Source organism: Mya arenaria, chromosome 15, assembly GCF_026914265.1.
Source record: "Mya arenaria isolate MELC-2E11 chromosome 15, ASM2691426v1".
NCBI lineage: Eukaryota > Metazoa > Mollusca > Bivalvia > Myida > Myidae > Mya > Mya arenaria.
Window position 1 is genome coordinate 22,592,178 of NC_069136.1, and position 241,711 is coordinate 22,833,888.

Sequence of the window (241,711 nt, forward strand, 5' to 3'; positions counted from 1 at the left end):
GGTATTGCGTCATGAATTGTTTAACTGACTGGCAAACACACATTACACAGTTACAAAGAAATGATAATTTAAACAATGATACACATTTTGATAAGTCAAAATTTAATGTTTTTATTTCTATACATTGTTTGCCATAATTTACTACTTTTCATTATTTACAATAGGTAAAAAGTAAAAAAGAAACATATCTTGTCCCTTAGCTAATAATAATAAGGCTTGTCGATATTTTGTTCTGGAGTAGGGGTGATCACTGTGTATGGTATTTATTTGCAGCATTCTATAAAATAAATAGTTGCATGTATCCTCTTTTTTGTAAATTTTACAAGTTTCATATTTCTAACACCGTTTGTGCAATTGTCGAGAAACCGTGAAATATTGAAGTTGAACCCGCAGAGTCTAAAAAGTATAAATAGCGGTTGATTTCTGCGTTCAACAAGCAGTGGTCTCGAGAAGACACTTAGTACACGACTACAGTGGAAAAGGATTTTAGAGACTTACCTGCTGACAAACAAAAAGGATATTAGCTATAAATGTGCTATTCGCATGAAAGAAAAAACCCGAAGACTTTTTGGCTGAAAAACCGAACATGAAATAAACATAATAGTATTATTCACAAAGAAATAGTCGACCGCCTTGTCGGCCATCTTAATTGTCAAAAATTAAAAGTTTCACCGCGAAAGAATGGCCTACACCGGCGATTCCAACGCAACTTTGAGAGATGCAAAGCGAGTGCAGTTTGGTATTCTGGGTCCAGATGAACTTGTACGTGTCTAATTGTCGAAATCTTATTAAAATTAGTCTTAAACTTGAATGTTATTATAGTTTTTATTGCATTATATGGTGGTTTATTCAGTTATTAAATGAAATATGAATGATATTTTCACTGCTTGAAATTTAAGCAAGCTATCATGTCCAAATCAATGATTGAAACCTAGCATTGTATTGGGACACGGTTTTGAGGACGTTTCAGTAATGATTTTGGCACCCTTTTCTGAAAAAAATACATTTAACTTATCATATTATATCAATCCTAGGCAATTAATTGTTAGTGACAGCGAGAGTTAGCAATTTCACCTTGTTAAAAACCGAAAGTGGATATTTCACCAAGAGCATATTGAAAGTAAATATATCACTTGTGGCTACTTCACTTGTGAAATATATCTTTTGGTGCTCACTTGGTGAAATATTTAAGCGCACACTGAAACAAACCATATTTTCCTCTATTTATTCACAAGTTGTTCAAAAACAGTTATGCACCAGTCAATTGTAACCACGGCCCCTCAAGGTCTGGGGGTATACCAGGGAAATGGGCCGTGTTTTTACCTTTCAGGTGGCCCCGCAGTGCCAGGTGAATGCAGTGGTTTTGTTTTGCGCCAAAAATGGCCGGCAATGGGCCTTACATAGAGTCCCTTGGGTGCGGGGGCATTTGGCGTGGATTTTACCAGCAGTTTTTACCCCGCAGGACAAGAATCTTACCCGGGCTTGGCTGGACCGAAAGTCAAAGTCCCCGCTATTCCCCGGACCTGGGAGGGCTGTGGTTACAATTGACTGGTGCATTATGGTTTCCAATCACTGGTGAATGCGAATGGCACGCCACACAAATCTCGAATTGTTTCCCTTCATCTTACTTTCAGGGTTTTAGTTGGAGGCAATCCATTTTGAAAAAGCTGTTGATCAAAAGTATAATTGGTCTGAAACAAAAAATAAACTGGTCAAAAGAGCAATTTTACAAAACAACACTTCTCACACTTTTTCAGCGACGGTTGTCGGTAACTGAAGGAGGTCTCAAATACTCAGAGACGATGGAGGGAGGAAGACCGAAGCTCGGAGGACTGATGGACCCAAGACAAGGTGTCATTGATCGCTCAGCACGATGCCAGACATGTGCTGGAAACATGTCTGAATGCCCAGGGCATTTCGCTCACATTGAACTGGCCAAGCCTGTATTTCACGTTGGTTTTCTTACAAAGACGATCAAAGTGCTGAGATGCGTTTGTTTCTACTGCTCCAAACTGCTTGTCGAGCCTGTAAGAATTTCTGATGAAATATTTTTACTTCTGTTTGCTAATCATTCTATTTTTTGAGGCCATTAAGTTATGATATTGTTAAAGCGCTGGTGTTGTTATCGCTTGAGTCTTGCAAAAGTGTTAAATTTGCAGGTTCCTTCTGGATTTCGAACAAAATTGTCGACACATTTTCATTTGGGGTTCTAGGGGGCCACATAAGGCCCCCAATGCTGGTCATTGGAAACCCTGATTTGACCATTAATAAAACATAAATGTTATTGTGAAGCCAGGCTAAAATTTCATAATGGCGAGAATGACTGACATCTTCCGCTTGCAGTCCTTTAGTTGTAGAATTCATGAATGAAAAGATTATTAGTTGCGTCTTATGTTTTTCAAGCACTTTTTATTATTATGAATGTTAGTAAGAAATTTAATTTGGTGAGATTTAGTGTCATGCTAAGTAACAAATACGAGTTCCCATGCCTGGTGTTTTTGAATGTCATTTAATTTGAATATGTGTCTTTTTCAGTCCAACCCAAAGATGAAGGATGTCTTGTCTCGATCAAAGGGTCAGCCCGGAAAGCGTCTGTCGGCTGTTTATGACCTGTGTAGGACAAGGAAGGAGTGTGAGGGAGGTGACGAGATGGACACCAAGCTAGAAAAGGACGACCCTGGCAGGGAGGGGAATGATGCGAAGAAAAAGGTGCGGTAAATAGTATTTTGTAATGAACACTCTGGCCCGATGATGCTCATCATGAGATTAATTCTGCATACCACCGATTTTCGTTAATACATTATGTTAATATATAAAGGATGTATTGAGTCTTTAAACTTTTTTCTGAAAGAATTACTTTCTATATTCAAGGGCCCTGATTACATTGAATTTTAGTGTTTAAGTTTATTTGTCTCATTCTGTTAAACAAGGTTATTTGATCTAAATCATGTACTGATTCCAAGTCAGAAAATTTAATAGCTTTCTTGTTACAATTTTTTCAATTTTTCCAGCCATGTAGTAAAAAAAAAATTCTGACTTATTGGTCCAAATGTCCAATTTTACGTACTGATGTATTTGTAATCTAATTATTGAGAAAAACTTTGATGTCACAGATTGGGCATGGGGGTTGTGGACGCTACCAACCTATCATCCGTCGAATGGGGCTGGACCTGACATGTGAGTGGAAGAAAACAAATGAGGAGAACCAGGAGAAGAAGATTGTCCTCACTGCCGAGAGGGTGTACGAGATACTCAAGAGGATCTCAGATGAAGAATCCACTGTCTTGGGTAACTGACTAGTGAACAACTAACAAAATGGCTAACAGTGTTAAGTGAAATTGGTGCTGTTTTAGCTTTCCGTCAAATTTAAAAAAAAACACTATACAATCTCTTTCATTTAATTATGTATTAAACATATCTGTAAGTGGAAAATATGTCAGATGACAATATTCAAGTGTTTGAAGAATTATATGATTGAAGATCATGTTTCGGAAGTGAATTTAACCATGTTAGTTTGTACAAAATAACAAAAAAACATCCTTGGGCGTCTCATTTATCCCATTTGAATTCTAGTCTGATAATCAAATAATATTTAAGTATTTTTTTTGCACCGTTTCAGGTATGGACCCAAAGTTTGCGCGCCCGGACTGGATGGTTCTCACAGTTATGCCTGTTCCCCCTCTGTGTGTGAGACCTGCTGTGGTCATGTTTGGGTCTGCCAGGAACCAGGTATGTAGAGCTTTGCAATGAAAAAGGACTATCACTAGTGAACCTTTCATTTCTTAAGCATCATGGCCAGTGATTGCAAAGTCCGTTGGAAAATCTGAAATTGCGATCCTATTTATCAGCGGTCAAAATAAGCATGAACCACAAGCCCTGCACTGGTGAAATGCTTTCAAAAGTTGCTCAGAATCGCAGAATAGCAGGGGCAGTATTCATAAAATGTCTTAAATCGAGTCTAAACTTAAGTCATTTCTTAAAAAAGATCTTAGTTAAAGTAAAAGAAAAGTTTGTATTTTGAATTAAATCAATGAAATTCAAGTATTTCAGATATTATTTACATCATATGATAAGTGAGATACCTTACTTACTAAAATGGCTTAAGTAAGGAAACAACTTTTATGAATACCGCCTCAGGGCCTGTTTTAAGTATTTTAATGCCAACCAGTAGTATGCAAATTTGGATAAGCTGCATAATTTTCTGAATCTGCACTATGAATCAAAATAATATTAAAAAAAATACAGTGGGTTTTTAACCATTGCTTTCAAAATGGATTGACAAGCAAAATTGAATTATTAACATTGATTACATCTTGAAAGAGGAACACAGCCAATTTAAAGCAAAGTTGCATTCCCTTTATAGTATTGTTTCCTATTTGATTTTAAGGATAGGTCACTGAGTAAGAGATTGTCAATTTTTTTGCAACCTGGTCCTGTTAAACATCTACCTGAGAAATAACTGTGTTGCCATCTCCTAACTACCATTTTGCATCAAAGTATTTTCACAGTAATGTTTCGGTGTTTCAGGACGATTTGACCCACAAGCTGTCTGACATCATCAAGGCAAACAATAACCTGAAGCGGAATGAACAGAACGGAGCAGCAGCCCACATCATTGCTGAAGACACGAAGATGCTTCAGTTCCATGTGGCTACATTCACAGACAATGAATTACCAGGGCTGCCCAGGGTGTGTTAATCATAAATGTTTGAGTTGTAAATTGATGTTAATTATTTGATTTGGAACTTCTTGTGTAATTTATAAAAGCTTAAGTTTTAGAATACAGGCAACATGTTAACAAAAATATCATATGTTGCGTGTAACTTTAAAGATATGTGCAGTGGCAAAAAAGCACAGGTCAGCAAGCCCTTCACTGGTGAAATTATTACTGGTCCTGCTCAACTTCTTGATTTTTTATAGGAGGGCATGTTCAAAAAGTTGTGGCCAAGCAAAAAAGTTATTAAGAGTAAATCTTGTGTTAATGACTACTTTTGTAAAGGAATAAAATGTTTTCCTCTTGTATTTCAGGCTGTACAAAAGTCAGGTCGCCCGTTGAAGTCTGTCAAACAGCGGTTGAAAGGTAAAGAAGGTCGTGTGAGAGGAAACTTGATGGGTAAGCGTGTTGACTTCTCCGCCCGTACTGTCATCACACCCGACCCTAACCTCCGCATCGACCAAGTTGGCGTTCCCAGGACTATTGCACAGAATATGACATTCCCAGAGCTTGTCACACCATTTAACATCGACAGGTGATTATTTGTTTTTTGTTTCAATTAATGACATTTATTATGCTCAATTTAACTTCAGACTGTTTGCAATATGTCAATGTTAGTAAATAACTATTAACAATGATATTTATAATTTTGCAGTAGACATAATTAAATTTTCATGTGCACCAAATTCACAGGTGTAAATGAAGCAGTGATGTTGAATATTTTTCGTCATCAGTATTTGTTCAAGCATAAAAGCTGGAACAGTGTTGACATCAAATCTGAGCTTTAATACTGATTGAATCATCAATGTAATGTCCAACAGAGAATATTCAATATTCAGTAAAAAATTATATTCTGGTTAAAATATGAAACTACAAGAAAATATAATTTTAATATATCTGTGTTTATTAACTTAATTTGGCTGATTATTTATCATGTTTTTGTAGTGACAAACATATCAAGTTCAAACTAAACTACCTTAATTTAAAGAGAAAAAAATCTTTTTTGTATTTCAGACTACATGATCTTGTGCGTCGAGGTGCGAACCAATACCCTGGGGCCAAGTACATTGTAAGAGAAAATGGCGAGAGAATTGATCTCCGCTTTCACCCCAAGGCCAGCGACCTTCATCTCCAGATTGGGTACAAGGTAAATACAGAACTCAATGTGAATTGAAATGGAGGAGTTGTATGCCTTAAAATGGATTGCATTCTATCATTGTATCATGCATTTGTGGGTCTATTGCTAGCTTACCTGCCTGACAGGGCACTGAGGGCAGCTTAACCACAGTGGTGGCATTTGTCTTATTCTTGTAGTGTTTTTTTCTGACTAAAATCTATATGGCCCCTGCCCGAATTCAAAATGGTGATAATGATTTGCATGCAATTTTTTTTTCAATGACAAATATATACCTTTAATCACATGACACTTTGTACCATTATCAGGTTTCTCAATAAGTTTCGGTTGAACTGTCTCAAATAGTAAAGTAACCATCCAGCTTCTACTAAAAATTCATTTAGTTTTCCATATTTGAACCAGCACTATTGCCATTTGAACCGTCCATTTTGGCCGGCAGCCGGTTCTTATTGAGAACACTGATTATAAAATACTTCTTTACAATTAACACTGCCACTCGTTTAACTTATTTATTAATGTTGGAGTGAGGAAAGCTATAAGCTGATACGAAAGTGTGTTTCGTTGGAAGAAACCAATACTGTCCTTTTGCAAGCCCAAACGTACACCTTTAATCTGTTTCTTTCCAGGTTGAGCGTCACATGCAGGATGGTGACTACGTGGTGTTTAATCGTCAGCCCACACTGCATAAGATGAGTATGATGTGTCATCAGGTGAAAATCCTGCCCTGGTCCACATTCAGAATGAACCTCAGGTAAGATATAGCCTTATCCCCAGTAAAGCCTCACGGACCATTATCACCACCTGTGATTCATTTTGCTCTGCATCCGTTTTCCTCTTCTCAGTGTTTTTCTTGAGGACTATTATTTTAAACATGTGCATTAGCAGAATACTTTTATTTTCAGTCAATAGCACACAATGCTTTGCCTGGGATTTTCAATTTACTTTTAAGGACCCATGGTTGAGAAATTTGCTAGTCTGAGGGAAACATTGAAACAGATTTTGTTAGCGAATGAATGCACCACTATTACCCATTCAGTTAAAAACCAAATAAGAATTACATGTTCAAAATTTCAGATGACCATCATAGGATAAATCTTTGAAGATGCAAACAAAAATGCAGTTGCCTAGATTTGCAGAATTAATTCAGTTTCTTAAATATAAGTTACATTGTTAGAGGTGTATTGCAGTGATTGTAGATTTCAATCCTAACTCCTTTTAATAACTCTTTTGTGTATGAAAAAGTATTTGAAAAGCGAAGAAAGACTACACCAAATCTTGGCTCAAAGCTGAAAGACCCAATTTTCAAATATTATTCACTGTTGAACTCCAAATATCTTAAACAATATTATAGTATGTAAACAACTCTTTTTGACATTAATGCATCATATATTAAAATGTGTTCCCAAAACATTTAACAAGGTTAATATAACATCCTCTATTCTCACAGTGTGACAACACCATACAACGCTGACTTTGACGGAGATGAGATGAATCTCCATCTGGCCCAGTCTTTGGAGACCCGGGCAGAGATCTCCCAGCTGGCATCTGTCCCCCGTATGATCATTACGCCCCAGTCAAACAGGCCCGTCATGGGAATTGTACAGGACACCCTCACGGCTGTCCGCAAGATGACCAAACGGGATGTGTTTTTAACCAGGGTAGGTATACATATATATTTAGGTGAAATATTTAGGTTTTCTTGCTCGCCTTGGAATCTGATTTTCATTTATATCATTGGCATTTGGGCAATTCTGTTTTTGATCTGACAAGGTATTGTTGTCATCATTGTGCACACTTCAGCCTTGACCTAAACTCTAAATTGTTAAAAATTTATTACCTATTTTGTCGTAGACAATAGTATACACACTTGCATAGAAAGGCCTATCACTCGTGTCTCAAAAATGGTCAAGGTATGCCCCTTCTATTGACTGAGAGAAAAAAGTGCTACTCGGCACATTTGTTAGTAACTAGTGAACCATTTTATGATATTAAGACATGATCCACTAAAAATATATACGTTATACCCCAACGCACCTTTTGTTTATTTCCCCATCCAGGGTGAGGTAATGAACATTCTCATGTTCCTGCCCAGCTGGGACGGCCACATGCCACAGCCAGCCATCCTGAAGCCCAAGCCCCAGTGGACGGGCAAGCAGATCTTCTCTCTGATCATTCCCGGCAGGGTGAACCTGATCAGAACACACAGCACACATCCGGACGAGGAGGATAAAGGCCCGTATAGGTGGATCTCCCCTGGTGATACTAAGGTATGTACATTTACTAGGTTTTCTGTTTCATTGGCTTCAATATAGATAATAAACCAATTACGATTTATTATAATGCTTTAACTATTTATTACCATTGAACAGTGATCTGTTCCAATTTTGTAATAGTTTGATAATAAAGTTTTTTAGAGAGAAAATGTAAAAAATCAAAATTATTTACAGGAGATAATTAATGTACATGTACATATCTATTTCTTATCTTTTGACACACATTTTTAGCAGCAATGTTGACTTATACACATGATGACTGAGCATAATAATATAATTATATATAAGATTATAACTGACAAGCTGAATTTGATCCGGGCTTGAAGGCATGTGCACATTTCAATCGCTGTTGCTGAAGCCCATTTTCATTGCATTAATCTTATAAATAAACAGGAAAACAACCCTTGTTTCTCTATTTATAAGGACCCTTTCACAATTTTTAGGCTTGGGCCCATACGTTAAGCTTTTTAACTCACTTGAAATTAAACAAATCTACAATATTACACTTCTCATACAGGTGTTGATAGAAGATGGAGAATTGATGTCTGGAATCCTTTGTAAGAAATCCCTGGGGACATCAGCTGGTGCCTTGGCCCACGTCGTCTTCCTGGAGATGGGATATGAGATCGCAGGTTGGCTTTCACATATATTATATCGAGCCAGGCATTTTTTCATGGATCAGATATTCTTACCATTCTCAATGAGAAATTTCTGATGAAAAGTCATGCAGTATTGCCAATTTTGACAAGTTAAACAATATTCATTTGGATTTTCCATTCACAATTAATGCTTTTGCCAAAACAAATCTTGGACAAATGCGTAGGAAAAGATCTGTGATCTAAGGAGATTGTCAGATGCTCATCATATTTATTGTATAGTGTTCACACATGACTTAGATAAGGTGATAAATTGTTGATGTATTATTACATTGCATTTGATATTTAAGTTAACCTGTTAAATCTTGGAGCTTTGAATAAGTATTCAGCATATCTGTGTACTGTCTGTTGGTATATCAATATATAATTTGTTATGTTCGGCACATGAGTTAATGAACAGATTTGTTTAAAGTCATCATAAATGTTACTAGTACACATCTGTAAATATATTTCCCCAGGTTACCTGTATGGTAATATCCAGACCGTTGTGAACAACTGGCTACTGATCGAAGGTCATAGTATCGGTATTGGTGACACAATTGCCGATCCAGAGACTTACATCGAGATTCAGGACACAATCAAGAAAGCTAAGGTATGGGGATATAGGCAGACCCATCAATATTGCAAACAATAAATGGTTATAATGTAAACATTTGGTGACATATTATTTATTTTCTGATTAATAGAAATTAACAATGATGTTCTCATTCTTACAGAGATTTTTTTTTGTGCAAGATTAGTGACTCTACATAAATTACAGTCTGACAGTTAAATAGAGTTCAAAAGTATTTAAATTTAAAAATTGGCTGAAAATTGGCTGTCCCTGAAAATATTTTCATTCTCAGTGGTATTATTATGCTTTGTGATGTTCAATCCTGAAAAATAGTTGAATAGCGAAAAATACTAGCCAAATGGCTTTTGGAATGTAGACAAGACTCCATTTAGAAGCGACTGAAAACAACTGGCATTGTTACATTTTGTGTCTGTTTTCCAGTTGGACGTGATAGAAGTGATTGAGAAAGCTCACAACGATGAGCTTGAGCCGACCCCTGGTAACACACTGAGACAGACGTTTGAGAACCAGGTGAACAGAATCCTCAACGACGCTCGTGACAAGACCGGTAGTAAAGCTCAGAAATCACTGTCTGAGTTCAACAACTTCAAGGCTATGGTGGTGGCTGGATCCAAGGGATCCAAGATTAACATCTCACAGGTGAGGGTTAGGGGTCGGGATGTCTTTTAAGATGCACATGTATTTTGCTGATATAACCCTTGGGAGGAGGAATTTGGTATTTCAAGTGAATTTTTTTTTGTGAATAGCATTAAAAAATTATACATATGAAGATGTTAGTCTAGGCTAGTAGCTTGTTGGAGTGATTATTGATAGTTTGGATTTTAATCAAAGCTTTTACAAAACTATGGCAAAAATCATATAATCAGTTACACAAAAATACATGTATGTTTAGGTAAACAGAACGGGAAAAAAGGTAACAAAAACAATTTTCAATATAATATGAATCATATGACTGATGTTGCTGATGATTCCATCCTGGACTACGTTAGTGTAACATATAACTTCAATATTGATTATGATTTGAGGTATATTTAATGGCAATCTCTCCCTCCACTCCAGGTTATTGCCTGTGTAGGCCAACAGAACGTGGAGGGAAAGCGTATCCCGTTCGGCTTCCGTCACCGCACACTACCTCACTTCATTAAGGATGATTACGGGCCTGAGTCACGTGGCTTCGTGGAAAACTCGTACCTGGCCGGTCTTACACCATCAGAGTTCTACTTTCACGCCATGGGAGGTCGAGAGGGACTTATTGATACAGCTGTAAAGACAGCTGAAACTGGTGAGTGTAATGGATAAGGGTTTAAGTGGTTGCAAATGTGGAGAGGTTACTGACCTGAATATTTTTAAATTTAAATTATGAAGGTTTCTGGAATTTAGGAGACTTCAGGTCTTTGTCACTATAGTTGTTATGTATAAGTATCACAGACTTGCCTGACTGTCATGATCTCTATTGGTTCCCTAAAATATGCAGAATTATACAAACACTCTGGAGTCCTGTCAGACATAATATTCTCATTGAAAGCCCCAATTTCCAACTTCATATGCATCTCTGGGACCTCTTTAATAAACTTTAAATATTAACCATTATATAAAGACATCATAAATTCACCAGAGGTCCCTTTTTTGTCAATGGTTAGCATCCAAGGACCCTCAGTTGAAAAATCTTGGAGGAAACACTATAAATATGCATACGCAATCTACTATTTCCTTTGACAGGATACATTCAGAGACGTCTTATCAAAGCCATGGAGAGTGTTATGATCAAATATGACGGCACAGTGAGAAACCAGGTGGAGCAGTTGATCCAGCTCCGATACGGTGAGGATGGGCTGGAGGCTACACGGGTAGAGTTCCAGTCCCTTCCCACGCTCAAACCATCCAACCGGGCCTTTGAGAAAAACTTCAAGTTTGATCCAACCAATGAGAGGTGAGAAAATGTGCAGTTTTTGTGCATTAAATTTGTTATAGATATCTATTGTGATAGCTTTTTGCACAAACAATTTGTTTTGAAGTAGAAAAGACTTGGATCTCAATAACTGGTCAGGTTGTTTCATTAGGGTCTTGTATCCGTTAAAGATGGTTTGGGGCGCTATCCTTACCATTTGATTTTTGAGAGAAATTACTCTTTTATCCAATTAATGTAGTAAACATAACATTACTATGTGGGTTGGAAATGCTTAAAACTTTAAACTCATGTAATTGTTTATAAACAGTTTAATGACAATATATACATAAATTTGTGGTCTTCATCAATACAGTGCATGCTTGTCATTTTGCATTTGTTGTATAACAAAAGAATTGTGTTTTTTCCTTAATAGACAGTTGAAGAAAAGTCTTACTGAAGACATCATCAAGGACTTGCTGTCTGACGCCCACTGCCTGTCAGAGATTGAAACTGAATGGGAGACACTGGTGAATGACAGAGACATGGTGCGACAGATCTTCCCCTCCGGAGACAGCAAGATTGTGCTGCCCTGTAATCTGCAGAGAATGATCTGGAACGCTCACAAGATCTTCAAGATCGACAAACGGAAAGTCACAGATATCCACCCAATCAAGATCATTGAAGGTTCGTTGCTTTGCTTAAATACAGAAATTCATAAATCTTTCCAAGTTTCCTTACCCTGATTACATAAGATTTCAAGTTCCCAAACAGTTAAATAAGATTTTGTTGGTGCACCAAAAGAACTCAAATTGATAAGCTTGTACTTCAACTTTCGCTTTACCTCTCATTAATAAGCTCAAATAGTTCTGCTATATTTCATATGTCACAAAATCCATACCATGATTACTATCACACATGACTTAATCTCAAACAGTTCTGCTTTATGTCAAACGCCATGAATTCCAGCCTATGGTAACTATTACTCATGACTTAATCTCGAAAAGTTCTGCTATATGTCATATGTCATTAAATCCATCCATTGATAACTATCACACATTACTTAATCTCACGCAGATGTTAAGCAGCTGTGTAGAAGGCTGACAGTTGTGCCAGGAGAAGACAGACTGAGTGTTCTGGCCAACCAGAACGCCACTATCCTCATGAAAGTGCTCATCCGGTCCACATTCTGCTCCAAGCGTGTCATTGAGGAGTTCCGACTCTCTAATGAGGCCTTTGATTGGCTCATTGGAGAAATTGAGACGAAATTCCAACATGCACAGGTTTGTTTTCCTTTGGCATGCATTTCTTTATTCCACTAAATAGGTTCTCATTTTATATTGTCAATTGATGAGCAGTTTTGAATCTTTACTGAGTGACCTTGTCAATTGAAATAAAACCAAGTCAGTAATGAAATAAAGCCAAGCTAGTTACATATTTTAATTGGCCTGCATGTCGGTGTGCCTTAAGCATATTGACCATTGCTTTGACATTACAGGAAGCAAGCTGTGTAAAATTGATGTTTTTTTTAACAAGCCTGTCAATTCGTAGTGGTCAGTCTGAAAAGCCTATTTGTTCATCAAATGTTTTAGATCAATTAATATTATTCAGCTTTTCAATCAATATATTATCTGGTTCAATCCTTGTGTCAAGGGATTTGGTGGATTAACAAGAGATCCCAAAGAATTGATTATGAGCATATGCTTCACTGTATAGATTTTTCCTGCTGCAGCATAATAATACTATTCCCTAACTGCAGGTTCACCCGGGCGAGATGGTGGGTGCTCTAGCTGCCCAGTCCCTCGGAGAGCCTGCCACCCAAATGACACTCAACACTTTCCATTACGCCGGAGTGTCCGCCAAGAACGTAACCCTCGGTGTGCCCAGATTGAAGGAGATCATTAACATCTCAAAGAAGCCCAAGACACCTTCACTGACTGTGTTCCTTATTGGCCAGGCTTCCAGAGATGCTGAAAAGGCTAAGGTATGTAGAATCAGACTTCTGATTGGTGATTGGCTTTATAAAGACGGCCTTAATGAGGTTACTAGCAGTTTTCTGTATAGGTCAAGCTTTAAGCTATATAGGACAGGGTTCATTCAATGTAGGACAGGTTTCTAGCAATTTTGGTATATTCTAATAGGTCATTAAGCCTTTATCTCAAAAAGCTAACAGCTATTTACTTGCACACTGCTTGTTGAGCAGCAAGTTCTATTGCGTATTGTAGTCTAACAAAAACTAAAGCAATATAGTTGATGGGGATGTAAGTTTTTATTTTAGTTGGCTTCTATAAAAAACTGGAGGCTAGTTTTATGTAAATAAATAAATAATATGATATTAAAAAACAGAGAAGAAGAAAACAACATACTTACATGTGCGTTTGATTATTTTCCAGGATGTGCTGTGCCGTTTGGAGCACACAACACTACGCAAGGTAACAGCCAACACGGCTATCTATTACGATCCGGACCCACAGAACACTGTGATCACTGAAGACCAGGAGTGGGTGAACGTGTATTACGAGATGCCGGACTTTGATGTGAGCAAGATCTCTGCCTGGTTGCTGCGTATTGAACTGGACAGGAAGAGAATGACGGATAAGAAACTCACCATGGAGTCCATATCGGAGAAAATCACTGCTGGTATGTCTGCGTGTTTTGATATGAGCCTTGTTTGACTGTAGATCATTTCACATCAGATCAGATCAATTTAATTTTATATTTCGTGAATCGTTCAACTAAATGAAATAAAAATCTAGTGAAATATTGCATTTGCCATTGTTTTCTCAGGATGTATCAAAGGTTTCGAAATTGAAACATTGTAAATAAAAAACTTTGTGAATTGAAAACAACTGCATTATTATAATGTTCAGAAAGCATTTGTACACTCTCACCAATCTCATGTTCATTTAGTTGATGTGTTGAAGATCAAGACAAATAGATCATGTATTGTTGAATTTGAGTTGCTACAAAAAAGTACTTGAGTGTTCTCAATGGTGAAACATTTTGCAATTTAATAATTTTTCATTTCATGCTTATCTTTCATCAAAAACAGCTAACTGAAATTTAATCGGAAGATCACACTAAACAAATGCCTGTCTTGCAGGAGATGATGTGTGCATTGGCTTAACTGAGGGATACAGTTAAGTTATATTTTGATAAACTCCTTGTTTCAAACAGTGAGTTTATCAGGATATGACCCATGGTTACTTTTCAATAAACGACTGAAAAGCTTGAAAAATATGTTGTTTTCAATAACTGATGTTCTTATGCACTGCTATGTATTTGTTTGCAGGTTTTGGTGATGACTTGAACTGTATCTTCAACGACGACAATGCTGAGAAGTTGGTGCTGCGGTTGAGAATCATGAACTCAGATGACAGCAAGATGCATGATGTAAATATTCCCTAGAATAAATCATCAACATAATATATAAAGAATTAATTCTTAAAAAATATGAAAAAATTGTAGGATTCCTGTACAGAGTGTTTTGTTTTGAAAGATTAGAAGCAGGGTTTTCCCTATGAAGCTGGGAGTAGTGTGACAACCATGGTGTACTCATCTCCAGAGAGGGGGTCTCTGGTATATACATGGGGTCCCAATTTAATAGGGGCCCAGTAGGGATACACAGAAAGTTCAAAATTGGAAATCCTTGCAAAAAGGCACATGTATGAACAGGGATATTTAAAGTTTCTGTTTTTCAAGCCTGAGACTAATATGACCTCAGGATTTGTAAAGCATCAAATTCTTCACCAGTGTTGTCAAAATTTTAAATACTTAGACTAATATTGATTTATTTTTACATGTTTTGCATATACATTGCTCTTCCAGCTACCATTTTTTTTGTATTTCCAACAGCTGTCATGTTTTACATATGTTTTTTTCTCCCACCTACAATGTTTTACATGTGCTCATTAAAGGAGGAGGAAGCAGCAGACAAGATGGAAGATGATGTGTTCCTGCGTTGTATCGAGGCCAACCTGCTCTCAGATATGTCCTTGCAGGGCAATGAAGCCATCGCTAAGGTAAATACAGTTATACGAATTCATGCTTTTACTTATAGTCTCCCTACCTCCCATAATGTGACCACCATGATTTATTCCTGCTTTGTATCAATGCCAACCTGCTGTCAGATATATCTTGATAATTTTAGGTTATCAAAATTTACACAAGCCTATAGAAATTGTTTTGGGATAAAAGTGAAAATTTTCAAAATTCCTACGACTTGTATAGTGTTGAGTTGGTACGTTCTTACGGTATTCTTTGTAGGAATACAAACATTCAATCTCATGTAAAAACTATTTTCTCATTGATTTTTTTTATAATTGGTTTAAAGCGAACATCAGCCTTGTTCTGTATTTACCAGGTGTACATGCACTTGCCCAATACTGATGATAAGAAGCGCATCTTCATCACGGACGAGGGCGAATTTAAGGCGGTGGCCGAGTGGATTCTGGAAACTGACGGCACTTCTCTCATGAGAGTGCTCAGTGAACGTGATGTGGACCCCATCAGGACAACTACCAACGATATTGTGGAAGTGTTTGCTGTGAGTTCCTTAATGATTCTAACGTTAAGTGTTTCTCAAATGTTAATCAATATGCACTCGAATCATTGAACATTTGATTTTACCTTGTTTGTTATATATAGAAAGTCTTAATTGTGATTCTTGTATAATTTGCTGCTGGAAATATTTTGATATGAAGTTTGACTTTTACCTGTTTTTGAACTTACACCATCTAAAAGATTTCAACAAAAAATCAAAGGACATTTATTTGGTGCTTAGAGCTTTAACTGAATAACAGAAAATTCAAGAGTTTCATTATCATCTCCTGATGCATTAATATAACAGGTTACAAACCGGGTAATAGAAAGAAATTGACATTTTCGAGATGCAGTTTTAATCCATTGAGGCAACACCACTTGTTTTATTGTCTAAAGGATAAAAATATTGATAAGAATCAATTATAATAATAATGAAACTATATTTATTACATTATTTATTCCTTAGACCCTTGGAATTGAAGCTGTCCGTAAGTCCATTGAGAAGGAGATGAACCATGTGATCTCGTTCGACGGTTCTTACGTAAACTACCGTCACTTGGCCCTGCTGTGTGACGTGATGACTGCTAAGGGCCATCTCATGGCCATTACCCGTCACGGCATCAACAGACAGGAGACTGGTGCACTTGCTAGGTGCTCGTTTGAGGAAACAGTAAGTTTATGATTTGTTTTGCTTTTTCATTGAAAGAATTTTGTCAACTTGCTTAAAAAAAGTGTGAAATGTAATTTTTGTTTTAAGAATTAATTTTAGGCCTTGAAGGATATAATAAATGGATAAGTCTACAAATCATAGGATTTGGTCTGTCGAATATTATTTTGGCTTGACCCATTATGAAATTTCTGTTTATTTAACTTTAAAATACAATGTCCCTGAAGTATAATTTTGATGTTGGAGGTATAGATCATAGTAATATTCAACAATTGCATTTCTATCTCAGGTCGATATTTTGATGGAGGCGGCTGCCCACGCAGAATGTGATCCAATGAAGGGCGTGTCAGAGGCCATTATGCTGGGTCAGCTAGCGCGTATCGGGACTGGGTGCTTTGACCTGCTCCTGGACGCGGAGAAGTGTAAATACGGCATGGAGATACCAACCAACATTGGGGCCGGCATGATGGGAGGAGGTACATGCTTCTGTTTTGCTGTGATATTTAGTACATTCATCATTCAGAGTACCATATGGTGGTATTTAATATTCATGTCATTTTAGATAAGGTGTTAAATAATTTTGTTACTTAAGTTTTGATCAGTGCTTTCAAATTTGCCTTATTTACATGGTTAGATAAGGGGAAATTCATTTTGCTTTGGAAACAGATTGTTAAAGGCCGGGGTGCCTGACCCCAAAAATCCTACCGGACAGCAATTAAGCCAATTTGGCAGAGGAGGCGTTGTTAATCTGGTTTATGAGGTCTGCTCTGGTCACCAGTTTTGATTGTAAACATTCACATGGCTTGTGGTGTTATAACATTCAGATAGAGTGGTACAGAAGAATTTGTCTGTTGCTTTCTCATTTGAGATTATATAGATAAAGTTTCATAAACCATTACCAATACTTCCACGAATTGTGTTATAATAAGCCATTTGATAGTATATACCACCCAAGATAATGGATGTTTCCCACCATATGGCAGTTACAACCTCATACTATGATAGTAAACCTGTAGTAAACAGGAATTGGTAGAGTTGGCTGTTAAAGGGTCATGAACTTTCAAGATCTGTCAATCAACATTGCTGGGAAATTTGAATTTGTTTGACAGTTATAAAAAAAAATATTTGAAAGTTGTATTTATAACTGTTTTAGAGACTTGAAATTCACAAAATATGTTTATGATACATTTAATGAAACATCTTGCAAATTTTAGCATTTTTTGTTTGTTAATTATTTGAAAAAATGTACTGAGAGTCTGTACTAGCAAACAGCTCTCTGAGTTCAAGTGAAGTGGCCATTTTTCTGACTGTCTGCCTTTTATACTATTACCCCGGCCTTTAAGCACAGGGTTCTCGATAAGTTTCAGTTGAACCGTCTCAAATAGTAAAGTAACTGACCAGCTAATCTACTTATTCTACTTAAAATTAATTTCGTTTTCCAAATTTATTAAGAACTTGGTTGCGCTTCCTATTATACTGTTTCAGGTTGTTTGAAAATATTGATTTTTCATGGTTTCAAAATTAAATGTTTAATTGCCGACAATTAAACCTATACTGATATTTCCTATTTTCAGTTGGTACAGGCATGTTCTTTGGTGGAGGGGCGAGCCCGGCGGCTGGAATGTCTCCTCAGATGACCCCATGGCAACAGAGTGCCACACCTGGTTATGCTGGGGCCTGGTCACCGGGTGTTGGCAGCGGCATGACCCCTGGGGCAGCCGGGTTCTCACCATCTCAGTCAGAGAGTGGCTACAGTCCTGGGTACAGCCCTGCATGGTCCCCCCAGCCTGGCTCCCCAAGCTCCCCTTCGAGCCCCTACATTCCAAGCCCACGTGGAGCTATGTCACCAAGTTACAGTCCGACATCGCCCTCGTATATACCGAGCTCACCAGCCATGTCTGGTGGAACACCACAGAGTCCTGGATATTCACCAACATCGCCAAGCTACAGTCCAACAAGTCCTGGATATTCGCCATCATCGCCGAATTACAGTCCGACGTCGCCATCATATTCGCCAACAAGTCCTTCCTACAGCCCGACGAGCCCGTCGTATAGTCCTACCAGTCCATCATATTCTCCGACAAGCCCCAGTTATAGCCCGACTAGTCCCAGCTATAGCCCAACCTCACCAAGCTACAGTCCAACTAGTCCTAGCTATTCACCGACAAGTCCGAGCTATTCACCAACAAGCCCAAGTTACTCGCCCACTAGCCCCAGTTACAGCCCGACTTCCCCCTCATATTCCCCAACTTCCCCCAGTTACAGTCCTACAAGCCCGTCATACTCCCCAACAAGTCCAAGCTACTCCCCAACGAGTCCAAGCTACTCTCCAACTTCACCGAGCTATTCTCCAAGTAGCCCCAACTATAGCCCCTCTTCACCAAGTTACAGCCCCTCAAGCCCCAGTTACTCCCCAACGAGCCCCTCCTACTCGCCGTCAAGCCCCAATTACAGCCCCTCGTCCCCATCTTATTCCCCCTCCTCACCGAAATTCAGCCCCCAGTCCCCCAGCTATTCACCCACCTCCCCCTCCTACTCCCCCTCCAGTCCCAAGTATTCCCCTGCATCTCCAAGCTACTCCCCGACAAACTTCAGCTACTCCCCCAGTTCCCCTCAATATTCCCCCTCCTCTCCTGCATACTCCCCTTCATCCCCTGCATATAGCCCAGGTGCTGCGAGTGACAGGGGATCACACAAGTATTCCCCAAGCTCCCCGCAGTACAGCCCGACATCCCCAACATATTCCCCCTCGAGTCCTCAATATTCCCCCGCAAGTCCGAGTTACTCGCCCTCAAGCCCCCAATATTCCCCCGCTAGCCCCTCCTACAGCCCTTCAAGTCCCCAATACAGCCCTTCATCACCCGCCTACACACCTACCACCCCGAAATATTCACCCACCAGCCCGACATACAGCCCAGCTGATGAGGACAGTGATATGGACTAGAATGGTGGTTTTGATTAGAGTATGGGTTGTGATAGTTACTATGAGTATTCAAACTGTGCGGAAAACAGCAAGTCAGTTGCTAAATAATTGTGAAAGAGTTTTGCTGAGTTTTTGTCTTATTCATGTTGGTAAGCACACTCACATCTGTGACATAACTGATAAAACTATGAGAATTTTTTTTTTAGACATGGTGGATGTTTTGTACAGATATGTAAAGAAAAGGTGAAATTCATAGATATTGTACATACATTTATGTTCTTCATATAGAACATTTTCTGTGAATAGGATATATTTGTACATATTTTTGTACTGTTTTTATAAATGTTCCACCTTCAGTCACTGTTAAGGTTCTCCACATGATATTGGGAGCCCTGTAGAATAAATGCGTATTTATTCTTCTAGCATGTTTGGTTTTCACATCCTGTTAGTTTTAGCTTTATTTTTGTATTGATTATATTGATAAAGTATTATAACTTGATCTGATCAATGATTATTTAGTGGAGTGAAAGTCTTGCTACACTTGTATCATGTGTATGATAAGTCGAATGAAAGCTTTCAAGTTGTTTTTAAGCCATTGCCATACTTTTATAAAGTAGTATACATAGCCTCAAATTCAAACACTTCAAAAGTGTTAAGTGTTCAAGTGTACATATTTGTTATGTAGTTTTCATCATGCATCTAGATATTGAAGTTTTGTTTGTTGTTTTTCAGGATGTATTTTTTGTATTCATATTTTAAAAAATTATGGAAAAAAATCATCATCAAGACTCATTGTATATTTGCTACAATTAATGTCAAGTTCATTATATAGGTGTTCATTGGTACTTCGTGCTATTTCATCCATAGTAAATGACGTCTGAGAGGTTTTGTCTCGGGTTTCAACAAACATATCTCTTGTTTCAACGCAAACATGGCAGTGCTATTATTCAAATGGTGTTAGGAATCCTTGTACATATTGCCAAACTGCATCTAGAAATGGTGTAAATAGTCATTATTTTAGCCGGGAGTTGGCGATTTAAATATGTTGAGTAAAAATCAGAAATACTCTGTTAACTATTTTTGTTAGGGCTATTCCATTTAAACATGTAACCCCCCTGGTGGAAGGCACTTTTAAATTATACCAACTCCTACAGAAGCAATTTTACCCTTTTGGGGTCCAAATTAACGAAAAAAGACACCAATCCATAAACTATTAAAAAACCTAACCCCCCCCCCCCCCCCCCACGGGTTAATATGTTTAACTGGAATAGCCTTTAGTAATATTTGAATGAATATCTGTCTTACTTGTGGTTAGGATTATTTGAACTTTCATTCCATGATATGTTTGGCATTTTTGTGTTTCCTAATATGCAGTTAAATTAGTGTTTTATGCCCCTAAAAGTATATATAGTAGTTGCACTGTCCGGTTGTTACTATTGTGTCTCGGCTGTATTATTATAAACTTGCTCAATTATTAGGATTTCGATCAAACTTCACAGAAATATTAAGAAGCCTAGGGGTCATCACTCCGACACTTTCCAAATCGGGGGCATTTGTCACGTTCCTGTGACAGCTCATCCTAATCTTAAAACTGTAAACGTTTCTTTTGATGTAGCAAACAGTGAAACTTTTTAAGGAAGTGTTTTTGTAAAGAACTAAGGAAATTATCGCTGGATTCGATGTTGAACTTTTACAGGAATAGTAACTTGGTGTTGTAAAATATTATGATGTTTTGATACCTTGTTTGTTTGGAAAATAAAAAGATAAACGTTATTTCGGTTTTATTTTCATTTTCAAAGAAAAAATGCGGGTTCTAGAATATAGAAAACCGGGTTGGCGGATGTCGTTAACAACTCGGCGTTTAATATTTCATGTCAAAGATTAATAGCTTTTATCCAAATGTTATGAAACTTGGTCAGAATACTTGTTGAATAAAATGCTGTATTATAGTTTTTAGGTCTACAGACTTCAGTATCGCTAATCGGAATTAGGTATCGTCAGATTTACTTTTTTTGACATGACATTTTAAAAGAATTGTTTTCTTTGTGTATTTTGCAATGAAATAATGAATCCTTTTGTCAATCACCACCAACTTGGTAGGTATGTGTATTTGCAGAATATCTCGGTCAGGTCGCCTTAGTCACTACAGAGTTATGATCATGGCACAACAATAATATTAGTTTACGAGACGTTTCTGAAACGCCTTTATGATTATCGTTAAGTTGGTCGTTATAATGATCGTAAATTTACGATAATGGCAGATTGCAAAATATATCTGAAACGCACCCCTGTTGGTATTTATAGAACTTCTTAGGAATACAATGGAAGCATGCATTGAGAAGAAGCTTGGGGGAAAATGTTATAATGGAAACTTTCAACATGGCCATGGGCACGGGAGGCCGAAACTGGCGACATAAACATTCAAAGTATGTATTAGTGTCAGTGAAATAAATTCGTCTGCAGAAATAATGATTTCAGAGCAAAAATGTCATGTTAAATATGTATATCCATCGGTAACTGTCTGTCAGTTTTTGTCAAATTTGTCCAACTATTTCCTTGAACGTATTGAATCGTTGTATCTTTGATGACGTCAGTTTGTTAAGATATAAAACAAATATGACAGTTCGACTCAAGCGATGCATTCTGCAGCCGAGCCAGATTCACGGCACTAACCTGTTAGTCTCTTCTTATACACGTAATCAATACCAGGAAGTGTGGATATTTTGCACCTTTTTGTTTAGATAATTTAATAACGAAAATATCTTGTTGGCGGTGTACCGAAAGTCAGTCAATGAAACGCTTTTATGTCAAGGGTTTGCGAAGATAAGATAAAAATCGAAAGAAAAATAGTTTATTGATATGTCGATTATTCATAAAACAAGATCAATTAAAACTAACGCAAACAGAATGGAAATACAATAAATACTTTGTTGAAATTTTAATTGTTCATTGTTAACGCTGATCAACAGTTACATTGACAACACCTCATGTAGTGTGGCCCTGCCTCAAATGAGACGGGGTTTCAAATATCCAAGTTGGCCCTAGGCCATCGGCGGTCCGAATATCCATGGCTTGTTGCCGCACTGGTACATAAAGTCACAGGCGGCACATTGGTTCCGCTGGGTCCGTCCACAAGGACACGCACCAATGCCTGCAACGGACGGAAATTCATTTTGATAATTTTAACTAAATATTATTTAATTTACTTTCGATTAAGAAAACTGTTGAAGACAAAAAATAATCACAATGAAGTGCGTTTTATGGGAATGTCTTATCCCTAGTCTGACTCTATTAATTGACGCGCACGTGTACAGCGCGTCTACCGACATATGAATCGTATTGAAAGTTTGCCTGAATATACCTATTATCCCTTGTCTTGTCTTGTCTGCACATTCCCCGACATATAATTATCTAATTTGAATTATCTCAAAATGTGTAACTTCACTAAGACCCTGAAATAAAACTCCTGTGGTAAACCTTACCTATCCTGCAGCATGCACAGTTTGACTGGCTAGGGTCAAATCTGCATTTGCAGCCGCTTATGGCGATCGTATAGCCGTCCACACCGTTGCTGGGGGCAGCCAGAGCTAGGGAAAGGCGAAATGGCGGTATTGGTGTCGCATATGTAGAACATGTATCAAGCGTTCAGGAAAAACCAAGACTTGAATTATTGAGACATCAATCAGAAACAGACATCTAATAAGTAAATGCGGACAAGTCAGTGCTTCTATTGATGATTGATTACTTAATTTCATGGTAATCACTTTTATTAGTCAAGTTTATTGAAAAAAAATGTTTTCATGAAAATAATGTTCGTATAGCCTAAATAATCATACATACATTATGATTATGTTGGTATCAACGTAATGTATATTAATTTCCTGAAACAAATCATACGTCTGAGCAAATATACCTGTCAAATATGTTAAACTACGAACAAAATATCACAGCTTTTAGATTAAAAGTTATCATGAATCCATCTATAAACTCTAAACTTGAAGCTATCCATTTGTTTTCACTCACGATGTCCGCATATATGTGTATCCTCACACTTCACACACTGGTTGGAATGTGGCGCTTGACACTGACATCCGCCTACGTCACAGCACGCGCACGTGTACAGCGCGTGATTATGAGCACACTGACATCCGCTCTGTGAGCTTAGAGGGCATTGAAATAAATATAACAATTTAATTTGCTATTCACGAAAGGAGGTATGCATGCAGAATTATTTGCAGTAATTGTAGTTAGATTTTTTCCGGTACAAGACAGTTTATATCAACGATACGCTCAAATGACCTTGAAATGCAACTATGTAAAGAACTAACAGTGTGTGGAAATAATTTTGTCGCTTAGAACTCAAATAGTATCGTACACACAGGAAGTAGGGCAAAAGAGCACAAATCAGGTAATTTTTTTCCCGCATTATTCGACCTTATTAATTCTCTCCTATTGACTAAGTTAATTCAACTAATATGAAGTTTGGTCTGACGAAGTTACTATAAAACTGACCCATTCTTTTTCTTTCCAGGAGCTCGATTTCTTTGATTTCAACTTGCTTATGAATTTTGTGTAAAAATGAAGTTTCACATGATGCTCATTTTCGCAAGTGTTTCAGATTTTAAAAGGTTGTCAAAAATTATTTAAAAGGTTGTCAAAATTTATTAAAACCACATACTATGCAAAAAGGCTACTTAATTGTCTTTAACTTTGTTTGTTAGTTTTCATGAATGCATGTCCGCGCCCATTGGCTGCATTATGGTTTGAATTTTTAAAGATAATAAATAGTTTCTGGTTTCAAAACCTGTGTTTGGTTCTAACATTGAAATGCCTAAGACCAATAAACCAGACTTTATACCTTTTTATTTTTTTCTATCTACTTTCACTTTCAATACAGGTAATATAATTAAATGTTAATAGTTTGTAACAATCTATTACAATACACGATTTATTGAAAAGCTTTAGGTGGCAATATCGGCCAATGATGGTGATTTTGTTTTTAACTATATACATGAAAAGGTCGGATTAGATTATGAACACATTATAATTTAATATAATAAATCACCATTCCTTGCCAGTATTCGTAAAGCATCTTAAGTCATTTCCTTAAGTATCTGACTGATCATATGATATAATTATTAAAACATATTATCCGGAATACTTTATCGACATTGATTTTATTGAATAAAGATATTTAAAAAAACCCACTTATTCTTTCCTTTTAATTTGACTAAAGATGATTTATGAATACCGGCACAGGCAGATGCTTCCCCCCCCCCCCCCTGTGGAAATGGGCCGTGTTTTAACCTTCCAGGTGCCCTCGCAGTGCCGGATGAATGCGGTGGTTTTGTCTTCGTGCCAAAACAGGTCACAATAATGAATTGACTGGTGCATAAATACTAACAGTATTGTCGCAGTTGTATTCCTATTCAAATAAGTCTATTACTTACAACGTCCAGATATCAAATCTCTTCAAATAGGTTCCACCTTGTGGAGCGGTGGGTGGGGTGGTGACGGTGTGGCTCTCCGCGGGGGTTACGGGCTGGGTATCTGAAGAGGTAAAAGGTCAATGTCAGAGTATGGTATGTTCATCGAGACTGACCAGCCGCCTGACCCCCCCCCCCCTTACTCTTTGCTCTCAAGTTAGTGGAACGTTTGCATATGCAAACATGTATCTCTGATATGAGAGTGACTGATACATTTAAAAAATAAACTTGGCAATATAAACATTTTGATCGTCTTCAAGATATTTTCTTGCAAACTTTTGTGTGTTTCCGGTCATGTGGCCAGTACTGGAAATCCCGTCTTATTAACCCTATGCAAGATGAGTCACGCGCAACAACGGATTTTTCTATCCAGATACTTATAATCTGCGGTTGAATCAACTCATTTTTGATTGTATGGTTTGTGAAAAGTACATATTGCAATTTTAATACAGCGCAATCGGATGTTTAAGTTTGCAATACTTTTTATTTGAAATGAAAGAAAATAATCGTCAAGAACGCGATTTTTAGAGGAACTATTTGACGTCAATAGTGATCTTATATTACTTATATTACTACGCTTCATGACGTCAGTAAAAACATCGCACGCACTTTTTGGTAAAATGTACAAAAATGCGGTTTCTACGTCAATTGTTCCAGAAATCAATAATTTCATGTAAACAAGAAAAAATATAAAGCATTAATTTTCGGGCCGGATCGAAAAATTCGACTTCCGGACACGCTGCGAGGCCGGTAACTCGGCAAGCCTTCCGCATGCTCTCGGGTCGGATTTTTCTATTCGGACTGAAAAAACATGATTGATACTTATAATCTGCGGTTGAATTAACTCCCTATATAACAACGTGTACAAAACTTACTGGCCCATGCTGTCTGACTGTGTGTAGGGTCACATTGCTGGTTCTTGTTTTTAGCATTTACCTCCCCCGCCGTCCTACAGTTACCCTCAATCAGACAGGTGCCAGGCTGAAACACGTTCGGGCGTTAGCTTTTAATTATTTTAATCATGCTTGTATAGTTTTATTATGTACACATGGAAACCGTTTAAATCTACACGTGTTCTCAGCTCCAATACTAAAGCGGCAAGCCAACTTTTCACTAAGTTTTTTTTTATGTTTAGTAAATGCAATACTGTTTATGTTTTTTAAGTTAATACGTGCTAAATAAGAAAAATCATGATGGTGCACTGGATAGATTACCTTCACAGTACACGACGTCCCTGATTTTAGACAGTTGGCACAGTGGCTGTCTGTCCGTACGGCAGTTATCTCATTACTGTATGTGTGGCCGTCGTTTGTCACGGAAATGTTGAAGCCAACAACAGTCTGACCTGTGCAAATAGGTTTGTTTTATGTTCCGTTATTTAAATGTTATAATTGGTAAACAATATTATTACCACCATTATCATCATAACGTAACGAAAAAGAATACGGGTACTGTCAGTCACATTTTTTTACACTAATGACCATAACTATGTTTCCAACTGCTCGTCAAAATTACATGGATAGCATGTATTCTGTGACTAAAGAAAATTGTCACGTATCCCCAATTTGACCAATGCTGCCACAACACAATAGAAAACAATGTTAAACATAACCCACACGTTTATTTTGCACTCGAAATGGTTTTTACTCCAACCCCTGCCCCTAAACTGACCCCCAATGAAAGCCTTAGTTGGTAGGCGACATCCGACGTCATACATGCTCCTGTAAACCACGCCGGTAGTGAATGTGTGGCCCTTGTAAACGAATCCATGACCGTCAAACTGAAAACAAACAAGACAGTGTACGACTTTCGCGCTTTTTATGCGCCGTATTATGACCGTTAAGAAACTTACTAATCGGCAAGCATCAATTAATGTGAAGTATATTCCAGGATGCATTTTATCTGAGACTTAACAACCAGGTATTAGCCCCAAAATGAATCAGATCATGCAACTGTGTCAAATGTTATGATAACGAAAGAATTAAATCCTACCATTGGCAACTAAATAATTGTGATAATTAACACCTGGGAAGTGGCCATTCAGCAGCGATACTCACCTGCATGACGCGGACTTTACATGAGAGACGAGAGTTGTCGTAAATATTGTCCCCGTGCACATATGACGTCACGCATTCGCGGTCTGTGACGTCACATAGTACCGACTTCCCGATATATGACGTGCTGATGAAACATAAGATGTATATACGTTAAAGAACTAAGATATCTGGTCAATACATTGATATTATACAGACCAATAAGAGTTATTTGCAAACCTACAATTGTATTCAATTGTCATGGCTTGCATTGTAGCTTTTTAAAAGTACAGCAGGGGCGTAGCTAGCCCTCTATTTATGTGGATTCATAATTGTGCTTGGGGGGTTCGGGAGCATGCCCCCTCAGAAAATTTAAAAACCATGGTGTAATCTGGTGCATTCTGGGCGTTCGGAGGTGCTTTATTTAGTTCTGGAAAATGTGCAGTTTTAGGATCATGTAGTCAAGTACGCATACTGCAACTTTGGCTGATTATTTTGTTTAATATTTTTTTTTGTCAGAATCATGTAGATTCCAGCCGCGTATTCGCGTATAGGCAGCTACGCGCCCGTACGGTTTACGGCTTAATGACTTTTCAAATCATACCCAATTAAAATGGGATTTTTTTTGGCGACCGTAGTCACATAAGATTGCTTTATACGATACAGTATACCTCTTTTAATACGCTTATACAATGAAACATGAACATCACCCCAATTTCAGTGCTTTATGAAATTACTTAAAATTCTTATTGATAGGAATATTAGTGTTCTTTTACTGTCTCATGCTCTACATATTTCGTCTGTATTTGAACGTGAATGTAATGTATTTTAAAAGCAACTATGGAATGTATTTTTGTCATTTCATTATGGTACTCTTCTGTGCATTGATAATTTTAATATTCACCGTTGATCAGCTTTTAGTATTAATTTTTGGAAGAATTTAAATGAAAACGAGTTTCGGATATTCTTTCAAGTTTTTCACGCAGAAAACATTTCTGATTTGAAATCGAACCCAGAAGACTTATCAATGAAGTGGAATTTAATACAATGGGTAAACACCAACATTCAAATAAAAAAAACCCATACTACTTTATACATACAAAATATTAATACTAACTTGTAGTTCAGTACGAATAAGTTTGAATGGCAATTGATGCGATTTGTGGAGTTCAACGTATTGTTTTTAAAAACTTTTATGAACACTATAAAATTATCGAAGTTAAAAGGATTTTTATTTTAATGTCAAATTATTATTGTTCTGTGACATTCTTTAATTGTTCCGAGCCTGGAACTAATTAAGCCCCAAAATTACGGACTGTTTAGACATTAATTACTACGAACATGAGTGCAAGGTAACAAAAGAATTCATGAACCAGCAAAAACGTTAAATGCTTCGTTTGTCAGGATAAGCAACTACCATGAGCCTTCGTGGAAGATGGATGTTTCTCTCACCTCAGATAAGTAGATCCAAACATTTAACCATTCTAGAAATTCTTATCTTGCCCACGGGCAAAGATAAAACGCCCGTATGGAACTCCTTTTTAATGGTCATCACATTGTAATAACCTCCCTTGTTAAAGACTGTCGTCTGTAGCATCATAGAAACCTTGTTTTGTTGCAATATTTAGATTGCTAATTAATTATTTCTCGCTTCAAATATCTCCATAAAAAGGTTGTCACGCACCTTTCAAGAAATAATGATTCACTCTCCTCAGAACTATTTAAAGGCCGATTTGACTATTAACATAAACTGAATCAATGCGCGCATAGCCATGACAACCACGTATTATCACATATCCATACGCATTTATTTTCACTACGCACAAAATAGTTACAGCAAAAAAATACATTTTTACTTAATTTTGTTGAACTGAGGTGGGAGAAAAGGCATCTACCATAGTCACTCGTGTAAGATAGATTCATCCCGACCCTCGCGCAGGGTGTTTTGCGGAAACTCGGTAAACCTCGTTTCCGCAAAACACCCTACGCTCGGGTCGGAATGAACCTATCTTACACTCTCGGCCATGGAAGATACTTATAATCACAACCGTCGTTTCGGATAGTTTACGGAAAAGAGGTTTACCGAAATGTGTCGGTTCGGAATACATATGTAATCACATTGATAGAAGCACATACCTTATAACTCCATAAAGCATTGGTGCCTTCTGTGAGTTTATCTCACACGAATCACCTACGAAACCATGGTTACAGATACAAGTTCCGTTCGCACATGCGCCATTATCATTACAATCGTAATCCGGACAGAGCTCGCTGGTGACGTATGCAGGTGGATTACCGCTGGTGTCGTGGAGCGAGACGTTACGTAGCACGTGGTCGATGCATTTGTATATGGCTGTATGCAGGGCGCTTCGGACTAGCTCTCCGTTGTCAAAATACTGGGGAAAAACCCCATTGAAAATGAATGAAATGTCTTATAGATAAAACAAATACAGAACGAATGATGGCCATGACATTGATAATATTAAAAAAACGCCTTAGATATCAAGAGCGTTTCATTTCACATACGTTTTACTATGACACTATAAAGAAACGGCATATTGGTCAATTCTACAATTGTTAAAGCTGCACTCTCACAGATTGAACGTTTTGACAACTTCTTATTTTTTGTCTTGGAACGAGCCAATTTTTACGAAAATCCATGAAAACCAGTTTTATAAGACTGCTGACAAAAAATCAGATCGTAGATTTGTATATGTAACGTCAAAAATTGATGTTTTATGTATTTTTCTTAAACCGTTAGTAACATTTCAAGCCATAAAACAAAATCTACGATCTGATTTTTTTGTCAGCAATGTTATATCATTAGTTGGCAGATATTTACGCAAAAATTGCTCTTTCCAAGACAAAAAAAAGTTGTTTAAATGGTTAATCTGTAAGAGTGCAGCTTTAAGTGGTATTTATGCTTATTTGACGGTCGCATCACTAAACCTTTCATTTAAGCCATTCCCTAGTTTTTAATCCATCCTTTGTCATATTATCAGAAAATTACCTTAAAGTCTTCTATACAAATATCCTTTTCGTTGGAGAAATCTAGCCCCGCCTTGGCAATGCACTGTTGTAAAGTCGGGTTATTATCGATCGCAGAGTTACAGGCGTTTTCCGCTTCCGCTCGGGATTTTCCGTTAACACTCGGAAAGTTCGCTAACAGTTGGGGCTGAAACGCTGCAAAATATATTCATATATTTATTTATTTGGAAGAAATACAAGTAAAGATGTTTTTTCCAAAGGTAGCTAATGTTTGCAATGTTAGGAACAACGACATGCAATTGTTGGTCTTGTAGGGACTTTTTATAATGTTAATGCTGCACTCTCACAGATTTACCATTTTGACAACTGTTCTTTATCTTTTGTCTTGGAATGAGCAAATGTTTGCGTAAATATCTACAAACCAATGATAAAAGACTGCTGACAAAAGATCAGATCGCAGATTTTCATATTTCCGCTCGAAAAGTGATGTTCTATGGTTTAAAGGGGCTGTCTCACGTATGATAAAAAAGCGAAAAAAAGAGAAAGTTGTCGAAAACTGACATAAACTTGGCATCGATGTGTACAATGCATTGAAACTTAGTAACTGAAGTTCCACACAGATTACAATTTATTTAAGTTTAGCAGTTATTTCGTATTTTTCCATTAAAAAATATTACTGGGTATGTCTACCAGGTATAATTCATTCCTTATGCGTGATTGGCTAGTCGGTGTTATCACGTGATATTACCAAGGTAGGTGTATAGCTTAATTATGTCACGCGATTGGAGTAAGCCTTTGTAGCTCAGTGAGTACGTCGCTGGACTAATATTTTGGCGACACGGGTTCGAACCCGGTCTCCGACACATTTTTTTTACATTTTGGTATTTTATTTACAATTATGATATCAAAGCGTAACACATTCTATTAGATAATTGTCCTGAGATTCGTTACAGAAAAAACAACGTTTTTTTGGTGCCAATTCGTGAGACAGCCCCTTTAAAGCTTGACTAACGGTTTAAGAAAAATGCATAAAACATCAATTTTTAAACTTAATTTCTTAAATAGAAAAATATGTGACTATTTTTTGTCAGCAGTCTTATATGAATGGGTAACCTGCAGTTTTGAATAAATTGGCTCGTTCCAAGACAAAAAAATATATGTCAAAACGTTCATTCTGCTCAAATATCTTCTTTAAAGACCACAATTTTCAAATGCGTTACTAACGGCTTTGAGCGATTCTTTGTTGTGTGTTGTAATATTAAAGGTCCAAACATCCATCTCTGTTGTGGCTTACTGGTAAACAGTAAACGAAGCCACATCTGAACTGTGTATATATAGTATATATAGGCTATGAAAACATAGAACATACTTTGCTTCTGTCCCTTGTGAACGAAGTGGCAAATTTGTATTTCCTCACGCTCAGTACACTTTAAATTCATGAATTTGTCGAAATCAAGAATACGAGGTATTTGTTCAGGTCCAGGGTTAACCGAAGATAGCGGGGAAATGGGCCGTGTTTTTACCTTTCAGGTGGCCTTACAGTGCCGAGTAAATTTCGGTGGTTTTGTTTTCGCTCAGAAAATAGCGGGAATGGGCCTTACCTAGGTATCCCATAGGGCGGGGATTTTACTCGGGATTGGCTGGACCGAGAGTCAAGCTATTTCTCGAACCCTGGGGGGGGGGGCGTGGTTTAATTGACTCGTGCATTGCTACGAGTTCTTTTTTTTGTTTAATTGAATTACGAAATTCGAGACACTAAAACACGAAAATTAGGAGTGGTTGTGATTAGTACAGAACAATTTCGGATAGACTTGTTGTGGACTTTTTAAGCTTACTGTTATAGCGTTATTCTCCCATTACAGTAAGTATTTTTAAGGTTAATCAATAATTTTCTTCAGCATGTTTATAGTATACTTTTTCAATTTAAAGAATTCCAAGTTAACGTTATATTAAATACTCAACTCAACTCAACTCAACATCTTTTCCCCGTGTTACTTACAGAGACCGTAGTCGAAGTAGTAGTCGGCGGGGTAATCATCTGGGAGTGTGGTACTGGCGGCACGCCGACGGCGACCATTTGCGGGGTTCAGTTCACCCTGATATCGAACATATACTAGTAATTGACTTATCAATTTGTTAAATAAAATATTACATAACTATTTATAAACAAAAATAATATATAAAATAGGATTAGAGTGTATATGAAAATTGTCTTTCTAAACAGATTGAACCCCAGGCCCTGATTTATCGAAACTTCTTAAGCTTAACATTCTTAAGTAGCTTATTTTGTTAAGCAAAACTTCCTACTAAAACCTAAGTTTGATAAATAAAACATAGTCTTTTTTATGATTATCAGACAGATAAACCCCAATCAACAGTCAAAATCTTCCAAAAACTTTTTCACAAACTATCAAAGAACAGAAATAGTGATCTTAGCTTAATCGTGTAATAACAGACTTCGAGAAATCGGCCTTGATTTTCTTCCCAGAAAGTTAAACATTACTACCAAAATATTTTATCGAAGTCTGGTCTAGATCCACGGCAATAAACATCAATCACCAGCTTTCGGCACGTTCATTCAACAACAAAGTTCCGAAATGTGTTAGATATTGTATGCCGCTATAAGTTGTCGCAATTGAGAATTTTATAATCTTAAGTTTCATCAAATGACATGATCTGTGGATTATAAAATATCGTCAACATGATTATTATTGATCATATTCATTCCAGTTTTGTACATATGATTATGTGACCATATAGTTCTATATCACGCCTCCAACATGAATGACGCAACGTCATTGGTCCAGGACTGGTCACGTGGTGACCCCATATTTTTCATATTGGGTTACCAATTTTTGTTCGTACCAAAAAGGCGTCTATTTCCGATTTCGCTGAATATTCCGATGAATAAATGAAATATTTAAACATGTTAACAGGTTGTCGACGTGATATATACGTTACGGGGTAAGTAGGTGAACCGATATGGGATATACGGGGTGCAGAAAACATATTCGGGTTCGAGTCGAGCTCTCATCTGATATGGTTTCCTTTGACCCGTATATCCCATATCGGGTCACCTACTAACCCCGTAACTTATAATAAACGCTTACATAGACGGCAGGACGTGCCGTGTTGCCATCGATACTGCACGTGACTTGACCCTTCACCTTCTGATCACACTTGCAGTAATACATGTCTCTGTTCAGTTTTGGGTCAATGGCTGGGGTCTTGTCGAAAAACGAGTCGCCAACTGGAATCCTGCGAACATCGGAGCCATCATATCAATACTTTTTTTCTTAATTAATAAGTCAACATCATATATTAAAAAGAACGTTTTTCTACATAAAGCACCTGCCACGTATACAAGCTACAATCGTTTGTCGTATGATATAGACGGGGCTACGATAGAAAGGACTGAAGAAGGTGTGGGAGAGGTGGATTGTAGAGATCACATATAATACAGTCGAACCCCGTTATCATTGAATATGTTGATTGAAACCTTTGATCGAGATTTCAATGGAAAGATATTCTACAACCAAAAATGTACTTGAGTACAATTTATTGCCTTTTAACAATTACTTAAGTTTATTTTTGCTCTGGAATAAGATTTCTTTGAAATATTGTCAAAATGTTTCAATAATACATTCTATGAGAAAATACGTTTTCAAAAAGTATAAAAACATGCAAGATTTTGAATAATATTTTGTATTTACATGGTAAAATGAGTTGGATTGAGTTTGAGATTTGACTTAAGTATGTTCGTGATATTGTGGCCTGTTCACCTCAGATGTCCCAAAAATCTTATGAAATACTTCATAAAACACCTAAAAATCTGCCCTCATCACACTAGACGAAGAACATGAAGACCGCACTATGTCCTGGCAATTTCGACGAACGCAGCGAGGGCGCGGTCAAGTTCTTAAAAAATGCTTAACTAAAGTTCATACTACGTCCTTACTGCGTCCCTGTCAGGCATTCGCTGCGTCTCACACGTTCCAAATACGTTCTTCCTGCGCACATCTTCACGCGCGCACCACACCCAATGCGTTTTCAATACGCGCGCACCACGTCAAATGCGTTCTTTGTACGTGTTTACTAAGACCAGGGTGATTGCACCACGCGCTTACCAAGTGCTTATCACGTCCTCATTACGTTCTTATGACTTGAATTTATTTGTAAATGTGATCGAGATGTAATTATATTGTTCTATTTATAACTCACTGTTTTCATTTATTTCATTAATTGTATTTCATTTTTTCATTTGTTGCTATAAAATGAAGTTATAGGGGAGTTGTATCCCGTATTGATACTCGATCACTGTTCAGAACCTGACAGGACGTGTTAAGAACCTGATACAAACGTGTCTTTGACGTATAAAGCACCGAAAAAAACGTATTTACAACCGAACGAGGTCTTCTACAACGTGGCACGAACGTACCATAGTCGAAGAAAAAGTTTAGAGAGGTTATGGTGAGAACTCCATTGACGTAGCAAGAACGCAATGGTAACTTAGAGACATGGCTATGAGAACGCAATTCAATATTTCCCGTCCAGTACAACGCTTGCACTACGTCAACCAAGTCTAACTAGGTTTAAGGTATGCCGTCACTACGTCCATGTCGTCGTTAATACGTTATTGTTAAGTTCTTACTACGTCCTGATTCGACCACGTCCTCACTACGTTTTTTGAACATGTTCAAAGTCCACTAACATCATTCACGTCCTTCACGTCCATAAAGACCATACCACGTCCTTATCGGTGTCTATTGCGTTCCATCTACGTTGACCAAGTTTTGACTTTGTCCTGCCAGGTTTTGAGGACGTAGTGGGAACGTGGCCTTGTGTGATGGGGCATGATGTCCTTATTATTTACGACGCACCCATGACTCTCCTACGATTTTCACCAATTTTCTGCCGTACACTTGTTGTATATCTGTTACGCGACATATGTTGAAGGGGCTTCATTCAAACTAACTTTGATTAAGCTGGTGTTGTGTGCAGAAAATCACTACAATTTCGAAAATAAGGTAGCAGATGTTAAGCCATTCAAAAATGTCATTTAAGACCGTTTGCAGATGTAATAAAGAGCACATTTACAAACTGTATGTGTTATGTACGTTCGTTCCTTTATTTTTTAAATAATAGTTATCAGTAAAGGAATACCTTTCAAATGATTACTAACATTTAACATGAGGGTAAATGGAGCTATCATAGAACAAGCTTATTTTTGAGACGGATTCCTTATTCATGTATATACTTTTTCCGATGGTCGTCCACAGGCCCAGTGTGTTTTTGTGTTTTCCGAATTATAAGTGAGGGAAATGTGTGATGCGGTGGTGGTGGTGGGGGGGGGGGTAGACTACTACTGTTTTAAAACGGATTTTCGTGATTTTGCGAGAAAATGATATAACATATTTACCAGGTGAAAATATCCTCCCAAAACACCGAAATCCCTTCGAACAACGCCATTTCATTCCGCATCACACATTTCCCTGAATTAAATTTCGGAAAACACAAAACACGTTGGACCCCCTGTAAGTCTAACATTATTAGATTAAATCAGAACTAAATATATTTACTACTTATTTTTTAGTTAAACTAATTAACCTCCAGCTTTCGACGAAGTTATTATTCTGTGAACGATTGGTCGGGAAGGTGGCAATCTTTCCTGTCGGATACGTTAGGTCGTTGTCCCTGTTTCCGTCAAAAAAGCCACACAGACCCTCCGTTCCGGAGAAGTCGACTTCAGGGGCAGTAATGTGCACGTTCAATGCTACGCCACGGGAGTTTGTTACTTTGACCTGGGCGCCTGACGGAAAACTCACCTGTTTTCAAAAAGATAAATCAAAACGATTTGTTTTCATTTCATTGCCAGATCATTTACGTGTATACTCCTTCGGATCGCTCGTCACATTCTGTTCAGAAAGTTAATTAATACGTTTTCGATTTGTTCGGCCATTCGTTCCGAATATGTTTGAATAGACATGTTGTTGTTCGTTTACTGAATACACATATGAAATATATCGTGACATTTAAAGGCAATTATGCAATAATTTTGTGTCGGTCGTATTATGTGTTTTTTTTATTTGAATTGTTGGCATAAACAAAAATTAGTAATGCTAAAGAATGAACGTTTTATGTACCAGTCAACTGTAACCACGGCCCCCAGGTCCGGGGGCTTACCGGGGAATGCGGGGGAAATGGGCCGTGTTTTTAACTTCGAAGTGGCCCCGCAGTGCCTGGTGAATGCGGTGGTTTTGTTTTCGCGCCAAAAAGATGGGATTGGGCCTTACCTAGGATGTCCCCGGGGTGCGGGGGCATTTGGCGGGGATTTTACCAGCAGTTTGTTCCCGCAGGGCGAGGATTTTACCCGGGATTGGCTGGACTGAAAGTCAAAGTCCCCGCTATTCCCCGGACCTGGGGAGGGGGGCGTGGTTACATTTGATTGATGCATTAGGAAGTCATAACTGCCTACAGTCCAACTGTTCCCTGCTTTGTCCCTGTTGACCACCATTCTATGAGAGCTATTGTTGGGAAAAACTATACGCGGAAAAGAAGTCCCGTACTGTGTGTGGCACATGTCGAGAATTACGACGTTATTTCCCTCTTTCATTGCGACTCCGCAGTTACATGACACTCTGTGATTACATTTCCACGTCCTTACTTGTACCTGAAAAGCACAGAAGGCTCAAATTCATTACATCCAAGCTGGTATTTGCAGTCCGAAGGACTCCACGCGTACTCTAACCATCCAAGCTGCGGTTATATCCCCGATAATGACATCAATCACGCAATTAATTACTTATATTTAAACTAACAGTGCATTATTTCTTCACAAAATTGTTTTGAAAATACTAGATTTTATTTAAGAAAACTTTACAGTAATGCATTCTCATCCATTCTGTAAATGGACCGACCCGACCGTAACCGTAAAACAGATTATCTTATAATGTCATTATAACGCGGGAAAATGTAATCACTTCAGAGTTTATAAGTTAGAGGATTATTTACGTAAAATAGAAACAATACAAACAAAAACAAGATAAACAATTTTCAATTTATTTTAAAACGCGATGATTCGCAAACCGAACATATTCGAAGATGTTGCGTTCATCGGAACATATTCGTAATTATCGAAAGACCGTTCGATAACTGGACGTTGAGGTGTAAATATTAATTGTTATTCAAACGCAAAAGGTGAATATAATTCGGGCAATCTTATATCCGATGTAAGCCAAAACATGACAGAGCAACTCATCCGCATGTGCAAAAATGCACAATCTTTTGTAGAAACTAACAGACTTTCGGCAAACAATACCAAAACATAGTGTTTAAGGCCGATTTTTTTTGTCGCAGCATTAATAGAGCGACGCTTGTTCCAAAATACGCCTACCCACTCACCTGGAAGTCACTGGTTGTGCTTTTATACATGGGGAAACTCCAAAATTCGCCTACCCACTCACCTGGAAGTCTCTGGTGGTGCTTTTATACATGGTAATCTCCAAAATTCGCCTACCCACTCACCTGGAAGTCTCTGGTTGTGCTTTTATACATGGTAAACTACAAAATTCGCCTACCCACTCACATGGAAGTCTCTGGTTGTGCTTTTATACATGGTAAACTCCAAAATTCGCCTACCCACTCACCTGGAAGTCTCTGGTTGTGCTTTTATACATGGTAAACTCCAAAATTCGCCTACCCACTCACCTGGAAGTCTCTGGTTGTGCTTTTATACATGGTAAACTCGAAAATTCGCCTACCCACTCACCTGGAAGTCTCTGGTTGTTCTTTTATACATGGTAAACTCCAAAATTCACCTACCCACTCACCTGGAAGTCTCTGGTTGTGCTTTTATACATGGTAAACTCCAAAATACGCCTACCCACTCACCTGGAAGTCTCTGGTTGTTCTTTTATACATGGTAAACTCCAAAATTCCCCTACCCACTCCCCTGGAAGTCTCTGGTTGTGCTTTTATACATGGTAAACTCCAAAATTCGCCTACCCACTCACCTGGAAGTCTCTGGTTGTTCTTTTATACATGGTAAACTCCAAAATTCAACTCCAAAATACGCCTACCCACTCACCTGAAAGTCTCTGGTTATGCTTTTATACATGGTAAACTCCAAAATTCGCCTACACACTTACCTGGAAGTCTCTGGTTGTGCTTTTATACGTGGTAAACTCCAAAATACGCCTACCCACTCACCTGAAAGTCTCTGGTAGTGCTTTTATACGTGGTAAACTCCAAAATTCGCCTACACACTCACCTGGAAGTCTCTGGTTGTGCTTTAATACATGGTAAACTCCAAAATTCGCCTACCCACTCACCTGGAAGTCTCTGGTTGTGCTTTTATACATGGTAAACTCCAAAATTCGCCTACACACTCACCTGGAAGTCTCTGGTTGTGCTTTTATACATGGTAAACTCCAAAATTCGCCTACACACTCACCTGGAAGTCTCTGGTTGTGCTTTTATACATGGTAAACTCCAAAATACGCCTACCCACTCACCTGGAAGTCTCTGGTTGTGCTTTTATACATGGTATACTGCAAAATTCGCCTACCCACTCACCTGGAAGTCTCTGGTTGTGCTTTTATACAGGGTAAACTCCAAAATTCGCCTACACACTCACCTGGAAGTCTCTGGTTGTGTTTTTATACATGGTAAACTCAAAAATTCGCCTACCCCCTCACATGGAAGTCTCTGGTTGTGCTTTTATACATGGTACACTCCAAAATTCGCCTACCCACTCACCTGGAAGTCTCTGGTTGTGCTTTTATACATGGTAGCCTCCAAAATTCGCCTACCCACTCACCTGGAAGTCTCTGGTTGTGCTTTTATACATGGTAAACTCCAAAATTCACTACCACTTACCTGGAAGTCTCTGGTTGTTCTTTTATACATGGTAAACTCCAAAATTCACCTACTCACTCACCTGGAAGTCTCTGGTTGTGCTTTTATACATGGTAAACTCCAAAATTCGCCTACCCACTTACCTGGAAGTCTCTGGTTGTGCTTTTATACATGGTAAACTCCAAAATTCGCCTACCCACTCACCTGGAAGTCTCTGGTTGTGCTTTTATACATGGTGAACTCCAAAATTCGCCTACCCACTCACCTGGAAGTCTCGGGTTGTTCTTTTTTACATGGTAAAATCCAAAATACGCCTACCCACTCACCTGGAAGTCTCTGGTTGTGCTTTAATACATGGTATACTCCAAAATACGCCTACCCACTCACCTGGAAGTCTCTGGTTGTTCTTTATTCATGGTAAACTCCAAAATTCACCTACCCACTCCCCTGGAAGTCTCTGGTTGTTCTTTTATACATTGTAAACTCCAAAATTCGCCTACCCACTCACCTGGAAGTCTCTGGTTGTTCGTTTATACATGGTAAACTCCAAAATTCAACTCTAAAGTACGCCTACCCACTCACCTGGAAGTCTCTGGTTGTGCTTTTATACATGATAAACTCCACAATTCGCCTACACACTTACCTGGAAGTCTCTGGTTGTGCTTTTATACATGGTAAACTCCAAAATACGCCTACCCACTCACCTGAAAGTCTCTGGTGGTGCTCTTATACGTGGTAAACTCCAAAATTCGCCTACACACTCACCTGGAAATCTCTGGTGGTGCTTTTATACATGGTAAACTCCAAAATTCGCCTACCCACTCACCTGGAAGTCTCTGGTTGTGCTTTTATACATGGTAAACTCCAATATTCGCCTACACACTCACATGGAAGTCTCTGGTTGTGCTTTTATACATGGTAAACTCCAAAATTCGCCTACCCACTCACCTGGAAGTCTCTGGTTGTGCTTTTATACATGGTAGCCTCCAAAATTCGCTTACCCACTCACCTGGAAGTCTCTGGTTGTGCTTTTATACATGGTAAACTCCAAAATACGCCTACCCACTTACCTGGAAGTCTCTGGTTGTTCTTTTATACATGGTAATCTCCAAAATACGCCTACCCACTCACCTGGAAGTCTCTGGTTGTTCTTTTATACATGGTAAACTCCAAAATACGCCTACACACTCACCTGGAAGTCTCTGGTGGTGCTGTTATACATGGTAAACTCTCCGATCAAGTAATAGTCAAGATAGCTGAAATGTACAAAGAAAGAAAACGCAGTTTCATATTTTTATCAATATTTTTTGCATTTTGTTTAACTGGAAGTAGAACAATTCACTCCATTAACAACATTATTGAATATAAATAATGTTTCATTTTGGAACAATGACCTTCCAAAGCATAGAAAAATGAGATTTTTAACTACATGAGGTAAATGAAGACAGTACGAATTTTGATGCAAGACACCAACGACGCAGTTGAGTAGGTTCAAGCGTAAATATATATTCATTATCATACTTGGAGTCAAGGTAAGCATAGTTTTAACGTTTCTACTAAGTGATGGAAGTAATCAGAGGTGATATGAATTGATATACCCCGGTAAAACATATCAAAATCAAGAGAGCGCCATGTTGTCAGAAACAATTTATTCTTTATAAATGTAACTACATGTGTCACTGAAGTGTTAAGCAATAAAAATTATATGTAATACTTATTTTTTAGAGAACATTTTCACACCATAGAAAGGGCTCGTGTATAAAAAGGAAACATAATGTGCAGGCTGCGCTTAGAAAATGGATTTCCCCGGATGGAAATGGACACAAAAACATAAACGAAGCAACGCTATAGCCAACCAAACGTGCCAAATCAGCTCACATTTCTTTCATGGAACTTAGATTCATCTTAGTAATGATAACAATTAAAAGTACTTGCTTGAATTGTTGTTCATTATGTTTTATAAAAGGGTATCGTCTTAACATACATACAAAATAGAAACTCGACTTAATCCGTCAACTCTTGTCCTGTTAAACTTTCAATTGAGGAGAACACATGTATTCAGCTAATACGATGCATGTAAAGCATGTCAAATGATGGACGTCTCCATACAAATACACGACCTCTAAACGATAGCTCCACCACTTTACGGTGGTGCAAAGAAAAAGAGCTGTCGACACTTCTGTGGTGGAGCTGTGCCCTATGTTTACATGAACAAGCATTATGAACAAGACTCTTAAAGTGGTGCTTTATGTATTGTTTAGCTCCGGGTTAAGTTTTAATCGGTCATTGTACCTGAACCACTTGAATAAAATATTACACTGGAATAGAACAATGCCAAACAGTCAAGGTGGATAAAAAGAAAGAAGTGCTGAAAAAAGGCGACACACGACGGACGAGTCGGGTAGATTTTGAGTGTTTATAAACGTTCACCATGAGTACATCACATTCAGGTGCTATTAAAAAAACAGATAGACAATTAACAACGCATAATGTATAAATAGATTCGAGTTAAAATGGATCAAACGGTACGTCAGATTGTAAATACTTACGAGCCCTTCTTCGTGAAGGTTGTATCCAAGGTTCTACAATGAGGGTCGTCCGTACACGAACAGGTAGACGTGTTTTTATCTTTTGTTAAAATCTTAAATGAGAAAATATTATAATTTATTTTACCATTACGTCAGGATATAAAGGACAGGTGATAGTATTTTTTCCCTTTATTCGTAAAAAATTAAACTTGCATTGATAGTGTGGGTCGTCTACAAAGAAACACAGGACTGTGTTGTTGTTCTTTTATTATTGGGTGTACTTTAAAGGGACTCGCTCATGTTTTGTCACCAAACTTTTCCCGGTAATGCATCTTTTTACTTTTATATTATAATTATTACTCTTATTATAAAATCCCGAAATTTCAAACCTTGTTGTAGTGAAAAGGAACCCACGCCGGTACAGTCAAGAATAAAAAGAGAAAACCGGCACCTAATCCACTCGCCCACAGGGACTCATAATTAGCTGATGTATATTAAAACCTTTATCTTAACATTAGTAGCACCACGTTATAATGTCAATTAACCAATCACTCTACAGCCTTTTGTTAAAGAATGTTAGTAACAACATTCAAAAATGTGGACTTTAAAGACAATATTTGAGAAAATATCAATATTTGTTGAAGGTTTCCAGCAGTCAGTAACTTAGATTTAAAACTGCTAATGATTTGCCACACTTCATTTCGTAATAAAAAAGTCTATTTTACAAACCATGAACGAGTCCCTTTAAAAAAAGATTATCTATTTCTAAAACAATCAAATTTCAAGTACACTGAGAGTAGATGAAAACAAAACAAAAGTAATAATAACAATCATTCCTAATAGCGCTAATTACATACACTGTATATTGAACAACGCTTTGGTGTAATGTTTATGACAATGTTCTGATTAGTTAAACAAATGGAAAAAAATCCAAAGTTCAATTAAAGGAAATCTAAAATGGAAAAAGTCGATGCCTGTCATACCTGCATGAGCGGAACTTGGTATTTGTTGAAGATGGGCGAGGCATCAGCGGTATAAATGGGATTAAAATGCAGGAAAATATCCTTGTCCGCCTTACCGTCCCTGGTGGCAGACACCTGTATGGTCAAAAGCACAATCAATGTTAAACAAAACCCTAGACCTTCACTCAATTAAAATTGCCTTAAGTTTATACCCAATGATATAATTTGCCTTAAATTTACACATAATGTTAAAATTTGTCCTAAGATTTAAAGCAACTCATAGAATTTGCCAAAGATCATCAAATGTTAGAAATTGCCATAAATTTACACCTTATGTTAGAATTTGCCTAAGATGTACACCCAATGTTAGTGTTTATAATTGTTTTTCAACATACATTAGGGAAAATGGTTAAATTATCCCTAAAGTTTTACCTAGTGTTTGCCCTAGATTTCCAACCAATGTAAATGTTTGCCCTAGATTTCCAACCAATGTATGTGTTTACCCTAGATTATCGCCAAATGTTAAATTTGAAATAAATGTTTGTGTTTGCCCTAGATGTTAAACCAATGTAAGTGTTTGCCCTAGATGTTAAACCAATGTAAGTGTTTGCCCTAGATGTTAAACTAATGTCAGTGTTTGCCCTAGATTTCCAACCAATGTTAGTGTTTGCCCTAGATTTTCAACCAATAATAGTGTTTGCCCTAGATTTCCAACCAATGTAAGTGTTTGCCCTAGATTTCCAACCAATGTAAGTATTTGCCCTAGATTTTCAACCAATGTTAGTGTTTGCCTTAGATTTCCAACCATTGTTAATGTTTGCCCTAGATTTCCAACCAATGTTAGTGTTTGCCCTAGATTTTCAACCAATGTTAGTTTTTGCCCTAAATTTTCAACCAATGTTAGTGTAAGCCTTAGATTTCCAACCATTGTTAATGTTTGCCCTAGATTTCGAACCAATGCAAGTGTTTGCCCTAGATTTTCAATCAATGTTAGTGTTTGCCCTAGATTTCCAACCAATGTTAGTGTTTGCCCTAGATTTCCAACCAATGTTAGTGTTGCCCTAGATTTCCAACCAATGCTAGTCTAGATTTCCAACCAATGTTAGTGTTGCCCTAGATTTCCACCCATTGTTAGTGTTTGCCTTAGATTTCCAACCAATGTTAGTGTTGCCCTAGATTTACAACTAATGTTAGTGTTTGCCCTAGATTTCCAACCAAAGTTAGTGTTGCCCTAGATTTCCACCGATTGTTAGTGTTTGCCCTAGATTTCCACCCAATGTTAGTGTTTGCCCTAGATTTCAACCCATTGGTAAATAAATAAATGTTTAACCAATGTGAGTGTTTGCCCTAGATGTTATAGGCTAAGACTCAGTATGCCTTGGCCACGGCTAAATATCTCGTTGTCATGGCTTTGGATGCTGTGGCTAAAACCTAATATCTCGTTCGCACGAATTTATTTTGTTGCCAATTTAGTTATGTTTTGGTCAAGACTTGCAGATAATTAAGTCGTGCGAACGAGTTAGTAAGTCATGGCCACTAGATCAAAGAACAACAAAATACATATCTCCCTTTTGCCTTCGCAGCAATGCTTTCTTGGTCATGTTTCAATTCTGCAATAAACATTAGCCATAAAGTGCATTTGATAGGATTTACTCTTTGTGATTTAACTTAATTCGGGATTGTTGGGATAAGAGTGAGGTTTTGCACATAAACCAGTTTAACCCCCAGTAAATGTACATTTTTCTGACCGTTTCAAGGCTGTACTTAACAATCCTTGACAAACACCCCTGTTTTTATATATTATATATGTACTGTGTTTTTGTGGAGTTTTGTGCTGTTGTTGCATGTTTCTGGTTTGTAATTGTTTGTTTATATGTTATATGTCTTTGGCGTTTACCTCTTTGCCATTAAACGGGGGTAATGTTTAAACTTTAAGCTACTGAGCTTGTTTCTGTAGTTTTTCATATAAATATGTTATATGTCTGAAATATTATATGAAGATTGATGCATTCCGATATTTATAGAAATATTTTAAGCATTCACTTATTTAGTTACAAAAACTACTTATTTATTTGTACCGATTAAGTATACGAGTTATATACTATATATATAGTTTGGTATTTGATAGGCGCGGCGTTAAAAATACTTTTAAACAATGCAAACAATTCGAAATTACATGGAAAGTGGTGGTTGCCCTGTTTGTCTTCGGGTTCCACATTGCCGGGGTGAAGTGCACGTTACAATCTTTCACAAGGGTCAGCTGTCCTGTTTAGGATACATAATTAAGAACATTTCTCCCTCGGCCATTTTTTTTTAAAAACAACCTCGAATGTATTTGGACGGTTTACATACTCAAAAAGAAGTACGTTTAAGTCCGCTGCAAGTAGATCGCGTAGTAATTTTATTTAGCAGTTAAACTTAATGTCTTAACTCTTGGAAATCTTAATTATGTTTGCAATAATACACTTCACTGGTAATCAATTTAAACTTAGATCAATAAATACAACTCTAAAACACTAAGTTTAATTAACGATATAATTAAAAAAAATACAAACTACTTCAATTGATGTACCGGCATACATCCGATGTTGTTTTTGAAAAAAATGGCCGAGGAGTTCCGAATGGTGTAGAGTGTGTTTGTTGGTACATTTGTCAAAAACTGCAAACACCAAGTATATGCTACCTTTCTCTATTAAACCTACACTAACAAAAGGTGTGAAATAGACTAAATGAAGTAAACACTTTGAAATTATATGTTGGTGCATTCTTCAAAAATCGATCTACGTAAATGAATGAACAGAACATTTGAAAAACCTCGGTTGTCATAGGCTCAGACAAAAATGAAAACACCAAATAGTGGTGGCATGGGAGCTGCTAACAAGCTGTTTTCTCTAACAAACATTTACCGTTGTTGAAATACTAATATTGCTAACAAGCCACTTATGCATTGTTTCTAATGTATTATTCTGTAATGCAATATGGATGGCCAATTTTTAAATACAAAAAGATATAATAGTTGTCAATTTAGTAAACAGAGATGTTAATTCCATTGCAATCATAAGAAATCATTCCAATTGATTCGATGATCAATTATGATTGGCTATTTTGATTCGATGATCGGTTATGATTGTTTTCGATTATCCAACACTTAAATATTGCTGCCGTTGTTTGTTAATATGGTTAACAAAACAGATACCGTTATTGTTTATGGGGTCAAGTTCAATCTCAAGGTTGCATGTTTTGGCGTGTTGGGGCGGACAGCGGATGGGGACTGTAGAGTAGATGGAAACAGTCTTCGGATTCTCATTTTCTCCGACTACAAGGCGGTTTGTGTATGTCTAAAAAGTGCAATTAGGAAAGAACTACTTACATGCAAACCATAATCTGCTCTTTTGCTAGTCATGTTGACATCGGTGACAAAGGCTTTTTAACAGTCTAAAAGATTAATATCTAAAAAATATATTGAAATATGAAAAATGTATTGTTATCTATTGTCATATTTGAACTTTTAATACTTATCATACGAACATATAGAATTCGTTCTGAGGTAGCATGATAATTCATTGATTAATAATGCCGAAATGAATGGAATCCTATTTGGGCCACTGCGTGTTTGTCTTGAACATTTTCAAAAGGCGAGGGACGGGATCGCAATGTCCCTTATAGGATTCCGAAGAAATCACTTTAAGGCAGATTACAAAATGACCTACCTTAATGCCGATCCAGTAGATGTTACTCGGAATGTAGGTGCTGTTGAAATGGGTGCCAGGCTTCGGGGGAGTTAGAAAGAATGTCCGCACAGCGCAGCTCACCTATAATATTCAAACTACGTAACCTGGTGACCTGTATCACGTCGAGTTCGGTGTCTAAACACGTATCCGTCGAGACCGCAGGTCCTAAGTCCTATCGTAACATTCCATTTATTTTATACCTGACTATTTAATTATTCCTTTTTATTTTTCGGTTTTAATTTAATTTAGATTATACCGCTATATCTGTCTGATGTCCAAATATGGAGTGGCTTGCGTGTATGAATATGTTATGTACTTTTGTGTATTATAGGCAAGGCAAGGGAGGCTACTCCAGCGAAACGAAGTCAGAAGTTACAAAATTTACTCTCTTGAGCAAAAAAAAAAGGTTTTATATCTCAGCAAAATAAACAAATTGCTAATACGAGCAATTATTAAATGCCACAGCGAAAAATAACGAACATAACCTGTACTTATTTTACGAGTATAGACTAATCGTCATTTCATGAAGACGTAACGCGGCCATTCTAACAAAGTGAATATTCATGGGATTTTTTAACGATCAGTATATATGCAGAGTTGAGGGAAGTTCGTTAGTCGATCGCTATTACTATCGATGACGCAAATTTGCTATCTTCTTTGTATTTGCGAGCTGATCATGTATATGATAACGTTACAATTTATGAACTTCGAATTGGCAAACAACTATTTGTCTAGATACAAATATGTTGGAAGTGTTCTCTGCTTTGTGCTTTTAGTGGCGTGAGTAAAATTTGGTAATTTTAAGTATCTAAAATTCAACAGATTTTAGCAGTTATTTTTGCCACGCTATTAGCGGCGCGAAAGTGGTTCATAAACTACACACGGTACTAGCACGATACGGAATCAGAAAACGACAGTTTGGTGATACGGATTTTCCATTACAGCGTGCAGTATTTCACTGTTGTATATGGGAAAGGCAATATACTAATATAAAAATATCAACGAACACACTTTAATAGTTAAATGAACATATCGAAAATCATGTTTTGAGTTATTACAGGTTTTCTCACATTGATGAGACTGGCTCACATTTGTTTACACATACATTATAACTAATGCTAGAAATCACATCAACATCTTTACATTCACTTACATTCTCATTTGTATTTAAAAAGCGTAAGAAGCAGTGAGCGGTAAATGATCCCATTTCAATATTGTTTTTCTCCTTTTTATATTGCTACCTTCCTGCAGTACTTTTAGCGCTTTGATACTTGTAATTTGTAAATAATACAAGTCATATTTTAACAGTCAATATAGTGACTTACGTTTTGCCCCATATGACCCTTCAGAAGATTTTGATTCAGGTCAGCGTGCCTAGTGACCCCGTCAGTAATATGCACGGGCGGGACGTTACGGTCGGGCTTGTCGTCAAAAAGGAACTGTACGTCAAAACCGACGTCACGTCGAGCGTGGTCAAAATTAATATCGCACTGGAATTTAAACGACCCGGGCGTCAAAATTGGGTTGGATAAGTGTGGTGAAGACAACATCTGTGGAAACTTGTCTGAAACAGTAGCACAAAAGTTCAATAGCTTCGAGTTGTTATGAAAGTTTATTTAAATTAATTCTGATAATACAGAGTTGAAATGTATTTTTAAAAGACTAGTAAAATGTCAAAGTAGGTAATATATTTATTAATTCATTAATCGTTTCAAAGATCTATACTACAAAGACGTACCATAAAAGACATAAACATTTCCTTTACAGGATGGTTCCAAGATATGACGTAATGGTATATCCCAAATCTCACCGGGTAAGATTATAGGATTTACGCATATTGATAGTCCTAAATTGAATGTGTATTACGTATGGTCGTGACGTTAACGTGGACTTACCGTAACATCCTGGAGCCAAGCCAGTAGCTGACGTTTGGTGTGGAAGACATGGGGTTCCACTTCCTGTAAAATACTGATCTATGTTAAAAAGTTAAGATGATGCTTTTTCAGAAAGTAAAATTATGAATGTCCATTGATTTCAAGTACTTAATAGTATCTTTAAGTATTTGCTTTTGTTCATTCCAAAATTTTGAGCGAAGTAATTTCATTGTCAACAATAAAATACTCATTAAGGTCCAATACAAAAAAAACCTCAGCTCACTTTGCTAAAATACCAACTATGGTAAGAACTCGTTTTCTTATCCAAAAATGTATGGAACACTATTCCGTTTATTATTCGACAAGCCTCTACATGAAATACCTTTAAAATACTTTTTGTGTATGTGTAATGATTGTTTTGATATAATTGTTAAATCCTGTATTTGTATGACCTCTGTTTAGTCATATTTGAAGATCACTCGCTAAGTGAAAGAAGATTCTTATCATATTTCGAAACATTTGAACCTTTGGGCATTTTTATATCATATCATCCTCATGTCTTAATTCAGACCCAGACCTAGAAAAGCATTCTTTTTTATGACAAAAATAGCTTATATGTTCTATTCGTTTAACACAACTTGTGTAAATATTTGTACATTTTTCACACTTAGCGTACTGCTAGATAAAGAAATACAACTAAATAAAGATTTGCCATTTTGGGTTTCGAGTCTGAACTTGGGTTTGAGACTAAACGTTACCATGGCCCTAGGATGTCCAGTCCTTTAAAGGCTGACTTCTTGCGTTCTACATAACGGTATGATTTTGTAATGTGAAAGAATTTGATATGGTTATGTAAATATTTACAACTACCAATATATCTAATACCAAATATTGTATATGGGTTGCATCCGGTAGAAGGCGGAAATGGTACGGTTACTAATATACAAAATAGGCGGCGGCTATGAACCACCATCTTACCCTAACCCTTATCGTAACCATAGGCAAAGGCCTTTGTAGAACACCCAGAGCCACTTTAGAACACAAGGAGCCATTAAAAGACACAGAAGCCTTCATAGCGCAGGTGACTGGAGCCCTAACCCGAGTGACGATAATAAGCGCCGCCTTCGCTACCCCTACGTCCGCTACTCGATGTACATTTGAGAGAGAGAGAGAGAGAGAGAGAGAGAGAGAGAGAAAGAGAGAGAGAGAGAGAGAGAGAGAGAGAGAGAAAGAGAGAGAGATATGTTTCCATGAAACCGAGAAGAGTATAGTTAATGAGGCGGGGTGGGGTGTTTAAGGAGTAAAGAAGGGTATAAGGGGATAAGGGGAGTGAAGGTGTGAAGACAAAGAATGAGCGCAAGCAAAAGAGTGATAAAGGGCAAATTGTAGAAAAGGGGAAATAAAAAGAGGAAGTATAGGGTGATGATATATATATATATATATATATATATATATATATATATATATATATATATATATATATATATATTTATATATATATATATATATATATATATATATATATATAGAGAGAAAGAGAGAGAGAGAGAGAGAGAGAGAGAGAGAGAGAGAGAGAGCGAGAGAGAGAGAGAGAGAGAGAGTGGAGACATAAGGTGATGAAAAGGGTGAATGAAGAGTGGAGAGAGAAATAGGGATACAGAGACATAAAGAGAGTATGAGAGATTTTTGAGCGGAGACAGACGGAATAAAATATCATAAAGGGTAGTAGAGAGTGAGCTCGGGAGGAGAGAGGGGCCGGGGAGGAGAGAGTGAATGGGGGGGATGGTTGTGAAAACATGTGTAAGACGGAGACAAGGGGAAGAAGCTATCAGTGATTTTTGATATATCTGAAAAATGATATTCCTTAACGGCACACTTTGGCATGTCCAACCTAGCCTCAGAACAGTTTACTAAGTTTTACTAAGGAAAGCTATCAGCGGTTTTTGATATATTTAAATAGCAATCTCCCTTTTTCGCACAGTAAAGCATTTGTCAACCAGTCACAGAACATTTTACTAAGGGAATCTATCAATTAGGTACTATCTATTTGAATAGTTATCTCCCTTACACGTATAGAAGGGCATGTGTCGCCCATCAACAGAACAGTTCACTAAGGGAAAATATCAGTGTGGTATATTCTGGTATATCATGGCTTATTTGAACATTAATCTCCCTTAACCACACAGTAGCAGCCACAGAACAGTTCGCTCAGGGAACTTATCAGTACGAGTTGGTTTATTTAAATAGTTAACTCCCTTCATTACATACACAGTATCAGCCACAGAACAGTTCAGTCAGGGAACTTGTCAGTATGACTTTGTATATTTGAATAGTTTACTCCCTTCAACACACACACACAGGAAACTAGTATAGTGTATCTTATTTGAATAGTATTCTCCCTTGCCCGCAAAGTAGGTCATGTGACACCAAGGCGCATAACAATGCACTGTTGAAAACATTGAAATATATTGAAGAGGAATAGTTTATATAAATGATTTTTACCCGCACAGTAGGACATGTGGCAACCGGGCGCGGGTTCCAATTCATATGCGAAAATGTACCGCAATTCGTTACCTGAAGATTAATATAAAAACAGTTGTAGAATGTACCAGTATCAAATGGTTTACATGATGAATTGGTCGAAAGGAAGTCGTATTTACAAGATATACACACTGGTCAAAGTTATAATTTGAAACGTCATCCATAGGAATAACGTTTTTAAAGCACATAAAATGGGATTTATACCCTCTTTATCTATCAATGACCTTTCGGTAAAAAGTCTGGCTAAGTAAGACAAAAAAAACAAAACAGTAGTGACTTGGTTATATTTCGCTTAAATTATTGAAAATTTTTGTATTGTGTAAATTAATTCAAAATGGGTATGAGGAACAAATATAAATCAATGCATAGTATATATGTACACGGCGGGACAGTTTTGGGTTATCAGTCTGGATAAAGTTACGCCAAGTAAACGACTTAACTTTTCACGATTGCAATATGAGGTAAAGCCGTCAAAGACTTACATGTTCTTCCTTGTATACACTATACACAAAGTGGTCTTACATTGACTGTGCTTTGGTAGGAGCAGCAACCCTGGTCCATTTCGATGGCGCAAATCGTGTTGGTGACAATGTCCCCAGAGCTGCAGGATGCGTGCCGTTCATCCACATTGGGAGTGTACACTGAAAATAATCAAGCTGATATATTTTCCAGCTTGATGCAACTATTGCATCTTAAACTATATTCATGAAACCAGTTGTGTATATATCACTTAAGCCTGTTTACCCTTTATTTCCTTAGGTACAGCAAATTTAGACTCAGGCTGTTATAACATTGAATAGGAAGGAATGTGTTAATATAGTGAATGTGCATAACATATTTATGCCTTCGATAATATTATTAATGATTAAATACGATATTATAAGTCGCCGTAGGTGACAATGTTTTCGACGCTATTGCTCGCTTGTTCCAGCGTTTCTTGGCTATCTTTACCATTCCGGAAATACAAAATGTGACAAAAGAATAGACTTGCCATGTTGATCATTTTATAAAATTGTGAAAACACGAGCACTAGTATGATGTTGCTCTGGTCAACGCATGTATCGCCTATGATACAATTTACTTACAATTGTGTGAATTTTAGTTCCACTCAATTTAATTCCATCCAAGTATATTAAACAGGAATGAGTCCTAGTTTTTCTTTGGAATCATGTTAAAATTACAATATTCTATACATTTCCTAGTTTTTCTTTGGAATCATGTTAAAATTACTATATTCTATATATTTACTAGTACAGAGTAATAGTTACAGTATGTATATAGACTATCGTAAAACCTAGAAGGTTATATATAGCTGTCATACGTACAGCAATTGAACAACCTTCTGTGTATTATCTGTGTGTCTTTTATAATACTAAATGTTGTAAGCGACATTTCCCTCGAAATTGATCTTGAATATTCGTATATTCTTATTCAAAACCACAAATCAATTATCCGGTGAGCTACTGTTTAAGTATGCATTCTATGAATCACTGTGCATTAGAAAGTGTCGGAAATTTATACGTTTCAACCTTTTGAAAACCTCTAAAAGGATGATAGTTGATTTAATTTACACACTTCCACTTTTGTATGATTTAGACTAAATAAAATATTCTGATTTACGTTCGGGGCAACTACTCTTTAGACAAGTTTTAATAGTTGAAATATCTGAAAATTACACTCAAACTAATGAACTAAATTAGGTTCAATACAAAATAAAAATAATAATCAAATCATACTCGAAAATGGATATTATTTTATTGGTTATCTTAAAAGCCACTTTTCACGGAAAAGCGAAGTCTGCAATAGCTGGCTGCTAGGAATGACGCTGTGGTGTGTCAAGGTGATTTTCAATGATGCGTACACAAACTGCTGATATAACGTAATAAAGAAAACGACAGGTGGTAATTTATAAGCAGACATCGCAACGTTTATTCCATTCCATATATTGTGTTGTCCCTGAGAATCAATAAGGCACCGAAATTCATTGGAAGCAGGATCTGTGATATCATAAGAAAAGCTGCCCTCACTTATTATTGTTATAATTGCTCCAGAGCAAATCAGAAGGTTGATTTATCGCCAGTGATAAATTGTTATTTCATTAGTTATGATTGCTGATGATCTGGCCGAGTTCCGTTGTTAAAGTTATGAACGTACGTATGCTGTTGCTAAATTCCTCCGTGAGCGAAGAGTGTACTACTGAGCTAATGAGTGACTGAACACATTACTCGTCAAGAAATAATTCCTTAAAACTGTGGGAGAAATGATGCACATACATCATACTTTTAATAAAGCAACATGAAAAGACGCTACAAACGCAACGAGCTAGAAAATACGTTAGTTCCAACGCCATCTGTCCATTATGTTACTGTCCGATCTATACTGTAAATCATCTCTTTCGCTGTCATTTCTGGGCTTAAGTCGACTCATGGGAGCTTACTTTTTCCTGTAAATGGTGATTTTATTCATTTACTGCTTTTTTCCGATACTCCTATTTTGTCACAAAAGCCCATTCGCGCTGCACACAAGCGGAAAATTGGAGAAAATTTCAGTGGAGTCTTTGAGAAGAGAAAGCAAAAGGATAAACAATAAATTAGTCCCCATGGAGAGAGATCAGACAGAAAAGCATATGGACATGGTACCCCAGTAAATTTACATTTTACTGACCGTTCCAAGGCGGTACCTAACAATCCTTGATAAACATACCTAGTTTTTTTTATATAAAGTATGTATGCACTGTGCTGTTTGTGGAGTATTGTGCTGTTCTTCCATGTTTCTTGTTTGTGATTTTATGTGCTATGTCTTTGGCGTTTACCCAGTGCCATTAAACCGGGTTTATGTTTAAACTTTTTGCAACTGAGCTTGTTTCTGTAGCTTTTCGCATAAATAATGCGACCATTAAGGCATTTGTGAGCTGCATGTTTACGGTAAGAATAATTAGTATCAGCAGCCGATTGCAGCATTGCAATGAATTGATAGTTAGTAGTTATTATCGGATACACATTGACCAACCAATTAACATTTTGGATAATTTTGACCAAACTTAAAGCATAGCGTGTTTTTTTTTACAATTGGCTGCTGAATCTTTATGATACCTGTTTCAACTAAGCCTTCTGTCAGATTTCGAACCTATTAGCATGTCAGACTTCAGCAAATTAAACGCAAACAACAGGAAGTGACACTGTCAAAACATTGGAATACATGTATGTAATAGTTAGATGACATGAATTATGGGTGGAGTGCACGTTGCGAACGAGCCCTTCTTTATCATTTAGGTATAACTTCGGTTCATCTAGCTGACTATGAATACAACCTCATTGGCTGACACAACGAGATTGTGTCGGATGAGTTGTAGTATGCAGACCTTTAAACATCCGCTAAAGCTGAAATTCTTAATGAGTAATGATTGTCCATCTGCAATTTCATTGGTTGAAAATGTAGGTTGTATTATATTCACTCTCACGTCTACCAGTCTTCTTAAAATGATAGCATGACTTATATTTCAGGCTACGATATCTTTCTTCCTAACGTTGTCAGTGTTTATATGGAAACAACATGGAGAATGTTTTTGTTGTGTTTTGTGACTGCGTGCTCCAATAGATGGAAAGACGGAATCCAAAACCAGGGTTAGACTTTACATACTCATTTCATTATAAACCAAATCCATGCTACCTTTACCAACGAAATTCACGAGCTCAAAGTGGTTAATTCTTCTTTCGCGTTTATGGTATGTGTGACATTATCATGAAATATTCGATTGATTACATCAGGATTTATTATAATTACGCTATCCTTGAAGTTTCCAAGGGAGTCATTTAATAGTTCGCAAATCTACATCAATATTCGCCACGCACACAGAAAATGTCACTGTCTCGTACATGGTATGTTTTGTTATTGGTGAAAGTTCCCAGAACTCCTTACTTTATTGAACGTTTTGCTTTTATCTTGAGCAATTATAACTAATTAAGTATTAACGATAAACCAAACGTTTGATTTCTCCGGGTGTATGAGGAAGTATAAAGTAATTACAGTTTTTCTAATGCTATCACAGTCCATATTCCAATAATTGACGGCGCCGTATTGACTTCATGGAGCATAATATGTATTAAAAGAATAGCCGCAGTGAATTGGGAAGTCATCATAACGTTCTGTATAACATACTATCAGCAGATGATGTGCGTACGCTTCATTAACAAGGCCACAATGTTGATAGGTGTCAAGGTTCGAAGCCAGCCATTGCAAACGATTCTCCTAAGACGACCGAAGTGATGAGGTCCATTTCCCACAATATTTCAGACTTCAAATATTAAAACCAGTTTAAATAATTCATTTCGCGCGCAAAACCAACTATTGTACTCTCGAGTCTCGTTAGAACAAATTAATATGTTCATTTTGGGCCAAAATTCATTGTTTTAGTAGCTATATGATTGAAATATGGAAGTTTTGGACACTGATATAATCATAAATGTCTTTGTTATTCAGAGAAAACGTGACATTAAGTCGCTCTCCAAAAAGTATCTTTGTTGTCTAGAATGGTAGCTATATACAAATATTCACGTTTGTAAAAGAAAACAATCCGTCTAGAATTAAAATATTTAGTTATTAAGGTTTTTATATCAAAATCATGGTTGAGCGCATACTGCTTAATATATGTACACTTTCACAGCCCAGAATGAAGTGTATCATATATATTTATATAATTATATATGAATAGAAATTTTCGCATGCATTTAGTAAGCATAATATTGCACTATGAAAAAAATATCTTAAAATTGCATTAAATATAAAAACACACAACACCATTGTAAATAAAAAGAGCTGTTTCATTCACTAATTCGGACAACCCCAAAACACAGAGTTCTTTTATAGTTCAAGTTATCTAAAAATGAAAGAATATTGACATGTGTTTACTTGTTTATATTTGTTTGACGAGATGTATTGTTGCATAAGTCGAAAGAAACTTCTGTTCTATTCTGTTTGTTAAAAAAGAATGTCACGAATTGTGCTTCCTGAATGGCAATGACAGCCAAGAAAGCCCGTGCACAAGTGAGGAAATTGCGTTGAAAACATTGACACTAGTTTCATATTTTACTATCGGGTAATATTACCATAATTTGAATTTCTTGAAAAAAACCCATTAAACAATAACTTCCTAGAAACCGACAGATAACAAACACGTTCAAGGTACTATCGGCAGCATTGTACAGTAAGTGTGTATGGTACTACTTTTTCCAAATGAACTAAACATGTTTTAAAGCATTAAATGATCGTGGTTAAGCACCGCCCAAAATTTACAAATTGAATTTTTAATATAGTGCATCTGCAAATCTACTTTACACATGAAAGATACCGACTGCCGCAGTCACTGCGGCGATCTGCCGTATACGTTGACATATTACGTCAAACTAACTATTTGAGGGGCGCCTCATTTTCCGCAAATCAACAATACATATAAAATTTGCATTAGTTTGACTTCGACCGGCCATTAACTCGTAGTTTTAAACTTCACCCGCAATGACGACGCAATAACAAACGAAACACTTAGAAGAGTTGAAACCAACTGTTCAAAATGATTGTCTCTTTGGTGTAAAATGGTATTGCGTCATGAATTGTTTAACTAACTGGCAAACACACATTACACAGTTACAAAGAAATGATAATTTAAACAATGATACACATTTGATAAGTCAAAATTTAATGTTTTTATTTCTATACATTGTTTGCCATAATTTACTACTTTTCATTATTTACAATAGGTAAAAAGTAAAAAAGAAACATATCTTGTCCCTTAGTTAATAATAATAAGGCTTGTCGATATTTTGTTCTGGAGTAGGGGTGATCACTGTGTATGGTATTTATTTGCAGCATTCTATAAAATAAATAGTTGCATGTATCCTCTTTTTTGTAAATTTTACAAGTTTCATATTTCTCACACCGTTTGTGCAATTGCCGAGAAACCGTGAAATATTGAAGTTGAACCCGCAGAGTGTAAAAAGTATAAATAGCGGTTGATTTCTGCGTTGAACTAGCAGTGGTCTCGAGAAGACACTTAGTACACGACTACAGTGGAAAAGGATTTTAGAGACTTACCTGCTGACAAACAAAAAGGATATTAGCTATAAATGTGCTATTCGCATGAAAGAAAAACCCCGAAGACTTTTTGGCTGAAAAACCGAACATGAAATAAACATAATAGTATTATTCACAAAGAAATAGTCGACCGCCTTGTCGGCCATCTTAATTGTCAAAAATTAAAAGTTCCACCGCGAAAGAATGGCCTACACCGGCGATTCCAACGCAACTTTGAGAGATGCAAAGCGAGTGCAGTTTGGTATTCTGGGCCCAGATGAACTTGTACGTGTCTAATTGTCGAAATCTTATTAAAATGACTCTTAAAATTGAATGGTATTATAGTTTTTATTGCATTATATGGTGGTTTATTCAGTTACTAAGTGAAATATGAATGATATTTTCACTGCTTGAAATTTAAGCAAGCTATCATGTCCAAATCAATGATTGAAACCTAGCATTGTATTGGGACACGGTTTTGAGGACGTTTCAGTAATGATGTTGGCATTTTGGCACCCTTTCCTGAAAAAAATACATTTAACTTATCATATTATGTCAATCCAAGACAATTAATTGTTAGTGACAGCGTAAGTTTGTAATTTCACCTTGTTAAAAACCGAAAGTGGACATTTCACCAAGAGCATATTGAAAGTAAATATATCACTTGTGGCTACTTCACTTGTGAAATATATCTTTTGGTGCTCACTTGGTGAAATATTTAAGCGCACACTGAAACAAACCATATTTTCCTCTATTTATTCAAAAGTTGTTCAAAAACAGTTATGCACCAGACAATTGTAACCACGGCTCCTCAAGGTCTGGGGGTATACCAGGGAAATGGGCCGTGTTTTTACCTTTCAGGTGGCCCCGCAGTGCCAGGTGAATGCGGTGGTTTTGTTTTGCGCCAAAAATGGCCGGCAATGGGCCTTACATAGAGTCCCTTGGGTGCGGGGGCATTTGGCGTGGATTTCACCAGCAGTTTTTACCCCGCAGGACAAGAATCTTACCCGGGCTTGGCTGGACCGAAAGTCAAAGTCCCCGCTATTCCCCGGACCTGGGAGGGCCGTGGTTACAATTGACTGGTGCATTATGGTTTCCAATCACTGGTGAATGTGAATGGCACGCCACACAAATCTCGAATTGTTTCCCTTCATATTCAGTAAATATCTTACTTTCAGGGTTTTAGTTGGAGGCAATCCATTTTGAAAAAGCTGTTGATCAAAAGTAAAATTGGTCTGAAACAAAAAATAAACTGGTCAAAAGAGCAATTTTACAAAACAACACTTCTCACACTTTTTCAGCGACGGTTGTCGGTAACTGAAGGAGGTCTCAAATACTCAGAGACGATGGAGGGAGGAAGACCGAAGCTCGGAGGACTGATGGACCCAAGACAGGGTGTCATTGATCGCTCAGCACGATGCCAGACATGTGCTGGAAACATGTCTGAATGCCCAGGGCATTTCGCTCACATTGAACTGGCCAAGCCTGTATTTCACGTTGGTTTTCTTACAAAGACGATCAAAGTGCTGAGATGCGTTTGTTTCTACTGCTCCAAACTGCTTGTCGAGCCTGTAAGAATTTCTGATGAAATATTTTTACTTCTGTTTGCTAATCATTCTATTTTTTGAGGCCATTAAGTTATGATATTGTTATAGCGCTAGTGTTGTTATCGCTCGAGTCTTGCAAAAGTGTTAAATTTGCAGGTTCCTTCTGGATTTCGAACAAAATTGTTGACACATTTTCATCTGGGGTTCTAGGGGGCCACATAAGGCCCCCAATGCTGGTCATTGGAAACCCTGATTTGACCATTAATGAAACATAAATGTTATTGTGAAGCCAGGCTAAAATTTCATAATGGCGAGAATGACTGACATCTTCTGCTTGCAGTCCTTTAGTTGTAGAATTCATGAATGAAAAGATTATTTGTTGCGTCTTATGTTTTTCAAGCACTTTTTATTATTATGAATGTTAGTTAGAAATTTAATTTGGCGAGGTTTAGTGTCATGCTAAGTAACAAATACGAGTTCCCATGCCTGGTGTTTTTGAATGTCATTTAATTTGAATATTGTGTCTTTTTCAGTCCAACCCAAAGATGAAGGATGTCTTGTCTCGATCAAAGGGTCAGCCCGGAAAGCGTCTGTCGGCTGTTTATGACCTGTGTAGGACAAGGAAGGAGTGTGAGGGAGGCGACGAGATGGACACCAAGCTAGAAAAGGACGACCCTGGCAGGGAGGGGAATGATGCGAAGAAAAAGGTGCGGTAAATAGTATTTTGTAATGAACACTCCGGCCCGATGATGCTCATCATGAGATTAATTCTGCATACCACCGATTTTCGTTAATACATTATGTTAATATATAATGGATGTATTGAGTCTTTTTTCTGAAAGAATTACTTTCTTTATTCAAGGGCCCTGATAACATTGAATTTTAGTGTTTATGTTTATTTGTCTCATTCTGTTAAACAAGGTTATTTGATCTAAATCATGTACTGATTCCAAGTCAGAAAATTTAATAGCTTTCTTGTTACAATTTTTTCAATTTTTCCAGCCATGTAGTAAAAAAAGAATTCTGACTTATTGGTCCAAATGTCCAATTTTACATACTGATGTATTTGTAATCTAATTATTGAGAAAAACTTTGATGTCACAGATTGGGCATGGGGGTTGTGGACGCTACCAACCTATCATCCGTCGAATGGGGCTGGACCTGACATGTGAGTGGAAGAAAACAAATGAGGAGAACCAGGAGAAGAAGATTGTCCTCACTGCCGAGAGGGTGTACGAGATACTCAAGAGGATCTCAGATGAAGAATCCACTGTTTTGGGTAACTGACTAGTGAACAACTAACAAAATGGCTAACAGTGTTATGTGAAATCGGTGCTGTTTTGGCTTTCCATCAAATTTAAAAAAAACCTATACAATCTCTTTCATTTAATTATGTATTAAACATATCTGTAAGTGGAAAATATGTCAGATGACAATATTCAAGTGTTTGAAGAATTATATGATTGAAGATCATGTTTCGGAAGTGAATTTAACCATGTTAGTTTGTACAAAATAACAAAAAACATCCTTGGGCGTCTCATTTATCCCATTTGAATTCTAGTCTGATTATCAAATAATATTTAAGTATTTTTTTTGCACCGTTTCAGGTATGGACCCAAAGTTTGCCCGTCCGGATTGGATGGTTCTCACGGTTATGCCTGTTCCCCCTCTGTGTGTGAGACCTGCTGTGGTCATGTTTGGGTCTGCCAGGAACCAGGTATGTAGAGCTTTGCAATGAAAAAGGACTATCACAAGTGAACCTTTCATTTCTTAAGCATCATGGCCAGTGATTGCAAAGTCCGTTGGAAAATCTGAAATTGCGATCCTATTTATCAGCGGTCAAAATAAGCATGAACCACAAGCCCTGCACTGGTGAAATGCTTTCAAAAGTTGCTCAGAATCGCATAATAGCAGAAAATGGCTTAAGTAAGGAAACAACTTTTATGAATACCGCCTCAGGGCCTGTTTTAAGTATTTTAATGCCAACCAGTAGTATGCAAATTTGGATAAGCTGTATAATTTTCTTAATCTGCACTATGAATCAAAATAATATAAAAAAAAATACAGTGGGTTTTTAACCATTGCTTTCAAAATGGATTGACAAGCAAAATTGAATTATTAACATTGATTACATCTTGAAAGAGGAACACAGCCAATTTAAAGCAAAGTTGCATTCCCTTTATAGTATTGTTTCCTATTTGATTTTAAGGATAGGTCACTGAGTAAGAGATTGTCAATTTTTTTGCAACCTGGTCCTGTTAAACATCTACCTGAGAAATAACTGTGTTGCCATCTCCTAACTGCCATTTTGCATCAAAGTATTTTCACAGTAATGTTTCGGTGTTTTAGGACGATTTGACCCACAAGCTGTCTGACATCATCAAGGCAAACAATAACCTGAAGCGGAATGAACAGAACGGAGCAGCAGCCCACATCATTGCTGAAGACACGAAGATGCTTCAGTTCCATGTGGCTACATTCACAGACAATGAATTACCAGGGCTGCCCAGGGTGTGTTAATCATAAATGTTTGAGTTGTAAATTGATGTTAATTATTTGATTTGGAACTTCTTGTGTAATTTATAAAAGCTTAAGTTTTAGAATACAGGCAACATGTTAACAAAAATATCATATGTTGCGTGTAACTTTAAAGATATGTGCAGTGGCAAAAAAGCACAGGTCAGCAAGCCCTTCACTGGTGAAATTATTACTGGTCCTGCTCAACTTCTTGATTTTTTATAGGAGGGCATGTTCAAAAAGTTGTGGCCAAGCAAAAAAGTTATTAAGAGTAAATCTTGTGTTAATGACTACTTTTGTAAAGGAATAAAATGTTTTCCTCTTGTATTTCAGGCTGTACAAAAGTCAGGTCGCCCGTTGAAGTCTGTCAAACAGCGGTTGAAAGGTAAAGAAGGTCGTGTGAGAGGAAACTTGATGGGTAAGCGTGTTGACTTCTCCGCCCGTACTGTCATCACACCCGACCCTAACCTCCGCATCGACCAAGTTGGCGTTCCCAGGACTATTGCACAGAATATGACATTCCCAGAGCTTGTCACACCATTTAACATCGACAGGTGATTATTTGTTTTTTGTTTCAATTAATGACATTTATTATGCTCAATTTAACTTCAGACTGTTTGCAATATGTCAATGTTAGTAAATAACTATTAACAATGATATTTATAATTTTGCAGTAGACATAATTAAATTTTCATGTGCACCAAATTCACAGGTGTAAATGAAGCAGTGATGTTGAATATTTTTCGTCATCAGTATTTGTTCAAGCATAAAAGCTGGAACAGTGTTGACATCAAATCTGAGCTTTAATACTGATTGAATCATCAATGTAATGTCCAACAGAGAATATTCAATATTCAGTAAAAAATTATATTCTGGTTAAAATATGAAACTACAAGAAAATATAATTTTAATATATCTGTGTTTATTAACTTAATTTGGCTGATTATTTATCATGTTTTTGTAGTGACAAACATATCGAGTTCAAACTATACTACCTTAATTTAAAGAGAAAAAAAACTTTTTTGTATTTCAGACTACATGATCTTGTGCGTCGAGGTGCGAACCAATACCCTGGAGCCAAGTACATTGTAAGAGAAAATGGCGAGAGAATTGATCTCCGCTTTCATCCCAAGGCCAGCGACCTTCATCTCCAGATTGGGTACAAGGTAAATACAGAACTGAATGTGAATTGAAATGGAGGAGTTGTATGCCTTAAAATGGATTGCATTCTATCATTGTATCATGCATTTGTGGGTCTATTGCTAGCTTACCTGCCTGACAGGGCACTGAGGGCAGCTTAACCACAGTGGTGGCATTTGTCTTACTCTTGTAGTGTTTTTTTCTGACTAAAATCTATATGGCCCCTGCCCAAATTCAAAATGGTGATAATGATTTGCATGCAATTTTTTTTTCAATGACAAATATATACCTTTAATCACATGACACTTTGTACCATTATCAGGTTTCTCAATAAGTTTCGGTTGAACTGTCTCAAATAGTAAAGTAACCATCCAGCTTCTACTAAAAGTTCATTTAGTTTTCCAAATTTGAACCGGCACTATTGGCATTTGAACCGTCCATTTTGGCCGGTAGCCGGTTCTTATTGAGAACACTGATTATAAAATACTTCTTTACAATTAACACTGCCACTCTTAAGTTTATTTTATTTATTAATGTTGGAGTGAGGAAAGCTATAAGCTGATACGAAAGTGTGTTTCGTTGGAAGAAACCAATACCGTCCTTTTGCAAGCCCAAACGTACACCTTTAATCTGTTTCTTTCCAGGTTGAGCGTCACATGCAGGATGGTGACTACGTGGTGTTTAATCGTCAGCCCACACTGCATAAGATGAGTATGATGTGTCATCAGGTGAAAATCCTGCCCTGGTCCACATTCAGAATGAACCTCAGGTAAGATATAGCCTTATCCCCAGTAAAGCCTCACGGACCATTATCACCACCTATGATTCATTTTGCTCTGCATCCGTTTTCCTCTTCTAAGTGTTTTTCTTGAAGACTATTATATTAAACATGTGCATTAGCAGAATACTTTTATTTTCAGTCAATAGCACACAATGCTTTGCCTGGGATTTTCAGTTTACTTTTAAGGACCCATGGTTGAGAAATTTGCTAGTCTGAGGGAAACATTGAAACAGATTTTGTTGGCGAATGAATGCACCACTATTACCCATTCAGTTAAAAACCAAATAAGAATTACATGTTCAAAATTTCAGATGACCATCATAGGATAAATGCTTTGAAGATGCAAACAAAAATGCAGTTGCCTAGATTTGCAGAATTAATTCAGTTTCTTAAATATAAGTTACATTGCTAGAGGTGTATTGCAGTGATTGTAGATTTCAATCCTAACTCCTTTTAATAATTCTTTTGTGTTACAGTGTATGAAAAAGTATTTGAAAAGCGAAGAAAGACAACACCAAATCTTGGCTCAAAGCTGAAAGACCCAGTTTTTAAATATATTTCACTGTTGAACTCCAAATATCTTAAACATTATTATAGTATGTAAACAACTCTTTTTTGACATTATTGCATCATATATTAAAATGTGTTCTCACAACATTTAACAAGGTTAATATAACATCCTCTATTCTCACAGTGTGACAACACCATACAACGCTGACTTTGACGGAGATGAGATGAATCTCCATCTGGCCCAGTCTTTGGAGACCCGGGCAGAGATCTCCCAGCTGGCATCTGTCCCCCGTATGATCATTACGCCCCAGTCAAACAGGCCCGTCATGGGAATTGTACAGGACACCCTCACGGCTGTCCGCAAGATGACCAAACGGGATGTGTTTTTAACCAGGGTAGGTATACATATATATTTAGGTGAAATATTTAGGTTTTCTTGCTCGCCTTGGAAACTGATTTTCATTTATATCATTGGCATTTAGGCAATTCTGTTTTTGATCTGACAAGGTATTGTGTCATCATTGTGCACACTTCAGCCTTGACCTAAGCTCTAAATTGTTAAAAAAATTAGTACCTATTTTGTCGGAGACAATAGTATACACACTTGCATAGAAAGGCCTATCACTCTTGTCTCAAAAATGGTCAAGGTATGCCCCTTCTATTGACTGAGAGAAAAAAGTGCTAATTGGCACATTTGTTAGTAACTAGTGATCCATTTTATGATATTAAGACATGATCCACTAAAAATATATACGTTATACCCCAACGCACCTTTTGTTTATTTCCCCATCCAGGGTGAGGTAATGAACATTCTCATGTTCCTGCCCAGCTGGGACGGCCACATGCCACAGCCAGCCATCCTGAAGCCCAAACCCCAGTGGACGGGCAAGCAGATCTTCTCTCTGATCATTCCCGGCAGGGTGAACCTGATCAGAACACACAGCACACATCCGGACGAGGAGGATAAAGGCCCGTATAGGTGGATCTCCCCTGGTGATACTAAGGTATGTACATTTAATAGGTTTTCTGTTTCATTGGCTTCAATATAGATAATAAACCAATTACGATTTATTGAATGCTTAAACTATTTATTACCATTGAACAGTGATCTGTTCCAATTTTGTAATACTGTGAAATCATTAATGTTCGTGGGCATGAAATTTCGTGGATTGCCGAAAAAAAACAATTTCGTGGGTACTTGAATTCGTGGATTTTCATTTTTGAAAAAAAAAATAATCGAAGATGCAATCTTCCTAGATCGTCTGCATAATATCCACGCGCTGGCCCGTGATTTCCGTCTTCTACGTCACTCGATTTATGACACTCGCTAATGTGGTACGACATGCCAATTAGTGCATATACCCATGTCACTTATCGATTTAATTGGGAATAAAGGTAATAAAAGATGTACTCTGATCATAAATACAGATAGGGGAAGCCATTGAATGCCAATTAAGAATTTTGCAAACTGTGAAAACACCGAAAAGGTGCGTATATTGTCACGTTCGGTGCTTAGGCCAAAAAAAAAAATATGTCTGGTTCAGGAAACCCGACCGACCCTATTTTTTACCCGCCGACCCTAAACTTTTTTTTCGAAATCGCGGCCGAAAACCGCTATACTGCGTATTGAAAATTTTCTTTTCTGTAGTTATTGCTCTTTGGGTTAATAGAGCGCGTTTATATCGATCTTTGGGTTAATAGAGCGCACAACAATGGCGGCGCCGATGGTGTGTTCACCAGCCACTTTGATGGCCATAAAACTCCAAAAATGTGAACATTTCAGCCTAGCTAATGCCTTATATGATTTTGTGCAACACCACTCACAATGTGCATTTGTTACAATGACAGAATTCACAAAAGAGATGTATTAAAGTGACTTATCTTTACAAGATATTTTAAACAAAATTGTCGACAGAAATCTTTAAAAAATGGAATTTTTATAAAATACTAGGTTGTACATGAATCTCTTTTGTGAACTCTTTGTGCAGGTTAGCATTGTACAGAGGGTGACTAAAAGGCATAGGGTACATAAACAGCAAGCATAGAAAAGGAAAATAATGTGAATAAACAAAGATGATACATGGTTAGATAGATTAGATAGATTTATTCGACATAAAAATTGCATATAACATGACAAATACAAATTTAAACATGTATAAACATATATAACATTTATGTCAAGGATAACACAAAAAAGAGTTAAAATAAAACCTTATTTCCATTGTGGTCCTTACAGATAATACAGGGTTGAAATGCTCTGTTATTATGTGGTTAAATGACTGCATTGAAACAAGCACACATCACAATACCACATGCTGGGAGTTACAAAGTGATCTGACTGCTCTGTGCATCGTCTACACATAGACAACATACGTCCAAAAAAAAAAAAAAAAAAAAAAAAAAAAAAAAAAAAAAAAAATGGAAAAAATGCCTACCCTCCTAATTTTTTGGGACAACGTTTCCTGAACCAGACATATTTTTTTTTTTGGCCTTAGTAACCTTCAATGTACTAGTAATCGATTAATTATTTCATTAAATAAAAAAATCGAGTATGGACACTCATCACGCACATCTTGTAAACTTGGAGATTTTTATTAACAGCACACGTTTAAACACGTGCTTATAACTGTCATTTGCTGCATAAAACACATTTAATGGATTTGGTTCATTATTTGTTAAAGGCAGTTATAATATATTAACAGAATAATGATCGTAAGTTATACAGTGAGACAGGTTTTAACACTGTATACTGCGACCTCTGTAAATAATATACTAGAGTATGTACGTAACAAGGCAATTGAAAAAGAGAATAAAGGCTTTATATTTCGTGGGATCTTGAATTCGTGGATCACCCAACCCACGAAAACCACGAACATTAATGCCCCACGAACATTAATGATTTCACAGTAGTTTAATAATATAGTTTTTTAGAGAGAAAATGTAAAAAATCAAAATTGTTTACAGGAGATAATTAATGTACATGTACATATCTATTTCTTATCTTTTGACACACATTTTTAGCAGCAATATTGACTTATACACATGATGACTGAGCATAATAATATAATTATATATAAGATTATAACTGACAAGCTGAATTTGATCCGGGCTTGAAGGCATGTGCACATTTCAATCGCTGTTGCTGAAGCCCATTTTCATTGCATTAATCTTATAAATAAACAGGAAATCAACCCTTGTTACTCTATTTATAAGGACCCTTTCACAAATTTTAGGCTTGGGCCCATGTTAAGCTTCTTAATTACTTGAAATTAAACAAATGTACAATATTACACTTCTCATACAGGTGTTGATAGAAGATGGAGAATTGATGTCTGGAATCCTTTGTAAGAAATCCCTGGGGACATCAGCTGGTGCCTTGGCCCACGTCGTCTTCCTGGAGATGGGATATGAGATCGCAGGTTGGCTTTCACATCTATTTTATTGAGCTAGGCATTTTTTCATGGATCAGATATTCTTACCATTCTCAGTGAGAAATTTCTGATGAAAAGTCATGCAGTATTGCCAATTTTGACAAGTTAAATAATATTCATTCGGATTTTCCATTCACAATTAATGCTTTTGCCAAAACAAATATTGGACAAATGCGTAGGAAAAGACCTGTGATCTAAGGAGATTGTCAGATGCTCATCATATTTATTGTATAGTGTTCACACATGACTTAGATAAGGTGATAAATTGTTGATGTATTATTACATTGCATTTGATATTTAAGTTAACCTGTTAAATCTTGGAGCTTTGAATAAGTACTCAGCATATCTGTGTAATGTCTGTTGGTATATCAATATATAATTTGTTACGTTCGGCACATGAGTTAATGAACAGATTTGTTTAAAGTCATCATAAACGTTACTAGTACACATCTGTAAATATATTTCTCCAGGTTACCTGTATGGTAATATCCAGACCGTTGTGAACAACTGGCTACTGATCGAAGGTCATAGTATCGGTATTGGTGACACAATTGCCGATCCAGAGACTTACATCGAGATTCAGGACACAATCAAGAAAGCTAAGGTATGGGGATATAGGCAGACCCATCAGTATTGCAAACAATAAATGGTTATAATGTAAACATTTGGTGACATATTATTTATTTTCTGATTAATAGAAATTAACAATGATGTTCTCATTATTACAGAGATTTTTTTTTGTGCAAGATTAGTGACTCTACATAAATTATAGTCAGTTAAATAGAGTTGAAAAGTATTTAAATTTAAAAATTGGCTGTCCCTGAAAATATTTTCATTCTCAGTGGTATTATTTTGCTTTGTGATGTTCAATCCTGAAAAATAGTTGAATAGCGAAAAATACTAGCCAAATGGCTTTTGGAATGTAGACAAGACTCCATTTAGAGGCGACTAAAAAAAACTGGCATTGTTACATTTTGTGTCTGTTTTCCAGTTGGACGTGATAGAAGTGATTGAGAAAGCTCACAACGATGAGCTTGAGCCGACCCCTGGTAACACACTGAGACAGACGTTTGAGAACCAGGTGAACAGAATCCTCAATGACGCTCGTGACAAGACTGGAAGTAAAGCTCAGAAATCGCTGTCTGAGTTCAACAACTTCAAGGCTATGGTGGTGGCTGGATCCAAGGGATCCAAGATTAACATCTCACAGGTGAGGGTTAGGGGTCGGGATGTCTTTTAAGATGCACATGTATTTTGCTGATATAACCCTTGGTAGTAGGAATTGGGTATTTCAAGTGAAGTTTTTTTTGTGAATAGTATTAAAAAATTGTACATATGAAGATGTTAGTCTAGGCTAGTAGCTTGTTGGAGTGATTATTGATAATTTGGATTTTAATCAAAGCTTTTACAAAATTATGACAAAAATCATATAATCAGTTACACAAAAATACATGTATGTTTAGGTAAACAGAAAGGGAAAAAAGGTAACAAAAACAATTTTCAATATAATATGAATCGTATGACTGATGTTGCTGATGATTCCATCCTGGACTACGTTAGTGTAACATATAACTTCAATATTGATTATGATTTGAGGTATATTTAATGGCAATCTCTCCCTCCACTCCAGGTTATTGCCTGTGTAGGCCAACAGAACGTGGAGGGAAAGCGTATCCCGTTCGGCTTCCGTCACCGCACACTACCTCACTTCATTAAGGATGATTACGGGCCTGAGTCACGTGGCTTCGTGGAAAACTCGTACCTGGCCGGTCTTACACCATCAGAGTTCTACTTTCACGCCATGGGAGGTCGAGAGGGACTTATTGATACAGCTGTAAAGACAGCTGAAACTGGTGCGTGTTCATAAACAAAGGTTTAAAAAGTTGCCGAATTGGGGAGGTTTTCCTATTTTGGGTAACTTTATGTCTTTGTCACTCATGTGGTTAAATATTGCTATCTCAGACTTGCCTGACTGTAAAGTTCTTTATTGGCTTCTCAAAATATGCAGAATTATACAAGCAATCTTTTATGTGCAAGGTTTTCCTATTGCTGAAATCTGGAGTCCCTGTTAGACATAAAATTCTCACTTAAATGGGGCCAAAATTTCCCACTTCATATGCATCTCTTGGACCTCTTAAATAAACTTTGAGTATTAACCATTATATAATGACCTCATAAATTTACCAGAGATCCCTTATTTGTCAAAGGTAAGCGTCCCAGACCATTACATTAAAATTCTTTGAGGAAACACTGTTTATATACATATGCAATCTTCTATTTCCTTTGACAGGTTACATTCAGAGACGTCTTATCAAAGCCATGGAGAGTGTTATGATCAAGTATGACGGCACGGTGAGAAACCAGGTGGAGCAGTTGATCCAGCTCCGATACGGTGAGGATGGGCTGGAGGCCACACGGGTTGAGTTCCAGTCCCTCCCCACGCTCAAACCATCCAACCGGGCCTTTGAGAAAAACTTCAAGTTTGATCCAACAAATGAGAGGTGAGAAAACATAAACACACGTGTGTTAAATTTGTCATAGATATCTATTATGATAGCTTTTTGCATGAACAATTTGTGTTTGTGCATGCAATTAAAATTGTTTTGAATTGTTTTGAAGTAGAATAGGCTTAAATCTAAAAAAATGTTCAGGTTGTTCTTTTAGGGTGTTACATCCGTAAAAGATGGTTTGGGGCGCTATCAATACCATTTGATTCTTGAGAGAAATTATTGATTATCCAATTAATGTGGTAAACATTGCATTTCCAAGTGGGTCAGAAATGCTTAAAACTCATGGAATTGTTCATAAACAGTTTAATGACAATACATACATAAAGTTGTGGTCTTCATCAATACAGTGCATGTTTGTTATTTTGCATTTGTTGTACAACAATTGACTTGCGTTTTTTCCTTAATAGACAGTTGAAGAAAAGTCTTACTGAAGACATCATCAAGGACTTGCTGTCTGACGCCCACTGCCTGTCAGAGATTGAAACTGAATGGGAGACACTGGTGAATGACAGAGACATGGTGCGACAGATCTTCCCCTCCGGAGACAGCAAGATTGTGCTGCCCTGTAATCTGCAGAGAATGATCTGGAACGCTCACAAGATCTTCAAGATTGACAAACGGAAAGTCACAGATATCCACCCAATCAAGATCATTGAAGGTTCGTTGCTTTGCTTAAATACAGAAATTCATAAATCTTTCCAAGTTTCCTTACCCTGATTACATAAGATTTCAAGTTCCCAAACAGTTAAATAAGATTTTGTTGGTGCACCAAAAGAACTCAAATTAATAAGCTTGTACTTCAACTTTCGCTTTAAATACCTCTCATTAATAAGCTCAAATAGTTCTGCTATATTTCATATGTCACAAAATCCATACCATGATTACTATCACACATGACTTAATCTCAAACAGTTCTGCTTTATGTCAAACGCCATGAATTCCAGCCCATGGTAACTATTACTCATGACTTAATCTCGAATAGTTCTGCTATATGTCATATGTCATTAAATCCATCCATTGATAACTATCACACATTACTTAATCTCACGCAGATGTTAAGCAGCTGTGTAGAAGGCTGACAGTTGTGCCAGGAGAAGACAGACTGAGTGTTCTGGCCAACCAGAACGCCACTATCCTCATGAAAGTGCTCATCCGGTCCACATTCTGCTCCAAGCGTGTCATTGAGGAGTTCCGACTCTCTAATGAGGCCTTTGATTGGCTCATTGGAGAAATTGAGACGAAATTCCAACATGCACAGGTTTGTTTTCCTTTGGCATGCATTTCTTTATTCCACTAAATAGGTTCTCATTTTATATTGTCAATTGATGAGCAGTTTTGAATCTTTACTGAGTGATCTTGTCAATTGAAATAAAACCAAGCTAGTAATGAAATAAAGCCAAGCTAGTTACATATTTTAATTGGCTTGCATTTCGTTGTGCCTTAAGCATATTGACCATTGCTTTGACATTACAGGAAGCAAGCTGTGTAAAATTGATGGGTTTTTTTTAACAAGCCTGTCAATTCGTAGTGGTCAGTCTGAAAAGCCTATTTGTTCATCAAATGTTTTAGATCAATTAATATTATTCAGCTTTTCAATCAATATATTATCTGGTTCAATCCTTGTGTCAAGGGATTTGGTGGATTAACAAGAGATCCCAAAGAATTGATTATGAGCATATGCTTCACTGTATAGATTTTTCCTGCTGCAGCATAATAATACTATTCCCTAACTGCAGGTTCACCCGGGCGAGATGGTGGGTGCTCTAGCTGCCCAGTCCCTCGGAGAGCCTGCCACCCAAATGACACTCAACACTTTCCATTACGCCGGAGTGTCCGCCAAGAACGTAACCCTCGGTGTGCCCAGATTGAAGGAGATCATTAACATCTCAAAGAAGCCCAAGACACCTTCACTGACTGTGTTCCTTATTGGCCAGGCTTCCAGAGATGCTGAAAAGGCTAAGGTATGTAGAATCAGACTTCTGATTGGTGATTGGCTTTATAAAGACGGCCTTAATGAGGTTACTAGCAGTTTTCTGTATAGGTCAAGCTTTAAGCTATATAGGACAGGGTTCATTCAATGTAGGACAGGTTTCTAGCAATTTTGGTATATTCTAATAGGTCATTAAGCCTTTATCTCAAAAAGCTAACAGCTATTTACTTGCACACTGCTTGTTGAGCAGCAAGTTCTATTGCGTATTGGTGTCTAATAAAAACTAAAGCAATATAGTTGATGGGGATGCAAGTTTTTATTTTAGTTGGCTTTTATAAAAAACTGGAGGCTAGTTTTATGTAAATAAATAAATAATATGATATTAAAAAACAGAGAAGAAGAAAACAACATACTTTCAACTTACATGTGTGTTTGATTATTTTCCAGGATGTGCTGTGCCGTTTGGAGCACACAACACTACGCAAGGTAACAGCCAACACGGCTATCTATTACGATCCGGACCCACAGAACACTGTGATCACTGAAGACCAGGAGTGGGTGAACGTGTATTACGAGATGCCGGACTTTGATGTGAGCAAGATCTCTGCCTGGTTGCTGCGTATTGAACTGGACAGGAAGAGAATGACGGATAAGAAACTCACCATGGAGTCCATATCGGAGAAAATCACTGCTGGTATGTCTGCGTGTTTTGATATGAGCCTTGTTTGACTGTAGATCATTTCACATCAGATCAGATCAATTTAATTTTATATTTCGTGAATCGTTCAACTAAATGAAATAAAAATCTAGTGAAATATTGCATTTGCCATTGTTTTCTCATGCGATGTATCAAAGGTGTCTCGAAATTGAAACGTTGTAAATAAAAAACTTTGTGAAATTAAAACAATCTGCATTATTATAATGTTCAGAAAGCATTTGTACACTCTCACCAAATCTCATGTTCATTTAGTTGATGTGTTGAAGATCAAGACAAATAGATCATGTATTGTTGAATTTGAGTTGCTACAAAAAAGTACTTGAGTGTTCTCAATGGTGAAACATTTTGCAATTTAATAATATTTTATTTCATGCTTATCTTTCATCAAAAAACGGCTAACTGAAATTTAATCGGAAGATCACACTAAACAAATGCCTGTCTTGCAGGAGATGATGTGTGCATTGGCTTAACTGAGGGATACAGTTAAGTTATATTTTGATAAACTCCTTGTTTCAAACAGTGAGTTTATCAGGATATGACCCATGGTTACTTTTCAATAAACGACTGAAAAGCTTGAAAAATATGTTGTTTTCAATAACTGATGTTCTTATGCACTGCTATGTATTTGTTTGCAGGTTTTGGTGATGACTTGAACTGTATCTTCAACGACGACAATGCTGAGAAGTTGGTGCTGCGGTTGAGAATCATGAACTCAGATGACAGCAAGATGCATGATGTAAATATTCCCTAGAATAAATCATCAACATTATCTATAAAAAATTAATTCTTAAAAAATATGAAAAAATTGTAGGTTTCCTGTACAGAGAGTTTTGTTTTGAAAGATTAGAAGCAAGGTTTTCCCTATGAAGCTGGGAGTATTGTGAGAACCATGGTGTACTCATCTCCAGAGAGTCCCAATTTAAAAGGGGCCCAGTAGGGATACACAGAAAGTTCAAAATTGGAAATCCCTGCAAAAAGGCACATGTATAAACAGGGATATTTAAAGTTTCTGTTTTTCAAGCCTGAGACTAATATGACCTCAGGATTTGTAAAGCATCAAATTCTTCATCAGTGTTGTCAAAATTTTAAATACTTAGACTAATATTGATTTATTTTTACATGTTTTGCATATACATTGCTCTTCCAGCTACCATTTTTTTTTGTATTTCCAACAGCTGTCATGTTTTACATATGTTTTTTTCTCCCACCTACAATGTTTTACATGTGCTCATTAAAGGAGGAGGAAGCAGCAGACAAGATGGAAGATGATGTGTTCCTACGTTGTATCGAGGCCAACCTGCTCTCAGATATGTCCTTGCAGGGCAATGAAGCCATCGCTAAGGTAAATACAGTTATACGAATTCATGCTTTTTCTTATAGTCTCCCTACCTCCCATAATGTGACCACCATGATTTATTCCTGCTTTGTATCAATGCCAACCTGCTGTCAGATATATCTTGATAATTTTAGGTTATCAAAATTTACACAAGCCTATAGAAATTGTTTTGGGATAAAAGTGAAAATTTTCAAAATTCCTACGACTTGTATAGTGTTGAGTTGGTACGTTCTTACGGTATTCTTTGTAGGAATACAAACATTCAATCTCATGTAAAAACTATTTTCTAATTGAATTTTTTTATAATTGGTTTAAAGCGAATATCAGCCTTGTTCTGTATTTACCAGGTGTACATGCACTTGCCCAATACTGATGATAAGAAGCGCATCTTCATCACGGACGAGGGCGAATTTAAGGCGGTGGCCGAGTGGATTCTGGAAACTGACGGCACTTCTCTCATGAGAGTGCTCAGTGAACGTGATGTGGACCCCATCAGGACAACTACCAACGATATTGTGGAAGTGTTTGCTGTGAGTTCCTTAATGATTCTAACGTTAAGTGTTTCTCAAATGTTAATCAATATGCACTCGAATCATTGAACATTTGATTTTACCTTGTTTGTTATATATAGAAAGTCTTAATTGTGATTCTTGTATAATTTGCTGCTGGAAATATTTTGATATGAAGTTTGACTTTTACCTGTTTTTGAACTTACACCATCTAAAAGATTTCAACAAAATATCAAAGGACATTTATTTGGTGCTTAGAGCTTTAACTGAAGAACAGAAAATTCCAGAGTTTCATTATCATCTCCTGATGCATTAATATAGCAGGTTACAAACCGGGTAATAGAAAGAAATTGACATTTTCGAGATGCAGTTTTAATCCAAAGGCAACACCACTTGTTTATTGTCTAAAGGATAAAAATATTGATAAGAATCAATTATAATAATAATAATGAAACTATATTTATTACATTATTTATTCCTTAGACCCTTGGAATTGAAGCTGTCCGTAAGTCCATTGAGAAGGAGATGAACCATGTGATCTCGTTCGACGGTTCTTACGTAAACTACCGTCACTTGGCCCTGCTGTGTGACGTGATGACTGCTAAGGGCCATCTCATGGCCATTACCCGTCACGGCATCAACAGACAGGAAACTGGTGCACTTGCTAGGTGCTCGTTTGAGGAAACAGTAAGTTTATGATTTGTTTTGCTTTTTCATTGAAAGAATTTTGTCAACTTGCTTAAAAAAAGTGTGAAATGTAATTTTTGTTTTAATAATTAACTTTAGGCCTTGAAGGATATAATAAATGGATAAGTCTACAAATCATAGGATTTGGTCTGTCAAATATTATTTTGACTTGACCCATTATGAAATTTCTGTTAATTTAACTTTAAAATACAATGTCCCTGAAGTATAATTTTGATGTTGGAGGTATAGATCATAGTAATATTCAACAATTGCATTTCTATCTCAGGTCGATATTTTGATGGAGGCGGCTGCCCACGCAGAATGTGATCCGATGAAGGGCGTGTCAGAGGCCATTATGCTGGGTCAGCTAGCGCGTATCGGGACTGGGTGCTTTGACCTGCTCCTGGACGCGGAGAAGTGTAAATACGGCATGGAGATACCCACCAACATCGGGGCCGGCATGATGGGAGGAGGTACGTGCTTCTGTTTTGCTGTGATATTTAGTACATTCATCATTCAGAGAACCATATGGTGGTATTTAATATTCATGTCATTTTAGATAAGGTGTTAAATAATTTAGTTACTTAAGTTTTGATCAGTGCTTTCAAATTTGCCTTATTAACATGGTTAGATAAGGGGAAATTCATTTTGCTTTGGAAACATGATTGTTAAAGGCCGGGGTGCCTGACCCCAAATATCCTACCGGACAGCAATTAAGCCTATTTGGCAGAGGAGGCGTGGTTAATCAGGTTTATGAGGTCAGCAGTTTTGATTGTAAACATTCACATGGCTTGTGGTGTTATATCATTCAGATAGAGTGATACAGAAGAATTTGTCCGTTGCTTTCTCATTTGAGATTAGATAGATAAAGTTTCATAAACCATGACCAATACTTCCACGAATTGTGTTATAATAAGCCATTTGATAGTATACCACCCAAGATAATGGATGTTTCCCCCATATGGCAGTTACAACCTCATACTATGATAGTAAACCTGTAGTAAACAGGAATTGGTAGTGAAATTCAGTTGGCTGTTAAAGGGTCATGAACTTTCAAGATCTGTCAATCAACATTGCTGGGAAATTTGAATTTGTTTGACAGTTATTAAATTTTTTTATTTGAAAGTAGTATTTATAATTGTTTGAGAGACTTGAAATACACAAAATATGTGTATGATACATTTAAGGAACCATCTTGCAAATTTTAGCATTTTTTGTTCGTTAATTATTTGAAAAAATGTACTGAGAGTCTGTACTAGCAAACAGCTCTCTGAGGTCAAGTGAAGTGGCCATTTTTCTGAGGTCAAGTGAAGTGGCCATTTTTCTGACTGTCTGCCTTTTATACTATTACCCTGGCCTTTAAGCACAGGGTTCTCGATAAGTTTCAGTTGAACCGTCTCAAATAGTAAAGTAACTGACCAGCTAATCTACTTATTCTACTTAAATTCATTTCGTTTTCCAAATTTATTAAGAACTTGGTTGCGCTTCCTATTATACTGTTTCAGGTTGTTTGAAAATATTGATTTTTCATGGTTTCAAAATTAAATAAATAATTGCCGACAATTAAACCTATACTGATATTTCCTATTTTCAGTTGGTACAGGCATGTTCTTTGGTGGAGGGGCGAGCCCGGCGGCTGGAATGTCTCCTCAGATGACACCATGGCAACAGAGTGCCACACCTGGTTATGCCGGGGCCTGGTCACCGGGTGTTGGCAGTGGCATGACTCCGGGGGCAGCTGGGTTCTCACCATCTCAGTCCGAGAGTGGCTACAGTCCAGGGTACAGTCCAGCATGGTCCCCACAGCCTGGCTCCCCAAGCTCCCCTTCAAGCCCCTACATTCCGAGTCCACGTGGAGCTATGTCACCAAGTTACAGTCCGACATCACCGTCGTATATTCCGAGCTCTCCAGCTATGTCTGGTGGAACACCACAGAGTCCTGGATATTCACCAACATCGCCTAGCTACAGTCCAACAAGTCCAGGATATTCGCCATCATCGCCGAATTACAGTCCAACATCGCCATCATATTCGCCAACAAGTCCTTCCTACAGCCCGACAAGCCCGTCGTACAGTCCTACCAGTCCATCATATTCTCCGACAAGCCCCAGCTATAGCCCGACTAGTCCCAGCTATAGCCCAACTTCGCCAAGCTATAGTCCAACTAGTCCTAGCTATTCTCCAACAAGTCCGAGCTATTCGCCAACAAGCCCAAGTTACTCTCCCACTAGCCCAAGTTACAGCCCGACTTCCCCCTCGTATTCCCCAACTTCCCCCAGTTACAGTCCTACAAGTCCTTCATACTCCCCAACAAGTCCAAGCTACTCCCCAACGAGTCCAAGCTACTCGCCGACATCACCGAGCTACTCTCCAAGTAGCCCCAACTATAGCCCCTCTTCACCAAGCTACAGCCCTTCAAGCCCCAGTTACTCCCCTACGAGCCCCTCCTACTCGCCGTCAAGCCCCAATTACAGCCCCTCGTCCCCATCTTATTCCCCCTCCTCCCCGAAATTCAGCCCCCAGTCCCCCAGCTATTCACCCACCTCCCCCTCCTACTCCCCCTCCAGTCCAAAATATTCCCCTGCATCTCCCAGTTACTCCCCGACAAACTTCAGCTACTCCCCCAGTTCCCCTCAATATTCCCCCTCCTCTCCGGCATACTCCCCATCATCCCCTGCATATAGTCCAGGGGCTGCGAGTGACAGGGGGTCTCACAAGTATTCCCCAAGCTCCCCGCAGTATAGCCCAACATCCCCAACATATTCCCCCTCGAGTCCTCAATATTCCCCCGCAAGTCCGAGTTACTCGCCCTCAAGCCCCCAATATTCCCCCGCTAGCCCCTCCTACAGCCCTTCAAGTCCCCAATACAGCCCTTCATCACCCGCCTACACACCTACCACCCCGAAATATTCACCCACCAGCCCGACATACAGCCCAGCTGATGAGGACAGTGATATGGACTAGAATTGTGGTTTTGATTAGAGTATGGGTTGTGATAGTTACTATGAGTGTTCAAACTGTGCGGAAAACAGCAAATCAGTTGCTAAATAATTGTGAAAGAGTTTTGCTGAGTTTTTGTCTTATTCATGTTGGTAAACACACTCACATCTGTGACATAACTGATAAAACTATGTGAAATTTTATTTTAGACATGGTGGATGTTTTGTACAGATATGTAAAGAAAAGGTGAAATTCATAGATATTGTACATACATTCATGTTCTTCATATAGAACATTTTCTATGAATAGGATATATGTGTACATATTTTTGTACTGTTTTTATAAATGTTCCACCTTCAGTCACTGTTAAGGTTCTCCACATGATATTGGGAGCCCTGTAGAATAAATGCGTATTTATTCTTCTAGCATGTTTGGTTTTCACATCCTGTTAGTTTTAGCTTTATTTTTGTATTGATTATATTGATAAAGTATTATAACTTGATCTGATCAATGATTATTTTGTGGAGTGAAAGTCTTGCTACTCTTGTATCATGTGTATGATAAGTCGAATGAAAGCTTTCAAGTTGTTTTTAAGCCATTGCCATACTTTAATAAAGTAGTATACATAGCCTCAAATTCAAACACTTCAAAAGTGTTAAGTGTTCAAGTGTACATATTTGTTATGTAGTTTTCATCATGCATCTAGATATATTGAAGTTTTGTTTGTTGTTTTTCAGGATGTATTTTTTGTATTCATATTTTAAAAAATTATGGAAAAAAATCATCATCAAGACTCATTGTATATTTGCTACAATTAATGTCAAGTTCATTATATAGGTGTTCATTGGTACTTCGTGCTATTTCATCCATAGTAAATGACGTCTGAGAGGTTTTGTCTCGGGTTTCAACAAACATATCTCTTGTTTCAACGCAAACATGGCAGTGCTATTATTCAAATGGTGTTAGGAATCCTTGTACATATTGCCAAACTGCATCTAGAAATGGTGTAAATAGTCATTATTTTAGCCGGGAGTTGGCGATTTAAATATGTTGAGTAAAAATCAGAAATACTCTGTTAACTATTTTTGTTAGGGCTATTCCATTTAAACATGTAACCCCCCTGGTGGAAGGCACTTTTAAATTATACCAACTCCTACAGAAGCAATTTTACCCTTTTGGGGTCCAAATTAACGAAAAAAGACACCAACCCATAAACTATTAAAAAACCTAACCCCCCCCCCCCCCCCCCCCCACGGGTTAATATGTTTAACTGGAATAGCCTTTAGTAATATTTGAATGAATATCTGTCTTACTTGTGGTTAGGATTATTTGAACTTTCATTCCATGATATGTTTGGCATTTTTGTGTTTCCTAATATGCAGTTAAATTAGTGTTTTATGCCCCTAAAAGTATATATAGTAGTTGCACTGTCCGGCTGTTACTATTGTGTCTCGGCTGTATTATTATAAACTTGCTCAATTATTAGGATTTCGATCAAACTTCACAGAAATATTAAGAAGCCTAGGGGTCATCACTCCGACACTTTCCAAATCGGGGGCATTTGTCACGTTCCTGTGACAGCTCATCCTAATCTTAAAACTGTAAACGTTTCTTTTGATGTAGCAAACAGTGAAACTTTTTAAGGAAGTGTTTTTGTAAAGAACTAAGGAAATTATCGCTGGATTCGATGTTGAACTTTTACAGGAATAGTAACTTGGTGTTGTAAAATATTATGATGTCTGATACCTTGTTTGTTTGTTTGGAAAATAAAAATATAAACGTTATTTCGGTTTTATTTTCCTTTTACAAGCCAATTATTCAAAGAAAAAATGCGGGTTCTAGAATATCGAAAACCGGGTTGGCGGATGTCGTTAACAACTCGGCGTTTAATATTTCATGTCCAAGATTAATAGCTTTTATCCAAATGTTATGAAACTTGGTCAGAATACTTGTTGAATAAAATGCTGTATTATAGTTTTTAGGTCTACAGACTTCAGTATCGCTAATCGGAATTGGGTATCGTCAGATCTACTTTTTTTGACATGACATTTTAAAAGAATTGTTTTCTTTGTGTATTTTGCAATGAAATAATGAATCCTTTTGTCAATCACCACCAAATTGGTAGGTATGTGTATTTGCAGAATATCTCGGTCAGGTCGCCTTAGTCACTACAGAGTTATGATCATGGCACAACAATAATAATAGTTTACGAGACGTTTCTGAAACGCCTTTATGATTATCGTTAAGTTGGTCGTTATAATGATCGTAAATTTACGATAATGGCAGATTGCAAAATATATCTGAAACGCACCCCTGTTGGTATTTATAGAACTTCTTAGGAATACAACGGAAGCATGCATTGAGAAGAAGCTTGGGGGAAAATGTTGTTATAATGGAAACTTTAAACATGGCCATGGACACGGGAGGCCGAAACTGGCGAGACATAAACATTCAAAGTATGTATTAGTGTCAGTGAAATAAATTCGTCTGCAGAAATAATGATTTCAGAGCAAAAATGTCATGTTAAATATGTATATCCATCGGTAACTGTCTGTCAGTTTTTGTCAAATTTGTCCAACTATTTCCTTGAACGTATTGAATCGTTGTATCTTTGATGACGTCAGTTTGTTAAGATATAAAACAAATATGACAGTTCGACTCAAGCGATGCATTCTGCAGCCGAGCCAGATTCGTGGCACTAACCTGTTATTCTCTTCTTATACACGTAATCAATACCAGGATGTGTGGATATTTTGCACCTTTTTGTTTAGATAATTTAATAACGAAAATATCTTGTTGGCGGTGTACCGAAAGTCAGTCAATGAAACGCTTTTATGTCAAGGGTTTGCGAAGATAAGATAAAAATCGAAAGAAAAATAGTTTATTGATATGTCGATTATTCATAAAACAAGATCAATTAAAACTAACGCAAACAGAATGGAAATACAATAAATACTTTGTTGAAATTTTAATTGTTCATTGTTAACGCTGATAAACAGTTACATTGACAACACCTCATGTAGTGTGGCCCTGCCTCAAATGAGACGGGGTTTCAAATATCCAAGTTGGCCCTAGGCCATCGGCGGTCCGAATATCCATGGCTTGTTGCCGCACTGGTACATAAAGTCACAGGCGGCACATTGGTTCCGCTGGGTCCGTCCACATGGACACGCACCAATGCCTGCAACGGACGGAAATTCATTTTGAAAATTTTAACTAGATATTATTTAATTTACTTTCGATTAAGAAAACTGTTGAAGACAAAAAATAATCACAATGAAGTGCGTTTCATGGGAATGTCTTATCCCTAGTCTGACTCTATTAATGAACGCGCACATGTACAGCGCGTCTACCGACATATGAATCGTATCGAAAGTTTGCCTAAATATACCTTTTATCCCTTGTCTGTCTCTTTGCACATTCCCCGACATATAATTATCTAATTTGAATTATCTCAAAATGTGTAACTTCACTAAGACCCTGAAACAAAACTCCTGTGGTAAACCTTACCTATCCTGCAGCATGCACAGTTTGACTGGCTAGGGTCAAATCTGCATTTGCAGCCGCTTATGGCGATCGTATAGCCGTCCACACCGTTGCTGGGGGCAGCCAGAACTAGGGAAAGGCGAAATGGCGGTATTGGTGTCGCATATGTAGAACATGTATCAGGCGTTCAGGAAAAACCAAGACTTGAATTATTGAGACATCAATCAGAAACAGACATCTAATAAGTAAATGCGGACAAGTCAGTGCTTCTATTGATGATTGATTACTTAATTTCATGGTAATCACTTTTATTAGTCAAGTTTATTGAAAAAAATGTTTTCATGAAAATAATGTTCGCATAGCCTAAATAATCATACATACATTATGATTATGTTGGTATCAACGTAATGTGTATTAATTTCCTGAAACAAATCATACGTCTGAGCAAATATACCTGTCAAATATGTTAAACTACGAACAAAATATCACAGCTTTTAGGTTAAAAGTTATCATGAATCCAACTATAAACTCTAAACTTGAAGCTATCTATTTGTTTTCACTCACGATGTCCGCATATATGTGTATCCTCACACTTCACACACTGGTTGGAATGTGGCGCTTGACACTGACATCCGCCTACGTCACAGCACGCGCACGTGTACAGCGCGTGATTATGAGCACACTGACATCCGCTCTGTGAGCTTAGAGGGCATTGAAATAAATATAACAATTTAATTTGCTATTCACGAAAGGAGGTATGCAAGCAGAATTATTTGCAGTAATTGTAGTTAGATTTTTTTCCGGTACAAGAAAGTTTATATCAACGATACGCTCAAATGACCTTGAAATGCAACTATGTAAAGAAATAACAGTGTGGGGAAATAATTTTGTCGCTAAGCACTCAAATAGTATCGTACACACAGGAAGTAGGGCAAAAGAGCACAAATCAGGTAAGTTTTTTCGCATTATTCTACGTTATTAACTCTCTCCTAATGACTAAGTTAATTCAACTAATATAAAGTTTGGTCTGACGAAGTTACTATAAAACAGACCAATACTTTTCACAGGAGCTCGATTTCTTTAATTTGAACTTGCTTATGAATTTTGTGTAAAAATGGAGTTTCCCATGATGCTCATATGCGCAAGTGTTTCAGCTTTTAAAAGGTTGTCAAAATTTATTTAAAAGGTTGTCAAAATTTATTAAAACAACATACTGTGCAAAAATGCTACTTAAATGTCTTTAACTTTGTTTGTTAGTTTTCATGAATGCATGTCCGCGCCCATTGGCTGCATTATGGTTTGAATTTTTAAAGATAATAAATAGTTTCTGGTTTCAAAACCTGTGTTTGGTTCTAACATTGAAATGCCTAAGACCAATAAACCAGACTTAGTACCTTTTTATTTTTTTCTACTTTCACTTTCAATACAGGTATTATTATTAAATGTTAATAATTTGTACGCCAAAGTCTGTAACAATCTATTACAATACACGATTTATTAAAAAGCTTTAGGTGGCAATATCGGCCAATGATGGTGATTTTGTTTACAACTATATACATGAAAAGGTCGGACTAGATTATGAAAACATTATAATTTAATAAAATAAATCACCATTCCTTGCCAGTATTCGTAAAGCATCTTAAGTCATTTCCTTAAGTATCTGACTGATCATATGATATAATTATTAAAACATATTATCTGGAATACTTTATCGACATTGATTTTATTGAATAAAGATAAAAAACAACACTTATTCTTTCCTTTTAATTTGACTAAAGATGATTTATGAATACCGGCACAGACAGATGCTTCCACATATGGTAGAACTGCATATGTAAAATAATGCACCAGTCAATTGTAACCACGCCCCCCCCCCCCCACAGGTCTGGAGGTATACCGGGGACAGCCGTGAAATGGGCCGTGTTTTAACCTTCCAGGTGCCCCCAGGTGAATGCGGTGGTTTTGTCTTCGTGCCAAAACAGTTTACAATAATGAATTGACTGGTGCATAAATACTAACAGTATTGTGTCAGTTGTATTCCTATTCAAATAAGTCTATTACTTACAACGTCCAGATATCGAATCTCTTCAAATAGGTTCCACCTTGGGGAGCGGTGGGTGGGGTGGTAACGGTGTGGCTCTCCGCGGTGGTTACGGGCTGGTTATCTGGAGACGTAAAATCTCAATGTCAGAGTATGGTATGTTCATCGAGACTGACCAGCCGCCTGTCCCTCCCCCCTTACTCTTTGCTCTCAAGTTAGTGGAACGTTTGCATATGCAAACATGTATCTCTGATATGAGAGTGACTGATACATTTAAAAAATAAACTTGGCGATATAAACATTTTGATCGTCTTCAAGATATTTTCTTGCAAACTGGACGTGTGTTTCCGGTCATGTGGCCAGTACTGGAAATCCCGTCTTATTAACCCTATGCAAGATGAGTCACGCGCAACAACGGATTTTTCTATCCAGATACTTATAATCTGCGGTTGAATCAACTCTTTTTTTGATTGTATGGTTTGTGAAAAGTACATAATGCCATTTTAATACCGCGCAATCAGATGTTTAAGTATGCAACACTTTATTTGAATTAAAAGAAAATAATCGTCAAGAACGCGATTTTTAGAGGAACTATTTGACGTCAATAGTGATCTTATATTACTTATATTACTACGCTTCATGACGCCAGTAAAAACATCGCACGCACTTTTTGGTAAAATGTACAAAAATGCGGTTTCTACGTCAATTGTTCCACAAATGAATAATTTCATGTAAACAAGAAAAAATATAAAGCATTTATTTTCGGGCCGGATCGAAAAATTCGACTTCCGGACACGCTGCGAGGCCGATAACTCGGCAAGCCTTCCGCATGCTCTCGGGTCGGATTTTTCTATCCGGACTGGAAACACAGGATAGATACTTATAATCTGCGGTTGAATTAACTCCCTATATAAGAACGTGTACAAAACTTACTGGCCCATGCTGTCTGACTGTGTGTAGGGTCACATTGCTGGTTCTTGTTTTTAGCATTTACCTCCCCCGCCGTCCTACAGTTACCCTCAATCAGACAGGTGCCAGGCTGAAACACGTTCGGGCGTAAGCTTTTAATTATTTTAATCATGCTTGGATAGTTTTATTATGTACACATGGAAACCGTTTAAATCTACAAGTGTTCTCAGCTCCAATACTAAAGCGGCAAGCCAACTTTTCACTAAGTTTTTTCTTATGTTTAGTAAATACAATACTGTTTATGTTTTTTAAGTTAATACGTGCTAAATAAGAAAAAAATGTTGATGGTGGATAGATAACCTTCACAGTACACGACGTCCCTGATTTTAGACAGTTGGCACATTGGCTGTCTGTCCGTACGGCAGTTATCTCATTACTGTATGTGTGGCCGTCGTTTGTCACGGAAATGTTGAAGCCAACAACAGTCTGACCTGTGCAAATAGGTTTGTTTTATGTTCCGTTATTTAAATTTTATAATTGGTAAACAATATTATTACCACCATTATCATCACAACGTAACGAAAAAGAATACGGGTACTGTCAGTTACATTTTTTTACACTAATGACCATAACTATGTTTCCAACTGCTCGTCAAAATTACATCCATGGATATCATGTATTCTGTGACTAAAGAAAATTGTCACATATCCCCAATTTGACCAATGCTGCCACAACACAATAGAAAACAATGTTGAACATATCCCCCACGTTTATTTTGCACTCAAAAATTGATTTGCACCCCCCTCCCCTCAACTAACCCCCAATGGAAGCCTTAGTTGGTAGGCGACATCCGACGTCATACATGCTCCTATAAACCACGCCAGTAGTGAATGTATGGCCCTTGTAAACGAATCCATGGCCGTCAAACTGAAAACAAACAAGACAGTGTACGACTTTTGCGCTTTTTATCCGCCGTATATGACCATTAAGAAACTTACTAATCGCCAAGCATCAATTAATGTGTAGTATATTCCACGATGCATTTTATCTGAGACCTACCAACCAGGCATTAGCCCCAAAATGAATCAAATCATGCAACTGTGTCAAATGTTATGATTACGAAAGAAATATAATCCTACCATTGGCAACTAAATAATTGTGATAATTGAAACCTGGGAAGTGGCCATTTAGCAGCGAAACTCACCTGCATGACGCGGACTCTACATGAGAGACGAGAGTTGTCGTAAATATTGTCCCCATGTACGTATGAGGTCACGCATTCGCGGTCTGTGACGTCACACAGTACCGACTTCCCGATATATGACGTGCTGATGAAACATAAGATGTATATGTTAAAGAACTAAGATATCTGGTCAATACATTGATATTATACAGACTCAATAAGAGTTATTTGCAAACCTACAATTGTATTCAATTGTCATGGCTTGCATTGTAGCTTTTTAAAAGTACAGCAGGGGCGTAGCTAGCGCTCTATTCATGTGGATTCATAATTGTGCTTGAGGGGTTCGGGAGCTTGCCCCCTCAGAAAATTTAAAAACCATGGTGTAATCTGGTGCATTCTGGGCGTTCGGAGGTGCTTTATTTAGTTCTGGAAAATGGGCAGTTTTAGGATCATGTAGTCAAGTACGCATACTGCAACTTTGGCTGATTATTTTTTTAATATTTTTTTGTCAGAATCATGTAGATTCCAGCCGCGTATTTGCGTATAGGCAGCTACGCGCCCGTACGGTTTACGGCTTAATGACTTTTCAAATCATACCCAATTAAAATGGGATTTTTTATGGCGACCGTAGTCACATAAGCTTGCTTTATACGATACAGTATACCTCTTTTAATATGCTTATACAGTGAAACGTAAACATCACCCCAATTTCAGTGCTTTATGAAACATCACACTACTAAAAATTCTTATTGATAGGAATATTAGTGTTCTTTTACTGTCTCATGCTCTACATAGTTCGTCTGTATTTGAACGTGAATGTAATGTATTTTAAAAGCAACTATGGAATGTATTTTTGTCATTTCATTATGGTACTCTTCTGTGCATTGATAATTTTAATACTCACCGTTGCTCAGCTTTTAGTATTAATTTTTGGAATTTAAATGAAAACGAGTTTCGGATTTTCTTTCAAGTTTTTTACGCAGAAAACATTTCTGATTTGAAATTCGAACCCAGAAGACTTATCAATGAAGTGGAATTTAATACAATGGGTAAACACCAACATTCAAGTACAAAAAACCCTACTATTTTATACATACAAAATATTAATACTACCTTGTAGTTCAGTACGAATTAGTTTGAATGGCAATTGATGCGATTTGGGGAGTTCATCGTATTTTTTTAAAAACTTTTATGAACACTATAAAAATATCGAAGTTAAAAGGATTTTTATTTTAATGTCAAATTATTATTGTTCTTTGACATTCTTTAATTGTTCCGAGCCTGGAACTAATTAAGCCCCAAAATTACGGACTGTTTAGACATTAATTACTACGAACATGAGTGCAAGGTAACAAAAGAATTCCTGAACCAGCAAAAACGTTAAATGCTTCGTTTGTCAGGATAAGCATCTACCATGAGCCTTCGTGGAAGATGGATGTTTCTCCCACCTCAGATAAGTAGATCCAAACATTTAACCATGCTAGAGATTCTTATCTTGCCCACGGGCAAAGATAAAACGCCCGTATGGAACTCCTTTTTAATGGTCATCACATTGTAATTACCTCCCTTGTTGAAGACTGTCGTCTGTAGCATCATAGAAACCTTGTTTTGTTGCAATATTTAGATTGCTAATTAATTATTTCTCCCTTCAAATATCTCCATAAAAAGGTTTTCACGCACCTTTCAAGAAATAATGATTCACTCTCCTCAGAACTATTTAAAGGCCGATTTGACTATTAACATAAACTGAATCAATGCGCGCATATCCATGACAACCACGTATTATCACATATCCATACGCATTTATTTTCACTACGCACAAAATAGTTACAGCAAAAAAATACATTTTTACTTAATTTTGTTGAACTGAGGTGGGAGAAAAGGCATCTACCATATCCACTCGTGTAAGATAGGTTCATCCCGACCCTCGCGCAGGGTGTTTTGCGGAAACTCGGTAAACCTCGTTTCCGCAAAACACCCTACGCTCGGTTCGGAATGAACCTATCTTACACTCTCGGCCATGGAAGATACTTATAATCACAACCGTCGTTTCGGATAGTTTACGGAAAAGAGGTTTACCGAAATGTGTCGGTTCGGGATACATATATACTCACATTCTGTGAGTTTATCTCACACGAATCACCTACGAAACCATGGTTACAGATACAAGTTCCGTTCACACATACGCCATTATCATTACAATCGTAATCCGGACAGAGTTCGCTGGTGGCGTATGCAGGTGGATTACCGCTGGTGTCATGGAGCGAGACGTTACGTAGCACGTGGTCTGTGCATTTGTATATGGCTGTATGCAGGGCGCTTCGGACTAGCTCTCCGTTGTCAAAATACTGGGGAAAAACCCATTGAAAATGAATGAAATGTCTCATAGATAAACCAAGTACAGAACGAATGATGGCCATGACATTGATAATATTAAAAAAACGCCTTAGCAATCAAGAGCGTTTCATTTCACATACGTTTTAATATGACACTATAAAGAAACGGCCTATTGGTCAATTCTACAATTGTTAAAGCTGCACTCTCACAGATTGAACGTTTTGACAACTTCTTATTTTTTGTCTTGGAACGAGCCAATTTTTGCGAAAATCCATGGAAACCAGTTTTATAAGACTGCTGACAAAAAATCAGATCGCAGATTTGTATATGTAACGTCAAAAATTGATGTTTTATGTATTTTTCTTAAACCGTTAGTAACGGTTTAAGCCATAAAACATTAATTTTCGAACGGAAATATGAAAATCTACGATCTGATTTTTTTGTCAGCAATGTTATATCATTAGTCTGCAGATATTTACGCAAAAATTTGCTCTTTCCAAGACAAAAAATAAAAAAAAGTTGTTTAAATGGTTAATCTGTGAGAGTGCAGCTTTAAGTGGTATTTATGCTTATTTGACGGTCGTATCACTGAACCTTTCATTTAAGCCATTCCCTAGTTTTTAATCCATCCTTTGTCATATTATCAGAAAATAACCTTAAAGTCTTCGATACAAATATCCTTTTCGTTGGAGAAATCTAGCCCCGCCTTGGCAATGCACTGTTGTAAAGTCGGGTTATTATCGATCGCAGAGTTACAGGCTTTTTCCGCTTCCGCTCGGGATTTTCCGTTAACACTCGGAAAGTTCGCTAACAGTTGAGGCTGAAACGCTGAAAAAATATATTCATATATTTATTTATTTGGAAGTAATACAAGTATGGCTGTTTTTTCCAAAGGTAGGTAATGTTTGCAATGTTAGGAACAACGACATGCAATTGTTGGTCTTGTAGGGACTTTTTATAATGTTAATGCTGCACTCTCACAGATTTAACGTTTTGACAACTGTTCTTTATCTTTTGTCTTGGAATGAGCAAAATTTTGCGTAAATCTCTGCAAACCAATGATAAAAGACTGCTGACAAATGATCAGATCGCAGATTTTCATATTTCTGCTCGAAAAGTAATGTTCTATGGTTTAAGGGGGCTGTCTCACGTATGATAAAAAAGCGGAAAAAAAGAGAGAAAGTTGTCGAAAACTGACATAAACTTGGCATCGATGTGTACAATGCATTGAAACTTAGTAACTGAAGTTCCACAGTGTTTACAATTTATTTCAGTTTAGCAGTTATTTCGTATTTTTCCATTAAAAAATATTACTGGGTATGTCTACCAGGTAGAATTCATTCCTTATGCGTAATTGGCTAGTTGGTGTTATCACGTGATATTACCAAGGAAGGTGTATAGCTTAATTATGTCGCGCGATTGGAGTAAGCCTTTGTAAATCAGTGAGTACGTCGCTGGACTACTATTTTGGCGACACGGGTTCGAACCCGGTCTCCGACACATTTTTTTTACAATTTGGTATTTCTTTTACAATTATGATATCAAAGCGTAACACATTCTATTAGATAATTGTCCTGAGATTCGTTACAGAAAAATAAACGTTTTTTGGTGCCAATACGTGAGGCAGCTTGACTAACGGTTGAAGAAAAATGCATAAAACATCAATTTTTAAACTTAATTTCTTAAATAGAAAAATATGTGACTATTTTTTGTCACCAGTCTTATATGAATGGTTAACCTGCATTTTTGAATAAATTGGCTCGTTCCAAGACAAAAAAAAATATGTCAAAACGTTCTTGTGGCTTACTGGTAAACAGTAAACGAAGCCACATCTGAACTGTGTATATATAGTATATATAGGCTATAAAAACATAGAACATACTTTGCTCTATCCCTTGTGAACGAAGCGGCAAATTTGTACTTCCTCACGCTTAATACACTTTAAATTCATGAATTTGTCGAAATCAAGAATACGAGGCATTTGTTTAGGTCCGGGGTTAACCGAAGATAGCGGGGAAATGGGCCGTGTTTTTTCCTTTCAGATGGCCCTGCAGTGCCGAGTAAATTTCGGTGGTTTTGTATGCGGGAATGGGCCTTACCTAGGTATCCCAGGGTGCGGGGGGCATTTGGCGGGGCTTTTACCAGCAGTTTGTCCCCATAGGGCGGGGATTTTACTCGAGATTGGCTGGACCGAGAGTCAAGCTATTTCTCGAACCCCGGGGGGGGGGGGGGCGTGGTTTGAATTGACTCGTGCATTGCTACGAGTTCTTTTTTTGTTTAATTGAATTACGAAATTCGAGACACTAAAACACGAAAATTAGGAGTGGTCAACTCAACATTCCCCGTGTTACTTACAGAGACCGTAGTCGAAGTAGTAGTCTGAGGGGTAATCATCTGGGAGTATGGTACTGGCGGCACGCCGACGGCGACCATTTCCGGTGTTCAGTTGTCCGTTACTAACAACGTTAACTGTGCATGCAGAGCAGCGAGCCTGATATCGAACATATATAAGCTTGCAATTGACTTATCAATTTGTTTATAAAATGTTACATAACTATTTATAAACAAAACTAATATACTATATAGTTTTAGAGTGTATATGAAAATTGTCTTTTTAAACAGATTTAAACCCCAGGTCCTGATTTCTCGAAACTTCTTTAGCTTAGCAGACTTAAGTAGCTTATTTTGTTTAACAAAACTTCCTTCTAAAAGCTAAGTTTAATAAATAAAACATAGTCTTTTGTGATTATCAGACAGATTACTCCAATCAACAGTCAAACTCTTCCAAAAATGTAACTTTTCGCAAACTATCAAAGAACAGAAATAGTAAGTGATCTTAGCTTAATCGTGTAATAACAGACTTCGAGAAATCGGCCTTGATTTTCTTCTCAGACTGTTTAACATTAGTACCAAAATATTTTATCGAAGTCTAGTCTAGATCCATGGCAATAAACATCAATCACCAGCTTCCGGCACGTTCTTCCAACAACAAAGTTCCGAAATGTGTTAGATATTGTATGCCGCTATAAGTTGTCGCAATTGAGAATTTTATAATCTTAAGTTTCATCAAATGACATGATCTATCGATTATAAAATATCGTCAACATGATTATTGTTGATCAAATTCATTCCAGTTTTGTACATATGATAATGTAACCATATAGTTATATATCACGCCTCCAACATGAATGACGCAACGCCATTGGTCCAGGACTGGTCACGTGGTGACCCCATATTTTTCATATTGGGTTACCAATTTTTGTTCGTACCAAAAAGGCGTCTATTTCCGATTTTGCTGAATATTCCGATGAATAAATGAAATATTTAAACATGTTAACAGGTTGTCGACGTTATCTATACGTTACGGGGTAAGTAGGTGAACCGATATGGGATATACGGGGTGCAGAAAACATATTCGGGTTCGAGTCGAGCTCTCACCTGATATGGTTTCCTTTGCCCCGTATATCCCATATCGGGTCACCTACTAACCCCGTAACTTTTAATATACGCTTACATTGGTGGGAACTGCCGTGTTGCCATCGATATTGCACGTGACTTGACCCTTCACCTTCTGATCACACTTGCAGTAATTCATGTGTCTGTTCAGTTTTGGGTCAATGGCTGGGGTCTTGTCGAAAAACGAGTCGCCAACTGGAATCCTGCGAACATCGGAGCCATCATATCAATACTTTTTTTCTTAATTAATAAGTCAACATCATATATTAAAAAGAACGTTTTTCTGCATAAAGCACCTGCCACGTATACAAACTACAATCGTTTGTCGTATGATATAGACGGGGCTACGATAGAAAGGACTGAAGAAGGTGTGGGAGAGGTGGATTGTAGAGATCACATATAATATACAGTCGAACCCCGTTATCATTGAATATGTTGATTGAAACCTTTGATCTAGATTTCAATGGAAAGATATTCTACAACCAAAAATGTACTTGAGTACAATTTATTGCCTTTTAACAATTACTTAAGTATATTTTTGCTCTGGAATAAGATTTCTTTGAAATATTGTCAAAATGTTTCAATAATACATTCTATGAGAAAATACGTTTTCAAAAAGTATAAAAACATGCAAGATTTTGAATAATATTTTGTATTTACATGGTAAAATGAGTTGGATTGAGTTTGAGATTTGACTTAAGTATGTTCGTGATATTGTGGCCTGTTCACCTCAGATGTCCCAAAAATCTTATGAAATACTTCATAAAACACCTAAAAATCTGCCCTCATCACACTAGACGAAGACCATAAGACCACTACGTCAACCAAGTCTAACTAGGTTTATGGTATGCCGCCACTACGTCCATGTCGTCGTTAATACGTTATTGTTAAGTTCTTACTACGTCCTGATTCGACCACGTCCTCACTACGTTTTTTGAACATGTTCAAAGTCCACTAACATCATTCACGTCCTTCACGTCCATAAAGACCATACCACGTCCTTATCGGTGTCTATTGCGTTCCATCTACGTTGACCAAGTTTTGACTGTGTCCTGCCAGGTTTTGAGGACGTAGTGGGAACGTGGCCTTGTGTGATGACGCACCCATGACTCTCCTACGATTTTCACCAATTTTCTGCCGTACACTTGTTGTATATCTGTTGCGCGACATATGTTGAAGGGGCTTCATTCAAACTAACTTTGACTAAACTGGTGTTGTGTGCAGAAAAACACTACAATTTGTTTCGAAAATAAGGTAGCAGATGTTTGGACATTCAAAGATGTCATTTAAGACCGTTTGCAGATGTAATAAAGAGCACATTTACAAACTGTATGTGTTATGTACGTTCGTTCCTTTATTTTTTAAATAATAGTTATCAGTAAAGGAATACCTTTCAAATGATTACTAACATTTAACATGAGGGTAAATGGAGCTATTATAGAACAAGCTTATTTTTGAGACGGATTCCTTATTCATGTATATACTTTTTCCGATGGTCGTCCACAGGCCCAGTGTGTTTTTGTGTTTTCCGAATTATAAGTGAGGGAAATGTGTGATGCGGTGGTGGTGGTGGTGGGGGGGGGGGGGGGGGGGGGGGGTAGACTACTACTGTTTTAAAACGGATTTTCGTGATTTTGCGAGAAAATGATATAACATATTTACCAGGTGAAAATATCCTCCCAAAACACCGAAATCCCTTCGAACAACGCCATTTCATTCCGCATCACACATTTCCCTGAATTAAATTTCGGAAAACACAAAACACGTTGGACCCCCTGTAAGTCTAACATTATTAGATTAAATCAGAACTAAATATATTTACTACTTATTTTTTAGTTCAACTAATTAACCTCCAGCTTTCGACGAAGTTATTATTCTGTGAACGATTGGTCGGGAAGGTGGCAATCTTTCCTGTCGGATACGTTAGGTCGTTGTCCCTGTTTCCGTCAAAAAAGCCACACAGACCCTCCGTTCCGGAGAAGTCGACTTCAGGGGCAGTAATGTGCACGTTCAACGCTACGCTACGGTAGTTTGTTACTTTGACCTGGGCGCCTGACGGAAAACTCACCTGTTTTCAAAAAGATAAATCAAAACGATTTGTTTTCATTTCATTGCCAGATCATTTACGTGTATACTCCTTCGGATCGCTCGTCACATTCTGTTCAGAAAGTTAATTAATACGTTTTCGATTTGTTCGGCCATTCGTTCCGAATATGTTTGAATAGACATGTTGTTGTTCGTTTACTGAATACACATATGAAATATATCGTGACATTTAAAGGCAATTATGCAATAATTTTGTGTCGGTCGTATTATGTGTTTTTTTTATTTGAATTGTTGGCATAAACAAAAATTAGTAATGCTAAAGAATGAACGTTTTATGTACCAGTCAACTGTAACCACGGCCCCCAGGTCCGGGGGCTTACCGGGGAATGCGGGGGAAATGGGCCGTGTTTTTAACTTCGAAGTGGCCCCGCAGTGCCTGGTGAATGCGGTGGTTTTGTTTTCGCGCCAAAAAGATGGGATTGGGCCTTACCTAGGATGTCCCCGGGGTGCGGGGGCATTTGGCGGGGATTTTACCAGCAGTTTGTTCCCGCAGGGCGAGGATTTTACCCGGGATTGGCTGGACTGAAAGTCAAAGTCCCCGCTATTCCCCGGACCTGGGGAGGGGGGCGTGGTTACATTTGATTGATGCATTATGAAGTCATAACTGCCTACAATCCAACTGTTCCCTGCTTTGTCCCTGTTGACCACCATTCTATGAGAGCTATTGTTGGGAAAAACTATACGCGGAAAAGAAGTCCCGTACTGTGTTTGGCACATGTCGAGAATTACGACGTTATTTCCCTCTTTCATTGCGACTCCGCAGTTACATGACACTCTGTGATTACATTTCCACGTCCTGACTTGTACCTGAAAAGCACAGAAGGCTCAAATTCATTACATCCAAGCTGGTATTTGCAGTCCGAAGGACTCCACGCGTACTCTAACCATCCAAGCTGCGGTTATATCCCCGATAATGACATCAATCACGCAATTAATTACTTATATTTAAACTAACAGTGCATTATTTCTTCACAAAATTGTTTTGAAAATACTAGATTTTATTTAAGAAAACTTTACAGTAATGCATTCTCATCCATTCTGTAAATGGACCGACCCGACCGTAACCGTAAACAGATTATCTTATAATGTCATTATAACGCGGGAAAATGTAATCACTTCAGAGTTTATAAGTTAGAGGATTATTTACGTAAAATAGAAACGATAAGGACAACAATACATTTAACAAACCATAGAATAACACTTTTCAGCATGTTGACTAATGTTTTTCGTGGCCTGCCGACACAATACAAACAAAAACAAGATAAACAATTTTCAATTTATTTTAAAAGGCGATGAATCGCAAACCGAACATATCCGAAGATGTTGCGTTCGTCGGAAAATATTCGTAATTATCGAAGGACCGTTCAATGACTGGACGTTGAGGTGTAAATATTAATTGTTATTCAAACGCAAAAGGTGAATATAATTCGGGCAATCTTCTATCCGAGGTAAGCGAAAACATGACAGAGCAACTCATCCGCATGTGCAAAAAGGCACTATCTTTTGTAGAAACTAACAGACTTTAGGCAAACAATACCAAAAACATAGTTTTTAAGGCCGAATTTTTTTTTTGTCGCAGCATTAATAGAGCGACGCTTGTGCCAAAATACGCCTACCCCATCACCTGGAAGTCTCTGGTTGTTCTGGAAGTCTCTGGTTGTTCTTTTATACATGGTAAACTCCAGAATACGCCTACCCACTCACATGGAAGTCTCTGGTTGTGCTTTTATACATGGTAAACTCCAGGAAAATACGCCAACCCACTCACCTGGAAGTCTCTGGTTGTGCTTTTATACATGGTAAACTCCAGAATACGCCTACCCACTCACCTGGAAGTCTCTGATTGTGCTGTTATACATGGTAAACTGCAGAATACGCCTACCCACTCACCTGGAAGTCTCTGATTGTGCTTTTATACATGGTAAACTCCAGAATACGCCTACCCACTCACCTGGAAGTCTCTGATTGTGCTTTTATACATGGTAAACTCCAAAATACGCCTATCCACTCACCTGGAAGTCTCTGATTGTGCTGTTATACATGGTAAACTCCAAAATACGCCTACCCACTCACCTGGAAGTCTCTGGTGGTGCTGTTATACATGGTAAACTCCAAAATACGCCTACCCACTCACCTGGAAGTCTCTGGTGGTGCTGTTATACATAATAAACTCTCCGATCAAGTAGTAGTCCAAATAGCTGAAATGCACAAAGAAAAAACACGCAGTTTCATATTTTTGTCAATACTTTTTGCATTTTATTTAACTGGATGTAAAACAATTCAGTCCATTAACAACCTTATTGAATATAAATAATAATGTTTTATTTTGGAACAATGACCTTCCATAGCATAGAAAAATGAGATTTTTAATTACATGAGGTAAATGAAGACAGTACGAATTTTGATGCAATACATCAAAGACGCAGTTGAGTAGGTCTAAGCGTAAATATATATTCATTATCATAATTCTAGTTAAGGTGAGCATAGTTTTAACGTTTCTACTAAGTGATGGAAATAATCAGAGGTGATATGAATTGATATACCCCGGTAAAACAAATTAAATTAAGAGAGCACCGTGTTGTCAGAAACATGTTAAATATTAAATAAAACGTATCCCCGCCTCACCCGAATAACAGCAAAAACATAAACGAAGCAATGCTGTAGCCGACCAAACGTGCTATATGATCAGCTCACATTTCTTTCATGGACCTTAGATTCATCTTAGGCCACACCAAATTAATGTTTAGTTCCTCGGATTTTTGCCAAAAAAAATTGGAGCAAGCGAGCGATTTTTTTTTTATTTTTGTCAGTTTTCATTAAAACCGAAGCGAGCGGAGAGCGAAAAATATATTTTTCCTTATATTCAATATAAATAAGAAGGATTGTTCAAAATAATTGCCCTTAAACCCATTTTAATGCCATCTTAAACTGAACCTCTAATGGACATTGGGAAAATGTCGGAATACACTATTTATTCATCCGTGTATAGTACAAACATTATATGGATAAATCTAATTTCTTATATAATTAAAACGTACTTTAATATGACGATCATTCATAATAATAAATAACCCTGCTTTTAGTAAAAAGTTTGAAACAACTTATATACATCTACCTGAATCAGTTTAACATCATATGCAACTGTATTTAGACATAACTTAGGATTGATTTTGTATTTGTAAAAAATGATCACTTACACAGGCATCATCAAACATCAGACTCCATTTAGCATAGACTAAATATTGTTTTTATTATCACAGGAAATGCAATGACATGTGCTTATTAAAACAAAAAGAAGGATATTTTTTAGAGTACTTTTTTTTGGTTATTTAGATGTTTTTATGCACCAGCCAATTGTATATGCCCCCTCCCCCCCCCCCCCCCTAAGTCCGGAATAGCGGGGACTTTGACTTCCGGTCTCTCAAAACCCGGGTAAAATACCTGACCTGCAAGGACACACTGCTGGTAAAATCCCTGCCAAATGGCCCCGCAACCCCGAATACCTATGTGAGGCCCATTCCGGACTATTTTCAATATGAAGACAAAACCACATTCACTAGGCACTGCGGGGCCACTTGTAAGGTAAAAACACAGCCCATTGCCTCTGCTGTCCCCGGTATACCCCTGGAACAAGGGCGAGGGGTGGGCGGGGCAGTGGTTACAATTGACAAGTGCATTACAATCCCGGATTATGCTGCAAATAAAAACAAAATATAAGGTGATAAACTTACGCTTACTTATGTTGAGTTATATCCAGACCAGTGTTTATATCGCTATTTGTGAAAAGATACTTGTTCAAAACTGTTGTTTTGTCAGAATTTGATCAAAAATGAGCTTGATACATCAATTTGGACCAAACAATGACTCATGTTCCATATCATCTTCAGCATCGTCGTAACGAGGTAAAATTTTGATCCCTTGTATTATGACTTGAATAAAATAGTACAGTAATAAGTTGATCATTCCGATTTCCATTCAAAACGAGTCACTAATTACGCAATATAATCGCTACCAGACTCAGATACACATGCTTTATTGCATAATGATTTCTTTAAATAATGATCCTTTAGTGCATGAGACGATCAACAATGACTTCAAGCATGCTCAAAACATATTTATTGTCAAAAATACGATTTAATTTCCAAACTTCGAGCCACATTGTTTATACCGGAAGCCGCCATTTTGATTGAATTTATTGAAACCCAATGCTAAACCGATCGAGATACATTATAAAAACACTACGCATCGGTAACTTCCTTTACAAAAACACGAAAAATAGCGTAGAAAAATTATAGTTGATTATTTTAAGCCTTTTAATAAATTATTACCTGAAAAAAATCTGCTTGGCGATCAAAATGGAGGTGCGGGCGCACAAAAAAAAATAAAAATATTTTTTTTACGTTTTCAAAAAAATAGGAGCGGTAAATCCGAGGAACGAAATATCAATTTGGTGTGGCCTTAGTAATAATAACAGTTAAAAGGACTTGCTTGAGTTGTTGTTCATTATGTTTGATAAAACTAGACTTAATCCGTCAACTCTTGTCCTGTTAAACTTTCAATTGAAGAGAACACATGTACCCAGCTAATACGATGCATGTATAGCATGTTAAATGATGGACGTCTCCATACAAATATGAGGATTTGTATTTCTGGACTGTTTTTTTATACTACGTACAACATGTGGATCGTATGTGTGCTTGTATTTAAATAATTTAAGTAAAATATGTAAATAAGTTTCAAAGGTAGATTTATTGAACATCGGAAAACATATAGGAGTACTATACGTATATAACGAAGACATTTTTTTTTTATTTCAGATACATATTCAACGACCGAGAGATTTTTTCAATGACAATAATGTGTCCCATCTTCCTGTTGAAGACGCCCACGTGGATATATATAGACATAATCGTGAGGTTTTATACGTTGAAACTTAATTTTAGAATGTCCAAATAATTTTATCGTTTTCTCTAATTGCACTCAACATATTTGAAATATTTAATGACATATTGAAAGAATTAAGAACACAATTTGGCTTAAAACCTTACACTATGCAACTGTACCGAAAATTGTCAGAAAGTTGTTTGCTAACTTAGGAAGAAGGCGATCTGATGCATTAGGTTGTTTTTATCAAGCACCAACTGAGCCTTGATATCAAGAACAAAGTGTGATGCTTTATCCTTCATGTACTTTAAAATGCTCAACGAAATTACTTATAATGCTAGAGACATTCATTTAGCTCTAGTAAGTTGTGCATTACATTTTGATATTAGTTCAATAGTTTTACTTATATACCAAGATTTGGTCTTTACAATGTGGAACTACATTCCCCGATTTTTCTTCTCTGGCGTAAACAATCTCAAAACAGGAAAAATAACAAATTAATTTCCAAGTCTCTGCTAGGAAATGATGAAAAACAGGATTTCAAAAGAACATCTTGACGTAATAAACATCTTCTTACCATCAAACCATATTTTGGTATTTTATTTATTTACTTTTTTAAACACGGATATGTATATATGAGGTTTAAATGTAGTGCTAGAACACGTATGGCACAATATGGAAGCGAAAAATAAACATTCATATATGATTTATAACATGGTTATGTACGTGAAATCCAGCGTTTATAAGGCGTGGTCGGCTGCAGCGTTACCCTACACAAATCAGTGATGTCGAAGTTTTTTGTTAATTTCAGTTTGATGTTTATCATGTCCAAACAGTAAACAAATACTTCAATAAATTAAAAAAGTTATTTCAGAAGTCTACTAACTTGTTGAACCGTTTTCATACTATAAAAATGGTCATAAGACAAAACACAACTTTTGTTTTGCTTCGAAATCTTGTTTTGATAATAATCTGTTATCTGTAAAATACGAGACTTTTTAATGCCTCCCCCACCCTCCAATTGTAATGTGTAGTTTTAATTCAGGTAACACACAATACAATGAGTTCGGGTGAGGCACAAGACGGGTACGTATTATTTGAATATACTTGATAGGGGACATCAAGACAATTGGCCGTGTGTGCTACTTAGGACATTAAAGCTGCACTCTCACAGATATACCGTTTTTACAACTTTTTTATGTTTTGTCTTTTGCGTAAAGATCGGCCAACCAATGATAAAAGATTGCTGACAAAAGATCAGAGCCCAGATTTGCATATTTCTGTTCAAACGTTAATCTTTTATGGCTTAAACCGTTACTAACGGTTTTCTTTTAACGGTTGAAGAAAACTGCAGAAAACATGTATTGTTTAGCTCCGGGTTAAGTTTTAATCGGTCATTGTACCTGAACCACTTGAATAAAATATTACATTGGAATAGAATAATGCCAAACAGTCAAGGTGGATAAAAGAAAGTGCTGAAGAAGGCGACACACGACGGACGAGTCGGGTAGATTTTGAGTGTTAATAAACGTTCACCATGAGTACCTCACGTTCAGGTGCCATTAAAAAAACAGATAGACAATTAACAACGCAAAATGTATAAATAGATTCGAGTTCAAATGGATCAAACGGTACGCCAGATTGTAAATACTTACGAGCCCTTCTTCGTGAGGGTTGTATCCAGGGTGATACAATGAGGGTCGCCCGTACACCAACAGGTAGACGTGTTTATATCTTTTGCTAAAATCTTAAATGAGAAAATATTAGAATTTATTTTTCCAGTACGTCAGGATATATAGGACAGGTGATAGTATTTGTTTTCCTTTATTCGTAAACAATTTTAACCTGCATTGTGTGGGTCGTCTACAAAGAAACACAGGACTGTGCTGTAGTTCTTTTATTCTCGGGTGTTTTTTAAAGGGACTCGCTCATGTTTTGGCACCAAACTTTTCCTGGTAATGCATCTTATTACATTTATATTATAATTATTCTATTTTCCCGAAATTTCAAACCTGGTTGTAGTGAAAAGGGAACCCACGCCGCCACAGTCAAATTTTTTTAGAAAACCGCTACTTTATCCACTCGCCCACAGAGACTCATATTTAGCTGATTGATATTTAAACCTGTATTTAAAACATTGGCAGCACCACGTAATAATGTCAGTTAACCGATCACACTACAGCCTTTTGTTAAAGAGTGTTAGTAACGAGATTCAAAACTGTGGACCTCAAAGACAATATTTGAGCATATATCAACATTTGTTGAAGGGTTCCAGCAGTCAGTAACTTAGATTTAAAACTGCTGATAATTGTCACACTTTATTTCGTAATAAAAAGAGTATATTACAAACCATGAACGAGTCCTTTTAAAAAATAAGATTATCTATTCCTAAAACGATCAAATTTCAAGTACACTGAGAGTAGCTTAAACAAAACAAAAATATAAATAACAATTACTCCTAATAGCGTTAATTACATACAAAGTATATTTAACAACGCTTTGGTGTAATGTTTATGACAATGTTCTGATTAGTTAAACAAATCAATTTTTTTTCCAAAGTTCAATTAAAGGAAATTTGAAATGGAAAAAAATCGATTCCGCGTGCCCGTCTTACTTGCATGAGCGGAATTTGGTAGTTGTTGAAGAATCGCGGGGCATCAGCGGTATAAATGGGATTAAAATGAAGGAAAATATCCTTGTCCTTGTCCGCCTTACCATCCCTGGTGGCTGACACCTGTATGTTCAAAAGCACAATCAATGTTAAACAAAACCTTTGACTTTCACTCAAAATTAAAAATTGCCGTAAGTTTTTACCCAATAATATAATTTGCCTTAAATTTACACCCAATGTTAAAATTAGTCCTTAGCTTTAAAGCAACTCATAGAATTTGCCTAAGATTTACATCAAATGCTAGAAATTGCCATAAATTTACACCTAATGTTAGAATTTGCCTTAGATGTTCACCCAATGTTAGTGTTTATAATTGATTTCAACCTACATTAGGGAAAATGGTTAAATCATCCCTATAGTTTTACCTAGTGTTGCCGTAGATTTCCAACCAATGTTGGTGTTTACCCTAGATGATCGCCTAATGGTAATTTTGAAATAAATGTTTGTGTTTGCCCTAGATTTCCAACCAATGTTAGTGTTTGCCCTAGATTTCCAACCAGAGTTAGTGTTGCCCTAGATTTCAAACCAGAGTTAATGTTTGCCCTCGATTTTCAACCAATGTTAGTGTTTGCCCTAGATTTCCAACCAATGTTAGTGTTTGCCCTAGATTTCCAACCAGAGTTAGTGTTGCCCTAGATTTCCAACCAATGTTAGTGTTTGCCCTAGATTTCCAACCAGAGTTAGTGTTGCCCTAGATTTCCAACCAATGTTAATGTTTGCCCTAGATTTCCAACCAATGTTAGTGTTTGCCCTAGATTTCCAACCAATGTTAGTGTTTGCCCTAGATTTCCAACCAATGTTAGTGTTGCCCTAGATATCCACCCATTGTTAGTGTTTGCCCTAGATTTCCAACCAGAGTTAGAGTTGCCCTAGATTTTCAACCAGAGTTAATGTTTGCCCTAGATTTCCAACCAACGTTAGCGTTTGCCCTAGATTTCCAACCAGAGTTAGTGTTGCCCTAGATTTTCAACCATTGTTAATGTTTGTCCTAGATTTCCAACCAATGTTAATGTTTAACCTAGATTTCCAACCAGAGTAAGTGTTGCCCTAGATTTTCAACCAATGATAGTGTTTGCCCTAGATTTCCAACCAATGTTAGCGTTTGCCCTAGATTTTCAACCCAATGTTAGTGTTTGCCCTAGATTTTCAACCAATGTTAGTGTTTGCCCTAGATTTTCAACCAATGTTAGTGTTTGCCCTAGATTTTCAACCCAATGTTAGTGTTTGCCCTAGATTTTCAACCAATGTTAGTGTTTGCCCTAGATTTTCAACCCAATGTTAGTGTTTGCCCTAGATTTTCAACCAATGTTAGTGTTTGCCCTAGATTTTCAACCCAATGTTAGTGTTTGCCATAGCTTTTCAACCCAATGTTAGTGTTTGCCCTAGATTTTCAACCCAATATTGGTGTTAGTCCTAAATTTTCAACCCAATATTGGTGTTAGTCCTAGATTTTCAACCCAATGTTAGTGTTTGTTCTAGATTTCTAACCATTGTTAGTGTTGGCCTTTGATTACCAAACTTATGTTTGTTTTACCCTAGATTATCGCCAAACGCTAGATTTAAAATCAATGTTAGTGTTTGCCCTATATCTTCTCCAACTTTTAATGTTAGTATATGTCCTTCAATTTCAACCAATATAATTGCTTGCACTAGATTTAAACCAATGTTAGTTTTAGCCCTAAAAGTTCCACCAATGTTAGTGTTTGCCCTATATGTTATAGGCTAAGACTAAGCATGCCTTGGCCACGACTAACTATCTCGTTATCATGGCTAAGGATGCTGTGACTAAGACTTAATATCTCGTTCGCACGAATTAATTTTGTTGTCAATTTAGTGATGTCTTGGTCAAGACTTGCAGATAATTAAGTTGTGCGAACGAGCTAGTAAGTCATGGCCACTAGATCAAAGAACAACATAAGACATATCTCATCTGTGCCATCGCAGCAATGCTTTCTTGGTCATGTTACAATCTTGCAATAAACAGTAGCCATAAAAGGCATTTGATAGGATTGACCTTTTATGTTTTCACTTTATTCGGGATTGTTGGGATAAGAGTGAGGTTTTGCACACAATCAGTTTAACCCCCAGTAAATATACATTTTACTGACCGTTCCAAGGCGGTACTTAACAATCCTTGATAAACACCCCTGTTTTTATATATTATATATGTACTGTGTTTTTGTGGAGTTTTGTGCTGTTGTTGCATGTTTCTGGTTTGTAATTGTTTGTTTATGTGTTATATGTCTTTGGCGTTTACCTCTTTGCCATTAAACGGGGGGTAATGTTTAAACTTTAAGCTACTGAGCTTGTTTTTGTAGTTTTTTTATATAAATATTTTATATGTCTCAAATATTATATGAAGATTGATGCATTCCGATATTTATAAAAATATTTTAAGCATTCACTTATTTAGTTACAAAAACTTAGTATTTCTTTATTTGTACCGATTAAGTATACGAGTTATATACTATATATATAGTTTGGTATTTGATAGGCGCGGCGTTAAAAATAAATACTTATTTAAACAATGCAGACAATTCTAAATTACCTGGAAAGTGGTGGTTGCCCTGTTTGTCTTCGGGTTCCACATTGCCGGGGTGAAGTGCACGTTACAATCTTTCACAAAAGCCACCTGTCCTGTTTAGGATACATAATTAAGAACATTTCTCCCTCATAGTACCATTATTTGTATGTAAACCGTCCAAATACATCCGAGGTTGTTTTCGATAAAAATGGCCGAGGAGCTCCGAATGGCTCATTATCATGTAGTGAAGACAGTGAAAACTAAGCTTTTTCGGCCTGCAGCCTCGCTACGCTCGCTCCATTTTTCAAGTGTAGAGTTATTCGGAACTCCTCGGCCATTTTTTTCAAAAACAACCTCGGATGTATTTGGACGGTTTACATACTCAAAAAGAGGTACGTTGAAGTCCGCTGCAAGTAGATCGCGTAGTAATTTTATTTAGCAGTTAAACTTGATGTCTTAACTCTTGGGAATCTTAATTATGTTTGCAATAATACACTTCACTGGTAATCAATTAAAACTTAGATCAATAAATACAACTCTAAAACACTAAATTTAATTAACTATATATTTAAAAGAAATACGAACTACTTCAACTGATGTACCGGCATACATCCGATGTTGTTTTTGAAAAAAATGGCCGAGGAGTTCCGAATGGTGTAGAGTGGGTTTGTTGGTACATTTGTCAAAAACTGCAAACACCAAGTATATGCTACCTTTCTCTATTAAATCTACACTTACAAAAGGTGTGAAATAGACTAAATGAAGTATACACTTTGAAATTATATGTTGGTGAATGCTTCAAAAATCGATCTACGTAAATGAATGAACAGAACATTTGAAAAACCTCGGTTGTCATAGGCTCAGACAAAAATGAAAACACCAAATAGTGGTGGCATGGGAGCTGCTAACAATCTGTTTTCTCTAACAAACATTTACCGTTGTTGAAATACTCATATTGCTAACAAGCCACTTATGCATTGTTTCTAATGTATTATTCTGTAATACAATATGGATGGCCAATTTTTAAAAACAAAAAGATATAATAGTTGTCAATTTAGTAAACAGAGATGTTAATTCCATTGCAATCATAAGAAATCATTCCAATTGATTCGATGATCAATTATGATTGGCTATTTTGATTCGATGATCGGTTATGATTGTTTTCGATTATCCAACACTTAAATATTGCTGCCGTTGTTTGTTAATATGGTTAACAAAACAGATACCGTTATTGTTTATGGGGCCAAGTTCAATCTCAAGGTTGCATGTTTTGTCGTGTGGGGGAGGACAGCGGATGGGGACTGTAGAGTAGATGGAAACAGTCTTCGGATTCTCATTTTCTCCGACTACAAGGCGGTTTGTGTATGTCTAAAAAGTGCAATTAGGAAAGAACTACTTACATGCAAACCATAATCTGCTCTTTTTGCTAGTCATGTTGACATCGGTGACAAAGGCGTTTTAACAGTCTAAAAGATTAATATCTAAAAAATATATTGAAATATGAAAAATGTATCGTTATCTATTGTCATATTTGAACTTTTAATACTTATCATACGAACATATAGAATTCGTTCTGAGGTAGCATGATAATTCATTGATTAATAATGCCGAAATGAATGGAATCCTATTTGGGCCACTGCGTGTTTGTCTTGAACATTTTCAAAAGGCTAGGGACGGGATCGCAATGTCCCTTATAGGATTCCGAAGAAATCACTTTAAGGCAGATTACAAAATGACCTACCTTAATGCCGATCCAGTAGATGTTACTCGGAATGTAGGTGCTGTTGAAATGGGTGCCAGGCTTCGGGGGAGTTAGAAAGAATGTCCGCACAGCGCAGCTCACCTATAATATTCAAACTACGTAACCTGGTGACCTGTATCACGTCGAGTTCGGTGTCTAAACACGTATCCGTCGAGACCACAGGTCCTAAGTCCTATCGTAACATTCCATTTATTTTATACCTGACTATTTAATTATTCCTTTTTATTTTTTCGGTTTCAATTTAATTTAGATTATACCGCTATATCTGTCTGATGTCCAAATATGGAGTGGCTTGCGTGTATGAATATGTTATGTACTTTTATGTATTGAAGGCAAGGCAAGGGACGTTACTCCAGTGAAACGAAGTCAGAAGTTACACAATTTACTCTCTTGAGCCAAAAAAAAAAGGTTTTATATCTCAGCAAAATAAACAAATTGCTAATACGAGCAATTATTAAATGCCACAGCGAAAAAATAACAAACATAACCTGTACTTATTTTACGAGTATAGACTAATCGTCATTTCATGAAGACGTAACGCGGCCATTCTAACAAAGTGAATATTCATGGGATTTTTTAACGATCAGTATATATGCAGAGTTGAGGGAAGTTCGTTAGTCGATCGCTATTACTATCGATGACGCAAATTTGCTATCTTCTTTGTATTTGCGAGCTGATCATGTATATGATAACGTTACAATTTATGAACTTCGAATTGGCAAACAACTATTTGTCTAGATACATATATGTTGGAAGTGTTCTCTGCTTTGTGCTTATCGTTACGTTTCTTTGAAGAATCATATTCCTAAATATTAACATGCTTTTAGTGACGTGAGTAAAATTTGGTAATTTTAAGTATCAACAGATTTTAGCAGTTATTTTTGCCACGCTATTAGCGGCGCGAAAGTAGTTCATAAACTACACACGGTACTAGCACGATACGGAATCAGAAAACGACAGTTTGGTGATACGGATTTTCCATTACAGCGTGCAGTATTTCACTGTTGTATATGGGAAAGGGAATAGGCATATACTAATATAAAAATATCAACGAACACACTTTAATAGTTAAATGAACATATCGAAAATCATGTTTTGAGTTATTACAGGTTTTCTCACATTGATGAGACTGGCTTACATTTGTTTACACATACATTATAACTAATGCTAGAAATCACATCAACATCTTTACATTCACTTACATTCTCATTTGTATTTAAAAAGCGTAAGAAGCAGTGAGCGGTAAATGATCCCATTTCAAAATTGTTTTTCTCCTTTTTATTATTGCTACCTTACCTGCAGTACTTTTAGCGCTTTGATACTTGTAATTTGTAAATAATACAAGTCATATTTTAACAGTCAATATAGTGACTTACGTTTTGCCCCATATGACCCTTCAGAAGATTTTGATCTAGGTCAGCGTGCCTAGTGACCCCGTCAGTAATATGCACGGGCGGGACGTTACGGTCGGGCTTGTCGTCAAAAAGGAACTGTACGTCAAAACCGACGTCACGTCGAGCGTGGTCAAAATTAATATCGCACTGGAATTTAAACGACCCGGGCGTCAAAATTGGGTTGGATAAGTGTGGTGAAGTCAGCATCTGTGGAAACTTGTCTGAAACAGTAGCACAAAAGTTCAATAGCTTCGAGTTGTTATGAAAGTTTATTTAAATGAATTCTGATAATACAGAGTAGAAATGTATTTCTAAAAGACTAGTAAAATGTCAACGTAGGTAATATATTTATTAATTCATTAATTGTTTTAAAGATCTATACTACAAATACGTACCATAAAAGACATAAACATTTCCTTTACCGGATGGTTCCAAGATATGACGTAATGGTATATCCCAAATCTCACCGGGTAAGATTATAGGATTTACGCATATTGATAGTCCTAAATTGAATGTGTATGACGTATGGTCGTGACGTTTACATGGACTTACCGGAACACCCCGGTGTGAAGCCAGTAGCTGACGTCTGGTGTGGAAGACAGGGGGTTCCACTTCCTGTAGAATACTGAGCTATGTTAAAGTTAAGATGACGCTATTTCAGAAAGTAAAATTATGAATGTTCATTAATTTCAAGTACTTAATAGTATCTTTAAGTATATTTGCTTTTGCTCATTCCAAAATATTTAAGCGAAGTAATTTTATTGTCAACAATTTAAAAATTCTCATTAAGGTCCACTACAAAAATAACCCAGCTCAATTCGCTAAAATACCAACTATGGTAAGAAATCGTTTTCTTACTGATCCAAAAATGTATGGAACACAATTCCGATTATTATTCGACAGGCCTCTACATGAAATACTTTTAAAGCTTTGTATAAAACAAACCTCTTTAAAGATCATTAATTGAATAATGAATACACGTAATTCTATTATGAATGTCTGTTGAATTGTAAGAATTGCTTATATTGTTTGAATAATTTTTGTGTATGTGTAATGATAAATGATTATTGTGTTATAATTGTTAAATCCTGTATTTGTATGATCTCTGTTTTGTCATAGTTGAAGATCACTGTCGTAATTCAGACCCAGATCCATAGAAGCATGTTTTAGATGAAAAAGATAGCTTATGTTATATTCGTTTTACACAACGCGAGTGACGATAATAAGCCCCGCCTTCGCCACCCCTACGTCCGCTACTCGACGTTATTTATACTTAACGGAGATTATGCGCACATATACTAGTTATCCCCCTTACCCGCAGAACGCAGAATAGTTTACTAAGGTAAATAATAAGTGTGGTATGGCATGTTCAAAGAGTTATATCCCTTATTTGCATTATATGGGCGTAGAACAGTTTACTAAGGGAAGTAATCAGTGTGGTATGGTTTATATTAATAGTTATATCCCTTACTTGCATAATATGGGCGTAGAACAGTTGACTAAGGGAAGTAATCAGTGTGGTATGGTTTATATTAATAGTTATATCCCTTACCTGCACAGTATGGGCGTAGAACAGTTTACTAAGGGAAGTAATCAGTGTGGTATGGTTTATATTAATAGTTATATCCCTTCAAAATAAATGTTTTCTCCCTTACCTGCACAGTAGGACATGTGGCAACCGGGCGCGGGTTTCAGTTCGTAGGCGAAAAAAGTACTGCAGTTTTTTACCTAGAAATTAAAATGGGAATAGTTGTAATATGTACCAGTATCAAATTGTTTGCATAATGCATTGGTCGAGAGGTAGTCGCGTGACCAAAATCTACACACTGGTCAAAGTTATAATTTGAAATGTCATTCATCAGTCAATTTCTCATTCGGTAAAAAATCTGGCTAAATTAGACAAAAAACAAACAGTTGTTACTTTGGTAATATTTTACTCAAATTATTGATAATGTTTGTATTCTATAAATTAATTCTAGATGATGTGTCGACATATGTGTTAAAATGGGTATGAGAAACAAATATAAATCAACGCATATGATATGCACAGCGAGGAACAGTTTTGGGTTATCCGTCTGGATAAAGTTACGCCAACTACACGACTTAACTTGACACGATTGCAATCTGGGGTAAAGCGTCCAAAGACTTACATGGTCCTCCTTGCATACAATATACACAAAGTGGTCTTACCCTGATGGTGCTTTGTAGGGAGCAGCAATCCAGGCCCGTCATATCGATGGCGCAAACGTTGTTGGTGACGATGGCCCCCAGAGCTGCAGGATGCGTGCCGTTCATCCACAATGGGAGATGGGTGTTACAGTGGTACTCCGCCTGACACGTGGTCGCCAGCTTTAATCCTTAATGTAGTGATATGGAATAGAATGTAGGTTGATCTTACTTATGGTTTGCATTGTTCAAAGCATATTCAGTTGCACGGTGATGCTTGTCGAAGAAAAATGTGTGTAAAGCTTATGAAATCTTAAGTTATTACATTTGACGACGGGGATGATGGATGGCTTTGTAGGAAATAACAAGACAGTTCTGCTATGGGAACGAGGATAGGAATGAGTACGTTTAAAGGTTGGAATATTATTTAATTGCATATGAAACAACTGATGCGGAACAGAAAAATGCGATTATATTAATTTGATTTTGCCAATCAAATCAGGCGACTAATTTGCTGAATTAAAATAACATGTGCTAAAACGTCATCATCATAAACCATCAGAAATATTCAGACAATTAAACATAACTGTCGTGCTCGAAAACATGTATCAAACTATGTGACGGAATTACTTAACTTGTTAGGAATTGCGAATTTGAAGAGACACTAGAAATGATGCTTCGCGATCGACTCGTAAGTGGCCTTAGTGAGGACAGGATGCAATGAAGATTACTTTGTTGACCAAAGTTGGACTTTTAAAAAGCCTTGGAGAAAGTGACAAGGTTGGAACTTGCGTCAAACAGTGCTGCCACAACTGTGCCATTTGAGTTGGACACGGGAGCTTCAGCAACGATAGTTAATTCAAAGATCTGTCAAAGATTAAAATTATCTTCATCTGGTGAAAAATCTTCATCTCTTGAGCTTATTTAACAATCCTTGGGATCTACAACGTGGAATACAAGAACGTCGTATTGTCAATCATTGTGATGAATAATAATGGGACAAATCTCCTACCAAGAAAGTGGCTTGAAAATCAAGATTAACTTGGGGAAAATATGTTCTGTGAAAGTCACTGGGGCAACAGATGCGATTTGGAACAAATACGGTAGCTTGATTAGGGAAAATAACTGGCGTGAAGGCAAAAATCTACAGTGTCGTGATGCCAAACCAAAGTACAACCAGTTTCGTATGATTTGTAAGGATGCATTGGGAAATACCTTGAACGTTTACAAAACGAAGTGAGAATAACTCCTGTAGAGTATTGGAATGGGTAGAGCCAATTGTACCGATTGTCAAAGGTGATTTATCAATCAGGATATGTGGTGATTATAAAGTGACAAAAACAGTTTTTAAGTCGGATAACTATCTAATTCCATAAAGTTGCACATTTGTATGCAATTTAAATGGCCGGAAAAAGCTTTTAGACTAGGACATGTTACAAGTGTACTTGTAATGGGAACTTGAAGACTAATCAAAGGCATATGTCACCATTAATACACAGAAAGGTTTATTTGTGTACAATCAAATGCCTTATGGTGTAAATTCTTGTCCAGAAATGTATCATGGAAAATATGTTACATGTTACTGTCGACGACATTTTAGTCACAGAATTGTTGTGTTTCAATGTAGGTATGTAATAAAGACACTTAAGTTTTTATACATTTATTCTACAAGTGTATTACATGTGAGTACATCAATAGTCTGAATCATACTGCCTCTCTGATACTTCTAGGGGTTCCACCTTGGTGCCTTAGCAGGGCAAATACCGATTTGCATATAGAGGGCGGAGCTTGTGCGCTCACAACATTACAAGAAAAAAAAACGTTTGCAAAATCTGGAGTATGTGTTCGAACGGTAAGCATAGTGTTAGGCTGAACCGAAACAAGTGTTTCTTCCTATATTGGACACATGTTGCACCACGTACAGAACGGGTAATGAATATACAAGAAATACAAGCACCCATCAACATTAAACGGCTATAAAGTTATCTGTTAATGATGACTTTTATCATATATTATTTAAGGACATATTTAGCGATTTCTGACGCCGTTACATGCGTTACTTGTATAAGGGGCATCGTGACATTGGATCAAGAACGAAAACAAGGCATTTCTGTAACCAAAGTACCACTTGGCCTCTTCAGCTTTGTTAGTTCTTTTTGACCCTGAAAAACAGCTACTGTTGGCCTGTGACGCATCGCCGTTTGGAGATGCAGCGGTTTTGTCCAAAATTGAGGACGGTTCCGAGAGACCGATAGCAGATGCTTCTGGAACTGTATTAAGTGCAGTGAAAAACTTGTTCTAGAAAAGTAGAAAATGGTATTTGGAGTGAAAGAAATCACCAATATTTGCAAAATTTCGAAACATAAACCTGCTTTAAGGTTTACTGATGGGAAACCAAACCAATTCTGACAACCGGCAGCCGCTAGAATACAGCGGGCATTGACTTTGGCAGGTTATGAGTACGTGTGCAGTACAAGGTGACAAGGCATTTGCAATGTCTAACTCTACGACCATTGCCGAACAATACAGAGGTTTCCAAATCGCATATTAGAACTGACATTTTTTTTGTGTTAGCCATTGAACATTGGATAAAACGCCACAACAGGTCTGGCAAAAGATACCAGACAAACAGGGAAATAACCACTAAAGCTAAATTGCATCCGTGGGAATGGCCAAAACGACCTTGTCTGTGACTGCATGTCGACTATGCAGGTTCATTCTAGGAAAAATGTTTTTGGTTATTATCGATGTTCATTCGAAGTAGATTTAAGCATTCAATACAAACAAAGCGACTTCAGCAGTGACAATTGAACTATTACAAAGGACATTTGCTAGGTATGGACTATGCCAGTTACTAGTCACAGACAATGGCAGTGCATTCACTAGTTAAGAACTTGGCGAGTTCATGAAAAAATGCCCTAAAGTACATTCGAGTTGAGAGTAATCACAAAGCGAGCAATGGCCAAGGAGAGCGAGCTGTAAGTCTAATCAAAAGTGGTTTCAAGAAGCAACGTCACAGGACTAGTTTCGGTGTTACTAATATATTGCCATACATGGCGTTAGGCCGAGTGAATTACTTTATGGAAGAAAATTAAGGTCAGAGTTAGATTAAGTGATGCCAAATTTCACTGAAATTATTCAAGATATATAAAGCATATATAAAAACCTGTCACGATGCACATGCAAGAAACAGCAGCTTTCAAACTTGAGAAACAGTTTCTATGTAGGAAAGGATTAAAAAGTCATGGGCACAGTCATTTAAAAAACAGCAATTTTCAAAATTGATAAACTGTTTCTGTGTGGAAAAGGGTTAAACAGTCATGGACACGTCAGAGCACAGTCATCAGTTAAACAGGCCCTTTTATATGAAAATGAAGCAAATGTTGGTCGATTGTCAAGAAACAACAACGTGTGGATCATTTGCGTGCCTGACACATTGTTGTTACAACAGACGAGTCTGAATTGCAGGAAATTATACCCCAAATTTCAAATCCTGTTACGCTTTTCAGCAACACCAGGCTACACCGAGATCACTGTCAGAAATGCAGCATCCTTCAACCGCCGCCAATACTTCAACGACGGAGGAAAACCCACAGCAACCATTAAATCAACATCTACAACATCAGCAGTATCAACAAGCACAACGGGAGCGCAAACATCCGAATCGTTACAAGGATTATATGTGTGTTAAAATAGTATTACAGAATCATCATTTCTTTGTATAACTACTGTGAATAACATTGGAATGTTGGAACACTATCTTTTACAAAAAGCGAATCTAGGACAGTGTTTGCATGTACAAAAGAGTGTTTGACACTTAATCATTCAACAGCCGACACATACGTTATCACGTTCTGTTATATGAGTTCACTTGCCAAAACTTAGGTTTCAAGTTACAAATCTTATCATATGTTATCAAATATGTCATGGGAGTTCATTGGATTCAAATATAAACTGTGGAGGGGTGGGGGTGGGGTGTAGTAATGTGAAATAGACTATAAGCAGATCCTACTTATGGTGCATTGTTCTAAATACATGCCATGACGCTTGTTTAGTATAAATGTTTGAAAAACTTTTAAAATCTTAACTTGTGTGTTAAGATTAAGATACATCGGTGATCGTAAATCCATCCATCCTCTGCATCCCAGCGTATCATAACCCATATGATACCCTGGGCAAATCAGCTGTAAAAATCTCGTACTCATGAATAATTAATAAGGTGAAATCCAGCCGCTTGATTGGTCGTATGAGACACACATCATGCGGTGCAGAAATGGCCGAGAAGTTATCGATGTAATCTAGGTTCGAAATAATCCAATGAGATTACGGCTTACAAATCGTTTTAGGAAGGATATTGTTAAATATGCCGATAGTCCTTCACAAAGGAGATTCTTTCCTTTTTTGTTATCGGCTATTTCATTGGCCGGAAAATGCTTATGCATATTCAAGATTTACGAAGTTTCCATAGCCAATTTGTCCAGGGTATCATATTGGTTATGATATGCTGGGGTGCCGAGGATGAAATCCATCCTCAAGCTAGTATTACACATACCACCTCTTTTTATCTCTCTTTCTCCTTATGCTCTTTTCATTTTTCAGCTGTATCTTCGTTTATTCATTGATATTTATATATATTCACTGCGGAGCGGACTGGGGGTCCCAAGAAGAGCAATGATGTGAAATATGTATATACAACCGCCTACGCATTGATCTCCCTAGACGAAAAATAGCTCGAAATTCAGGTGTATGAGTTTGAAGTGATTAAAAACAGCTTTTTAATCAATTGAAAGATTATTTTGACTTTTGAATGCCGTCACGTGAATTAGATCATTTCTACGTGATTTGATTTAACCAGTATTTATTGCAAATAAAATTAGCAATAAACCCATTAGCAATAGTAAGCCAAAGCGCATAAAATTGGATAAAAACAATGCATATGGATAATATAAATTTCACAGAATTGAAATTAATCTCCCTTCTGTCACGTGATTTGCTGTTGGTACTTCAAGGGAAGTAACCGCTGTCCTTAGTCAGCTCGGGCCCTCTCTTCATATCCTATACTCGTATAAGAGATATTAAATGCAAATTTCTCGAAAAGAAGGATTTAACATTTTTAGCACTTTTTATTTGAAGCATGTTTCGTGGATCGTTACACAACACACTTAAACAACAGAGGTTTTATGTCTGCATGTTCATATATAATTAAATTGATACTATTTAAAATGAGCTAAAACTAAAACCAACACTATTTACCTCCTTTGAACTTGTACCATCCAAAGGGCAGTTCCCTGTCACAAAAGAGCTGATCGACGCTCGGGTTCTGCGCGGTATACCCAGTACTGCGCATCGGCTGGTCAATCAATTGAGCGCTCGTGCATGGGTCTTGGCCATGTGCTGCACGAAAAGGCGGGAAAATAGGAATTAGCGGATAGTGCAGTTCGATAAAGCCAGTAGAATCGTTTTGATAGTGGGTCGCACTATCCAAAACACAAGGCAGTATAAGCAAGATGGTGGAAATTTGCTATTAAATTAAAGTAGCAGTAGCAAGCATTATATTTCGGATTGAAATATGTTTTTGTAATGTTAAAGCCGTAGATCAGCAACTTAAAGATATACGACGCCTCATTGGCCTAGTGGTAAATACCTCGTCGTATTATTCAATGTCACTTTTGTGTAAAACAGCGCTGCTGAGTTGACAAATACGTCAAAATACATTTGAATATTGTATTTCAATTCAATGTTCAATTCATAAAATAAGACAGAGAAAGGAACACATATTTTATAAAAATAAACTTAAAATTTGATACCAGTTAAATATGCATTACTTCATTAAAATATTCTCACCAATGTGAATTAATCCAAAAAACGCCATGAAATATATTTCGGCCATATTTCAAGCGAGCTAGATATGCCCAAAATAAATTGGGACAAACTGACTTGAAAAGTAGAGTAATCTATATGAAAATAGATATACGCTCTACAATCATTCCGGTACTGTCAGAATTGCAAAATGATAACGAATGTGCAACAATGCAGTGCAGCAAGAACATGTTTTAGTGCATGTTTACCGAAAGGAGAAAGTGGCTTCCTGTTCTTCAGCTTAACAGATAACAATTTCATAAAATAATCCACATGATACTTACCCAATCCACATATGACCCCCCCCCCCCCAAGATCATGCCAGCTTGTGGACATCACAGTTTTGTCTGCAAAATGACCAAGCATTTGGCTGATCGTAGATGAAGTAATTGTAATATACGTCATCGCGACGACTGACACCAACTTCAAACACAAAGTTTATTTTGTCCTACGGGCGCGTGATATTAAATTTCATGATGCGCACTTCGAAATTAAACTTCCCTGGTCTCAGACCAGAATTGAAATCATAGTAAGTGAAACTGTGATTCTTTTTATTTTGGCTACGCGTGACGTCACACACTGTCAATTGACGTCGGTCAGAGTCCAACAAGAATCCAAACTTCCTGTCAATCAGTGCCTGCTGTGTTCAAGGAGAGTGGCATGTGCGCCGGGTTCTAACCATGGTGACGACACCACGCGCATACCTGCCTGTTGTCATCACAGTGTTATCCTCAAAATTACCAAGCATTTGGCTGATCGTATATGTAGTAAGTATGATCAACGTCACCGCAACGACGGACACCAACTTCAAACACAAAGTTTATGATGTACAACGGGCGCGCGATATTTTACATGCTGCACACTTCAAGCAGCCCTATGTCTGTGTGCCTCGGCAAATGATCTGTTAGGTCCAATGGTTGAACCAACTTATGCTGACCCCTCACTCGGACAAAACCCCTTAAAAAGAACATACATTGTAATTATAGACAGGTGAAGTATTGTAATTCGTTTAACATTATTGTGGTATATTTTTCGATCGTTTATTAGCAATAGAAAACAAATGATAGTACATTTACACGAACATCGCGATCACCCCTCGTATGTTTGATGTACAGTGTACAACATATCCAGGTAATATTTTTATGAACTTACGTATAATCTTATAACGCATCGTAAGAAACAAAATTGATTGATTATGTTTCAATAATGATAATAATGTGGGATTAATGAATAGGATATCAGTTACTAACAGGTTTAAAGTAATAACTAAGAGTAATAACTGCGACCTAGGACATTACTAAGATGAATACGCAGCACTTTGTAAATGGGCAATAGCGTGCCTGTCTCATCTCCTGCCGACATCATAGAATTTGTTTAATTTCCAAACAGCCACAGATTTGCACGAGGGGAAGTCTGCTGGGCTGCTGACTTCACGCTGCTAGGCTATCAGTCGCTAGGCTGATGACTTCACGCTGCTAGGCTGCCAGTCTGTCAGGCTGCTGACTTCACGCTGCCAGGCTGCCAGGCTGCCAGTCTGCCAACTTCACGAACATAAACATTACTTGGTGATTTTCCTCAGAAATGTAAAGTGTTTCGAGTGCCTTACTTTTTTATTAAAGCTATTGTTATTTGTTGAAAAGATAATTCACTATCCATTCCCAAATTATGAATAAATGGGAAACATTGACGCAGGAATCGACATATTAGAATGACGGCTAGGAGAAATGGCAAGGGTTCGGTAGGCTGTAATTACGAGCGTCTATAGATGCAGTTTATTAGTAACATTATTTGAAAATTGAGTACTATATTAACGGTTGCATTGAAAACGAAACTGCTCACAAAGCACCCATCTTCGTTTTTGGTTTTGCCCATTTGTTTTCTAGGTAAAGCGTTAGGGAATTCACTTCCTCTGTTTGCAAGCCTTTATGCATTAAAATTTTGTTACACGACACCGACACATATAGATTTAACTGTATTGCTATTTTTGAATTTTACGAAGGTATATATACAATATCTTATTGCAATTCAAACAAATCATAATGCCACCATCTTAAAGCGGTTTCCTACAAAGGCATGGCGAACTATGAGCTTATATAGATTTCGTAATGGTATTCAGGTGTTCAGGCGTCCGTCCGTCCGACATAGATTCCGCTCAAATAAGTTCATTATATAAAGAACTGTGGTTAATGAAAAATGCAAAATGTCTCCTGCGGCATGCATACAAACACATCAAATACCCTTTCTAAGGAAATGCCTTGAGTTATGATAAATTAAATATTATATCATGGGAATCAAAACAAAATTGTACTTTCACCACTTATTGAAATATCAATATATATCTAACGGTCACTGGACAAAATTATAAGTTTCGCGGTCAGAAGTTGACCCGATATGGACAATTACAAATAAAAATACAGCTTTTTGGGTAGAGAATTTGCACTGCAAAGTTTAAGACAAGGTGATTACAACATTTTGTCTTCAAATTGTCTACCATAATATCTCTGATAATGTGCAGTTCAAGTTATGGTTAAAAAATAAGGCAATCGTAAAATAATAAACGGTGTGTAAGTACATACTAACAGCCTTTAACCTTATAGTGGTCTACATTTTATTGTGTAAACTACCCACAAAGTGTGTAAGTATGGCTGAAGAAATAAATGTATTGGCAAATTTCAAGTATACTGCCTTCTCCTTGGAGAACAAAAATGTTGATCACTTATTTATTTTAGAGTGTAAAATAACGAACGATTAAATAGTTTCAACTTTAAAACCTATATGTTTCATGCATACATACTATTTTTAGAAGGAAACCATTTTTCGCTCATTATGCTATTGTTTTAAAAAGCTGTTAATATGTAACAATCTGACCGACTATTTGAGTAATAAAACATATTTATATGGTCATGAAACTCATTTTTAAAATTATAAAAAAATGAGCACGTTCTATGATTGTGTATGATTTATTTTTACTCATTTTAACTGTAGAGAATAATAAAAATATACCATGTGTCTTGCATATTAGTGTATGTATGACGAGGGTTCAAAAGTATAATACATTTGAGAAATATATGGTGAGGGTTAAAGTAAAGAGTATAATTATGACTGTAAAACCTTCCTTGCGGCTTAATTTTTTTATTTATACTTATTTACGTGCAAACCCGAATACAACCCGAAAAAGATACAGCGTCTGGTAACTTATAAAGTATTCGATAGTTCGGATCGCTACACAAGTCCAGCGCTATGGCTTTTTGAGCGTCACATTAATTGCAAGACCGATTGACGTTACGTCAATGCTGTTTTGTGGTATCATGAGTTGAAATTGAGTAATTCAAGTATTTTGTTGATATTTGGGAGAAGGTGTGCTGGAAGGGAGGGGGGGGGGGGGGGTAAACATTTTCTCTAATGTGAAATTCGTAAATATCGTGTGAAAACATCATTTAATAAAATTGTTATCTCCTGAAATTTAGAACACGAAGTCACTTCCTCCTCTGGGTAAACATGTACTTAAAACATGTTCTTACTGAACTGTATTTAAGACCACCCGTTATCAACTTTCACCCCTAACAGTGCTGGAATGCTAACAGTGAGTATATCTTTTTTTATATAGGTCACATTTACTTTTCAAGTCAGTTTGTCCCAATTTGGGGAACAACTAGCTCGCTTGAAATATGGCCGGAATATATTTCATGGCGTTTTGGGGATTTATTCACTTTGGTGAGAATATTTTTAAAGCAGTAATGCATAATAAAATGATTCTTTTCGACATTAGATTTGAAAGTCGCATTTTATTGCATAGTCATTTTTTTTATTGTATGGTGCTTTCTCTTTTCCTTATTTCATATGTTTTACATTAAAATGGTATGCAAAATTCGAATGTGTTCTGAAGTATTCGTCAAATGTAGCAGCGCTTTGTTATAAAACAGCATCTTAGTAATAATTTTCAACTTTGTGAAACGTCGCCTTTTTCTAATTTGATATTTAAGAAAACGTACAATGTTTGTACACAAAAAATATGAAAATAAGCAAAAAATGGTCTTAACAATATATATGCATATGATTAAATATGTTGAAAAGTAGAGGGTATTTAAGACAATCGTTTTCAAAAATTACGAATTTTCAATATGTTGAAAGTATTCACTAAGATGCTAATTGAATACCGCCCCTCAATAATATCATTATTTATAACATGTATCTTAGTGAATACTAGACGAGGTCTTCACCGCTGCACCACTGAGGCGTCGTATATCTTTTAAGTTTCTGTTCTTCGGCTATTGCATTGACTACTATTATAATCCAAAATATAATGTCTACTATTACATTTATAATTCAATAGCCCTAGTAGCTTTCTGAAACAAAAAATATTTGACCGTTCTGGTATTGAGTTGCACTATACGCTAATTCCTGTTGTTTTTTCGCCTTGGCGTGCAGCACGTGGCGCCGACCCATGCACGAGCGCTCAGCTGATTGACGAGCCGATGCGCAGTACGGGGTACACCGCACAGAACCCGAAAGTCGATCAACTGTTTTGTGACAGGGAACTGCCCTTTGGGTGGTACAAGTTCAATGGAGGTAAATTAAGTTGTCTGGTCATGAGTAGTATCAATTTAATAATACATGTCACTAGCGGCTCCGGGAGGGGGGGGGGGCGCATCCGGCGCGCGCCCCATTAAAATCGTGCATGTTTGCTTTTTATTTCAATGAAGGAGAAAAAAGGTAATCAAGTACGTCCAAAATGCACCATATCAGGGATTACCCCCAAACCCCCTGTCAACTATTGTGTTCCAAAAAAAATCGGTTCTTACGGAGGGGCACATGACAAAAGATTACGCCCGTTAGTAACGACACCTCTAAATTCAAATCCGGGATACGCCCCTGCATGTATACATTTTGTAATCAACAAAACTTGTTTAGCTAGGCATGTTGAATTCTTCTGTTTGTTATGTTTTTTTAAAATATTTTTTTCACACACCAAACCACGCAAGATCCTTAATCATTAATCTTTAAAATCATTCAGTCAAGGGCTAGTGTCAGATTGAAGGGAAAAGAAAGAAGGAGTGAAAGTGAGTGCAAAAAGCGGGGTAGATGATAATCAGATAGGTTCAATCATGACGTCAGAGCATAGTTAGGTAACAGGAAAAGGAAGAGTGAATGTGTTGAAGGAAATTAATGAAGTGAGTAAGTAAAGAAGCAAAATCGGACAGGGCTCGTGCAGACTCCACACGGCGGTTACTTCCCTTTAAGTACAATCAGATGATCACGTGGCAGAGGGGAGATTTATCATCATTTCATAAACATTGTTTTTTATCCTTGTTGTAAACATTTCACGTTCTTGGGCTTATTCAATGCTCATGTTTGTTCTCATTAGCATCACACACCGGTTCATCATATCACGTGACGGCATTCAAATAGTAAAACAAATATCATATTAACTTTAATTTAAATACGCATAAATACGTGTCAAGTCAAAGAGCTATTTTAACAAAACCACAACAAACTTATTAAGCTAAAATCTATCTTTTTTTGTTAATGGTAGGTTTTCAAGGGAGATCACTGCGTAGCGGATTGGTGCCCGAAATGTAATGGTATGAAGTGTGTGTGTTGGGCGGGGTAGGGGGGGGAGGGTAGGGGAGGGGGTGTAGGTAGCGGATTGGTGCCCGAGAAGTGTTATGGTATGAAGTGTGTGTGTGTTGGGCGGGGGATGGTGGTAGCAGAGGGGGGGGGGGGGGAATTAGGTAGATGACACCAGGTCAAAGTTGGTCATGGAGATGCTCAATGTTGGTCATTGACATGGGAGAGTATGAGCGTTTGAAATGGAGGTAATTGCCAAGAAAGATGGTGAAAGAGTATTTCATGAAAGGGGGACTGAGCGGGGAAAAGAAGGGAAATGGATGGGATTAACAGAAATTTAACTTCAGCCGTTGGCAGTAGGAATGATAGATGCATCTTAATTTTAACACTTCAGGATTAAAACTGGCGACAGCGTGTCAGACGGAGTACCACTGTAACACCCATCTACCGATGTGGATGGACGGCACGCATCCTGCTGCTCCAGGGGCCGTCGTCACCAACAAGGTTTGCGCGATCGATATGACGGGCCAGGATTGCTGCTCCTACCAAAGCACAGTCAGGGTAAGACCACTTTGTGTATATCTTATGCAAGGAGGACCATGCAAGTCTTTGGAAGATTTACCACAGAATTATGTCGTTTCAAGTCAAGACGTTTAGTTGGCGTAGCTTTATCTGGTAGGATAACCCAATACTTTCCAATGAGGTGCATGCCATTTGCAATGATTAATATTTGTTTCTTATACACATTCCGACACATCATTACGATTTTTTTTTAGAATACAACAAACATTATTAAAGATTAAGCGAAATATTATCGAAGTTATTATTGTTTTTGTCTAATTTAACCAGATTTATGCCAAAGAGCAATTGATAATTAGCGTATATTTGTATCCCATTTTATGTGCCTTAAGAAGGAAGTGCTACTCATATGGAAGACGTTTCAAAAATATTACCTTGACCAGTGTATATTTTTTAAGAGTGCTTTGTCACGTGACTACCTTTCGACCAATGGAGCATGCACACCATTTGATAATGGTATATTTTATTTTACTCTTTCCATTTCAATCCTCAGGTGATGAACTGCGGTACTTTTTTCGCCTATGAACTCAAACCCGCGCCCGGGTGCCACATGGCCTACTGTGCTGGTAAGGGAGATGACTATTAACATAAACTGTTCCACACTTAATGTTTTCCATAGTGCAATGTTCTGTGTCTGGTTGGTACATGACTTACTGTGTGGGCAAGAGAGATGATTGTTCAAAAACTGCTGTACTACACCCCACTGATTCTTTTTCTTAGAGCGCTGTTCTTTTACTGATACTGTGCGTGTAAGAAAAGACAACTTTTCAAATATAGCAAGCCACTCTGATAGTTTCTCTTATTTAAATGTTCTGTTGCTGGGTATCACATGCCATATTGTCCGAGTAAGGGAAACAACTATTTAAATCTACCATACAACAATGCCTTTTTCCCTGAGTGAATTGTTCTGTGGTTGGGTTACAAATGTCATCTTGTGCGGGTAAGGGAGATTACTCTTCAAGTATACCTTATCACACTGATTGTTTCCCTTAGTGAACTGTTCTTGCTGGGTAACAGGCAATATTGCCTGGGTAAGGGAAGTAACATTTTACAAATATACCATACGACACTTATGATTTCCCTTAGTGAACTGTTCTGAGGTTTGGGTAAACATGTCCTACTGTGCGGGTAAGGGAGATAACTTTTCAAATATACCATACGACACTGATTGTGTCCCTTAATGAACTGTTATTAGGCTGTGTAACACATGCCATGCTATGTGGTTTCAAATACCACTGTTACGCGCATCAAAACGGTTTGGGATTTGTGTCCGTGTTTGCAGTTTTATTTGAATACTATAGTTACGGTATACATAAACTTCTCCATGATAAGATAAGGCGTTTTAGGGTTTTATATTTTGGATACAGAGCCATTTGTACATTAATTTTGGTATATTTTTGACGTTACTTGACTCGTACAGCAGGCTTTTTCATATCCCAATTACATGAAGAATACACACACACAAAAGCAACATAAATATTTTCGACTTCGTTCTATTAGGTTAAATGGTTTCTGTTTTCAAGGTGATCATACAATAACAAAATGTTTAATTGAATAACAATACTGAATTAATATAACCAAATCGAAACATTTCGCATTCCAAAATCATACCGTCACGTATAAGAAATGTACACCATGGCCCATATATTTCGAATTATCTTATATAACTAAGTATCCTATTTCATTTCGCTTATTTCCTGGTTTTAAAGCTGAACTCTCACAGATTGAACGTTTCGTTTTGACATTTTTTTATTTTTTTTTGTCTTGTAACGAGCCAATTTTTGCGAAAATCAATGGAAACCAGTTATATAAGACTGCTGACAAAAACTTAGATCGCAGATTTTTATATTTAAGTTCAAAACAATATGATGTTTTATGCATTTTTCTTAAACCGTTATTAACGGTTTAAACCATAAAACCTCAATTTTCGAACGGAAATATGAAAATCTACGATCTGATTTTTTGTCAGCAATCTTATATCTTGTTTTGCAGATATTTACGCAAAAAATGCTCTTTCCAAGACAAAAAAAAGTTGTAACAATGGTATATTACATCAAAGTTCATCATGATTATCTTTAAAAAATTGGCGATTTAAAATTTCAAAACTCTGTAAATGAGAATATTACACATATTAACTCAAAGAGCGCGTTTAGCTGGACCCTGTTATAAGGGACTTCTACGACTGTTCGACAAATAAGGGTCTGGTGGAATGTTCTTAGAGGTTGGAACGTTTGCCTGATCTTCTGTCAACTGAGTTGGATGGGCATACTTCTATAATCAATTTGTAAACAATATACCATTCATGGAGTAATGCATGTGGTTGTGGATAATTAATTGTCATTGTACTCGCTACCCGAGTAATTGGAATTATACACGAGCATAGTTGTTTAGTTTCAATCACGTGGGTAACACGTGCAAAAACTGTTTCGTACACTGTTGCCAAGGACAACGTTCAATAACGATCGTGCGCTTGAATAACAATCGCTGTTATGTATCCATACTCTAGTTATTGCACGTTCAACTTACATGTTACCGTTTTGAGATAGGAAATAAGTGTTGAGGAAAACAAAGAAAAAGTACTTAATACTACAGCAGAACCAATTACAGTCGAACCCCGTTGGCTCGAAATCGCTTGGCTCGAATTCCTCGTTGCCTCGAACTGGATGTAAAAAAGACCGATTTCTTTATACTGAAGGTAAGCATTCTCGCTTGGCTCGAATTTTCGTGACTCGAGGTATTTTCGCTGGTCCCTAGGAGTTCAAGCCAACTAGATTCGACTGGTAACTTCAGTGTCTGTGGTAACTGTCCTGTCAATGTTCAGGTCTGAATTGAACATAGTACGGCGCCGCAAATCATTAAAAGGCATGCTCTACCCATTCCGGAGAGTGGCGGGGCGGTGCTGCAAATTGTTTAACGCCATTTGATTCTTGAAGTCAATGAACATCCATAGTTTTACTTTCTGAAATAGCGTCATCTAGACTAAAACATGGATCGATATTTTACAGGAAGTGGAACCCCCTGTCTTCCACACCAGACGTCAGCAACCGGCTTCACACCGGGATGTTACGGTACGTGTACGTTAACGTCACTGTCATAGGTAGCCAACATTCAATTTAGCACTATAATTACGCGTAAAACTCGATGAGATGGGGAAGGGGCGGAATGGATATACCATTGCATCTTATTTTCGAACGATCCGATAAAGGAAAAGTTGACGTATATTATTGTACGTCTTTATAATATCGATATATAAAATCAAAAATTTATGTTAAACACTTTACTTATGTCTATAAAGTAACAATAATTGAATGGCATGAAGAATCCTCCATTTAAGTCAGATTGTGTTATATCCGAACACATTCAAGTACACTGCCTTAAATAGTCGAAGCTATTAAAGTGACACTGTTATTCGTAATCATTACATACACATGTATAAAAAACATATATTTTGAGTAATAAACCTTTAACTACTTACTAAATAATGCATTTATGGAACATAATAATTACTGATTACAAGTTTGTTACCGTGAATTTAATAGCTGAAATCGAAAACATACAAAATGATTGGTGAGTGCTAAAAGATTTACTGTGATCAACTATTGTCTCATGAATTAGAAATACCGTGTTTTCTGCACATTTTGGTATATAAAAACAATTGCATCAATTGTGGTAAATCTTATTTGGGAGTAAGAGTCCATCTTTAAACTTTTTTGTTTCTGTTTCAGACAAGTTTCCCCTGATGCTGACTTCACCACACTTATCGGACCCAATTTTGACGCCCGGGTCTTTCAAATTCCAGTGCGATATTAATTTTGACCACGCACGACGTGATGTCGGTTTTGACGTAAAGTTTCTTTTTGACGGCAAGCCCGACCGTAACGTCCCGCCCGTGCACATTACTGACGGCGTCACCAGGCACGCTGACCTAGATCAAAATCTTCTGAAGGGTCATATGGGGCAAAATGTGAGTCACCTCAAATGACTGTTATGAATATGACTTGCATCATATACAGATTTTAAAAAGCATCAAAGCGCTGAAAGTACTGCAAGTAAGGGAGCTACTTTAGAAAAGAGATGGTTTCGTTTGACCATAAATGACGTCGGGGTTTTACTTACTCTTGTATAGGATAACGTAGAAATCGTTAAATATTTTTTTAAGACGCCATCTGCTTAAGATTTCCAATATAGAACATCGTGTTGTTTTAATATTTATATTTTATATATATATATAGTTTAAATATATGGTTTTTCTTAACCCACTGCAGAAAACGTACTCAAGTGTTACTCACACCATTTATTCATCTCTCTTAATAGCATAGCTGAACTGTACCAGTATACATATTTAAATATACCCAACACATAAACAATGATGCAATCTAAATATTTTAGGTGAGCTGCGCCGTACGGACATTCTTTCTAACTCCCCCAAAGCCCGGCACCCATTTCAACAGCCCCTATATTCCTAGTAACGGCTACTGGGTCGGCATTAAGGTAAATCATTCTGTAATCTGCCTTTCGGTGATTTCAGCATTATTTATACAATTTAGTAAAACTTGTAAAATATGTGACACGTATTTTCTATCTCAGAACAAATTGTCGATTTTCGTATGACCAATTTTAAAAGTTCAAATATGACAAAAGCTTATAATAAATTTTAGATATTTCAATAAACAATACTTAGAATTTATCCTTTAGATTGATTAAAACAGCCTTGGCAATTCTTGTCATTATTAGCAATTAGAGTCCCAATTATATTATTTTGCATGCTAGTACCTATAACTGATTACACCTTTTAGATAGACACAAACCGCCTTATAGTCGGAGAAAATGAGAAGCCGAAGACTGTTTCCATCTACTCCACAGTCCCTATCCGCTGTCCTCCCCCACACGACAAAACATGCAACCTTGAGATTGAACTTGATCCCGTAAACAATAACGGTATCTGTTTTGTTAACCATATTAGCAAACAGCAGTAACATTTTTTAGTGTTTGATATATCAAGAAAAAATAATAATCGATCACTGAATCGCAATAGATTATCATCATCGATAATCGAATCAATTGGATTGATTTCTTATGATTGGAATGGAAATAGCATCTCTTTATACTAAATGGACAACTAATATACCTTATGTTTTTCAACAAAATCTTTAGAAAGCCTATAGTGAACCTGACATATATACTTAGATCCAGTAGCATTTTAACAGTACGTTTACAATATCGGGCTGATAAGAATTAAGCGGAAAAACAATCATAGTATATTTGCAACATCAATTTGAGTAAATACTGGAGATTATCATTAAAGGCCTAGTTTAAGGAATGTTTGGCATGATAATCCCATGCTGTGCATCTCCTGCTAATTGCACGTGTGTCACGGAAGGGGCCAATTTCCTGTGTATTCGTTTATTGGCCCAGGGCCATTTAAGGTCCATTTCTATAATAAAAATATCCAAAACTGCACAGCAGGTACTCAGATCGGAGACCTGATAAGACAATTAGGCACATGATTAAGATCAAATAACAGAGGTTGTGTACAAATACACGTTATTTTTTGGGGGGTGGGGTCACTTAAAGAAGGCTCAAACTAGGCCTTTGACAATAACTGAAGGTATGTTCACATTTGTGGCGCGGAATATGCCACTATATTTAGGTACCAGACCCACTAATAGGTGATATTTAGATGCCTGGTGATCATTGTTCTATCACTTCAAGGGGTTTTGTGTGCAGCAAATAGAAAATGTATATTTTTTAACCGTAAATATTGTAACAAATAATGACCTTATATTCCAAAATATGTAGCTTATGTCCGATTGTAGTTGAAATGAAGATAAAATGTACGAACTTTTATAACTGTATGTATGACATACATTTTATTTCAATTATTCTACATATTTGAAATAAGTAAGCAAATATCTATCAGAATATATCAAAGCTGTACTGGATCACATTGACTTCCTAAAATTTTAAACTAACTAATTTGTGGGTTGGATTCCTTAAAACGCCATTTTTCATGTATACGACTGAGGCTTCATTTTGTGAAATATTTGTAGCAAATAATGTTACTACCAGGGAGTAATATTCTTAATTGTGTATCATAAACAGGACAGTTGACCCTTGTGAAAGATTGTAACGTACACTTCACACCAGCAATGTGGGACCCACAGACACATAGGGCAACCACCACTTTCCAGGTAATTTCGATGTTTTTATCGTTTTTGTTTTTGCATTGTTTAAATAAATATTTTAACGAATACCAACAATTTTGTGACTCTGTATACTAAGTCGGTGCAAATAAGGGAAAACTAAGTTTTTGTCACTAAATAAGTGAATGCTTGAGGCATTTCTATAAATATACGAATGGATCACTCTTCATGTAATACATTTGACATTTAAAACTTTGTATGGTTAATGGTTTTTGCAAAAAAGTAAAATGACCAAGAAAGCATTTCTGCGATGGCACCGAGGAGATATGTGATTTTTTTTTATCTAGTGGCCATAGCTTACTAACCCATTCGCACGACTTATTTTATGTAAGTCGAGACCAAGACATTACTACCGTCCTGGCAACGAAATGTATTCGTGCGCACGAGATATTAAGTCGTGCCAATGGCATACTAAGTCATAGCCAACAACATCGAGGGCAAACACTAACATTGGTTAAACATTTAGGGCTAAAACTAATATTTGTTCAAATCTAGGGCAAAAACTAACATTGGTTGAAAATGAAGGACATATACTAACATCAAAATTTGGAGAAAATTTTGGGCAAACACAAACATTTATTTTGAATCTATCATTTGGCGATTATCTAGGGTAAACACAAACATTGGTTGAACTTCTAGCGCAAACATTAACAATGAGTAAAATTACTAACACTAACATTGGTCTGAAATCTAGGGCAAACACTAACAATGGTTAAAATTATAGGGCAAACACTGACATTGGTTGGAAATCTAGGGCAAACACTAATAATGGTTGAAATTATAGGGCAAATACTGACATTGGTTGGAAATCTAGGGCAAACACTAACAATGGTTGAAATTATAGGGCAAACACTGACATTGGTTGGAAATCTAGGGCAAACACTAACAATGGTTGAAATTCTAGGGCAAACACTAACATTCGTTGGAAATCAAGGGCAAACACTAACAATGATTTTAATCTAGGGCAAGCACTAACATTGGATGGAAATCTAGGACAGACAATAATAATGGGTGGTAAATTAGGGCAAACACTATCAATGGTTTGAAATGAAGGGCAAACACTAACGTTGGTTGGATATCTATGGCAAACACTATCATTAGTTGGATATCTAGGGCAAACACTAACGTTGGCTGGAAATCAAGGGCAAACACTACCAATGGTTGAAATCTAGGACAAACATAAACAATGGTTTGAAATCTAGGGCAAACACTAACATCGGTTGGAAATCTAGTTCAAACACTAACAATGGTTTAAAATCTAGGGCAAACACTACCATCAGTTGAAAATCTAAGGCAAACACTAAGTAAAACTATAGGGTTCATTTAACCAATTTCCCTAATGTTGGTTGAAAATCAGGTTTAAACACTAACATTGGGTGTACATCTTAGGCAAATTCTAACGTAAGATGTAAATTTATGGCAATTTTTAACATTTGATGTAAATCGTAGGCAAATTCTATGAGTTGTTGAAAATCTAAGGACAAAATTCAACATGTAAATTTAAGGTAAATTATACCATTGGCTAAAAACTTTTGGCAATTTTTAATTTTGAGTGAAAGTCTTGGGTTTTGTTTAACATTGATTGTGCTTTTGACCATACAGGTGTCTGCCACCAGGGACGGTAAGGCGGACAAGGATAAGGACATCTTCCTACATTTTAATCCCATTTTTACCGCTGATGCCTCGCCCATCTTCAACAACTACCAAGTTCCGTTCATGCAGGTAAGACGCGCAAGTGCAATTGAGTTTTTGCCATTTCAGATTTTCTTTTATTGAACGTTTTTGCATTTTTTTAAATAATCAAAACATTATCAAAAAACATTACACCAAAAGCGATGTTCAAAACACAGTTTATGTAATGAATGCTATTATGAATTATTGTTATTTATATTTTTAGCTACACTCAGTGTACTTGAAATTTGATCGTTTTAGGCACCGATAATATTCTTTTAAGGGACTCGTTCATGGTTGGTAAAATTCATTTTTCATTACGAAACAAAGTGTGTCAAACACTAACAAGGACACGCGCAGTGTTAAACCTAAGCTACGGACAGCTGGAACCCTTCAGCAAATGTTCAAATATGCTCAAATATAATAAATAATATAATGTCCACATTTTTTAATCGAGTTACTCAATAAAAAGCTGTAGCGTGATTGGTTAATTCACATGATCACGTGGTGCTACCAATGTTTTTAATAAAGGTTTAAATATCCATCAGCTTAGTATGAGTCCTTGTGGGCGAGTGCATTAGGTAACAGTTTTCTTTTTTCTTGAATGTACTGGCGTTGATAAACTTTCTTCTACAACCAGGTTCGCAATGCAAGTATGCATAAGAAAAATAAGGGTTTTTAGATGACTTGAGCTTTAGTCCCTTTCAAGCTGCACTCTCACAGATTTACCGTTTTTACAACTTTTTTAATATTTGTCTTGAAAAGAGCAAATGTTTGCGTAAATATTTGCAAAACAATGACATAAAATTGCTGATAAAAATCAGATCGTAGATTTTCATATTTCCGTTCGAAAATTACTGTTTTATGGCTTAAACAATGGTTTAAGAAAAAATGCATAAAACATCAATTTTTGGACTTAAATATAAAACTCTGCATTCTGTTTTTTGTCAGCAGTCTTATATAACTTTCCATGCATTTTCGCAAAAATCGGCTCATTCCAAGACAAAAAATAAAAAAAGTTGTCAAAACGGTATATCTGTGAGAGTGCAGCTTTAAGAATACACCCGAGAACAATGAAACATAACCAACAACACAGTCCTGGGTTTCTCTGTAGACGACCCACAATATCAATGCAGATCTCAACTTTTACAAATAAAGGAAAACATTTTTTTACCATCAACTGTTCTATATTTCATGACGTATTGTAATCTTTTCTCATTTAAGATTTTAGCAAAAGATAAAAACACGTCTTCCTGTTGGTGTACTGGCGACCCTCACTGTAATACCCTGGACACAACCCTCACGAAGAAGGGCTCGTAAGTATTTACATTTTGGCGTTTGACCCATTTTGATTCGAATCTACTGATACATTCTTTGTTGTTAATTGTTTTTTTTTTTTCAAATAGCACCTGAACGTGATGTACTCATGGTGAACCTTTATAAACAACAAAAATCTACCCGACTCGTCGGTTGTGTGTCGCCTTTTTCAATACTTCTTTCTTTGAACCAGTGGACCTTTCGGGCATTATTCTGTTCCAATGTAATATTCTGAATTCAAGTGGTTTAGGTATTATGATCAATTAACACTTAATCCGTACCTAAAAAACATAAAACATCACTTTAAGAGCCTTGTTCAACACTGTTTGCCTTAGAAATGAGTTTATATAGTTGGCATCTGGCATAGGAACGATGTCCCACACGGCCAAATGTTTTGAACACCCCTATTAAGTGTATTGAAATAATACCCCTCGTGTGCGCCACCCACACTTATATGTTTAGGCCTAAAAAAATTGTTTGGTTAGGGTTACATCCTTTTAAAAAATAGGTAGGGTAGGTAGGCTTTTTTTATAAGGCTTTATATAGGAATATCATTTCCATCATTGGAAAATGGTGTTAAAGTTATCTTCTTTATTAGCATTTAAGGTTTAAATTACATATTGAAAAGCAATTAAAAAATAAACGAAACAAAAACGATTTTTTTTTTAGTTTTTCATTTTTTTTTTCAAACTGACTATAAAAACGGTAGGGTCGGCGCCTATTCCGTAGGTAGGGTCGGGTAACCCGAACCTAATGTATTTTTGTTTTAGGCCGTATATGTTACCTGAATTTAAACTACACAGTACAATTGGAGGGTGGGTGAGGCATTGTTAAGTTCCTTATTTCACAGATAACCAATCATTATCCAAACATGACAAAAGTTTTGTTTTGTCTTAAAACAATTTTATGGTATGAGGGTGGTTCAAGAAGTAAGTATTGTTAAATATTATGAAATAACATAAATAGTTTATTTCAGATTTGCTTGTATTTTAATTGCAATCGTTGGCCATAGTTTCAGCGTTGCATCGTTCTTCAAAATTCCGTCAAGTTGAAACTATGGCGAATGTTGCATTATTAAGATACAAGCAAATCAAAAATATTTCACACGTTTCTGCACGTAGAAGCAGAAAATACCATAGTCTTTTATAAGCTAAAAATATTTTCATAGCTTTTCTAGATTATTTAGAAATTAACGTCACTTACTGGTTTGGTTACATCAGTTATTGACCCGTGGTGACCCGTCTGAGAGCCCGTTTTAGTCACATGATTCCTAACCCTGCATGGAGACGTCCATCATTATACAAGCGATATATATATCGTATTTGCTGAATACCGTGTACGCCTAAAAGGAAAGTTAAACACGAAGAGAGTTGACGGATTAAGTCGAGTCGATTTTTTTATGTATGTAAAGCCGATACTGTAACTTTTTATAAAAAGTGATGAACAACAAACTCAAGCAAGGATTTTTAATTGCTATTATTGCTATGATGAATCTAAGGTCCATGAAAGAAATATGAGCTGAACGTACAGCATTTCTCCATCTACTGCAAGACGTAAGGTCGGCTACATCATTGCTTCGTTGAATTTTGTGTCCATTGCCATCCTGAAAAAATCCCATTTCTAAGCGCAGCCTTCACTGTCTGTCTCCTTTACATACACGAGCCCTTTCTATGGTGTTAAAATGTCCTCTATAATATTAAGTATTACATATACTTTTTTATTGCTTTCCACTTCATTGACACATGTAGTTACATTTATAAAGAATAAATTTAATGACTTTCTGGCTGTCATTCGGGTGAGGTGGGGATACGTTTTATTTTATCTTTGACATGTTTATGGCGCTCTCTTGACGTAATATGTTTTACTGGAGTATATCAATTCATATCATCTCTGATTATTTCCATCACTTAGTAGAAACGTTTAAACTATCTTTACCTTTACTCGAATTATGATAATGAATATATGTTTACGCTTGAACCTACTCAACTGCGTCTTTGATGTCTTGCATCAAAATTAGTCTTGTCTTCATTTACCTCAGGCTATTGAAAACCTCATTTTTCTATGCCGATGGAAGGTCAGTGTTCCAAAATAAAGTCATGATTATGTTTAAATTCATTAAGGTTGGTAATGGAATGAATTGTTCTTCATCCAGTTAAATATAATACAAACAATATTGATAAAAATATGAAACTGCGTTTTCTTTCTTTGTACATTTCAGCTATTTTGACTACTACTTGATCGGAGAATTTACCATGTATAAAAGCACCACCAGAGACTTCCAGGTAAGTGGGTAGGCGTATGTTGGAGTTTGCCATGTATAAAAGCACAACCAGAGACTTCCAGGTAAGTGGGTAGGCGTATTTTGGAGTTTACCATGTATAAAAGCACCACCAGAGACTTCCATGTGAATGGGTCCGCCCGGTTAGCTCAGTCGGTAGAGCGTTGGACTGTTAATCGGACAACCCGGGTTCGATTACCGGGCGGACCAGGTCACTTCTGTTGTGATTGGCTATGAAATCCTTTCTACGACCATTCGCACTGTACCACTGCCCCTGGCATGTACAGAAGTTGTCAGTTACTTGCAGAAGTGAAGGCACCTAGTACTGGTTCACCGCCCAGGAAACGTGTGCGGTGGTTGAACTGTCACTCTGGGACCCTTCAATGTGCTCGCGCCGGGACCTGGAATATTAACTACTTACACCACCACTCCATTAAAATGGGTACGCGTAGTTTGGAACAAGCGTAGCTCAGTGTTTACTGCGGCCAAACAAAATCGGCCTTGAAAACTGTCTATGTTTTTTAACCAGGTTTTCAACGAAAACCGGGTTATTAGAATGAGGTTGTCGTTGGGCGGGCGGGCGGGCGTCAAACATTGGTTTCTGTTCAATAACTTTAGTTAGCATTGATAGATATTGATGAAACTTGGTGTGTAGGTAACTTATGGGAAGAGCTAGCTTGGGATTGCTTTGGAGGGGGGGGGGAATGGGGCTAAGGTCAAGGTCACTGTTACTAAAAATAGAAAAATGGTTTCTGCCCAATAACTTTTGTTAGCATCAATAGATATTGACGAAACTTGGTGTGTAATTTGCTTATGTGAAGAGCTAGCTTGGGATTGCTTTTGAGTAGGGAGGGGGTAAGGTCAAGGTCACTAATTACTTAAAATAGAAAAATGGTCAAGGTCACGGTTACTTAAAATAGAAAAATGGTTTCTGCCAAATAACTTTAGTTAGGATTGACAGATATTGATGAAACTTGTTGTGTAGGTAGCTTATGTAAAGAGCTAGCTTGGAATTGCTTTTGAGGGGGGTGAGGCTAAGGTCAAGGTCGCCTGTTACTAAAAATAGAAAAATGGTTTCTGCCCCATAACTTTAGTTAGGATTGATAGATATTGACAAAAGTTGGTGTGTAGGTAGCTTATGTGAAGAGCTAGCTTGGGATTGCTATAGAGGGGGGGGGGAGGGGCTAAGGTCAAGGTCACTGTTACTTAAAATAGAAAAATGGTTTCTGCCCAATAACTTTAGTTAGCATTGACCGATATTGATGAAACTTGGTGTGTAAGTTGCTTATGTGATGAGCTAGCTTGGAATTGCTTTTGAATGGGGAGGGGCTAAGGTCAAGGTCACTATTACTTAAAATAGGAAAATGGTCAAGGTCACTGTTACTTAAAATAGAACAATGGTTTCTGCCCAATAGCTTTTGAGGGGGGTGGGGCTAAGGTCGCCTGTTACTAAAAATAGAAAAATGGTTTCCGCCCAATAACATAAGTTAGCATTAATAGATATTGATGAAACTTAGTGTGTAGGTAGCTTATGTGAAGAGCTAGCTTGGAAATGCTTTTAATTGGGGAGGGGCTAAGGTCAAACTCACTATTACTAAAAATAGAAAAATGGTTTCCGCCCAATAAATTTAGTTAGGATTGACAGATATTGATGAAACTTGGTGTGTAGGTAGCATGTGGAGAACTAGCTTGGGATTGCTTTTGAGTGGGGAGGGGCTACGGTCAATGTCACTGTTTCTTGAAATAGAATTTTTTTTGATAGCATTGATAGATATCGATTAAACTTGGTGTGTGGGTAGCTTATGTAAAGAGCTAGCTTGGGATTGCTTTTGAGGGGATGGGGCTAAGGTCAATGTCACTGTTACTAAAATTTAAAAATGGTGTCCGCCCAATAAATTTAGCTAGCATTGATAGATATTGAAAAAACTTGGTGTGTAGGTAGCTTATGTACAGAGCTAGCTTGGGATTGCTTTTGAGGGGGGTGGAGCTAAGGTCAAGGTCACTGTTACTAAAAATAACAAAAAAGGTCTCTGCCCAATAACTTTAGTTAGCATTGATAGATATTGACGAATTTTTTTGTGTCGGTACTTGTAGCTTATGTGAAGAGCAAGCTTGGAATTTCTTTTGAGGGGGTGGGGTCAAGGTCACTGTTACTAAAATAGAAAAATGGTTTCTGCCCAATAACTTTAGTTAGCATTGATAGATATTGATGAAACTTAGAGCGAAGGTAGCTTATGTGAAGAGCTAGCTTGGGAGGTGGGGTCAAGGTCACTGTTCCTAAAAATAGAAAAATGTTTTTCTGCCCAACAACTTAGTTAGAATTGATGGATAGTGATGAATCTTAGTGTGAATATAGCTTATATGAAGCTGCAAATTGAACTTGCTCATACAACAAATTGATTAGCTATAATTTCTGATTGCCCATAACAACAACCTGGTTTCGTCGCATTGCGGCGCTTCTAGTTCGTTTTTGTAATCGTTTGTTTAAAGTTTCTGAAATTCATAAGTATAAAAGATAGTGCCTTTTTGCAGATGCTGATAAGTATCGCTGTCCTATTTTGGCTTACATCGGATATAAAATTACCCGAAATATATTCATTTTTTTGCGTTTAAATAACAATTAATATTAACGAATGGTCTTTCGACAATTGCGAATATTTTCCGATGAACGCAACATCATCGGATATGTTCGGTTTGCGATTCATCGCGTTTTAAAATAAACTGAAAATTGTTTATCTTGTTTTTGTTTGTATTTTGTCGGCAGGCCACAAAAAGCATTAGTCAACATGCTGAAAAGTGTTATTGTATGGTTTGTTTAATGTATTGTTGTCCTTAGCGTTTCTTTTTTACCTAAACAAATCATTTAACGTATCAACTCTGAAGTGATTTTCTCGCGTTATAATGGCGTTATAAGATAATCTGTTTCCGTTTACGGTAGGGTCGGCCAATTTACAGAATGGATGAGAATGCATGACTGTAAGCTTTTCTTAAATTAAATCTAGTATTTTCTAAACAGTTTTGTGAAGAAATAACGCACTGTTAGTTTATATATAAGTAATGAATTGCGTGATTGATGACATTATCGGGGATATGAACGCAGCTGGGCTGGTTAGAGTACGCGTGGATTCCTTCGGACTCAACAACCTTTAACCAGCCCAACTGCGTTTACACCTCGATAATGACACCGATCACACAATTCACTCCTTCATTAAATTTTTAAAGACAACACTAGAATAAAATTGCAACAGTTGTTCTTTTAAACAAATCTTTGGTAAGTTGTCAGAGGTTATGGATGGGGTGCCGAGGATGTGGAAACTGCACATCGTAACATTGTGGGTCAAATGCAAATACCAGCTTGAATGTAATGAATCTGAGCCTTCTGTGCTTTTTCAGGTACAAGTTAGGACGTGGACATGTAATGGAAAAGTGTCATGTAACTGCGCAGTCGCAATGAAAGAGGGAAATGACGTCGTAATTCTCGACATGTGCCACACACAGTATGGGACTTCTTTTCCGCGTATAACTTTTCCCAACAAGGGCGCAATCTCTCATGGAATGGTGGTTAACAGGGATGCAGCAGGGAACAGTTGGACTGTAGGCAGTTATGACTTCCTAATGCACCAGTCAGGTGTAACCACGCCCCCCCCCCGGTCCGGGAAATAGCGGGGACTTTGACTTTCCGTCCAGCCAATCCCGGGTAAAATCCCCGTCCTGCCGGGACAAACTGCTGGTAAAATCCCAGCAAAATGCCCCCCCCCCCCGCACCCCGGGGACATCTTAGGTAAGGCCCATTCCCCGCTATTTTTGGCGCGAAAACAAACCCTCCACCGGATATACCCGGCACTGCGGGGCTACTTCGAAAGTAAAAACACGGTCCATTTTCACCCGCTATCCCTGGTGTACTCCCGGACCTTCGGGTCGTGGTTACAATTGACTAGGGCATAAAATCTTCTTTATGGTAATGCCAACATCTCATGTCGACTCATTGTTCATTTTAAGATTAAATTCATTATACGACCAACACAAATGCATAATTTCCTTTAAATGTCACGACATAATTCATATGTGGTTCAGTAATCGAACAACAACATGTCTATTATTAACTCCAAAAACACCCCCAACAAGAAAATGGTTCCGAACGAATCAAACACGTATTTATTAACTTTCCGAACAGAATGTGACGAGCAGTCCGAACGAATAAACACGTAAATGATCAGGCAATATGTTTTAATGAAAATAAATCGTTCTGATTTTGTAATTAAAACAGGTGAGTTTTCCATCAGGCGCCCAGATTAAAGTTACAAACAACCGTGGCATAGCATTGGACGTGTACATAACTGCCCCTGAAGACGACTTCTCCGGTACGCAGGGTTTGTGCGGCTTTTTTGACGGGAACAGGGACAACGATATGAAGTATCCGACAGGAAAGACTGACAATTTCCCGACCACCCGTCGTACACAGAATAACAACTTCGTCAATAGCTGGAGGTTAATAAGTTGAACTTTTAAAGTAGCACTCTTATTCAAAATCAATATATACACATGTATAACAAACATACATTTTGACTGATATATATTTAACTGCTTGCTAAATAATGCATTTATAGAAAATATTAATTACTGATAACAAGATTGTAACCGTGTATTTAATAGCAGAAAGCGCAAAAATATTAAATGATTGGTGCATGCTAAAAGATTTACTGTGATTTACTACAGTTTCTTAAGGAAGAAATACCGTGTTTTATGCTCATTTCGTTCAAATTAATCTCTGTATCCTTCATAAGAACCATTGTTTTCGAATTTATTCATCTTTTTGGAATATTAAAACAATATTATTAATTGTGTTAAATCTTATTTGGAAGTAAGAGTGCATCTTTAAGCAACTTTTAAATATATAATAATTTCTAATTTATTTAATCTTATGTAGCATTAACTTAAAGGCCTAGTTTAAGGAATGTTTGGCATGATAATCCCCTGCTGTGCATCTCCTGTTTATTGCACTCGTGTCACAGTACCTGTACATGTATTTGTTTATTGGAAATAAATTATAAACAAATACCATTGATAAGTTTTTAATATATATATCTAAATCCATTTTAAATATATGGTAACAATTGTTATATTCAAATTGTGAAGCATCCTGGTTAAATCATATTAATAGGCCATTATTTAAAACATAACTCTTATTCTTATTCAAAGGCTTTGTAATAATAATATTATTATCATTTAAAAACAACAACAGAAACGAAAAGACAAGATGAATCGTCCATTTCTATAATAAAACCTCTAAGACTGCACAGCAGGATACTCAGATCGGAGATCTGATAAGCAGCACGAGGCAATTAAGATAAAGATCCATAAACAGAAGTTGTGTAGTGTACACGGATTTTTTTTGGATTTTTTTTGGAGGGGGGAGGGGGGGTCACGTATAGAAGGCTCAAACTAGGCCTTTAAGAGTTGTTAAGACCATCGGAAATGCTATATTAAGGAACCCGACCTAAAATGAGTTAGTTCTCTGATAGTTCCATTAACCCGTATGTTAAATGTTGGTATCATTTAAAATGTATTAGTTAACTGATAACTAATATTTAAAATAAATGACGGAAAGTACATTATACATAAAGATATAACAGTTTGAATATTTGCTCTTTACTGAAATCGAACTAAAATGACATACATGTACATGCATTTTGCAATCTTTGAAGGAGCAATAACAGCGTGACGTCGTATTTTACTCTTCCCTATTCTGCACAATGCTAATACCACTCCTCACTCCAATTGACATTACTCCTGCAAATATTTATACTTACGGCCGAAAATGGTACCAAAATAATCATGAATAATTGATCTATCCACTGTAGTACGAGTTTTATTTAATTCTGTGAAAAAAACGAGCAAAATTTCACAAGCATTTTTGTAATCTGTCGTTTTTCTGCCGGTCTTGGGACGATTTGACTGACATTTTAAACTTCCGTTTTCAAAATGAATACTAAAAAACTTACATTTTTTTTCTGTACAAATTGTACCTTTTTCTGCACACAAAACCTTTTCAAATGAGATCAAAATGGTACGGGGTCACCAGGCATTTAACATTTCAATATTGTGGGTCGGATACCTTAAATGTCTAGTTTAAGCCTTCTATATGCCCCCACCCCCTCAACCACACACACACACAAAACAACAACAACAAAAAACCCGTTTATTTGTACACAACCTCTGTTAATTGATCTTAATCTTATTGCCTAATTGTCTTATCAGATCTCCAATCTGAGTATCCTGCTGTGCAGTTTTGGATGTTTTATTATAAAAATGGACCCTTAATTGCCCTGAGCCAGTAAACGAATACACAGGAAATTGGCCCCTACTGTGATACCAGTAGCAGGAGATGCACAGCAGGGGATTATCATGCCAAACATTCCTTAAACTAGGCCTTTTTAATTGAATCGCAATATATTTCACCTCGTAAACACAAACAATAAATATTTCACGCGGTGCTACGCCATTCGTGAACTAAAGCGAGGATATCGTATGACATCGCAAAAAGCCACTCGTAAAATATAGCATTAATGGCTCACTGGGTGAAATATATAACGATGTTCACCGACTCAAACAATTCTACTCTGTATCTTGTCGGCATATCGCCGTAGGCTTATTGATTGGAGGACTCCGATATTCGCAGGATTCCAACTGGCGACTCGTTTTTCGACAAGACCCCGGCCATTGACCCAAAACTGAACAGGAACATGTATTACTGCAAGTGTGACCAGAAAGTAAAGGGTCAAGTTACATGCAGCATCGATGGCAACACGGCAGTTCCCGCCGTCCAGGTAAGCAAACCAAATTCACACAATTTCAATTCTATAAAACTGTAATAAACGTGATCAATACTTTTGTTGACGTTACTTCGTCAGTTCGTGTCCTTTGATAAAACATACGATCATAATTTTCTCAATTTCTCAATTGTGACAACCTATTCCGATAAACAAAATCTGCAGCATTTTGGAGCTTTGTTGGACGCAGCCGAAAGCTGGCGTGTGATTATCCATTGAGTTACATTGAGTACCAATTTGAAATTTAGATATTTGGTAGTAATTTAAAAGGTCTCGAATGAAAAAAGAGGCTGTTAAATGAGTTTAACACAATTTCGATATAAACTATATTTGTTTTAATCAGTAATGGAATACAGTCGAACCCCGTTGGCTCGAACTCGCTTGGTTCAATTTCCTCGTCGGCTCGAACTGGATGTAAAGACCCATTTCTTAATATTAAAGGTAAGTCTTCCCGCTTGGCTCGATATTCCCGAGGCTCGAGGTTATTTCGCCGGTCCCTGGGATCTCGAGCCAACGAGGTTCGACTGTATGTATTTCGAAACAAATTGATAAGTCAAGATAATTACTAGCATATGTTCGATATCAGCGGTGCTGTGCAGTTAATGTTGCCAAAAACGGGCATCTGAACATGTCGGCGATTACGGGCAATGGTCGCCGTCGGCGTGCCGCCAATACCATACTTCCAGACGATTACCCTGCAGACTACTACTTCAATTATGGACTTTGTGAGTAACACGTGAAAAATAGATGTTGAAAACATTAAACGTATGAAACACACAGGGCCATTAACAAGCATGCACGCACACACTCACACATAAATCCCTCTCTCACACACACACGCGTGTGCACGGACGCACGCACGCACGTCTGCATGCACGCACACACTCAAACTCACTCTCACACACACACACACACGCGTGTGCACGGACGCACGCACGCACGTCTGCATGCACGCACACACTCAAACTCACTCTCTCACACACACACACACACGCGTGTGCACGGACGCACGCACGCACTATTGCATGCACGCACGCACTCAAACTCACTCTCTCTCACACACACACACACGCGTGTGCACGGACGCACGCACGCATGTCTGCATGCACGCCTGCCCGCACAAAATGTAATAATTATGGAACAAATCACCGCCCAACAGTACTTTCAGTACTTTGATTGTTTATTATTTCAATAGTTTTTTTGAAAATACTGTAATCGAACTTATTCGCGCTATTTAATAAAAAATGTATAAATGATATTTTGCAGTGTTCCAGCCACAACTGTTAGCGAACTTTCCGAGTGTAAACGGAAAATCCCGAGCGGAAGCGGAAAAAGCCTGTAACTCTGCGATCGATAATAACCCGACTTTACAACAGTGCATTGCCAAGGCGGGGCTAGATTTCTCCAACGAAAAAGATATTTGTGTCGAAGACTTTAAGGTAATAAAATGATAATAATTTTGACTAAGAATCGAACTAAATGAATTGGGAATGGCATACAACTGCTGTATAAAGATACAACTGTCATACCAGCATTAGCATCATTTTCAACTGTAGAATTTACCAGCGGTCTGTTTCGTTATAATCTATCTATATATATATCATTGTAAAAAGTATATACATTTAAACGCTTTTACTTAAGCGTTTTTTAAAATATATTTTCCATGTCATGCAATTATGCGTTCTGTTCTTGACTCTGTTTTATTCTTTCCCCCAAACAGTACATTCATTTTCAATGTTTTTCCCCCAGTATTTTGACAACGGAGAGCTAGTCCGAAGCGCCCTGCATACTGCCATATTCAAGTGCACCGACCACGTGCTACGTAACGTCTCGCTCTATGACGTCAACGGTAATCCACCTGTATACGTCACCAGCGAGCTCTGTCCGGATTACGATTGTAATGATAATGGCGCATGTGTGAACGGAACTTGTATCTGCAACCATGGCTTCGTAGGTGACACGTGTGAGATAAACTCACAAAAGGCACCACTGCTTTATGGAGTTTTAAGGTGTGTGCTTCTATCAAGGTGATTAGATATGTATCCCGAACCGACACATTTCGGTAAACCTCTTTTCCTTAAACTATCCGATCCGACGGTTGTGATACATAAATCCTCCCACCCCAGATAAGTAGAGATACAGCTATCCTCCCGCCCTAGATAAGTAGAGATACAGCTATACTCCCAACCCCAGATAAGTAGAGATACAGCTATCCTCCCGCCCTAGATAAGTAGAGATACAGCTATACTCCCACCACAGATAAGTAGGGATACATCTATCCTCCCGCCCCGGATAAGTACGGATACATCTATCCTCACACCCCGGATAAATAGGGATACATATATTTTCCCACCCCAGGTAAGTAGGGATACATTTATCATCCCACACCAGATAAGTAGGGATACATCTATCCTCCCAACCAGGATAAGTAGGGATACATATATCCTCCCACCCCGGATAAGTAGGGATACATCTATCCTCCTACCCCAGATAAGTAGGGATACATCTAGCTTCCCTACCCCGGATAAGAAGGGATACATCTATCCTCCCACCCAAGATAAGTAGGGATACATATATCCTCCCAACCCGGATAAGTAGGGATACATCTATCCTCCCACCCCAGATAAGTAGGGATACATCTATCCTCCCACCCAAGATAAGTAGGGATACATCTATCCTCCCAACCCAGATAAGAAGGGATACATCTATCCTCCCAACCCGGATAAGTAGGGATACATACATACTCCCACCCCGGATAAGTAGGGATACATATATCCTCCTATCCTAGATAAGTAGGGATAAATCTAGCCTCCCTACCCCGAATAAGTAGGGATACATATATCCTCCCATCCCAGATACGTAGGGATACATTTATCCTCTCACCCCAGATAAGAAGATCGAAATATTTGACCATGATGGAAATCTTATCTTGCCTACGGGCAAAGATAACAAATTACCGGTATGGAACTACTTTTTATTGTTATGAAGTCATTACCTTCCTTGTTGAAGACCGTCGTCTGTAGCGCCATTGAAATCTGTCTAGCGGCAAAATCCAAATGAATCATTTCTTGTTTGAAATGGCACCATACAAGTTTGAACGCTGCATTCAAGAAATAATGCTGCATTCACCTCTGAACTATTGAAAGAACGATTTGACCAGTTACATATTTTGAATCCCTGCACGCATATTTATGACAACTGCAAATTATCACGAACTATTTATACTACGCACGAAAGAGCTACAGCGAAAAAGTACATTCTGACCAAATTTTGTTTATCTGAGGATGGAGAAACTCATCTTCCATGACAGCTCGTGTTTACCTCGTTTCCGCCAAACACCATTAGCCCCGGTTGGGATGAACCGATCGTACACTAGCGGCCATGGAACATACTTATACCCCTGTGTGTTATGGAAAGTCATTTTATTTAAGCCGTAAGCGGTAAAGCATAGGAGAAACAAACACATGTTGATCATAATGCGATTTTGAAAAAAACTCCTATTGCGTCTCAAAGTTATCAATGTAATGGGCTGACAATTATTTTCTTATGTTTTCTCAGCACGGCATATATCGGGAAGTCGGTATTGTGTGACGTCAGAGAGCGCGAGTGCGTGACGTCATATGTGCACGGGGACAATATTTACGACAACTCTCGTCTCTCATGTAGAGTCCGCGTCATGGAGGTGAGTACTGCTGCTAATTCAGTGTCTGTGTGTGTGTGTGTGTGTGTGTGTGTGTGTGCATATATACCACGTGATAAATAACGTCATATATGCTACGTCGGAAGGCAACATTTTGCTTAAAACGAAGACTTTAAACAAAGATAACTGTTTCCTTTACCACACCATTTTAAATGAAACAAAGGGCAGTCTATGCCGCTTAAAGAGCCCCACCTTCGTTTTATTACCGGAGTTTGATAAGGTGAGCGTAGCGGCGTAGACTGCGCTATGTTTTATTTAAAATGGTGAAAAAAATAATGAAGTTATCTTTGTTTAAAGTCTTCATTCGAAGCCAAATGTTGCCCTCCAACGTAACATTTATGACGCAATTTATCACGTGGTATACACTCACTGTAAATGAGGCGTTCATTTTTCCAATTATTTAGGCTAGCCAATGGGAGGATGATATTTCTTTCGTTATCATAACATTTGGCACAGATGCATGTCAGATCTGATTCATTTTTACGGCTAATGCCTGGTTGGCAGGTCTCAGATAAAACGCTTATAGAATATACTTCACATTTACTGATGCTTGGCGATTAGTTAATTTCCTTATGGTCATAATACGGCACATAAAAGAGCGCAAAAGTCGTCTTGTTTGTTTTCAGTTTGACGGTCATGGTTTCGTTTACAAAGGCCACACATTCACTACCGGTGTGGTCTATAGGAGCATGTTTGACGTCGGATGTCGCCTACCAACTAAGGCTTCCATTGGGGGTCAGTTTGGAGGGGGAGGGGGGGGGGGTCGTGTCAAAATAGTTTTGAGTGCATAAACAGTGTTTGTATTCCGCGTGATAAATTGCGTCATAAATGCTTCGTCGGAAGGCAACAGTTTGCTTAAAATGAAGACTTTAATCAAAGAAAACTTTTCTTTTACTACACCATTTTAAATAAAACAAAGGACAGTCCATCCCGCCTTCGTTTTATTACCGAAGGTGATTAGTTTCTATCAAACACTTCGACAAACCCGTTTCTAAAATATTGTTTTGACAGTGCTCCATCAGAAGGCCGTATTGTGAAAAGGTTTGTCGATTTGTTTTAAGAAACTAAACTCTCAATCAAACTCTGGTTAAAGACCGAAGATGGGGCTCCGTAAGCGGCGTAGACTGCGCTATGTTTCATTTAAAATGGTAAAGATATAGGAAAGTTATCTTTGTTTAAAGTCTTCATTCGAAGCAAAATATTACCTTCCGACGTAGCATTTATGACGCATTATTTTCACATGGTATACGCACACTGAAAAAGCTTAGGAAATATAATCAACACTGTTTCCATTGTGTTGTGACAGCAATAATCAAATTGTAGATATAAGACAAGTTTCTTTCGTCATTGACAGCACGATTCCCATGTAATTTTGATGAGTAGTTGGATAAATTAGCACGGCCATTACACATACACATACTTTACTTTAAACTTATTTATTTTTCAACGATTGTGAAACAAGTTATGACACCATTATAGTAATCATTCTTGCATGATGTTACGCGAGAGTGTGGTCTAGTGTTGTGGGGGAAACTGGAGTACCCGGAGGAAGCTCACTTTTCCGGCATTGCGACCACAAACCAAACTCACATGCGCCAAGGCCGGGAATCGAACCCGGGTCGCCTATGTGAGAAGCGAGTCTAACCATTGCGTTAAACGAACAACCGAATCATTTGTAACTGACAATAGTCATTATGTAATAATGAATATGGTCATAATATTTCTTTTTTACCAATTATACTTTTTAAATAATGAAACATAAAACAAACCTAATTCGTCACAGGTCAGACTGTTGTTGGCTTCAACATTTCCGTGACAAACGACGGCCACACATACAGTAATGATATAACTGCCGTACGGACAGACAGCAAATGTGCCAACTGTCTAAAATCAGGGACATCGTGTACGGTGAAGGTAATCTATCCACCAGTTTCTTTTAATTATGTATCGCTTCTTATGATAAAAACAGAAACAGTATTGGTTTTTACTAAATAAGATTTTTTATTTGTTTTATTTATTTGTAAGGGAAAAGTTGGCATACACATAATACAAAACTGATAGTTGCGATTTGCTTAATTCAAGTTTTATTTTATTTAAATCCTGTGACACTACATTGTAACCATCGCTAGTGGAGTACATCAATATATAATATTAAACATTAAACGTTACACTCTGATGTTTGATATATATGTTGAATATATACATGTATAAACTAGTGAAGTATCAACTTTTGATTACATTCCATCAAGGGTTTACTTATATATAGAAAAGGAGTACGTTCTATACAAGAGAAAATTATATGTTAATGGAGCACGATGGCGGAAATCGTTTAGTGAATAAACTGCTCGTACATAATATAACTATCCCAGCATGAATGTAATAAACGCCACAATAAATAATATTTTTTTTTACGTTTGACGTGTTTCAGTCTGGTACCTGTCTGATTGAGGGTAACTGCAGGACGTCGGGGGAGGTGAACGCCAACAACAGGAACCAGCAATGTGACCCCACACATAGTCAGACGGCATGGACCAGTAAGTGTTCTCAGAAACGCGTTTGGCACATTGCAATATATTAAGTGGATTCTACCGCAGATTATAAACGTTGACTACGATCCAAATGTCGATATTGCCAAGTTCATTTTATGAAGTTATATCGAAAATTGAAATAGAACGTTCTAGTTTTAGAATATTACTGTTACAACAATGTATAACACTGCTTACCTTCATTGTAAGACACTGCTTACCTTCATATTAAGCCACTGCTTACCTTCATTGTAAGACACTGCATATCTTTATTGTAAGACACTGCTTACCTTCATTGTAAGACACTGCTTACCATCATTGTAAGACACTGCTTACCTTCGTTGTAAGACTCTGCTTATCTTCATTGTAAGACACTGCTTACCTTCATTGTAAGGCACTGCTTACCTTTATTGTAAGACACTGCTTACCTTCATTGTAAGACACTGGTTACCTTCATTGTAAGACACTGCTTATATTCGTTGTAAGACACTGCTTATCTTCTTTGTAAGACACTGCTTACATTCGTTGTAAGACACTGCTTATCTTCATTGTATGACACTGCTTACATTCGTTGTAAGACACTGCTTATCTTCATTGTAAGACACTGCTTATCTTCATTGTAAGACACTGCTTACCTTCATTGTAAGACACTGCTTACCTTCATTGTACGACACTGCTTACCTTCATTGTAAGACACTTATATTAGAGTGCCGTTGTAACTTTACGAATATTAACGATATAACAACTGTCAACGTTTTGATGTCCCGATATACGGTGATATACATTTCCGCGGACCGTGTGTGTATGTATGAAGATATCCCTTATACCTCTGTCGCATAGTCTAAACTTTGCTACGAGATATCGCGGGCTGAAAAACTCTTATTAGGCCTAAAACAAAATATGTCTGGTTCGGGTAACCCGACCCTACCTATAAAATTGCGCCGACCTTAACTATTTTTTTTCTGTTTCTGAGCAAAAAAATATTCGTTTGCGAATAGAGAGTTACGAAGGGCAGATAAATGCGAATTGGACGATCAGAACTATTGTTTATATGATAAAACAAAGTCAGGCAATGACAGTAATGTAGGAAAGACTGCCATGTGCAAGAAAACACTCTGAACTCCCTACCTACCCTACCTAAAATTTTGGGAAGGTTTTTGGCCTTATGTCAAGAACTCATTACATCATTTCTCGATCATTGTCAAGAGGTTGTTACGAGATTCCGCGGGTTGAAAACTCCAATTGTATGTAGAATACATGGCGTCAGTTTTTGAAAATTTTCATGAATTTGTAACGAGATTCCGAGAGCTGAAAAATTCTCATTATGTCAAGAACACAAGCTGCAATTTCTCTAATATTGTTACGCCTCTGCTACGAGATTCCGCGGACTGAAAACTTAGTACATCTGTACGAACATTCGGACCAAAAGTATTTCCCGGTTACACAGTCCTGATACATTCACCCACACATTGAAACAAAATCGAACATCAAGGCGTTCAACCACAGCGGACTGTCATGTACATGTACATGAATTTTGAAGAAAAACTTACACAGTGTCTAAGAGTTGTCAAAAACGCTCAAAATTAAATCCGTCCAGTACCTGGTGCACTACATGGCACTAAGTTGCATCTTGCCCGTCAGATGTCTTACATTGGAGTATTAAACGACTTTTGTACAACATGGACAAGGAAAGCAGACGACAAAAGACAACAATGAAAGCAACGTTTTACAACTCTACACAGTTGAGTTCGTTAGACATATGAGAGTAATGACGACATCAGTAAGACTTAAAACAACATGAAAGGTTACGTCTCTTGGACTTTACCTGTTCATGGAGAAACGAATGTCGTACGAAATTTGTTTGACGGTGCGACAGGGAGTTTTTCCCCTGGATCAGGTTTTCGACATAACTTGTGAGCTGCATCACTAAGATACGAGTAATCCATGCGCCGAGGATTCCCAATAATCGTACAATATTTCCATGAGTGTACTCGACGTAGTTACGAAAAGCTTTTCATTTGGAAACGTTCCACTACATTGAGAGGAAAAATGAAAGGGTCAGTCGTCCTGTTGGCCTCTATGAACGTTCCATGTCTTAAAACTGATATTGCCTCTTTACCTCTCCAGATATCCAGCCCGGAACCCCCGGAGAGAGCCACCCCGTCACCACCCCACCCACCGCACCCCAAGGGGGTACCTATTTCAAGAGATTTGATATCTGGACATTGTAAGTAGTAGAATTATTGGAATAGGAATTTCCTTGCTTAAAAATGTAACACAAAAATTGAAGTTTCGGTCAGAAATGGTCAATTATTTTACACAATTATAATGCATACATAATATAAACTGATCTTTTTATGCATATAATTGATAAAACATCACCAACGCTGGCCGATATTGCCACCAAAAACTTTTACTATTACGCGAGTCTTGTATTGTAAGAGCTTTCGAGTTCTATTGATTCAAGGTTAAGTTAAACAGATACAATGATTTTACCTGTATTGAAAGTGAAAGTAGATTACTTTTTTTTTATTTAAACACGATAATATTTGTTCAATTTTGGTTATGGATGGTAGGCATTTTAATAAACGGAGATCAAAACAAAGGGTTTGAAGCTAGAAGCTATTTATTATCTTTTTGAAAAAGCCATTATGTAGCGAATCAGCGCCGACAGACCTTCGTATTTTCTAAGAAACAAATGAAAGGAGTCGCTCAGTATGTGGTTTTACTAAATCTTGACATACTTTGAAGACTGAAAAACTTGCATAAATAAGCATCAGAGCGTTTGGGTTAAAGTCTTCATTTTTGACCAAAAATCATAAACAAAGGCCAAATAACGAAACTCGATTTCCTGCCAAAAGTATTCGCCTTTTTGTTGTGTTTTCGTAGGACAAAAGTTCATATGAGTTGAAAAAACTGTGTTTTTACATAGCTTAATTGTATTGTTAATTATTAAGCGTATCGTTAATATAAATTGTCTCACATCAGAACGAGTTGGGGTTTAAATAATTGTGCATGCATAGAAAATAACGTTGGTATATTTCTTTCAATTCCTTCTAAGCTCACAGAGCGGATGTCAGTGTGCTCATAATCACGCGTTGTACACGTGCGCGTGCTGTGACGTTGGCGGATGTCAGTGTCAAGCGCCAAATTCCAATCAGTGTGTGAAGTGTGGGGATACCAAGAGCTGTGGACATCGTGAGTAAATACAAATAAAAGTCTTTAAGTTTAGTGTTTATAAATGGACTCATGATAATTTGTTTTAATGTAATTGACTCCATTTACATTTTGGATTAAAAGCAGAAGTTGACTTCTTATGTTCTTTACTATACAAAGTTTGATTTGCAACACCAATTCTACCATTTTCCTTTCCATAGCTCTGGCTGCCCCCGACAACGGTGTGGACGGCTATACGACCGCCATAAACGACTGTGAATGCAAGTTTGACCGTAGCCAGTCAAACTGTGGATGCTGCAGGGAGGGTAAGGTTTACTGCAGAAGACCTATTTCCAGGTCTTTGAAAAGTTACACGCATTGACGTAATTCACGTTATTTGAAGGGTACGTTACACATTAGTAAAATGCTCTGTGTAATACTGTTCCATATGTATTTCAAACCATTGGCTGACTAAGTATAAGTGATATATGTCAATAGACGTGCATCAATAGAGGCAGTCTGTGGAAAGGAGATATATTATTATGTCATTCAACTTGCATTTATAGAGACTGACTAGAAATAAGAGATATATGTAGGTAGACGTGTATTAATAGAGGCAGACTAGGGAGAAACATAAGATAAGAGGTATATGTAGGAAACGCACTCCAGTGTTATTAGTATCTTTCTTTAGCAGTTTTTTTAATCGAGCGTAAATTAAAATAAAGTAGAGTTAAATTAAAATTACCTAAATGTGTTTCCGTCCTTTGCAGGTATGGGTGCATGTCAATGTGGACGTACCCACCGGAACCAATGTGTCGCCTGTGACCATATGGACCAATGCGGCAACAAGCCCTGGATCTTCGGACCGCCGATGGCCTAGGGACCACTTGTATATTGATATACCCCGTCGATGGCCTTCCCTGAGGCAGGGGCACACTACATGAGGTGTAGTGAATGTAACCATTTATTAACGTGAACATGGACACTTAAAGGCATTAGAATAGCGTCAGCTGTATTTCTCTATTTCTTATTCTGTTTCTTATCATCGATCTTGTCACTTGAATTATCAACATACGGTATCAATAAAATATTTTTCTTCTGAGTTTCATCTTATATATCGTTTCTTCGGAAGCCCTTTATAATAAGAAGTGTTGCAGTGTGACGTTGCGGTACACTTCCAGTATAAAAGATGCGACAATTATACACGGGTTTATATCAATTGCGACTAGAAACAAAGAACAACAGCTAGATTTGAGCCCTTGATGGGAAAATTATATCTGGCTTGGCTGCCAAAATTATAGCTTGAGCCGAGCTCACGTATTTGTTCTATAATACATAGTGTCCACTTTGTACTAAGGGATTTCAGGAGCACAAGGATATGTGTTCGGGCACGTCGTGCTGAAAAGTGTGGATAGTGATCATAAATTCCGGATGAGTATTCCAAAATGCAAACAAAAAAAGTCGGGGAAAATTCTAAGTCTGGCCTAAACTATGGGTCACCAACAGAAATGCGGAACAATGTCCTGTGAAAACGTTTTCAAAATACATGATGATAAACAGTCAGTGTGCTACTCTGATCCAGATTATCCATTAGATTGCGGCAATGTTTCTAACAAACCGGATAGGCATTTCCGTAGAAGTTAGCCGTTCTGGAAAATATCCATCTGGCACCCCCTATGTCAGATGAGTCACGCGCTGTGACGTAATACTTTTTTTATTACACTCCTTATGTAATCATGATCATATGATTTCAATAGATGAGTTCCATAAACAGACTTTATCTTCAAAACAAAACAAAATAACACTTAAAAATTAGTTATATTGAAGGAACTTATTGTCGTATGCAGTGAATAGAGATCACTGCGCGTCATGACGTCAGTAAATACCACCGGGCGTGCTTTTTTGGTGAAATGTTCAAAAATGCGCTTTTGAATGTATTTTTTCGCAAAGAAATGGAATTTAAAGTATGCTTGAAAAAAAATTAATCGCGTGTGTCCGTTCCGGATAGAAAATTCCGACCCTCGGGCACCCTACGTAGCCTCGTTACCTGGCAACGCAGTTGCCCTCGGTCGGATTTTTCTATCCGGAACGGACACACGTGAGAGATATTATAAATCTATCCGAGAAAACACACTCTTGATAACAACGTGATCCAGTAATTAAAACGGGTATTATCGCATCTATAGATGAAATCACTATACAGCTTATTTGAAGAACAATATCAAATGGCGTCTTTAGAAATGACAAAGCACATGGAACATATTCCCGGGGCAATTATCTGCATTAGGCGTAGTTTTTAATACACTAATTTGAAATAATGTTTGCATGTTGCATGTAGTATATACTTATCATGCGTCATCCAATCAGGGCAAATGATGTCGAAAACTTGCATCGTACTGTTTAGACATGGCCCAAAAGTGACGCCGTACTCCTTCCTATTACAGACATCATATGAGTGAGTTTTTCTCAAAACTAAATGAAATAAGGTTGAGTATATGCAGGACTATCATTAACACATCGTCAGCGTGATGATTGTGTCACAATACTTTTCTGCTATTCACTTAATAAAGGTACAAACAAATCACAAAACACTGTTAAAATAAAACACTCAACTTATAGCACAACATATGGTACATATACTGTCTATAACCTATAATCTTTGACTAAGAATGCTTAATATCAACACTGTGATAATAATATTTTAGGTTATTTACAACAACACAGGCAACCGAGGAACTATGCTATATATTATTGACATTGTATATAGTTGATTCACAAACTATTACTAAACTTATTTTATATCTAAGTTTAAATAACAAACATATTATTATCTAAGTCTTATCTATACACACATTAATCTGAATATTTTCCTGTTTTAACAAAATGATGAAAATAGTCAAAAGGAGAGTAATACGTCAACAAACTCACCTTAAGAGACGCCATCTTGCCAAGCGCCAGTGTTAACCCGTACGTCGGGTCAGTGTGGTTAATCTCGGTAATCTAATACCAGAATTCCTTCACATTGGCTTCCTAATGAAGGTAGTTCTCGGGTAATTCAACAGGTCGATGAATGTTATATTTCTTCTATAAGGTCCTCTGATTTATTGTAATAATAATTTTGTATTTGACCTAGTAGTCCACTTAAATACGAAACATTGACCATAACTTGACACATATGTTATTCAGACATACTAATCAAATTTCATAAAATTGTTAAAAAAACATGCTCCTGGACGACGGACAAAATACATCCGTTGTGCTCATGTGAACTAAAACTATAAATAAGGAAAAGAAACTGTTATAAATTGATTGATTCCAAATTATTTATATATACAACATATTTTGATATCTATTATTTAATAGGTCAAGGGACACACATCTGGTATGCCTAACATAAATGTCAAGTAAAGTTCAACGTGTATAGCAGTAATGTTTTACGATACATGATACACGAATACAAGGAGTAGAACAATGTTTACGGGTCAAGGGACACAACTGTGGACCTACTGCATATTGCACATGTATATTTTTATGCTGTAAAATAGGCATATACGAATTCAGAATTTTCAGATACTAGATGTTCATTGTACTACTGTTCATTGTTTTCTAACGCACTCGTGTCTTGCAAGGCAAATGATCGTAATAAAATCAAAGGTTGTGGCTGAAAATCAGAATCCTATTCATCAAATGTAAACGACTCATTTGAATAAGAAATAATGTATAATGTGCAGATAATTGCACAACACAAAACAAACTAGTAAGCTGAAATAACATGTGGGCGAAATGTGTAAGGTGAATTATATTTGCATATTTATCTGCGAAAAAAGGCGCATTTTGATATGAAAAACAAGTATTAAAACTTTATGAACGATTTGTTTTAATACTATGAAACACACGTGAACGAATCACTTTCATTTTTCATAAAACATGTAAACATGTTTACACTATCAAACTATATACATACGGTTAACTAATTTGGTTTGCTAAACTCCTTAACATTTGCTCCAATAACTTAATGTTTTCTTTTTAAAACTTGAAAATTTTACTTATTTAAGAAACCTTTAAGAAAATAACAAAGTTGAAATACATATACTCTTTATGAGATTTGTATTATGTTTACATGGGTATAAAATGTTTGTGTTAATCATTTTACCAAGGGCAGTAATGTCAGATGCGTACATGTTTCCTGGTTCATTGTTTGGGGTGAAAAACGTCCTCGATTACTGCCCTTGTTTACTGAACGAGTCGTTCGACACTTTGTCTAAGTTGAGCCGGTGGGAATTTTGCATACCATAAAATAGTTAAATTAGAATATCTTGAGTCATTTCCTTTCTCAATCTGAACATTAATTTCTTCAATTACTGCCCGAACACTTGAAATAAAAACAAAACAAACTTTGCTTCTGCGACAGTTAAATCATTTAAGCCTTAGCAGGTTGTTATATGGTTTAATTTGTTGAGTGAGTTCTCGATTAATTACTGGATTCATTGTTGTAAAGCCCTCAAGGATTTGTAGTGTATGTTTTTTTTATTCGTCCATTCGTTTTGTTTTGACGTTTTGTGCAACAACAGCAACAAGGTATGGATTGGGGATTGTGCTTTTCTCAGTGTTTTTAGTTAATTTAAAATCGTATTGGAATCATCAAAAATTAGGCATACTATCTCTCCCTCTTTGCATATTGAAGGCCTGACAAATGTACCAAATAAATATATTTATATTAACTCTTCATTCCTTAACGATGGTTGGTGTCAATCAATTATATATTATTTCTGTATAAAGTGCAATAGTTCTTCACATCGAAATCGCGTGTTTTTGTTCGATACTCCTGTCATATCATGGAGCGCAGACATCAGACAAAGGTTTACCATTACAATAGTAGGAAGAACATGCGATCTAGTCTGAACAGACATTTCACCGACCTTGGCCGCAACAAAGACATTGTTTATGACACGTCATTTAAGGCTACATATCGCACACTTGATGAGTTCATAGAAGAAAAGGGTAAGGCCGGGCTTTTCCGACACATACATCACAAGCCTGGGTAAATTGGGGAAATTTTATTACCTGTTTATCATAGCTAACCTGAATAAATAGAACATGCTTTCATAGCGTGCAACTAATCATACTTAAATCGGTTAAGTATTTCTTTCAACAGCCTTGACAAATACTAAAAATAAATACAGGTAATATTTACGATAGCAGTCTATCATAGCTTGTAATCCCATGCATGTAATGAATGTTTTAATAATATAATTGAAAACATATACTAGGACCAGGTGGCGATTGATAAAGTACAATATGTTACTACCATCATTAATGTGGACCGCATCGAACTCTATTTATATCAATTAATATACATTTCCAACAAAATTTATTTTTATGTAAAAGTCTGCAAATCTCAAAAGATCTGAGTGAACAGGTGTATCTTTTATAAATCAAATGGCCGGCAATCCAGGTCTGGCATGAGATATAGATATATCTTTCATGAGACAAATGCCCGGCAATCCAGGCCCGGGATGAGAAATAAATCGAGAGTTACATGTATCTTTCATAGGTCCAATGGCCGGCAATCCAGGCCCGGGATGAGAAATAAATCGAGAGTTACATGTATCTTTCATAGGTCCAATGGCCGGCAATCCAGGCCCGGGATGAGAAATAAATCGAGAGATACATGTATCTTTCATAGGTCCAATGGCCGGCAATCCAGGCCCGGGATGAGAGACAAGTGTATCTTCATGGGTCCAATGGCAGGCAATCAAGGCCCGGGATGGGAGACAAGTGTATCTTCATGGGTCCAATGGCCGGCAATCCAGGCCCGGGATGGGAGACAAGTGTATCTTCATGGGTCCAATGGCCGGCAATCCAGGCCCGGGGTGAGAGACAAGTGTATCTTCATGGGTCCAATGGCCGGCAATCCAGGTCCTGGATGGGAGACAGGTGTATCTTCATGTGTCCAATGGGCGGCAATCCAGGTCCTGGATGGGAGACAGGTGTATCTCCATGGGTCCAATGGCCGGCAATCCAGGTCCTGGATGGGAGACAGGTTTATCTTCATGGGTCCAATGGCCGGCAATCCAGGTCCGGGATGAGAGACAGGTGTATTTTTATGGGTCCAATGGGCGGCAATCTAGATCCGGGATGGGAGACAGAGGTATCTTCATGTGTCCAATGGCCGGCAATCCAGATCCGGGATGGGAGACAGAGGTATCTTCATGTGTCCAATGGCCGGCAATCCAGGTCCGGGATGGGAGACAGAGATATGTTCATGTGTCCAATGGCCGGCAATCCAGATCCGGGATGGGAGACAGAGGTATCTTCATGTGTCCAATGGCCGGCAATCCAGGTCCGGGATGGGAGACAGAGGTATCTTCATGTGTCCAATGGCCGGCAATCCAGGTCCGGGATGGGAGACAGAGGTATCTTCATGTGTCCAATGGCCGGCAATCCAGGTCCTGGATGGGAGACAGAGGCATCTTCATGGGTTCAATGGCCGGCAATCCAGGTCCGGGATGGGAGACAGAGGTATCTCCATTGGTCCGATGATTTTGATTTCATGATGGATGGAACATTTGAGAAACTGTAAAATGGCCATGTTGACGACTTATTTCGGAATTTGGAATTTGTTGAGTTTAAGCATCTAACAATTGAACAAAGATATAAGGCAAGAACTGAAAGAAGAAGTGGAATTGAATGAAGTATAAAATTATTGTTCTAGGTTTAGAAAGGAAGTAGGGAGAAGAAGAAGTCTTACTAGTCGAAGAGAACAAGAGAAAAAAGTGGGCAATAAAGTTTTTTTGTGTTATATGAGTGTAAAAATAGTTTTGATTCTCCGACTTTGTGTATGAATATTGCTTATTAATTTGTACAAATAGAAATAAGTGTTAAAGCATTAACACTCAATTTTTTTTTATTAACACTGAAAATGAAAATATGTACAAAATTCATTCAACTGGGAAACGTTATGATGAACATCAATTACAAGAATATTATTCACAATTAATTGTTAATGTATCATTATAATAAAATGCACAAATTATTTCAGGCAAATGGGCCAATAATGCATTTTTAACTCAGATTGACACACATCAAGGTACGCTGGGCCACTATACATGCTTTCTGTCTCAGAAGAGTAATACGGCCAGATTTTGAGCAAGCTCTACTGCAAAGTCGCCCCGCAGCCATCAGACAAATGTGCACCAATACAAGAGTAGAATGAACATACGATTTAATCTGAACAGACATTTGACTGACCTCGGCCGCAACTGAGACATTGTTTATGCACGTCATTTAAGGCTACATATCACACACTTGATGAGTTCATGGAAGAAAAGGGTAAGGCCGGGCTTTCATGACCTATACATCACAAGCCTTTCATTGAGCAAAACGACCTTTCAACCATTTCTAGGTACTTTACCAATGTTCCATTTTCTCCAATAATTCCTCGATAGCGCGTATGGTCCTAACTTGGGTCTCACGCGGTCTTTAAATTCAGCAAGTCTTAGTCTGCTCCTTAAAGATGGAATCGAGTATGTCACCCTGAAGCACGACACTCAGCAAAAGAAGTCCGAAGTGGGCTTTACAAGAATGAGGCTCCATCGGACCGCAGAATGTCCTCAACCGGTTGGCCCGTGAGAGCAGAGCCCTGGGCAGTAAAACCGACAAATCTGCACCGATGTTGTTCAATGGCTGCTTCAATGATGCTATCGCGAGACCTGATGCAAATGACATTTGGTTCATCATTGCGACTCTGTCAAGGCGGTCATAATGCAATTTCATGGCAGACATTTAAGCAAGCAAAACATCAGGTTAGTACTCAGGTCCGCAGTCATCCAAGCTATAAACGACAGTGGTTTTGAAGCTCGTCACAAAGTGTTCACGACCTGGCAGAGAAATGAGGCGTCCTTAAAGTCATATCCTAGCGTCGTCCAGAGGGAATAGCTCAGATCCACAGGACGTCTTCTCGCGTTTCTTGGCTATACTTCAGCGAAGTTCCAATTTCTAAACACGTTACACCACCCACCGCCATTATCGTTTCAAGTTAATTTCTAAAGAAATGACAATGCGCTTGCTGAATTGTCCAATACCGTATTTCAACATGGTTCATACACCAAAGGCTCAACCAAGACTAGAAATGTTTGGCTTCTGCTTCTGATGTTTTGGTCAAACTCATGACCCCTAAAACATTAATTAAACAAGTATATTTACATTTCGGTATATGTAAAATGTGATTTTTTTCGTCACATATTCCGCATTTGATTAATCATATCAAGGCATAATTCTTATGTTTTTTGGGAATTTGCATTTATTGATTAAAGTTTCTAACAAATATTTTTAAAAGTATCTCGACTATTTAAGACAGTTTTAACATTTAACATTGTCTTCGCAACAATTTGGTTCAGACTTTGTAGTTAAATAGTTGATACTGCAATGGGCTGTACACTTAAACAATCGCCATTTAAGCTGACTCTGCTTTGCAAACTAATTGATAATGCGTTTATCATGTGTCCCAAGGTTAAATAGACAACGTTTCAATTTAAGCAAAAATTATCTATGCCATCAACACGTTTTATAAAGATTGACACGGTGGTATTTGTAAACGTCAGTAAAAGTTTACCATTGTATTAATTGATATAAACTTTAGTTTATATCATATTGGCGTTTTTAAATTAATATTTCTTCAAAACTGTGTCGGATGTATATATATATATATTCATATTTACATATATGTATACATATATACTTGTGCATAATTTGACGAAAACGAAAATCTAGATTTCTATTTGAATCGGAGTAAAGTAATGAATACACGCTGTATAGATATCATAGAAAGCGAAAAAGTAATCTTAAAGAAGTTCAATTATATTCAACAAAGTCGCATAACTTTAGATACGCTTTTATAGTTGTAGAATAAAGTTTGATCAAATAAGCAATCATGTTTAAGTCATTGTACCACAAATAACCTTACAGTATACAATTCAAAACATATTGCGAAATGGGTAAATTGTATTATCTGTTAACATAGCTAACCTGAATGAATCACAAATTGTCGTTATAAATAACACATGCTATCATAGCGTGCAACTAATCATACTTAAATCGGTTAAGTATTTCATTCAACAGCCTTGACACAAATACTCAAAATAAATACAAGTAATATTTACGATAGCAGTCTATTCTAGCTGGTAATCCCATGCATGTAATGAATGTTTTAATAATATCATTGAAAAAAACATATACTAGTACAAGTACAATATGTTTTTACCATTAATGTGGACAGCATCGGACTCTATTTATACTAATTAATATACATTTCCAACAAAAATTGTTTTTTATGTAAAAGTCTGTAAATCTCAAAAGGTAAAAATAAACAGGTGTATATTTAATGAATCAAATGGCAGGCAATCTAGGTCTGGGATTAGAGACAGATTAGAGATCTATTACTGGTCAAAAGCCCTGTGATGCAGGTCCAGGGTGGGAGTCAGGTGTATCTTTAATGGATCAAATGCCCGGTTATTCAGGTCCTTAAACCTTAATTTGAATGGGCAGTTATACTAGTAAGTTAAAAGTAGGAAGTAATGAAAAACTATAACCACAAGGGAAGCATTTTTTTCAATAAGCTGATAGAGAGTGAGAATTAGATATATTATAAAGTAAAGTAAAGATATGTATTCACAATACATATTGTTAATAGTACATGAACGTGCATCTGAGTTTTCAAATAGTCACAATCAGTCGAAGAATCCATACGGAGATGTCCCCTGACGGGCCGGCCTGGGCGCTTTGGAAGTCTCGACTATGGTTGGGACATGTTGGCTTCCGCTTCCGATATTTTGATCAAACGCATGCTCCCTAAAATAATTATGAAAAACACATGTACGTATATTAACAGAAAGATAAACCAGGGCAGTTTTTGTATGTTTCATGTCATTTACAATAATTGATTTAAAACTGAAGTAATAGCAGTCACACAATTCATAAATGTACATCGATAATCTAAGACATTCTTAACACTTAACACTGTCTTCGCAACAATTGAATGCAGACTTCGTATTTTAATGGCAAGTATGTCAATGCTTTCCAATGTTGGTTTTTGAAGTAAAATTACATCTTTTTGATTAAAATATAAAACATGTACAGCTTGAATTGATTTAGAAAAGATGGATCACAATTTGAAGTTTGCTACCGGTTCCTACAGGTATGAACTATCATTATAACAATTGTTTCATTTTAAATACTATTGTCATGCAATTCGAGACATCTAAGAAACGAACCATGGCACTTGAACTACATATCCTTCAATATTGTGTACACGTTTATATCATAATATACCATTCCATTTCTTCCTTATCGTAACTTGAATTGACATTTTAGTAATTTTGTGTACATACATCAACTAGCCTTTATTTTGCAATGGGTGTACACTAAAACAATCGGCATTAATGCAATATCTGCAATGCGAACTAATTGATTATGTTTTTGTCATGTCTGCAAACTTTGGAATTTAAACAATTATATCCATGACATCAACACGTTTTTATTAAGATTGTCATAGTGTTATTTGTATAGGTCAATAATAGTTTACCATGGTATTAATTGGTATTAAATTTAGTGCATATCATATCGGCGTTTATAAAATTAAACAATTCTTCAAATATATACTATATATACTTGTGCATATTTTGACGAAAACGAAAGTCTAGATTTCGATTGCACCGGAATAAAGTAATGAAGACACACTGTACAGATATCATAGAAAGCGAAATAGTGATCTTAAATAAGTATAAATATATTAAGAAAAATCGCATATTTTTTTGAAAGTCATTTGAAATCAACATATAAGATATTCATACGGCAATTTTATGATAGGTTTTTAAGGTTGAAGTTTAAAGTTGGATCAATAAACGAACCTGTTTATTAAGTTATTGAATTATGAGAACTCTTACACTATAAATTGCAAAACATATTGCAAAATGGGTCAATTGTATTTATATCTGTTTACAAAGCTAACCTGAATGATCACCAATCGGAGGATGTGCTTGTTTGTCTCTAAAATAGAATATGTTTTATGTAGTGCCTGTTTATACTTAAATCGGTCAATTATTTCGTTCAACAGCCTTGACACAAACGCTTTAAATAGATACGAGTAATGTTTACATTGGTAGTCTATTTTATTTGATGCACCTGCATGTCATAAATGTGTTGAATGTAAAAATATAATTATAATATAATTATAATTAACTAATAAAAAACACAAGTATCAGGTGGCTTTTGTTAAAGTACAATATGTATCTAGCATAATTAATGTGGTTCGCAACGAACTATATTTATACAAACTTTTCCAATTTTCCAATTCCTTTTTGTTAAAGTTCGCAAGTCAGTGTAAATAGGTGTATCTTTTATGTGTCGAATTGCCGGCAATCTAAGTCCGGAATGAGAAACAGATGTATCTTTTATGGGTCGAATTGCCGGCAATCTAAGTCCGGAATGAGAGACAGGTGTATCTTCCATGGGTCAAATGATAGGCGATCTAGGTCCGGGATGAGAGACAGATATATATTTCATGGGTCAAATGATCGGCAATTGAGGTCCGGGATGAGAGACAGATGTATCTTTCATGGGTCAAATGCAGGTCCGAGATGGGAGACAGGTGTATCTTTAATGCGTCCAATGACCGGCAATTTAGGTTCGGGATGTGAGACAGATGTTTCTTTAATGGCTCAAATGAACGGTAATCCAGGTCCGTGATGTAAGTTATGTGTATCTTCATGGGTCCAATACCCGCCAATCTAGGTCCGGGATATGAGACAAATGCATATTCATGGGTCCAATGACCGACAATCCAGGTCGGGTTGGAAGACAGATGTATCTTTCATGGGTCAAATGACCGGTAATTCAGGTCCATGAAGGCGGACAGATGGTTCTTTCATGGATCAAATGCCCGTTCAGCAAGGTCCTGGAAGGGAGATAGGTGTATCTCGCATGGGTGAAATGACCGTTAATCCAGGTCCTGGAAGTAAGATAGCTGTATCTTACATGCGTCACAAGCTCAGAACTCCAGGCTCGAGGAGAAAACAGGTGTATTTTCCATGGGTCAAATAACCGAAAGTCCATGTCTGAAAGTTGACAGATGTTTCTTAAGACAAGTTTACCTTGCATAGATCAAATGAGTACCAAACCCCACTTGTCAACATATTTTTTCCCACCGGCCTCGTTGGAGACAGCATTAACGCTAATAATTATGTCATCTTTTGTAAAAAAAACCCATACCATTTTGAAATGCAAATTGACTACAAAGTGTTCAATGCCAAGATAAAAATCTTAGACCTGCAAATGAACGAAAGGTCGATTTTTATTCCAATTAATTTGTGTGTGATTAACATCATACCCATATCATATTAATATATATTTTTATGATGTATGATTTTACCAAATTTTCCCTCACATTTATATATCAAGAAGAATCCACCATAGTACGAATAATTTTTTTTATGATTTGTTGATCTACACTCTCACTAAGATCCTCAATTACGTATGTCGTTTCGATTTCGTTAATTGTTTATCACTCTCATTTTCAGAAAACCCGTTCAAGGTTATTTATTTATATTCACAAGACCGTTAAATGTGTCAATAAGTGTCCCAGCGTGTATTCAGAACGAAATGTCAACCTTATACATCCAAACTCAAATGTTCCAATTCATCTATTTTATCGATAATCGTTTAGGCAATGATTTGTTTCTATTTATGTTTTTTGTAGAATAACGATGTAAAGTTTAACACAAACACAAACTGTTTATATATGACCAAGACTTTTAAATGTTATTAAATGATTAAACAGTAAAGTAAGAAAGAACACATTTGATGTTGAATGGGTCTTTTACTCAGTTATCAAAACAAATTAACTGTACATCGAATAAAAGTTCCTGATATTCATTTAATGTTATGTTTTTATTATTAAAAAATAAAATAAAATATCAATTTACTTCAAATAAAATATGGCATTTTTCGCTTAGTCCTTCCGAATTTAAACCTGCTATTTTGTTTATTTATTCGTAAATATGATACGCAATTTTCGCTGCATTTCTTTATCAGTAAACATTGAAAGGTAATTATGTTCATGCGTTAACAATCGATATACTGTATGCAATAGCTCTTAGCCTTGACCTTAAAGCTACGTGACTAGAAGTGTTTATCAATCTGGTTAAGCATGCCTTTTTACTACGTTTCAGTTTGAATATGAATTATATATCGGGCTAAATTTTATCATATCCATTAAAAATTTGAACAGTAATAAGCAAGTGTGATGAAAGAAAAACACAAATTTATGTTCATAGGCATTTGATGCCTTATGATCTCGTAGGTATAAATACAATAGATAAATGATTAAGGAATTTAAAGACAAACTCTACACTCAAGTAAGTTATTTATCTGGGTTTTTTTATTATGTATCAAACATTTTAAAAAGAAAGCATATATTTATATGATTAAACACAAGAGGATGTTTTGGATTATATTTTATTAAACACTGTGAGCTGAATGATTGATAACGGAAATCAACTATTAGAATACGACAAATACGTTTGATATGACTTGAACTATCGTTTAATAAATACAAAAAATTGGCAAACACTTTGTTTCTAAAAGGAAGTTTACAAACTTCATATTTGGTATGTCTAGAACTTTGGTTATCTAATACGTTCACACATACTGATTTGATATGGTTATAAAAATAGTTTATAGTTTGACTAACACTAGATTTGTTTAATTAAAAAAAACACAACCTTGTCATAAACTAGTATTAAAATTGAAATATTTCTCTATGTCTTGATTCTTTCGGCAAGAAAAACATCACAAATCGGTCGCACAATGCTTGTACATGTTCAGACATATTGTCACTCTCCGAGTCCCAACAAAGGGAATATATGTCATCAAATGACTGGGTTATTCCTGAAATTTAAAAAGTAGTTTGCAGATTTAAATGAAGCCTTTATAAGAAGAACTTATCCATTATATAAAACCATGTTAATTTCATACTTAGTATTTATAAATATAAATGTGTTAAATCATGAGGTACAGTTATTAATATGATTTTATATAATTACAACAATGGATTTGGTAAATATGTGGATATCAGGGTACAAAGTCTAGTGGTTAAATAGTCCACCTCTTATGCAAATTGGTAGTGGGCGAAAACACCACCATGGCCTACCAAACTTAGCATAATATTTAAAATGGAAATCACATTTTAATAATATCATACCAACCTAATACTGAGTTTCAATTGGTGCAGAACAGTTCAAACACTCTCGTACAACAATAGTGTTCTGATACTGACCACCAGTAAACAAGCACGACCCGCAAGAGAACATCAGCTTATCGTTGACCATCATAACGGCTTTCAGTTCCTTCAATATCAACTAGGATGCACTGCATAAAACACGCCGTTTCCCATATTCATGACAGATGACGCAATTTCTAACCTTTCCTGAAACAACAAGTTTATTAGATTTAGTAAAATTCTGTTTCTTTAGGTTTTCAATATAAATGTGTATTTTAAAGTTTGTTCAAAATTCATCAAATTGTTTGCTTTAAACACATGCCTAAACTACCATAATAGATTATAAAATATAAAGCCATAAAAGCTGACAGTAGTTTAGACATCTCTAGATACATAATGTTATCGGTATCTATTTATACATGTTCATACCATATTGGTACTTTTGGTACTTTTGATTGAGTAGGACTAACAGATTATGACTGTAGTTTAGTTTTACAATCTTTATTTCCAATTGCCGACTACTGATTGCAGGTAGCATAATAATACCTACATGTATATAATTATACAGAACAATATTTTGATATATGCCTATATGTTGGTTTATCATTATATCTTACCCGCAACTTATATGAATTTAAATGTGTATAGGATATATATCGAGTGGACGTATTTATGACATATTATATACCCGAGCATAGAGAGGGTATATATGTCTTTGATACGTCCACGAGGTGTCTATCCGACTTATACCACGTGAACTAAAGCGAGGAGGTTTGGTTTTTGTTCTTCAATCTCAAGACTCATACAATCAAAATACAATTTAACTTTGTATATCGCAAACAATGGTTTGGCCCAATCACCATTTTTCTATGGTTAGAGGATTAATGTTGACCGTACAAATTGCAAAGAAAGGATTTTAATCTATTTGCCAATACCGAAATTGCCATATCGAAATTCCGTTTAGATTCCAAGGACGGAATGGTTTTGAAACGGATGGTCGAAATACCAAATCTATTGGAATAACGGTCGAATAATATAATTAATCCCCCACCACGGGGTGTGGAGGGGATTATAGGAATGCACTTCGTCCGTCTGTCCGTCCGTCTGGCTGTACCATTTCGTGCCCGCTCTATAACTTACTCTTTTGCTAAAGAGAAAGGGATAAATTTGTTGATGGAGCAGCCTGCATGTCGTCTAAATACAAGTGACTGACTGTGCTATATTTCATCATATTTAACATATAGGTTGTATCCTAATATATGATAGTTTTTCTTTTTTTTGTGATAAGAAGCATATAAATAAATATATAAAAAAAATAATAACGATCTTTGTGATATCAATGCAAATTATCATTTAATTTTTACCTGTACATTTTTTTTCTTCCAGGTGAAAAACATCGTTGAAGGTGACGAAAGCTTTGTTTGACAAGTCCAATACATTTTCAGTAAGTTCTCGTGTAATTACGTACATATAGATATGTGTTGTCGCATTATTTATGCGCATTGGTTTACGAGTCTTAATTTTTGATTTAACCAACGACAATACATGATGATTACAATTTGATTATTTCAGGTTTGAGAATCACCAGCAAGCTTGTTTAATCGATCTTTTTAATTCTTGTTCATTTATGATGTACATAAAAATTATTCACGGAAGCAAACTACTTTCATTATGAAATAAATAAGAACATGTTTTCCCCCGGCCCTAAAATGTTGATTGCATCAAAATATACCTCTACTATGGATCGTTGCATATTTAAGTTCGATTTAAATTTAAGATGTCAATTGCAATTTATTAGCATTCATCATTTGGAAGTTAGATGATGCCAACCATACAATATATTACACAGAAATTATTTGTTTGCTTTAGTGTATAATCACACCACCCTTTGGGTTGGTTTCGGTTATACTACTTAATTGTTACATCGTTTGTGACGAATCTTGAGTATTATCTATTGTGGGTGTTTAATTCAATTTTATCTTCCTATCCATCACAACATAATGGCATCGTCAACGATTTTAAAGGTTTTTGCATTTGCCAGCATATTATTCACTTTCATCCTTTGTATATCATTGGTATCAATCATAAGCTCATTCGCATATGAAACAAGAAGTCAGAGAACAATCAGGCGTGCAACTAACATGTGTGTGTCATGTGATGATTTGCAAAGTTTCCCTGGGTTCCCCGGTGTTGCATCTGAAGGAATCGACAGATTACGGTCTGCGAAAAACAAGTCTTCATGCTGTTCTTCAACTGACGAAATTCTGAAGTTGCGCATTCGGAAGGTACATGCAACCTATTATTTCAGTAATAAGCAATCGAAGACATCTCTTATAAAGTTGACTAGAGAAATGTTTCTTTTTTGAATTATATCATCATATCATAAATTCATAACTCATTAAAAAAACAAGGCATTGCAAACAAACTTTTAACGAGTATTATCATGCTGGATTTTAAACAAACTATAGGTTGCGGTTAAAGTGCATAATATTGTTTCATATTCAATTTCGACTGATTGCTTAAACACAAACTGATACATATGTTTAAGTGCTATTTAACTCCACATATAACCTGTTTCAGCGCGAGAGTATACTTTCATTTATAAGGGTAATGGGTGAAATCACTCTAATTCACCATGTTTTCAAAAGTTGTTAATTGCATTGTAAGTTATCCACAAGCTATTTACAGCCTCCTTCTTGGTTACCGTTCCGATATGGCTTTTAATGTTCAGACAAAAAATAAAAACAAAAACTGTCTCCTACATGGTACAACTATAACTAAGTTAATAAGTTTTGTTTTATTTTGTACATTTAGATGATGGATGAGCAGGTTTACGAATACAACTCTGGTTTACCTGCAGGTATTGAAAATCTAAACAATCCCTTCAGTGTTGTTAATGAATTTTAGGACTTAAGTAAACTTAAACTCTCTAGTACAAGCCCATTTTGTATAGGCGTTTCGTCCAACAATCGTTAACTTAAGAGTGCTTTTGAATTTCAGAAATTGTAACTATTTCTCTTGGGAAAAACAACTGTGACCTAGTTCCTCTGGATGAAAACATGCCGCGAGCAAAAGTTGTTGGCGTTGTGGATCACGACCGGTCCTCATATCAAAGTGGTATGACCATTACATATTACATAATTTGTTTGGTAAGCACATGCATATGTATTCGGTATACGTACATGTATATATGTTGTTGTTTTTTTTTCAAATTCGAGGGCTATACAAATTTACCGAAGTATTCTGAAGGAAAATAAATTTCATTCTGCGTCGGTTTTCGCAGAAAGAAAGGAAAAGAAAATTCAATTATTCAGACAATACAATAAATAGGTGCAAATAAATATGTTACAATAATTTCTGACCGGCTCTCCGTCTCTTGAAGCCTTTAAGAGTGCCAAAATTTATTATCAAAGGTCATTAAGTGCACTTGCCATCAATTTCATATAGTATGTTTTATCTGCATGTTTTTCGATCATTTTATATTCATTACCTATCTTATGTGTTTTACTTTTTCAAACATATGTTGTGTCCAGCATCTCGTCTACTACTACAAGCACGCGAAATTGAAATGTAAAATAGAGTTGAGGGAAACCAATTCCGTGTTCAAAAAAGTTATTGTGAATACTAACAAAGTCAATTTAGAATACAAAATGCTGGAAGTGAAGTCAAAGGTATCCACAGACGAGACAATATTTCTCTGTCTGTATCGTTTCAGGAAAAAATCTTTTAAAGGCACTGATTTTAAAATAAACAACAACAAACGAAATCATTTTCAGTTTGCTGTGCCGTATTTTGTTTGTTTTAACAACATAGCAGTATATAAAACAAATGAAGGTAGAAAAAAAACGTTCAGTATAAAATGCTTTAATCACGAGAGAGCTTCGTAACGCACTTAATTGTTGCCTTTTAAATGCCTATGAAACAAGTTTGTGTTTCGCCATCTTTACTTATAAAAGAAATGGCATTTCAGACAGCTAAGTTTTGATTTTGAATCACTTCCATGTAAATCAAATTAAGTCCGGTACCATATAATATAATGCGATACCAACATACGCGGGTATCATTATTCTTTCTAACTTAAACAGAAGGTATATTTTCTGCATTACGAACTGCTCTCTAGATATGATACACCATTCTGTTCTGTAAATATAAGATTTACCCAGAGCCACTAAAACGGGTTTATGTTTAAACTTTTTGCTACTGAGTTGTTTCTGTAGCTTTTTGCATAAATATTAAGTGGGTATTTAAATTGTTATTTCCACAGACCACTGGAAAGTTCGGTGGGAGAAGAACGGTAATGCAACAAATGGGAAAATAACACACTTGGAAGAAGACGGGGAGATATTCATCAGACAGCCTGGTACATACGTTGTATTGACAAAGCTAAGGATCCATTGGGACGCCTCTGCACCGTTAACATCAGATTTTTCTCACGTTTTGTACCAATTCTCAAATAAGTATGGATCGGAAACTGTTCTTATGCAGAAAAGGAGAACACTATGTGGCTCTAGTGATGGCCAATACGATTGTTTCATGTCAGCGGTTTTTCGATTTCACGAATACGATCGCATATCCATTCACACGACACACGCGCAACATTTACAAATCAACGAAACGGAGAACTTCTTTGGTGTGTTTTATACGTATGACATGTACTAAAATTGAAAACACATTCTGTATCGTTGGACTTACAAATATATGAGTAAAGATGTTTTGTACTCTGATATATTCTAGCAATAATCATATCCGGGAGATAGTATATATCATTTTAAATATGTTTGGTGATCATGTATAATGGTACCATGTTTTAAACGTTCTAAACATAAATAAATCTATTTAACCATCTATTGTTTATTTAGGGGCTTGTGCGCTGCACTTTAGGTCACATATATCATTTTTGATATCGGTGAAGTCCTGCAGCTGGCGTCTGCGGCGACAACAACAGGTTTTGCTTATGCATGAAATAACTAAACTCGCGTCCAAAATCTTCATAAAAATGTTGGATGTGATCTCATCCTTTGATGTCCTAACCTAAAATAAGGGGTAATCCACATTCAAGTCTAACTTACCAGTTGAGGTCTACATTTAGTATCTCACGGTCTAGGTCACATTGTTCACGGAGTATTATACGAAAAAAGGTTTCAAAACCCATTCCCCTCCCACTCTAATAATAATAATGATAATAATTAAAGAGTCCTGGTACTTGTCACAAGGGTAACAGACCATTGGCGTTACATAGTCCAAGGTTAAACCATTCACAAGTTACTGTGCGAATTAAGTGTGAATAAGACTGTTAGGTCATCTGTTAGTCAATATCAACCTTTCAATGTAGTGTTATGTTCTACGACAAAGAGGCCGACGTTGGTGCTTGTGCAGATAATGACTTAAGTATTGATCACTTATTCATGAAGATACTGACCTGAACGCTCGTCAGATGGAGTTCTAGTGATTGTAGAATTTAGAATCGTTGTACGAAATAATACATAATGTCCTAGTATTAATGTTTCGGTGAAGGAGAAAGTGTACATTTCCTATAAGAATTTAAAGAAACATATCGTGCCAAGTATTCGAAAGTGTTTATATTTTACATAATTTCATTTATCTTTTCCAATTATTTATGACGAAACTGTATCGTACTTGCATTTGCATCGTTTAATTTATGCCCTTTTGATGTTTGGGCACATGGTCTCCTTTTTACAAAAAAAGACAACGTTGTGACCTTGACCTCTGATCTACTGACCAAAATGAATATTGTTTTTATTTTAATGTTTTATTTGAGTCCATTTCTAGTTCGCTCCTAAATAGGAACAAATAGTGTGTCCTTTTTGAAAGTCAGATCAAGAGAACGATATCTGGCGGGTCTTTAATCCATGTCGTCTTAGACAAGAGGCGGAGTCAACTTGCATTTCAAGTTTCCAATTCCAGAAGGTGCAAGTTTTCTTCAAACCCTGGTTTCATTCGATTGCTCATGAACTCATCAACAATCTAAGAAAACCGAATGTCTTACTCTTGTCTATATACATGATATGACCGCCCATTCACAATAGAGGTAGAATACCATATACTAGAGGTAGCATCTTAAAGAAGCAGCCAGTATATAGTGGTAGTTTCAAATTCAGGCCAGGTAAGGAAGACAGGTGTTTCTTTAGTGGATCCAATGCCCGGTATACCAGGTCCGGGAAGAGATAAAGGTGTTCTTAAATGGGTCAAATGCCCAACAATCCAGATGCGTGGAGGGAGTCAGGTGTATCCTCCATGCGCCACATGGTCGGAAATCAAGGTCCGTGATGGGAGAGAGGTGTATCTTCCATAGGTCAAATGCCCGGCAATCCACGTCCGTCAAGGGGTAAAAACCAGGAAAGGGAGACAGATGTATCTCGAATGGGTCAAATGCCCGGCAATCCAGGTCAAAGATGGGAGAAAGATTAATCTTCTTTGGTTCAAATGCCCAGCAATCCAGGCTTGGGTGGAAGACAGACGTATCTTTCATTGGTCAATTGCCCGGTTATCCAGGTTCAGGGTGGAGGCTGATGTATCGTCCATGGCTCAATGCCCGGCTATACATGTCAGTGGTAGGCGACTACAAGAACCTTCCATGGCCGAGAGTGTGAGATAGGTTCATCCAAACCCGAGGGTAGGGTGTGTTGTGGAAATCTCCCACCTCAGTTAAACAAAGTTAAGTTAAAACTTATTTTTTTCGCTTGAACTCTTTTGTGCGTAATTTGCGTATATATATATATATATATATATGCGACAATGCGTGGTTGTCATGGATATGCGCGTAGTGATTCAGATTACGTAAATAGTCAAATCGTTCTTTAAATAATCGTTCTGTCTCAACGTTTTTCACAACGATTAACTACTTATATATGATCAAGACGTGTTAATGTCAATAAATAAAAGATGGTAAAGTAAAAAAGAACTCATATAAGAAAATGGTACTTTTAACGATTTATAAGTCTTTCTTAAACCAAGGCGCTGATTATATCCGAAGATACCGCTGATATCGAACATATACTAGTAATTATCAATTTGTTTCGAATGATATATTCCAATACTAATTGAAACAAATATAATCAACTAGTATTCAAGTGTATATCGAAATTGTGATTCTAAAGTTAAAACTCATTTAACAACCAATTTTGATTGGAGACCTTTATAATTGCTTCCAAATATCTTAACTTCAAATTTGTACTCAATGCAACTCAATGGATATTCACACGCCAGCTGTCGGCTGCGTCAACAAAGATGCTGCAGATATTGTTTGTCGTAATAGGTTGTCACAATTGAGAAAATGAGAAATTTATGATCGAATGTTTTATCAAAAGACAGGAATTCACGGGCTTGTTGTTTTACAAAGTAACGTCAACAAAACTATTTATCACGTTCATTACAGTTTTATAGATTTGAAATTGAATTCTGGATCACGTTGTCAAGAAAGTCACAAACAGAACAAGCGTCACTGTACTCTCTTTGTCTTAACGTCAACGATCTCAGTACTCTGTTCATAGGAGGTTAACCTATTTGAATTACTAGTATATGCCTTTTTCTCGAAAAGGCTACAATATTAGCATAAGAAAGGCCTTCATGAAAAAAATCTGGTAAAGGACTTTTCCTTTCTTTCTTTCTTATTCACTTTTGGTGGGTACAAATAGCGTTTTTTGTATCAGGGATTCGGTTCTTACTGTGTTATAACCATGGAGCGGCAAAGGTAAAACGGCTGTTTGATTGGCTTAACAACTTCTATAGTTTCATAAGGTAAAAATAACGTGTTTTCTGCACATTTCTTTCAAATTAAACTCTGAATCCTCTATAAGAACCATTGTTTTAGACATTGATTAATCCTTTCCGGTATATTTAAACAATTGTAGTAATTTTGGTAAATCTTGTTTGTTAGTAATAGTGCATCTTCAAACGTACAGATAATGGGTGACCTAGACGTGTCTTATTTAAAGCAATCATGCTGGTAGTTAATCAAAATACATTGGTCCTGTGATGATCAATGTCGTATAAATACACAGGAGAAGAACTGTCTACGCATTTGGTTTAGCGCATTTAAATTCGTAAGAAAAAAATATTGAGCAATTTTAAGACAAACTCGTCACTCTATTTCAGTAGTTTTCTGGAGGAATGATCTCCTTTGGAAAATTGTTTTACTGTCATATACCGCGTGATGAAGGATGATACGGGATATATCATTCTTTCGGGATATTCTATGCGAGGATCCTTTCAAGTGATCGCCTTGCAAAGGGTGCGCGTCTAAAGCGTTCTTTGAATTTTTGTTTGTTCTTTGTTAAACTTATCTGTTCGTTACCAGGAAGAAAATAAAATCAAACGATTTATTTTAAAGGCAGCTAAGCTGAAGTTTAAAGTTACAAATATAAAAAAACAACTTTGGATTATGAATAAGATTATAAATACAGCAAAGTATATATACTAATTGTGTATAAAAAGGACAAAACAAGCAAGTAAGTATTATGCGGAAGCAGAATGTAAGGCCAATGTGTCTGTGTTTGTTGGATTAAAATAAACAATTACATAATCACGGCCAAAAATGTCTACATGAAACTGCAAAGAAAGTTCTGATAAACAATTAAATGCTTGTTGTGGGAACTATTAAAACACGTTTTTTAAGGATTTAATTATTTATTTATGTCGGGTATTATATGATCATTATTATCGATCAAGTAAAATTAATTCAGGAGGCCCAGTTGAACCTTAGAAACAAGTCAAATTAGAGATTGATGTTTGGTCTGCTTCATCCACTTTTCGATTTTGAAATGCATGCTAAGAGAAAGTGTAAATTTGTTGATGGAGAAGCCTGCATGTCGTCTAAATGATTGTGCAATATTTTGATAATACTTAACGTATAAGCTGTATCTTAATAAACGATGAATTTTCTATGCTCTGATTAGTAGCATGTAATATAAAATAATTATCTTTGTGAAACCACTGCACAAAATTAATTGCATCTTATCTGTGCATTTTCACTTCCAGATGAAGGAGACGAAAACGTTGTTTTATAAGTCGGATTAAGAATCAGTTGTCACAAGCAAGAAGTTCTCGTGTAATCACGTACATATGAATTTGTGTTGTCATTTATGTATGCGCGTTTGTTCACGAGTCTTATCTTTTGATGTAAAAACAACAACAAATAACTATTACAATTTGGTTGTTTGGTTATTTCAGGTTTGAGAATCACATATCCCCCACCCCGTTCTACAATGATAATATCATCAAATTATTCCTCTGTTATGGATCGGATGTTCGTGATGTTGGCAGACTGGCAGCCCAGCAGCACAGCAGACTGGCAGCCTAGCAGCGTGAAGTCAGCAGCCCAGCAGACTGACAGCCTAGCAGCGTGAATTCAGCAGCCCAGCAGCCCAGCAGCGTGAAGTCAGCAGCCCAGCATACTGGCAGCCTAGCCGCGTGAAGTCAGCAGCCCAGCAGACTGGCAGCCCAGCAGCGTGAAGTCAGCAGCCCAGCAGACTGACATCCTAGCAGCGTGAAGTCAGCAGCCCAGCAGCATAGCAGCGCGAGTTAGCAGTCTAGAAGCCTGACGGCGTGAAGTCAATAGCTGAGCAGCTGGGAAGATTAGCAGCTATGCTAAGACGAACTCGGGTGAAGTTTCCAGTCGGTTTTCAGTTTTCAAAGACAAAAAAACCCCATAAGAAAATGAAAAAAATCTTCACAATAGTTGGTTTGCAAAACAAACCTTAAAATGAAGCAAAAATACTAAATTGAATAAGTTAAAAACATTTACACTATTCCCTTTTTGTGAACTAAAGAAATCGACTTTTCGATTTCACGCTTCTGACAGCCCCGGGCAGCCCCATGCGTTTTATGGTATTTTTACGCGGGCTGCATACATGGCTTCTAGTATATGAAACGTTCGAATGATAACAAGTTAAATGACTTAACAACACGGAAAATTCATGTTTTCAAAGCCGAAAAAAAAATGAAAAAAAAAACATTCACAATAATTCGTTTGCAAAATTCGCTTTAAATGACGCAAACTACTAAAATGAATACTTTTTCAACATTAACACTATTCTTTGAGTGTGAACTAAAAACATCATTTTACTCCACTTTTCTATTTTAGTTTTCTGGCAGCCCCCCAGCAGCCCCGGGCAGCCCCAGGCAGCCCTGGGCATTTTATGATATTTTTACTCGGGCTGCATACATGGCTTCTAGTATATGAAACGTTCGAATGATAACAAGTTTAATGACTTAACAACACGGAAAATTCAGAAATTCATGTTTTCAAAGCCGAAAAAAAAGAAAAAAATCATTCACAATAGTTCGTTTGCAAAATACTCTATTCACACTATTCTTTTTGTGTGAACTAAAACCATCACTTACCTCCACTTTTCTATTTTAGTTTTTTGGCAGCCCCGAGCAGACCCGGGCAGCCCCGGGAAGCCCCGGGCAGCCCCAGGCAGCCCTGGGCGTTTTATGGTATTTTATTCGGGCTGGATACATGGCTTCTAGTATATGAAACGTTCGAACGATAACAAGTTTAATGACTTAACAACACGAAAATTTCAGAAATTCATGTTTTCAAAGCCAAAAAAAAAATGAAAAAATTCATTCACAATAGTTCGTTTGCAAAATACTATATAAATGACGCAAAATACTAAAATGAATACATTTTCAACATTCACACTATTCTTTTTGTGTGAACTAAAAACATCACTTACCTCCACTTTTCTATTTTAGTTTTTTGGCAGCCCCGAGCAGACCCGGGCAGCCCCGGGCAGCCCCAGGCAGCCCTGGGCGTTTTATAGTATTTTACTCGGGCTGGATACATGGCTTCTAGTATATGAAACGTTCGAAGTTTCCCGTCGTTTTTGTAAAAAAAAGCGCGTCTTCAAATTCAAAACACTTCATTTTGCCATTTAAGCTGTAATGTAGTTTCCCCTTACCACACCACGCATCAAAGCGTTGTATGCTGAATATTGTCTTTTCTTACAACACGGAAAATCCAGAAAATCAGGTTTTCAAAGCCGAAAAAATGAAGAAAAAAACATTCACAACAGTTCGTTTGCAAAACACCCCTTTAATTGACGCAAAATTACTCAAATGAATCATTTAAAAACAATTACACTACTCTTTTTGTGTGAACTAAAAACATCACTTTACTCCATTTTTCGACTTAAGTTTTCTGGCAGCCCCCAGCAGCCCCGGGCAGCCTGAAGCGTATAACGATATTTTTACACGGGCTAGATACAAGGCTCTAACTATGTGTAACGTTCGGATGATTCAAAGTTTATTGACTTTAAAGCAAAGATAAGATGTAAAATGTTACAGAACACTAATTATTTAACGTAATCTTGATAGAATTTCACTCGATTTTTATCGCTCTGCTAAGACGAAATCGTGCGGAGTTTACCGTCGTTTGTGTAAGAAAAAAGCGCGTCTTCAAATTCAAAACACTTCATTTTGCCATTTAAGCTGTAATTTAGTTTCCCCTTACCACACTACGCACCAGAGCGTTATTTGCTGAATATTGTCTTTTCTAACAACAAGGAAAAATAAGAAATTCATGTTTTCAAAGCCGAAAAAATGAAGAAAAAAAAAACTTTCATAAAAGTTCGTTTGCAAAACACCCCTTTAATTGCCGTAAAATACTAAAATGAATATTTTTCAACATTTACACTATTTTTTTGTGTGAACTAAAAACATCACTTTACTCCACTTTTCGACTTAAGTTTTCTGGCCGCCCCCAGCAGCCCAGGGCAGCCTTAAGCGTATAACGATAGTTTTACACGGGCTGGATACAAGGCTTTAACTATGTGTAACGTTCGGATGATTCCAAGTTTAATGACTTTAAAGCAAAGATAAGATGAAAAATGTTACAGAACACTCATTATTTAACGTAATCTTGCTACAATTTCACTCGATTTTTATCGCTCTGCTAAGACGAAATCGTGCGAAGTTTCCCGTCGTTTTTGTAAAAAAAAGCGCGTCTTCAAATTCAAAACTCTTCATTTTGCCATTTAAGCTGTAATTTAGTTTCCCCTTACCACACTACGCACCAGAGCGTTATTTGCTGAATATTGTCTTTTCTAACAACACGGAAAATTCAGAAATTCATGTTTTCAAAGCTGAAAAAAAAGAAAAAAAAATCATTCACAACAGTTCGTTTGCAAAGCACTCTTTAAATGACGCAAACATACTCAAATGAATACTTTTTCAACATTTACACTATTTTTTGTGTGAACTAAAAACATCACTTTACTCCACTTTTCGACTTTAGTTTTCTGGCAGCCTGGAACAGCCCAGGGGAGCCTCAGGCGTATAACGATATTTTTACACGGGCTGGATACAAGGCTTTAACTATGTGTAACGTTCGGATGATTCCAAGTTTATTGACTTTAAAGAAAAGATAAGATGTAAAATGTTACAGAACACTAATTATTTAACGTAATCTTGTTTACGTTTGCCGAACGTTACACATAGTTAAAGCCTTGAATCTAGCCCGTGTAAAGATATCGTTATACGCTTCAGGCTGCCCTGGGCTGCTGGGGGCTGCCAGAAAACTAAAGTCGAAAAGTGGAGTAAAGTGATGTTTTAGTTCAAACAAAAAGAGTAGTGTAATTGTTTTTAAATGATTCATTTGAGTAATTTTGCGTCAATTAAAGGGGTGTTTTGCCGTTTGTGAATGTTTTTTTCTTCATTTTTTCGGCTTTGAAAACCTGATTTTCTGGATTTTCCGTGTTGTAAGAAAAGACAATATTCCAATATTCAGCATACAACGCTTTGATGCGTGGTGTGGTAAGGGGAAACTACATTACAGCTTAAATGGCAAAATGAAGTGTTTTGAATTTGAAGACGCGCTTTCTTTTACAAAAACGACGGGAAACTTCGAACCTTTCATATACTAGAAGCCATGTATCCAGCCGGTAAAATACTATAAAACGCCCAGGGCTGCCTGGGGCTGTCCGGGTCTGCTCGGGGCTGCCAAAAAACTAAAAAAGAAAAGTGGAGGTAAGTGATGTTTTTCGTTCACAAAAAAAGAATAGTGTGAATGTTGAAAATGTATTCATTTTAGTATTTTGCGTCATTTATAGAGTATTTTGCAAACGAACTATTGTGAATGATTTTTTTTCATTTTTTTTCGGCTTTGAAAACATGAATTTCTGAATTTTCCGTGTTGTTAAGTCATTAAAATTGTTATCATTCGAACGTTTCATATACTAGAAGCCATGTATGCAGCCCGAGTAAAAATACCATAAAATGCCCAGGGCTGCCTGGGGCTGCCCGGTGCTGCTGGGGGCTGCCAGAAAACTAAAATAGAAAAGTGGAGTAAAATGATGTTTTTAGTTCACACTCAAAGAATAGTGTAAATGTTGAAAAAGTATTCATTTTAGTAGTTTGCGTCATTTAAAGCGTATTTTGCAAACGAATTATTGTGAAGGATGTTTTTTCATTTTTATTCGGCTTTGAAAACATGAATTTTCCGTGTTGTTAAGTCATAAAACTTGTTATCATTCGAACGTTTCATATACTAGAAGCCATGTATACAGCCCGCGTAAAAATACCATAAAACGCATGGGTCTGCCCGGGGCTGTCAGAAGCGTGAAATTGAAATGTCGATTTCTTTAGTTCACAAAAAGGGAATAGTGTAAATGTTTTTAACTTATTCAATTTAGTATTTTTGCTTCATTTTAAGGTTTGTTTTGCAAACCAACTATTGTGAAGATTTTTTTCATTTTTTTATGTTTTTTGTTTTGTCTTTGAAAACTGAAAACCGACTGGAAACTTCACACGTGTTCGTCTTAGTATAGCTGCTAATCTGCCCAGCTGCTCAGCTGTTGACTTCACGCCGTCAGGCTTCTAGACTGCTAACTCGCGCTGCTATGCTGCTGGGCTGCTGACTTCACGCTGCTAGGCTGTCAGTCTGCTGGGCTGCTGACTCCACGCTGCTGGGCTGCCAGTCTGCTGGGCTGCTGACTTCACGCTGCTGGGCTGCCAGTATGCTGGGCTGCTGATTTCACGCTGCTGGGCTGCTGGGCTGCTGACTTCACGCTGCTAGGCTGTCAGTCTGCTGGGCTGCTGACTTCACGCTGCTAGGCTGCCAGTCTGCTGGGCTGCTGACTTCACGCTGCTGGGCTGCTGGGCTGCCAACTTCACGAACATGATTTTATTCATTTACTGCTTTTTTCCGATACTCCTATTTTGTCACAAAAGCCCATTCGCGCTGCACACAAGCGGAAAATTGGTGAAAATTTCAGTGAAGTCTTTGAGACGAGAAAGCAAAAGGATAAACAATAAATTAGTCCCCATGGAGAGAGATCAGACAGAAAAGCATATGGACATGGTACCCCAGTAAATTTACATTTTACTGACCGTTCCAAGGCGGTACCTAACAATCCATGATAAACATACCTAGTTTTTTTATATAAAGTATGTATGCACTGTGCTGTTTGTGGAGTTTTGTGCTGTTCTTCCATGTTTCTTGTTTGTGATTTTATGTTCTATGTCTTTGGCGTTTACCCAGTGCCATTAAACCGGGTTTATGTTTAAACTTTTTGCAACTGAGCTTGTTTCTGTAGCATTTCGCATAAATAATGCAACCATTAAGGCATGTGTGAGCTGCATGTTTACGGTAAGAATAATTAGCATCAGCAGCCGATTGCAGCATTGCAATGAATTGATAGTTAGTAGTTATTATCGGATACACATTGACCAACCAATTAACATTTTGGATAATTTTGACCAAACTTAAAGCATAGCGTTTTTTTTTTTTTTACAATTGGCTGCTGAATCTTTATGATACCTGTTTCAACTAAGCCTTCTGTCAGATTTCAAACCTATTAGCATGTCAGACTTCAGTAAATTAAACGCAAACAACAGGAAGTAACACTGTCAAAACATTGTAATACATGTATGTACTAGTTAGATGACATGAATTATGGGTGGAGTGCACGTTGCGAACGAGCCCTTCTTGATCATTTAGGTATAACTTCGGTTCATCTAGCTGACTATGAATACAACCTCATTGGCTGACACAACGAGATTGTGTCGGATGAGTTGTAGTATGCAGACCTTTAAACATCCGCTAAAGTTGAAATTCTTAATGAGTAATGATTGTCCATCTGCAATTGCATTGGTTGAAAATGTAGGTTGTATTATATGCACTCTCACGTCTACCAGTCTTCTTAAAATGATAGCATGACTTATATTTCAGGCTACGATATCTTTCTTCCTAACGTTGTCAGTGTTTATATGGAAATGCAACATGGAGAATGTTTTTGTTGTGTTTTGTGACTGCGTGCTCCAATAGATGGAAAGACGGAATCCAAAACTAGGGTTAGACTTTACATACTCATTTCATTATAAACCAAATCCATGCTACCTTTACCAACGAAATTCCCGAGCTCAAAATGGTTTATTCTTCTTTCGCGTTTTTGGTATGTGTGACATTATCATGAAATATTCGATTGATTACATCAAGATTTATTATATTACGCTATCCTTGAGGTTTCCAAGGGTTTCATTTAATCGTTCGCAAATCTACATCAATATTCGCCACGCACACAGAAAATGTCACTGTCTCGTACATGGTATGTTTTGTTGTTGATGAAAGTTCCCAGAACTCCTTACTTTACTGAACGTTTTGCTTTTATCATGAGCAATTATAACTAATTAAGTATTAAAGATAAACCAAACGTTTGATTTCTCCGGGTGTATGAGGAAGTATAAAGCAATTACAGTTTTTCTAATGCTATCACAGTCCATATTCCAATAATTGTCGGCGCCGTATTGATTTCATGGAGCATAATATGTATTAAAAGAATAGCCGCAGTGAATTGGGAAGTCATCATAACGTTCTGTATAACATACTATCAGCAGATAATGTGTGTACGCTTCATTAACAAGGCCACAATGTTGATAGGTGTCAAGGTTCGAAGCCAGCCATTGCAAGCGATTCTCCTAAGATTACCGAAGTAATGAGGTCCACTTTCTACAATTTTTCAGACTTCAAATATTAAAACCAGTCTAAATAATTCATTTCGCGCGCAAAACCAACTATTGTACTCCCGAGTCTCGTAAGAACAAATTAATATGTTCATTTTGGGCCAAAATTCATTGTTTTAGTAGCTATATGATTGAAATATGGAAGTTTTGGACACTGATATAATCATAAATGTCTTTGTTGTTCAGAGAAAACGTGACATTAAGTCGCTCTCCAAAAAGTATCTTTGTTGTCTAGAAAGGTAGCTATATACAAATATTCACATTTGTAAAAGAAAACAATCCGTCTAGAATTAAAATATTTAGTTATTAAGGTTTTTATATCTAAATCATGGTTGAGCGCATACTGCTTAATATATGTACACTTTCACAGCCCAGAATGAAGTGTATAATATATAATTATATATGAATAGAAAGTTTCGCATGCATTTAGTAAGCATAATATTGCGCTATGAAAAAAATATCTTAAAATTGATAAAATTGCATTAATATATAAAAACACACAACACCATTGTAAATAAAAAGAACGGTTTCATTCACTAATTCGCACAACCCCAAAACACAGAGTTCTTTTTATAGTTCAAGTTATCTAAAAATGAAAGAATATTGTGTTTACTTGCTTATATTTGTTTGACGAGATGTATTGTTGCATAAGTCGAAATAAACTTCTGTTCTGTTCTGTTTGTTAAAAAAGAATGTCACGAATTGTGTTTTCTGAATGGCAATGACAGCCAAGAAAGCCCGTGCACAAGTGAGGAAAGTGCGTTGAAAACATTGACACTAGTTTCATATTTTACTATCGGGTAATATTACCATGATTTGAATTTCTTGTAAAAACATTAAACAATAACATCCTAGAGACCGACAGATAACAAACACTTTCAAGGCATTATCGGCAGCATTGTACAGTAAGTGTGTATGGTACTACTTTTTTCCAAATGAACTAAACATGTTTTAAAGCATTAAATGATCGTGGTTAAGCACCGCCCATAATTTACAAATTGAATTTTTAATATAGTGCATCTGCAAATCGACTTTACACATGAAAGAAACCGACTACCGCAGTCACTGCGGCGATCTGCCGTATACGTTGACAAATTACGTCAAACTAACTATTGGAGGGGCGCCTCATTTTCTGCAAATCAACAATACATATAAAGTTTGCATTAGTTTGACTTCGACCGGCCACTAACTCGTAGTTTTAAACTTCACCCGCAATAACGACGCAATAACAAACGAAACACTTAGAAGAGTTGAAACTAACTGTTCGAAATGATTGTCTCTTTGGTGTAAAATGGTATTGCGTCATGAATTGTTTAACTGACTGGCAAACACACATTACACAGTTACAAAGAAATGATAATTTAAACAATGATACACATTTTGATAAGTCAACATTTAATGTTTCTATTTCTATTCATTGTTTGCCATAATTTACTACTTTTCATTATTTACAATAGGTAAAAAGTAAAAAAGAAACATATCTTGTCCCTTAGCTAATAATAATAAGGCTTGTCGATATTTTGTTCTGGAGTAGGGGTGATCACTGTGTATGGTATTTATTTGCAGCATTCTATAAAATAAATAGTTGCATGTATCCTCTTTTTTGTAAATTTTACGAGTTTCATATTTCTAACACCGTTTGTGCAATTGCCGAGAAACCGTGAAATATTGAAGTTGAACCCGCAGAGTCTAAAAAGTATAAATAGCGGTTGATTTCTGCGTTGAAGAAGCAGTGGTCTCGAGAAGACACTTAGTACACGACTACAGTGGAAAAGGATTTTAGAGACTTACCTGCTGACAAACAAAAAGGATATTAGCTATAAATGTGTTATTCGCATGAAAGAAAACCCCCTAACACTTTTTGGCTGAAAACCGAACATGAAATAAACATAATAGTATTATTCACAAAGAAATAGTCGACCGCCTTGTCGGCCATCTTAATTGTCAAAAATTAAAAGTTTCACCGCGAAAGAATGGCCTACACCGGCGATTCCAACGCAACTTTGAGAGATGCAAAGCGAGTGCAGTTTGGTATTCTGGGTCCAGATGAACTTGTACGTGTCTAATTGTCAAAATCTTATTAAAATGAGTCTTAAAATTGAATGTTATTATAGTTTTTATTGCATTATATGGTGGTTTTCACTGCTTGAAATTTAAGCAAGCTATCATGTCCAAATCAATGATTGAAACCTAGCATTGTATTGGGACACGGTTTTGAGGACGTTTCAGTAATGATGTTGGCATTTTGGCACCCTTTCCTGAAAAAAATACATTTAACTTATCATATTATATCAATCCTAGGCAATTAATTGTGAGTGACAGCGTAAGTTTGCAATTTCACCTTGTTAAAAACCGAAAATGGATATTTCACCAAGAGCATATTGAAAGTAAATATATCACTTGTGGCTACTTCACTTGTGAAATATATCTTTTGGTGCTCACTTGGTGAAATATTTAAGCGCACACTGAAACAAACCATATTTTCCTCTATTTATTCAAAAGTTGTTCAAAAACAGTTATGCACCAGTCAATTGTAACCACGGCCCCTCAACCCTCAAGGTTTGGGGGTATACCAGGGAAATGGGCCGAGTTTTTACCTTTCAGGTGGCCCCGCAGTGCCAGGTGAATGCGGTGGTTTTGTTTTGCGCCAAAAATGGCCGGCAATGGGCCTTACATAGAGTCCCTTGGGTGCGGGGGCATTTGGCGTGGATTTTACCAGCAGTTTTTACCCCGCAGGACAAGAATCTTACCCGGGCTTGGCTGGACCGAAAGTCAAAGTCCCCGCTATTCCCCGGACCTGGGAGGGCCGTGGTTACAATTGACTGGTGCATTATGGTTTCCAATCACTGGTGAATGCAAATGGCACGCCACACAAATCTCGAATTGTTTCCCTTCATATTTAGTAAATATCTTACTTTCAGGGTTTTAGTTGGAGGCAATCCATTTTGAAAAAGCTGTTGATCAAAAGTAAAATTGGTCTGAAACAAAAAATAAACTGGTCAAAAGAGCAATTTTACAAAACAACACTTCTCACACTTTTTCAGCGACGGTTGTCGGTAACTGAAGGAGGTCTCAAATACTCAGAGACGATGGAGGGAGGAAGACCGAATCTCGGAGGACTGATGGACCCAAGACAGGGTGTCATTGATCGCTCAGCACGATGCCAGACATGTGCTGGAAACATGTCTGAATGCCCAGGGCATTTCGCTCACATTGAACTGGCCAAGCCTGTATTTCACGTTGGTTTTCTTACAAAGACGATCAAAGTGCTGAGATGCGTTTGTTTCTACTGCTCCAAACTGCTTGTCGAGCCTGTAAGAATTTCTGATGAAATATTTTTACTTCTGTTTGCTAATCATTCTATTTTTTGAGGCCATTAAGTTATGATATTGTTATAGCGCTGGTGTTGTTATCACTCGAGTCTTGCAAAAGTGTTAAATTTGCAGGTTCCTTCTGGATTTCGAACAAAATTGTCGACATTTTCATCTGGGGTTCTAGGGGGCCACATAAGGCCCCCAATGCTGGTCATTGGAAACCCTGATTTGACCATTAATAAAACATAAATGTTATTGTGAAGCCAGGCTAAAATTTCATAATGGCGAGAATGACTGACATCTTCCGCTTGCAGTCCTTTAGTTGTCATTTAATTTGAATATTGCGTCTTTTTCAGTCCAACCCAAAGATGAAGGATGTCTTGTCTCGATCAAAGGGTCAGCCCGGAAAGCGTCTGTCGGCTGTTTATGACCTGTGTAGGACAAGGAAGGAGTGTGAGGGAGGCGACGAGATGGACACCAAGCTAGAAAAGGACGACCCTGGCAGGGAGGGGAATGATGCGAAGAAAAAGGTGCGGTAAATAGTATTTTGTAATGAACACTCCGGCCCGATGATGCTCATCATGAGATTAATTCTGCATACCACCGATTTTCGTTAATACATTACGTTAATATATAAAGGATGTATTGAGTCTTTAAACTTTTTTCTGAAAGAATTACTTTCTATATTCAAGGGCCCTGATTACATTGAATTTTAGTGTTTAAGTTTATTTGTCTCATTCTGTTAAATAAGGTTATTTGATATAAATCATGTACTATCCCAAGTCAGAAAATTTAAGTCTTCTTGTTACAATTTTTTTCAATTTTTTCCAGCCATGTAGTAAAAAAAGAATTCTGACTTATTGGTCCAAATGTCCAATTTTACATACTGATGTATTTGTAATCTTATTATTGAGAAAAACTTTGATGTCACAGATTGGGCATGGGGGTTGTGGACGCTACCAACCTATCATCCGTCGAATGGGGCTGGACCTGACATGTGAGTGGAAGAAAACAAATGAGGAGAACCAGGAGAAGAAGATTGTCCTCACTGCCGAGAGGGTGTACGAGATACTCAAGAGGATCTCAGATGAAGAATCCACTGTCTTGGGTAACTGACTAGTGAACAACTAACAAAATGGCTAACAGTGTTATGTGAAATTGGTGCACTTTACAATCTCTTTCATTTAATTATGTATTAAACAGATCTGTAAGTGGAAAATATGTCAGATGACAATATTCAAGTGTTTGAAGAATTATATGATTGAAGATCATGTTTCGGAAGTGAATTTAACCATGTTAGTTTGTACAAAATATCAAAAAAACATCCTTGGGCGTCTCATTTATCCCATTTGAATTCTAGTCTGATAATCAAATAATATTTAAGTATTTTTTTTGCACCGTTTCAGGTATGGACCCAAAGTTTGCGCGCCCGGACTGGATGGTTCTCACGGTTATGCCTGTCCCCCCTCTGTGTGTGAGACCTGCTGTGGTCATGTTTGGGTCTGCCAGGAACCAGGTATGTAGAGCTTTGCAATGAAAAAGGACTATCACAAGTGAACCTTTCATTTCTTAAGCATCATGGCCAGTGATTGCAAAGTCCGTTGGAAAATCTGAAATTGCGATCCTATTTATCAGCGGTCAAAATAAGCATGAACCACAAGCCCTGCACTGGTGAAATGCTTTCAAAAGTTGCTCAGAATCGCAGAATAGCAGGGGCAGTATTCATAAAATGTCTTAAATCGAGTCTTAACTTAAGTCATTTCTTTAAAAAGATCTTAGTTAAAGTAAAAGAAAAGTTTGAATTTTGAAATAAATCAATGAAATTCAAGTATTTCAGATATTATTTACATCATATGATCAGTGAGATACCTTACTTACTAAAATGGCTTAAGTAAGGAAACAACTTTTAATGAATACCGCCTCAGGGCCTGTTTTAAGTATTTTAATGCCAACCAGTAGTATGCAAATTTGGATAAGCTGCATAATTTTCTGAATCTGCACTATGAATCAAAATAATATAAAAAAATACAGTGGGTTTTTAACCATTGCTTTCAAAATGGATTGACAAGCAAAAGTGAATTATTAACATTGATTACATCTTGAAAGAGGAACGCAGCCAATTTGAAGCAAAGTTGCATCCCCGTAATAGTATTGTTTCCTTTGATTTTAAGGGTAGGTCACTGAGTAAGCGATTGTCATATTTTTTGCAACGTGGTCCTGTTAAACATCTACATGACAAATAACTGTGTTGCCAATCCTAACTGCCATTTTGCATCAAAGTATTTTCACAGTAATGTTTCGGTGTTTCAGTACGATTTGACCCACAAGCTGTCTGACATCATCAAGGCAAACAATAACCTGAAGCGCAATGAACAGAACGGAGCAGCAGCCCACATCATTGCTGAAGACACGAAGATGCTTCAGTTCCATGTGGCTACATTCACAGACAATGAATTACCAGGGCTGCCCAGGGTGTGTTAATCATAAATGTTTGAGTTGTAAATTGATGTTGATTAGTTGATTTGGAACTTCTTGTGTAATTTATAAAAGCTTAAGTTTTAGAATACAGGCAACATGTTAACAACAATATCATATGTTGCGTGTAACTTTTAAGATATGTGCAGTGGCAAAAAAAGCACAGGTCAGCAAGCCCTTCACTGGTGAAATTATTACTGGTCCTGCTCAACTTCTTGATTTTTTATAGGAGGGCATGTTCAAAAAGTTGTGGCCAAGCAAAAAAGTTATTATGAGTAAATCTTGTGTTAATGACTACTTTTGTAAAGGAATAAAATGTTTTCCTCTTGTATTTCAGGCTGTACAAAAGTCAGGTCGCCCGTTGAAGTCTGTCAAACAGCGGTTAAAAGGTAAAGAAGGTCGTGTGAGAGGAAACTTGATGGGTAAGCGTGTTGACTTCTCCGCCCGTACTGTCATCACACCCGACCCTAACCTCCGCATCGACCAAGTTGGCGTTCCCAGGACTATTGCACAGAATATGACATTCCCAGAGCTTGTCACACCATTTAACATCGACAGGTGATTATTTGTTTTTTGTTTCAATTAATGACATTTGTTATGCTCAATTTAACTTCAGACTGTTTGCAATATGTCAATGTTAGTAAATAACTATTAACAATGATATTTATAATTTTGCAGTAGACATGATTAAATTTTCATGTGCACCAAATTCACAGGTGTAAATGAAGCAGTGATGTTGAATATTTTTCGTCATCAGTATTTGTTCAAGCATAAAAGCTGGAACAGTGTTGACATCAAATCTGAGCTTTAATACTGATTGAATCATCAATGTAATGTCCAACAGAGAATATTCAATATTCAGTAAAAAATTATATTCTGGTTAAAATATGAAACTACAAGAAAATATAATTTTAATATATCTGTGTTTATTAACTTAATTTGGCTGATTATTTATCATGTTTTTGTAGTGACAAACATATCGAGTTCAAACTAAACTACCTTAATTTAAAGAGAAAAAAAAACTTTTTTGTATTTCAGACTACATGATCTTGTGCGTCGAGGTGCGAACCAATACCCTGGGGCCAAGTATATTGTAAGAGAAAATGGCGAGAGAATTGATCTCCGCTTTCATCCCAAGGCCAGCGACCTTCATCTCCAGATTGGGTACAAGGTAAATACAGAACTCAATGTGAATTGAAATGGAGGAGTTGTATGCCTTAAAATGGATTGCATTCTATCATTGTATCATGCATTTGTGGGTCTATTGCTAGCTTACCTGCCTGACAGGGCACTGAGGGCAGCTTTACCACAGTGGTGGCATTTGTCTTATTCTTGTTGTGTTTTTTTCTGACTAAAATCTATATGGCCCCAGCCCGAATTCCAAATGGTGCTAATGATTTGCATGCATTTTTTTTTCAATGCCAAATATATACCTTTAATCACATGATACTTTGTACCATTATAAAATACTTCCTTACAATTAAGACTGGCACTCTTTAGTTTAACTTGTTTATTAATGTTGGGAGTGAGGAAAGCTATAAGCTGATAGCGTGTTTCGTTGGAAGAAACCAATACTGTCCTTTTGCAAGCCCAAACGGACACTCCAGACTTGAACCATAAACCTCGTTCAAAGTCTTTGGTAAAAATGGACTCCAGTTAACTTTAATCTGTTTCTTTCCAGGTTGAGCGTCATATGCAGGATGGTGACTACGTGGTGTTTAATCGTCAGCCCACGCTGCATAAGATGAGTATGATGTGTCATCAGGTGAAAATCCTGCCCTGGTCCACATTCAGAATGAACCTCATGTAAGATATAGCCTTATCCCCAGTAAAGCTTCACGGACCATTATCACCACCTGCGATTCATTTTGCTCTGCATCCGTTAATTCTCTTCTCAGTGTTTTTCTTGAGGACTATTTTTTTTAAACATGTGCATTAGCAGAATACGTTTATCTTCAGTCATTAGCACACAATGCTTTGCCTGGGATTTTCAGTTTACTTTTGAGGACCCATGGTTGAGAAATTTGCTAGTCTCAGGGAAACATTGAAACAGATTTTGTTGGCGAATGAATGCACCACTATTACCCATTCAGTTAAAAACCAAATAAGAATTACATGTTCAAAATTTCAGATGACCATCATAGGATAAATGCTTTGAAGATGCAAACAAAAATGCAGTTGCCTTGATTTGCCGAATTAATTCAGTTTCTTAAATATAAGTTACATTGTTAGAGGTGTATTGCAGTGATTGTAGATTTCAATCCTAACTCCTTTTAATAACTCATTTGTGTATGAAAAAGTATTTGAAAAGCGAAGAAAGACTACATCAAATCTTGGCTCAAAGCTGAAAGACCCAACTTTTAAATATATTTCACTGTTTAACTCCAAATATCTTAAACAATATTATAGTACGTAAACAACTCTTTTTTGACATTAATGCATCATATATTAAAATGTGTTCTCAAAACATTTAACAAGGTTAATATAACATCCTCTATTCTCACAGTGTAACAACACCATACAACGCTGACTTTGACGGAGATGAGATGAATCTCCATCTGGCCCAGTCTTTGGAGACCCGGGCAGAGATCTCCCAGCTGGCATCCGTCCCCCGTATGATCATTACGCCCCAATCAAACAGGCCCGTCATGGGAATTGTACAGGACACCCTCACGGCTGTCCGCAAGATGACTAAACGGGATGTGTTTTTAACCAGGGTAGGTATACATATATATTTAGGTGAAATATTTAGGTTTTCTTGCTCTCCTTAGAAACTGATTTTCATTTATATCATTGGCATTTGGGCAATTCTGTTTTTGATCTGACAAGGTATTGTTGTCATCATTGTGCACATTTCAGCCTAGACCTAAACTCTAAATTGTTAAAAAATTAGTACCTATTTTGTCGGAGACAATAGTATACACACTTGCATAGAAAGGCCTATCACTCTTGTCTCAAAAATGGTCAAGGTATGCCCCTTCTATTGACTGAGAGAAAAAGTGCTACTCGGCACATTTGTTAGTAACTAGTGAACCATTTTATGATATTAAGACATGATCCACTAAAAATATATACGTTACACCCCAACGCACCTTTTGTTTATTACCCCATCCAGGGTGAGGTAATGAACATTCTCATGTTCCTGCCCAGCTGGGACGGCCACATGCCACAGCCAGCCATCCTGAAGCCCAAGCCCCAGTGGACGGGCAAGCAGATCTTCTCTCTGATCATTCCCGGCAGGGTGAACCTGATCAGAACACACAGCACACATCCGGACGAGGAGGATAAAGGCCCGTATAGGTGGATCTCCCCTGGTGATACTAAGGTATGTACATTTAATAGGTTTTCTGTTTCATTGGCTTCAATATAGATAAATAACCAATTACGATTTATTGAATGCTTAAACTATTTATTACCATTGAACAGTGATCTGTTCCAATTTTGTAATAGTTTGATAATATAGTTTTTAGAGAGAAAATGTAAAAAATCAAAATTGTTTACAGCAGATAATTAATGTACATGTACATATCTATTTCTTATATTGACTTATACACATGATGACTGGGCATAATAATATAATTATATATCAGTTTATAACTGACAAGCTGAATTTGATCCGGGCTTGAAGGCATGTGCATATTTCAATTGCTGTTGCTGAAGCCCTTTTTCATTGCATTAATCAACCCTTGTTACTCTTTTTATAAGGACCCTTTCACAATTTTTAGGCATGGGCCAATACGTTAAGCTTTTTAACTCACTTGAAATTAAACAAATCTACAATATTACACTTCTCATACAGGTGTTGATAGAAGATGGAGAATTGATGTCTGGAATCCTTTGTAAGAAATCCCTGGGGACATCAGCTGGTGCCTTGGCCCACGTCGTCTTCCTGGAGATGGGATATGAGATCGCAGGTTGGCTTTCACATATATTTTATTGAGCCAGGCATTTTTTCATGGATCAGATAGTCTTACCATTCTCAGTGAGAAATTTCTGATGAAAAGCCATGAAGTATTGCCAATTTTGACAAGTTAAATAATATTCATTTGGATTTTCCATTCACAATTAATGCTTTTGCCAAAACAAATCTTGGACAAATGCGTAGGAAAAGACCTGTGATCTAAGGAGATTGTCAGATGCTCATCATATTTATTGTATAGTGTTCACATATGACTTAGATAAGGTGATAAATTGTTGATGTATTATTACATTGCATTTGATATTTAAGTTAACCTGTTAAATCTTGGAGCTTTAAATAAGTATTCAGCATATCTGTGTACTGTCTGTTGGTATATCAATATATAATTTGTTATGTTCGGCACATGAGTTAATGAACAGATTTGTTTAAAGTCATCATAAATGTTACTAGTACACATCTGTAAACATATTTCCCCAGGTTACCTGTATGGTAATATCCAGACCGTTGTGAACAACTGGCTACTGATCGAAGGTCATAGTATCGGTATTGGTGACACAATTGCCGATCCAGAGACTTACATCGAGATTCAGGACACAATCAAGAAAGCTAAGGTATGGGGATATAGGCAGACCCATCAATATTGCAAACAATAAATGGTTATAATGTAAACATTTGGTGACATATTATTTATTTTCTGATTAATAGAAATTAACAATGATGTTCTCATTCTTACAGAGATTTTTTTTTGTGCAAGATTAGTGACTCTACATAAATTACAGTCTGACAGTTAAATAGAGTTGAAAAGTATTTAAATTTGAAAATTGGCTGTCCCTGAAAATATTTTCATTCTCAGTGGTATTATTATGCTTTGTGATGTTCAATCCTGAAAAATAGTTGAATAGCGAAAAATACTAGCCAAATGGCTTTTGGAATGTAGACAAGACACCATTTAGAAGCGACTGAAAACAACTGGCATTGTTACATTTTGTGTCTGTTTTCCAGTTGGACGTGATAGAAGTGATTGAGAAAGCTCACAACGATGAGCTTGAGCCGACCCCTGGTAACACACTGAGACAGACGTTTGAGAACCAGGTGAACAGAATCCTCAACGACGCTCGTGACAAGACTGGAAGTAAAGCTCAGAAATCACTGTCTGAGTTCAACAACTTCAAGGCTATGGTGGTGGCTGGATCAAAAGGGTCTAAGATTAACATCTCACAGGTGAGGGTTAGGGGTCGGGATGTCTTTTAAGATGCACATGTATTTTGCTAACCCTTGGGAGGAGGAATTTGGTATTTCAAGTGAAGTTTTTTTTTGTGAATAGCATTAAAAAATTGTACATATAAAGATGTTAGTCTAGGCTAGTAGCTTGTTGGAGTGATTATTGATAATTTGGATTTTAATCAAAGCTTTTACAAAATTATGACAAAAATCATATAATCAGTCACCGTACACAAAAATACATGTATGTTTAGGTAAACAGAAAGGGAAAAAAGGTAACAAAAACAATTTTCAATATAATATGAATCATATGACTGATGTTGCTGATGATTCCATCCTGGACTCCGTTAGTGTAACATATAACTTCAATATTGATTATGATTTGAGGTATATTTAATGGCAATCTCTCCCTCCACTCCAGGTTATTGCCTGTGTAGGCCAACAGAACGTGGAGGGAAAGCGTATCCCGTTCGGCTTCCGTCACCGCACACTACCTCACTTCATTAAGGATGATTACGGGCCTGAGTCACGTGGCTTCGTGGAAAACTCGTACCTGGCCGGTCTTACACCATCAGAGTTCTACTTTCACGCCATGGGAGGTCGAGAGGGACTTATTGATACAGCTGTAAAGACAGCTGAAACTGGTGAGTGTAATGGATAAGGGTTTAAGTGGTTGCAAATGTGGAGAGGTTACTGACCTGAATATTTTTAAATTTAAATTATGAAGGTTTTCTGGAATTTAGGAGACTTCAGGTCTTTGTCACTATAGTTGTTATGTATAAGTATCACAGACTTGCCTGACTGTCATGATCTCTATTGGTTCCCTAAAATATGCAGAATTATACAAACACTCTGGAGTCCTGTCAGACATAATATTCTCATTGAAAGCCCCAATTTCCAACTTCATATGCATCTCTGGACCTCTTTAATAAACTTTAAATATTAACCATTATATAAAGACATCATAAATTCACCAGAGGTCCCTTTTTTTGTCAATGGTTAGCATCCAAGGACCCTCAGTTGAAAAATCTTGGAGGAAACACTATTTATATACATATGCAATCTTCTATTTCCTTTGACAGGTTACATTCAGAGACGTCTTATCAAAGCCATGGAGAGTGTTATGATCAAGTATGACGGCACGGTGAGAAACCAGGTGGAGCAGTTGATCCAGCTCCGATACGGTGAGGATGGGCTGGAGGCCACACGGGTTGAGTTCCAGTCCCTCCCCACGCTCAAACCATCCAACCGGGCCTTTGAGAAAAACTTCAAGTTTGATCCAACAAATGAGAGGTGAGAAAACATAAACACACGTGTGTTAAATTTGTCATAGATATCTATTATGATAGCTTTTTGCATGAACAATTTGTGTTTGTGCATGCAATTAAAATTGTTTTGAATTGTTTTGAAGTAGAATAGGCTTAAATCTAAAAAAATGTTCAGGTTGTTCTTTTAGGGTGTTACATCCGTAAAAGATGGTTTGGGGCGCTATCAATACCATTTGATTCTTGAGAGAAATTATTGATTATCCAATTAATGTGGTAAACATTGCATTTCCAAGTGGGTCAGAAATGCTTAAAACTCATGGAATTGTTCAGAAACAGTTTAATGACAATACATACATAAAGTTGTGGTCTTCATCAATACAGTGCATGTTTGTTATTTTGCATTTGTTGTACAACAATTGACTTGCGTTTTTTCCTTAATAGACAGTTGAAGAAAAGTCTTACTGAAGACATCATCAAGGACTTGCTGTCTGACGCCCACTGCCTGTCAGAGATTGAAACTGAATGGGAGACACTGGTGAATGACAGAGACATGGTGCGACAGATCTTCCCCTCCGGAGACAGCAAGATTGTGCTGCCCTGTAATCTGCAGAGAATGATCTGGAACGCTCACAAGATCTTCAAGATTGACAAACGGAAAGTCACAGATATCCACCCAATCAAGATCATTGAAGGTTCGTTGCTTTGCTTAAATACAGAAATTCATAAATCTTTCCAAGTTTCCTTACCCTGATTACATAAGATTTCAAGTTCCCAAACAGTTAAATAAGATTTTGTTGGTGCACCAAAAGAACTCAAATTAATAAGCTTGTACTTCAACTTTCGCTTTAAATACCTCTCATTAATAAGCTCAAATAGTTCTGCTATATTTCATATGTCACAAAATCCATACCATGATTACTATCACACATGACTTAATCTCAAACAGTTCTGCTTTATGTCAAACGCCATGAATTCCAGCCCATGGTAACTATTACTCATGACTTAATCTCGAATAGTTCTGCTATATGTCATATGTCATTAAATCCATCCATTGATAACTATCACACATTACTTAATCTCACGCAGATGTTAAGCAGCTGTGTAGAAGGCTGACAGTTGTGCCAGGAGAAGACAGACTGAGTGTTCTGGCCAACCAGAACGCCACTATCCTCATGAAAGTGCTCATCCGGTCCACATTCTGCTCCAAGCGTGTCATTGAGGAGTTCCGACTCTCTAATGAGGCCTTTGATTGGCTCATTGGAGAAATTGAGACGAAATTCCAACATGCACAGGTTTGTTTTCCTTTGGCATGCATTTCTTTATTCCACTAAATAGGTTCTCATTTTATATTGTCAATTGATGAGCAGTTTTGAATCTTTACTGAGTGATCTTGTCAATTGAAATAAAACCAAGCTAGTAATGAAATAAAGCCAAGCTAGTTACATATTTTAATTGGCTTGCATTTCGTTGTGCCTTAAGCATATTGACCATTGCTTTGACATTACAGGAAGCAAGCTGTGTAAAATTGATGGTTTTTTTTAACAAGCCTGTCAATTCGTAGTGGTCAGTCTGAAAAGCCTATTTGTTCATCAAATGTTTTAGATCAATTAATATTATTCAGCTTTTCAATCAATATATTATCTGGTTCAATCCTTGTGTCAAGGGATTTGGTGGATTAACAAGAGATCCCAAAGAATTGATTATGAGCATATGCTTCACTGTATAGATTTTTCCTGCTGCAGCATAATAATACTATTCCCTAACTCCAGGTTCACCCAGGCGAGATGGTGGGTGCTCTAGCTGCCCAGTCCCTCGGAGAGCCTGCCACCCAGATGACACTCAACACTTTCCATTACGCCGGAGTGTCCGCCAAGAACGTAACCCTCGGTGTGCCCAGATTGAAGGAGATCATTAACATCTCAAAGAAGCCCAAGACACCTTCACTGACTGTGTTCCTTATTGGCCAGGCTTCCAGAGATGCTGAAAAGGCTAAGGTATGTAGAATCAGACTTCTGATTGGTGATTGGCTTTATAAAGACGGCCTTAATGAGGTTACTAGCAGTTTTCTGTATAGGTCAAGCTTTAAGCTATATAGGACAGGGTTCATTCAATGTAGGACAGGTTTCTAGCAATTTTGGTATATTCTAATAGGTCATTAAGCCTTTATCTCAAAAAGCTAACAGCTATTTACTTGCACACTGCTTGTTGAGCAGCAAGTTCTATTGCGTATTGGTGTCTAATAAAAACTAAAGCAATATAGTTGATGGGGATGCAAGTTTTTATTTTAGTTGGCTTTTATAAAAAACTGGAGGCTAGTTTTATGTAAATAAATAAATAATATGATATTAAAAAACAGAGAAGAAGAAAACAACATACTTTCAACTTACATGTGTGTTTGATTATTTTCCAGGATGTGCTGTGCCGTTTGGAGCACACAACACTACGCAAGGTAACAGCCAACACGGCCATCTATTACGATCCGGACCCACAGAACACTGTGATCACTGAAGACCAGGAGTGGGTGAACGTGTATTACGAGATGCCGGACTTTGATGTGAGCAAGATCTCTGCCTGGTTGCTGCGTATTGAACTGGACAGGAAGAGAATGACGGATAAGAAACTCACCATGGAGTCCATATCGGAGAAAATCACTGCTGGTATGTCTGCGTGTTTTGATATGAGCCTTGTTTGACTGTAGATCATTTCACATCAGATCAGATCAATTTAATTTCATATTTCATGAATCGTTCAACTAAATGAAATAAAAATCTAGTGAAATATTGCATTTGCCATTGTTTTCTCATGTGATGTATCAAAGGTGTTTCGAAATTGAAACATTGTAAATAAAAGACTTTGTGAATTGAAAACAATCTGCATTATTATAATGTTCAGAAAGCATTTGTACACTCTCACCAAATCTCATGTTCATTTAGTTGATGTGTTGAAGATCTACAAATAGATCATGTATTGTTGAATTTGAGTTGCTACAACAAAGTACTTGAGTGTTCTCAATGGTGAAACATTTTGCAATTTAATAATTTTTTATTTCATGCTTATCTTTCATCAAAAAACGGCTAACTGAAATTTAATCGGAAGATCACACTAAACAAATGCCTGTCTTGCAGGAGATGATGTGTGTATTGGCTTAACTGAGGGATATAGTTATGTTATATTTTGATAAACTCCTTGTTTCAAACAGTGAGTTTATCAGGATATGACCCACCGTTACTTTTCAATAAACGACTGAAAAGCTTGAAAAATATGTTGTTTTCAATAACTGATGTTCTTATGCACTGCTATGTATTTGTTTGCAGGTTTTGGTGATGACTTGAACTGTATCTTCAACGACGACAATGCTGAGAAGTTGGTGCTGCGGTTGAGAATCATGAACTCAGATGACAGCAAGATGCATGATGTAAATATCCCCTAGAATAAATCATCAACATTATCTATAAAAAATTAATTCTTAAAAAATATGAAAAAATTGTAGGATTCCTGTACAGAGAGTTTTGTTTTGAAAGATTAGAAGCAAGGTTTTCCCTATGAAGCTGGGAGTATTGTGAGAACCATGGTGTACTCATCTCCAGAGAGTCCCAATTTAAAAGGGGCCCAGTAGGGATACACAGAAAGTTCAAAATTGGAAATCCCTGCAAAAAGGCACATGTATAAACAGGGATATTTAAAGTTTCTGTTTTTCAAGCCTGAGACTAATATGACCTCAGGATTTGTAAAGCATCAAATTCTTCATCAGTGTTGTCAAAATTTTAAATACTTAGACTAATATTGATTTATTTTTACATGTTTTGCATATACATTGCTCTTCCAGCTACCATTTTTTTTTGTATTTCCAACAGCTGTCATGTTTTACATATGTTTTTTTCTCCCACCTACAATGTTTTACATGTGCTCATTAAAGGAGGAGGAAGCAGCAGACAAGATGGAAGATGATGTGTTCCTACGTTGTATCGAGGCCAACCTGCTCTCAGATATGTCCTTGCAGGGCAATGAAGCCATCGCTAAGGTAAATACAGTTATACGAATTCATGCTTTTTCTTATAGTCTCCCTACCTACCATAATGTGACCACCATGATTTATTCCTGCTTTGTATCAATGCCAACCTGCTGTCAGATATATCTTGATAATTTTAGGTTATCAAAATTTACACAAGCCTATAGAAATTGTTTTGGGATAAAAGTGAAATTTTTCAAAATTTCTACGACTTGTATAGTGTTGAGTTGGTACGTTCTTACGGTATTCTTTGTAGGAATACAAACATTCAATCTCATGTAAAAACTATTTTCTCATTGATTTTTTTTATAATTGGTTTAAAGCGAACATCAGCCTTGTTCTGTATTTACCAGGTGTACATGCACTTGCCCAATACTGATGATAAGAAGCGCATCTTCATCACGGACGAGGGCGAATTTAAGGCGGTGGCCGAGTGGATTCTGGAAACTGACGGCACTTCTCTCATGAGAGTGCTCAGTGAACGTGATGTGGACCCCATCAGGACAACTACCAACGATATTGTGGAAGTGTTTGCTGTGAGTTTCTTAATGATTCTAACGTTAAGTGTTTCTCAAATGTTAACCAATATGCACTCGAATCATTGAACATTTGCTTTTACCTTGTTTGTTATATATAGAAAGTCTTAATTGTGATTCTTGTATAATTTGCTGCTGGAAATATTTTGATATGAAGTTTGACTTTTACCTGTTTTTGAACTTATACCATCTAAAAGATTTCAACAAAAAATCAAAGGACATTTATTTGGTGCTTAGAGCTTTAACTGAATAACAGAAAATTCAAGAGTTTCATTATCATCTCCTGATGCATTAATATAACAGGTTACAAACCGGGTAATAGAAAGAAATTGACATTTTTGAGATGCAGTTTTAATCCATTGAGGCAACACCACTTGTTTTATTGTCTAAAGGATAAAAATATTGATAAGAATCAATTATAATAATAATGAAACTATATTTATTACATTATTTATTCCTTAGACCCTTGGAATTGAAGCTGTCCGTAAGTCCATTGAGAAGGAGATGAACCATGTGATCTCGTTCGACGGTTCTTACGTAAACTACCGTCACTTGGCCCTGCTGTGTGACGTGATGACTGCTAAGGGCCATCTCATGGCCATTACCCGTCACGGCATCAACAGACAGGAGACTGGTGCACTTGCTAGGTGCTCGTTTGAGGAAACAGTAAGTTTATGATTTGTTTTGCTTTTTCATTGAAAGAATTTTGTCAACTTGCTTAAAAAAAGTGTGAAATGTAATTTTTGTTTTAAGAATTAATTTTAGGCCTTGAAGGATATAATAAATAAGTCTACAAATCATAGGATTTGGTCTGTCGAATATTATTTTGACTTGACCCATTATGAAATTTCTGTTAATTTAACTTTAAAATACAATGTCCCTGAAGTATAATTTTGATGTTGGAGGCATAGATCATAGTAATATTCAACAATTGCATTTCTATCTCAGGTCGATATTTTGATGGAGGCGGCTGCCCACGCAGAATGTGATCCGATGAAGGGCGTGTCAGAGGCCATTATGCTGGGTCAGCTTGCGCGTATCGGGACTGGGTGCTTTGACCTGCTCCTGGACGCGGAGAAGTGTAAATACGGCATGGAGATACCCACCAACATCGGGGCCGGCATGATGGGAGGAGGTACGTGCTTCTGTTTTGCTGTGATATTTAGTACATTCATCATTCAGAGTACCATATGGTGGTATTTAATATTCATGTCATTTTAGATAAGGTGTTAAATAATTTAGTTACTTAAGTTTTGATCAGTGCTTTCAAATTTGCCTTATTAACATGGTTAGATAAGGGGAAATTCATTTTGCTTTGGAAACATGATTGTTAAAGGCCGGGGTGCCTGACCCCAAATATCCTACCGGACAGCAATTAAGCCTATTTGGCAAAGGAGGCGTGGTTAATCAGGTTTATGAGGTCTGCTCTGGTCAGCAGTTTTGATTGTAAACATTCACATGGCTTGTGGTGTTATAACATTCAGATAGAGTGGTACAGAAGAATTTGTCCGTTGCTTTCTCATTTGAGATTAGATAGATAAAGTTTCATAAACCATGACCAATACTTCCACGAATTGTGTTATAATAAGCCATTTGATAGTATACCACCCAAGATAATGGATGTTTCCCCCATATGGCAGTTACAACCTCATACTATGATAGTAAACCTGTAGTTAACAGGAATTGGTAGTGAAATTCAGTTGGCTGTTAAAGGGTCATGAACTTTCAAGCTCTGTCAATCAACATTGCTGGGAAATTTGAATTTGTTTGACAGTTATTAATTTTTTTTATTTGAAAGTAGTATTTATAATTGTTTGAGAGACTTGAAATGCACAAAATATGTTTATGATACATTTAAGGAACCATCTTGCAAATTTTAGCATTTTTTGTTCGTTAATTATTTGTATATTTGAAAAAAATGTACTGGCAGTCTGTATTAGCAAACAGCTCTGTGATGTCAAGTGAAGTGGCCATTTTTCTGACTGTCTGCCTTTTATACTATTACCCCGACCTTTAAGCACAGGGTTCTCGATAAGTTTCAGTTGAACTGTCTCAAATAGTAAAGTAACTGACCAGTTAATCTACTTATTCTACTTAAAATTCATTTAGTTTTCCAATTTTTAAGTATTTGGTTGCGCTTCCTATTATACTGTTTCAGGTTGTATGAAAATATTGATTTTTCATGGTTTCAAAATTAAATGTTTAATTGCCGACAATTAAACCTATACTGATATTTCCTATTTTCAGTTGGTACAGGCATGTTCTTTGGTGGAGGGGCGAGCCCGGCTGCTGGAATGTCTCCTCAGATGACCCCATGGCAACAGAGTGCCACACCTGGTTATGCTGGGGCCTGGTCACCGGGTGTTGGCAGCGGCATGACCCCTGGGGCAGCCGGGTTCTCACCATCTCAGTCAGAGAGTGGCTACAGTCCTGGGTACAGCCCTGCATGGTCCCCCCAGCCTGGCTCCCCAAGCTCCCCTTCGAGCCCCTACATTCCAAGCCCACGTGGAGCTATGTCACCAAGTTACAGTCCGACATCGCCCTCGTATATACCGAGCTCACCAGCCATGTCTGGTGGAACACCACAGAGTCCTGGATATTCACCAACATCGCCAAGCTACAGTCCAACAAGTCCTGGATATTCGCCATCATCGCCGAATTACAGTCCGACGTCGCCATCATATTCGCCAACAAGTCCTTCCTACAGCCCGACGAGCCCGTCGTATAGTCCTACCAGTCCATCATATTCTCCGACAAGCCCCAGTTATAGCCCGACTAGTCCCAGCTATAGCCCAACCTCACCAAGCTACAGTCCAACTAGTCCTAGCTATTCACCGACAAGTCCGAGCTATTCACCAACAAGCCCAAGTTACTCGCCCACTAGCCCCAGTTACAGCCCAACTTCCCCCTCATATTCCCCAACTTCCCCCAGTTACAGTCCTACAAGCCCGTCATACTCCCCAACAACTCCAAGCTACTCCCCAACGAGTCCAAGCTACTCTCCAACTTCACCGAGCTATTCTCCAAGTAGCCCCAACTATAGCCCCTCTTCACCAAGTTACAGCCCCTCAAGCCCCAGTTACTCCCCAACCAGCCCCTCCTACTCGCCGTCAAGCCCCAATTACAGCCCCTCGTCCCCATCTTATTCCCCCTCCTCACCGAAATTCAGCCCCCAGTCCCCCAGCTATTCACCCACCTCCCCCTCCTACTCCCCCTCCAGTCCCAAGTATTCCCCTGCATCTCCAAGTTACTCCCCGACAAACTTCAGCTACTCCCCCAGTTCTCCTCAATATTCCCCCTCCTCTCCTGCATACTCCCCTTCATCCCCTGCATATAGCCCAGGTGCTGCGAGTGACAGGGGATCACACAAGTATTCCCCAAGCTCCCCGCAGTACAGCCCGACATCCCCAACATATTCCCCCTCGAGTCCTCAATATTCCCCCGCAAGTCCGAGTTACTCGCCCTCAAGCCCCCAATATTCCCCCGCTAGCCCCTCCTACAGCCCTTCAAGTCCCCAATACAGCCCTTCATCACCCGCCTACACACCTACCACCCCGAAATATTCACCCACCAGCCCGACATACAGCCCAGCTGATGAGGACAGTGATATGGACTAGAATGGTGGTTTTGATTAGAGTATGGGTTGTGATAGTTACTATGAGTATTCAAACTGTGCGGAAAACAGCAAGTCAGTTGCTAAATAATTGTGAAAGAGTTTTGCTGAGTTTTTGTCTTATTCATGTTGGTAAGCACACTCACATCTGTGACATAACTGATAAAACTATGTGAATTTTTTTTTTGGACATGGTGGATGTTTTGTACAGATATGTGAAGAAAAGGTGAAATTCATAGATATTGTACATACATTCATGTTCTTCATATAGAACATTTTCTATGAATAGGATATATTTGTACATATTTTTGTACTGTTTTTATAAATGTTCCACCTTCAGTCACTGTTAAGGTTCTCCACATGATATTGGGAGCCCTGTAGAATAAATGCGTATTTATTCTTCTAGCATGTTTGGTTTTCACATCCTGTTAGTTTTAGCTTTATTTTTGTATTGATTATATTGATAAAGTATTATAACTTGATCTGATCAATGATTATTTAGTGGAGTGAAAGTCTTGCTACTCTTGTATCATGTGTATGATAAGTCGAATGAAAGCTTTCAAGTTGTTTTTAAGCCATTGCCATACTTTTATAAAGTAGTATACATAGCCTCAAATTCAAACACTTCAAAAGTGTTAAGTGTTCAAGTGTACATATTTGTTATGTAGTTTTCATCATGCATCTAGATATTGAAGTTTTGTTTGTTGTTTTTCAGGATGTATTTTTTGTATTCATATTTTAAAAAATTATGGAAAAAAATCATCATCAAGACTCATTGTATATTTGCTACAATTAATGTCAAGTTCATTATATAGGTGTTCATTGGTACTTCGTGCTATTTCATCCATAGTAAATGACGTCTGAGAGGTTTTGTCTCGGGTTTCAACAAACATATCTCTTGTTTCAACGCAAACATGGCAGTGCTATTATTCAAATGGTGTTAGGAATCCTTGTACATATTGCCAAACTGCATCTAGAAATGGTGTAAATAGTCATTATTTTAGCCGGGAGTTGGCGATTTAAATATGTTGAGTAAAAATCAGAAATACTCTGTTAACTATTTTTGTTAGGGCTATTCCATTTAAACATGTAACCCCCCTGGTGGAAGGCACTTTTAAATTATACCAACTCCTACAGAAGCAATTTTACCCTTTTGGGGTCCAAATTAACGAAAAAAGACACCAACCCATAAACTATTAAAAAACCTAACCCCCCCCCCCCCACGGGTTAATATGTTTAACTGGAATAGCCTTTAGTAATATTTGAATGAATATCTGTCTTACTTGTGGTTAGGATTATTTGAACTTTCATTCCATGATATGTTTGGCATTTTTGTGTTTCCTAATATGCAGTTAAATTAGTGTTTTATGCCCCTAAAAGTATATATAGTAGTTGCACTGTCCGGCTGTTACTATTGTGTCTCGGCTGTATTATTATAAACTTGCTCAATTATTAGGATTTCGATCAAACTTCACAGAAATATTAAGAAGCCTAGGGGTCATCACTCCGACACTTTCCAAATCGGGGGCATTTGTCACGTTCCTGTGACAGCTCATCCTAATCTTAAAACTGTAAACGTTTCTTTTGATGTAGCAAACAGTGAAACTTTTTAAGGAAGTGTTTTTGTAAAGAACTAAGGAAATTATCGCTGGATTCGATGTTGAACTTTTACAGGAATAGTAACTTGGTGTTGTAAAATATTATGATGTCTGATACCTTGTTTGTTTGGAAAATAAAAATATAAACGTTATTTCGGTTTTATTTTCCTTTTACAAGCCAATTATTCAAAGAAAAAATGCGGGTTCTAGAATATCGAAAACCGGGTTGGCGGATGTCGTTAACAACTCGGCGTTTAATATTTCATGTCCAAGATTAATAGCTTTTATCCAAATGTTATGAAACTTGGTCAGAATACTTGTTGAATAAAATGCTGTATTATAGTTTTTAGGTCTACAGACTTCAGTATCGCTAATCGGAATTGGGTATCGTCAGATCTACTTTTTTTGACATGACATTTTAAAAGAATTGTTTTCTTTGTGTATTTTGCAATGAAATAATGAATCCTTTTGTCAATCACCACCAAATTGGTAGGTATGTGTATTTGCAGAATATCTCGGTCAGGTCGCTTTAGTCACTACAGAGTTCTGATCATGGCACAACAATAATAATAGTTTACGAGACGTTTCTGAAACGCCTTTATGATTATCGTTAAGTTGGTCGTTATAATGATCGTAAATTTACGATAATGGCAGATTGCAAAATATATCTGAAACGCACCCCTGTTGGTATTTATAGAATTTCTTAGGGTTATTTCCTAAACTTAAGAAAAGTATTTTTCCTCATTGAAGTATACCCTTTTTGTTAAGTTAACAGTTATTGAGTAAATAGGAAAATGACACCATTTTGACAACTCGGTAGAAATACAATGGAATTATGCCTTGAGAAGAAGCTTGGGGGAAATGTTGTTATAATGGAAACTTTAAACATGGCCATGGACACGGGAGGCCGAAACTGGCGACATAAACATTCAAAGTATGTATTAGTGTCAGTGAAATAAATTCGTCTGCAGAAATAATGATTTCAGAGCAAAAATGTCATGTTAAATATGTATATCCATCGGTAACTGTCTGTTAGCTTTTGTCAAATTTGTCCAACTATTTCCTTGAACGTATTGAATCGTTGTATCTTTGATGACGTCAGTTTGTTAAGATATAAAACAAATATGACAGTTCGACTCAAGCGATGCATTCTGCAGCCGAGCCAGATTCGCGGCACTAACCTGTTATTCTCTTCTTATACACGTAATCAATACCAGGATGTGTGGATATTTTGCACAATTTTATTCAGATAATTTAATAAAGAAAGTATATTTTTGGCGGTGTACCGCAAAGTCAATCAATGAAATGCTTTTATGTCAAGGGCTTGCGAAAAAAAGATATATAAGATAAAAAATCGAAAGAAAAATAGTTAATTGATAAACAGTTCCATTGAGAACACCTCGTGAAGTGTGGCCTTGCCTCAAATGAGACGGGGTTTCAAATATCCAAGTTGGCCCTAGGCCATCGGCGGTCCGAATATCCATGGCTTGTTGCCGCACTGGTACATAAAGTCACAGGCGGCACATTGGTTCCGCTGGGTCCGTCCACAAGGACACGCACCAATGCCTGCAACGGACGGAAATTCATTTTGATAATTTTAACTAAATATTATTTAATTTACTTTCGATTAAGAAAACTGTTGAAGACAAAAAATAATCACAATGAAGTGCGTTTTATGGGAATGTCTTATCCCTAGTCTGACTCTATTAATGGACGCGCACGTGTACAGCGCGTCTACCGACATATGAATCGTATTGAAAGTTTGCCTGAATATACCTATTATCCCTTGTCTTGTCTTGTCTGCACATTCCCCGACATATAATTATCTAATTTGAATTATCTCAAAATGTGTAACTTCACTAAGACCCTGAAATAAAACTCCTGTGGTAAACCTTACCTATCCTGCAGCATGCACAGTTTGACTGGCTAGGGTCAAATCTGCATTTGCAGCCGCTTATGGCGATCGTATAGCCGTCCACACCGTTGCTGGGGGCAGCCAGAGCTAGGGAAAGGCGAAATGGCGGTATTGGTGTCGCATATGTAGAACATGTATCAAGCGTTCAGGAAAAACCAAGACTTGAATTATTGAGACATCAATCAGAAACAGACATCTAATAAGTAAATGCGGACAAGTCAGTGCTTCTATTGATGATTGATTACTTAATTTCATGGTAATCACTTTTATTAGTCAAGTTTATTGAAAAAAAATGTTTTCATGAAAATAATGTTCGTATAGCCTAAATAATCATACATACATTATGATTATGTTGGTATCAACGTAATGTATATTAATTTCCTGAAACAAATCATACGTCTGAGCAAATATACCTGTCAAATATGTTAAACTACGAACAAAATATCACAGCTTTTAGATTAAAAGTTATCATGAATCCATCTATAAACTCTAAACTTGAAGCTATCCATTTGTTTTCACTCACGATGTCCGCATATATGTGTATCCTCACACTTCACACACTGGTTGGAATGTGGCGCTTGACACTGACATCCGCCTACGTCACAGCACGCGCACGTGTACAGCGCGTGATTATGAGCACACTGACATCCGCTCTGTGAGCTTAGAGGGCATTGAAATAAATATAACAATTTAATTTGCTATTCACGAAAGGAGGTATGCATGCAGAATTATTTGCAGTAATTGTAGTTAGATTTTTTCCGGTACAAGACAGTTTATATCAACGATACGCTCAAATGACCTTGAAATGCAACTATGTAAAGAAATAACAGTGTGTGGAAATAATTTTGTCGCTTAGAACTCAAATAGTATCGTACACACAGGAAGTAGGGCAAAAGAGCACAAATCAGGTAATTTTTTTCCCGCATTATTCGACCTTATTAATTCTCTCCTATTGACTAAGTTAATTCAACTAATATGAAGTTTGGTCTGACGAAGTTACTATAAAACTGACCCATACTTTTTCTTTCCAGGAGCTCGATTTCTTTGATTTCAACTTGCTTATGAATTTTGTATAAAAATGAAGTTTCACATGATGCTCATTTTCGCAAGTGTTTCAGATTTTAAAAGGTTGTCAAAAATTATTTAAAAGGTTGTCAAAATTTATTAAAACCACATACTGTGCAAAAAGGCTACTTAAATGTCTTTAACTTTGTTTGTTAGTTTTCATGAATGCATGTCCGCGCCCATTGGCTGCATTATGGTTTGAATTTTTAAAGATAATAAATAGTTTCTGGTTTCAAAACCTGTGTTTGGTTCTAACATTGAAATGCCTAAGACCAATAAACCAGACTTTATACCTTTTTATTTTTTTTCTATCTACTTTCACTTTCAATACAGGTAATATAATTAAATGTTAATAGTTTGTAACAATCTATTACAATACACGATTTATTGAAAAGCTTTAGGTGGCAATATCGGCCAATGATGGTGATTTTGTTTTACAACTATATACATGAAAAGGTCGGATTAGATTATGAACACATTATAATTTAATAAAATAAATCACCATTCCTTGCCAGTATTCGTAAAGCATCTTAAGTCATTTCCTTAAGTATCTGACTGATCATATGATCTAATTATTAAAACATATTATCTGGAATACTTTATCGACATTGATTTTATTGAATAAAGATATTTAAAAAACCCCACTTATTCTTTCCTTTTAATTTGACTAAAGATGATTTATGAATACCCGCACAGACAGATGCTTCCACATAGGGTAGAACTGCATATGTAAAATAATGCACCAGTCAATTGTAACCCCCCCCCCCCCCCCCCCCTGTGGAAATGGGCCGTGTTTTAACCTTCCAGGTGCCCCCGCAGTGCCGGGTGAATGAGGTGGTTTTGTCTTCGTGCCAAAACAGTTTACAATAATGAATTGACTGGTACATAAACACTAACAGTATTGTCGCAGTTGTATTTCTATTCCAATAAGTCTATTACTTACAACGTCCAGATATCAAATCTTTTCAAATAGGTTCCACCTTGTGGAGCGGTGGGTGGGGTGGTGACGGTGTGGCTCTCCGCGGGGGTTACGGGCTGGGTATCTGAAGAGGTAAAAGGTCAATGTCAGAGTATGGTATGTTCATCGAGACTGACCAGCCGCCTGACCCCCCCCCCCCCCCCTTACTCTTTGCTCTCAAGTTAGTGGAACGTTTGCATATGCAAACATGTATCTCTGATATGAGAGTGACTGATACATTTAAAAAATAAACTTGGCAATATAAACATTTTGATCGTCTTCAAGATATTTTCTTGCAAACTTTTGTGTGTTTCCGGTCATGTGGCCAGTACTGGAAATCCCGTCTTATTAACCCTATGCAAGATGAGTCACGCGCAACAACGGATTTTTCTATCCAGATACTTATAATCTGCGGTTGAATCAACTCATTTTTGATTGTATGGTTTGTGAAAAGTACATATTGCAATTTAATACAGCGCAATCAGGATAGTTAAAGTATGCAATACTTTTTATTTGAAATTGAAAGGAAAATAATCGTCAAGAACGCGATTTTTAGAGGAACTATTTGACGTCAATAGTGATCTTATATTACTTATATTACTACGCTTCATGACGTCAGTAAAAACATCGCACGCACTTTTTGGTAAAATGTACAAAAATGCGGTTTCTACGTCAATTGTTCCAGAAATCAATAATTTCATGTAAACAAGAAAAAATATAAAGCATTAATTTTCGGGCCGGATCGAAAAATTCGACTTCCGGACACGCTGCGAGGCCGGTAACTCGGCAAGCCTTCCGCATGCTCTCGGGTCGGATTTTTCTATTCGGACTGAAAAAACATGATTGATACTTATAATCTGCGGTTGAATTAACTCCCTATATAACAACGTGTACAAAACTTACTGGCCCATGCTGTCTGACTGTGTGTAGGGTCACATTGCTGGTTCTTGTTTTTAGCATTTACCTCCCCCGCCGTCCTACAGTTACCCTCAATCAGACAGGTGCCAGGCTGAAACACGTTCGGGCGTTAGCTTTTAATTATTTTAATCATGCTTGTATAGTTTTATTATGTACACATGGAAACCGTTTAAATCTACACGTGTTCTCAGCTCCAATACTAAAGCGGCAAGCCAACTTTTCACTAAGTTTTTTTTTATGTTTAGTAAATGCAATACTGTTTATGTTTTTTAAGTTAATACGTGCTAAATAAGAAAAATCATGATGGTGCACTGGATAGATTACCTTCACAGTACACGACGTCCCTGATTTTAGACAGTTGGCACAGTGGCTGTCTGTCCGTACGGCAGTTATCTCATTACTGTATGTGTGGCCGTCGTTTGTCACGGAAATGTTGAAGCCAACAACAGTCTGACCTGTGCAAATAGGTTTGTTTTATGTTCCGTTATTTAAATGTTATAATTGGTAAACAATATTATTACCACCATTATCATCATAACGTAACGAAAAAGAATACGGGTACTGTCAGTCACATTTTTTTACACTAATGACCATAACTATGTTTCCAACTGCTCGTCAAAATTACATGGATAGCATGTATTCTGTGACTAAAGAAAATTGTCACGTATCCCCAATTTGACCAATGCTGCCACAACACAATAGAAAACAATGTTAAACATAACCCACACGTTTATTTTGCACTCGAAATGGTTTTTACTCCAACCCCTGCCCCTAAACTGACCCCCAATGAAAGCCTTAGTTGGTAGGCGACATCCGACGTCATACATGCTCCTGTAAACCACGCCGGTAGTGAATGTGTGGCCCTTGTAAACGAATCCATGACCGTCAAACTGAAAACAAACAAGACAGTGTACGACTTTCGCGCTTTTTATGCGCCGTATTATGACCGTTAAGAAACTTACTAATCGGCAAGCATCAATTAATGTGAAGTATATTCCAGGATGCATTTTATCTGAGACTTAACAACCAGGTATTAGCCCCAAAATGAATCAGATCATGCAACTGTGTCAAATGTTATGATAACGAAAGAATTATAATCCTACCATTGGCAACTAAATAATTGTGATAATTAACACCTGGGAAGTGGCCATTCAGCAGCGATACTCACCTGCATGACGCGGACTTTACATGAGAGACGAGAGTTGTCGTAAATATTGTCCCCGTGCACATATGACGTCACGCATTCGCGGTCTGTGACGTCACATAGTACCGACTTCCCGATATATGACGTGCTGATGAAACATAAGATGTATATATACGTTAAAGAACTAAGATATCTGGTCAATACATTGATATTATACAGACCCAATAAGAGTTATTTGCAAACCTACAATTGTATTCAATTGTCATGGCTTGCATTGTAGCTTTTTAAAAGTACAGCAGGGGCGTAGCTAGCCCTCTATTTATGTGGATTCATAATTGTGCTTGGGGGGTTCGGGAGCATGCCCCCTCAGAAAATTTAAAAACCATGGTGTAATCTGGTGCATTCTGGGCGTTCGGAGGTGCTTTATTTAGTTCTGGAAAATGTGCAGTTTTAGGATCATGTAGTCAAGTACGCATACTGCAACTTTGGCTGATTATTTTGTTTAATATTTTTTTTTGTCAGAATCATGTAGATTCCAGCCGCGTATTCGCGTATAGGCAGCTACGCGCCCGTACGGTTTACGGCTTAATGACTTTTCAAATCATACCCAATTAAAATGGGATTTTTTTTTGGCGACCGTAGTCACATAAGATTGCTTTATACGATACAGTATACCTCTTTTAATACGCTTATACAATGAAACATGAACATCACCCCAATTTCAGTGCTTTATGAAATTACTTAAAATTCTTATTGATAGGAATATTAGTGTTCTTTTACTGTCTCATGCTCTGCATATTTCGTCTGTATTTGAACGTGAATGTAATGTATTTTAAAAGCAACTATGGAATGTATTTTTGTCATTTCATTATGGTACTCTTCTGTGCATTGATAATTTTAATATTCACCGTTGATCAGCTTTTAGTATTAATTTTTGGAAGAATTTAAATGAAAACGAGTTTCGGATATTCTTTCAAGTTTTTCACGCAGAAAACATTTCTGATTTGAAATCGAACCCAGAAGACTTATCAATGAAGTGGAATTTAATACAATGGGTAAACACCAACATTCAAATAAAAAAAACCCATACTACTTTATACATACAAAATATTAATACTAACTTGTAGTTCAGTACGAATAAGTTTGAATGGCAATTGATGCGATTTGTGGAGTTCAACGTATTGTTTTTAAAAACTTTTATGAACACTATAAAATTATCGAAGTTAAAAGGATTTTTATTTTAATGTCAAATTATTATTGTTCTGTGACATTCTTTAATTGTTCCGAGCCTGGAACTAATTAAGCCCCAAAATTACGGACTGTTTAGACATTAATTACTACGAACATGAGTGCAAGGTAACAAAAGAATTCATGAACCAGCAAAAACGTTAAATGCTTCGTTTGTCAGGATAAGCAACTACCATGAGCCTTCGTGGAAGATGGATGTTTCTCTCACCTCAGATAAGTAGATCCAAACATTTAACCATTCTAGAAATTCTTATCTTGCCCACGGGCAAAGATAAAACGCCCGTATGGAACTCCTTTTTAATGGTCATCACATTGTAATAACCTCCCTTGTTAAAGACTGTCGTCTGTAGCATCATAGAAACCTTGTTTTGTTGCAATATTTAGATTGCTAATTAATTATTTCTCGCTTCAAATATCTCCATAAAAAGGTTTTCACGCACCTTTCAAGAAATAATGATTCACTCTCCTCAGAACTATTTAAAGGCCGATTTGACTATTAACATAAACTGAATCAATGCGCGCATAGCCATGACAACCACGTATTATCACATATCCATACGCATTTATTTTCACTACGCACAAAATAGTTACAGCAAAAAAATACATTTTTACTTAATTTTGTTGAACTGAGGTGGGAGAAAAGGCATCTACCATAGTCACTCGTGTAAGATAGATTCATCCCGACCCTCGCGCAGGGTGTTTTGCGGAAACTCGGTAAACCTCGTTTCCGCAAAACACCCTACGCTCGGGTCGGAATGAACCTATCTTACACTCTCGGCCATGGAAGATACTTATAATCACAACCGTCGTTTCGGATAGTTTACGGAAAAGAGGTTTACCGAAATGTGTCGGTTCGGAATACATATGTAATCACATTGATAGAAGCACATACCTTATAACTCCATAAAGCATTGGTGCCTTCTGTGAGTTTATCTCACACGAATCACCTACGAAACCATGGTTACAGATACAAGTTCCGTTCGCACATGCGCCATTATCATTACAATCGTAATCCGGACAGAGCTCGCTGGTGACGTATGCAGGTGGATTACCGCTGGTGTCGTGGAGCGAGACGTTACGTAGCACGTGGTCGATGCATTTGTATATGGCTGTATGCAGGGCGCTTCGGACTAGCTCTCCGTTGTCAAAATACTGGGGAAAAACCCCATTGAAAATGAATGAAATGTCTTATAGATAAAACAAATACAGAACGAATGATGGCCATGACATTGATAATATTAAAAAAACGCCTTAGATATCAAGAGCGTTTCATTTCACATACGTTTTACTATGACACTATAAAGAAACGGCATATTGGTCAATTCTACAATTGTTAAAGCTGCACTCTCACAGATTGAACGTTTTGACAACTTCTTATTTTTTGTCTTGGAACGAGCCAATTTTTACGAAAATCCATGAAAACCAGTTTTATAAGACTGCTGACAAAAAATCAGATCGTAGATTTGTATATGTAACGTCAAAAATTGATGTTTTATGTATTTTTCTTAAACCGTTAGTAACATTTCAAGCCATAAAACAAAATCTACGATCTGATTTTTTTGTCAGCAATGTTATATCATTAGTTGGCAGATATTTACGCAAAAATTGCTCTTTCCAAGACAAAAAAAAGTTGTTTAAATGGTTAATCTGTAAGAGTGCAGCTTTAAGTGGTATTTATGCTTATTTGACGGTCGCATCACTAAACCTTTCATTTAAGCCATTCCCTAGTTTTTAATCCATCCTTTGTCATATTATCAGAAAATTACCTTAAAGTCTTCTATACAAATATCCTTTTCGTTGGAGAAATCTAGCCCCGCCTTGGCAATGCACTGTTGTAAAGTCGGGTTATTATCGATCGCAGAGTTACAGGCGTTTTCCGCTTCCGCTCGGGATTTTCCGTTAACACTCGGAAAGTTCGCTAACAGTTGGGGCTGAAACGCTGCAAAATATATTCATATATTTATTTATTTGGAAGAAATACAAGTAAAGATGTTTTTTCCAAAGGTAGCTAATGTTTGCAATGTTAGGAACAACGACATGCAATTGTTGGTCTTGTAGGGACTTTTTATAATGTTAATGCTGCACTCTCACAGATTTACCATTTTGACAACTGTTCTTTATCTTTTGTCTTGGAATGAGCAAATGTTTGCGTAAATATCTACAAACCAATGATAAAAGACTGCTGACAAAAGATCAGATCGCAGATTTTCATATTTCCGCTCGAAAAGTGATGTTCTATGGTTTAAAGGGGCTGTCTCACGTATGATAAAAAAGCGAAAAAAAGAGAAAGTTGTCGAAAACTGACATAAACTTGGCATCGATGTGTACAATGCATTGAAACTTAGTAACTGAAGTTCCACACAGATTACAATTTATTTAAGTTTAGCAGTTATTTCGTATTTTTCCATTAAAAAATATTACTGGGTATGTCTACCAGGTATAATTCATTCCTTATGCGTGATTGGCTAGTCGGTGTTATCACGTGATATTACCAAGGTAGGTGTATAGCTTAATTATGTCACGCGATTGGAGTAAGCCTTTGTAGCTCAGTGAGTACGTCGCTGGACTAATATTTTGGCGACACGGGTTCGAACCCGGTCTCCGACACATTTTTTTTACATTTTGGTATTTTATTTACAATTATGATATCAAAGCGTAACACATTCTATTAGATAATTGTCCTGAGATTCGTTACAGAAAAAAACAACGTTTTTTGGTGCCAATTCGTGAGACAGCCCCTTTAAAGCTTGACTAACGGTTTAAGAAAAATGCATAAAACATCAATTTTTAAACTTAATTTCTTAAATAGAAAAATATGTGACTATTTTTTGTCAGCAGTCTTATATGAATGGGTAACCTGCAGTTTTGAATAAATTGGCTCGTTCCAAGACAAAAAAAATATATGTCAAAACGTTCATTCTGCTCAAATATCTTCTTTAAAGACCACAATTTTCAAATGCGTTACTAACGGCTTTGAGCGATTCTTTGTTGTGTGTTGTAATATTAAAGGTCCAAACATCCATCTCTGTTGTGGCTTACTGGTAAACAGTAAACGAAGCCACATCTGAACTGTGTATATATAGTATATATAGGCTATGAAAACATAGAACATACTTTGCTTCTGTCCCTTGTGAACGAAGTGGCAAATTTGTATTTCCTCACGCTCAGTACACTTTAAATTCATGAATTTGTCGAAATCAAGAATACGAGGTATTTGTTCAGGTCCAGGGTTAACCGAAGATAGCGGGGAAATGGGCCGTGTTTTTACCTTTCAGGTGGCCTTACAGTGCCGAGTAAATTTCGGTGGTTTTGTTTTCGCTCAGAAAATAGCGGGAATGGGCCTTACCTAGGTATCCCATAGGGCGGGGATTTTACTCGGGATTGGCTGGACCGAGAGTCAAGCTATTTCTCGAACCCTGGGGGGGGGGGGCGTGGTTTAATTGACTCGTGCATTGCTACGAGTTCTTTTTTTTGTTTAATTGAATTACGAAATTCGAGACACTAAAACACGAAAATTAGGAGTGGTTGTGATTAGTACAGAACAATTTCGGATAGACTTGTTGTGGACTTTTTAAGCTTACTGTTATAGCGTTATTCTCCCATTACAGTAAGTATTTTTAAGGTTAATCAATAATTTTCTTCAGCATGTTTATAGTATACTTTTTCAATTTAAAGAATTCCAAGTTAACGTTATATTAAATACTCAACTCAACTCAACTCAACATCTTTTCCCCGTGTTACTTACAGAGACCGTAGTCGAAGTAGTAGTCGGCGGGGTAATCATCTGGGAGTGTGGTACTGGCGGCACGCCGACGGCGACCATTTGCGGGGTTCAGTTCACCCTGATATCGAACATATACTAGTAATTGACTTATCAATTTGTTAAATAAAATATTACATAACTATTTATAAACAAAAATAATATATAAAATAGGATTAGAGTGTATATGAAAATTGTCTTTCTAAACAGATTGAACCCCAGGCCCTGATTTATCGAAACTTCTTAAGCTTAACATTCTTAAGTAGCTTATTTTGTTAAGCAAAACTTCCTACTAAAACCTAAGTTTGATAAATAAAACATAGTCTTTTTTATGATTATCAGACAGATAAACCCCAATCAACAGTCAAAATCTTCCAAAAACTTTTTCACAAACTATCAAAGAACAGAAATAGTGATCTTAGCTTAATCGTGTAATAACAGACTTCGAGAAATCGGCCTTGATTTTCTTCCCAGAAAGTTAAACATTACTACCAAAATATTTTATCGAAGTCTGGTCTAGATCCACGGCAATAAACATCAATCACCAGCTTTCGGCACGTTCATTCAACAACAAAGTTCCGAAATGTGTTAGATATTGTATGCCGCTATAAGTTGTCGCAATTGAGAATTTTATAATCTTAAGTTTCATCAAATGACATGATCTGTGGATTATAAAATATCGTCAACATGATTATTATTGATCATATTCATTCCAGTTTTGTACATATGATTATGTGACCATATAGTTCTATATCACGCCTCCAACATGAATGACGCAACGTCATTGGTCCAGGACTGGTCACGTGGTGACCCCATATTTTTCATATTGGGTTACCAATTTTTGTTCGTACCAAAAAGGCGTCTATTTCCGATTTCGCTGAATATTCCGATGAATAAATGAAATATTTAAACATGTTAACAGGTTGTCGACGTGATATATACGTTACGGGGTAAGTAGGTGAACCGATATGGGATATACGGGGTGCAGAAAACATATTCGGGTTCGAGTCGAGCTCTCATCTGATATGGTTTCCTTTGACCCGTATATCCCATATCGGGTCACCTACTAACCCCGTAACTTATAATAAACGCTTACATAGACGGCAGGACGTGCCGTGTTGCCATCGATACTGCACGTGACTTGACCCTTCACCTTCTGATCACACTTGCAGTAATACATGTCTCTGTTCAGTTTTGGGTCAATGGCTGGGGTCTTGTCGAAAAACGAGTCGCCAACTGGAATCCTGCGAACATCGGAGCCATCATATCAATACTTTTTTTCTTAATTAATAAGTCAACATCATATATTAAAAAGAACGTTTTTCTACATAAAGCACCTGCCACGTATACAAGCTACAATCGTTTGTCGTATGATATAGACGGGGCTACGATAGAAAGGACTGAAGAAGGTGTGGGAGAGGTGGATTGTAGAGATCACATATAATATACAGTCGAACCCCGTTATCATTGAATATGTTGATTGAAACCTTTGATCGAGATTTCAATGGAAAGATATTCTACAACCAAAAATGTACTTGAGTACAATTTATTGCCTTTTAACAATTACTTAAGTTTATTTTTGCTCTGGAATAAGATTTCTTTGAAATATTGTCAAAATGTTTCAATAATACATTCTATGAGAAAATACGTTTTCAAAAAGTATAAAAACATGCAAGATTTTGAATAATATTTTGTATTTACATGGTAAAATGAGTTGGATTGAGTTTGAGATTTGACTTAAGTATGTTCGTGATATTGTGGCCTGTTCACCTCAGATGTCCCAAAAATCTTATGAAATACTTCATAAAACACCTAAAAATCTGCCCTCATCACACTAGACGAAGAACATGAAGACCGCACTATGTCCTGGCAATTTCGACGAACGCAGCGAGGGCGCGGTCAAGTTCTTAAAAAATGCTTAACTAAAGTTCATACTACGTCCTTACTGCGTCCCTGTCAGGCATTCGCTGCGTCTCACACGTTCCAAATACGTTCTTCCTGCGCACATCTTCACGCGCGCACCACACCCAATGCGTTTTCAATACGCGCGCACCACGTCAAATGCGTTCTTTGTACGTGTTTACTAAGACCAGGGTGATTGCACCACGCGCTTACCAAGTGCTTATCACGTCCTCATTACGTTCTTATGACTTGAATTTATTTGTAAATGTGATCGAGATGTAATTATATTGTTCTATTTATAACTCACTGTTTTCATTTATTTCATTAATTGTATTTCATTTTTTCATTTGTTGCTATAAAATGAAGTTATAGGGGAGTTGTATCCCGTATTGATACTCGATCACTGTTCAGAACCTGACAGGACGTGTTAAGAACCTGATACAAACGTGTCTTTGACGTATAAAGCACCGAAAAAAAACGTATTTACAACCGAACGAGGTCTTCTACAACGTGGCACGAACGTACCATAGTCGAAGAAAAAGTTTAGAGAGGTTATGGTGAGAACTCCATTGACGTAGCAAGAACGCAATGGTAACTTAGAGACATGGCTATGAGAACGCAATTCAATATTTCCCGTCCAGTACAACGCTTGCACTACGTCAACCAAGTCTAACTAGGTTTAAGGTATGCCGTCACTACGTCCATGTCGTCGTTAATACGTTATTGTTAAGTTCTTACTACGTCCTGATTCGACCACGTCCTCACTACGTTTTTTGAACATGTTCAAAGTCCACTAACATCATTCACGTCCTTCACGTCCATAAAGACCATACCACGTCCTTATCGGTGTCTATTGCGTTCCATCTACGTTGACCAAGTTTTGACTTTGTCCTGCCAGGTTTTGAGGACGTAGTGGGAACGTGGCCTTGTGTGATGGGGCATGATGTCCTTATTATTTACGACGCACCCATGACTCTCCTACGATTTTCACCAATTTTCTGCCGTACACTTGTTGTATATCTGTTACGCGACATATGTTGAAGGGGCTTCATTCAAACTAACTTTGATTAAGCTGGTGTTGTGTGCAGAAAATCACTACAATTTCGAAAATAAGGTAGCAGATGTTAAGCCATTCAAAAATGTCATTTAAGACCGTTTGCAGATGTAATAAAGAGCACATTTACAAACTGTATGTGTTATGTACGTTCGTTCCTTTATTTTTTAAATAATAGTTATCAGTAAAGGAATACCTTTCAAATGATTACTAACATTTAACATGAGGGTAAATGGAGCTATCATAGAACAAGCTTATTTTTGAGACGGATTCCTTATTCATGTATATACTTTTTCCGATGGTCGTCCACAGGCCCAGTGTGTTTTTGTGTTTTCCGAATTATAAGTGAGGGAAATGTGTGATGCGGTGGTGGTGGTGGGGGGGGGGGTAGACTACTACTGTTTTAAAACGGATTTTCGTGATTTTGCGAGAAAATGATATAACATATTTACCAGGTGAAAATATCCTCCCAAAACACCGAAATCCCTTCGAACAACGCCATTTCATTCCGCATCACACATTTCCCTGAATTAAATTTCGGAAAACACAAAACACGTTGGACCCCCTGTAAGTCTAACATTATTCGATTAAATCAGAACTAAATATATTTACTACTTATTTTTTAGTTAAACTAATTAACCTCCAGCTTTCGACGAAGTTATTATTCTGTGAACGATTGGTCGGGAAGGTGGCAATCTTTCCTGTCGGATACGTTAGGTCGTTGTCCCTGTTTCCGTCAAAAAAGCCACACAGACCCTCCGTTCCGGAGAAGTCGACTTCAGGGGCAGTAATGTGCACGTTCAATGCTACGCCACGGGAGTTTGTTACTTTGACCTGGGCGCCTGACGGAAAACTCACCTGTTTTCAAAAAGATAAATCAAAACGATTTGTTTTCATTTCATTGCCAGATCATTTACGTGTATACTCCTTCGGATCGCTCGTCACATTCTGTTCAGAAAGTTAATTAATACGTTTTCGATTTGTTCGGCCATTCGTTCCGAATATGTTTGAATAGACATGTTGTTGTTCGTTTACTGAATACACATATGAAATATATCGTGACATTTAAAGGCAATTATGCAATAATTTTGTGTCGGTCGTATTATGTGTTTTTTTTATTTGAATTGTTGGCATAAACAAAAATTAGTAATGCTAAAGAATGAACGTTTTATGTACCAGTCAACTGTAACCACGGCCCCCAGGTCCGGGGGCTTACCGGGGAATGCGGGGGAAATGGGCCGTGTTTTTAACTTCGAAGTGGCCCCGCAGTGCCTGGTGAATGCGGTGGTTTTGTTTTCGCGCCAAAAAGATGGGATTGGGCCTTACCTAGGATGTCCCCGGGGTGCGGGGGCATTTGGCGGGGATTTTACCAGCAGTTTGTTCCCGCAGGGCGAGGATTTTACCCGGGATTGGCTGGACTGAAAGTCAAAGTCCCCGCTAATCCCCGGACCTGGGGAGGGGGGCGTGGTTACATTTGATTGATGCATTAGGAAGTCATAACTGCCTACAGTCCAACTGTTCCCTGCTTTGTCCCTGTTGACCACCATTCTATGAGAGCTATTGTTGGGAAAAACTATACGCGGAAAAGAAGTCCCGTACTGTGTGTGGCACATGTCGAGAATTACGACGTTATTTCCCTCTTTCATTGCGACTCCGCAGTTACATGACACTCTGTGATTACATTTCCACGTCCTTACTTGTACCTGAAAAGCACAGAAGGCTCAAATTCATTACATCCAAGCTGGTATTTGCAGTCCGAAGGACTCCACGCGTACTCTTACCATCCAAGCTGCGGTTATATCCCCGATAATGACATCAATCACGCAATTAATTACTTATATTTAAACTAACAGTGCATTATTTCTTCACAAAATTGTTTTGAAAATACTATATTTTATTTAAGAAAACTTTACAGTAATGCATTCTCATCCATTCTGTAAATGGACCGACCCGACCGTAACCGTAAAACAGATTATCTTACAATGTCATTATAACGCGGGAAAATGTAATCACTTCAGAGTTTATAAGTTAGAGGATTATTTACGTAAAATAGAAACAATACAAACAAAAACAAGATAAACAATTTTCAATTTATTTTAAAACGCGATGATTCGCAAACCGAACATATTCGAAGATGTTGCGTTCATCGGAACATATTCGTAATTATCGAAAGACCGTTCGATAACTGGACGTTGAGGTGTAAATATTAATTGTTATTCAAACGCAAAAGGTGAATATAATTCGGGCAATCTTATATCCGATGTAAGCCAAAACATGACAGAGCAACTCATCCGCATGTGCAAAAATGCACAATCTTTTGTAGAAACTAACAGACTTTCGGCAAACAATACCAAAACATAGTGTTTAAGGCCGATTTTTTTTGTCGCAGCATTAATAGAGCGACGCTTGTTCCAAAATACGCCTACCCACTCACCTGGAAGTCACTGGTTGTGCTTTTATACATGGGGAAACTCCAAAATTCGCCTACCCACTCACCTGGAAGTCTCTGGTGGTGCTTTTATACATGGTAATCTCCAAAATTCGCCTACCCACTCACCTGGAAGTCTCTGGTTGTGCTTTTATACATGGTAAACTACAAAATTCGCCTACCCACTCACATGGAAGTCTCTGGTTGTGCTTTTATACATGGTAAACTCCAAAATTCGCCTACCCACTCACCTGGAAGTCTCTGGTTGTGCTTTTATACATGGTAAACTCCAAAATTCGCCTACCCACTCACCTGGAAGTCTCTGGTTGTGCTTTTATACATGGTAAACTCGAAAATTCGCCTACCCACTCACCTGGAAGTCTCTGGTTGTTCTTTTATACATGGTAAACTCCAAAATTCACCTACCCACTCACCTGGAAGTCTCTGGTTGTGCTTTTATACATGGTAAACTCCAAAATACGCCTACCCACTCACCTGGAAGTCTCTGGTTGTTCTTTTATACATGGTAAACTCCAAAATTCCCCTACCCACTCCCCTGGAAGTCTCTGGTTGTGCTTTTATACATGGTAAACTCCAAAATTCGCCTACCCACTCACCTGGAAGTCTCTGGTTGTTCTTTTATACATGGTAAACTCCAAAATTCACCTACCCACTCACCTGGAAGTCTCTGGTTGTGCTTTTATACATGGTAAACTCCAAAATACGCCTACCCACTCACCTGGAAGTCTCTGGTTGTTCTTTTATACATGGTAAACTCCAAAATTCCCCTACCCACTCCCCTGGAAGTCTCTGGTTGTGCTTTTATACATGGTAAACTCCAAAATTCGCCTACCCACTCACCTGGAAGTCTCTGGTTGTTCTTTTATACATGGTAAACTCCAAAATTCAACTCCAAAATACGCCTACCCACTCACCTGAAAGTCTCTGGTTGTGCTTTTATACATGGTAAACTCCAAAATTCGCCTACACACTTACCTGGAAGTCTCTGGTTGTGCTTTTATACGTGGTAAACTCCAAAATACGCCTACCCACTCACCTGAAAGTCTCTGGTAGTGCTTTTATACGTGGTAAACTCCAAAAATTCGCCTACACACTCACCTGGAAGTCTCTGGTTGTGCTTTAATACATGGTAAACTCCAAAATTCGCCTACCCACTCACCTGGAAGTCTCTGGTTGTGCTTTTATACATGGTAAACTCCAAAATTCGCCTACACACTCACCTGGAAGTCTCTGGTTGTGCTTTTATACATGGTAAACTCCAAAATTCGCCTACACACTCACCTGGAAGTCTCTGGTTGTGCTTTTATACATGGTAAACTCCAAAATACGCCTACCCACTCACCTGGAAGTCTCTGGTTGTGCTTTTATACATGGTATACTGCAAAATTCGCCTACCCACTCACCTGGAAGTCTCTGGTTGTGCTTTTATACAGGGTAAACTCCAAAATTCGCCTACACACTCACCTGGAAGTCTCTGGTTGTGTTTTTATACATGGTAAACTCAAAAATTCGCCTACCCCCTCACATGGAAGTCTCTGGTTGTGCTTTTATACATGGTACACTCCAAAATTCGCCTACCCACTCACCTGGAAGTCTCTGGTTGTGCTTTTATACATGGTAGCCTCCAAAATTCGCCTACCCACTCACCTGGAAGTCTCTGGTTGTGCTTTTATACATGGTAAACTCCAAAATTCACTACCACTTACCTGGAAGTCTCTGGTTGTTCTTTTATACATGGTAAACTCCAAAATTCACCTACTCACTCACCTGGAAGTCTCTGGTTGTGCTTTTATACATGGTAAACTCCAAAATTCGCCTACCCACTTACCTGGAAGTCTCTGGTTGTGCTTTTATACATGGTAAACTCCAAAATTCGCCTACCCACTCACCTGGAAGTCTCTGGTTGTGCTTTTATACATGGTGAACTCCAAAATTCGCCTACCCACTCACCTGGAAGTCTCGGGTTGTTCTTTTTTACATGGTAAAATCCAAAATACGCCTACCCACTCACCTGGAAGTCTCTGGTTGTGCTTTAATACATGGTATACTCCAAAATACGCCTACCCACTCACCTGGAAGTCTCTGGTTGTTCTTTTATTCATGGTAAACTCCAAAATTCACCTACCCACTCCCCTTGAAGTCTCTGGTTGTTCTTTTATACATTGTAAACTCCAAAATTCGCCTACCCACTCACCTGGAAGTCTCTGGTTGTTCGTTTATACATGGTAAACTCCAAAATTCAACTCTAAAGTACGCCTACCCACTCACCTGGAAGTCTCTGGTTGTGCTTTTATACATGATAAACTCCACAATTCGCCTACACACTTACCTGGAAGTCTCTGGTTGTGCTTTTATACATGGTAAACTCCAAAATACGCCTACCCACTCACCTGAAAGTCTCTGGTGGTGCTCTTATACGTGGTAAACTCCAAAATTCGCCTACACACTCACCTGGAAATCTCTGGTGGTGCTTTTATACATGGTAAACTCCAAAATTCGCCTACCCACTCACCTGGAAGTCTCTGGTTGTGCTTTTATACATGGTAAACTCCAATATTCGCCTACACACTCACATGGAAGTCTCTGGTTGTGCTTTTATACATGGTAAACTCCAAAATTCGCCTACCCACTCACCTGGAAGTCTCTGGTTGTGCTTTTATACATGGTAGCCTCCAAAATTCGCTTACCCACTCACCTGGAAGTCTCTGGTTGTGCTTTTATACATGGTAAACTCCAAAATACGCCTACCCACTTACCTGGAAGTCTCTGGTTGTTCTTTTATACATGGTAATCTCCAAAATACGCCTACCCACTCACCTGGAAGTCTCTGGTTGTTCTTTTATACATGGTAAACTCCAAAATACGCCTACACACTCACCTGGAAGTCTCTGGTGGTGCTGTTATACATGGTAAACTCTCCGATCAAGTAATAGTCAAGATAGCTGAAATGTACAAAGAAAGAAAACGCAGTTTCATATTTTTATCAATATTTTTTGCATTTTGTTTAACTGGAAGTAGAACAATTCACTCCATTAACAACATTATTGAATATAAATAATGTTTCATTTTGGAACAATGACCTTCCAAAGCATAGAAAAATGAGATTTTTAACTACATGAGGTAAATGAAGACAGTACGAATTTTGATGCAAGACACCAACGACGCAGTTGAGTAGGTTCAAGCGTAAATATATATTCATTATCATACTTGGAGTCAAGGTAAGCATAGTTTTAACGTTTCTACTAAGTGATGGAAGTAATCAGAGGTGATATGAATTGATATACCCCGGTAAAACATATCAAAATCAAGAGAGCGCCATGTTGTCAGAAACAATTTATTCTTTATAAATGTAACTACATGTGTCACTGAAGTGTTAAGCAATAAAAATTATATGTAATACTTATTTTTTAGAGAACATTTTCACACCATAGAAAGGGCTCGTGTATAAAAAGGAAACATAATGTGCAGGCTGCGCTTAGAAAATGGATTTCCCCCGGATGGAAATGGACACAAAAACATAAACGAAGCAACGCTATAGCCAACCAAACGTGCCAAATCAGCTCACATTTCTTTCATGGAACTTAGATTCATCTTAGTAATGATAACAATTAAAAGTACTTGCTTGAATTGTTGTTCATTATGTTTTATAAAAGGGTATCGTCTTAACATACATACAAAATAGAAACTCGACTTAATCCGTCAACTCTTGTCCTGTTAAACTTTCAATTGAGGAGAACACATGTATTCAGCTAATACGATGCATGTAAAGCATGTCAAATGATGGACGTCTCCATACAAATACACGACCTCTAAACGATAGCTCCACCACTTTACGGTGGTGCAAAGAAAAAGAGCTGTCGACACTTCTGTGGTGGAGCTGTGCCCTATGTTTACATGAACAAGCATTATGAACAAGACTCTTAAAGTGGTGCTTTATGTATTGTTTAGCTCCGGGTTAAGTTTTAATCGGTCATTGTACCTGAACCACTTGAATAAAATATTACACTGGAATAGAACAATGCCAAACAGTCAAGGTGGATAAAAAGAAAGAAGTGCTGAAAAAAGGCGACACACGACGGACGAGTCGGGTAGATTTTGAGTGTTTATAAACGTTCACCATGAGTACATCACATTCAGGTGCTATTAAAAAAACAGATAGACAATTAACAACGCATAATGTATAAATAGATTCGAGTTAAAATGGATCAAACGGTACGTCAGATTGTAAATACTTACGAGCCCTTCTTCGTGAAGGTTGTATCCAAGGTTCTACAATGAGGGTCGTCCGTACACGAACAGGTAGACGTGTTTTTATCTTTTGTTAAAATCTTAAATGAGAAAATATTATAATTTATTTTACCATTACGTCAGGATATAAAGGACAGGTGATAGTATTTTTTCCCTTTATTCGTAAAAAATTAAACTTGCATTGATAGTGTGGGTCGTCTACAAAGAAACACAGGACTGTGTTGTTGTTCTTTTATTATTGGGTGTACTTTAAAGGGACTCGCTCATGTTTTGTCACCAAACTTTTCCCGGTAATGCATCTTTTTACTTTTATATTATAATTATTACTCTTATTATAAAATCCCGAAATTTCAAACCTTGTTGTAGTGAAAAAGGAACCCACGCCGGTACAGTCAAGAATAAAAAGAGAAAACCGGCACCTAATCCACTCGCCCACAGGGACTCATAATTAGCTGATGTATATTAAAACCTTTATCTTAACATTAGTAGCACCACGTTATAATGTCAATTAACCAATCACTCTACAGCCTTTTGTTAAAGAATGTTAGTAACAACATTCAAAAATGTGGACTTTAAAGACAATATTTGAGAAAATATCAATATTTGTTGAAGGTTTCCAGCAGTCAGTAACTTAGATTTAAAACTGCTAATGATTTGCCACACTTCATTTCGTAATAAAAAAAGTCTATTTTACAAACCATGAACGAGTCCCTTTAAAAAAAGATTATCTATTTCTAAAACAATCAAATTTCAAGTACACTGAGAGTAGATGAAAACAAAACAAAAGTAATAATAACAATCATTCCTAATAGCGCTAATTACATACACTGTATATTGAACAACGCTTTGGTGTAATGTTTATGACAATGTTCTGATTAGTTAAACAAATGGAAAAAAATCCAAAGTTCAATTAAAGGAAATCTAAAATGGAAAAAGTCGATGCCTGTCATACCTGCATGAGCGGAACTTGGTATTTGTTGAAGATGGGCGAGGCATCAGCGGTATAAATGGGATTAAAATGCAGGAAAATATCCTTGTCCGCCTTACCGTCCCTGGTGGCAGACACCTGTATGGTCAAAAGCACAATCAATGTTAAACAAAACCCTAGACCTTCACTCAATTAAAATTGCCTTAAGTTTATACCCAATGATATAATTTGCCTTAAATTTACACATAATGTTAAAATTTGTCCTAAGATTTAAAGCAACTCATAGAATTTGCCAAAGATCATCAAATGTTAGAAATTGCCATAAATTTACACCTTATGTTAGAATTTGCCTAAGATGTACACCCAATGTTAGTGTTTATAATTGTTTTTCAACATACATTAGGGAAAATGGTTAAATTATCCCTAAAGTTTTACCTAGTGTTTGCCCTAGATTTCCAACCAATGTAAATGTTTGCCCTAGATTTCCAACCAATGTATGTGTTTACCCTAGATTATCGCCAAATGTTAAATTTGAAATAAATGTTTGTGTTTGCCCTAGATGTTAAACCAATGTAAGTGTTTGCCCTAGATGTTAAACCAATGTAAGTGTTTGCCCTAGATGTTAAACTAATGTCAGTGTTTGCCCTAGATTTCCAACCAATGTTAGTGTTTGCCCTAGATTTTCAACCAATAATAGTGTTTGCCCTAGATTTCCAACCAATGTAAGTGTTTGCCCTAGATTTCCAACCAATGTAAGTATTTGCCCTAGATTTTCAACCAATGTTAGTGTTTGCCTTAGATTTCCAACCATTGTTAATGTTTGCCCTAGATTTCCAACCAATGTTAGTGTTTGCCCTAGATTTTCAACCAATGTTAGTTTTTGCCCTAAATTTTCAACCAATGTTAGTGTAAGCCTTAGATTTCCAACCATTGTTAATGTTTGCCCTAGATTTCGAACCAATGCAAGTGTTTGCCCTAGATTTTCAATCAATGTTAGTGTTTGCCCTAGATTTCCAACCAATGTTAGTGTTTGCCCTAGATTTCCAACCAATGTTAGTGTTGCCCTAGATTTCCAACCAATGCTAGTCTAGATTTCCAACCAATGTTAGTGTTGCCCTAGATTTCCACCCATTGTTAGTGTTTGCCTTAGATTTCCAACCAATGTTAGTGTTGCCCTAGATTTACAACTAATGTTAGTGTTTGCCCTAGATTTCCAACCAAAGTTAGTGTTGCCCTAGATTTCCACCGATTGTTAGTGTTTGCCCTAGATTTCCACCCAATGTTAGTGTTTGCCCTAGATTTCAACCCATTGGTAAATAAATAAATGTTTAACCAATGTGAGTGTTTGCCCTAGATGTTATAGGCTAAGACTCAGTATGCCTTGGCCACGGCTAAATATCTCGTTGTCATGGCTTTGGATGCTGTGGCTAAAACCTAATATCTCGTTCGCACGAATTTATTTTGTTGCCAATTTAGTTATGTTTTGGTCAAGACTTGCAGATAATTAAGTCGTGCGAACGAGTTAGTAAGTCATGGCCACTAGATCAAAGAACAACAAAATACATATCTCCCTTTTGCCTTCGCAGCAATGCTTTCTTGGTCATGTTTCAATTCTGCAATAAACATTAGCCATAAAGTGCATTTGATAGGATTTACTCTTTGTGATTTAACTTAATTCGGGATTGTTGGGATAAGAGTGAGGTTTTGCACATAAACCAGTTTAACCCCCAGTAAATGTACATTTTTCTGACCGTTTCAAGGCTGTACTTAACAATCCTTGACAAACACCCCTGTTTTTATATATTATATATGTACTGTGTTTTTGTGGAGTTTTGTGCTGTTGTTGCATGTTTCTGGTTTGTAATTGTTTGTTTATATGTTATATGTCTTTGGCGTTTACCTCTTTGCCATTAAACGGGGGGTAATGTTTAAACTTTAAGCTACTGAGCTTGTTTCTGTAGTTTTTCATATAAATATGTTATATGTCTGAAATATTATATGAAGATTGATGCATTCCGATATTTATAGAAATATTTTAAGCATTCACTTATTTAGTTACAAAAACTACTTATTTATTTGTACCGATTAAGTATACGAGTTATATACTATATATATATAGTTTGGTATTTGATAGGCGCGGCGTTAAAAATACTTTTAAACAATGCAAACAATTCGAAATTACATGGAAAGTGGTGGTTGCCCTGTTTGTCTTCGGGTTCCACATTGCCGGGGTGAAGTGCACGTTACAATCTTTCACAAGGGTCAGCTGTCCTGTTTAGGATACATAATTAAGAACATTTCTCCCTCGGCCATTTTTTTTTAAAAACAACCTCGAATGTATTTGGACGGTTTACATACTCAAAAAGAAGTACGTTTAAGTCCGCTGCAAGTAGATCGCGTAGTAATTTTATTTAGCAGTTAAACTTAATGTCTTAACTCTTGGAAATCTTAATTATGTTTGCAATAATACACTTCACTGGTAATCAATTTAAACTTAGATCAATAAATACAACTCTAAAACACTAAGTTTAATTAACGATATAATTAAAAAAAATACAAACTACTTCAATTGATGTACCGGCATACATCCGATGTTGTTTTTGAAAAAAATGGCCGAGGAGTTCCGAATGGTGTAGAGTGTGTTTGTTGGTACATTTGTCAAAAACTGCAAACACCAAGTATATGCTACCTTTCTCTATTAAACCTACACTAACAAAAGGTGTGAAATAGACTAAATGAAGTAAACACTTTGAAATTATATGTTGGTGCATTCTTCAAAAATCGATCTACGTAAATGAATGAACAGAACATTTGAAAAACCTCGGTTGTCATAGGCTCAGACAAAAATGAAAACACCAAATAGTGGTGGCATGGGAGCTGCTAACAAGCTGTTTTCTCTAACAAACATTTACCGTTGTTGAAATACTAATATTGCTAACAAGCCACTTATGCATTGTTTCTAATGTATTATTCTGTAATGCAATATGGATGGCCAATTTTTAAATACAAAAAGATATAATAGTTGTCAATTTAGTAAACAGAGATGTTAATTCCATTGCAATCATAAGAAATCATTCCAATTGATTCGATGATCAATTATGATTGGCTATTTTGATTCGATGATCGGTTATGATTGTTTTCGATTATCCAACACTTAAATATTGCTGCCGTTGTTTGTTAATATGGTTAACAAAACAGATACCGTTATTGTTTATGGGGTCAAGTTCAATCTCAAGGTTGCATGTTTTGGCGTGTTGGGGCGGACAGCGGATGGGGACTGTAGAGTAGATGGAAACAGTCTTCGGATTCTCATTTTCTCCGACTACAAGGCGGTTTGTGTATGTCTAAAAAGTGCAATTAGGAAAGAACTACTTACATGCAAACCATAATCTGCTCTTTTTGCTAGTCATGTTGACATCGGTGACAAAGGCTTTTTAACAGTCTAAAAGATTAATATCTAAAAAATATATTGAAATATGAAAAATGTATTGTTATCTATTGTCATATTTGAACTTTTAATACTTATCATACGAACATATAGAATTCGTTCTGAGGTAGCATGATAATTCATTGATTAATAATGCCGAAATGAATGGAATCCTATTTGGGCCACTGCGTGTTTGTCTTGAACATTTTCAAAAGGCGAGGGACGGGATCGCAATGTCCCTTATAGGATTCCGAAGAAATCACTTTAAGGCAGATTACAAAATGACCTACCTTAATGCCGATCCAGTAGATGTTACTCGGAATGTAGGTGCTGTTGAAATGGGTGCCAGGCTTCGGGGGAGTTAGAAAGAATGTCCGCACAGCGCAGCTCACCTATAATATTCAAACTACGTAACCTGGTGACCTGTATCACGTCGAGTTCGGTGTCTAAACACGTATCCGTCGAGACCGCAGGTCCTAAGTCCTATCGTAACATTCCATTTATTTTATACCTGACTATTTAATTATTCCTTTTTATTTTTCGGTTTTAATTTAATTTAGATTATACCGCTATATCTGTCTGATGTCCAAATATGGAGTGGCTTGCGTGTATGAATATGTTATGTACTTTTGTGTATTATAGGCAAGGCAAGGGAGGCTACTCCAGCGAAACGAAGTCAGAAGTTACAAAATTTACTCTCTTGAGCAAAAAAAAAAGGTTTTATATCTCAGCAAAATAAACAAATTGCTAATACGAGCAATTATTAAATGCCACAGCGAAAAAATAACGAACATAACCTGTACTTATTTTACGAGTATAGACTAATCGTCATTTCATGAAGACGTAACGCGGCCATTCTAACAAAGTGAATATTCATGGGATTTTTTAACGATCAGTATATATGCAGAGTTGAGGGAAGTTCGTTAGTCGATCGCTATTACTATCGATGACGCAAATTTGCTATCTTCTTTGTATTTGCGAGCTGATCATGTATATGATAACGTTACAATTTATGAACTTCGAATTGGCAAACAACTATTTGTCTAGATACAAATATGTTGGAAGTGTTCTCTGCTTTGTGCTTTTAGTGGCGTGAGTAAAATTTGGTAATTTTAAGTATCTAAAATTCAACAGATTTTAGCAGTTATTTTTGCCACGCTATTAGCGGCGCGAAAGTGGTTCATAAACTACACACGGTACTAGCACGATACGGAATCAGAAAACGACAGTTTGGTGATACGGATTTTCCATTACAGCGTGCAGTATTTCACTGTTGTATATGGGAAAGGCAATATACTAATATAAAAATATCAACGAACACACTTTAATAGTTAAATGAACATATCGAAAATCATGTTTTGAGTTATTACAGGTTTTCTCACATTGATGAGACTGGCTCACATTTGTTTACACATACATTATAACTAATGCTAGAAATCACATCAACATCTTTACATTCACTTACATTCTCATTTGTATTTAAAAAGCGTAAGAAGCAGTGAGCGGTAAATGATCCCATTTCAATATTGTTTTTCTCCTTTTTATTATTGCTACCTTCCTGCAGTACTTTTAGCGCTTTGATACTTGTAATTTGTAAATAATACAAGTCATATTTTAACAGTCAATATAGTGACTTACGTTTTGCCCCATATGACCCTTCAGAAGATTTTGATTCAGGTCAGCGTGCCTAGTGACCCCGTCAGTAATATGCACGGGCGGGACGTTACGGTCGGGCTTGTCGTCAAAAAGGAACTGTACGTCAAAACCGACGTCACGTCGAGCGTGGTCAAAATTAATATCGCACTGGAATTTAAACGACCCGGGCGTCAAAATTGGGTTGGATAAGTGTGGTGAAGACAACATCTGTGGAAACTTGTCTGAAACAGTAGCACAAAAGTTCAATAGCTTCGAGTTGTTATGAAAGTTTATTTAAATTAATTCTGATAATACAGAGTTGAAATGTATTTTTAAAAGACTAGTAAAATGTCAAAGTAGGTAATATATTTATTAATTCATTAATCGTTTCAAAGATCTATACTACAAAGACGTACCATAAAAGACATAAACATTTCCTTTACAGGATGGTTCCAAGATATGACGTAATGGTATATCCCAAATCTCACCGGGTAAGATTATAGGATTTACGCATATTGATAGTCCTAAATTGAATGTGTATTACGTATGGTCGTGACGTTAACGTGGACTTACCGTAACATCCTGGAGCCAAGCCAGTAGCTGACGTTTGGTGTGGAAGACATGGGGTTCCACTTCCTGTAAAATACTGATCTATGTTAAAAAGTTAAGATGATGCTTTTTCAGAAAGTAAAATTATGAATGTCCATTGATTTCAAGTACTTAATAGTATCTTTAAGTATTTGCTTTTGTTCATTCCAAAATATTTGAGCGAAGTAATTTCATTGTCAACAATAAAATACTCATTAAGGTCCAATACAAAAAAAAACCTCAGCTCACTTTGCTAAAATACCAACTATGGTAAGAACTCGTTTTCTTATCCAAAAATGTATGGAACACTATTCCGTTTATTATTCGACAAGCCTCTACATGAAATACCTTTAAAATACTTTTTGTGTATGTGTAATGATTGTTTTGATATAATTGTTAAATCCTGTATTTGTATGACCTCTGTTTAGTCATATTTGAAGATCACTCGCTAAGTGAAAGAAGATTCTTATCATATTTCGAAACATTTGAACCTTTGGGCATTTTTATATCATATCATCCTCATGTCTTAATTCAGACCCAGACCTAGAAAAGCATTCTTTTTTATGACAAAAATAGCTTATATGTTCTATTCGTTTAACACAACTTGTGTAAATATTTGTACATTTTTCACACTTAGCGTACTGCTAGATAAAGAAATACAACTAAATAAAGATTTGCCATTTTGGGTTTCGAGTCTGAACTTGGGTTTGAGACTAAACGTTACCATGGCCCTAGGATGTCCAGTCCTTTAAAGGCTGACTTCTTGCGTTCTACATAACGGTATGATTTTGTAATGTGAAAGAATTTGATATGGTTATGTAAATATTTACAACTACCAATATATCTAATACCAAATATTGTATATGGGTTGCATCCGGTAGAAGGCGGAAATGGTACGGTTACTAATATACAAAATAGGCGGCGGCTATGAACCACCATCTTACCCTAACCCTTATCGTAACCATAGGCAAAGGCCTTTGTAGAACACCCAGAGCCACTTTAGAACACAAGGAGCCATTAAAAGACACAGAAGCCTTCATAGCGCAGGTGACTGGAGCCCTAACCCGAGTGACGATAATAAGCGCCGCCTTCGCTACCCCTACGTCCGCTACTCGATGTACATTTGAGAGAGAGAGAGAGAGAGAGAGAGAGAGAGAGAGAAAGAGAGAGAGAGAGAGAGAGAGAGAGAGAGAGAGAGAGAAAGAGAGAGAGATATGTTTCCATGAAACCGAGAAGAGTATAGTTAATGAGGCGGGGTGGGGTGTTTAAGGAGTAAAGAAGGGTATAAGGGGATAAGGGGAGTGAAGGTGTGAAGACAAAGAATGAGCGCAAGCAAAAGAGTGATAAAGGGCAAATTGTAGAAAAGGGGAAATAAAAAGAGGAAGTATAGGGTGATGATATATATATATATATATATATATATATATATATATATATATATATATATATATATATATATATATATTTATATATATATATATATATATATATATATATATATATAGAGAGAAAGAGAGAGAGAGAGAGAGAGAGAGAGAGAGAGAGAGAGAGAGCGAGAGAGAGAGAGAGAGAGAGAGAGTGGAGACATAAGGTGATGAAAAGGGTGAATGAAGAGTGGAGAGAGAAATAGGGATACAGAGACATAAAGAGAGTATGAGAGATTTTTGAGCGGAGACAGACGGAATAAAATATCATAAAGGGTAGTAGAGAGTGAGCTCGGGAGGAGAGAGGGGCCGGGGGAGGAGAGAGTGAATGGGGGGGATGGTTGTGAAAACATGTGTAAAGACGGGAGACAAGGGGAAGAAGCTATCAGTGATTTTTGATATATCTGAAAAATGATATTCCTTAACGGCACACTTTGGCATGTCCAACCTAGCCTCAGAACAGTTTACTAAGTTTTACTAAGGAAAGCTATCAGCGGTTTTTGATATATTTAAATAGCAATCTCCCTTTTTCGCACAGTAAAGCATTTGTCAACCAGTCACAGAACATTTTACTAAGGGAATCTATCAATTAGGTACTATCTATTTGAATAGTTATCTCCCTTACACGTATAGAAGGGCATGTGTCGCCCATCAACAGAACAGTTCACTAAGGGAAAATATCAGTGTGGTATATTCTGGTATATCATGGCTTATTTGAACATTAATCTCCCTTAACCACACAGTAGCAGCCACAGAACAGTTCGCTCAGGGAACTTATCAGTACGAGTTGGTTTATTTAAATAGTTAACTCCCTTCATTACATACACAGTATCAGCCACAGAACAGTTCAGTCAGGGAACTTGTCAGTATGACTTTGTATATTTGAATAGTTTACTCCCTTCAACACACACACACAGGAAACTAGTATAGTGTATCTTATTTGAATAGTATTCTCCCTTGCCCGCAAAGTAGGTCATGTGACACCAAGGCGCATAACAATGCACTGTTGAAAACATTGAAATATATTGAAGAGGAATAGTTTATATAAATGATTTTTACCCGCACAGTAGGACATGTGGCAACCGGGCGCGGGTTCCAATTCATATGCGAAAAATGTACCGCAATTCGTTACCTGAAGATTAATATAAAAACAGTTGTAGAATGTACCAGTATCAAATGGTTTACATGATGAATTGGTCGAAAGGAAGTCGTATTTACAAGATATACACACTGGTCAAAGTTATAATTTGAAACGTCATCCATAGGAATAACGTTTTTTTCCTAAAGCACATAAAATGGGATTTATACCCTCTTTATCTATCAATGACCTTTCGGTAAAAAGTCTGGCTAAGTAAGACAAAAAAAAACAAAAACAGTAGTGACTTGGTTATATTTCGCTTAAATTATTGAAAATTTTTGTATTGTGTAAATTAATTCAAAATGGGTATGAGGAACAAATATAAATCAATGCATAGTATATATGTACACGGCGGGACAGTTTTGGGTTATCAGTCTGGATAAAGTTACGCCAAGTAAACGACTTAACTTTTCACGATTGCAATATGAGGTAAAGCCGTCAAAGACTTACATGTTCTTCCTTGTATACACTATACACAAAGTGGTCTTACATTGACTGTGCTTTGGTAGGAGCAGCAACCCTGGTCCATTTCGATGGCGCAAATCGTGTTGGTGACAATGGTCCCCAGAGCTGCAGGATGCGTGCCGTTCATCCACATTGGGAGATGGGTGTTACAGTGATACTCCGTCTGACACGTGGTCGCCAGCTTTAATCCTTAATGTAGTGATATGGAATAGACTGTAGGTTGATCTTACTTACGGTTTGCATTGTTCAACGCATATTCAGTTGCACGGTGATGCTTGTCGAGGAAAAATGTGTGTAAAGCTTATGAAATCTTAAGTTATTATACTTGACGACGAGGATGATGGATGGCTTTGTAAGGAATAACAAGACAGTTCTGTTATGGGAACGAGGATCGGAATGAGTACGTTTAAAGATTGGAATATTATTTGATTGCATATGAAACAACTGATGCGGACAAGAAAAAGGCGATTATATTAATAGTGGTTGGTGCAAATACATACAAACTGATGTGCAATTTGATTTTGCCAGTCAAATCAGGCGAAAAATTTGCTGAATTAAAATAACATGAGCTAAAACGTCTTCATCATAAACCATCAGAAATATTCAGACAATTAAACATAACAGGCGTGCTCGAAAACATGTATCAAACTATGTGACGGAATTACTTGACTTGTCAGGATTTGCGAATTTGGAGAGACACTAGAAAAGATGCTTCGCGATCAACTCGTAAGTGGCCTTAATGAGAACAGGATGCAATGGAGATGGGAAAGCAAACCAATTGTGACAACCGGCAGCCGCAAGAATACAGCGGGCAATGTCTAACTCTACGACCATTGCCGAATCATACAGAGGTTTCCAAATGGCATATTAGAACGGATATATATTTTGTGTTAGCCATGGCAGTGTCTGTATACCACGTGATAAATTGCGTCATAAATGCTACGTCGGAAGGCAATATTTTGCTTCGAATGAAGACTTTAAACAAAGATAACTTTCCTATTTCTTCACCATTTTAAATGAAACATAGCGCAATCTACGCCGCAAACGGAGCCCCGCCTTCGGTCTTTTACCAGGGATTGATTGAGTGTGTAGTTTCTTAAAACACTTCGACAACCCTTTTCTCAATACGGACGTCTGACTGAGCACTGTCAAAACATTATTTCAGAAACAGGTTTGTCGAAGTGTTTGATGAAACTAATCACCTTATCAAACTCCGGTAATAAAACAAAGGCGTGGTTCTTTTAAGCGGCATAGACTGCGCTATGTTTCAACGAGCACAACGGGAGCGCAAACTGCCGAATCGTTACAAGGATTATGTGTGTTAAAATAGTATTACAGTATCATTTCTTTGTATAACTACTGTAAATAACATTGGAATGTTGGAACACTATCTTTTACAAAAAAGCGAATCTAGGACAGTGTTTGCATGTACAAAAGTGTGTTTGACACTCTTCCATTGTGGAGGGGGGGGGGATGGTGGTGGTGTAGTAATGTGAAATAGACTTTAGGATAGTACTTATGATGCATTGATTTAAATATATGCATTTGACGCTTGTTGGAATAAATGTTTGTAACGCTTTTAAAAAGTTATTACACCGATTTATTTTTTATTAAGATCGTAAATCCATTCCCAAGCTAGTATTATTACACATACCACCTCTTTTTATCTCTCTTTCTCCTTATTCTCGTTTCAATTTTTCACCTATGTCTCCGTTTATTCAATGATCTATATATATTTACTGCGTAGCGGACGGGGCCCCGAAGAAGAGCAATGATGTGAAATATGTATATACAGCCGCCTACGCAGTGATCTCCCTTGACGAGAAATAGCTGGAAATTCAGCTATATAAGTTTGATGTGTTTTAAAACGGCTTTTTGACACGCATTTATGCATATTACTCAAGTTCTTTCAAAATTAATCAAACGAAAGGATATTTTGACTTTTTGAATGCCGTCACGTGAATTAGATCATCACTACGTGAGTTGGTTTAACCAGTATTTATTGCAAAATGTGGGTAATGTGCTTGCAAGAAACATAATGGGGGAGGGGGGGGGGGGTTAAGGTACAAAACATCGGCCTGGAAACATGTACAGTCGAGTAATAACCATGAAGTTTGGAAAATAGGAATACATACATGCAACACATTTACAACATGCACAGATATGCCATATTTGCCGAGAAAATACGAAAAAATTGTGGATAAAATCAACACGTTTGTTTGTAAACATTGCCTAATAAGCCACAATCTGTTCAAATTTTTTTTATCTTTAAAGTTATGATACCAAACTAAAATGCCGATCGAAGAATATATTTTTCGCAACATACTGGAAGCATACATTTTTCAAAATTTAAAGAAAAAATCCACTTACCAGGCAAAAGTTGGTATTGTAAATCCGCCATTTTGTTTGCCATAAAACATTTTTCTCACTTAATGTTTGCATGAAACGAAATTACTCCTCCCCCTTGCTCGTATAAGAGATATTAAATGCAAATTTCTCGAAAAGAAGGATTTAACATTTTAAGCACTGTGCATTTAAAACATATTTCGTGGATTGTTACTCAACACACTAAACAATAGAGGTTTCAAGTCTGCATGTATTAAATGTCTCAAATATAATTAAATTGATACTATTTATGTTGAGACAATTAAAACCAGCATAATTTACCTCCATTGAACTTGTACCATCCAGGGGCCAGTTGCCTGTCACAAAAGAGCTGATCGATGCTCGGGTTCTGCGCGGTGTACCCCGTACTGCGCAATGGTTCGTCAATCAGCTGAGCACTCGTGCATGGGTCGGTGCCACGTGCTACACAACAAGGCGGGAAAATAGGAATTAGCGGATAGTGAGTTCCAGAAAGCTACTAGGATCGTTTCGATAGTGGGTCGCACTATCTAAAACACCAGCAAGATGGTGAAAATTTGCTATTTAATTAAAGTAGCAGTAGCCAGCATTATAATTCGGATCAAAACATATGTTTAAACGTAATAGCCGTAGAACAGCAACTTAAAGATATACGACAGCTCAGTGGCCTAGTGGTAAAGACCTCGTCAAGTTAACCCTTAGATATATTACATAGCATAGTGATATTATTCAAGGTCACTTTTGTATTAAACAGCGCTGCTAAATTTGACAAATACGTCAAAACACATATTGTATTTCAATTCAATGTTAAATTCATAAAATAAGACAGAGAAAGGAAGATATTTTCATAGAGAGCTCTCTGCATTGAAATGCAACTTAAAAAATTGATAACAGTTAAATATGCATTACTTCATTAAAATATTCTCACCAATGTGAATTAATCCAAAAAACGCCATGAAATATATTCCGGCCATATTTCAAGCGAGCTAGTTGTTCCCCAAATTGAGGCAAACTGACTTGAAAAGTAATCTATAAAAAATAGATATACGCTCTAAAAGCATTCCGGTACAGTCAGGATTGCAAAATGATAACGAATGTGCAACGATGCAGAGCAGCGAGAACATGTTTTAGTGCATGTTTACCGAAAGGAGAATGTGGCTTCGTGTTCTTAAGCTTAACAGATAACAATTTCATAAAAAAAGTTCCACGTGATATTTTCGAAACTCACATTTAGAAAAGAACACAAGATCATACCCCCTCCCATCCAACCTATCCCTCCCCCTATCAATAAAACACTTTAATTTCTCTAATGCAATATTTTCAATGTCCTTGCCCGTCTGTAGAATTATCTCAATCGTCACCTTGCTTGGCTATGGCATCGGAACACAGGCTATATACCAGTACTAAACTGCATGTCCAATAAACTGTAAATTGTTTGGTTACGTGTGACGCCAAACACGTTAACTGATGTCGGTCCGATCCCAACTAGAATCCAAACTTCCTGCAAAGCACGGCGCCTGTGGCTTTCATGGAACTTGGTATATGTACCAGGTTGTTACCATGGTGACGACACCAAGTGCATACCTGCATGCGGTCATCAAAGTGCTGTCTATATAATGACCAAGAGTAGTAATTGTGATCTACATCACCGCGACGACTGTCGCCAACTTCAAACACAAAGTTTATGTTGTCCAACGCGCGCACGATATTAAATTTCATGATGCGCACTTCGAAATAAAACTTTCCAGGTGCACGAAAGGCCACAGACCGGAATCAACGTCAGTGAAACTGTGGACCTTTAAGTTACGTGTAGCGTCAAACACCGTCAATTGACGTCGGTCAGAGTCCAACAAGAATCCAAACTTTCTGTCAATCAGTGCCTGCTGTGTTCAAGAAGAGTGGCATGTGCGCCGGGTTCTAACATCTCCAAGAAGCCCAAGACACCTTCACTAACTGTGTTCCTTATTGGCCAGGCTTCCAGAGATGCTGAAAAGGCTAAGGTATGTAGGAACCGTTTTTGATTGGTGATTGGCTTTATAAAGAGAGCTTAAATGAGGTTACTAGCAGATTTCTCTATAAGTCGAGCTTTAAGCAATATAGGACAGGATTTAATCAATGTGGGACAGGCTTCTCGCAATATTGGTTTATTCTGATAGGTCATTAATATCTCAAAGGAGCTAATAGCTGTTTACTTGCACTCTACTTGTTTAGCAGCAAGTTCTATTTTGTATTGTTGTCTTTAAGACTAAAGCAAGATAGTTGATGGGGATGTTGTAAGATTTTATTTCAGTTGGCTTCTATGAATAACTGGAGGCCAGTTTTATGTAAATACATAAAAAAATATGATATAAAAAAAAACAAAGAAGAAAACAACATACTTTCAACATACATGTGTGTGTGTAATTATTTTCCAGGATGTGCTATGTCGTTTGGAGCACACAACACTACGCAAGGTGACAGCCAACACGGCCATCTATTACGATCCGGACCCACAGAACACTGTGATCACTGAAGACCAGGAGTGGGTGAACGTGTATTACGAGATGCCGGACTTTGATGTGAGCAAGATCTCTGCCTGGTTGCTGCGTATTGAACTGGACAGGAAGAGAATGACGGATAAGAAACTCACCATGAAGTCCATATCGGAGAAAATCACTGCTGGTACGTCCACATGTTTTGAAATGAGTCTTGTTGACATTGTTTTCTCATGATTTAGCAAAGGTTTCCTTGAATTTGAAACATTGTAAATAAAAAAACAATGTACAGTATTATAATGCTCACATTATAAAGCATCTGTACTCTCTCACCAAATATCATGTATGTTAATGTCATTGTTGTTAGAAACTTCTGAAACTTTAGATGTTGTATTACAAAATTACTTTAATATGTTTTTTCAATGGTTCAATATAATACGATCTTACAATGAAACTAAACATTTTTACATCATGCTTGTCATTTATAAAAAAAACAGCACTTAAATGAAATTTAATTTTATGATTATGCCAAACTTAAGTCAAATACCATCTTACAGGAAATGATGTGTTCATGAGCTAAAATGAGAGAAACAGAGAAGTTATATTTTGATAAACAATTTTTTCAAACGGTTACCGGTAGTTTATCAGGATATAATCCACTGTTACTTTTCACTGAAAAACCAAAACGCATGAAAAGTATGTTAATTTCAATTACTGTTGTTTTTATACTAAATATTTGTTTTCAGGTTTTGGTGATGACTTGAACTGTATCTTCAACGACGACAATGCTGAGAAGTTGCTGCGGCTGAGAATCATGAACTCTGATGACAGCAAGATGCATGATGTAAATATTCCCTAGAATAAATCATCAACATAATCTGTAAAGAATTTAGTCATAAAAATATGAAAAAATTGTAGAAATTGTATAAGGAGAGATTTATTTTGAAAGATTAGAAGCAGGGTTTTCCCTATGAAACTGGAAGTATTGTGACAACCATGGTTTACCTATCTCCAGAGGGGGGGGGGGTCTCTGGTATTTACATGGGGTCCCAATTTAATGGGTAACACTCAGGAATTGTCATTTTAGGGGCCCTAGGGGTGCACAGAAAGTTCAAAATGGGAAGTCCCTGCAATAAGGCACATGTATAAAAAGGGATATTTAAAGTATCTGTGTTTTTTTTTTAAGTCTGAGACTAATGTGACCTTGAATTTGTTAAGCATCAAATTCTTGACCATTGCTGTCAAAATTTTAATTACCTTTTAGGCTTTACAAGTATTTATTTATTTCTATTTGTTTTGCATAAACAATGTTCTCTCGCTACCTTTTTTTCATATTTCCAACAGCTGTCATGTTTTAGATATGCTTTTTCTCCCATCTACCATATTTTACAAATGCTCATTCAAGGAGGAGGAAGCAGCAGACAAGATGGAAGATGATGTGTTCCTGCGATGTATTGAGGCCAACCTGCTCTCAGATATGTCCTTGCAGGGCAATGAAGCAATCGCTAAGGTAAACAGTAACACGAATACAGGGTTTTACTTCTACACTCGCTACCTACCATAATGTCACCACTATGATTTATTTCTGCAATGTATCAATGCCAACCAGAAATATCTGGCTTATTTTATTCATATATCTTGATAATTAAAAGTTATCAAAATTAACACAAGCTAATTAAAATTGTTTTCAGTGTAAAAATTAAATTTTTCAAAATTCCTATGAGTTGAATAGAGTTGAGCCTGAACGTTCTAAAATCGGTATTCTTTGTAGAAATGCAAACATTCAGGCTCGTGCAAAAAACTATTTCCTCATTGAATTTTGTGATTATTGGTTTAACGCAAGACATCATCCATGGTCTGTATTTACCAGGTGTACATGCACTTGCCCAACACTGATGATAAGAAGCGCATCTTCATCACCGACGAGGGCGAGTTTAAGGCCATTGCCGAGTGGATTCTGGAAACTGACGGCACTTCACTCATGAGAGTGCTCAGTGAACGAGATGTGGACCCCATCAGGACAACTACCAATGATATTGTGGAAGTGTTTGCTGTGAGTTCCTTTACAATTCTAATGTTTTGTGTTTATCAAATGTTCTCTGATTATGCACTTAAGTCACTAAACAATTGGTCTTACTTCTGATTCTTGTATAATGTGGTGCAGGGAGTTCTTGATTTATAGGTAAATCTTTTACCGTACCTGTTTTCAAACATAAACCTTCTAAAGATTTCAACAAGAAACAAAGGATATCCTAAACATTTTTTGGTGACTTAAGCTATAAGGGAATTTCAGAAAATTCAAGAGTTTCATAATCATCTCCTAAATGCATTCGTATAACTTGCTACATAACAAAATGATATTGACATTTTCTAGATGCTGTTTTTATCAATTGAGGCAACACTGCTAGTTTAATTGTCTTAATGAAAAAAATAATGATAAGAATCAATTATAATTCAACAATTCTTATTTTTATTACATTTTTTATTCCTTAGACCCTTGGAATTGAGGCTGTCCGTAAGTCCATTGAGAAGGAGATGAATCATGTAATCTCGTTCGATGGTTCTTACGTAAACTACCGTCACTTGGCCCTGCTGTGTGACGTGATGACTGCTAAGGGCCATCTCATGGCCATCACGCGTCACGGCATCAACAGACAGGAAACTGGGGCACTGGCTAGGTGCTCGTTTGAGGAAACAGTGAGTTTATGATTTGTTTTGCTTTTTCATTAAAAGAATATTGGCAACTTGCCTAAGCAAGTGTGAAATGTAATTATTGTTTTAAGAATTATTTTTAGGCCTTGAAGGATTTAATAAATGGATTTAAGTATACAAATAATTGGATGTGGTCTTTTAATTATTATTTTGGATCTACCCATTTTACAATTTCTTAATATTTGCCTTTAAAATACACAAGGACATATTCAACAATTGTATTTCTATCTCAGGTCGATATCCTGATGGAGGCGGCTGCCCACGCAGAATGTGATCCCATGAAGAGCGTGTCAGAGGCCATCATGTTGGGTCAACTAGCCCGTATCGGGACTGGGTGCTTTGACCTGCTCCTGGACGCAGAAAAGTGTAAATACGGCATAGAGATACCCACCAACATCGGGGCCGGCATGATGGGAGGGGGTACGTGCTTCTGTTGTGTAGTTATTTTTAGTGCATTTATCATTCAGACATATCATAAGTGGCATTTAATATTCAATTCAATGTTTATCTAAGGGCTATGCCAGTAAAACATAACCCACGGGGGAAGGCAATTATTTAAATAGTTTATGGTTGGGCGTCTTTTTTTGCTTATTTGGATCCTGAAAGGGTAAATTTGCTTCTGTAGGGTGGTTGCTATATTTTATAAGTGCCTTCCCCTGGGGGTTATATGTTTAAATGAAATAGCCCTAAGACAATGTTCAAAAGTAAGTATTGATCAGGATCAGTGCTATCAAATTTGCCTTGGAAACATGATGTGCTTAGGAGAATCTCGTGTTGCTTTGGAAACATGATTGGTGAGCAGAAACTCATGTTTTGCTTTCTATTATTCTCTATCAGATGGTGTTTGAAAATCAAGATTGAAAATATGCTTTCAAAACAAATTTAATTTCGGTAGCCAAAATATAACCTAAAATGATATTCCCTATTTTTCAGTTGGCACAGGCATGTTCTTTGGTGGAGGGGCAAGCCCAGCTGCTGGAATGTCTCCTCAGATGACCCCATGGCAACAGAGTGCCACACCTGGTTATGCTGGTGCCTGGTCACCGGGTGTTGGCAGCGGCATGACCCCTGGGGCAGCTGGTTTCTCACCATCTCAGTCCGAGAGTGGCTACAGTCCTGGGTACAGCCCTGCATGGTCCCCCCAGCCTGGCTCCCCAAGCTCCCCTTCGAGCCCCTACATTCCGAGCCCACGTGGAGCTATGTCACCAAGTTACAGTCCAACATCGCCGTCATATATACCGAGCTCGCCAGCCATGTCTGGTGGAACACCACAGAGTCCTGGATATTCACCAACATCGCCAAGCTACAGTCCAACAAGTCCAGGATATTCACCATCATCGCCGAATTACAGTCCGACGTCACCTTCATATTCGCCAACAAGTCCTTCCTACAGCCCGACAAGTCCATCGTACAGTCCTACCAGTCCGTCATATTCTCCGACAAGCCCCAGCTATAGCCCGACTAGTCCCAGTTATAGCCCAACCTCACCAAGCTATAGTCCAACTAGTCCTAGCTATTCTCCGACGAGTCCGAGCTATTCACCAACAAGCCCGAGTTACTCGCCCACTAGCCCGAGTTACAGCCCCACTTCCCCCTCGTATTCCCCAACTTCCCCCAGCTACAGCCCTACAAGCCCGTCATACTCCCCAACAAGCCCAAGCTACTCCCCAACGAGTCCAAGCTACTCTCCAACTTCACCGAGCTATTCTCCAAGTAGCCCCAACTATAGCCCCTCTTCACCAAGTTACAGCCCTTCAAGCCCCAGTTACTCCCCTACGAGCCCCTCCTACTCGCCGTCAAGCCCCAATTACAGCCCCTCGTCCCCATCTTATTCCCCCTCCTCCCCGAAATTCAGCCCCCAGTCCCCCAGCTATTCACCCACCTCCCCCTCCTACTCCCCCTCCAGTCCAAAATATTCCCCTGCATCTCCCAGTTACTACCCGACAAACTTCAGCTACTCCCCCAGTTCCCCTCAATATTCCCCCTCCTCTCCGGCATACTCCCCATCATCCCCTGCATATAGTCCAGGAGCTGCGAGTGACAGAGGGTCTCACAAGTATTCCCCAAGCTCCCCGCAGTATAGCCCAACATCCCCAACATATTTCCCCTCGAGTCCTCAATATTCCCCCGCAAGTCCGAGTTACTCGCCCTCAAGCCCCCAATATTCCCCCGCTAGCCCCTCCTACAGCCCTTCAAGTCCCCAATACAGCCCTTCATCACCCGCCTACACACCTACCACCCCGAAATATTCACCCACCAGCCCGACATACAGCCCAGCTGAAGAGGACAGTGATATGGACTAGAATGGTCGTTTTGATTAGAGTAAGGGTTGTGATAGTAACTAGTGTTCAAACTGTGCGGAAAACAGCAAGTCAGTTGCTAAATAATTGTGAAAGAGTTTTGCTGAGTTTTTGTCTTATTCATGTTGGTAAGCACACTCACATCTGTGACATAACTGATAAAACTATGTGAATTTAATTTTTAGACATGGTGGATGTTTTGTACAGATATGTAAAGAAAAGGTGAACTTCATAGATATTGTACATACATTCATGTTCTTCATATAGAACATTTTCTATGAATAGGATATATTTGTACATAATTTTGTACTGTTTTTATAAATGTTCCACCTTCAGTCACTGTTACGGTTCTCCACATGATATTGGAAGCCCTGTAGAATAAATGCGTATTTATTCTTCTAGCATGTTTGGTTTTCACATCCTGTTAGTTTTAGCTTTATTTTTGTATTGATTATATTGATAAAGTATTATAACTTGATCTGATCAATGATTATTTTGTGGAGTGAAAGTCTTGCTACTCTTGTATCATGTGTATGATAAGTCGAATGAAAGCTTTCAAGTTGTTTTTAAGCTATTGCCATACTTTTATAAAGTAGTATACATAGCCTCAAATTCAAACACTTCAAAAGTGTTAAGTGTTCAAGTGTACATATTTGTTATGTAGTTTTCATCATGCATCTAGATATTGAAGTTTTGTTTGTTGTTTTTCAGGATGTATTTTTTGTATTCATATTTTAAAAATTATGGAAAAAAAATCATCATCAAGACTCATTGTATATTTGCTACAATTAATGTCAAGTTCATTATATAGGTGTTCATTGGTACTTCGTGCTATTTCATCCATAGTAAATGACGTCTGAGAGGTTTTGTCTCGGGTTTCAACAAACATATCTCTCTTGTTTCAACGCAAACATGGCAGTGCTATTATTCAAATGGTGTTAGGAATCCTTGTACATATTGCCAAAACTGCATCTAGAAATGGTGTAAATAGTCATTATTTTAGCCGTGAGTTGGCGATTTAAATATGTTGAGTAAAAATCAGAAATACTCTGTTAACTATTTTTGTTAGGGCTATTCCATTTAAACATATAACCCCCCCGGTGGAAAGCACTTTTAAATTATACCAACTCCTACAGAAGCAATTTTACCCTTTTGGGGTCCAAATTAACGAAAAAAGACACCAACCCATAAACTATTAAAAAAACTACCCCTCCCACGGGTTAATATGTTTAACTGGAATAGCCTTTAGGTATATTTGAATGAATATCTGTCTTTTATTTGAACTTTCATTCCATGATATGTTTGGCATTTTTGTGTTTCCTAATATGCAGTTAAATTAGTGTTTTATGCCCCTAAAAGTATATATAGTAGTTGCACTGTCCGGCTGTTACTATTGTGTCTCGGCTGTATTATTATAAACTTGCTCAATTATTAGGATTTCGATCAAACTTCACAGAAATATTAAGAAGCCTAGGGGTCATCACTCCGACACTTTCCAAATCGGGGGCATTTGTCACGTTCCTGTGACAGCTCATCCTAACCTTAAAACTGTAAACGTTTCTTTTGATGTAGCAAACAGTGAAACTTTTTAAGGAAGTGTTTTTGTAAAGAACTAAGGAAATTATCGCTGGATTCGATGTTGAACTTTTACAGGAATAGTAACTTGGTGTTGTAAAATGATGCTCTGATACCTTGTTTGTTTGGAAAATAAAAATATAAACGTTATTTCGGTTTTATTTTCCTTTATAAGCCAATAATTCAAAGAAAAAAAAGAGTTCTAAAATAGCG

The 241,711-nt window shown here is 37.1% G+C and overlaps 9 protein-coding genes across 10 annotated transcripts; 6 read left to right on the forward strand and 3 right to left on the reverse strand.

The window, feature by feature from the left end:
- The first annotated feature begins 452 nt into the window (after window positions 1-452).
- Window positions 453-21,142, forward strand: LOC128220026 (DNA-directed RNA polymerase II subunit RPB1-like). The gene is made up of 26 exons (XM_052928268.1): window positions 453-762; window positions 1,758-2,027; window positions 2,536-2,709; window positions 3,114-3,288; window positions 3,620-3,729; window positions 4,528-4,689; window positions 5,029-5,249; window positions 5,729-5,861; window positions 6,476-6,600; window positions 7,297-7,507; window positions 7,907-8,116; window positions 8,640-8,754; window positions 9,237-9,370; window positions 9,773-9,991; window positions 10,412-10,634; window positions 11,072-11,282; window positions 11,674-11,924; window positions 12,315-12,520; window positions 12,997-13,221; window positions 13,631-13,877; window positions 14,530-14,630; window positions 15,155-15,259; window positions 15,601-15,783; window positions 16,246-16,449; window positions 16,736-16,922; window positions 18,021-21,142. The coding sequence occupies exons 1-26, from the start codon at window positions 682-684 to the stop codon at window positions 19,388-19,390; spliced, it is 5,853 nt and encodes a 1,950-aa protein (XP_052784228.1). The 5' UTR covers window positions 453-681; the 3' UTR covers window positions 19,391-21,142.
- A 1,249-nt stretch (window positions 21,143-22,391) lies between these two features.
- LOC128219199 (von Willebrand factor D and EGF domain-containing protein-like) lies at window positions 22,392-50,364 on the reverse strand. The gene is made up of 23 exons (XM_052927011.1): window positions 50,330-50,364; window positions 47,849-47,911; window positions 47,279-47,517; window positions 45,933-46,034; window positions 45,419-45,560; window positions 44,399-44,487; window positions 42,244-42,357; window positions 41,282-41,373; window positions 39,925-39,988; window positions 36,352-36,546; window positions 35,484-35,701; window positions 32,987-33,134; window positions 31,876-31,972; window positions 29,899-30,071; window positions 29,025-29,284; window positions 26,913-27,036; window positions 26,527-26,635; window positions 26,070-26,200; window positions 25,731-25,836; window positions 24,820-24,919; window positions 23,393-23,529; window positions 22,852-22,956; window positions 22,392-22,520 (listed from the first exon to the last, which is right to left on the reverse strand). The coding sequence occupies exons 1-23, from the start codon at window positions 50,343-50,345 to the stop codon at window positions 22,411-22,413; spliced, it is 2,934 nt and encodes a 977-aa protein (XP_052782971.1). The 5' UTR covers window positions 50,346-50,364; the 3' UTR covers window positions 22,392-22,410.
- Window positions 50,365-56,406: 6,042 nt separating this feature from the next.
- On the forward strand, window positions 56,407-78,774 carry LOC128220078 (DNA-directed RNA polymerase II subunit RPB1-like). The gene is made up of 26 exons (XM_052928334.1): window positions 56,407-56,719; window positions 57,736-58,005; window positions 58,515-58,688; window positions 59,086-59,260; window positions 59,589-59,698; window positions 60,331-60,492; window positions 60,832-61,052; window positions 61,532-61,664; window positions 62,283-62,407; window positions 63,114-63,324; window positions 63,724-63,933; window positions 66,234-66,348; window positions 66,831-66,964; window positions 67,352-67,570; window positions 67,991-68,213; window positions 68,651-68,861; window positions 69,278-69,528; window positions 69,923-70,128; window positions 70,607-70,831; window positions 71,248-71,494; window positions 72,154-72,254; window positions 72,756-72,860; window positions 73,202-73,384; window positions 73,847-74,050; window positions 74,337-74,523; window positions 75,645-78,774. The coding sequence occupies exons 1-26, from the start codon at window positions 56,639-56,641 to the stop codon at window positions 77,012-77,014; spliced, it is 5,853 nt and encodes a 1,950-aa protein (XP_052784294.1). The 5' UTR covers window positions 56,407-56,638; the 3' UTR covers window positions 77,015-78,774.
- A 1,267-nt stretch (window positions 78,775-80,041) lies between these two features.
- LOC128219200 (von Willebrand factor D and EGF domain-containing protein-like) lies at window positions 80,042-113,256 on the reverse strand. Its single transcript, XM_052927012.1, has 25 exons — window positions 113,163-113,256; window positions 107,934-108,100; window positions 107,399-107,471; window positions 106,296-106,358; window positions 105,726-105,964; window positions 104,329-104,430; window positions 103,814-103,955; window positions 102,612-102,700; window positions 100,007-100,126; window positions 99,048-99,139; window positions 94,643-94,706; window positions 93,121-93,315; window positions 92,253-92,470; window positions 90,461-90,605; window positions 89,302-89,437; window positions 87,602-87,774; window positions 86,689-86,957; window positions 84,631-84,754; window positions 84,245-84,353; window positions 83,787-83,917; window positions 83,451-83,556; window positions 82,542-82,641; window positions 81,041-81,177; window positions 80,501-80,605; window positions 80,042-80,171 (listed from the first exon to the last, which is right to left on the reverse strand). The coding sequence occupies exons 1-25, from the start codon at window positions 113,254-113,256 to the stop codon at window positions 80,062-80,064; spliced, it is 3,303 nt and encodes a 1,100-aa protein (XP_052782972.1). The 3' UTR covers window positions 80,042-80,061.
- A 4,987-nt stretch (window positions 113,257-118,243) lies between these two features.
- LOC128219201 (von Willebrand factor D and EGF domain-containing protein-like) lies at window positions 118,244-148,595 on the forward strand. The gene is made up of 25 exons (XM_052927013.1): window positions 118,244-118,337; window positions 119,731-119,897; window positions 120,409-120,481; window positions 122,921-122,983; window positions 123,641-123,879; window positions 124,305-124,406; window positions 124,712-124,853; window positions 126,018-126,106; window positions 127,721-127,840; window positions 129,014-129,105; window positions 131,325-131,388; window positions 134,778-134,978; window positions 135,652-135,872; window positions 138,064-138,211; window positions 138,801-138,939; window positions 139,481-139,653; window positions 139,964-140,223; window positions 141,773-141,896; window positions 142,541-142,649; window positions 143,698-143,828; window positions 144,343-144,448; window positions 146,567-146,666; window positions 147,501-147,637; window positions 147,817-147,921; window positions 148,366-148,595. The coding sequence occupies exons 1-25, from the start codon at window positions 118,244-118,246 to the stop codon at window positions 148,473-148,475; spliced, it is 3,309 nt and encodes a 1,102-aa protein (XP_052782973.1). The 3' UTR covers window positions 148,476-148,595.
- A 12,202-nt stretch (window positions 148,596-160,797) lies between these two features.
- Window positions 160,798-166,715, forward strand: LOC128218750 (uncharacterized). Of its 2 annotated transcripts, none has more exons than XM_052926438.1 (6): window positions 160,798-161,007; window positions 163,257-163,314; window positions 163,443-164,155; window positions 164,685-164,730; window positions 164,871-164,987; window positions 166,135-166,715. In XM_052926438.1, exons 3-6 carry the CDS (start codon window positions 163,871-163,873, stop codon window positions 166,527-166,529), a joined length of 843 nt encoding a protein of 280 aa, XP_052782398.1. In that variant the 5' UTR covers window positions 160,798-161,007; window positions 163,257-163,314; window positions 163,443-163,870; the 3' UTR covers window positions 166,530-166,715. The 2 variants fall into 2 exon arrangements, with proteins under 2 accessions (XP_052782398.1, XP_052782399.1); XM_052926439.1 differs by having other exon boundaries at window positions 163,257-163,275.
- A 13,017-nt stretch (window positions 166,716-179,732) lies between these two features.
- LOC128219910 (DNA-directed RNA polymerase II subunit RPB1-like) lies at window positions 179,733-199,953 on the forward strand. The gene is made up of 26 exons (XM_052928073.1): window positions 179,733-179,908; window positions 180,899-181,168; window positions 181,525-181,698; window positions 182,102-182,276; window positions 182,575-182,684; window positions 183,479-183,640; window positions 183,981-184,201; window positions 184,682-184,814; window positions 185,325-185,449; window positions 186,150-186,360; window positions 186,759-186,968; window positions 187,443-187,557; window positions 188,040-188,173; window positions 188,565-188,783; window positions 189,205-189,427; window positions 189,866-190,076; window positions 190,493-190,743; window positions 191,138-191,343; window positions 191,821-192,045; window positions 192,462-192,708; window positions 193,366-193,466; window positions 193,968-194,072; window positions 194,414-194,596; window positions 195,059-195,262; window positions 195,545-195,731; window positions 196,844-199,953. The coding sequence occupies exons 1-26, from the start codon at window positions 179,828-179,830 to the stop codon at window positions 198,211-198,213; spliced, it is 5,853 nt and encodes a 1,950-aa protein (XP_052784033.1). The 5' UTR covers window positions 179,733-179,827; the 3' UTR covers window positions 198,214-199,953.
- A 1,101-nt stretch (window positions 199,954-201,054) lies between these two features.
- LOC128219909 (von Willebrand factor D and EGF domain-containing protein-like) lies at window positions 201,055-233,434 on the reverse strand. The gene is made up of 26 exons (XM_052928072.1): window positions 233,366-233,434; window positions 232,741-232,881; window positions 230,099-230,262; window positions 229,530-229,602; window positions 227,032-227,094; window positions 226,462-226,700; window positions 225,114-225,215; window positions 224,599-224,740; window positions 223,579-223,667; window positions 221,421-221,534; window positions 220,457-220,548; window positions 219,099-219,162; window positions 215,280-215,474; window positions 214,412-214,629; window positions 211,912-212,059; window positions 210,801-210,897; window positions 208,822-208,994; window positions 207,948-208,207; window positions 205,832-205,955; window positions 205,445-205,553; window positions 204,988-205,118; window positions 204,649-204,754; window positions 203,731-203,830; window positions 202,246-202,382; window positions 201,705-201,809; window positions 201,055-201,373 (listed from the first exon to the last, which is right to left on the reverse strand). Exons 1-26 carry the CDS (start codon window positions 233,409-233,411, stop codon window positions 201,264-201,266), a joined length of 3,342 nt encoding a protein of 1,113 aa, XP_052784032.1. The 5' UTR covers window positions 233,412-233,434; the 3' UTR covers window positions 201,055-201,263.
- Window positions 233,435-233,904: 470 nt separating this feature from the next.
- LOC128219202 (DNA-directed RNA polymerase II subunit RPB1-like) lies at window positions 233,905-239,926 on the forward strand. The gene is made up of 9 exons (XM_052927014.1): window positions 233,905-234,039; window positions 234,315-234,437; window positions 234,852-235,098; window positions 235,658-235,755; window positions 236,317-236,421; window positions 236,782-236,964; window positions 237,405-237,608; window positions 237,857-238,043; window positions 238,557-239,926. Exons 1-9 carry the CDS (start codon window positions 233,905-233,907, stop codon window positions 239,924-239,926), a joined length of 2,652 nt encoding a protein of 883 aa, XP_052782974.1.
- Window positions 239,927-241,711: the final 1,785 nt, after the last annotated feature.

Coding starts and splice junctions, on each gene's coding strand:
- LOC128220026 (XM_052928268.1), top strand. CDS start 682: ATGGCCTACACCGGCGATTCCAACGCAACTTTGAGAGATGCAAAGCGA. Junction 3,730..4,527: donor TTGGGTCTGCCAGGAACCAG/GTATGTAGAGCT, acceptor TCGGTGTTTCAG/GACGATTTGACCCACAAGCT. Junction 7,508..7,906: donor GGGATGTGTTTTTAACCAGG/GTAGGTATACAT, acceptor TTCCCCATCCAG/GGTGAGGTAATGAACATTCT.
- LOC128219199 (XM_052927011.1), bottom strand. Junction 36,547..39,924: donor GCACCACCAGAGACTTCCAG/GTGAGTGTGTAG, acceptor TGTGCTTTTCAG/GTACAAGTAAGGACGTGGAA. Junction 27,037..29,024: donor ATGCTTTATGGAGTTATAAG/GTATGTGCTTCT, acceptor ATGTTTCATCAG/CACGTCATATATCGGGAAGT.
- LOC128220078 (XM_052928334.1), top strand. CDS start 56,639: ATGGCCTACACCGGCGATTCCAACGCAACTTTGAGAGATGCAAAGCGA. Junction 68,214..68,650: donor TGTAAAGACAGCTGAAACTG/GTGCGTGTTCAT, acceptor TTCCTTTGACAG/GTTACATTCAGAGACGTCTT. Junction 74,524..75,644: donor GGCCGGCATGATGGGAGGAG/GTACGTGCTTCT, acceptor TCCTATTTTCAG/TTGGTACAGGCATGTTCTTT.
- LOC128219200 (XM_052927012.1), bottom strand. CDS start 113,256: ATGCGCAGTACTGGGTATACCGCGCAGAACCCGAGCGTCGATCAGCTC. Junction 93,316..94,642: donor GCACCACCAGAGACTTCCAG/GTGAGTGGGTAG, acceptor TGTGCTTTTCAG/GTACAAGTCAGGACGTGGAA. Junction 84,755..86,688: donor TCCCGAACCGACACATTTCG/GTAAACCTCTTT, acceptor ATGTTTCATCAG/CACGTCATATATCGGGAAGT.
- LOC128219201 (XM_052927013.1), top strand. CDS start 118,244: ATGCGCAGTACGGGGTACACCGCACAGAACCCGAAAGTCGATCAACTG. Junction 118,338..119,730: donor GTGGTACAAGTTCAATGGAG/GTAAATTAAGTT, acceptor TTAACACTTCAG/GATTAAAACTGGCGACAGCG. Junction 122,984..123,640: donor CTTCACACCGGGATGTTACG/GTACGTGTACGT, acceptor TTTCTGTTTCAG/ACAAGTTTCCCCTGATGCTG.
- LOC128218750 (XM_052926438.1), top strand. CDS start 163,871: ATGGCATCGTCAACGATTTTAAAGGTTTTTGCATTTGCCAGCATATTA. Junction 164,156..164,684: donor TGAAGTTGCGCATTCGGAAG/GTACATGCAACC, acceptor TTGTACATTTAG/ATGATGGATGAGCAGGTTTA. Junction 164,988..166,134: donor CCGGTCCTCATATCAAAGTG/GTATGACCATTA, acceptor TTATTTCCACAG/ACCACTGGAAAGTTCGGTGG.
- LOC128219910 (XM_052928073.1), top strand. CDS start 179,828: ATGGCCTACACCGGCGATTCCAACGCAACTTTGAGAGATGCAAAGCGA. Junction 185,450..186,149: donor ACATTCAGAATGAACCTCAT/GTAAGATATAGC, acceptor CTATTCTCACAG/TGTAACAACACCATACAACG. Junction 194,073..194,413: donor GCAATGAAGCCATCGCTAAG/GTAAATACAGTT, acceptor TGTATTTACCAG/GTGTACATGCACTTGCCCAA.
- LOC128219909 (XM_052928072.1), bottom strand. CDS start 233,411: ATGGCCGGAATATATTTCATGGCGTTTTTTGGATTAATTCACATTG. Junction 226,701..227,031: donor CTTGGCTCCAGGATGTTACG/GTAAGTCCACGT, acceptor CTACTGTTTCAG/ACAAGTTTCCACAGATGTTG. Junction 205,119..205,444: donor AACTAAGGCTTTCATTGGGG/GTCAGTTTAGGG, acceptor CTATTTGCACAG/GTCAGACTGTTGTTGGCTTC.
- LOC128219202 (XM_052927014.1), top strand. CDS start 233,905: ATGTCGGTCCGATCCCAACTAGAATCCAAACTTCCTGCAAAGCACGGC. Junction 236,422..236,781: donor GCAATGAAGCAATCGCTAAG/GTAAACAGTAAC, acceptor TGTATTTACCAG/GTGTACATGCACTTGCCCAA. Junction 236,965..237,404: donor ATATTGTGGAAGTGTTTGCT/GTGAGTTCCTTT, acceptor TTTATTCCTTAG/ACCCTTGGAATTGAGGCTGT.